At 49.3% G+C, this 288358-nt stretch overlaps 2 protein-coding genes across 6 annotated transcripts; one reads left to right on the top strand and one right to left on the bottom strand.

The window, feature by feature from the left end:
* Positions 1-98159: 98159 nt before the first annotated feature.
* On the bottom strand, positions 98160-225084 carry CFDP1 (craniofacial development protein 1). 4 transcript variants are annotated; one of them, XM_074969053.1, is made up of 8 exons: positions 224925-224979; positions 218717-218825; positions 217426-217666; positions 213621-213739; positions 175330-175440; positions 112471-112629; positions 103822-103962; positions 98160-99038 (listed from the first exon to the last, which is right to left on the bottom strand). In XM_074969053.1, exons 1-8 carry the CDS (start codon positions 224977-224979, stop codon positions 98948-98950), a joined length of 1026 nt encoding a protein of 341 aa, XP_074825154.1. In that variant the 3' UTR covers positions 98160-98947. The 4 variants fall into 4 exon arrangements, with proteins under 4 accessions (XP_074825154.1, XP_074825152.1, XP_074825150.1 ...); XM_074969049.1 differs by lacking the exon at positions 98160-99038 and adding an exon at positions 102859-102913 and having other exon boundaries at positions 224925-225084; XM_074969051.1 differs by lacking the exon at positions 103822-103962 and having other exon boundaries at positions 98164-99038; positions 224925-225082.
* A 1296-nt stretch (positions 225085-226380) lies between these two features.
* TMEM170A (transmembrane protein 170A) lies at positions 226381-248052 on the top strand. 2 transcript variants are annotated; one of them, XM_074968302.1, is made up of 3 exons: positions 226381-226542; positions 241385-241486; positions 243521-248052. In XM_074968302.1, exons 1-3 carry the CDS (start codon positions 226428-226430, stop codon positions 243649-243651), a joined length of 348 nt encoding a protein of 115 aa, XP_074824403.1. In that variant the 5' UTR covers positions 226381-226427; the 3' UTR covers positions 243652-248052. The 2 variants fall into 2 exon arrangements, with proteins under 2 accessions (XP_074824403.1, XP_074824401.1); XM_074968300.1 differs by having other exon boundaries at positions 241385-241555.
* Positions 248053-288358: the final 40306 nt, after the last annotated feature.

Raw genomic sequence — 288358 nt, 5'->3', positions numbered from 1 at the left:
AAAAGGATTTGGAAGAGCCCTCTGAGGGAAGGACTCAGAAAGAGACCAGAAGTCATGGGATGCACTGTCCTAGGGATGGGGGTTTCATGACCACCACTCCCAAGAGGAGGAGACGGGTGGTGGTGGTTGGGGACTCCCTTCTGAGGGGGATGGAGTCATCCATCTGCTGACCAGACCAGGAGACTCAAGAAGCGTGCTGCTTGCCTGGAGGTAGAATCCAGGATGTGACTGAGTGTCTGCTGAGACTGATCAAGCCGCTGGACCACTACCCCTTCCTACTTCTCCACGTGGGCACCAATGATACTGCCAAGAATGACCTTGAGCGGATCACTGCAGACTATGTAGCTCTGGGAAGAAGGATAAAGGAATTTGAGGCACAGATCATGTTCTTGTCCATCCTCCCTGTGGAAGGAAAAGGCCCAGGTATGGACCGTCGAATTGTGGAGGTGAATGCATGCTTATGCAAGTGGTGTCACAGAGAGGGCTTTGGATTCGACCATGGGATGTTGTTCCGGGAAGAAGGATTGCTAGGAAGAGATGGGATCCACCTAACGGAGAGAGGGAAGAGCATCTTTGCAGGCAGGCTTGCTAACCTAGTGAGGAGGGCTTTAAACTAGGTTCACCAAGGGATGGTGACCTAAGCCCAGAAGTAAGTGGGGAAGTGGGATACCAGGAGGAAACACAAGGAGGAAGGTACAAGAAGGGAAGCCTCCTTATTCATACTGAGAAAGTAGGGCAATCAGCTAGTTATCTTAGGTGCATGTACATGAATGCAAGAAGCCTGGGAAACAAGCAGGAAGAACTGGAAGTCCTGGCACAATCAAGGAACTATGATGTAATTGGAATAACAGAAACTTGGTGGGGCAGTTCACATGACTGGAGCACTGTCATGGATGGGTATAAACTGTTCAGGAAGGACAGGTATGGGAGGAAAGGTGGAGGAGTTGCATTGTATGTAAGAGATTGCTTTGATTGCTCAGAGCTCCAGTTTGAAACTGGAGAAAAGCCTGTTGAGATTCTTTGTGTTAAGTTTAGAGGCGACAGCAACAAGGGTGATGTCATGGTGGGCGTCTGCTATAGACCACCGGATCAGAAGGATGAGGTAGACGAAGCTTTCTTCGGACAACTAACTGAAGTCTCCAGATCACAGGCCCTGGTTCTAATGTGGGACGTCAATCACCCTGAAATCTGCTGGGAGAGCAATACAGCAGTGCACAGACAATCCAGGAAGTTTTTGGAGTGTGTTGGGGACAACTTCCTGGTACAAGTGCAGGAAGAACTGACTAGGGGCTGTGCTCCTCTTGACCTACTGCTCACAAACAGGGAAGAATTGGTAGTGGAAGTAGAAGTGGGTAGCAACCTAGGCAGCAGTGACCGAGAGATGGTTGAGTTCAGGATCCTGACAAAAGGAAGAAAGAAGAGTAGCAAAATATGGACCCTGAACTTCAGAAAAGCAGACTTTGATTAACTCAGGAAACTGATGGGTTGGACCGCCTGGGAGTAGGGTGACCCAATGTCCCGATTTTATAAGGACAGTCCCGATTTTTGGGTCTTTCTTATATAAGTTCCTATTACCCCCCACCCCCGTCCTGATTTTTCACATTTGCTGTCTCGTCATCCTACGTGGGAGGCTAATATGAGGGGTCAAGGAGTCCAGGAGAGCTGGCTGTATTTTAAAGAAGCCTTATTGAGGGTGCAGGAACAAACCATCCTGATGTGCAGAAAGAATAGCAAATATGGCAGGTAACCAGCTTGGCTTAACAGTGAAATCTTCGGTGAGCTTAAACTCAAAAAGGAAGCTTACAAGAAGTGGAAAGTTGGACAGATGACTAGGGAGGAGTATCAAAATATTGCTAGCGCATGTAGGGGTGTAATCAGGAAGGCCAAGGCACAACTGGAGTTGCAGCTAGCAAGGGATGTGAAGGGTAACAAGAAGGGTTTTTTAGGTATGTTAGCAACAACAAGAAGGCCAGGAAAAGTGTGGGTCCCTTATCGAATGAGGGAGGCAACCTAGTGACAGAGGATGTGGAAAAAGCTGAAGTACTCAATGCTTTTTTTGCCTCGGTCTTTATAGACAAGGTCAGCTCCCAGACTGCTGCGCTGGGCAACACAGTATGGGGAGGTGAGCAGCCCTCAGTGGTGAAAACAGGTAAAGGACTATTTAGAAAAGCTGGACATGCACAAGTCCACGGATCCAGATCTAATGCATCCGAGGGTGTTGAGGGAGTTGGCTGATGTGATTGCAGAGCCACTGGCCATTATTTTTGAAAATTCGTGGTGATCAGGGGAGGTCCCGGACAATTGGAAAAAGGCAAATATACTGCCCATATTTTAAAAAGGGAAGAAAGAGAACCCGGAGAACTACAGACTGGTCAGCCTCACTTCAGTCCCTGGCAAAATCATGGAGCAGGTCCTCAAGGAATCCATTCTGAAGCACTTGGAGGAGAGGAAGGTGATCAGGAACAGTCAAACATGGATTTACCAAGGGCAAGTCATGCCTGACGAACCTGATTGCCTTCTCTGATGAGATAACTGGCTCTGAGGATATGGGGAAAGCGGTGGATGTGATCTATCTTGACTTTAGCAAAGCTTTTGATACGGTCTCCACAGTATTCTTGCCAGCAAGTTAAGAAGTATGGGCTGGATGAATGGACTATAAGGTGGATAGAAAGCTGACTAGATTGTCGGGCTCAATGGGTAGTGATCAATGGCTCCATGTCTAGTTGGCAGGCAGTATCAAGTGGAATGCCCCAGGGATTGGTCCTGGGGCTGGTTTTGTTCAACATCTTTATTAATGACCTGGATGATGGATGAATTGCACCCTGAGCAAGTTCGCAGATGACACTAAGGTGGGGAGAGAGGTACATATGTTGGAGGGTCGGGATAGGGTCCAGAGTGACCTAGACAAATTGGAGGATTAGGCCAAAAGAAATCTGATGGGGTTCAACAAGGACAAGTGCACTTAGGACGGAATAATCCCATGCACGGCTACAGGCTGGGGACCGAATGGCTAAACAGCAGTTCTGCAGAAAAGGACCTGGGGATTACAGTGGACGAGAAGCTGGATATGAGTCAGCAGTGTGCCCTCGTTGACAAGAAGGCTAACGGCATATTGGGCTGTATTAGTAGGAGCACTGCCAGCAGATCGAGGGACGTGATCATTCCCCTCTATTCGGTACTGGTGAGGCCACACCTGGAGTACTGTGTCCAGTTTTGGGCCCCACACTACAAGAAGGATGTGGATAAATTGGAGAGAGTCCAGCGGAGGGCAACAAAAATGATTAGGGGGCTGGGGCACATGACTTATGAGGAGAGGCTGAGGGAACTGGGGTTATTTAGTCTGCAGAAGAAAAGAGTGAGGGGGGATTTGATAGCTGCCTTCAACTACCTAAAGGGGGTTTCAAAGAGGATGGAGCTCGACTGTTCTCAGTGGTAGCTGATGACAGAACAAGGAGCAATGGTCTCAAGTTGCAGTGGGGGAGGTTTAGGTTGGATATCAGGAAACACTATTTCACTAGGAGGGTGGTGAAACACTGGAATGGGTTACCTAGGGAGATGGTGGAATCTTCATCCTTAGAGGTTTTTAAGGTCAGGCTTGACAAAGCCCTGGCTGGGATGATTTAGTTGGTGTTGGTCCTGCTTTGAATCATAGAATATCAGGGTTGGAAGGGACCCCAGAAGGTCATCTAGTCCAACCCCCTGCTCGAAGCAGGACCAATTCCCAGTTAAATCATCCCAGCCAGGGCTTTGTCAAGCCTGACCTTAAAAACCTCTAAGGAAGGAGATTCTACCACCTCCCTAGGTAACGCATTCCAGTGTTTCACCACCCTCTTAGTGAAAAAGTTTTTCCTAATATCCAATCTAAACCTCCCCCATTGCAACTTGAGACCATTACTCCTCGTTCTGTCATCTGCTACCATTGAGAACAGTCTAGAGCCATCCTCTTTGGAACTCCCTTTCAGGTAGTTGAAAGCAGCTATCAAATCCCCCCTCATTCTTCTCTTCTGCAGACTAAACAATCCCAGCTCCCTCAGCCTCTCCTCATAAGTCATGTGCTCTAGACCCCTAATCATTTTTGTTGCCCTTCGCTGGACTCTCTCCAATTTATCCACATCCTTCTTGTAGTGTGGGGCCCAAAACTGGACACAGTACTCCAGATGAGGCCTCACCAGTGTCGAATAGAGGGGAACGATCACATCCCTCGATCTGCTCGCTATGCCCCTACTTATACATCCCAAAATGCCATTGGCCTTCTTGGCAACAAGGGCACACTGTTGACTCATATCCAGCTTCTCGTCCACTGTCACCCCTAGGTCCTTTTCCGCAGAACTGCTGCCTAGCCATTCGGTCCCTAGTCTGTAGCGGTGCATTGGATTCTTCCATCCTAAGTGCAGGACCCTGCACTTATCCTTATTGAACCTCATCAGATTTCTTTTAGCCCAATCCTCCAATTTGTCTAGGTCCTTCTGTATCCTATCCCTCCCCTCCAGCGTATCTACCACTCCTCCCAGTTTAGTATCATCTGCAAATTTGCTGAGAGTGCAATCCACACCATCCTCCAGATCATTTATGAAGATATTGAACAAAACCGGCCCCAGGACCGACCCCTGGGGCACTCCACTTGACACCGGCTGCCAACTAGACATGGAGCCATTTATCACTACCTGTTGAGCCCGACAATCTAGCCAGCTTTCTACCCACCTTATAGTGCATTCATCTAGCCCATACTTCCTTAACTTGCTGACAAGAATACTGTGGGAGACCGTGTCAAAAGCTTTGCTAAAGTCAAGAAACAATACATCCACTGCTTTCCCTTCATCCACAGAACCAGTAATCTCATCATAAAAGGCGATTAGATTAGTCAGGCATGACCTTCCCTTGGTGAATCCATGCTGACTGTTCCTGATCACTTTCCTCTCATGTAAGTGCTTCAGGATTGATTCTTTGAGGACCTGCTCCATGATTTTTCCAGGGACTGAGGTGAGGCTGACTGGCCTGTAGTTCCCAGGATCCTCCTTCTTCCCTTTTTTAAAGATTGGCACTACATTAGCCTTTTTCCAGTCATCCGGGACTTCCCCCGTTCGCCACAAGTTTTCAAAGATAATGGCCAAGGGCTCTGCAATCACAGCCGCCAATTCCTTCAGCACTCTCGGATGTAACTCGTCCGGCCCCATGGACTTGTGCACGTCCAGCTTTTCTAAATAGTCCCTAACCACCTCTATCTCCACAGAGGGCTGGCCATCTCTTCCCCATTCTGTGATGCCCAGCGCAGCAGTCTGGGAGCTGACCTTGTTAGTGAAAACAGAGGCAAAAAAAGCATTGAGTACATTAGCTTTTTCCACATCCTCTGTCACTAGGTTGCCTCCCTCATTCAGTAAGGGGCCCACACTTTCCTTGGCTTTCTTCTTGTTGCCAACATACCTGAAGAAACCCTTCTTGTTACTCTTGACATCTCTTGCTAGCTGCAGCTCCAGGTGCGATTTGGCCCTCCTGATATCTTTCCTACATGCCCGAGCAATATTTTTATACTCTTCCCTGGTCATATGTCCAACCTTCCACTTCTTGTAAGCTTCTTTTTTATGTTTAAGATCCGCTAGGATTTCACCATTAAGCCAAGCTGGTCGCTTGCCATGTTTACTATTCTTTCGACTCATCGGGATGGTTTGTCCCTGTAACCTCAACAGGGATTCCTTGAAATACAGCCAGCTCTCCTGGACTCCCTTCCCCTTCATGATAGTCCCCCAGGGGATCCTACCCATCCGTTCCCTGAGGGAGTCGAAGTCTGCTTTCCTGAAGTCCAGGGTCCGTATCCTGCTGCTTACCTTTCTTCCCTGCGTCAGGATCCTGAACTCAACCAACTCATGGTCACTGCCTCCCAGATTCCCATCCACTTTTGCTTCCCCCACTAATTCTACCCGGTTTGTGAGCAGCAGGTCAAGAAAAGCGCCCCCCCTAGTTGGCTCCTAGTTGAGCAGGGGGTTGGACTAGATGACCTCCTGAGATCTCTTCCAACCCCCATATTCTATGATTCTATGAAGCAGTCTGCAATGGCTGCACAGCGATGGGGTGGGTCAGCCTGTTGAGCTATGGGAGAACAACCAGGCCTGTTCCAAAGTCCAGGGGAGGTTCTGGGAGTGTTTCCATTAACTTAAAGGGGCTTTAGATCTTCCCCTGGGCCAGCCAGGTTTTGGGGAGTGTACCAACGCGATGAATCACCAGCTCGGCGCCTCCTGCTGGTTGTCTCGGGAATTAGCTCTTCCAGCCCCGAGCGTCCTCTGCAGGTCGGTGTCTCACCTGCCGCTGGCCCCTGTGTCCCTCGCAGACCCCGGTGCCCCTCTTCGTCAGGGTTCTGCCTCCCAGTAGTAACCCACAATCTTGTTCTCCCCACCCAGGGGAACCCCCAACCCTCTATCCCCACCTTGCCTCAGTGGCTACTGCCAGTCACCATCTAGCCCCCACTCACTGGGGCAGACTGCCATGTACAAGCCATTCATCACTGGCAAAGGGGGTTTGGACCTGCTGCCTTTGCCTACCCTGGGCTGCACCTCTGCAACCCCAGTACCCTTCCCGGCCTTTAACAAGGCCTGCAGCCTGGGGGGTTTCCAGGCTGGAGCTCCCCAGCTCCTCTAGCCTTCCCCTAGCCCTGCTCCACTCTAGGTACCTTACTCAGCTCCCAAGCAGCCAGGCCCATCTCTCTCCACAGCTAGAGAGAGCCTGCCTGAGCTCCCGGCTCACAGCCTTTTACAGGGCCAGCTGTGGCCTGATTGGGGCGTGGCCCCGCTGATGCTGCCTTCCCCATCAGCCTAGCCTTTGGCTCACCGCCCCAGCCCTCTCCCAGGGCGGGCTGTAACCCTTTCAGGCCCGGAGCGGGTGACCACCCCGCTACAGGGAGCAGTGCCTGTAACCAGCCACCAAAATGGTCTGATGTGTCTGGAACCCAAACGGAAATAGCTCAGCCTGGCCCTGCACTGGGAGTCAAGGCTCATTCTCCACCCTTCGGATCAGCCGGCACTTACTGGGTTCCCAGATTCTTCCCAAAAGCCTGACTGGACCTGGGCCTTCATCACTTGCCCTTTGTTAACCTGCATGACGTCTCAGCAGGGGATATGTGGCCCTTAGAGGGCCCACTCACGATTGACGCCCCCAGGTGCGAAGTGCAGTCCATACACCCGGGGAGAGTCACAGTCTGACTGGGCAAGACAGACAATGGTGAGGAGAGAAACAGGGGCTCTTAGAAAGGTAACTTAGAGCCCAGATCCACTGACATCAGCTCTCGGCACTAGGCCGCACTACCTCTCCAAACACAGGGCTGCTCAGGCACACCTGGCCTGTTCTAAACATCAGCCCCTTTGACGGTTTTTTAAGTTTGGAGTTTTTTGGAACATGCTTTGTCCTGTTTTGAACCAATATTTTCCAAGAGAAATGTAATTCTAAAGTTCCCCTGTCCCTCATTTCTTTGTCACTCAGTGGTTTCAGGGCCCTTCCGACTATACAGATCTGGGGCTGGAACCTCAGTGGGTGTAAATCAGGGTAACTCAACGCAGGACTAATGGAAGCTTCCTAAAAGTGTGTGTGTTGGGGGGGGGGGTGTTACCGGCACCTGAACTGTGGCCCTGCCTTTGTGCAACCCCTTCCCCTGAGGCTCTGCTCCTACCTCCCCAAGACCCTGCCCCCTGCTCACTCCTCTTTGCCCCTTCCCCTCCATCACTCGCCCTTATGGCCAGTAAAATGTGATGGCCCCCTGGTCTTCCCTGTTCTGGCACCCCTGCCTCAATGGAGCTATGGTGATACACACCTGTTGAAGATCTGAGCCCTTTGTGGGACAGCCATCTTTGCTTGGCTGCAGGGAGCAGCCCATAACTTGCATTGTGCTTGGCTTCATACTTGGAGGTCTGATCTGACCTGCAGGTTTTGAGTTCAAAAATTGAGGAAAGGGGATGTTTTTCCTTCCTCATTGGAGCTTTCCAATAAACGCATTGAACTTATTCATTTGACGCTCAATTTGTTGCCGGTAAGATCTGTTGTTTATGTTCCTACAGCACCCAGCACCGGAGAACTGGTTGGTACTATAAGAAAATAGATCTTAAAATAACAATAGTCCATGTTGAACTTGTGCATCAATACAAGCAGGCAACCACCATTCTCCTCTGCTCTTCTCAAATCAAAGGAAATTAAATGCAAAACCCAACGCTGACGCAGCACTGTGGTTCAGATTTGACACACCCAACAGCACGATAGTCAAAGCTGTGGTTCTCACGGTAACTGCAGCTCAGTAATGAGCTGTACACACATGAAATTTACTCCATATATAGCAATGGAAAATACTGCCCTCTGGCACGAGGGCAAACTCTGGGTAATGAGGGCACCATGACTGTGAATTCCCTGCCTCTTGTGCATGTAAAATCACAACCATCATTCTAATTACCTTGTATTAAAGCAGCCAGTGAACATAACCTGTTAGACGCGCCGGACAAAGAAGGGGAAGGTGTGTTTTCTGTCAGTGACAAACACAAAGAAATCTGTCTCGGCAGTCATGCATCCCACTCTCGCGTTTCATTTCCAGCCATTTGAAGCGTGCACTGATATCTCACACAGCTTCCGACTGACCGGCCCTTTATGTGCTCCTGGAGGACGCAGATACAATGGAAAATTTCAGGAATTATTGCTTTGGATGCATGTTGTCCTGGCAACCGTTGCTATGGAAAACATTTCAAGGCAAAATGTACGGTCGTGATCAAGCGTCCATCACTGTCTTCTGGAAAGTGTCATCTGCTGGATGAGGCAGCCCCATCTGGCTCATGGTGGGGTGGGTTGTTGATCATGGGAAAGCAGCAGGAAAAGAGGCCCCAGTTGTTTTTCCTTCACTGTCTCCCCTCTCCACTTTTTTATGGGCGCTGGCAAGGGAAAGCTGTGCCAACCCATTAAAATGGTGCCAGTTCAAATAGATGCCACCGCTCACAGTGGCCACCCAGCCGAAACTAGCATGTCTTTAACACCCAGAGGAGAGTGGAAGGCCCAGTCAAAGCAATCTCCAGGGAATTAATTGAAGGTCTAGCCAGCCAGCCAGGCAAAGCACAAGCCACTGTGCCACATAGATGTAAGTACAGGATCCAAGAAGGGGAAGGTCAAATCCAACCACAAAACCCCCACGTCTCCTTCTAAGGAGGCCCCTAAACCGCCCCAGCCATCAGAGTTCCTAGTTCTTCCTAACACACTCTGAGGCATCAGCTCAGGTCGGGTTCCAGCACCCTTGAGACCGAGCAACCAACCTCACGTTCAGAAAACAAGTCTCCAGGAGCCAGCTCATGCTGGTGCCCAGAGGGTGCGGGGGGCAGAGCAGCCAGCATGGCTTCCCATCTGCCCCCCACGCAGTTTCCCTTTACTGCGGGGCGCTCCTGGATTGCACCCAAGCGATCTGTCTCGTCTGTAAAAGCCAGCCTATCCCGTATGGGGCACTGTGTCCCACCAGCCGGTCAAATGCAGACTAGAAGACGTGTTTGATCCAAAGTGGACTCTGCTCACTCTAATCCTGGGCTCAGCTGCTGACACTTGGGATGATGTTTTGTGTTCTTAATTCCTCCACCAGTTCCACTGGTCAGTCCCAGTCCCTGCCTCACAACTACCTCTGGGCCAACTGGCCACCTTGCTGACCGACTGAATGGACCACAGGGATGGAACTCCTCCCCTGCCCCTGCCAATGGCTGCAGCCAGGCTAGGCTGTGGCACATCAGGGGCATAGGCTGCCAGGTGATGACGGTCTCTCAGATAGAATCACAGAATCCTAGAATCTCAGGGGTGGAAGGGACCTCAGGAGGTCATCTAGTCCAACCCCCTGCTCAAAGCAGGACCGATCCCTGCCTAAATCATCCCAGCCAGGGCTTTGTCAAGCCTGACCTTAAAAACCTCTAAGGAAGGAGATTCCACCACCTCCCTAGATAACGCATTCCAGTGTTTCACCACCCTCTTGGTGAAAAAGTTTTTCCTAATATCCAACCTAGACCTCCCCCACTGCAACTAGAGACCATTACTCCTTGTTCTGTCATCTGCTACCACTGAGAACAGTCTAGATCCATCCTCTTTTGGAACCCCCTTTCAGGAAGTTGAAAGCAGCTATCAAATCCCCCCTCATTCTTCTCTTCTACGCACTAAATAATCCCAGTTCCCTCAGCCTCTCCTCATAAGTCGTGCTCCAGCCCCTAATAATTTCTGTTGCCCTCTGCTGGACTCTTCCCAGTTTTTCCACATCCTTCTTGTAATGTGGGGCCCAAAACTGGACATAATACTCCAGATGAGGCTTCACCAATGCTGAATAGAGGGGAACGATCACGTCCCTCAATTGGCTGGCAATGCTCCTACTTATACACCCCAAAATGCCTTTAGCCTTTTTGGCAACAAGGGCACACTGGTGACTCATATCCAGCTTCTCATCCACTGTAACCCCAAGGTCCTTTTCTGCAGAACTTCTGCTTAGCCACTTGGTCCCTAGTCTGTAACGGTGCATGGGATTCTTCTGTCCTAAGTGCAGGACTCTGCACTTGTCCTTGTTGAACCTCATCAGATTTCTTTTGGGCCAATCCTCTAATTTGTCTAGGGCCTTCTGTATCCTATCCCTACCCTCCAGTGTATCTACCACTCCTCCCAGTTTAGTGTCATCTGCAAACTTGCTGAGGGTGCAATCCACACCATCTTCCAGATCACTGAAGATATTGAACAAAATCGGCCCCAGGACCAACCCTTGGGGCCCTCTGCTTGATACTGTCTGCCAACTAGATATGGAGCCATTGATCACTACCCGTTGAGCCCGACAATCTAGCCAACTTTCTATCCACCTTATAGTCCATTCCTCCAGCCCATACTTCTTTAACTTACTGGCAAGAATACTGTGGGAGACTGTATCAAAAGCTTTGCTAAAGTCAAGGAACAACACGTTCACTGCTTTCCCCTCATCCACAGAGCCAGTTATCTCGTCATAGAAGGCAATGAGATTAGTCAGGCATGACTTGCCCTTGGTGAATCCATGCTGACTGTTCCTGATCACTTTCCTCTCCTCTAAGTGCTTCAGAATTGATTCCTTGAGGACCTGCTCCATGATTTTTCCAGGGACCGAGGTGAGGCTAACTGGCCTGTAGTCCCAGGATCCTCCTTCTTCCCTTTTTTAAAGATGGGCACTACGTTAGCCTTTTTCCAGTCATCTCTGGGACCTCCCCCGATCGCCATGAGTTTTCAAAGATAATGGCCAATGGCTGTGCAATCACATCCACCAACTCCTTTAGCACTCTCGGATGCAGCGCATCCGGCCCCATGGACTTGTGCTCGTCCAGCTTTTCTAAATAGTCCCGAACCACTTCTTTCTCCACAGAGGGCTGGTCACCTCCTCCCCATGCTGTGCTGCCCAGTGCAGTAGTCTGGGAGCTGACCTTGTTCATGAAGACAGAGGCAAAAAAAGCACTGAGTACATTAGCTTTTTCCACATCCTCTGTCACTAGGTTGCCTCCCTCATTCAGTAAGGGGCCCACACTTTCCTTGACTCTCTTCTTGTTGCTAACATACCTGAAGAAACCCTTCTTGTTACTCTTAACATCTCTTGCTAGCTGCAACTCCAGGTGTGATTTGGCCTTCCTGATTTCACTCCTGCATGCCCGAGCAATATATTTATACTCATCCCTGGTCATTTGTCCAGTCTTCCACTTGTAAGTTTCTTTTTTGTATTTAAGAGCAGCAAGGATTTCACTGTTAAGCCAAGCTGGTCGCCTGCCATATTTACTATTCTTTCTACACATCGGGATGGTTTGTCCCTGTATCCTCAATAAGGATTCTTTAAAATACAGCCAGCTCTCCTGGACTCCTTTCCCCCCATGTTATTCTCCCAGTTAATTGTATCCAGTTTGCAAATTAATTCCAATTCAGCAGTCTCTCATTGGAGTCTGTTTCTGAAGTTTTTTTGTTGAAGAATTGCAACTTTTAGGTCTGTAATCAAGTGACCAAAGAAATTGAAGTGTTCTCCGACTGGTTTTTGAATGTTATAATTCTTGAATGTTATAATTCTGATTTGTGTCCATTTATTCTTTTACGTAGAGACTGTCCAGTTTGGCCAATGTACATGGCAGAGGGGCATTGCTGGCACATGATGGCATATATCCCATTGGTAGATGTGCAGGTGAACGAGCCTCTGATAGTGTGGCTGATGTGATTAGGCCCTGTGATGGTGTCCCCTGAATAGAGATATGTGGACACAGTTGCCAACGGGCTTTGTTGCAAGGATAGGTTCCTGGGTTAGTGGTTCTGTTGTGTGGTGTGTGGTTGCTGGTGAGTATTTGCTTCAGGTTGGGAGGCTGTCTGTAAGCAAGGACTGGCCTGTCTCCCAAGATCTGTGAGAGTGATGGGTCGTCCTTCAGGATAGGTTGTAGATATCCATATATCTATTCAGGGGACACCATCATAGGGCCTAATCACATCAACCACTCTATCAGAGGCTCGTTCACCTGCACATCTACCTTAGCTCACCTTAACTGATCACTCTCATTATAGTGGGTATGGCAACACCCATTTTTTCATGTTCTCTGTGTATATATATATATCTATATATATATATCTATCTTCCTACTGTATTTTCCACTGCATGCATCTGATGAAGTGGGTTTTAGCCCGCGAAAGCTTATGCTCAAATAAATTTGTTAGTCTCTAAGGTGCCACAAGTACTCCTTGTTCTTTTTTCCCCATTAATGAGTTTCCTGTTGTAATGCTGAGCAGAGAATTTTCATTTATTTCCATCAGCTCCACAATTTAAGGAAGTTTCCACTGTTTGGCACATACAGCTGATCTGCAGTGCCACGCAGTGCTAGGTTTTGGGTCGCAAGCATTGTCACAATGGCAATGAGCCTTTTCAGAACATTTTACCAGTAAAGAGACTTTGACGCAATCTTCTCTTGATGCTGTTCATCCGTGGTGGCCTTTAACTTTAGTCTCATCTCCAGCTCTTTCCACCTGTGGAATGCTCTCTGGTGATTTGCTGCCTTCTCATGGCATGCCAGATTTCTAGCCAGATTTTTCCAGTCCTTTGTTCCTGTAGAACCCAATGTGGCTGGAACATTAGACTGGAAGAGTTTGCAACAAAACCAGTATGCAGCATTCTGGGTTTCTGAGTACATAAGCCATGGCCTCTCCACTTTGTCACCATTGGGGATTTCAAGCCAGTAATGTGTTGGATGGAAACTTCTATTTTCATTGTCTTTGGGGAACATGAAGTTTTTCACTTGCTGTGGCCCATGCAGTACAAGGAAGTCCCTCAGGCTACTGCTCAAGTGGGTCCACAGTCCTGGATCCTCTGGACTCAAGGAACTAAACTCAGCAGCAGCTGTTTCTTGTGCCTTCAGCACACTCTTCTCTGATCTTCACTTTTCTTCAGGAATGTGCCTGGTTATATCCACTTGAGATGGAGATATGGATGCTGCAGCAGCTGCCAGGTCACCTGCACTCTGACTGACTGGAAGATCAGGCATCTCCTCACCACTCACATCCTCACTGGGGCCGGAAGGCTCACTGTGAACATTTGTGTCTATGTATCTCAGGAGAGCTCCTTCCTGCTTAGATAGAAAAGCTTCCTTTGCTTTCTTTCTTTTTCTGAATGCTGCCCCAGAGAGGCGTTTTCTTCTTTCACTCATGGCTGCTGTTCTGTGCCAGCTAGAGTGGCTCTCAACACTCAGTTGAAGGGAAGAAATAAGCAGGCTGGTAGCAGGGCCTGAGTGAGGGAAGATATCAGCGTCTTAGGGCCTAACTGGCTCCTACTACTCCAGTTGACGGCCTGTTCTCCTCAAGTGGCTTCAGGGAAGCAGCAGGACACAGGAAGCTCCCTGAGAAGCTGGGGTTAATCAGTCCAGGCTCCTGGGGGGCTAGAGAGGTACATAAGAGGCTCCTTCTCCTCTCTCTCCCTGCAGCTCCTGCTGCTTTCTGTTATTCCCGCTCCCCTTTCCTCCTGCCTGCCTGTTCCATCTCTTGTGCCCTCCTCCCTCCAGCACAGCACTCCCCCATCTCTGTGCATCTCGAGCGGAGAGGATACAGATGCACCAGCAGCAGACACCACTTTCTACACTCTGGGTCCTCGTGGCGCACCCCATGCCAGTCTGGCACCTGAGGCGGCTGCCTCAGTTCGCCTCATGGTAAGGCCAGCCCTTGGGATGCGGGGTTTAAAATGCCAGTCGGAGCCATGCACAGACACAGCAGTGCAAGACTGCTCTGTCTCTTCCTGCTAGCGTCAGCAACCACCAGCCACCCGGGCCCTGGTCTGCAGGCAGCCCGTGTCCAAGCAGAGATGGGAATTCTAGTAAGCCTCCAGTCCAGCCAAAGACAGGAAAGAGCCAGAGTCACCTGCACCATGTGGCCTATGGGAACCAGTTTGGGGCTCCCCACTCCCTAGTGGTCAGGTGTCCACCTTGTAGGACTTGCCGCCACCCCTGGAACTCCTGTACTGCCCCAGCGGAGAGGCCAGGGCCTGACTGGGCCACGGTGCCCGAGCTCCAGGCTCTCAGGCAGGCGGCGGTATGGCTGCAGGCTGGAGCATGGGACGCTCGCCTGTGCTGGACGTTTGCTGTGGCTGCGCCTTCCCCAGAGCTCTCAGCCTGGCTCCTTTCTCCAGCACGGGGCTGCATTCTCCTGCGAGGAAAGAGAGAGAAAGAATTCCCGTCCCCAAGCAGTTAGCCCAGCTGTCAACCCAAGAGCAGTGACAGAGTCGTCCTCTCATCAACCCAGCACCCCAGCCACCACCACATCCACCCCTTATGGCTTCAGCATCCCACCCACCAGAGCACAGCCTGGGGGACGTGCTCACAGTGGGACACAGGGCCCAAAGGGCTGAGGGAGCCAGTGGCCCACTGGACACAGGGCCCGAGGGATCAGGGAGCCAGGGGCCCGATGGACACAGGGCCCAAGGGGTTGGGGAGGAGCTGGGAGTCCCAATGGCATGGACACAGAGCCCAAGGGGTTGGGGGGAGCTGGGGCCCCATTGCACACAGGGCCCGAGGGGCTGGGGGAGCCAGGGGCCCAATGGACACAGGGTTCGGGAGGTTGCGGGGGAGCCAGGGGTCCATTGGACACAGGGCCGGGGGGTTTGGGGAGCCAGGAGCACAATGGACGTAGGGCCTGGGGGCTTGGGGGGGAACTGGGGGCTCAATGCTCCCAGGGCCCAGGGGTTGGGAGGGAGCCAGGGGCCCATTGGACACAGGGCCTGGGGGTTTGGGTGGGAGCCAGGGGCCTATTGGACATAGTGCCCGGGGGTTTGGGGGAGGAGTCAGGGGCCCATTGGACACATGGCCCAGTGGGTTGGGGAGGAGCCAGGGGCCCACTGGGCTCCTGGCCTAAGAACTTCTGTAATCTGGACCTATATTGCTTGAGCCCCCCTGGGGCAGATCCCTAGTGCCAGAGCTGGCTTCTGCAGTGGAGGAAGAGTGCTCAGAAGCCTTGGATCGGGGTAGGCGTGATGCTGTCAGGCCGGACGCAAGGCAGCTGGCATCAACCCAGCATCCATTATCAATGTACAGATTAAAATGCCCTGGGCGTGAAGGTGGGTATACTGTGTGCTTTGCAGTCCTGGGGGCGACATGCAAGGCCAGGGTGCCCTCAGTCCCAAAGCCAAGGAAATACTGGGGATATGGTCCCATTCCAGCACTGCACCCCAGTAGCTCACTGCTGCTCTGGTCCCCTCTATGGTGCCCTTCCTGCTCCTCAGACCTAAGGCGTGTTGTCGGTGGCAGGGATGCAGGACCAGGTTTCTGTCCAGGACCCTCAGGAGTGTTTGCTGCCTGGTCCCCCACAGGAGGCCAAAGAGCCACAGCCAGGAGTGAAGATTTACCTAGCAAAAGCCATGGGCGGCTTGTCTATGCATATATCTACATTACAGCTGTCGAGACTGGGGTAAATCCAGCTTTCCGAGAGGCAGGAGCTAGGTTGATAGAAGAATCCTTCCGTCAACGCAGCTACGTCTATGCTGGGGGATAGAGCGAACTAACTATGGTGCCCAGGCCAGGACACTTTTCACAGCCCTGGGCAAGGCAGCTAGGCAACCTATGTTCTAGGTGTAGACTGGCCTCAACCTCCACGCTCAGGAGCAGGGACGCTGCTGCCCTTTGGCTCTCAGCTGAATGCTCCCTTGTGAGCTTGTTCTGGTGATTGGCCTGGCTCTTGTGGGGGGGGCTAGTTTGGCATGATGGGGCGTTTGTGATACAATACCAGGGCTGCTGTGCCAACCAGGAAGCAAAGTGACACAGCTTGCACACAGGAAACAGGACTCGGGTGAAGGTGACTCCATTAAGCACGGCAACACTAACGAGTTCTTATTTGCATTATCGATAATTATTTGCACAGTGCCGGAGATGTGCTGCGAAGCCATGCTGTCTCACCATGACTGAGAGAGGCTGCTGGGCACAGCACCTAGCAGTACCCGAGCTGGTCTGGGAATCTGTGGAGGGCCTGCATTGGTGGCAGACCCACCTGAGCTGGGCTTGGCCCGTTGCTCAGAACTGAGACCACATTAGATAGAGGTTTAAGGTTGGAACTGGGGAGCAGGACACCTGACTTCTAGTCCTGACTTGTCTTCTGGAGTCTGGGGCAAGTGGCTTTCCTACTCTGTGCCTCAGTTTACCCATTGCTTAAATACCATTATAGGGATATAATATTTCCCTGACTCACAGGGGCGTTGGGACGATAGATCAGGTATTGTCTGTAGAGCACTTATAAAATCTGAGGGTATCTTAGCCCTGCATATCCAGAGCCCTTAGCAGCTTTGGAAACCCCAGTCAATACCCCTAGTATTAGCAGCAGCATTCTCCTCCCCTGGTCCCCATCAGTTCCTTCAAGGCTGTCCTAGCAATCCTTTGACCCTCAACTGTGCAGAGCAAATGATGCCTAGCTCTCATACAGCGCTGTTCATCTGTTGATCTGAAGCACTTAACAAAGGAGGTCACCATCATGATTCCCCTTTTAGAGATGAGGAAATGGAGGCATGGAGCATTGAAGAGACTGGCCCAAAGTCACCCAGCAGGCCCGAACTAGGTCTAGAACACTGGTTTTCTGAATTCTAGGTCACTGCTCTATCCGCTAGGCAACGCTGCCTCCCCACAAGTGTCTATGTCCTCTGGCGCAGCTACAACCTGAGTTTGGTTAGCTGAGCACCTACCCTTCTGCAGCACGTGGCTGCAACACGTGTATCATTCTTTCCTGCCCATCTGGAAAATCAACAGCACCCCCCCCACTCCCACCAAGGGTTCATAAATCACGTGTCAGGCCTCCAAAATCAAAGAGTTTGGTCTAAAAAAAGTTTGTGAGATTTTTCAAATGTTGGGTCCTTTTTATTTGCCTCTGGGTCTGACCTGTAAGAGGTCACAAACGTTCACAGCTTTTCTCTGAAACCATGAGGGCTCGAGACTTAGCGGGTCTCACAGGATCACAGCACTCCAGGAGCTGGGGCTTTAAGAAAATCCCCAAATATCATGAGACTCATTATAAAGAGATGAAACAAACTGGAGGCCTACAGAAACTGAACAGGGCGCTACAGACGTAACTGTTGTACCCTGGAGAGGTGAATAGTGAATTACAGCCCGTCTAGCCGCTGTTTTGAACCATCCAATCAAGCTCTCTAGGAGGGCGACATCTCTCTGTTTAATTCGATAGGGTTGTTGAACAGCCCCGTAAGAAGGTTGTTATTTTTCAGTCACTTCTAAAGATGACGCCAGGCTCACAGATTATTATTATTTATTACTGTATGATCCCCAGCCAGTCACCAGGACCTTGCCATGTTAGGAGCTATACAAACACAGAACAAAAACGGGTCCCCAGACTGCTGGATCTCACGGATGTGACTGAGCAGTGAACATATGGGTCTGGAGGCTTCTCCTTGTTTCCAGCGGAGAGAGAACCGATCAGTGGAAGAGGAGGTGAAATGAAGAGCAGACATAAACAGAGCATGGGTCTTTCCTGGAGACCCACCCACTTGTGGAAGGAAAGACAGTGCGAGTACACAGGCACCTTTCTAGTATTACTCTGCCATGTAAAGACGTGCTGTAGCTGCCACTGGATCATCATGCCATGGCAGAAGGGCTGTGGAGGTGTCTCCTGATTGCCCATGACAAGGGAGATTTCCACAAGACAAGGAAGTTTTGCAGCCATTGCAAACCTGCATGATGATGTCATCCCACCAGTCAGTGCTGGTTTCTCGGCCCAGACCCGGCACTCCACCGGCTGAAGCTGCTCTGTGAATGCCACCAACAACCTTGAATTGTTTCTTTCTAGGTCCCACTGCAAGCTGGCCTCCAAAGGAATCGTCATGTTCCTTGCAGCTCTGGAAATACCGCAGGTCGTGTGTCCCATGCTCACAACACTCATGACAACAGTGCAGAGCTGTGCAGGCTCCAAGCTTTTGTCAGAGAGGCAGGAAGCAAGGAGGGATTTTTGTGGGGATTTTTGAAAAAAGGTGTGAAATATTATGGGATGCCGATGAAATTATGGGATGGAGCACACTGCATTATGGATGTTGACCCCATGCTCTCAGTCATCGTTTCGGCCCCATCAGGCATCGCAAACACTTCCCCAAACACCCTGCACTGGACGGTGGCGAGTTGCATGCTGGGATACCTTTCCACAGTGCACTGCTCTCTTCAGCGACACAAGTGCTCCTGGAGATGATGCGCACTGTCAACACTAGGAGCAAAGTGTGCACATGCATAAGCGCCGTAATAACCGGCACGGCTGTACGCTGACCTAATTTAGGGTGATATAATTTGGTAGTGTAGACATGGCCAACCACTCCAGTCAGCTGTACCCTACACTGTGAGCAGCATTGGCAACCTGCTCTAGGACATTTTCCAGTCTGGGGGGACAGTGTTGGGGGGAGGGATAGCTCAGTGGTTTGAGCATTGGCCTGCTAAACCCGGGCTTGTGAGTTCAATCTTTGAGGGGGCCATTTGGGATCTGGGGCAAAAATTGGGGATTGGTCCTGCTTTGAGCAGGGGTTTGGACTAGATGACCTCCTGAGGTCCCTTCCAACCCTGATATTCTATGATTCTATGTAACAATGCACAAGTGGGTCCTTACTGGGTCCCCATTCCCACCCAGCCAGCGCTATAGGAAGAGCAGAGGGATCATGTCCCCTGACACCTGCGTGTGACACCCCCCAAGGTTGACATGCACAATAGAGTCTGACTGAGCCATTCCCTCCCTTTAAAGTCACTCTAATCCCCTCCCTCCTGCTATAAGACCTGTATTGACACACTCCCTGAGCAAGCACTCCTGGCCCAAGCCCCTGATAGTTTATGTCCATTTCAAGTGAGTTGTTTATCTAGGGACTTCTTCCAGCTGAACAAACAAGCCATTGACAGCTGTCAGTTTACTCTGCCTTCTGCATTGCTAAGGATTCCATTTAACACCTTCCTTGGTGTTCCCCGATTTACATGTGGGCATAGCCTAATTTCATGGGGGCATAGCCTAATTCAATTGTGTAATGGAGGTACAGCCCTCCGGTTTGCAGAGCAGGAAAGACACACAGCAGGAATCATAAAACACAGCTACCGTAGCTGGAAGGGCAGTGCACATTCATGCTCCATTAGATCCACGCAATGCAGTGATCTGAGGCTGCAGCCAGTGTAGTTGGAGCTGAAGGCATGTAGTTCAGGGGCTAAGAGACAAGTGAAAAAAAAACCTTGGCAAGTCAGTTCAACTCTGTGCCTCAGATTCCCCTCTCACTCCTTGCCTAGTTAGATTGTGAGCTCTCCAGGGCAGGGATTGTCTCTCACTATGTATATGTCCAGGGCTAGCGCCCTGGTGCCCTGATCTCAGTCGGGGTCTTAGGTGAGAATGGAATAAACAATAAATTATACAAACTTGTTTGTACAATGTTGTGGGTCGAAATCTATTCAAGTAGGTTAGAGCCACTCAGGACATTGAAAGTGATGGCTCCCAGGGAGGTCACCAACTCAGCCATGCTGCATGTACAGACCTTAGGCCATGAAGCAGAAATGCCTAGTTCTTCAGCCATGGATCTCAAAGTGCTTAGCAAAGGAGGTTAGTGGGGGAAACTGAGGCACACGTGGTGATTTGCCCAAGGTCAGCCAGCAGGTCAGAGTCAGGAATTGAATCCAGCTTTCCTGAATTACCAGCTTCACCCCATCCACTAGGCCATGCTGCCTCAGCTAGAACACCCTCTTGTGCAACATACTTCCTGGGTGCAAGGGCCAGGCACAGTTCCCACAGGAATCAGAGAAGGGTGCACTGGCCCAGGGGGCACAGGAAGCTGAAGGCAATCTGGTCTGCCAGATCACACATCCCCTGGTTGGGGACAAATTACAATTGTGCCCAGCTCAGCCAAAATACCGATTGTTTACCAGGGAAGAGGCCAGTTGGGGGAGCAGGTTGGGTGGGGTGGAGCTGTGCTGGGCAGGGGCTGCTGGCTGGTCCAGGCCATGCGCTCTTGCTTTGGTAACTTTTAGTCCTCCGCCCGGTTCACTAGGAATTTCTCATTGGATGCATTCTCGTACATATTTTACAGCTAATGGGCCAGATACCCCACTGGGGTAAATTGCTGTAGCTTCACTGTCCCCAGGTGAGCTAAGCTGGATGATTAGCTGCCCTTCCATGCCTGGAGTGTCCATACCAGGATGTCGGGAGATCCAGTGTGGTGACAATCAGCAGCACAGACTGAGCACGAGGGTGTGGGAGACAGCCAGAGACCCACAGGGCGGTCCGTGTCCAGCAGGCCCAGGAAAGGATCCGCTTGTCCTGTCTGTTTCCTTCCCCCCGGGGACACTGCGCTGTGTCTCCATACACACTGCAGGGCAATGCTGGGTAACAGGGCGCCCGTAACTGTGTCTGCTCGCCAATCCTCAAATGCAACTGATGCAGAATTGCTCCTTAAGACAAAGTGAACCATGCAGCAAGATGGATGGAAAGAAGGCGGGGTGTGGGGGGGTGGAATCTGTAGCTCCGACACACAAACACATTGGAGAGAAAACAGGGCTTTTGTGAGCAAAGCACAGGGAGAGAAGGGCAATGAGACAGACGTGTTCTGCTTAGCTGACTGCTTCAATATCCCTCACGTTGCAAACGGGTTGCTTCGTGCAGGCAGGATTTTTGCTCTCTCTGGACAACGGGCTCCTGGAGAGGACACAGTCCTCATCTGCGGGAGGTGGCTGCAGAAGCAGATGCTGCAAAAGCCCATATGATGCAACCCCTGGCCCATTGAGCTTGTCAATCCGAGGCACCCAGGCATTGTCTCGTTGAGAGTCACATTGGCAGCTGGAACCCATGGACTGTAACCTTCCTTGTGTTATTTGGAGCCCCTCTCCTTGACACAGCCATGCGGCTTGCAAGAACTACACATGCTCCCCCAGTGTGGCCTGTGAGGGAGCACTGCATCTTGGGACTTGTAGTCCCCTTGGGCCACATCTTTAGAGTAAAGAGATTTGGTTGCTGCAGGCCACTTTCAGCCTGCGTGCTCAAAGCACAGTCAGCCCTTTATAAGCTCATAGCCCAGCACAGCGCTCTGGCAGCTGCTGGCTGGGTTCCCATGAAGATCTCTCACCCTCAGAGTACATTATGTAGCCACAAGCCATTGCAGAGAAATCACAAGCCATGGCATGACGCCCCATGGGGAGATTCCATCAGGCTGTCATCACTCCAGCTCCCTCATGATGATCAAACTCCAGGGTCATTGCAGGTGTTTGACATGTTCCTCACTCCACATTTGCTTGTAACTCCAAAGGCCCTTGTTTCCCTGTCTAAATTCTCAGCGGCTCCCCCCTACCCAGCTCAACCCTGCTCCCCTAAAGAGGAACGGTCCTTCTGTGCAGATCAGGTGTCCCGGTACTCTGAGTTAGAACCAGACAAGGACGTATCTACCGCCCCAAGGACGCTTCTGAAGAAGGAAAGCGTCACAGCCTAGTGGGACGGGGTCCTTTGCCTAGTTCTGACACCAACTCACTGAGTGACCTTGGGCAAATTGCTTCCCCACCCTATGCCTCAGTTTCCTTCTCTGTAAAGTGAGGAGAATTCTTACCCAGCTTCACAAAGTGCACTGAGCCCTTGGGATGAGAGGAGCCGTAGCTGGTCTCATGCACACCCTTAACAGTTCATACAGATGTCACTAACGCCACATCATAAGGGTGGCAGGGGTGGGGGGAGAAGACGGGAAATTTGAGGCTAAACCAAATCTGCCCAAACGAGGGCCTCTTTGCTGCTTTGACCAGAGCCCTGAACTCGCATTTGATGCACAGACTGAGGCTGTTCTTACAGCAGAGCAGCGCGGCCCATGGAACTCCAGGTCCCAGCAGCCAGTGCTCCCCGGTGAGCTGGGTGGCCGTGGACTTGGGGCTGTGATTCTCCTGCTGGCTACTGTGGAGGAGAGTGATCCAGAGGCTGCGATCGCTACGAAGCCGTGCTGGCTGGGAGCTGCCCACCCTGTACTGCAGGGGTAAGTGGCTCCCGTGCCAAGCTCGGTGAGGTGGCTTTCGCCATGCGGCTCTGAACGAGGGGTGCAGAGAGTGGGAGTGAAAGGGAAGAGCTCCCACCCTGAGAAGAGGCTCTGCGCCCGGATCCCCACAGTGACGACCCTGTGCTTGTACCTGCCCCGATACCTCGCTGATTGCACCCGAGAGAACAGAGCAGGGCTCCATGGCTGGGGCGGCACCTCGCCAGCTAACGACCTGGCACACTCCACCACAGCTCCTCCTGGGGGATCCCCAGCTGCCCCAGCCTCGAAGCAAGCACAGCACACTCCTTGCTCGGGCCTGGCCTATGAGGAGAGCAGGGCTGATTCTATGGCCCCATCATCCAGCTTTTCCCAGCCCTGCCTGCTAAGCCAGCCCCTCCATAGCTCGCTGATCATTCTTGTCGCTCTTCTCTGGGCTGCTGGGCAACGTGGTGCGGAGAAACGGATGCAATCTCCAGAGAGCCCTAGAGGCAGGGGCTCCGGAATCAGACGTCTTTCCATATGTAGGGCAAACTTGCAGCATCAGCCTTTTTCGCAGCAGCAGCATCACGTCTAATTTACTCTCCACTCTCCCCCCAAAGGTCTCTTTCAGCATCAGTGTGCTGCAGATCGCTCCCCGCCAGCTGCTTTTCCCCCGCCAGAAGCTGAATTGTAGTTTATCTTTTCCTGCCCTCCTTTGTAATCTCCCTTCGTGTTACTTTCCTGGCCTCAATACTGAGCTCCTCCCGGCTAAGAGGAAGAAATCAACACACACAGCCCAAGAGTCTCCGACGGGAGAGGGTGGGGAAGGGGCAGAGGAAAGGCTGTAGGAGGGGAAACACCTATGATTTCCTAGGCGCCTTGTCAGTATCTGCGCTGCTAATTTTTCCTGTGGGGGGAGGGAGAGATCACACTCAAAAGCAAAATTTACAGCTAATTGAGAGGGCCAGACAAACTAATGAGCCCATGTGAAACGAAGGCGGGTTTCTCTTGCCAAGTGTTTGTCATCCAGGGTAAATAAATCCCAGGAAAGCCTGTATTTCTCACTCAGGCATGGAATATTTATACCAATAACCGGCTTCGTGCTGCTTGCTTCCTGTGATGTATCTGTAATACCCAATCTATAAACGTGAGCATGTTCGTTTTCCCAGGTGCCAATAAATCGTGGCAGCATCTTGCTCAGGGGCTCATGGGCTGCATTAATCACAGCTATTGATGGAGCCAGAGCCGGCTGTACCAGGGGCGCGCACAGGGCACACATGCTGGAGAAGCAGCTGCACGACAAATACTCCTCTGTGAGGCTGGCTCCCAAGGGTAGCAAGGTCCAGTGGTTATAGCAGGATGCCAGGGTTCTGGGCCTGGCTTTGCTGCAGGACCTTGGGCAAGTAATTTGACCTGTTTTCCCCTCACAGCCGCTCTTGTGAGCGTTGTGGGGCAGAGATGGCCTCTTGCTGTGCATCAGAACAGCACCTAGCATGGCGGGGCCCAGAGCCCAATTGACTTAGACAGACTGAGTTTCGTGTGCTTGGCAATAGACTCCGTCTCTCCCCCGTGGCTGGGCCGGCCTGGTTTTGGCCCAACCGTAGCAGACGGGGCTGTGAAATGTGAATACACGCGGGGAGCGGATGTGCTTGGCAGGAAGGGCCATTTCATGTTGTTTTCTAGAGCAGACTCGCCCAGTGGTTCTCTATAGCCAGGTTCCCATCACGCAACGCGCCTCAGCCCCCCTCGGCAGGTGGCCTGCTGGGCCCAGCTCTCTCCAAGCTCTGGAGTATGTCAGTCCTTCCAGCCCCTGGACGCGAGGCCCTGCCTGCAGCCTAGGTTTGCCACCTTGAGCGGTGCTCCGGGTCTCTATGGGATGACTCGCCATGAGTCAAGGAGATTGGGGCAGGGGCAGGGCTCCCATCGACCTTTTGATTTATATCTGACAGCTGTGACATTTCCTGTTTTCCCCTCACCCACTCTGCGTCCATCCAAAGGAGATCAAAGCAGGGGGCACAGACCTGGCGCTGCTGCCCGCTTTCAGCCTGACTCACCGGCCAGGTGTGTCGGGGGGGCAGGAAACAGGCTGGCTGCCAAGGGCACGCCGAAGGCGCCGACAAAGCGTTCGCATTCACCCCATCCCTCTCTTGCATCACAGCCACCGTCCTTTCTGCTGCCACAGCTTCACAGTCCCTGCTGTTAACACAAGCAGTGGCTTGTCTGCCACCCCATGCTGCCCATCCCCAGAAGTGGTCGCAGCTGCCACCCCAGAGAAATCCCTTTACTGCCACTCTGCACCCTCCCCAGCTCAGCGACACAGCAACAGATCCCACCCACCCCCAGCTTCGGAGGGCAGTGGGAGGACTAGGCTAACTGGCAGGGATAGGCTGCCTCTCAGGACCCCTCAACTCCAAAGCCAGTGATCAAACGGTCCCCGCCGCATCCTGCCCCTCCCTCTGGGTCTGTATCCAAGGGGAAAGCGCGTCTACACAGACCGGCGCCTGCAATCGGGGAGGCGTGTCCTCTCAGAAACCAGCCAGCGGCCTCGGACATGGCCTGAAGCAGAGGCACTTCACCAGCCCCAGTGACAAATTGTACCCAGCTGACTGGTGGGGTCTCTCTGAGCTGGGCCACAGCAGCCCCAAGGTGGAAGGGAGCAGGGCACCGCTGCCAGCCACAGGCTGTGTGTGCTCTCGCCTGTCTCCTCTGTCCGCCAGCCCAGGGCCAAAGCTTCATGAGGTGTGAGTATTTCAGCTCCACTAAAGCAGTGACTGATGGATGGCTCTGTAAATTAGCTGCCAAGGCTCCGCCGGCTCTGGGGGGCTTTCCAAAGCGGGGTTTGCGGCACAGGGTTTAAGAAGTGATAGAAATCCGCTGGTGATTCCAGCCCATAGATCCTAAGGCCAGATGGGACCGTAGTGATCATCTAGTCTAACCCTCTGCACGGCTGTGGCCAGAGAATGGTGTATCTTGTCGTCAGGCTACAGCCGCTCTTCCTGCAAGACACCTGGCATTGACCGAAAGCCTCCAAGAGCTGGCAAAGCCAGCATGGTTCCCAGGCTCCGTGGGACTGCTTAGAGGGAAGGGGAATACTGGATTGCGTGGAATCCCTGGGAAGTGGCTACCAGGATGAGCCTACAGGCCAAAGCCCAGGCGGATTTGTCCCCAGTAGATCCCCACGGTGTCAGAGGCCCAACATCTCTACTCAATAAACTGCCCAGAGTTGCTAAATGGGCAGTTGCTCAGATCTGCGATAATGTCCCACTCACTGAAGGTAGGGTGGCTGGGTGCCCGTCTGATCTACTGACCGAACACTCAATGTCCCGCTCCTGCGCGTCGGGGAGGTGCTGGGTCATCACTCATGCCCCCACTCAACCGGGATCGCCTCCTACCTGTGTCAGGCTGCTGCAGTCCCCAGCCCTGGCTCCATGGACGAGTCCCTCCTGACCTGGGCGAGGGGGTGGGAGGGGAAAAGCAGCGAGTATCAGGGGGAGTGGACGGGGTGGGGCCTCAGGGGAAGAGGTGGGGAGGGGCCTCGGGGGAAAGGGCTGGGCAGGGGAGGTTTTCAGCACTCCTGCTGGAGTGTCCAGATTTTAAATGGTACCAAGCTGGCAACCCCCCCTGTAGGAGGTGCTCTCAGGAGTTCACCGAACGCTCATTCTGCTCCCAAGCAGGGCTGTTTATTGGCCAGGGCCAGTCAGTGCAGGGCCAGGCTTTCAGGAGAGCTCGTGGCCAGACTTCATCAGCCCGCACCCACCAGGGCCAGCTCGGCCAGAGTGCTCAACCCCCAGCAGCCCCCGCTGTGACCCCCCCGAGGCAGAGTCTCCCCCCACCCGGAGCCCCTTTGAAAAGTCAGCCGCTTGTTCTGAATGGGAGCCAAGCCCCCCTCGCTGAGATGCAACCAGTGGTGGCTCGGGGGTGGGGCACAATGGGGACCCCCCAGGCGCAGTGGGGGAGATTCAGGCTGTCTCACAGCGGCAAGCAGGGTCTTTCCAACATCCCCAAGCACAGGCCAGGCCAGCTGGGGGCTCCGAGCCACGTGGCTGTTCCCTGGTACCAGGCAGCTGGAGCACCCCTTTGTGGCAATGTCTGCGCAGGAGCAAACGCTCACCTGCCGCATCACCTCTCACCCCCCTCTGCACCGGGGTCCCCGCTCCTCTTTCTGCTCAGCCACAGAGGCTGGCAGCACGGCAATGTGGGTCAAGGGGCTGGACTTCAGAGGCTGCTGGCTCTCAAAGGGCTCCCTGTGTCTTGGACGAGGCTCGGTCACCGCTGGAATTCGAGGGGACCTTTGAAGGTGCCGTCTTGTTGGCTGAGGCCATTCATCCTCCCACAGCAGCTTTTGTTACAGCAGCGACCCAGCCCCAGTTTGGGTCCTGAGCGCGTTGACAGACGGAGCACAAATGCGGGTCTATGTCTCGACTCACATCCGCGACTCCCAGGGCTTCCTTTAATGGCTGTGCCTCAGCCATCACACGCAGAGGACGGTGGCGTTGAGAACAGAGAGAATGCTTCCCCCCATGAGCCGCCGGCTGACCGAAGGCTGGGGCGGCTGATAAGTAGGGCCCTACCAAAGTCACAGCTGTGAAAAACGCATCATGGACTGTGAAACCTGATCTCTCCAGGTGACAGCTGGGCTTTTGTGTGCTTTTACCATGTACTACATAGATTTCATGGGGGAGACCAGCATTTCTCAAACTGGGGGTCCTGACCCAAAAGGGAGTTGCAGGGGAGTTGCAAGGTTATTTTAGGGGGGTGGTGGTATTGCCACCCTTATTTCTGTGCTGCCTTCAGAGCTGGGCAACTGGAGAGTGGCAGCTGTTGGCCAGGCACCCAGCTCTGAAGGCAGAGCCCCGCCAGCAGCAGTGCAGAAGTCAGGGTGGACATACTGCGATCCCCCTACAATAACCTTGGGACTCCCCCCCGCAACTTGTTTTTGGGTCAGGACCCCTACAGTTGCAACACCATAAAATTTCAGATTTAAATATCTGAAATCATGAAATTTACGATTTTTAAAATCCTAGGACCGTGAAATTGACCAAAATGGACCCTGAATTTTGTAGGACCCTACTTATAAGCATCAATTTCAACTGCTCAACTGAGCTTGAGAGTTAAAATCAATAAAACACCACTGCTTTCACAGCGTCCTCTGGGCACCACCAGCTGGTGACTGGGCTCTCGGTCTGAGCCAGAGCCAGCCATTGATGTCAACGGGCACACTAGAAACTTCTCAGTTTGATTAGAGATGGACAGACAAGCAGACCCCCCTGGCAGGAATCCCTAACCCCATTAGAAACTATTGGCAACATTCAATGCAAATCAAAGTGCGGCCAGGGCCCCCCATTCCTGTGGATTTCATTCCTAGAGCATCGAGCGCAGCCAGCTCTTAGGGTCGGGAACACAGGCTGGAATTGCAGAAAAGCTCCGTTCGGGAGGATTAAAATGCACACTTAATGTACAGCGTGACTGAGAATCATGCTGCTGGCTTCTCAAAGCTTCTCAAGGCACAGGCTCTCCCAGCCTCCCAGCCATGAAAGGCAAGGGCCATAGCTTTCCGGTGTGCTTAAAATGTAGTTCAACGACATGTCTAGTCTTTGAGCAGCAGGAGCGTATGTCCCAGCCCCACCGATACTGGAATCGTAAAGTGGCCCATACTCTCAAGTGCCTAAAACCAACCTCAGCCAGGAGCTCTAGCAATGAGACCCAGCACACGTACAACCTATGTAATAACACTGCATCGCGCAGGAGAAACTGACAAGGAGTCAGCAGCGTGATGCAGTTGAGAAAAAGGCAAATATCGTTCTGGGGAGTATTAACAGGAGTGTTGTATGTGAGACACGAGCGGTCACTGTCCTGCTCTACCTGGCGCTGGGGAGGCCCCAGCTGGAGTCCTGTGTCCAGTTCCGGGCACCGCACTTCCGGAACAATGTGGACAAATTGGAGAGTCCAGAAGAGAGCAACAAAAATGAGAAAAGGTTTAGAAAACCTGCCCTGTGAGGAAAGGTTAAAAATTCGGGCATGTTTAGTCTGGAGAAAAGAAGACAGAAGGGCAACCTGATAACAGTCTTCAAACTTGTTAAGGGCTGTTACAGAGAATGATGATCAGTGGTTCTTCCTGGCCACTGAAGGCAGGACAAGAGGTAATGGGCTTAAGCTGAAAGGGAGATGTAGGTCAGATACTACGAGAAGTTTTCTAACTCTCAGGATAGCTAAGCTCTGGACCAGGCTCCCAAGGGATGTTGTGGAATCCCCGTTGCTGGAGGTTTAAGGACAGGTTGGACAAGCTCCTATCAGGGCTGGTCTAGGTTTCTTGGTCCTAGGTCAGTGTAAGAGACTGGACTAGATGATCTAGTGAAGTCCCTTCCAGCCCCACATTTCTATGATTCTCTGATGATCTGTGGCCCTGATCTGTGGCCCTTCGTCTAAGGCTCTTAGAGTGCTAACACCCATCTCTGCACAAACCAGAGAGCGACCTGTCCAAGGACAGACAGCAGGTTCGTGGCAGAGTGGTGAGCAGCAGTCAGGTCATAGAATCATAGAATATTAGGGTTGGAAGAGACGTGAGGAGGTCATCTAGTCTAATCCCCTGCTCAAAGCAGGACCACCGCCAACTAAATCATCCCAGCCAAGGCTTTGTCAAGCCGGGCCTTAAAAACCTCTAAGGAAGGAGATTCCACCACCTCCCTAGGTAATGCATTCCAGTGCTTCACCACCCTCCTAGTGAAATAGTGTTTCCTAATGTCCAACCTAAACCTCCCCCACTGCAACTTGAGACCATTGCTTCTTGTTCTGTCATCTGCCACCACTGAGAACAGACGAGCTCCATCCGTTTTGGACCCCGCCTTCAGGTAATTGAAGGCTGCTATCAAATCACCCCTCACTCTTCTCTTCTGAAGAATAAATAACCCCAGTTCCCTCAGCCTCTCCTCACAAGTCATGTGCCCCAGCCCCCTAATAATTTTCGTTGCCCTCCGCTGGACTCTCTCCAATTTGTCCACATCCCTTCTGTAGTGGGGGGACCAAAACTGGATGCAATACTCCAGTCTGTGGCCTCACCAATGCCGAATAGAGGGGAATAATCACTTCCCTCGATCTGCTGGCAATGCTCCTACTAATGCAGCCCAATATGCCGTTGGCCTTCTTGGCAGCAAGGGCACACTGCTGACTCATATCTAGCTTTTTGTCCACTGTAATCCCCAGGTCTTTTCTTCAGAACTGCTGCTTAACCAGTCGGTCCCTACTCTGTAGCGGTGCATGGGATTCTTCTGTCCTAAGTGCAGGACTCTTGACGTTGAACAAAAACGGACCCAGGACTGACCCCTGGGGCACTCCGCTTGATACCAGCTGCCAACTAGACATCAAGCCATTGATCACCTTTGATCACCATTGATCACCGTTCTACCCACCTTATAGTCCATTCATCTAATCCATACTTTTTTAACTTGCTGGCAAGAATACTGTGGGAGACCTTATCAAAAGCTTTGCTAAAGCCAAGATAGATCATATCCACCGCTTTCCCCATATCCACAGAGCCAGTTATCTCATCATAAAAGACAATCAGGTTGGTCAGGCATGACTTGCCCTTGGTGAATCCATGTTGACTGTTCCTGATCACCTTCCTCTCCTCCAAGTGCTTCAAAATGGATTCCTTGAGGACCTGCTCCATGATTTTGCCGGGGACTGAAGTGAGGCTGACTGGTCTCCCACTGCACAGCTCTAGCCAGTAGGCCCCAGACTGCAAGGGCTCACCCCCCCCCCCCCCCCCCGCAATTGGAGCCAGCTTTTGCACAGGCTCAGCTGCTATTTAAGCCCTTAAGTAAGGGGCAGCTTTGCAAAAGGACTCAATGCCTGACATGCTGAGCTCTTTTGGAACCCTGGCTGTGAACCACTCTGCCATGTGCCCAGACAGGAGGTGGCTCAAACAAAGCACCTACCTTGCCCAGTGCTGGCAGGAGCAGGAAGTCACTGCCGGCTGCCCATAACCCTTCCTGCACAGTGCTGGAGCCAGCAGGAGTCCAGAGGCTCTTCTCTTTCTTGATCTTTCCAGGAGGGTGCAGTGGAATGTTGTCAGCTCTACCCTGATTGCCCCTTTTCAGGCCCTCCAGTCAACCTCCCTCCAGGAGATGGAGCCCCATAACCAGCAGCTAAATATAATAGAGAGATATGGAGGGTGTATTTGTTTTCCCCCACTGTGCTAATTCTGCATTGTAAGAGTGAGCCCAAATAACAAATCAATTAAAGAGAAATCAACTAATCAGCGCTATAAACTTGGGGGTGGTGGTGGTTAGCATCACATTATGTGAACGATATTGCACTGCCCAGAAGTGGAAGGATGCCGTGGACTGGGAGATCTTGGTTCGATTTGCTCTTTTACAGACTGGGGACAAGCCATTTAACCTCTGTATACCTCAATCTCCCCGCTGCACAATGCGGGTAAGAATATTGTCTGTCCTGTCTACTGAGAGGGAGCTTTTTAAGGCAGGGACCACGAGAGGTACGTCTGGCACCTGGCACAGTGGGGCCCTGATTACGGTGGGGGCTCTAGCCACAGCCACCACCACCACCACCACCACTGGAACAGCCTCCGTTTATATTGTATCAAACCTCTGGCCACACAGTACTTCCTGCTTGTCCCTATTTTGCATCTTGTAGTCACTTGGAACTTCCTAGCTCCAGCAACACAGACCATTACCGCTCGAGCTAACAGAGAATCTCCATGAGGTATTAGCAATATAAGGCCTATGACACACAGTGGAGTAGTTCGGCGTCTATCCAGTAGAGGGCGTTGTGGCACATACACGGCCAGCACATTGTGCTGCAGAGGATGATGGCACTCCAACAGGAGCACGGCTAATGGAGCATGCAGGCGTTGCGCTCCATGACTCTCCTTAATGTCATCCAACAGCTCGGAGTTGTAACCCGTCAGCAGCACTCAGCTAACCAGGAAACAGACCAAAGCCAGTGGCCTTGTGCTGCTGGGCTGGCTGTAGCAGCCCTCTTTGTCCTGTGTAATTGCTTAAAGATGGTGCAGGGCAGTATCCAGACAGCACCTGGGTACAACACAGCCACCGACAAATCCACCACTTAGAAAGCAATCTCCCGACGCCCAGAGCAGAAATAGGATTACATGGGATTGAGTCCCCTGGCAATGAAAGGACAAAATAAATCCTATAAGGCTGTATGGGATTTATTAGGCTGGAAATAATAAGGGTATTTCTCTTGACTGGTAGCATCACAGGACCCAACAGGGACACCACAAGGTTTTACCCTGATAGGTGTCCATGGCACTGGATGCTTTTTCATCACATAAGACTAACTGAGGCAGAATTGGGGGAAGGAACCTAGAAGCTTTCGCATGAGATTAAAAGCAGGCCTGGCCCTTTAAGGTTTACCAGGATAGAGTCTGACTAAGTGGTGCATTGCTCACAAACTCCCCTGAGGGCAGGGGCTGGTGGGGTTTTAAAATGTCAGTGTATAGGATTTGGCCTGGTTTTCCCCCTCCCTCCATGTGTTTGCAGCCTTCAGAGGAAACACTGAAGCGAGCTCATTCTGCCCTGTCCTGTAGATTCCCAGCTCTGATGGCACTTTCCTAGAGGGAGAGCCGTGGATTGGAAGCCCCCAGTCCTGTCTCACTCCCCTGCCGCAGTGAAAACGGAGCTCTCAGGTCCAAGGCCAGGCATATGCTGTGGGTGAGCATTACAGCTGTGTACTTGGAGCCTAATGAAGGCTTGAAAAATCCATCTGCCAGCTCATCACTGGTGGGTGGGAAGCTTCTCCTGGTGAGGGGAGGGGTTGTCAGGGACCAGGACATGGGTAGTCCTGCTGAGTGGTCATAGCCAGAAGCAGAAGTCAGGAATCAGAGCCAAGGGTCAGAGCCAGGTTATCTGGAGAGAGGCAAGGCGGGGGCAAGATTGGAGCCAGGACAGGAGCAAGGCTGGGAACAAGCAGGCTCGGGAGCTAATGCAGCCACAGGCAGATGCTTTGAGCAGCCACTGAACTGCTGTGGGGTGTAAGAACAAGTCCACTAGCTTCGTCAGCCAGTCAGGCAGGGCGTTCCGCCAGTTGGGCTAGCTGTGCTCCTTAGGCTGCCCGCAGACTGTAGGGCCTTATTCCTGACACGGGTCTGAGCCAGCACTGCCCTACGCCGGCTGAAATACCATCACGGCTGTTATTATTCCAGGGCACCCCAAAGCAATTGCATCTTTTACCATTGCTCATTATTTATCCATCCTCTCAAGAACCCTGGCATGAGCAGATGAAGGAGGCAGCAAATACCCGGATGGATTTTATTCCTTCATGCCCTGCTCTCGCATTTCTTTATTATTGTGAAAAATCTAGATTGTTCGGCAGCTCTGCCAGGCATTCGGTAGGTTAAAAAGATCGTCGCCATTACATGAGTGTGTTGAATTTGGCCCTTTGGGAGCCTTGTTTTCTGTCACTTCTGGGCTCTTCTTTCTTCGCAGCCTCTCCGTGTGCACAAAGACAGGTTCTGTGCGGCTCCATACGTGATCCCCAAACCCAGTGCTGTATCAAGGGCATGGACCCTGCTTGTCCCCCATGACTGTGTAATCCAGGAAGTAAGGGCCTGGCTTTGGAAACAGGCTCTAATCCCAGCCAAGTCGGTGCGGTGGTCTCCAGGAAGACTCTGAGCCTCAAGGAAATCCATTAAAAGAGCTGGTAAAACTCTCCCTAGAACCCAGAATTCAGCCCTGTTCTGTAATGTGCAAAGAGCTTTGAGATTTATAGATGGAGGGTGTGAGGTACTGGTGGTATTAACTGACAGGTCACATGTGACACTGATCCTCTAGCCCAATACGTCCATGATGAAACCTCAGCCCTCCAGGCAGATGAGCCAAGCTCTGCTCTCTGTCTGTAGCTAACAGAGGAGACTTTCCCCACAGGGTTTGCTTCCTCATCCGGCTGCTGTTTGTGCTCACACAGCTTTCCTGCTAACTCCAATCAGTCTGCCAGGAAACACCTTTCTGACTCGGGCAGTCCCGGGAGAGGAGAGCGAGAGAGGAAACACATGGGCCGCAGAGATCACTGGCAGTGCTGGATTTGGAAAATGAACCTGTCTCCCCCGTCCCTCCCTGCACAGGCCTGTTTTGCCAGGTGGCATCTGGGGCTCTTGAGTCATTTCCAACAAAGCACCAAAACACGAGCTGCAGGAAACGCTCCTCTGTTGTCCGAGGCAGGGGATGGCCGGGGTCTGCTGACTGCAGAGCTGGCCTCGGGCCCTGGTGTAGCCTGGGGCTCCCAAAGGAGCGCTCAGAGACTATGGTGATGGCAGCCCAGGCCAGCAGGGGCAGGGTCACACAGGTGGGGGCGGGCCCACGCCGTTCCCGGGGGGCCAGAGTGCCTGGGGTCCAGGTGCAGCAGTCGCCACCCTAACTGGGGGAGCTGGTGGCACAGGCGCTGACTTATTTTCTTCCTGGTGGGTGCTCCACCCCCGCTCTGCCCGAGGCCCCGCTCCTGCCCCCGAGTCCCTGCCCTTGCTCCGCCCCTTCCCAGCCCTGCTCTACCCCCTCCCCAAAGGCTCCCCACTTGCTGCTCTCCACCCTCCAGTGAGCGCCTGCTGCCAGCCCCAAACAGCTGATCAGCAGCCCTGCCAAACAGCTATGGCTGGTGGGTGCTAAGCATTGTGTGGGCGCTTGAGCCCCGGAGCACCCACAGAGTCGGCGCCTATGGCTGGTGGGGAGCTGAAGGCCAGGACTGAGGGGCATTGGCAGAGCTGTGCAGGGAGCCCAGGAGTGAGACAGCACGGGCACAGTGGGTATGTCTAACGTGCCTCCTGATTGCAGTGCAGACATATTACATATTCAGTAGCTTTCCTCCAGTCAGCATTATCTAACACTACACATAGCCAGTTATCCATGTACCAAATTTTCATACTTCGTTTTTCATTCAGTGTTATTATAAACAGTTAACATTCCATCAACATTCAACTAACACATAGTCCTTAGTGTCTATCATTCAGCCGTTTTCCTCCTATTTTCGTATACATGTATCCATGGCTCATCCTAGATTAATCATCAATATATCCTTGATATTTATTTGAATAGGAAAGTTAGAGGGGTTACCATGCCCTTCATGGCGGCATGTTTTTATCTTTTTCAGATATGGGTTTTCAGGGGACTTTTTCTCCAAGCTTAGTGTCCACACCATCAGGCTTATAAATTGTTAATCAGTATCACTGTCAGTAATTGGGCTAGTTGCATTCTGGTGCTTTATTCTGGTGCTTCATTATCAGGGCCTAAGTAGTTATTTGGTCCCCAACACCACTTTAGAAAATGTTGCTCTAAATGTCTGGCCTAAGACCGCAGCTAGAGATCGTGCCCGTGCCAGACATTCCAGGGGCCCAGTCCCGTGCTAATACCGCGTAGTGCTTGGGGCATGAAAACTCTACTCAGGTCCTAGCTGGAGGACGAACCCTCCTAGCCAGAAGGTGACATGAGAATGAGGAGGCCCCCAGCACTGAAGTCCAGAGATAGCACCCCAGTGGGAGGCCACCTGCTTCCCATGCCCCCATGAGCATCACATGATGTGAAGGGGACCCAGCTTGGAGGCTCCATCTTTGGGCTCTGGCGGGCAGTGTCAGGCGCCTGATCAGCTCGAAGGTCACTACTAGCTGGCAGAAGGGAAAAGGAGCCCTGTGTCAGTTCTTCCAGATCTGGAGACTTTTGTGCACTGTGAAGAGAGTCTAGCTAACTTTCCCACTACTTTTTTGGGGTGTCCCCCCTCAGATCACTCCACGGCTGCTGCTCACAGCTTTCCCAAGCAGCAGGAGAATGACATTAACACCATTCTTGACAGGGCATTGCTCACAGTGGTCTTAGTAACAGCCGTGAAACGGACCAGAGTCTTGTTAATGTCTCTCCAGGGCTGCTTGGCAAAGCACTGGGCCCCAGCAGAGACATGGAGCTGTCTGTCCACAGACTCAGGCAGATGGCACTGGATTGGTTCACAGCCAGAAGAGCTAGAGGAAGCAAACCCTGTGGGGAAAGTCTCCTCTGTTAGCTACAGACAGAGAGCAGAACTTGGCTTATCTGCCTGGAGGGCTGAGGTTTCATCATGGACGTATTGGGCTAGAGGATCAGTGTCACATGTGACCTGTCAGTTAATACCACCGGTACCTCACACCCTCCATCTATAAATCTCAAAGCTCTTTGCACATTACAGAACAGGGCTGAATTCTGGGTTCTAGGGAGAGTTTTACCAGCTCTTTTAATGGATTTCCTTGAGGCTCAGAGTCTTCCTGGAGACCACCGCACCGACTTGGCTGGGATTAGAGCCTGTTTCCAAAGCCAGGCCCTTACTTCCTGGATTACACAGTCATGGGGGACAAGCAGGGTCCATGCCCTTGATACAGCACTGGGTTTGGGGATCACGTATGGAGCCGCACAGAACCTGTCTTTGTGCACACGGAGAGGCTGCGAAGAAAGAAGAGCCCAGAAGTGACAGAAAACAAGGCTCCCAAAGGGCCAAATTCAACACACTCATGTAATGGCGACGATCTTTTTAACCTACCGAATGCCTGGCAGAGCTGCCGAACAATCTAGATTTTTCACAATAATAAAGAAATGCGAGAGCAGGGCATGAAGGAATAAAATCCATCCGGGTATTTGCTGCCTCCTTCATCTGCTCATGCCAGGGTTCTTGAGAGGATGGATAAATAATGAGCAATGGTAAAAGATGCAATTGCTTTGGGGTGCCCTGGAATAATAACAGCCATGATGGTATTTCAACCGGCGTAGGGCAGTGCTGGCCAGGCCAGGAACCTGCCCTGGAACAATCAGCTCCTAAGGCAGCATCCCATTTTCTACTTAGTCACAAACTGCCTGGGGGACCTTGGACCCAGATCCCCAAATGTACTTTGGCATCTAACTCCTGCGGATTTCAACAGGAATTAGGCACCTTGCTACCTCTGAGGATCTAGGCCTGGGGTGCCCTGTGAATCAGTTCCCCATCTGTACAATGGGCGCGCCCCCCTGCCCCTAGCACTCACATACCACCATGACAGCGGCACCATAGATGGGGGAGAGCACCAGAGCCGGGTTGACACCAGGCTAAGCCTCACTTGCTCTTGCTTTGTGGGGGTGTTTGGAGTTTTAAGAATCACCCCTAAAACAATGGATCCTGGGCAGCAAATTTGTCAGGGGCTCCAGGCTGGCCCTGATCCTGCCTGCATGCGGTTCATCGCAGGACTGGGTCCTTGGCCTTTTCCTTGTCTATGAACCACATTTCACCCTCATCCTTCAGACTGTTTGGGTGCAGTGTCATTCAGTGGTTAGAGCTGGAGGGGCCTGACTCGCAGCATAGCCAGCAAGCCACGGCCACTTCTCTAATACCAGTCTGAATCTTACTGACACCAATGCAATTCCATTCACTGCAGAGGAGTTAATCCTGAGATATGTCAGTGTGAGACGAGAATCAGTTTTCCCATCTGAGCAGGGATGACATTTCCCCACCTGCTGGCTGGGGGGCTGTGTGGACTGAGCCCTTTGTCAATGGAGCGTGCTAGGCAACTCAGCGCTGTTATTATTTCACACCTAGCTATTTCTCGGGGAGCCTGTTTCTGAAGCACCGCATGACCGACTCTGGTGGACACGGAGGGAGCGATGCTGGATTTGACTTGCACAAGATCAGCCAAAGGAGCAAGCATGGCACAGGCAAGGCCTAGCCCGCCAGCGTAAGGGTAAGTGCTGAGCCCTGCCAGGGGCAGACAATGAGTCTCAATCCGCAGGCCCAGGATTTACAGACTCCCCGGGCCACTGGAGTGTGGAAAGCCTGGGGCAGGAGCCTCAAGGTGCTGCCAAGCTCCTTTGGGTGGCTCAGGGAGGGTTAGTAGGCTCAGAGGAAATGGGGCCCAGGGGAGCGGGAGGGGGAGTTGATAAAATGGAGGGAGGAAAGAAATCCTCAGTGCTCCATCGGCGGTGGGAGAATCCTCCCAGCAAAGCAAAGCAGAATCCACTGGCTCGTACCCCTCTTGTTTCATTCATTCCCACCCGCAGAAATCTGCTTCCCCATCACAGTCATGACAAGAACAGCCCAGGGCGTTCACTGGCTCTGTGGAGTCAGCCCCAGAGTGCCGAGGGCATGGGATGGGATGCCCTGGAATGGAGGAATGCTCCTGTAATGCCCGGTACTGACAGAGCCACGCCAGGGTCTCAGCACCCAGGGCTGGCCCTAGATGGGATGGCGCCCCAGGTGAAGAGAGTCTTTGGTGCCTCGCTCTATTGGTGTATCTTTTGAATACCTTGTTTTTTCACTGGAGCCCCTTTCATGACTTTGAGGCATGATTCCTCCCTGTCCTATAAGACAATAAATGTGCATGCTAGGCTTGGTATATCTGTGTTTATTCATCCCATGAACGATCAGTGTCGGCAGAGTTGAGGATCGCCGGGCATAAAGCAGGGTGTGATGTATCACTCTGTGGCGTGCAGTTTTTCTCACTGCTGTTTCGGTCATCGTGCGAGGCTGATTCTCCTGTATCGCATCTCTCTTTTCCACATGAGCCACATCCTTCTTTCCCATCCCTCTCCTTCCCGCCGCCAGGAAAACTGGATGATTCTCCATCACTTTCCTCACATTTCCATTCCGTCAGGGAAACCTGCTAATTCTTTAGTAATAGGGCTTCCAGTGTTTACCCTTCGCTCCTCAATTTCATCTGCACTGGAACCATCGCTACTGCCTAAAGCCCGGGCTATGTAGTTCTGTTTCAGAGATTTCCCCATCAAATCTTCCCCTTGCTGCAAGCTAGATTGCAGTTGAGCTTTTTATACTGAGCTCCTCAAGGCTTCTTCAGGGGCATTGTTTATTTTCTATGGGGGGAAAATGGACATTATTAGGGAGAGCAAAAGTCTGTGTTCCACAGTCTTAGAAAGTCATCAGATATTACGTGTGAAGCATAGCCAAAGAAGTAACAGTATTTTCTTTTATATTGTTGTGTAGACAGGGGTTCAATAGATATCTCTGGCGTCTCATTAAATATGTCCTTTGTTAGTCGCTACTTACACTCTTCAAGTCTTAAAACACAAGTACGCTTACACAATACAAAAAAGGTTCACAATATCGCAGCTGGGCTCTCACTTCATTCTTATATCTCACTGACTGCCTGGTGACACCCAGCCCCTTATATAGGCCTGAGGGCCTGGCAGACAACATTCTAGGAGGTTTGAGGAAAACGTAGTTCTCACAAAGTCTGGAAGATCATGAGATTCTACAAAGGCCCAGAACATTCTAGGAGGTTAGCGGAAAATGAATCCCCACATGGAATAATGGAAACATGTTTCTTCAGACATTCGATTTTCCCTTGTGTTGCTAACAACAAAAACAGCCCCCCAAGCCCAGCGGCCCCCACCCAAGCTCAGCACCTCAGGCAGTTGCCTGGGTCACCTGCCCCTAAATCCATACCTTTCAGTACCCCAGTGCGGAGGGGATCGTCCCCCATTGACAGCTGGGAAGCCCAGGCATGGAGCAGGGAGGTGGCTTGCCAGAGGTCAGACAGTCAGGCTGTGGCAGAGCTGTGTCTCCTGACTCCCAGTCCTGACCCTACCACCAGCCCATGCTCTCTCCCCATTCATAGATCTACTACCTACCCCATCTACCTCTCTCTCTGTCTGGCCAGCCTTATGGACAATCACTGCTCTTTTCGCAGGAAACAACATGAAGGCAAGGGACAGATGGGGCATAAATGTGTGGATGGAAAAGTAAGATGGCCACATAACAGCCCATGCATTATGCTTTTCCGGTACGATGGGTAAACATCCTCCCCCTACAAAGACAAAAAGTGGGGGAATGTAGTAGGAAGAGAGACTGAGACACAAGCCCTTGTATCAGGGGCTTGGTATGAGGCAGGACCTGCTCACAGAATCTGGCAAGAACAGGGCTGATATTGCAGAAATACACATTTCTAAGAAGTTCTAGGCACAGAGTACTTACGCAAACACATCCTGATATCAAGTGGTACCAGAACATTCCGATATCAAGGATGGTACAAAAACATTTCCCGAGGATAACAGGAACACACTGACCCCTCCTAAAAGATAAGGTCAGGATGACAGTACATAATAGAGATGTTTTGATCAAACCAACATGTACAAGGTGGTGGGTAATAACAAGCCATGTCAGGGAGCAGTAACTAACTATGTCAGAGTCAGTTATAAAATGGAGTCTCAGAGGGAGTATCTGTCCAGCCAAGGGGGAATGGAAAGTCCCGACATTCACTGAGCTGCGTCCATTGTTATGGGCATACATGTCTTAGTATCCTTGTAGAGTCTGCCAGGTGCTACTACTGTGCTTCCTCGACAATAAACCTAGCCTGGTGCCTTCGTACCTTAACAGATCTTGCGGTCATTGGGCGGCTTGCTCGAGGTCTGCTGTGCCAGCTATCTGTGCAGAGCTGGGGCAGCACACAGGGAGAACACACACATGCAAACATCTAATCACACAGCCTAATGCCCTGTTTGCTATTTGAAACTAGTGGTGGATTAGCCACTGTGCTGATGGGGCCCTGGACAACTGGGGGGCCCGGGAAAAAATCCATATCTGGGCAGCAGAAGCCTGGAGCCCTGGCCGCCAAGCAGGTGGAGGAAGCCCACGCACCCCCTGACCCCCCCATCCCCAGCAGAGCTGCAGGACAGGGGAAGCCCCCGCACTCCTCCATCCCTGGCAGAAGCCATGGGGCAGCAGGGGAAGCCCCCGTGCCCGACCCTGCACTACAGCAGAAGTGGGAAAAGAGCCAGCACCCCAACCCCGGTCCCTCGCAGAAGCACAGGGTGTGGCAGGGGAAGCCCAAGCATCCGGACCCACGCTGGGGCCCTGGGACTGGAGGAGTTCTCACTCGCTGCTGTGGCCCCAGGGTTGTGGTAGGGGGACTAAGCTTCTCCGGTCTTGGGGCAACAGCCGGGACTCGGGGGGCAGAACAGAGCAAAGGGGTTGTGGGGCCAGAGTAGGGGGGGCAGAATGGGGCAGGACCATGGATAGAAAAGGGTCAGGGCCACGGGAAAAGGGGCAGAATGGGGTAGGCTCATGGGGGGGCCTCAAACGGAAGGGACGGAACAGGGATGAGACTGTGGGTGGAAGTGCTGGGGATGGGGTGGGACCACAGGCGGAAGGGGTGGAACAGGAGTGGGATCGCAGGCGGAAGGGCAGAACTTGGGTGAGACTGCAGGTGGAAGGGGCGGAAAGGGGCTGGGACCGCAGAAGGAAGGGGCGGAATGGGAGTGGGATCACAGGCGGAAGGGGTGGGGAGGGGGTGGGACCGCAGGCGGAAGGGGCGGAACGGGGGTGGGATTGCAGGCGGAGGGGGCGGAACGGGGATGGGACTGCAGGCGGAAGGGGGGTGGGACCGCAGGCGGAAAGCGTGGGGTGGGGCCCCTCACTTGCTCTGGCCCAAGGCCCCAGGAAATCCACCTCTGTTTGAATCACTGGTGTACGTCCCTGCTTAGCTGTCTACACAGGCCCTGGGAGCTTGCTTTGAGGGATAACTCACTTGCCTATGGGCAGTTGACACTGTGCCCTGTGACAGGCATCACCTTGAGTCCCAGCTGCTCTGGGGTAGCCTGATTCCTGGGCAGTGCCTTGCAAGCCTCCCCAAACCCTGTGGTGCAATGCAGCAAGTCATGTCACCCCACTTGTTACAACCTGCTGCGGCTCATCAGGAATACATTGCTGGGGCAGCCCTCCCTGAACCTCTCTTCACACTGACAACGGGCCATTTATTCCCGCTCTTTGCTACCTATTGCTGAACCTATTTTAAATTCATGACAGGGCATTACCTCTTAGTCTATACCAGGTTCTCTTGTCAGGAACGTTATCAAAAAGCTGTGAACAGTCTCCATAAATTAATGGAACCCAGCAGTTCCCCTGCAGCTGCATGGGTTAACTCGTTCCTGGAACACTCCCGGCTTACGGCTCATCTTCACTAAAGTGATGCTGTTTGTCACTGTCTCATCACACTCAGATAGGTGAGGAGGCTAGCTGCCTTCAATTATTTTCTGCAGTACTTTTCCATGCTACTGAAGTCAGCTGGATAACCCTTGGGATAACCCCTAGCAACTGTTTTACAGGTAGGGTGATATTGGCCCCTGTCCAGTCCTAAGCTGTGTGAAGTGGTTATTTATTAGCATTACTGTGACTTGCCCTGCACCACTTGTCCAATCACTGATACAGCTGGTAACAGAACCCAGACACCTCCTCCTCTAACCACTAGTTCATACTCCCTCCACTCATTAACTTGACTTATGCAAAATTATCCATAAGCACGGGCATTCTGGGTCAGACCAATGGTCCTGTCTTCTAACAGTGGCTAATGGCAGGTGCTTCAGAGGGAATGAACAGAACAAGGCAACTTATCGAGTGATCCATCTTCTGTCGTCCAGTCCCAGCATCTGGCAGTCAGAGGTTTAGGGACACCCAGATCATGGGGTTGTGTCCCAGAGCATCTCAGCTAATAGCCATTGCTGGACCTATCCTCCATGAATGTCTCATTCTGATTTGAACCCAGTTATACTTTTGGCTTTCACAGCATCCCCTGGCAATGAGTACCACAGGTTGACTGTGCACTGTGTGAAGAAATACTTCCTTTTGTTTGTTTTAAACCTGCTGCCTGTTAATTTCATTGGGTGACCCCTGCTTCTTGTGTTATGAGAAGGGGAGAGTAACATTTCCTTATTCACGTTCTCCACATCAGTTATGGTTTTATAGACCTCTAGCACAGCCCCCCCACTTAGGCGTCTCTTTTCCAAGTCTCCATCTTTTTCCTCTCTCCTCATATGGAAGCAGAAGAAGAGAAGGGGACTAGCAGTCAGGACTCCTGGATTCTAGGCCTTGCTGTAGTGATTGGAGAAGAGGGATGGCACTCTGGACTCCTGGGTTCTATGTATGGCTGTATTCGCCATGTGACCTTGGTGGAGTTGTCCCCCCCCCCCGCCAGGTATAATGCTTCCTGCACCTGGGAGGGGGCTTGGAGGCTTAACTAGCACCTGCAAAGAGCTTCAGGTCCTGGCACAGGCACAGTATGGATGTTAGTGGTGCTGTAGGCAGGAGGATGAAATAAGAGACCCCTCATGGCTTATCACAGGGAAAGGAGGAAGCTTGGCCTCTGAGCCCAACAGCTGGAAATCTGGACCACGACTCTCTCCATGACTTCACTCCCTGGTGCTGCCAGTTGCAGTGGATAACACAAAAAGAGGATGCCACCCCAGCCTTCTCTTGTGCCCAGCAGCCAGCACTTCTCATGGCACATGTCCTTGCCACACAGGGAGGGAAGCTCCGACATATCTGCCACTCACTAGGGGCAGAGAGAGGGGGCTCTCCACTGAATTGTGTGCCCTGAATTCCTGGCCAAAGTTGGAAGATCGGAAGCTCACATACAAATGACAACGGTTGAGGACATTAACGCCATGTCAAGGAAAATATTAGCCAACATAAGTGGTTGAAAGAGAAAAGATCCTTGGATTGATATCAAAGCATAGTGGATGTTATTTTCCAGGATCATGAGATTGTGAACAGGACACACCGCAGGAATGAAAATCAATAGTGGTGGGACCATATCCACTCTGTAAGTTGTGTCAGGCCCAGGATCTAACATCTGCCTGCACTTCAGAATGTGACATTGTAAGGCTAGTGATACTCTTCGGATTTGACACATTGGCCCAAGACCTTACAAAGGACCCCATAAGCGTCCTGGGCTGGTATGATTACCACAGTGACAGAGCTTTGTGGCTCTATTTCAAAGATTACAAGGGAAGGGGCTGGCCAATCTCTTGCTGTGGCATTGTCCTTCATACCAATGTGCGACGGAATCCATTGAAAGGTCAGTGTATTGCCTCCTTCTCCAGTCCTCCAAGCCAGCTTCTGAATTGCATTGGTGATGGTGTTCTGGTTTCTTTGAAAGGAACTGAGGATCAGCACCTGTGAGTCAACAAACACCACTCCTGCCTCTCTTCCTGCTGTTTACTTCTTGCAGTGTGTTGAGCATAGCTTTCATTCAGCGATATGATTCGAGCTGATCTACCCTGAACAAATGCTTTTCCTGTACTCTATTAGGCCACTGGATGAAGCCCCCACAACCACCATTCCAGAAGAATTCGTCTGAGGAACCATCAGTATACACATCAATCTGTTTGTCTTGTGACTGATACTGTTGAATGGTCTTTTCTGAAATTTTCCTTAGAGTAGTCAAGTTTTGTGCTCCTTCAAGAAATGTACCTAAACGGAGAGGTGTTTACTAAAGTAAATAGGTTCATATGGAAGAACTACTGGACATATAAGCTTCTTCATCTACTACACCCTCCTAACATCAAGGAATCATAGAATATTAGGGTTGGAAGAGACCTCAGGAGGTCACCTAGTCCAATCCCCTGCTCAAAGCAGGACCAACACCAACTAAATCATCCCAGCCAGGGCTGTGTCAAGCCGGGCCTTAAAACCCTCTAAGGATGGAGATTCCACCACCTCCCTAGGTAACCCATTCCAATGCTTTTACCACCCTCCTAGTGAAACAGTGTTTCCTAATATCCAACCTAGACCTCCCGCACTGCAACTTGAGACCATTACTCCTCGTTCTGTCATCTGCCACCACTGAGAATAGCCTAGCTCCATCCTCTTTGGAACCCCCCTTCAGGTAGTTGAAGGCTGCTATCAAATCCCCCCTCATTCTTCTCTTCCACAGACTAAATAATCCCAGTTCCCTCAGCCTCTCCTCATAAATCATGTGCCCCAGCCCCCTAATCATTTTCGTTGCCCTCCGCTGGACTCTCTCCAATTTTTCCACATCCTTCTTGTAGTGTGGGGCCCAAAACTGGACACAATACTGCAGATGAGGCCTCACCAATGTCGAATAGAGGGGAACGATCACATCCCTCGATCTGCTGGCAATGCCCCTACTTATATAGCCCAAAATGCCATTGGCCTTCTTGGTAACAAGGGCACACTGTTGACTCATATCCAGCTTCTCGTCCACTGTAACCCTAGGTCCTTTTCTGCAGAACTGCTGCCGAGCCATTCGGTCCCTAGTCTGTAGCGGTGCAAGGGATTCTTCCGTCCTAAGTGCAAGACTGTGCACTTGTCCTTGTTGAACCTCATCAGATTTCTTTTGGCCCAATCCTCTAATTTGTCTAGGTCCCTCTGTAACCTATCCCTACCCTCCAGCGTATCTACCTCTCCTCCCAGTTTAGTGTCAATCTGCGAACTTGCTGAGGGTGCAATTCATCTCATCATCCAGATCATTAATAAAGATGTTGAACAAAACCGGCCCCAGGACCGACCCCTGGGGCACTCCACTTGATACTGGCTGCCAACTAGACATTGAGCCATTGATCACTACCCGTTGAGCCCAACAATCTAGCCAGCTTTCTAGCCACCTTATAGTCCATTCATCCAATCCATACCTTTTTAACTTGCTGACAAGAATACAGTGGGAGACCGTACCAACAGCTTTGCTAAAGTCAAGATAGATCACATCCACCACTTTCCCCATATCCACAGAGCCAGTTATCTCACCGTAGAAGGCAATCAGGTTCGTCAGGCATGACTTTCCTTTGGTGAATCCATGTTGACTGTTCCTGATCACCTTCCTCTCCTCCAAGTGCTTCAAAATGGATTCCTTGAGGACCTGCTCCATGGTTTTTCCAGGGACTGAAGTGAGGCTGACCAGTCTGTAGTTCTCTGGGTTCTCTTTCTTCCCTTTTTTAAATATGGGCACTATATTTGCCTTTTTCCAATTGTCCTTTCAAATGTTTCCATTTCTTCAGACATTCTTCAGACATTCTTCCATTTCTTCAGATGATCATTTCAGCCTTGATTTGGTTTCCCAATTTCTGAACAGACCTGAACATTGATAACATTCAGGTAGAGAACGAAGACGATTTCCCTGCTGGAATTAGCTGTTCCTTTTCTACAGTTCTCCAGAAGTTGAACATCAGACTCTTGTTCACAAATTGTTGTTGGAGTGGATCTTACAGCTCCAGTTACCATGGGAAGTGCAGATGACTGCGCAATGTCCATCTCGACAAGGTTACCGGGAGCAGAATGTAGCCAGAAAGGGGAGGTGTATTCAAGAACTGGACGAACTATTGATCAATGTACTGTTGTCACTGCCTACCACAGGAACCCCAACTGAGGCTGGCAATACACATAGAAGATTCAGTCTCTTCTTTGCTTTGGCCACCATCTTTCTGAGTTGTGGTCATAGAATCATAGAATCATAGAATATCAGGGTTGGAAGGGACCTCAGGAGGTCATCTAGTCCAACCCCCTGCTCAAAGCAGGACCAACCCCCAACTCAATCATCCCAGCCAGGGCTTTGTCAAGCCTGACCTTAAAAACTTCTAAGGAAGGAGATTCCACCACCTCCCTAGGTAACACATTTCTGTGTTTCACCACCCTCCTAGTGAAACAGTGTTTCCTAATATCCAACCTAGACCTCCCGCACTGCAACTTGAGACCATTACTCCTTGTTCTGTCATCTGCTACCACTGAGAACAGTCTAGAGCCATCCTCTTTGGAACCCCCTTTCAGGTAGTTGAAAGCAGCTATCAAATCCCCCCCCCCCTCATTCTTCTCTTCTGCAGACTAAACAATCCCAGTTCCCTCAGCCTCTCCACATAAGTCATGTGTTCCAGTCCCCTAATCATTTTTGTTGCCCTCCGCTGGACGTTTTCCAATTTTTTCACATCCTTCTTGTAGTGTGGGGCCCAAAACTACAAGAAGAAGACACAGTACTCCAGATGAGGCCTCACCAATGTCAAATAGAGGGGAACGATCACGTCCCTCGGTCCAAACCTTAGTTCTGTGTCTGTGGTCACTCCAAGGTAAACCAGGTTCCTCTGAATAGCAATATCTTCTCCATCCAATGCCAATTTCAGACTACAGTTGAACCTCTTGGGTAAGGAAGGTGGACTTTGGTTTTACTGGATTCCACTGGAATTTATGTTCATTTGCGCATCTAATTACAATTCTCAAGTCCTCCTTCAAAGCGTCTGTTTCATGAGCTGTGATACGAAGCAAAAAATCATCTGTATGTGTGTATGCAAATGTCACAAGAGCTGAAAGTCCAGCAGGAAAAGAAGAGGATTTAAAACTGAGCCCTGGGAACTCCCATATCTTGAGTGGCCTTGTCTTTGAAAAAGTACCATTTAGTCTCAGTGTTATTTTCCAGTGCTGTAGGAAATCTCTTACCCAGAAGCACTCAGAATTGCTACCCACTTTAATGCCAAGACGGCAGCATAAATGGCCAGTGCCCCAATGCTGCATGCCCCGGTGCTGATGACTGGGGGTCAGAGAGGAAGGTGTAGCAGTCAGTTACGCTGGCCCTGTGCCCCCATCCCAAGGCAATCCTTGTGCACTACCATTGCGTATACACATTACATCTCTAGTTGCCTACGGGTGTCAGAGTGATGCTGCTGGAGACCTCGCCACAGACCAAGGAGCAAGTAGACCAAGGAACCATTGATGGTTTGGCTGTGAAATCATTATTTCCTTGGTTGTTCTCTCTGTCACCTGAACGGTATCAAAGTGCATTAAACTTTCCTGTGAATGTTGTTTAACTGCTGCATCGCCACCCCCGTCATCAGCATAGGGGTGTGGAGAATTTGGATTTGCAAAAGTGGTTAGCGAGTCTGGGTGCAGAAACTTGGCTACACTAAGGAAATTTGCCCAACCCATGACACCTGCTTCTGAGAGGATGAGTGCGCTGCCTCTTCTGAAAATCAGGCCTGATTGAGATGTCTCAAGGAGGGCCTCAAAACCAGAGGCCACTAAAATCATGAGTTGCTTTGGAAAGTCTTGCCCTAAAGTCATGCAATCTTTCATGGCGAGGATCAGGCTCCTACAGGAAACAAGATCATGCCAGTCACAAGAGGACACAAAGACAAATGGTCAGTGGGATGCTCTTCCCCCTTTTACAACTGGGATCCTGTACCTGGAAGCATCAACGCAGCTCAACCACCATAAAGCTTGTAGATTTCTGTTGCAGGGCTTGACTGAACCAGCCTAAATAACAAAACAAAGCCTGATTTCATCTCCTCAGCAGTAATCAACGCAGCAGGCACGTCCGCCTACCACCCTCCTCCAGCATAGCCAGCAGCACCTGGAGCGCTTCATTCACATGCAGAGATGTTCTATAGAAATAGGCTGTCGGTGACATTAACAATCTGATAGCAAACCCCAGTCAGGGCAGAGATAGCATCTCTAATGACCATGCTAGCTCCGCTAAAGCAATCCCACTCGACACTGCAATTAATTCCAAAGGTCAGGAAGGAGGAAATGAATAGCACAGAGCTATTAGTCCAATTGCACCTGCCCTGACAGTGGCTAGTTTCCACCAGGCCCTCTCATTTCATCCTGGACTCATCTTGAAAAGCTCCATATACTAAGTGGCTCTGCACCAATTTTCCACTGTATCCAATCCCATTATTACTCCTGAACTCTGAACCGATTCCCTAAAACAGCATTGGCTCATTCAGCAGTTTGCACCAGAGGAGAGAAGATGGATTGCCAGCGTGATTGAATATTATTCGACACTGGTGAGGCCTCATCTGGAGTACTGTGTCCAGTTTTGGACCCCACACTACAAGAAGGATGTGGAAAAATTGGAAAACGTCCAGCGGAGGGCAACAAAAATGATGAGGGGACTGGAACACATGACTTATGAGGAGAGGCTGAGGAAACTGGGGATGTTTAGTCTGCGGAAGAGAAGAATGAGGGGGGGGATTTGACAGCTGCTTTCAACTACCTGAAAGGGGGTTCCAAAGAGGATGGCTCTAGACTGTTCTCAGTGGTAGCAGATGACAGAACAAGGAGTAATGGTCTCAAGTTGCAGTGGTGGAGATTTAGGTTGGATATTAGGAAAAACTTTTTCACTAGGAGGGTGGTGAAACACTGGAATGCGTTACCTAGGGAGGTGGTGGAATCTCCTTCCTTAGAAGTTTTTAAGGTCAGGCTTGACAAAGCCCTGGCTGGGATGATTTAGTTGGGGATTGGTCCTGCTTTGAGCAGGGGGTTGGACTAGATGACCTCCTGAGGTCCCTTCCAACCCTGATATTCTATGATTCTGTGATTCTATAGAACCAAAACTGTGCAATGGTCCTGATTCTCTTCTCCCTCAGAGTGGTGTAAGTCTGGAGAAATTCCACAGCCAGTGAATTTACAGCAGGTGAAAGTGTAACAGGAGGAGAAACTCCACCAAGGCAAACCAGCATAAATAAGAAGAGACCCAATCCCAGTGTTAGGGCTGGGTGCCACACGTACACTGCACCACTTAAAATCAGTTCCTGAACCCAGTTAGTTAAAATCAGTGCAGCCCTCTGTGCGTGGATGCTCTGAAACTGGGGTAAAAGTGGCCAGTACTAATTTAGTTTAATTCATTTAGCTACTGAATGTTACCATTGATATCGGCCACTCTCAGACTGAATTCAGAGTGGTTACACGCAGGGGTTGCCCTGATCTCACTAAATGAGTTTAGTTAAATTGGTGCCATGTGTGGGTGTAGACTGGGCCTTCAAATGCAGAAATCTCTGACTATGGTTTCAGCACCACTCCCATCCGAACCCTAAATACTGCTCCTCATTAGACGTCACATAAACAGGAAGGCTCTGATCGTCAAAGGTATTTTGGTGCCCTAAATCAATTAGAGTTTTCTTTTTTGGCATCTAGCAGGGTCCAATGCTTGGCAAATAGTATCTGTGTAAGTAAGTATGTGAGATCGCCTGACCAATGGGTGTCCTGCAGGGCTTGGGCACACAGAGGTTGCAAGTTCTATCTCCAGGCCAGTGGAGTTTTCACAGCCAGGAGCTCAGATTGGAAGCACTTTGCTCCACAGCTGTTCCAAGCTGTTCCAAGCACTGACGCTTCATGCCACTGGGAACCCCGCGGTGCTGGACTCAACTGCCCGTCAGTGCTTATGCAAGAGGAGAGCACTGGAGCACCGGTCTCACGGTACAGCCGCGCTTCAGTTTCAGGGCCTAAAGAGATGGCACGCTCCAGACATGTCACCCGGGGAGGATAGCAGAGCAGACAACCACTCTGAGTCGTGCCCTTCAGAGCTGTTACAACCAGCGCCAATGAGCCTCCCGAGCTGGGGTAGTGGCTTTGCCGCTTGGAAACGCAGCTGGGCCCTTCTGTACACAGGCGCGGTGCTTAGGGTACCTGGAGCACTGCACTGATTGGCTAACACCTCTGGGACGCTGGAAGTGCTTGAACTGGCTAAGGCCACAGACCTATTTTCCATGGTAACAGTGATACAGCGAAGGGCCCACTCCGAAACCTGGCTGGCCTGTCAGCACCACTTGGAATGGCAGGGAGGCATTTTGTGCAGGGTGACAGGATTTGGAAACACAGCCAGCCTCATCAATATTCACCTGCTCCCGAGTAACTCTGTAGCGCCCCTCTGAGGACTTGTTCACAGGCCTCTGACCATCTGTCTGGGGCCTGTGGGGAGATCTCACCGGTGTTCCCGGCATTGAGTGGTTTTTGCTTTCAATGGGCTTCAAAACTGTTCACCTGGCAACCCTCAGCGTGAGCCAAGTGTAGCGGGGCAGTCACTCCGCTCCGGCTCAGAAAGGGTTAAAAGCCAGCCCTTGGAGACGGCTGGGGCTGAGAGCCAATAAGAAAAGGCTGGGAGGCAGCCAATCAGGGCCAGGCTGGGCCCTGTTAAAGGGCTGTGAGCTGGAAGCTGGGTCAGTCTCTCTCTAGCTTTGGAGAGAGTTGGGACTGGCTGCCTGATGGAGCAATGCAGGAAAAGGCAGCAGGTCCAAACCCCTCTTGCCAATGATGAGTGGCCATTACACTGCAGTCTGCCTCAGTGAACAGGGGCTAGATCAGAGGTGGGTAAACTACAGCCTGTGGGCCACATCTGGCTTGTGGGACTGTCCTGCCTGGCCCCTGAGCTCCTGGCTGGGGAGGCTAGCCCATGGCCCCTCCCCTGCTGTCCCCCTGTCCGTGCAGCTTGCGCCTGCCCACCTCCCAGGCTTTCCAATAAGCCTGTGCTGATGCTTGGAGCAGCATGGTGAGGGGGTGGGAGTGGGGGGTTACTTAAGGGGTGGGAGGTCCTGGGTGGTAGTCAGGGGGAGGTCAGGAGGCAGTGAGGGTTGAAGAGGGGTGGGGTCCTGGGGGGGTGTTTAGGGGTGGGGGATCCTGGCAGGGGACAAGGAGTGGGGGGGTTGGATGGGTTGGGGATTCTGAGGGGGGCAGTTGGGGGTGGGAAGTGAGAGGGGGGTGGATAGGGGTGGGAGCCAGAAACCTCCCTACCTGGCCCTCCATATGGTTTTGCAATCCCGATGTGGCCCTTGGGAGATGACTGGCAGGAGCCACTGAGGTAAGGTGGGCTTAGAGGGTTGGGGGTTCCCCTGGGAGGGGAGACCCAGAGAGTGGGGGTCTTGTTGGGACCAGAACCCTAGGGTAAGGGGCACTGGGGTCTGGGAGGGACATGGGGGGCCTGAGGCAGGTGAGTGGCCAGCAGAGGGTGCTCCAAGCTGGAAGTGAGCTAATTCCCAGGGCAACCAGCAGGAGGCGCTGCACTAGTGAGTCTCACTTCGCTACATCTAGCATGAGATCTCTGAGCATAAAATCCAGCTGCCTTCAGCTTTCTGGTGCCCCCTGTCCTGGGGAGGGGAGGGGACAAAAGCCAGGGAGAACTTCTGAAAAGTGTCCAAGCCAAGCATGCTCCTAAGGAGTGGACATGGTGGCAGAGGAGAGAAGCAGCTCTGGCTGCCACCTAACCAGGAGAAATTGCAGAATAAAAGGAGGAGGTTTGGAGGGGCTAAAACTTGGAGGTGTCAATATCAGGCTTACACACTGTCTCACAGCCTTCAATATGGCACTATGCCGTGGTTAATAGACTCATGCCAAGCCAGATACACTCAGCCAGTACTGTCTGCATCCAGCCCCGCAATGCTGGCTGAGCTAGAGGAGATCCTGGACAATGACAGCCCACCTTGAGTTAAAGGCAGACAGGGATGGAGAATCTCCCACAAGTTGTGCTAAGGGTTAATTACTCTCCCTGTTACAAAAGTGCACCTTATTTTGAGGCTGAATTGGTGAAGCTCCACCTTCCAGGGCACCAGAATGGGGGTGGGACCCGGAGGTCATTGCTCACCCTTATGGCTGGTTAACAAGTGGTGGAGAGGAGTGAGCAGGGGGTGAGGGTCTGGGGAGGGGAAGAGGCAGTGGGAGAGGTGAGGCCTTGGGGAGAAGGGGAGGTACAAGAGGTGGGGCCATGGTTCTAGCATGTGTGGCCCCCCCGCTTTTAGGGCACGTCCACCGCTCCAGCACTGGACACCCATACACAGCTTTAAAAACCACACCCAAGTCTGCCAAGTTGTGGGTGAGCTGCCGTCAGCGAGGTACACACAGCTAGCAGCATTTGCGGCATCAGTATGCAGGTCCCTCCAGCTTTACAATCTCTTCTTCCACAACTGGGAGTGCTCCTGAGATCAGTCAAGTAAGTTATGCTGCCCCCCTTCGCTCATTTCAAAGGGAAACTGCTCACCTTTGTCCAGGAGCAGGCTTCCCCGAAAACTGGCATTTGATTCAGTTCTGAAGCTCTCAGCACTGCAAACCTGGAGCCAGCAGCTTATTTGGGGTCATGGAAACTAAAATGAATGAGCAAACAAAAAAGAAAAGTTTAGTGGGTAAGGAAATAACCCAGCCAGTGTTGTTTTGGGAGCAGTGAGCTTTGGGCATAGAGCAGAGTTTTGGAAACCACTCTGGTTTCCCCACACATGTTAAAGCCATTTTAAAGGATTTTCTGTGTGATCCAAAAATGAAACAGCCACACAGGTGAGCCCCCAGGAGCGCTGCTCTAGGGTGAAGGGAACAAAGCAAGGGCTGGACTGGGAAACAAAAGGGTCTGATTTTAACACAACACAAGTACACCTGGGCACAGGCGCTGACTTTCTGCGCCACCCCTGCTCTGTCCCAAGGCTCAGCCCCCACTCTTCCCTATCTGAGGCCCCACCCCTGCTCCGCCCCTCCCTCGAGGCTACACTCATGCTCTGCCTCTTCCTACCCTGGCTTCACCCTCACCCCAACCACACCCTACCCTTGCTCCACCTCTCCCCGCCCACTGCCAAACAGCCGATTGGCAGGTGACTGGTGGGTGCTGAGCAGCCACTGTGTTTCTCTCGTGTGTGTGCCGGCCCCGGAGCACCCACGGAATTGGCGTCTATGCACCTGGGTTATTGTCGACTACAGCATTTGCAGCGAAGGAAAATGAAACTGATTCGGTGGAAATCCTAATCCTCATCCACTAACATCAATGGGACGTACGCAGGGGAGTAAAGCAGGCAAGAGTAGGTATCTCCTTTCGGCTTGGTTACACTAATATTTTGCTATTTCCTACTCCAAAATTTTTTTAAACGATCAAGCTACAGATTTGTACCAACTGGAAACCAGGCATCGCCAACATAGGCTCCAATTCGAAGAGCTTTTAGCCTACTGATTTGGTGCTGCTTTGATGGCCTTGAAGCTTCGTGCAGGTGTCACAACAGCTGCTTTGGTATGCTGCCAACCCAAGTAGCTCAGAGCACCCTCTGTCCATTACAGGAGTGCCAGCTCCACTCTGAGCTGACTGCAGCCTGGGTCAGACAGGCTCATGGACCAAGTAGCTGCTACGCACTGTGCAGTAACCTGCATGGAACTTGGAGGGAGGAGCCCAGGTTGCAGGAGGGAAGCATCTGGAGGAAAATCCCAGTAATCAGTCTGTGTGCACATGGCTTAGGGTTGCCAACTGTCTAGGTTTTCCCAGGATCGTCTCTGTTTTGAGGTAGCTGATCTGGGAAATGTGTCATGGTGCTCAGGGAACAGTGGCAACTGTTCTACAGGCTCAGAATCATCCTGGGTTTCGTACATTGCAGATCACAACAACTGTAAGAGCACAGCACTGCCTAAACCCTATTTGTAACCCGAACTTGGGATTCCCTCACTCCTGTGGCTGCCTGAACATGACACGCGCTAGGGAGAAACAAGTGCAAAGGAGAAACATGCAAGACAGCTCCCTGTAACCATGCAACAGAGATTTCAGGCCTGAGTCTCAATGCACTGATCCAGATCCACACTTCCCCAGGTTAGGGGTCTGGATCCAGGGTGTGACTGCCCCCCATAAGGCTTTATAGAAATATGCTTATGAATGTAAATATGACCTAACTGGAATATGTTTTATGCTAGATATGCCATGTAACATATCTGTGCAAAGGTTATGTTCTTCTGCATACATTCATACAAATAGGGTGAATACATCATTCTTGTATCTGAAACTTGAAATATAACTGAGGGCCTATTGTAATTATGCAAAGTGTGGTGGTTTGGAATCTTGATGCCTCCCATTAACCAGGAGAATTGACTGTAGATGGCTCTGTTTACTTGCAAGCCTTCCTGTGAGTCAGGCTGGGAAGAATGAAGGCTTGGGGCAGGGGTGGGCAAACTTTTTGGCCCAAGGGCCACATCGGGGTTGCGAAACAGTATGGAGGGCGAGGTAGGGAGGCTGTGCCTCCACAAACGGCCTGGCCCCCCTCCCACTCCCCCCCCCCCACTGCTCCTTGTCCCCTGACCGCCCCCTCCCGGGATTCTCTGCCCCTAACCACCCCCCAGGGACCCCACCCCCTATCCAACCCCCCCTCGCTCCCTGTCTCCTAAACCCCCCCCACCTCCGCCCCATCCAACCACCCCCTGACTACCCTTTGGGACCTCCTGCCCCTTAACCAACCTCCCCACCCCCTTACCATGCCTTTCAGAGTGGCAGAACAGGCTTATTAGAAAGCCTGGGAGGTGGGCGGGTGCAAGCCGTGCTCCTCATGCAGCTGCAGGGAAGGGGAAAGAGCGGGGGTGGGGCCTGGGGGCTAGCCTCCCTGGCCAGGAACTCAGGGGCTGGGCAGGATGGTCCCGCGGGCCGGGTGTGGCCCATGGGCCGTAGTTGCCCACCTCTGGCTTGGGGTCTCACAGGACATGTGACCATGTCACCTGGTACTGGAATCCATCTTAAACCTGGGGCTTTTCCATTTAGAAGGAGGGGTGGGGACCCAAAGAGACAAAAGATTCCCGCCTTGTGCCAAAGCTATATAAGGGGGTGGAACAGAACAAAGGGGGCTGCAGTCACGATAAATCCCCCTAGCTACCACCTGAGCTGGAACAAGGACTGTACCAGGGGAGAGGATTGGGCCCAGATTAGAAAGAGGCTAGTCTGTCAAAGACACTTATTGGAACATCTCTGAGGATGAGATTTACCTGCATTTAGTTTCCTACTGTATTAGGCCTAGACGTGCATATTTTCTTTGGTAATTTACTTTGTTCTGTCTGTTATTACTTGGAACCACTTAAATCCTACTTTTTGTATTTAATAAAATCACTTTTTACTTATTAATTAACCCAGAGCAAGTATTAATTTCTGGGGGAGTAAACAGCTGTGCATATCTCTCTATCAGTGTTATAGAGGGTGAACAATTTGAGTTTACCCTGTATAAGCTTTATACAGAGTAAAATGGATTTATTTGGGGTTTGGACCCCATTGGGGTATCTGAGTGCTGGAGACAGGAGCATTTCTTAAGCTGTTTTCAGTTAAGCCTGCAGCTTGTGTGGGACGTGGTTCAGACTTGGATCTGTGTTTGCAGCAGGCAAGCGTGTCTAGCTCAAACAAGGCAAGGGACTGAAGTCCCAAACTCACAGGGAAAACTGGCTCAGAGATAGTCTAGGCACATCAGGTGGCAGCCCAAAGGAGTTTCTGTGATCCAAACTTTCACACAGGGATTTAGTTCAGCTCATCATAGATGGGAGCCAAGTCACAAAGGGCTTGATCCTGCAGCGGCGCCGAGTGCCACCCAAGAGGTGTCTCCCATTGAAATGAATGGGATCTGAAATGCCCAGCACCTTGCAGGATTGGGCCAAAAGTTTGGATTTGGATTCACATTCAGTCCAGGGTTTTGGTCTGGGCAGCAGCATCCAGGTAAGCTGTCCCAGTGCCATACCCCGTGCTGCAAGGGCGATCTCCATAGCAAAGGAGGACAGAGGCAGCAACAGAAGGGCTCGGAACCAGCAGTGGCATCTTTTAACCCTGTTTTCTGGTGACGCAATTGCTCCTTTCACATTGAGTCTATGTGGGGCGACATGGAAAAATTTGAGATAGTTACTGAAACTCCCAGGTGCGGCTGATGAAAATGAATCAAGGGAACTGCTTCTAGCTTATGCTCTGCTAGGGAGTTAAGTGACACCCATCCAGTAATTTATCACACAGTCTGTACTGAGCAACATTCCACTTGAAATCTCTTCTCTCAGACTCTTGCCTCGATCTGTTTGGCGGGTGCCGATTGGCAGCAGCAGCCCATTTCTCCCAGGGGATCTGGAATAAGCAGGCTGGTTTTGATGAAACAAGAACAACCCATTATCAATGCACTTAGCCAGGGTCTGAAGGTGAGGAAAGTGCTTTGAAGGCCACTGGTGTTTACAAAGGACAATAAAAGGCATTGTGCCAGATTTCTAAAGGCATATAAGCATTGCTGTATTCTGTGTTGCAATGCTGAACTAATTTAAGAGACTAAATCTAATTTTCAAACATTATTTAGGTACCGAGGAGCAGGGCCATCCTTACCCATATGCAAAGTATGCAGCTGCATAGGGCACCAGAAAATCTGGGGCTACGTGCTGCTCCAGCTCCTGCTCCGGTTCTTGCCCAGGGCCCCTGCTCCTTCCCTGCCCCAGCCCCGCCCCCACTCCCCTGAGGAGTGCAGCAGGGCCGGGCCTGCACTCACCGGTAGCGGGAGTGCAGTAATCCAGCCCCAGCCATGCCACTGGTGAGTGTTGGGGGATGCTTCCCCCAGCCCCCCAAGCCAGTCCCCCTCCCCCACGGAGGCCTGCCCCCCCCCGCGGAGGCCTGTGACCAGCCCCCCCACTTCTCCCCTGCAGAGGCCTGGGGCCCCACATGCACCCCTTGTGGGGGGCTGCATGGGGCCCCAGAACAGCTAGGGACAGCCCTGCCTAGGAGCCAAAATCCCACCGATACAAGCTGCTAAGTGCCTAAATCCCTTCAGAGGCTTCTAAATCAGTTAGGTGTTGCAATGCCAAAATACCTTCAAAAATCTGGGCCATTGTCAGTTTTCCAGGCACGCTGGTGAACTCTAGGCCTTCATGGCAGCCACTTTGCTATACACGGCTCAGAGCGACAGAAGCCTCAGGCCTAGAGATGAGCAGCGATATGCCTCTGTTGTATTAACTGAGATGGAATATATGGGCCCCAAAAGACACAGTTGTCAGCGTGACCTTGAAACTGTCTGACATTAAACAATTCCAGAGTTTGACATCCGAGACCTCAGCTGACAGAGTACCATGGCCAACACACTATTAAAAATCCTTTGTAACCTTTCATTAAAAATACAGAAAAGAAGGAAAACCAGTGAAAGCCTTTGCAATGTAAAGTATTAAGTGAGGCTTTCATTTAAACACCATCTCTTGTTCCCTTTTTCTGAGGAGCGATTTTGAACAGACAAGTCCCTGGGTTTGACAGTCTCTTAGATGGTATCGAAGATGGTAATAATAGTCATTTTGGGGGGAAATGAGAACTTAGCTGAGATAGGTCGGAGCTGTTCTTAAAGTCCAATCCTGTTTTGTAGCAGACAAAACAAGCCAAACAGGCGCAAAGGGAGAGGAAAGAACAACAAAGAGAGAAAAATGCAGCTTCTGTCTCTGGTGTCAACTCATTTGCAGCCTGGCTGCTGGAGCAACGCAGGCCCAGCCCATGAGCTGAGCAGCCATGCCAACACCTGGCAAATGTGTACCAGAGCCGGGCTGTTCAGGGCATTGCATTGATCTGCTTTCTGGGCACAGCATACAGCAGTGTTGCCTGGCTAAGCCAGACTCTGGTAAGACAGAAAGACAAAGGAGAGGGGTAGGAAAGGAAAGAAATAAGGTGGGGAAGGAAAAGGAGACATGGAGCAGGGGAGACACAGCTTTAGATTTAGCCAAAGATGGTGGGGATGATGTCAGCTAGGTCCCCTGTCTCTGGCCTGGTCAGGACATCTCTTAGGATTAGGATGAAGAAGGCACAGCTGTGTCACATTGGACCCTGGGATCCCAAGGGGGTGGTAGGACTCGCTCCTTCCCCACCTTTCAGTCAGCCAGTGTCACAGTAGCCAGCTTCCCTCCTGCCCCCCCACCCCAAAGTCTTTTCTGAGGCTCTCAAAAGGGGAGCAATGGGTGGATTAGCCCATCTTTTCCCTTGTTTCATCAACAAATTAGACCTAATTTCCCACACGCCAGTTTTGGTTCATTGATTTCTGGTCCCACACTTCTCTTGCTTACCAGACGTGATCTGAACCCAGTCCTTGAATTATCTCAGGAGGCCTTTTCGTTTGAACGGAGTCCAGCTCCCTTTTGCACCTTTGCCCAACCTACACTGACTATTCTAGGCTATTGTGCCACGTCATAAGCTTTCATGTTTCACAGCTTAAATCATCTGCGTCACACTCCTCTGAAATGAGAGTTGCTATGCATTTCCCAGGAAGTGCAGGATCACCAATAAGACAAGAAAGGAATTTCCAAGGATAAGAGAATTATAGAATCATGGAATATCGGGGTTGGAAGAGACCTCAGGAGGACATCTAGTCCAACCCCCTGCTCAAAGCAGGACCAATCCCCAACTAAATCATCCCAGCCAGAGCTTTGTCAAGAGAGATCAGGAGGAAGCTGTTTGCTCCATGCCTTTGCTGAGGATGTTACGTTCATTTTCTCCAGGCAGGTGCAGAACTTTGGGTCAATGTTCACAAGCGGGACAGAGGCTGATTGGGGTCAGTATCCCTTGGCTTAGCTGACCTGCCTAAAAACCAAGCTGCTGTCCTCAGGGCAGGACTTCACACCACAAGGATCAGAACAAAAATGGCAACTCCAGGGGAGCCAACAAACCATCCTTGTGCCTGGGGGTAACTCATTCAGGCAGGATGCGGCCAGGAGTGTGGACTTGTCACTCTGCCATGGCATTGGCTCAGCTGGAGAGTGTCTAGGTGAGATTAATATGAACAAGAAGGTCACTGCACACAAATCAACCCTACAGGAAATGGAAGCTTGACAAAGCCCAGGCTGCGATGATTTAGTTGGGGATTGGTCCTGCTTTGAGCAGGGAGTTGGACTGGATGACCTCCTGAGGTCCCTTCCAACCCTGATATTCTATGATTCTATGAGGCGAGAGGTTAAAGGTCTGGAAAATGCAACCTTGGGCACTGAATATGTAACAACAGTGCTGCTCAGAGAGAACAAAGTGCTACAGAGCAGGGCAGAGGGAAGGGGAGGAAGGCGGGGGGGCCTGAATCCAGCCTCCTCCAAGGGTCAGAACCTGGCAGTGCCAGGCTACTTTTCCATCTGGCTGACAGGATTCATGGCATTGACTTTGCACAAGGCTTTCCCTTGTTCGGGAGATCCCTGCGCTGCGCGGGATGGGCCTAGGTGCACTCCACCAGAACAGAGTACCTAGTATGGCACCAAGCTGAGCCCCTCAGGAGCTGGCACCGGCATCACTTTGGAAACACGGCTGAGTTACTTGGGCCAGGCTGTGTGTGGCTTACAGCTGTGGGAACCACATCGGCTCTTGCCACTTTTATTCTAAAATTGGAGGGTTTAAGGCTTTTTACACTTTGACATGTGAGGTCGGCACTTTGTAGTTATAAACCGTTAACTTTAACTTTTTGGATCTCAACGGCTGCTACTGTTAAATACTTATTGGCTGACACCCCCCGCCCCCATAATCTCCTGGAAGAGTGAAAATTTAAATAGATAAAAATGGAAACAAAAATGCTCAAAACCCAGAATTTTGTACAACTGTGACAATTTAGTTTGATAAAAAAGGGCTTAATATAAACATTGATATTTTCAGTAAAAACTATCAAAAGAAGTGAATTCTGCAGGGCCAGTGTTTGGTCCCCACAGGCCTGGCCCCTGGGTGACTGTTCTTTGTGCTCTCCCTCCCCAACTCAAGATTCCCCTGCCATGTGGCCATGGGGGGAAACTACAGAGTGGAACCAGCCAGAGTCTCCGGCCAGGAGAGGCAGAATCAGAGCAGGGACCACTGCACATTTGGGAGCTGTCTACTGTTTTGATTGGATTTTCTTTGCCCTGTGCTGATTGGCTGTTTGCGCCAACCCTGCTCTTTGCTCCCGCTTCCTCCGAGCTCTGTCTACACTGGAGCTGGCTCAACCTAGTGCTCTACATCTGGCAGTGTTGCTGCGGCAATGCAGGCAGGGGCTAGCTGCCAGACCATGTACCTCAGACCTCAGGCAGGATTGTACTCAGAGCAACTAGACCCTCCCACTGTGGCTACACTCAATCAGAGCTGGCACAGGTAAGAATAGAACATAAGAACGGCCATACTGGGTCAGACCAAAGGTCCATTCAGCCCAGTATCCTGTCTTCCAACAGTGGCCAATGCCAGGTGCCCCAGAGGGAGTGAACCTAACATGTAATGATCTAGTGATCTCTCTCCTGCCATCCACCTCCACCCTCTGACAAACACAGGCTAGGAACACCATTCCTTACCCATCCTGGCTAATAGCCATTAATGGACTTAACCTCCATGAATTTATCCAGTTCTCTTTTAAACCCTGTTATAGTCCTAGCCTTCACAACCTCCTCAGGCAAGGAGTTCCACAGGTTGACTGTGTGCTGTGTGAAGAAGAACTTCCTTTTATTTCTTTTAAACCAGCTGCCCATTAGTTTCATCTGGTGGCCCCTAGTTCTTATATTATGGGAAAAAGTAAATAACTTTCCCTTTTTCACTTTCTCCACACCACTCATGATTTTATAGACCTCTATCATAGCCCCCCCCAGTCTCCTCTTTTCCAAGCTGAAAAGTCCTAGCCTCTTTAATCTCTCCTCATATGGGACCCATTCCAAACCCCTAATCATTTTAGTTGCCCTTTTCTGAACCTTTTCTGATGCCAGTCTATCTTTTTTGAGATGAGGAGACCACATCTGTACGCAGTATTCAAGGTGGGCGTACCATGGATTTATATAAGGGCAATAAGATATTCTCCGTCTTATTCTCTATCCCTTTTTTAATGATTCCTAACATCCCGTTTGCTTTTTTGACTGCCGCTGCACACTGCGTGGACGTCTTCAGAGAACTAGCCACGATGACTCCAAGATCTCTTTCCTGATTAGTTGCAGCTAAATTAGCCCCCATCAGATTGCATGTATAGTTGGGGTTATTTTTTCCAATGTGCATTACTTTACATTTATCCACATTAAATTTCATTTGCCATTTTGTTGCCCAATCAATTAGTTTTGTGAGATTTTTTGAAGTTCTTCACAGTCTGCTTTGATCTTAACTATCTTGAGCAGTTTAGTATCATCTGCAAACTTTGCCACCTCCCTGTTTACCCCTTTCTCCAGATCATTTATGAATAAGTTGAATAGGATTGGTCCTAGGACCGACCCTTGGGGAACACCACTCGTTACCCCTCTCCATTCTGAAAATTTGCCATTTATTCCCTGTCTTTTAACCACTTCTCAATCCATGAAAAGATCTTCCCTACAGCTGGGAACTGCAGCTTCAGTGTAGACGCAGCCAGTCTCTTCAGCTTTGCTCCACCCTATGTCCCTCTTCTCCCCTGCCCTGTCCCTTCCTCCTTCCCATTTCACTGATCCCCTCCTAGCTAACCTCCTTCCCCACCCAGAAAAACCGTGGCACTAACACAATATTTGTTGCCCTCTCATTATTCGCTCTGCTGGTGTGTTCTACCCTTCCCCCACACTACGTCTGTCTCCCCAATATTTGGCCGCCTGATAGGATTGGTTACTTTTTATTACTGTAACATGGGTCTCTGAGCATGAATCCAGGGATAATGAGAGTGGCAGGGCCAGCTCTGCAGCTGGCTGAAATCAGCAGAGCCCCATGGATGTCAGTTCGCTCGACTGACTTCCTTGGAGCGACAGCAGCTGAAGAGCTGGCCTGTAGGTTTCTTGAGCTGAGGATCGGTGCATCTGCAAGAAGCTGAACCCCCCTTTTCTTTGAAAAGGCGTAGCGCTTTGTTACACCCTGCCAGCTGAGGCCAGCCAGCGCGTCATAAACAGCTGAAAATAAAAAGCAGGGGCTGGGAATGCCCTGAGAGAAGAAGCTCCCACAGAAGACGGAGCATCAGAAAACGCTCCGTTGGATTAACTAAAGGGCTGGCCTGCATGGGGAGCTTTCACAGGCCCGCAGCTGCATGCTGCAGTGGTGATCAAAGCTGCTCCAGGCTGTCAGACAATTTGCCAAAGTGCAGTCAGGAAGGTGTGCAAGCGCACACACACACACGCACACACACACATGCGCGCACACGCACACACATTCACAAACATACACACGCACAAACGTACACACAAGCGCACACACACATACACACGCACACACACATACACACAAGCGTGCACGCACGCACACGCACGCGCACGCACAAACATACACACGAGCGCGCACACACACGCACACACACAAGCGCACACGCACACGCACAAACATACACACACGCACAAACATACACACAAGCGCACACATAAACACAAGCACACACACCCACACCCACAAACACACACACAAGCGCACGCACACACAAACATACACACAAGCGCACACACACACAAGCGCACACATAAACACAAGCACACACACACACACCCACAAACACACACACAAGCGCACGCACACACATGCACAAACATACACACATGCACAAACATACACACATGCGCAAACCAGAAAATGCTTAAGGCTGGAAAAGAAGGAAGAGATGGACGCTTCCTGGCTGCCAATTCAAACCAATGCCAAGTACCCGGGGCCTGCAGATCATAGAATCATAGAATCATAGAATATCAGGGTTGGAAGGGACCCCAGAAGGTCATCTAGTCCAACCCCCTGCTCGAAGCAGGACCAATTCCCAGTTAAATCATCCCAGCCAGGGCTTTGTCAAGCCTGACCTTAAAAACCTCTAAGGAAGGAAATTCTACCACCTCCCTAGGTAACGCATTCCAGTGTTTCACCACCCTCTTAGTGAAAAAGTTTTTCCTAATATCCAATCTAAACCTCCCCCATTGCAACTTGAGACCATTACTCGTTCTGTCATCTGCTACCATTGAGAACAGTCTAGAGCCATCCTCTTTGGAACCCCCTTTCAGGTAGTTGAAAGCAGCTATCAAATCCCCCCTCATTCTTCTCTTCTGCAGACTAAACAATCCCAGCTCCCTCAGCCTCTCCTCATAAGTCATGTGCTCTAGACCCCTAATCATTTTTGTTGCCCTTCGCTGGACTCTCTCCAATTTATCCACATCCTTCTTGTAGTGTGGGGCCCAAAACTGGACACAGTACTCCAGATGAGGCCTCACCAGTGTCGAATAGAGGGGAACGATCACATCCCTCGATCTGCTCGCTATGCCCCTACTTATACATCCCAAAATGCCATTGGCCTTCTTGGCAACAAGGGCACACTGTTGACTCATATCCAGCTTCTCGTCCACTGTCACCCCTAGGTCCTTTTCCGCAGAACTGCTGCCTAGCCATTCGGTCCCTAGTCTGTAGCGGTGCATTGGATTCTTCCATCCTAAGTGCAGGACCCTGCACTTATCCTTATTGAACCTCATCAGATTTCTTTTGGCCCAATCCTCCAATTTGTCTAGGTCCTTCTGTATCCTATCCCTCCCCTCCAGCGTATCTACCACTCCTCCCAGTTTAGTATCATCTGCAAATTTGCTGAGAGTGCAATCCACACCATCCTCCAGATCATTTATGAAGATATTGAACAAAACCGGCCCCAGGACCGACCCCTGGGGCACTCCACTTGACACCGGCTGCCAACTAGACATGGAGCCATTTATCACTACCCGTTGAGCCCGACAATCTAGCCAGCTTTCTACCCACCTTATAGTGCATTCATCTAGCCCATACTTCCTTAACTTGCTGACAGGAATACTGTGGGAGACCGTGTCAAAAGCTTTGCTAAAGTCAAGAAACAATACATCCACTGCTTTCCCTTCATCCACAGAACCAGTAATCTCATCATAAAAGGCGATTAGATTAGTCAGGCATGACCTTCCCTTGGTGAATCCATGCTGACTGTTCCTGATCACTTTCCTCTCATGTAAGTGCTTCAGGATTGATTCTTTGAGGACCTGCTCCATGATTTTTCCAGGGACTGAGGTGAGGCTGACTGGCCTGTAGTTCCCAGGATCCTCCTTCTTCCCTTTTTTAAAGATTGGCACTACATTAGCCTTTTTCCAGTCATCCGGGACTTCCCCCGTTCGCCACGAGTTTTCAAAGATAATGGCCAAGGGCTCTGCAATCACAGCCGCCAATTCCTTCAGCACTCTCGGATGTAACTCGTCCAACCTCTGCAGGTGTCTATAGCAAGAGAGAGCTGGAGAAGGATGTAATAAGGGCAAGAAAATTACTTCAGTGACCTTCAGGGCTGCCTCACTAATACGGCAACCTCTGCTGAGCAGGCGAGCCTGGGGATTCTCTGGAAAGGGAAGCCACCTGGAAAGGTGCCCTGCAAAGGAGGGGAGCCATTGCACTGCCGCCCATCTTTGGAGCTGTTTGATGCACGGTACAGAGTGCCTCTCTCTTGCTTAGCGCAGGCACAACCACCCCAGGCATGTGCGAGCCCAAGGGAAAGGGCAACTCTGCACTGCAGACACTATAAAAACGGCCCCTTCTTATCCTGCGCATCTGCTCCCTATGAGTAGCAGAGTTGGAGCTGATTAGTTTGCTGATGGAGATGCATCCTCCTGCTTGGTTTCAGAGTAACAGCCGTGTTAGTCTGTATTCGCAAAAAGAAAAGGAGTACTTGTGGCACCTTAGAGACTAACCAATTTATTTAAGCATAAGCTTTCGTGAGCTACAGCTCACTTCATCGGATGCATACTGTGGAAAATACAGAAGATGTTTTTATACACACAAACCATGAAAAAATGGGTGTTTATCACTACAAAAAGTTTTCTCTTCCCCTACCCCACTCTCCTGCTGGTAATAGCTTATCTAAAGTGATCACTCTCCTTACAATGTGTATGATAATCAAGGTGGGCCATTTCCAGCACAACTCCAGGTTTTCTCCCCCCCACCCCCCCCACTCCACTCTCCTGTTGGTAATAGCTTATCTAAAGTGATCACTCTCCTTACAATGTGTATGATAATCAAGGTGGGCCATTTCCAGCACAAATTCAGGGTTTAACAAGAACGTCTGAGGAACAGGGGGGGTGGGGGGGTGGGAGAGGAATAGGTTACTTTTTATAATGAATCAACCATTCCCAGTCTCTATTCAAGCCTAAATTAATTGTATCCAATTTGCAAATTAATTCCAATTCAGCAGTCTCTCGTTGGAGTCTGTTTTCTAAGTTTTTTTGTTGAAGGATAGTCACTTTGAGATCAGAAATCGAGTGACCAGAGAGATTGAAGTGTTCTCCGACTGGTTTATGAATGTTATAATTCTTGACATCTGATTTGTGTCCATTTATTCTTTTACATAGAGACTGTCCAGTTTGCCCAATGTACATGGCAGAGGGGCATTGCTGGCACATGATGGCATATATCACATTGGTGGATGTGCAGGTGAACGAGCCTCTGATAGTGTGGCTGATGTTATTAGGCCCTGTGATGGTGTCCCCTGAATAGATATGTGGGCACAGTTGGCAATGGGCTTTGTTGCAAGGATAGGTTCCTGGGTTAGTGGTTCTGTTGTGTGGTATGTGGTTGTTGGTGAGTATTCGCTTCAGGTTGGGGGGCTGTCTGTAGGCAAGGACTGGCCTTTCACCCAAGATTTGTGAGAGTGTTGGGTCATCCTTCAGGATAGGTTGTAGATCCTTAATAATGCGTTGGAGGGGTTTTAGCTGGGGGCTGAAGGTGACGGCTAGTGGCGTTCTGTTATTATCTTTGTTAGGCCTGTCCTGTAGTAGGTGACTTCTGGGAACTCTTCTGGCTCTATCAATCTGTTTCTTCACTTCCGCAGGTGGGTATTGTAGTTGTAAGAATGCTTGATAGAGATCTTGTAGGTGTTTGTCTCTGTCTGAGGGGTTGGAGCAAATGCGGTTGTATCGCAGAGCTTGGCTGAAGACAATGGATCGTGTGGTGTGGTCAGGGTGAAAGCTGGAGGCATGTAGGTAGGAATAGCAGTCAGTAGGTTTCTGGTATAGGGTGGTGTTTATGTGACCATCGTTTATTAGCACCATAGTGTCCAGGAAGTGGATCTCTTGTGTGGACTGGACCAGGCTGAGGTTGATGGTGGGATGGAAATTGTTGAAATCATGGTGGAATTCCTCAAGGGCTTCTTTTCCATGGGTCCAGATGATGAAGATGTCATCAATGTAGCGCAAGTAGAGTAGGGGTGTTAGGGGACGAGAGCTGAGGAAGCGTTGTTCTGAGTTCAGCGAAGGGCAACAAAAATGATTAGGGGTCTGGAACACATGACTTATGAGGAGAGGCTGAGGGAACTGGGATTGTTTAGTCTACGGAAGAGAAGAATGAGGGGGGATTTGATAGCTGCTTTTAACTACCTGAAAGGTGGATCCAAAGAGGATGGATCTAGACTATTCTCAGTGATAGCAGATGACAGGACAAGGAGTGATGGTCTCAAGTTGCAGTGAGGGAGATTTAGGTTGGATATTAGGAAAAACTTTTTCACTAGGAGGGTGGTGAAACACTGGAATGCGTTACCTAGGGAGGTGGTGGAATCCCCTTCCTTAGAAGTTTTTAAGGTCAGGCTTGACAAAGCCCTGGCTGGGATGATTTAGCTGGGATTGGTCCTGCTCTGGGCAGGGGGTTGGACTAGATGGCCTCCAGAGGTCCCTTCCAACTCTGTTATTCTATGATTCTATGATTAAGTCAGCCATAAAAATGTTGGCATACTGTGGGGCCACGCGGGTACCCATATCAGTGCCGCTGATCTGAAGGTATACATTGTCCCCAAATGTAAAATAGTTATGGGTAAGGACAAAGTCACAAAGTTCAGCCACCAGGTTAGCTCTAACATTATGGGCGATAGTGTTCTTGTTCTTGATGGCTTGTAGTCCATCTTTGTGTGGAATGTTGGTGTAGAGGGCTTCTACAGCCATAGTGGCCAGGATGGTGTTTTCAGGAAGATCACCGATGGATTGTAGTTTCCTCAGGAAGTCAGTGGTGTCTCGAAGGTAGCTGGGAGTGCTGGTAGCGTAGGGCCTGAGGAGGGAGTCTACATAGCCAGACAATCCTGCTGTCAGGGTGCCAATGCCTGAGATGATGGGGCGCCCAGGATTTCCAGGTTTATGGATCTTGGGTAGTAGATAGAATATCCCAGGTCAGGGTTCCAGGGGTGTGTCCGTGCAGATTTGACCTTGTGCTTTTTCAGGGAGTTTCTTGAGCAAATGCTGTAGCTTCTTTTGGTAACTCTCAGTGGGATCAGAGGGTAATGGCTTGTAGAAAGTGGTGTTGGAGAGCTGCCGAGCAGCCTCTTGTTCATATTCCGATCTATTCATGATGACAACAGCACCTCCTTTGTCAGCCTTTTTGATTATGATGTCAGAGTTGTTTCTGAGGCTGTGGATGGCATTGTGTTCTGCACGGCTGAGGTTATGGGGCAAGTGATGCTGCTTTTCCACAATTTCAGCCCGTGCACGTCGGCAGAAGCACTCTATGTAGAAGTCCAGTCTGCTGTCTCGACCTTCCGGAGGAGTCCACATAGAATCCTTCTTTTTGTAGTGTTGGTAGGGAGGTCTCTGTGGATTAGTATGTTGTTCAGAGGTGTGTTGGAAATATTCCTTGAGTCGGAGACGTCGAAAATAGGATTCTAGGTCACCACAGAACTGTATCATGTTCGTGGGGGTGGAGGGGCAGAAGGAGAGGCCCCGAGATAGGACAGCTGCTTCTGCTGGGCTAAGAGTATAGTTGGATAGGTTAACAATATTGCTGGGTGGGTTGAGGGGACCATTGCTGTGGCCCCTTGTGGCATGTAGTAGTTTAGAAAATTTAGTGTCCTTTTTCTTTTGTAGAGAAGCAAATTGTGTGTTGTAAATGGCTTGTCTAGTTTTAGTAAAGTCCAGCCACGAGGAAGTTTGTGTGGAAGATTGGTTTTTTATGAGAGTATCCATTTTTGAGAGCTCATTCTTTATCTTTCCCTGTTTGCTGTAGAGGATGCTGATCAGGTGGTTCCGCAGTTTCTTTGAGAGCGTGTGGCACAAGCTGTCAGCATAGTCTGTGTGGTATGTAGATTGTAATGTGCCAGCAATGCCCCTCTGCCATGTACATTGGGCAAACTGGACAGTCTCTACGTAAAAGAATAAATGGACACAAATCAGATGTTAAGAATTATAACATTCATAAACCAGTCGGAGAACACTTCAACCTCCCTGGTCACTCAGTGTCTGATCTCAAAGTGACTATCCTTCAACAAAAAAACTTCAAAAGCAGACTCCAACAAGAGACTGCTGAATTGGAATTCATTTGCAAATGGGATACAATTAACTTAGGCTTGAATAGAGACTGGGAGTGGCTAAGTCATTATGCAAGGTAACCTATTTCCCCTTGTCCCCCCCCCCCCCCCCGACGTTCTTGTTAAACCCTGAATTTGTGCTGGAAATGGCCCACCTTGATTATCACACACATTGTAAGGAGAGTGATCACTTTAGATAAGCTATTACCAGCAGGAGAGTGGGGTGGGGGGAGAGAAAACCTTTTGTAGTGATAAACACCCATTTTTTCATGGTTTGTGTGTATAAGAACATCTTCTGTATTTTCCACAGTATGCATCCGATGAAGTGAGCTGTAGCTCACGAAAGCTTATGCTCAAATAAATTGGTTAGTCTCTAAGGTGCCACAAGTACTCCTATCCTCCTGCTTGGTATCTCAGGAGCCCTGCGGGCTGTCCTGGCCACAGGGAAGGGAGCTGGAGTCTGTCCCTGTGGGCCCTGCAGGGCCGGCCTGGCCACAGGGGAGGGAGCCAGAGCCTGTGCAGGTTCACACATCACCGACAGAACTGTTGGAGTCTATTTGCAGACTCTCTGCTACTGATGCTATCTGAGAAGGGAGAGGTCCAGCCTGACTCTCAGATCCCAGCTGAGTCTGCAGGGCGGGCGGCTATGTAAAAGGCATCTTTTTATTTGCAGACTGAGCCTGTTTCCTCTGGAGTCACCAAGAGATGACGAAACCCACCAGTCATCTAGCAGAGAAGCACGGCGCCTTCAGGGTCCACCCTGCAGGTGAGGAGCATTCTGGCCCCAGTGCAGCACAGCCTAGGGGAAGCCAGTGCAACTAGTCACCTGCTTAAAGTTAAGCACATGCCGTGGTGCTTTGCTGGACCAGGGCCAGAATGCTCAGGATCAAGCCCCTGACTGCTAGGTGCTGCTGGCGATTGGGTGGAGCTTCTGGGAGGATCAAGACGTCAGCATTTTTCAGTCTGGTCCAATAGGAGCACTTTAAAAAGTTTACTGGGCCCTGAAATCAATGTAGGGAGTTGGGGCAAAGACCATGTGTGACCTGCTCTGCTGAGATTCATCGGAGCTCACAGCATGAGTGTTACCTGTTCTGTCTCATCCCCTCAACAGGCTAATTGGATGGGAATTGCAGCAAATCCAAGTTTCACAAAATCTGTCGTATTGGTCCCTAACGGTTCCTTCGCCCAGCAAAGTCTGAGAGGTCCCTTTGAGCCCCTTCCAGCTGCTGCCATCCTCAGGCAATCCCCGACCTCTACAAAATGCCAATGAGAGAATATCAAGTGTAATAAGTTATTGACATCAGCTGAGGACCTTGGCACAGCCAGGGACATGCCGTCTCAGCTCATCCAAAGTATTTGGGTGCCTGGGTGAGGACTGGGGCCAAAGTGTCTCATAGACTTGGCTGGGGAAAGGACCCATCTGGAGGAGCCTGTGTGTAAATGTTACATCATTAACATTCAGGACCCGGCTCCAGCGATGTCACAAAGGAGATGATGCCCACAATGGGAAATCAGGCCCTTTTCATGCCTCTCTTATGCCCTCCCGCCCCAGCAGCTGGACTCCTCACCAGCTCCCAGATGTTGATGCTTTGGACACAAGGGCTGCAGGCTGACAGCTGTTGGCTAGTATGGCTCCAGTTTGGGGGAGGGGGGAGGGCTGGCTTGTGGCCCTCCAGAGTGGTTGCGCTAAGACGCTGCAGAGACATTTCCCAAGGCGCATAAGGAGTGAGGCGCCCAATTCCTATTGTGAGGCACTCTTACAGTGGGACATAGGTTCCTAAACCACTTGGGTCCCTTTGGAAACCTCACCTGTGTAGCCTCACCCCTGAGGTGTGGCTCCGCCTCTTCCCTGGTGCTTGCTACTTGAAGCAGCTTCTTCCCTCTTTTTACATGGGTTGGGGTCTGGGTGATGCCGGGTGCCTCCACCCAGATGATTCCTCACCATGCCCGAGACACATGGGCGCTGTCCCTTGGGAAAATGAAACATGGTGCCACGGAGCGTAAATCCCAGCACACACGAAACAATCAAGAATGTGAATACAGCCCAAAATAATAATATAACAAGGGAGGGCGCAGGTAAATAGGATCTGGGAAAGGAGCATGTTATGGTTAACTCACAAGGACTAATGCATCAACAAGTTCCCCACCTCCAGCAGGTGGCATGCTGAGGTTGAGTCCGGAGCCAGGGGCTGTGAACGCTGGGTGACATACACCAAAAAGGGTCTCCCTATGGAGTCTTCGCCCCTGATCTGCCGTCCTGTGGGGGCTGAGCAGCCCTGGCTCATCACTGGCCCAGCAAACTGCTTCTCTAGATCAGCCCATGCAGAAGTGTCCCTATTGTCCTCAGCAGGAGCCCCCAGGAGCTCAGCCAGTAGCTCCACCCAGGGCTTACATGAACTAAAAATCAGTCCCATGCTCCTGGGAGCAGACAGGTGGCTGCCCCTCACTGCTTCCCTCTGGCCGCCTGCTGCATTGCAGGGGAGAAAGAAGAGTAGCACTGGCTCCTTTATTGCAAAGTTTCCTGTGGGAGCCCCAGGAAAAGCAGGGTAGAAGCTGGACTGGTTCTGCCTCAGCCTAGAGCAGCCCTGAGCAAAGGACAGGTCCCCCCACATAGCCACCCAGGGCAGGAAAAAGAGAAGCTAAGAATCCATAGCAGTTACAGTTTCCATAGTCTACACCCTAGACCAGCCTGGTGGCTGCTCTAATTTGCACCATCGGACAGGATTTTTAAGGTCTTATATTGGGGAAACCTCCAGGGCCAGGAAAACCTCCCATAACCCTTTGGGAAGGAATGCTTCCTAGAGGCATACAGCACAAGTTCTTTTCCTCACTTGTTCGCGAGCTCTCATACTTAACATGCTCCCTGCATCTTCCAGCTAGTGGTGGGCACAGCTGGGAGGGGTCCCCCGTAACAGAAAAAGTCCCTCCCCCAGCTATAAAAGCCTGGCTGCGATGGCTGAATGCAGGGGTTTTTAAAGTGTGGCCCAGGAATGGTTTTTAACAGTACCCCTGGGAGAACAGCCGTGTTCTGCTGGGGAACAAAGCGCTCATTTCTTTGCTTGTTTATTTTGGATGTGCTCTGCTGTCACAATGTTGGCTACATGTCATGGCCTGTCCTGGCACCTGCCAGGAACCACCGGACCGTCTTCAGAACCAGCCCCTCCCTCCGTGTGCCTCGTCCCACCCAAATCTGGCTTGCTCAATCCCGCAAGCTGGCAAAGGTTCTGCTCCTTCACATCCTCCCTCTCCTCTACACCCCCCACCCCAATCACAGCGCCAGCATTTCGTAGTGTGTGTGAACTCGATGCAGCTCCCACAAAGCTCTAACCTGACTTGATTAAAAGGAGTGTTTGTTCTCCCCACGGGTGTGACCCAAACACACTTGGCAAAAGCACCATCGTATCTAGTGTGCTGGAAAAAATGGATTAAAAAAGTATCAGTTCTAGAGCAATCCCCCTACCCCCATATGCTTTATATGCCTCCACCGCAGCTTCCGCTCCACCCCAAGGCCTGGATCAGTCCCTCTTTGGCCCTGGGATTCATAGGTTGGCCACAGAGGTTATTCTTACCTCTGGTCAAATGGGGTGTATGCAGTGGCGTGACTGTCCAACCAGACAGTGGTTAGAGCAGGGTAGCCAGGACTCCTTAGTTCTGTTGCTATTTTAGGGAGACGAGTGTGATCTAGTGGTTAGAGCAGTGGGTTGGGGCCAGGAGTCCTGGGTTCCAGTCCTGCTCCTGTGAGGGGAGTGTTGCCTAGTGGTTGTTTCATTCACAACGTGCAAAGTTGGTTGCAGTTTAAGTCAAATTGATGAAGCCCTGTGCACTGCTCCGTCCACACGGCTGAGTTGCTTCCAGCCCATCGCCCTGCGTTCCCTGTTTCACTGGTGTCCCCTTCATAACAGTGTCTCCAGGGAGCGTTGGCCCTCGGACTCCAGCTCCACTGGTCAGGATGCAGTTTTTAAAGCTGGGGACTGGAAGCAGGACTCCAGGAAAGGACTATGGTCAAGTGGTTAAAGTATAGGGTTGGGAGCCAGCATTTTTGGCTCAGGGAGAGGAGTGTGGTCTAGTGGTCACATCAGGGGAACAGAGAGGCAGGACTGGTGGATTCTGTCCCCAACCCTGATCCAAATTTGCCGAGTGATTTGGAACCGAATCCCAAGCTGACGCGAGGTCTGCCCGCTAGCAATCACTGGAACGTGTGTGCTCACCGAGACACAAGATGCTCCCGTTTTCCTTGCCAGCTCTCTCCCCCACCAGACGCCTTGACAAGCAGATTGGGACCAGCATTGTATAACCACGGGGCTGACTCATGGACTCTCCACAGCCGTCGGAAGGTGGCTGTCAGCAATGGCCTCTCCCAGCCATGGCCAGCCTGCGGCCCTTTGCAGTTTTCTCGCCCTCCGAACGCAGCAGGGGATGCCGTTCAGTCATTGAGAGCTGCAGCTACACCGCCAGTGACATGCCTGAGGGATACTGAAAAGCCAGGGAGTGAATGACAGGCAACAGGGTAAAAACGCGGCAGTAAGGCCCAGTGGGGAGGGCTGGGCCTCAGGCATCCTGGGCTCTAGTCTTGACACTGCCATGGCCTGCGGGGTGACCTTGGGTGCATTCCATCCCCGCCCGCCCTGTCTCTCACTCTGTGCCTGTGCCATCCACCCACCTCGCCTGAGCTGCCGGCATCCACATTGCTAACATCCATCCAACGGGGTGCTCAGGCAGCCCCAAAGGTGTCTGCATGCCTCACCCTCCGGGATTTCACTGGGAGTGAGGCACTGGAATGGCTTGGAGGATCTGGGCCTCAGCTCTGATGAGGAGATCGGCCTAGGAACCCCTGTTGAACAGCAGAGAGCAAGGGTGGAGCCTGGCACCACAGCTCGCCAGGTGGACTCCAACGCATTGACGTTATGGTCGGTGTGCGAGCGCCTGCCCTAGGGATCTTCGTTCACCAAGAGGCAGATGCCTGATCTCAATGCTGGAGTCAGTGGCTGCAGTAGGGGTGGGGCTGACCGAGCCCCCAGGCCCAGCCTGAGATCTGGATCTGGAACGCGGCGCTCGCAGCGCACTCAGAAGGGAGCTAGGATCCTCTCACGCCCACACCACCTCTACTGCTTGGCCTGCTCCATGTTTCCAACGTGTCTGGCCCTTGGCTCTGGGCCTAGGCTGCACAGTGCCCTAGCCCCAGTGCAACCAATTCCCAATCCAGCCCCTGCTGAGGCCAGCGAGAGATCTGTTACCGGGAGCAGGGATGGGCCCTTCACGTGCCCCCAGGGAAAGCTGCCCCCAGCAAATGGCAGGGAGAACATGTGTTGGGGTTGGTTGTTCTATCCACCCATGCAAGCGCCCGTCCCTCTCCTCCTCTTGGGTCTGTAAGAATGTGGGGCTCTTGCTCCCTCCCCGAGGTCCACGGCCTCTCACAGATTGGCTTTCGCTGGCTACATCACACTGGGAGGATCACATTCACCTATTCCTTTTCCCAGGCCCCCTCGTCCTTGGGACGGGCTCATCCAGACTGGGGCCAGTGGTCAGCCTTCTCCATGTAAGGTGTCAGAGAAAAGTGGGGGGCACTCATCAGCCACGGGGTTCCCTTTTTCAAGCACAGCAGGTAAGCCAAGTCTAGGAACAGGAGGTCTGCCACAAGGGATCAAACCACCGGGCCATAAATCCCAGCATCCAGCTGCCACTGGCTGTCAGCATCTGCTGCACAGAGCGCATCCTGGGGCTGCGTGGTGTGAACCCTGGTCTGTTTTCAAAGCAACTGAACAATAAGTCCCCGCTGCTTTCTACTGGCATCTCTCCCACTAGTCAGAGGCTGCTCAGGTGAGAGGCCTTCCGGGGACAAAGCTATCCCCGCTGCAGCCCCATGTCTCCTGGCCATCACACCCACAGGCAGCTCATTGCATGGATCTCAGCACACTGAGGAGAGCAAATCCCCTTTGGCTCAGGAGAGGTGGCAGATGGGGACTGTGGCCCGACCTGCTGTGGACGGTCAAATTGCTCACCATCCTGGAGTGAGTCTCTTATGTTTAAGACATTCCCTGGCAGTCCTGCGCTAAGAAGCCCGACTGCATCTCTTTCATGGCACTGGACCCCACAGGCTAGGAACCCTCAGGAGCCCAGGGCTTCATCTCTAGCCTGGCATTCCCAGATGATCTTTGGGATTAGCTACAGCACAGAGGGTCACTGCTCAGCCTGGTTTGTAGGGAAAGAAGGGAACGGGGTGGCTGAGAACTAGAGTCGAGTCCTGTAGGTCTAGCAAAGGTTTTGATCCAAGAGCCTCTGGATCTGGGTCTGCTTATGGAGCACCGCTAGCCTGGGCTGATGGGAGCAACAGACGGCACCCCGAGCCATCACAGTGCAGAGCACAGGCCTGAGCTGCCAAGTTTATACTTTGTTTTTCTAGAGGGTCAAGTTGCTTCCAAGGTTTCAAAATTTCCACGTTTGCTTAGTGAGCTTTAACAAAAAACAAAACAAAAAGTCGAGGCATTTCTGGCAACCAGAGCTGGAACTGCAGCACGGAGGTTTCTGTCCAGGGCCCAGAGCCTGATCCTCTGAATCACAGAATATCAGGGTTGGAAGGGACCTCAGGAGGTCATCTAGTCCAACCCCTGCTGAAAGCAGGACCAATCCCCAACTAAATCTGAATCTCTGAACAGGGAGAATCTGGAATATTTTTCCAAGGGATGTGGTGCATTGTCCCTCACTCAGAGTCTTGAACTGGAGCCTGGACGTTTATGTAAGAGAGCCGCTCCGGTCCAGCCACTGGTTGTTGGGCGGAGTGCAGGCACCCCTGGCTGTTCTGTGGCTTGTGTTACGCGGGAGGCCAGACTGGATGATAACAATGGTCCCTTCTGGCCTTCAGCTCTGAAATCCATGAATATGGATGTGAGTAACACACGTAGCAACTGTGGGCAGATCCCACAGGGGTCAAAGTGGTCTGAAACAGCCACAGAACAGCTATGGCCAAGAGGTTTATCTAACCTTCCCCTGGCACAGAAAGGTGACGGGTCCACACCTGGCTTCTGTTGGCCACGCTTCTCCTCCCAGCTCTTGCTGAGCAGGCCACATGGGAAGTTTTGGTATGGCCCTGCTGGCTACCACAGTCCTGGGGCATTATTCTACACCTGACACTACCCCTGTGCTCCCAGCCAGGGGTGTGAGCAAGCCCTGGCTTTGGACAGCTGGGGGCTGGCAGGCCAGCTTAGATTCTGCTAGTTAAACCAGGGTAAACCTGGAGAAACATCATTGACTTCCAGGGAGTTAGTCTGAGCTTGAAGCTGCTCTGGGGTATCCATGGCAGGCCCTTGGTTCCACAACTCTTCCCCCTGATTCCTCCAAGCCCCTCAGAGCCTGCTGGGAGGCCTTTTGGTCCCGTCCCCTGCTCCCAACTGCAGGAAAGTCAGAGCATTTGCAGTCAGTGACCTAGTGCAGGGGTTCTCAGTGGGGGAGTGCTGGCAGTGGTATTTAGGGGGGTGCTGGAGGGGTGGGGGTGGGGGTCAAGGTCCTTCACCAAAGGCTCTTACACAAAGTAAGCTGCCACAGGATAAGAGGGAAGGTGCTCTCATGGATTGGCAACTGATTAAAAGATAGGAAAGATAGGGATGATTTAGTTGGGGATTGGTCCTGCTTTGAGCAGGGGGTTGGACTAGATGACCTCCTGAGGTCCCTTCCAACCCTGATATTCTATGATTCTATGAAACAAAGAGTAGGTATAAATGGTCATTTTTCAGAATGGAGAGAGGTAAATAGTGGTGTCCCTCAGGGGTCTGTTCTGGGACCAGTCCTAATCAAGATATTCATAAATGATCTGAAAAAAGGGGTAAACGGGGAGGTGGCAAAATTTGCAGATGATACAAAATTACTAAAGAGAGTTAAGACCCAGGAAGACTGTGAAGAACTGCAAAAGGATCTCTCAAAACTGGGTGACTAGGCAACAAAATGGCAGATGAAATGTAATGTTGACAAATGCAAAGTGATGCACATTGGAAAGCATAATCCCAACTGTACATATTGTGATGAACTCAGACGAGAAGGATAAGAGAGTAGTCCTATTGGGATCCAGGAAGTGGGCGGGCGGAAGCCCGCCAACTGCTAAAGGACCCCACCCTCAGCCTAAGAGGAGTGTCCACATGACCTGGAAACCCAATAATTCTGGGGGACAACCAATGAAATAACAGGGACAGGAGTGAGATCAAAGGGTCAAATGAAGGGAACCTGATGGGGACACCGAGCAGAGAACCCCGGACAGTGCCCACTGCTCCTCGAAGGCGTCAAGGGAGCCAGTGGACGCCACCCAGAGGAACTCTGCCCGGATGCATGAGCAGACAAAGGATCAGAAATAGGCCCCACAGTCACAGGAAACCCCGTTGGCCAACCTCCTCTCCCTGGTTTTGTAGATGGCCATTTTAGCCAGGGCTAGGAGGAGGTTGACCAGGAGGTCCCGTGACTTTGTGGGGCCACGGATAGGGAGTGCATACATAAGAAGGTGAGGGGAAAAGTGCAACTAAAAACGTAGGATATCTAAGAACAGCCGGAATAGGGGCTGCAACCTGGCATACTCTAGGTAAACATGTGCCAGAGTCTCCCTCACGCCGCAGAAGGGGCAGGTGTCTGGGACGGGGGAAGAAGGAGGATCCTGGGAACTACAGGCCAGTGAGCCTCACCTCACTCCCCGGAAAAATCATGGAGCGTGTCCTCAAGGAATCAATTCTGAAGCACTTAGAGGAGAGGAAAGTGATCAGGAACAGTCAGCATGGATTCACCAAGGGAAAATCATGCCTGACTAATCTAATTGCCTTCTATGATGAGATAACTGGTTCTGTGGATGAAGGGAAAGCAGTAGATGTGTTATTCCTCGACTTTAGCAAAGCTTTTGACACGGTCTCCCACAGTATTCTTGTCAGCAAGTTAAAGAAGTATGGGCTGGATGAATGCACTACAAGGTGGGTAGAAAGTTGGCTAGATTGTCGGGCTCAACGGGTAGTGATCAATGGCTCCATGTCTAGTTGGCAGCCGGTATCAAGCGGAGTGCCCCAAGGGTTGGTCCTGGGGCCGGTTTTGTTCAATATCTTCATAAGTGATCTGGAGGATGGTGTGGATTGCACCCTCAGCAAGTTTGCAGACGACACTAAACTGGGAGGAGTGGTAGATACGCTGGAGGGTAGGGATAGGATACAGAGGGACCTAGACAAATTGGAGGATTGGGCCAAAAGAAATCTGATGAGGTTCAACAAGGACAAGTGCAGAGTCCTGCACTTAGGACGGAAGAATCCAAAGCACCGCTACAGACTAGGGACCGAATGGCTAGGCAGCAGTTCTGCAGAGAAGGACCTAGGAGTGACAGTGGACGAGAAGCTTGATATGAGTCAACAGTGTGCCCTTATTGCCAAGAAGGCCAATGGCATTTTGGGGTGTATAAGTAGGGGCATTGCCAGCAGATCGAGGGATGTGATCATTCTCCTCTATTCGACACTGGTGAGGCCTCATCTGGAGTACTGTGTCCAGTTTTGGACCCCACACTACAAGAAGGATGTGGAGAAATTGGAGAGGGTCCAGCGAAGGGCAACAAAAATGATTAGGGGACTGGAACACATGACTTATGAGGAGAGTCTGAGGGAACTGGGATTGTTTAGTCTGCGGATGAGAAGAATCGGGGGGATTTGATAGCTGCTTTCAACTACCTGAAAGGTGGATCCAAAGAGGACGGATCTAGACTATTCTCAGTGATAGCAGATGACAGGACAAGGAGTAATGGTCTCAAGTTGCAGTGGGGGAGATTTAGGTTGGATATAAGGAAAAACTTTTTCACTAGGAGGGTGGTGAAACACTGGAATGCGTTACCTAGGGAGGTGGTGGAATCCCCTTCCTTAGAAGTTTTTAAGGTCAGGCTTGACAAAGCCCTGGCTGGGATGATTTAGTTGGGATTGGTCCTGCTCTGGGCAGGGGGTTGGACTAGATGGCCTCCAGAGGTCCCTTCCAACTCTGTTATTCTATGATTCTATGAAACCGTGCCAAGTACATGCCTGTGCTCACAGCTCTGTGAAGGACCTGCCAACCGATATCTCGAGTGGGCCCCAGGACCAGGGTGGCATATAGGCTGGCCCACTGGGGCTCCTCACCCTCCAGAGGTGGCAGGAGGTCCCGCCACTTTGTGTCGGGGCGGGACCCGAGGGTGAGGATGTGAAGGGTGTGGAGCACGAGTGTGTAGAGATGTTTCCTCGGTGCAGTCTGGAAATGAACTGGCTGCAAATCGTGCAGCCAGCTCATGGTGAAGGGGTGGCAGGGGGTGGGGGGCGGGGGGCAGTCAGGTCCACGGGGCAGGGGCCCAATGAAAAAGTCTGAAGGCCCTGGGGTGGAGGGTGGGCGGGGGGTGCCCTCTTGCAGGACCCAGTTGAGGTAAGCCCGAGCAGTGGCCGGTAAAGTGGCCCTCGCCTCCTGAAGTACGCGCCATGGAGTACGTGGCCTAGAGAGCCCCACGCACCAAGCGAGCGTCAGGGGATCCAGCCAGTCTCCCCAGTCGTAGTCCAGGAGGTCTCCGACTCTGGTGACTTCTGCCAGGACCAACCTCTGGTGCACCAAGCGGGACTCTACCACCTGCACACGGAGCTGGGGTTGTGTAGCAGGGGCTCTGTGAGGAGATCTGCTCCCTCAGGGGCTGCCATGGACCTGGTCACTGAGAACAGTTTCCAGGTCTGGAGGAGGTCCTGGTAGAAGAACAGCAGCCCGGAGAGGTCTCACGGAAGACCTCTCGGATAGAGATAAAGGAGCTGCCAGTCATATTGGAGCCCTCTGAAGTGGCACAGGAAGGCGTGCACCAGTACGCTCCACGCCGGACTACCTGCACCATAAAGGAGCCTCTGCAGGCCCTGCCCTCCCTCCTCCAGGGGCAGGTGGAAAACCCCTGCAGAGACCCAGTACAGTCCTGGCCAGAAGAACTCCAGAATTGATGTCCGGAGGTTGGCCAGGAAGCCCGGGGCCAGGACCAGGGTGTTGAGCCCATACCAAAGCATGTACAGGACTAGCCGATTGAGCACCAGTGCCCTCCCTCAGAGGGAGAGGAACCAGAATAGTCCTGTCCATCTCCAGAGCCGCTCTGTCACCCTGTCCTGTAAACCATAGAATATAAGGGTTGGAAGGGACGTTAGGAGGCCATCTAGTCCAACCCCCTGCTCAAAGCAGGACTGTCAAGGTTCCTCCCCCACTCTGAACGCTAGGGTACAGATGTGGGGACCTGCATGAAAACCTCCTAAGCTTATCTTTACCAGCTTAGGTCAAAACTTCCCCAAGGTACAAAATATTCCACCCTTTGTCCTTGGATTGGCCGCTACCACCACCAACCAAATACTGGTTACTGGGGAAGAGCTGTTTGGAAACATCTTTCCCCCCAAATACTTCCCGAAACCTTGCACCCCACTTCCTGGACAAGGTTTGGTAAAAAGCCTCACCAATTTGCCTAGGTGACTACAGACCCAGACCCTTGGATCTTAAGAACAATGAACAATCCTCCCAACACTTGCACCCCCCCTTTCCTGGGAAATGTTGGATAAAAAGCCTCACCAATTTGCATAGGTGACCACAGACCAAACCCTTGGATCTGAGAACAATGAAAAAGCATTCAAGAAGACTTTTAATAGAAATAGGAGTAAATAGAAGTAAAGAAATCCCCTCTGTAAAATCAGGATGGTAGATACCTTACAGGGTAATTAGATTCAAAACATAGAGAATCCCTCTAGGTAAAACCTTAAGTTACAAAAAAGATACACGGACAGAAATAGTTATTCTATTCAGCACAATTCTTTTCTCAGCCATTTAAAGAAATCATAATCTAACACATACCTAGCTAGATTACTTACTAAAAGTTCTAAGACTCCATTCCTGGTCTATCCCTGGCAAAAACAGCATGTGGACAGACAGAGACCCTTTGTTTCCCTCCCTCCCCCCAGCTTTTGAAAGTATCTTGACTCCTCATTGGTCATTTTGGTCAGGTGCCAGCGAGGTTACCTTTAGCTTCTTAACCCTTTACAGGTGAGAGGAGTTTTCCTCTGGCCAGGAGGGATTTTAAAGGGGTTTACCCTTCCCTTTAAATTTATGACAAGGACCAATCCCCAATTTTTGCCCCAGATCCCTAAATGGCCCCCTCAAGGATTGAACTCACAACCCTGGGTTTAGCAGGCCAATGCTCAAACAACTGAGCTATCCCTCCCCCCACCACTGAGCTATCCCTCCCCCTGTGCCAGTTCTCTGGCGGAGATGGACGTGTGGCAGAAAGGTAAATGCCAAGATAGAGCAGCGGACCCGCGCTCCACCGGATGGCCTGAAGTGTGGGTGGGAGGGAGCTCGCCTGCCACCCATCCCGATCACCAGGCCAGAGCTCTTGACCCAGGTGTCCTGGGCAGAGGAGGCTGCTAAGTAGATGGCCTGGCATGCCTTCACCCTCACCAACTCGCCCGGGTCCTGGGCCACGAGGAGCACGTCGTCAGCATATGCTGACAGGACCAGCTGCAGCTCCGGCTCTCGCAGCACCAACTCCGTCAACCTCTGACTGAGGAGACAGAGGAAGGGCTCGATCATCAGAGCATACAGCTGGCCCGAGAGGGGGCATCCCTGCCGTACTCCCTGGCCAAAGCTGACCAGTTCGGTCAGGGTCCAGTTGAGCCTGACCAGACACTCTGCAGAGATGTACAGCACCTGGAGAAAGCCCACAAACTGGGGTCAGAAGCCTAATGCTCGCAGAGTGCCCGTGGTCCACCCTGTCAAATGCCTTCTCTTGATCCAGAGACAGGAGGGCGAATGACAGGCCATCCCTACACCCACGCTCCAGGAGATCCTGGACCAGATACAGGTTATCAAAGATGATACGGCTGGGATGGTGTAGGTCTGGTCTGGGTGGACCACGTCCGCCAGCACGGACCCCAGCCGCAGCAAGATGGCCTTCGCTATGACTTTGTAGTCCGTGCTGAGGAGAGAGACAGGACGCCAATTCCGTAAGTCGTGGAGGTCCCCCTTCTTCGGCAATAAGGCAAGAATGGCTCGCCTGCACGAGAGAGAGAGGACCCCGCTTTGAAAGGACTTGGCCCAGACGGTGACTAGGTCCGGGCTGAGGACGTCCCAGAACACGTGGTAGAACTCCACGGTCAGCCCGTCCATGCCTGGAGATTTATTGGTGGGCATGCGGCAGAGGGCTTCCAAGAACTCGGCCAGAGTGAGAGGCAGCTCTAGCTGGTCTCGGTCGCCCGCGCTGACCGTCGGGAGTCTGTCCCAGAGCACTCTGCAAGCATTAGGATCGGTTGGATCCGGGGAGAAAAGGCCTGTGTAGAAGGCCCTGGCCCTCTCACACATCTCCACCGGATCCATGACGGGGGTGCAGTCCTCTGCCAGGAGGCAGGCGACGTGCTTTTTGGCCCCCCTCCTTTTCTCCAGGGCATAGAAGAAGCGGGAGCCGCGATCCATCTCCCAAAGGAGGCGGATGTGAGATCGAATGAAGGCTTCCTGGGCCTGATAGTCCTCGAGGGCTCCTCCCGCTTCTCCTGGCATGCTCCGCAGAGGGATGGATCCTCAGGGCTGGTGGCCAGATGCCTCTCCAGCTCTAAAACCTCCCATTCCAACTACCCTATCGCCACATCCCTCTGTCGTCTGGCACCCCGGGTGTAGTCACAGCAGAAGAGCCAGGCACGCACATTCCCCAAGAGGGCACGCCGCTGCCCTCGCCAGGCCAGCCAGAACTCCCTGAAGGATGCCACAAAGCCCATATCCTCCAACAAGCTGTTATTAAAGTGCCAAGAGGCCGGCACCAGCCTCTCTGCGCAGAGAGAGGCCGTCATGGTCGTTAGATGGTGATCCGAAAACGGGGCTGGCCAGATGCTGGAGGAGTGGGCCTGTGAAAGATGGAAGCATGAGAGGTAGATGCGGTCCAACTGGGATGGCGCGACAGATCGGCCTCCACCTGGACAAAGGTGAACGTTGAGACATCGTCTGAGTGGTGGTCGCACCAGACGTCCACCAGGGAGTGGTGTTCAACTATCTCCCGGAGGACGTCCGCGGTGGTCAGGCACTGCTCAGTCCCTGAGTGGTCCTGCTCCCCAAGGGTGGCGTTAAAGTCCCCACCCAGGACCAGGCATTCGTGAGGATCCAAGGTGCTGAGGAAGGTGGATGCCTGCTGATAGAAATGCAGCCAATCCGGGCCCAATGTTGGGGCATAGACGTTAACGAGGTTGACCACGAGCCCCTCCATATGGACCCAGAGGTGCAGCAGGTGACCCGGCACAGCCTCGGTGCCCCCAGAACCTCGGGCCATAGGTTGGGGAAGAACAGGGTCGCCTCTCCAGCTGTACGAAGTGTGAGATGGCGGAAGTAGTCCCTGTCCCCCCACTCCAGACGCCAGCTATCTTTGGCATCCTGATCCGTATGGGTCTCCTGAAGGAAAACTACACAGTACCCTCCTTCCCAAAGGAAGGAGAGCACCTGGCAACTGCGGAGACCTGTCCTACAGCCCAGGGTGTTTAATGTTGCAAAGATGATGGATGCCATGAGGAGGGCTCGGGGGGATCCTTGCTGGCAGGGACGCTCACGGCCCCCATTGGGCTGCACAGCAAACCCTGACCTACCCCGAAAGTAAGCAAGGAGTCACGGAAGCCGCGGGCCTGATGGTAAGCTGCAGTGCCCTGCTTCCCGGTCCTTTTACCCTCCCCCATGAGGGCCCTCATGGCCCAGAAGATTTGACGAAAATCCCCCCATCGCTGGAGAGTGAGCTGCACCTTGTTGCGAGAGCCACGGACGTCTTTGAGAAACTCCCACAGCTCTTCCTGCAGTGTAGGCGGGGGCAGGGACATTGGCCCCCGGCTGTCCTCCGGTGGGGCCCTTGGCCCAGCCCCGTGGCCCACTGAGACGGGCAGGCAAGGGGCGGACCCCTGACGTAGCGCCCAATGGGCCAGCGCCACATGGCCTGCCTCAGACCCCAGCTCAGTAGGGGGCAGCGGAGGGAAGATAGCAGCCCCTAGTGGTTCGGGACAGGGAAACATGAAGGCTGCTCCCTGGGGGGTCATCTGCTGGAAAGGGGAAGGAAACAGCCCCAGGGGTGGCAATAGCATCACGGGAGGTGGAGGGGATAGGGATGGGGCTGGCATCAGGGACAGGGCCGGGGTCAGGAGTAGGGGCAGGGAGAGGGGCAGAGGTGAGATCCTGGGCCCCAGTAGCTGCACCGCTGTGGGTTGGCACCTCTCGGTTGGGCTCAGGGGTCTGGGGAGTGGGAAGGGGGCCCTCAGTGATGCTGGGCTCAGGCTCCATGGCTGGTGTGGCAGCCACGGCATCAGAAGGTGGATAATCTTCAGTGGGGCCCTCGCCTGGGAAGGAGGTCGGTTGTCCCGCACCAACGAGGGATGCCCCTCAATAGGCTCGGCAGCCGTCAACGGGGCGCCACCTGTGGATGGGACAGTGGAAGAGTCCAGGGGACCTTCGGAGGCAGGAGCAGAAGCAGCGGTTATGGGGAGGGAGCACAGGGAAAGGGGGACCGGGGTGAGGTCACTCATATTGAGGCCCAATGGCAGAGGGTTGTCCTCCCCCTGGGTGACCGGGGTGAGACCCAGGGCCTCGATCTCCTCACAGATGGAGGGGAGATCACCTCCCACCACCCCAGGGTCCTCCCCGACAGCACCCGAAGCGAAGCTCTCCTCGGGGCTCGCTGGGGCCTTAGGTATCAAAGGGGCAGGAGGGGCTCCATCGGGGCCTCCGTGAGAAGGGACTCCAGTGGAGGGCCAGTGCTACCCTCCGGTGCTGCCACGTCTTCCCCAGCCGGCACCAGTGGTTGGAAAACACACCCGTGGGCAAAGCGGAAGGCTCGGTGTCGGTGCCCCCTTCCTGGTTTTCCAGGGGGCCTCCGCATCGGATGGGAGGAGCGGAGCTCGAGCCTTCCGCTTGCCCTGATTCCCCTGCACTAGGGCCCAGCCCTTCATGGCATCATCTGGGGGCTGGCTAACAGGGGTCGGGTCGGGGGGCGGGGTGATGGCTCAGGGACTTGGGGGGGTAACAGTGGGGCAGCACAAGGGAGGGAAGATTCCCCCTGGGGCAGGCCCTCTCCCATGCCTGGTGGTGTCCCTGCCCCACCCTCCTCCACAGGCCCCGCCAGATTGCAAGCAGCGGGAGCGGGGCTCTCCCGCTCGTCTGGGCTTAGTGCAGGAGGTGCCCCTTGGGCCCGAGCAGGAGCAGTGGTGGGCTGAGAAGGAGGAGGGGTGGCTCTGGCACCGGGCAGCCAGGGGCACCAGCGATGACGGGGCCGGTGCCCTGCCGGGCCTTGGGGGTCCCAGACACTCCTCCTTGCCAGGCCAAGGGGCAGTCCCTCCAGACATGCCCCATTGCCCGGCAGAGGTAGCACCGGGCCCCCCCGTGGAATAATGCACCCGGTAATGGGCCCCCTGGTAGGGGACCAGGAAGGACCCCTCGAGCGCCTCTCCGCCACGCGCCGCCGGCAGCAGTTGAAGCTGCACCTGCCGGCAGAATGAGAGGACGTGACGGAGGGCGGGATCTTTGCAGCCCAAAGGGAGAGGGCAGATAATGGAGATGGGTTTCCCCAGGGTAGAGAGGGCGGGTAGCAGGGTGGCATTGGGGAGGTTCAGAGGTCAGGACCACTCAGATGCCCAGGTCCTCCAGCCGCTCCAGGGGGATGAACACCCTGCCACCGCCAGGCCCTTCTCCACCGCCTCCTGGGCGGCAGCCTCGGATGCCAGGAAGAAGACGACCTTCCCGTACATTTTGGAGGCTGCCACAATGGCCGTGGGCCCCACCACCCTTGCCAACGCCCGCACGTAGGTCTCCACGTGGGGCGAGGCGGGCACCAGGAGGCAACGGATGCCATGATTCCTGGTCAAGGTCGGGAAGGGGCCCCGTCCGCTATAGCTGGTCGCGGAGGCGGTGGGTGGGAGAGATGACGGAGCGGCAGGCGGGGGGGCTGCTGCCACCTGGGCATACCCCCTGGGGGGCTGGGGGAGGGGCACCTGTAGAGCTGGTGGAGGGAGCAATGGGGAGGGACGCTGCGGCCAGTGATGGGGCCGCGGCAGCCCCTGCCATGGAGGGCCTAATCCTCGTGGTTGGGCTCTTACCTTTTTTTTACCCTGGCCCTTCCCGCTGGCTGGGGGGGGGTCTCCCAGAGTCAGAGGGGGGAGGGACGTGGGACCAGTGGAGGTCACCCCAGTGGGGGCGATAGCAGGTGGTTCAGCAGCGGAGGTTGAGGTAGAGGCTAGGGAGGGTGTTGGGGGGGCAGGCGGGGGAGGGGTGGCGGGGTCTGCCCAAGGGGTCCTACTCACCCTGTCTCCTGCCATAATGAGCGGGGAGGAAGGGGAAGGAGGGGAAAACGCCGGAGAGAGGAGGGGAAAGGGGAGGCAGGTCGACCACTCCTCCCCACTAGGCTGCAGGCAGGGGAGGAGGGCGCCACAAGGGGGGCTGGTTGGGGGGGGCTATCAAGGACTTGCAGGGGGGTTCAGTCACCGACTCAGGATGGGATTCCAGCTCCTCTAGCTGCACTAGGGGAGGGAAGGTTATAATAACATTGGGGGGGGGGTGCAGGGATACCGGGGTCAACTAAAACAGGAGGGGGGGGCACAAGTACATGGGAGGGGGCATGGGCATATGAGGGGAGGGGCTAATCAGGGCAAGGGGGCTGCAGGGGGAGTGGAACAACCAGGCTGGGAGCAGGGCAGAGGAACCAAGGGGCTAGCTTCAGGGCTGGGGCAGGACAAACAAAAGCTGCAGTGGGAGAAGGGTGGCGCAAGCAAACAAACTGGGGCTAGAGAGGGGTTGGGGCAGAAAAGGGGGGGAATTAAGGGCCACAAGGGGAGAGGGGGAGACTGCTGCAACGGTGGGGGGGGGGCAGTCCAATGGTGGCACATGCGCCCATGTGCACTTGCACAAGAAGTCAATGTTGGGGCTGGCTGCTGCAGGCCCCAAGGGTGGAAACAGGCTCGGCAAGCCAGGCAAGCAGCTGAGTCGCAGAGGCAGGAGCTTGAGGCAGATAGTAAGCAGCCAGTGGAGGTGGTGGAGGGAGCAACAGTGGTGGAGGGGGTTGGGGGGGACACAGATGGACCAGGGGGCAGGCACCCACACCACACCCACAAACAGTCAAAATCCCCACCACAAGAGCACAGTTCGAAAGCAACTCAGTCCTTGATGGCCCCCTCCACAGTGTCTGTGCACTCCCCCAACAGCAGAAGGTCCTCTTCATCTTCTCCCTCCTCTAGGCTCCAGCAGCTCCTGGGCAGCAAGGACAGCAGCAACTTCAGGTGGTCAGGCAGGAAGGACCCCCCCCAGGTGGTAGTGGTGTCCACAGCAGTAGTAACAGATGGGGTTGGAGCAGGGGTCCCTCACTCCCCTCCTCTGGGGCACAGGCCAGCAGCCCCCCAAAAGGCTGCAGCAGGAACAGCAACAACCAAGGGGTGGGGGTGTCCAGTAGTCAGCCAGCAGAGGGGGGTGGTCTGGCCCAACTAGGGGAGTAGCAGGAGCAGCCCCCTTCCTCCAGGCCAGAGTGGAAGGCAGGGAGACCAGCCGCAGAAGGAGGAGGTCCCTGGATAGCCAAACAAAGGCTATTCCAGGCCAATCAAACCACCTGACGCCAATTTAACCAGTTAAGGTCATTAGGCTAATGCTGGCACCTGACCTCAATTAACTGGCAAAGGGTCAGTTAAGGCCATCAGGCTAATAGAGACAGCTGGAACCAATTAAGGTCCTACTCATACTGCTTAAAAGCTCTCCTTTCCAGCCTTCTCTTGAGAGAAGCCTTGATGAAGGGAGCTGGAGGAGAGGGAGCATTGCTGAATCCTGAGGGAAGGGCGAAGCTGGGAAAAGGGGACCACAGGGAATCAAAGCAGTGTCAGTGGTGAAGGGAAAAGCTGCCAACAGCTGCTACCATGAGGGTCCCTGGGCTGGAGCCCAGAGTAGAGGGCAGGCCTGGGTCCCCTCTCCCCCATGCTCCACAGACAGGGCCGGCTCTAGGCACCAGCAAAACAAGCAGGTACTTGGGGTGGCACATTTCTAGGGGCGGCTCTCCGGCGCTGGCCAGGCCGCCCCTAGGAATGTGCCCCTGCTCGCCTGAGCCCGCTGGCCCCCCCCCCCCCCCCCCCCCGGCCAGGCTTCCTGTTTGGTGCGCAGCAAGCTTGGGAGGGAGGGGGAGAAGCGGAGCGATGGTGTATTCAGGGGAGTGGGCGGAGCGGAGGTGAGCTAGGGCAGGGGATTGTGGGGGGAGCCACAGGAAGCAAGGGGGGGGGAATGCGGCACGCCCAGGGGAGGAGGTGGGGCCAGTGATTTGGGGAAGGGGTTGGGAAGGGGCAGAGTTGGGGCGGAGCCGGTGGGGAGCACGAAAAAAAGCAGGGGCGGCCAAAATTTTTTTTGCTTGTGGTGGCAAAAACCCTAGAGCTGGCCCTGTCTACAGAGATTCCCCTTGAGAGGGGAAGCAGACTTTGGTCCAGGCAGGAGGCTACTGAGCTCTAAGGAGCAACAGAGACTGTGGGTATTACACCTTCCATACTGGCCTGTGACGAATAAGCTCAATAAGCTGTGATCTTTGCTGCCATAGTGGGAAATGGAGGTCATATTGAGGGTCTTAGTGAGCTTCTGAGGCCACTGAATCCACCTGGAAGCGCGGGACCCACCAATACAAGCTTGGAGCTTTGTCACAATATAAAATGATGGGGTCTAAATTAACTATTACCACTCAAGAAAGAGATCTTGGAGTCATTGTGGATAGTTCTCTGAAAATATCCACTCAATGTGCAGCGGAAGTCAAAAAAGCAAACCGAATCCTGGGAATAATTAAGAAAGGGAGAGATAATAGGACAGAAAATATCATGTTGCCTCTATATAAATCCATGGTATGCCCACATCTTGAATAGTGCGTGCAGATGTGGTCGCCCCACCTCAAAAAAGATATACTGGAAAAGGTTCAGAAAAGGGCAACAAAAATTATTAGGGGTATAGAACGGCTTCCGTATGAGGAGAGATTAATAAAACTGGGACTTTTCAGCTTGGAAAAGAGATGGCTAAGGGGAGACTGCTACAGACTAGGGACCGAATGGCTCGGCAGCAGTTCTGCAGAAAAGGACCTAGGGGTTACAGTGGACGAGAAGCTGGATATGAGTCAACAGTGTGCCCTTGTTGCCAAGAAGGCCAATGGCATTTTGGGATGTATATGTAGGAGCATTGCCATGGGTGAGGCCTCATCTGGAGTACCGTGTCCAGTTTTGAGCCACACACTGCAAGAAGGATGTGGAAAAACTAGAAAGCGTCCGGCGAAGGGCAACACAAATGATTAGGGGTCTGGAGCACATGACTTATGAGGAGAGGCTGAGGGAACTGGTATTGTTTAGTCTGCAGAAGAGAAGAATGAGGGGTGATTTGATAGCTGCTTTCAACTACCTGAAAGGGGGTTCCAAAGAGGATGGATCTAGACTGTTCTCAGTGGTAGATGATGACAGAACAAGGAGCAATGGTCTCAAGTTGCAGTGGGGAAGGTTTAGGTTGGATATCAGGAAACACTATTTCACTAGGAGGGTGGTGAAGTACTGGAATGCGTTACCTAGGGAGGTGGTGGAATCTCCTTCCTTAGAAGTTTTTAAGGTCAGGTTTGACAAAGCCCTGGCTGGGATGATTTAATTGGGGATCGGTCCTGCTTTGAGCAGGGGGTTGGACTAGATGACCTCCTGAGATCCCGTCCAACCCTGATATTCAATGATTCCATGATATGATTGAGGTCTATAAAATCATGACTGGTGTAGAGAAAGTAGATAAGGAAGTGTTGTTTACTACTTCTCATAACACAAGAACTAGGGGTCACCAAATGAAATTAATAGGCAGTAGGTTTAAAACCAATAAAAGGAAGTATTTCTTCACACAGCACACAGTCAATCGGTGGAACTCCTTGCCGGAAGATGTTGTGAAGGCCAAGACCATAACAGGGTTCAAAAAAGAACTAGATAAATTCATGGAGGATAGGTCCATCAATGGCTATTAGCCAGGATGGGCAGAAACGGTGTCCCTAGCCTCTGTTTGCCAGAAGCTGGGAATGAGCAACAGGGGATGGATCACTTGATGATTACCTGTTCTGTTCATTCCCTCTGGGACACCTGGCGCTGGCCACTGGTTTGACCCAGTAGGGCCATTCTTATGTTCTTATGTGTGTGTGCACTGGGAAGGGTATCTGGGGGGTGCTGCAGGGTGTGTGTGCACTGGGAAGGGTATTTGGGGTGCTGGAGGAGGTATTTGGGCAGGGGTACAGGAGGTACCTGTGACCTCACAACCTAGGTATGGGGCAGTCTCGCACTCGCTGTCATGTTGGCAGGGTGGCTGGTGCAGGCCTGGGACACAGCGCTAGCCTATTAGTCAGTGTCTCCCTGTGGGGCTCACCTCCTTCCCAGGGTCGGGATCCAGGGCCTGGTCCTGTCACCCTTCCTGGCCAGGCTCTGGGGTTCCACGGTGGGGCAAGTGGCCCGGCCTAGAGGCACTTGGCGGTTCAGCTAACCTGGTGGGGCAGGCAGGATCCGGCAGATGCAGGGGCGGGACCAACTGGGGCTCGGAGATGGCTCTTTCTGAGCTACAACAAGCAAGGAAAAATCCTGGACATTTCCTGTTGAAAAGTCCTCCCCGGTGGAGATCAGCGGACCAAAAGAGAGGTGATGTCCAGGTAACCCAATCCTGGTGCAACCTTCGGCTGAAGGTGTGTGTTAATGGGAGCTGAAGCCACACCGGCTTGTTCCATACACAAGAAATTATTATTAACCTGCTTAAATGAGCAAACAGAACAAATCAGCAGATTGAAGTGTTTGATTCTCCTGTGGCAGGCTCCTTGCTGGCTTAGCTGAAAAAGCACCTGGACCCTCTCATCCTGCGCCCTCTTCAGGGGTACACTGGCTTTGTGGGGGGCAGCAAACTGAGCCCCCTGCTGCCTCACCAGTGGGTGCTCTCCCCTCCCCAGACACTTGTGCACGTGGGCACTGAGAGGGCTCCTTGGTGTTTCCTGCTGGTCTTACAGAGTCCTTGAGGTCTAGAGGCTACCAAGGCTTCCCCCACGTGGTCCTGCCAGGGTGGGGGAGGGGAATCAGCTCCTCTGGGCTGCCACGGTCCGTGGAGATGGGGACAGTTGGGCCCTGGCCTGAGACCAGTCGCTCTAAGCCAGGTGTGGCCAACCTGAGCCTGAGAAGGAGCTAAAATTTACCAGTGTACATTGTCAAAAGAGCCACAGTAATACATCAGCAGCTCCCCTCCCCACCCTGCTCCCAGCGCCTCCTGCCCGCTGGCAGCCCTGCCAATCAGCGCCTCCCCCTCCCTCCCCGCACCTCCCGATCAGCTGTTTTGTGGTGTGCAAGAGGTTCAGAAGGGGAGGAGCAAGGGCATGGCAGGCTCAGTGGAGGGTGCGGGAAGGAGTGGAGTGGGGGCAGGGTCTGTGGCAGAGCCAGGGGTTGAGCAGTGAGCACCCCCCGGCACATTGGAAAGTTGGCGCCCGTAGATCCAGCCCCGGAATCGGTGTTTATACAAGGAGCCGCATATTAACTTCTGAAGAGCCACATGTGGCTCTGGCCACCCCGACCTAGGCTGCGGGCTCTTCGGTGGCAGCATGGCCCGAGAGCAATCAACAGGACAAGGGAGGCAGCGAGGTCTGACCTGCCAGGGCAATTTCTGCAGCGTCTCCAGAGCAGTTTACAAAGCAGAAGGCCAGGAGCTTGTGCATGCCTGGGAGACAAGAGAACTGGATGGATAGAATGGGGCAGGGCTCCAAAGAGGTGTGTGCCCGAGCTCCAGCAGGGCTGGCCTAGAAGTGGCTAGCATGGGTCTCTTCTCAGCAATGAGCAGTGCCTTTATCCCTTTTGACAGGGTTACTGGCCGAGTGCACGGGGGGAAGCAGGAGATGTGTTGTATCTTCATGTTAGTACGGCTTTTGACAAGTCCCACATGACATTCTCACAAGGAAACACGGTCCAGAGGAAATGACTATAACTGTACTATACACAACTGGTTGAAAGACTGTACTCAGAGTAGTTATCAATGGTTCACTGTCAAATGGGGAGAGAATATCTGGTGAGGTCCTGCAGCAGTCTGTCCTGGGTCTGGTACTAGTCAACATGTTCATTAATAACGTAGATAACGGAGTGAAGAGAGTGCTTATCAAATTTGCGGATGACACCACACTGGGAGGGGTCACCAGCACTTTGGACGATGGGATTAGAATTCAAAATGGCCTTGACAAATTGAAGAATTGGTCTGAAATCACCAAGATGAAATTCAATAGAGGCAAGTTCAAAGTACTGCACTTAAAGGGAAAAATCTAATGCACAAGTACACCACAGGGAATAACTGGGGAGGCAGCCGAACTGCTGCAAAAGCTCGCGGGGGGGGGGGGGGTCCTAGTGGCTCACAAATGAAATATGAGATGTGAGGCATCCGCGAAAAAGGCTCCTATCCTTCTAGGGTGTATAAACAAGTGTGTTGTATGTAAGGCACAGGAGGGGAGTGTCCCACTCAGCACTGGGGAGGCTTCAGAAGAGCAGTGTGTCCAATTCTGAGAGTCAGGAGTTAGGGAAGATGTGGACGAACTGGAAAGAGTCCAGAAGAAAACAAAAATGACCAAAGATGTAGAGACCCTAATCTGTGAGGAAAGGTGAAAACCTGGGCACGTCTACTCTGGAGAAAAGGGGACTGAGGGGGTGAGACTTCAAATAAGGATCATTCTAAAAAGGATGGGGATCAATTGCTCTGTGTCCACTGCAGGCAGGGTAAGCTGTAATGGGCTTAATCTACAGCAAGAGCGATTCAGGTTAGGTGTTAGGAAAACCCTTTCGAACTCTCAGGGCAGTTACGCTCTGGACCAGCCTTTCCAGGGAGCTTGTAGAATCCCCATCGCTGGAGGTTTTTAAGAACAGGTGGGAAAACATCAGGGCTGGTTTAGGTTGTACTTGGCCCTGCTTCAGCTCAGGGGCTGGACTTGATGACCTCTTGAGGTCCCTTCTAGCCCTATGTTTCTGTGTTTATCTCTGCTGCCCTGCTCTTCCAAAGCCAGAGAGCCCAGGAAGTGCTGCATAGCCATTTCCCTAGAGCTCTGAGCCACTATCTGGCCTGAACGAGATGCTTTTCCTCCCTGTACTCCCTGAAGTGGCACTATGACGCTCTGTACCTCAGGAGAACACCCTGCACCCCCATGTTCATTCTTATGTGTGGGATCCAGTGCAGAGTTTGTCATGGCGGGTGTCTTCGGAAGGCTCACGATGCACTGAGCATTGTTGTTACAGTAATGTTATGGGTTGTAATTTCATGTATATAGTTGAGGCTGAAAATGTGTCCTCATGGCTTAAAACAAGCCCAGACAAAAACTCTCCAAGAGCAGAGGGGAAGTTCACACCTCATCAGGGCATGTATGGGACAAACCGCACCCAGCCTCACAGGAACAAAGGATACTGGCCTAGGCAGCAACAAAGGATCTGTTGGACTCTCGAGTGAGCCACCCCCCTTCCCTTGATCAGTTTGGGACTACGATGAGATAATGCTCACCTGACCCTGAAGGGGGCGGGGCGGGGGGGGGAAGGCAAAGCCAAGTGGGAAGAAAGAACATGATAAAAGGGAGAGACATTTGCCATGCTTTTCCTCTCTCTTCCACCTCCATCTACAGACACCACCACCAAGTGACAAGCACTGATCAATGGGGAGAGCCTGGCTGAAGGGCAACCAGCCAGCCTGTGGTGAGAAGCATCTAAGTTTATAAGGGCAATGAAAGTGTTAAGATCAGCTTAGAATGCGTTTTGGTTTTATTTCATTTGACCAAATCTGACTTCTTGTGCTTTGACTTAAAAACACTTAAAATCTCTTTGTAGTTAATGACTCTGTTTGTTCTACCTGAAGCAGTTTGTTTGGTTTGAAGTGTGTCAGAGACTCCCCTTGAGATAACAAGCCTGGTACATATCAATTTCTTTCTTAAATTGATGAACTCATATAAGCTTGCAGCGTCCAGCAAGCATAACTGGACACTGCAAGACGCAGGTTCCTAGGATTGTGTCTGGCAGCAGCTGGCCAAAAGTGCTCACTCACGCAGCTGGGAGCAGCTTACATGCCAGAGGCTGTGTGTGAAAAGCCCGGGAGTGGGGGGTCTCACAGCAGAGAAGGATAAGGCTGGCTCCCAGATTTGAGGATTAGAGTGGCCTAGCGGATCACCGGTCCAGATAGCACCAGGGGAATGTCACAGGCATCCCACCAGCCCTTGAGTGTGGAGGTACCTGTGACACATTCACAGGGCCCTGCACACCTTGGAGCTCCCGCACGGTTCAGCACGGTTGGCTTGATGGACAGGCGCGGCAGCCACAAGTGACAAATCATGCCAAGCTGAAGCACTGGAATGCGTTACCTAGGGAGGTGGTGGAATCTCCTTCCTTAGAAGTTTTTAAGGTCAGGCTTAACAAAGCCTGGCTGGGATGATTTAGTTGGGGATTGGTCCTGCTTTGAGCAGGGGGTTGGACTAGATGACCTCCTGAGGTCCCTTCCAACCCTGATATTCTATGATTCTAAACCACCTGCGACAGTGAAGATGCAAATGGATGACCACTCTCTTGCTGGCTGCCAGAGAAGCTGTCGGTGCCTGAGACACTGAAGATGCGGCCAATGTGATATGGCGTGAAAAAAGCTAATGCGGTCTTGGGATGCATCAGGCCAGGTATTTCGAGTAGAGAGAAGGAGGTTTTAGTACTGTTATACAAGGCACTGGTGAGACCTCACCTGGAATACTGTGTGCAGTTCTGGTCTCCCATGTTTAAGAAGGGTGAATTCAAACTGGAACAGGTACAGAGAAGGGCTACTAGGATGATTCGAGGAATAGAAAACCTGTCTTATGAAAAAAGAAAAGGAGTACTTGTGGCACCTTAGAGACTAACCAATTTATCTGAGCATAAGCTTTCGTGAGCTACAGCTCACTTCATCAGATGCTGTAGCTCACGAAAGCTCATGCTCAAATAAATTGGTTAGTCTCTAAGGTGCCACAAGTCCTCCTTTTCTTTTTGCGAATACAGACTAACTCGGCTGTTACTCTGAAACCTTGTCTTATGAAAGGAGACTTAAAGAGCTAAGCTTGTTTAGCCTAACCAAAAGAAGGTTGAGGGGAGATATGATTGCTCTCTCTAAATATATCAGAGGGATAAATACCATGGAGGGAGAAGAATTATTTAAACTCAGTACCAATGTGGACACAAGAACAAATGGATATAAACTGGCCATTGGGAAGTTTAGACTTGAAATTAGATGAAGGTTTCTAACCATCAGAGGAGTGAAGTTCTGGAACAACCTTCCAAGGGAAACAGTGGGGGCAAAAGACCTATCTGGCTTCAAGAATAAGCTTGATAAGTTTATGGAAGGGATGATATGATGGGATCAATTAATTACCAAAATTAGATTATCTTCAACTATTAGTGGTAAATAAGCCCAATGGCCTGTGATGGGATGTTAGATGGGGTGGGAGCTGAGTTACTACAGGGAATTTTTTCCTGGGTATCTGGCTGGTGAATCTTGCCCGTATGCTCAGGGTTCAGCTGATCGCCATATTTGGGGTCGGGAAGGAATTTTCCTCCAGGGCAGATTGGAAGAGGCCCTGGGGGTTTTTCGCCTTCCTCTGCAGCGTGGGGCACGGGTCACTTGCTGGAGGATTCTCTGCACCTCAAAATCTTTAAACCACAATTTGAGGACTTCAATAGCTCAGACATAGGTTAGAGGTTTGTTACAGGAATGGGTGGGTGAGATTTCTGTGGCCTGCATTGTGCAGGAGGTCAGACTAGACTATCCTAATGGTCCCTTCTGACCTTAAAGTCTGTGATTCTATGTGATAACCTTATTAGGATTTGACGAAGGCAGATCACAAATGTGTTCTGAATCTGCTGGGAACTAGACCCTGAAAGATGAGACAGTTGAAATGAGCAGCTCTGGGCTTGGCTGTTCAGGGCTGCAAGGCCAGACTTAGGACTGTTTTTGACTCTCTCTCTCCACCCCTCCTTTTAGGGACAGTGAGGACTAGTGGTGCAAGCACAGGCTGGGAGGAGCCCAGTACTCCTTTGTTCCAACCTCACCTCTGGCACTTAGTTGGTGTGTGGCCTTGCACAAATCATGTAACTACTTTGTGACTCAGTTTCCACAAATTGGCCTAATACTACTTAGCGATCTGCCTCGCATGGGGTTATTAGACAGCAAATGCTCACCAGTGCTTTGAAAACAGACCGTGTTAAAGGAGTGCTAAGCATTAGTCAGAGGGACGCATCAGAGCCAGATTGCTGAGGCATAATTTAGCACATGACCAACTTATGCATATGCAACCGCCAACTCTGGCCAAAGCCAGGCAACCTCCTTTGCCGCTGGCAGCATCCCAGATCCTTCGGCAGGGCCCGTCAGCCTGAAAGGGCTGCTCTCCTTCAGTTCAAGTAGCTGTTACCCGTTTGGCTAGGAGATAGTCTCTGTCCACATCTCAGCAGAAACCGATTTCCCTTTTTTCAGGTGAAAACTAAGACCCCGAGGGCTGTTCTCATGCTCCCAGCACAGGAGCCAGCCCTGTAGTCCCAGTATACACATGCCCCCTTCCCCCCAGAGATATGGAATATGGCCAGAATTTCAGCAGTGAGTATATACCACTCCCAGGGACACGTTTTCACACCCACCCTGCCACCCACCCACACACACGCACACACACACACACACACAATGTCCTTGTGATAAATTGCAGCACCATAGGATTATACCACTCCCAGGGGCACGTTTTCATGCATGCACGCACATGCACACACACTAAATTGCAGCACCATAGAATAAATGGTCAAGTCTCTTTGGCCCTCTCTGCTCACTGATTCCCCACGCATGGTCTGAGGGTATGTCTACCCTAGATACGCTACAGTGGCACAGCTGCAGCTTATACACTCCCTACAGCAATGGAAGAGGCTCCTCCCTCACTCTAGTCAACCTACCTCTCCGAGTGGCGGGAGCTAGGCTGATGGATGGAATGCTTCCGTCGACCCAGCACTGTCTACACTAGGGCTCAGGTCAGCTTAACTATGTCTCTCAAGGGTGTAAAATTTTTACATCCCTACATGACGCAGCTGGGTCAATGTACGTTTTAAGTGTCGATCAGCCCTAAGCCTAATGTCCCACACCTCGGAGCAGCTTCAAACTGCTGCTTTGGAAATAAAATAGCCTGCCACAAACATTCCCTCCTCCTCTTTCCCTCAGAATTCCCCACCCCTCAAAGGACAGTGGCCGCAGAAGAGCTGACATTCAATCTGGGGACAGTGATAGCTTTGCCAGACCTCAAAATGTCATGGCATTCAAGTCTCTGAATTCTCCCCTCTGCGGGACCAGAACGAGGAGTTCTCCAGGACTGGAAAAGCAGGGAGCCTTCAGATTTGGCAGCAGGCCCAGTACTAACTGAGGGCCAGAGATAGGAGGTCATGGAATTTGCAGGAGAGAGGGGGTTCTGTTTAGAAGGTTTTATGGTTCCCTCTGCGTTCTGTACCATAGAATGCATAGTCATAAAGGCTTCTGGCTTTACAGGCAGCGGGCCAGAAAAAATAATCCCAAGAACAAGTCTGACAACTCTACACAGCATTGCCATCCATGCAGTTTTTTGGTAGCTGCTGGCAGGTGGGATATCCGGGGGCAGGGCTGTGTGACGTGGTGTCAAGGTGTTACTTGCCCTGCCTATGGCCCCCTGCTCACCCACACACCATCCCAACCTGCATTCCCGGAGGCAGGATCTGGGAAAGCACTGGCCGAGCCTTGCTCCCACTGAGTCTGGGGGAGGGGAGTTAGGCCAACACAGAGTGCTTTTGAAAACTCCTCCCTCCGTATGCACGGCCTCTGCAAGGACCATGGGACACAATGCATTTGTTACACTCCTTTGATGGCTTCTCCTGAGCCCTGCTCCTTGATCCAGCTCTGATCTTCTTCAAAGAGCTACTGGTTTGACTTCCAACAAAGGGAGTGGAGCAGGATAATTGGTCAGAAATATTTGCTGCTTTTCCAATTTTCACCTCCCAAACACATCAGGGCTGAAGCAAATCCCACTCTGCAGCATTGATCTCAGCAGTGATCAGCTCTACAAATGAGTGAATGCTTTCTACCACTGGAGAGGAGCTCAGACTCTCTGCCCCTTTCAAATGGTCAAATGCTTCTGCCTCCACCACCGGCAAACCAGGGCATTGGCCCCTCGCAGCACCAGCTCTAATAGCCCGAGATATGATTTAGAGATCATTTGTAGAACTTTATTCATTACATTGTTCTTCCTCTCTCAACACCAGTGCAGTTAAACTCAGGGAACCAAGAAGCTTGAGTTACAGGGGTGTGAAAATAGCACCCCAAACTCTCCAGCCCATTTACAGAAAAATTATATGGCATAAGCAACATCCGTGATGGTGCAGGATGCTATAGAGTCTTTATCGGCACAAACCCAGGGTGGCTGCATTACTGAGGGGCATAAAGCCAGGAGTGAGCTATGTGAGCCATTCATAACGACTGCGGATCAAATGATTATGCCATAAGACAACATAGTCTGTATAGGACTTGTATGAAACAGGAAAGAGAGCCTAGAAATCTAGCAGAGGTACTTCGCTGGGCCCCCTTATGCAGCAGCTGAGCACCTCACACCTCCCTGTGAGGTAGGGCAGTGCTGTCATTGCTATTCTTCAGATGGGAAACCGGGGCACAGAGAGACTAAGGGTATGTCTACACAGGGCTCTGTCATGGGTTTAAGCACAAGCCGCACCTTCCATCCACACACAAATCTGTCTGACTGGGGTCAGCAAGCAGCAGGACCAGCACTAGGGGGCTGGGTCTGAGCCCACACCCTGCTGTGACTCAGGCCCAAGCCCTGTCATTTTGAAGTGTGGACACAGCTCAAGCCACATATCTGAGTCAGAAGGTCTGCGCAGTACAGACACGTTAGCGCAGCTGTGAGACCCAGGGCCAGCAACTGTAAACCCAGGTTTACAGTGCAGTGTGGATGCACATGCTCAGACTTGGAAACACTGAGTCCAGAAGTCCTGGGTTTACAATGCAGTGTAGATGTACCCTCAGTGACTTACTCTAGGGCACACAGGAAGGCGGTAGCAGAGCAGAGAACTGAACCCAGGTCCCCTGAACCCTAGATTAGCACTGTAACCGCTGAGCTGTCCTTCCCCTCAATATTAGAGTCCCATGTGTGCAGACAGCATGCCACTAATCTTACGGCTGAGGCACTGCAGTGGGACCCAGCAGAACTGGGTTCACCCCAGACTCCTTGTTGCACCTTTCACCAGCTCCCCACCTCTGAAAATGATGAGACACATGCCAAACACACGACAGCGCAGGGATTGAATCCTTTATTAGTATGACCGACTGGACGCGAGCCCTCCCCCACCTGCTGCTGCTCTCACCTTCCTGGGGAGACTGAATGGAAACTAGACAGAGGGAGGTTTTCTTGTATAAAAAAAATAAAATCACAAGAACACCCAGACCGGTCAGAGTCGTGTGGAGGAAGGCCCAGCACGGAGGGGCTGGGACCTAGCTGGGTCCACAGGAAGAGTGGAGTGAAGGGCTACAACCCGAATTCCACAGCCCGGAGCACCCTCGGAGAGAGGCTTCGACAGCAAAACTGCTGGGGCATCAGCAGGAGTCCAGTTTGTGCTCTGCGCGTGGGGTGAAGGGTGAACCTTGATCCCCTCGTCCACTTTCCCAGGCTGCTGGGCGCTGGTGCCCCGAGACAACCCACAGGCAGGGCAAGGCCTTGTCTTTAGGCAGGAAGCGGCCAGCTCCAGCAGCCCATGCGTGCTCCGTCTGATTGCGCCCACTGTCAGCAGCGTAAGGGGCTGGGAGAGGGACACTGCCCATGGCTTTCGTGGGGACTGGCGCTCAGAGAGTTCCCATCAGGATCATGCCAGTAGAGATATGCTGCTGTCATCGGCTAGGTAATACACCCCCAAAGTGCCCCCACCTGCTGACAAACCCCCTCCCTGCCTTTACAGTAAAAGGAAAAACCCCACAGGATATACAGGTTGAGTCTTGGAGAGAAAAACTGTTTCTGCATTTTGTTTTCAGCAGCTGCCAGCTGCCGGTCGGTTCTTGGATACAGAGGGAGGAGCAAGACGCCCTTGTGCCAGTCTCATGGCTTTGTCTTGCTCAGTCTGATGTCACGCTCGATTTCAAACTGCCTGTGATCCACACGTTCCAGAAACGCTTTCCTGTCGATGTACCTGCAGGAGAGAGGGAGGCCGAGAGAAGCAGGGTCAGCACTGACTTGCCCTGGAGGGACGCCAGGCTTGGAGCCTGCAATGTGGAATGCTGCCTTGACTGAAAGGTCCTGGGAGCATTCCAGAGCAACTCCCACATGTCCCCAAGTGGCCAAAGCGAACAGCTGGGGGTGAGCAGTGTATGCTACATGACAAACCCTCCTGTCTATGTCTTTACCCAGCCTCCATTACTGAGCACCTCGCAATCTCTCCCGGACTTCCCTCACCCCCCGCCCCTCCCGGAATGCAGGGCAGGGCTGTTCTCCACATTGTACAGAGGGGGAACTCAAGCACAGCCAGACTAAGTGACTTGCCCAAGGTTGCCCAGGCAATCTGCAGCTGAGCAGGTAACAGACCCCAGTCCACCAACCTAGTACCCTAACTACACCTCGCTCCCCCTCCAGATTATTTCCCCATCTCCCGAAGCTCTCACAGAAGTGCCTGAGAACACTGCTGGCCAGAGAGACAATGTCTGCAAAGCACTTTGCCATTAGTTAATGAGCTGAGGCTGTATTATAATACACTCTGCCACAAACCGTACTACAGCTAGCCTGGGGGCTGCGCTACTCATTAGCCTATCACTGGAGCGAAGCGGGAGCTGTACTTGACTCATCACGCTCGTTTGCCTTTTGTTCCACTGTGGAACACGTTCAGCACTCAGCACGAGGTCACTGCACTCAGCACGGGGATGCCACGACAAGCCCAAGCCCCAGGGCCACAGAGGAGTGGGTTTGCTTGGGTCCTCTCACATCGCCCCCCTGGATAGGCCTGGCCCACATAGCGAGCAGAAAGTGCTCACCACCTGCAGAAAGCCAAGCTCCAAAGCCATGGCGAAGGTTGCAGCGGAGCCAGCCACAGGGCAGTGCGGGAATAAATATCCCAAGGCTCTGCCCGGTTTAGAAGCTATTGGCTGGCTGAGCTGGCTCTCAGTCTTCTTCCCAGGGCAGCTGGCCAGCAAGCAGAGCGGCACAGCTGGCATCCTAGGTGGCAGTGAAGGCAGGGACAGAAGGGCTACAGAGGCTGAGCCCTAGGATGGTCCCGCCAGGACAGGAGGTAGCTCGTTGGCAGAGGGCTGGGAAGCTCACTCTGCTGCTGCCCCGGCTGTGCCTATTTTCAGACTGCAGGGACACTTGGCTGGCAGCCCCCTTTCACAAGCACTCAAGTTGCGATAACAGATTTCTCTTCCCTCTTGCAGTGACTGGCCATCATCAGACCTTCCCACTCAGAAGGTTCGGTGAGCAGCTTCCTCCAAGCGCAGTGCTATCTGGCCTGCCAGCAAGCCTGCATATTCAGGGACGTGTCTTTGCCCCTTCCAGCCCTGCCCCAAAGACAGAAGTGCTGTGCTGCATCTGGGGCTATCCTACATGGGTCTGCACCCTGATGACAGACACAGGTCAGCTCTGGGTAAATGTTGCCGAGGGGTAGTGGCCCAGCATGCTAGTCCTGGTCTCTCCCCTGGGGGGACCTGCCTGCAGAGCCCGCTTCACTTCACAAGTCCCAGTAGTTGGGCTGCCTCTCCCAAGTTCCTGTTTCTCACCAGTCACAAGCTGCCACTCAGCTTGATCCTCCTCACAGTGTCTGCTTAGCTAAGGCCTGGCCCAGCAGAGGCGGGGGCTGCGAGTCAGAGGTGAGGCGCATGGCATAGCTCACCTCAGTGGGGGTGGCCACCCATGCTGGGTGCTGCAGACTACGAACGGGGGTGCACTGCAATGGAGTGTGGGAAATCTTGAAAAGAGCCCCCGGGCACTGTCCCCACCCTATGCCAATGGCACTAGCCCTTTGTTTCCGAGAGAACAAACTTCCAATCACAGCAAACAATTCCGCGGGGCGAAGCTGGGAGGGCTCAGAGCAAAGGGAACCCAGGGGCACCCGAGAGTGAGCCATTCTGCCATGACAGAGCTTAACTGCTCCTGGGTTGGGCTCTCCCCTGCTAAAGAGCGAGGTCAGAGGGCCTTATGGATCAAGTGCCTGTGAATGCCTGCGAATGCTCCAGGAGGCAGGAAGAATGGCGCAGCAGCAGCACCAGTGAGAACTTCTGCTGAGTCAGGCTGGCCCTGGGGCAAGGGGCAGGAATGGTACCAGCCAAGGGGTTAGCCAGACGACATGGCCCAGAGCTGAGCGAGTCAAGGGGAGCAGGCCCAGTGCAATTCTAGGAGCTTGTTGGACTCTCCCCTGACTGCTGCCCATGGCTCTGGCATGCACCCTCTCACCTGAGAGCTGAACAGCAGTCACCGAGTGGACCAGCCATGGCTTGTGAAGGAGGTCCACGGGGCCCAAGAGTTATCTGGCTGCGAACAGAAACTAGAGGCACTTCTAGACCAAACACCCACACTGGCGCCCACACCCCAACACAGGCAAGCCTGGGGGTCAGCGTGGAATACTGGCATCTGTCCTGAGACACCTGGATGACGGGCCACATTTGCAGAGGCAGCTCAGTGGGCTTCACCTCCCCTAAACCACCTCTGGAAAATCAGCTCTATCCAGGTGCCTAACTTCAGGGTCCCGTGCCTGGAAATTCTGGTGGCAGTGAGGTCTTCTGGCTTAGACATGAACAAACTACCCCTCCCAACCTCATTGTGAGGTAGTGTTCGGGTTACCCCTTGCTGCCATGGGGTAATGGATACAGAGCAAGGTCCCGCAAGAGTGGGGATTCACACTCAGAGCATCCTGGTTCCTGGTCATGTACCCAGCCAGCTCCACCTCCTGTGATGTGCAACCCCCCCTTAGGGGGAACGTGCCAGTCCACAACGAAGCATTTGGTCTGCCTGCCTTGGCAGCTCAACGAGAGGCATCGGCTGGGCTTGTTCAAATCTGCATTCTCCACCAGGCTCCTCGCTCTTATCTGCATCTCCTTCCCCCTCCTCTAACGTACGTGGGAAATGACCAGGCACGAGGCTGGGACTCGACAGATCTGAGCCTCTGCCACAGGCTCCTGGCATGGCCTTTGGTGAGTGCCAGGCTAGCCAGGGTGGTGGCTGAGACAGGCCTTGGGACAGGTCCAGGCTGGGGCAGTCTGTCAGAACTACAGGCAGCTGGAAATTCTCCCGGCGCGGCAGTTCTGTCGAGCAGACTGGAGTGGCTGCTTTTATTAGGAGCCTAGAGACCTGCCTTAGGGTCACCTGCTTAGGTGGTGGACTGGCTGGACCCTGGTTGACTGGCATGGCCTATCTCACCCCAGGGAGCTACTGAGGCCCAGCTGCTCACAGGCTCCTAACTCCTGTGACTCGGTTCCCCATCGGCACAACGGGGCAAACCCTGCTGCCTTTCTCCCTGGCTTTCTCGGCTGGCCTGGTTAGTTGTAAGCCTAGCTGTGGATCCAGCCTGGCATATCTGAACACCTCCCAGCCAGTAACGGATGAGAGGCAGGGCAGCACTAGCCCCATTCACAGATAGGGAGGCCCAGGTGGCCTTGCCCCAGGTTACAGAGAGGCGGCAGCTGAACTGGGCACTGAACCCAGGTCTCCCGCTCCAGTGCCCTACCTCAACAGCCCGTTTGTTCCACAACTGTACACGGACACTAGGCCAAGGGGGTCCCCATCTCATCAGGGGCCTTGGCTGTAATAAAATAAAGCATAACAAAATGCAGAGCACAAAGGATGCTGGGAGCTTTTCCCCTCCCCAGACTGATGAAACTGCTCACCTGCAGCATGGGAGGTTTGCTGGAGATTATCTTCTAGCTTATTCACTCTGCCCCGGGGCTGTGGGGAGAAGCTCAGGAGAGCTCCAGAGAACATGGCTGCAGAGGCACTGAGGCCACATGATCCTGGGGTTTTGTAGAAAGCTTCGGGCAACAGGAACGTCACAGCAGCAGTTTGCGCTTGGAAGTCCGGCCTTCACATCTAGGAGCATTTCATTGTGTTTTTAATACTGGGGTACCAATGAAAAACAGCTCCAATGGAAATGTGGGAATGCCTATTTGTTACATTTCACAAACACCGGCCTGGCTGCGGGCCAGGACAGTGCTGGCACCCAGCCTCAGAGATCCTTGAGGACTCACCCCTCTTGGGACGGGGAGCTTTTGGGTTGTTCAGCATCCACCCCTCTACTCAACGGAGATGTGTGAATGGCAGGCAGCCCCATCCTGCCCATGAGCGATGATGCCAGGCTGCTCCTGGCAAGGGGCTAGATTTAGGGGTGATGAATGATGGTGTAAATGATATCCAATGGCAGTGGGTCACAACAAGGGCACAGGAAATGAAGTAATACAATCTGCACTGACAGAGGAGGCATGGGCTTTGGTTAAGGCACTGCACTGGACTAAAGAGATGCGAGTTCAACCTTCGCTTTCTCTGTGCCTCAGTTTCCCATTTCCACACTGGGAATAACAGCACCTCCCTTCCTCGCAGAGCTGTGAGGAGGAGAAATCCGTTGGTGCTTGTGGGGCTGACAGCACTGACCTCCTTTGCAAAGCACTTTGAGATCCGCTGGTGAACAGTGCTCGATAAAAGCTAGTGGTTATTAATTATTCCTGGAGGAGCTTGGATACTGCGATGTCGAGGGGCACAGGAAAGAATCTGGCATTTCGAGAGAGAGTAAAACCAGGGTCACTTAGAGTGGGGAGGAGACAGAGTTAGGGGTGTGGCTTCATCTGATCCCTGCTGCTTTTCTGATTGGGTTTGATCACAGTGCTCCTGAGAGTCTCATCTCTCTGGTAACCTTCAGGCAGCCGTGGGAATGGTTCAGGTATGTCTACACAGCTGATGGCAGGTGCTAATCAGAGCATGGCGTTGATTTCGCACGCACTTACCCATCAGCCTGCTTACAGTCCAGGCATGTAGGGATTAAAGAACCAGCACCAGGGACAGAACGATGCCATCCCTCCTGAATGTAGAACGGCTCCAGTCTTCTGTCGTTATCAGATCCCAAATGTAGCTTGTGGAGGTAACGCCTTACAAGAACCACAATGAAGGCATGTCATTTTGTGCCACAAAAGCTATGTCTACAGAGCAGCAGGGAGGGGTAATTCCCAGTGTGGGTAGATAGATGTGCTAGCTCTCCCCGGGCTAGCCCCTAAAAACAGCAGTGTGGCCACAGGGCTAGCTGCTTCCGTACAACCCCATTCAGGATCCTAGGCACATACTCGGGCAGCTAGTTAAATCCAAAGCAGCCTGTGAGGAGTCACAAAGGGAGTTCACTAAACTGAGTGATGAGCAACAAAATGGCAGATGAAATTCAATGTTGATAAATGCAAAGTAATGCACACTGGAAAACATAATCCCAGCTCTACATATCAAATGATGGGGTCTAAATTAGCTGTTACCACTCAAGAAAGAGATCTTGGAGTCACTGTGAACATGTGTTCTCTGAAAACATCCACTCAGTGTGTAGTGGCAGTCAAAAAAGCGAACAGAATGTTAGGAGCTGTTAGAAAAGGGATAGATAAGACAGAAAATATCACATTGCCTCTATATAAATCCATGGTACGCCCACATCTTGAATACTGTGTGTGGTTCTAGTCACCCTATCTCAAAAAAGATATCTTGGAATTGGAAAAGATTCAGAGAAGGGCAACAGAAATGATTAGGGGTATGGAACAGCTTCCATATGAGGAGAGATTAATAAGACTGGGACTTTTCAGCTTGGGGGATATGCTAGAGGTCTATAAAATCATGACTGGTGTAGAGAAAGTGAACAAGGCAGTGTTATTTATTCTTTCACACAACACAAGAACTAGGGGCCACCAAATGAAATTAATAGGCAGCAGATTTAAAACAATGAAAGGAAGTTCTTCACACAACACACAGTCACCCTGTGGAACTCTTTGCCAGAGGATGCTGTGAAGGCCAAGACTATAACAGGGTTCAACAAAGAACTAGATACGTTCATGGAGGACAGGTCCATCAATGGCTATTAGCCAGGATGGGCAGGCATGGCGTCCCTAGCCTCTGTTTGCCAGAAGCTGGGAGTAGGGGACAGGGGGTGGATCCCTTGGTGATTCCCTGTTCTGTTCACTCCCTCGGGGGCACCTGGCGCTGGCCACAGTCGGCAGACAGGGCACTGAGCTGGACGGACCCTTGGTCTGACCCCGTCTGGCCGCTCTGATGTTAGTTGAAGCCCCTGCTTGTGCCGCTGCAGCCACGCTGCTGTTTTTAGGCGCTCGCTGGAGCAGTGCCAGTGTGTGCGTCTGCCCAGGGCGGAATGACACCTTCCAGCTGCCATGCGGACGTGCGCAAAAGCGAGGCCCTAAGAGGGGGCCTCTATCCTGGGAAGGGACCGGTGAAATTACCCCACAGATCTGTCCCTGCCTCACAAGAGCCAAGGTAAGGCTACATCTCCAGTGCAACCCGCCCTGGCAGCAAGTCTCAGAGCCTGGGTCAACTGACTCTGGTATGTCAGGCTCATGCTACTGGGTTAAAACAGCAGTGTAGACGTTCCCGCACAGACTAGGGCCTGGGTTCTGAAACCTGGCGAGGGGAGGTGGGTCTCAGAGCCCGAGCAGGAACGGCTACACAGTGATTTTTAGCCCAGCAGCTCGAGACAGTCAGTTGGGGTGGGGTGGAGGTTTGCAGTGTAGATGTTCCCGGAGCTGGAATCATAGAAGATTAGGGTTGGAAGAGACCTCAGGAGGTCATCTAGTCCAACCCCCTCCTCAAGGTCAGCTCCCAGACTACTGCATTGGGCAGCACAGCATGGGGAGGAGGTGACCAGCCCTCTGTGCAGAAAGAAGTGGTTTGGGACTATTTAGAAAAGCTGGACGAACACAAGTCCATGGGGCTGGATGCGCTGCATCCGAGAGTGCTAAAGGAGTTGCTGGATGTGATTGCAGAGCCATTGGCCATTATCTTTGAAAACTCATGGCGAACGGGGGAAGTCCCAGATGACTGGAAAAAGGCTAATGTAGTGCCAATCTTTAAAAAAGGGAAGAAGGAGGATCCTGGGAACTACAGGCCAGTCAGCCTGACCTCAGTCCCTGGAAAAATCAGGGAGCAGGTTCTCAAGGAATCAATTCTGAAGCACTTAGATGAGAGGAAAGTGATCAGGAACAGTCAGCATGGATTCACCAAGGGAAAGTCATGCCTGACTGATCTAATTGCGTTCTATGATGACATAACTGGCTCTGTGGATGAGGGGAAAGCGGTGGACGTGTTGTTCCTTGACTTTAGCAAAGCTTTTGACACTGTCTCCCACAGTATTCTTGCCAGCAAGTTAAAGAAGTATGGGCTGGATGAATGGACTATAAGGTGGATAGAAAGTTGGCTAGATTGTCGGGCTCAACGGGTAGTGATCAACGGCTCCATGTCTAGTTGGCAGCCGGTGTCAAGTGGAGTGCCCCAGGGGTCGGTCCTTGGCCCGGTTTTGTTCAATATCTTCATAAATGATCTGGAGGATGGTGTGGATTGCATCCTCAGCAAGTTTGCAGATGACACTGAAGTGGGAGGAGAGGTAGATACGCTGGAGGGTAGGGATAGGATACAGAGGGACCTAAACAAATTAGAGGATTGGGCCAAAAGAAATCTGATGAGGTTCAACAAGGACAAGTGCAGAGTCCTGCACTTAGGACGGAAGAATCCCATGCACCGCTACAGACTAGGGACTGAATGGCTCGGCAGCAGTTCGGCAGAAAAGGACCTAGGGGTTACAGTGGACGAGAAGCTGGATATGAGTCAACAGTGTGCCTTTGTTGCCAAGAAGGCCAATGGCATTTTGGGATGTATATGTAGGGGCATTGCCAGCAGTTTGAGGGACGTAATCGTTCCCCTCTATTCGACATTGGTGAGGCCTCATCTGGAGTACTGTGTCCAGTTTTGGGCCCCACACTACAAGAAGGATGTGGAAAAATTGGAAAGAGTCCAGCGGAGGGCAACAAAAATGATTAGGGGACTGGAACACATGACTTATGAGGAGAGACTGAGGGAACTGGGATTGTTTAGTCTACGGAAGAGAAGAATGAGGGGGGATTTGATAGCTGCTTTCAACTACCTGAAAGGGGGTTCCAAAGAGGATGGCTCTAGACTGTTCTCAGTGGTAGCAGATGACAGAACAAGGAGTAATGGTCTCAAGTTGCAGTGGGGGAGGTTTAGGTTGGATATTAGGAAAACCTTTTTCACTAGGAGGGTGGTGAAACACAGGAATGCGTTACCTAGGGAGGTGGTGGAATCTCCTTCCTTAGATATTTTTAAGGTCAGGCTTGACAAAGCCCTGGCTGGGATGATTTAGTTGGGGATTGGTCCTGCTTTGAGCAGGGGGTTGGACTAGATGACCTCCTGAGGTCCCTTCCAACTCTGATATTCTATGATTCTATGAAAGTAGGACCAACCCCAACTAAATCATCCCAGCCAGGGCTTTGACAAGCTGGGCCTTAAAAACCTACCCGTTGAGCCCAACACTCTAGCCAGCTTTCTATCCACCTTATAGTCCGTTCATCCAATCCATACTTTTTTAACTTGCTGGCAAGAATGCTGTGGGAGACCGTATCAAAAGCTTTGCTAAAGTCAAGATAGATCACATCCACCACTTTCCCCATATCCACAGAGCCAGTTATCTCATCAGAGAAGGCAATCAGGTTGGTCAGGCATGACTTGCCCTTGGTGAATCCATGCTGACTGTTCCTGATCACACTCCTCTCCTCCAAGAGCTTCAAAATGGTTTCCTTGAGGACCTGGTCCATGATTTTTGCAGGGACTGAGGTGAGGCTGACTGGTCTGTAGTTCCCTGCGTTCTCCTTCTTCCCTTTTTTAAAGATGGGCACTATATTTGCCTTTTTCCAATCGTCCAGGACCTCCCTCGATCAACACGTTTTCAAAGATAATGGCCGATGGCTCTGCAATCACATCAGCCAATTCCCCCTCAGCACCCTCGGATGCATTAGATCTGGAACCATGGACTTGTGCATGTCCAGCTTTTCTAAATAGTCCTTAACCTGTTCTTTCACCACTGAGGGCTGCTCACCTCCTTCCCATACTGTGTTGCCCAGGACAGCAGTGTGGGAGCTGACCTTGTCTGTGAAGACTGAGGCAAAAAAAGAATTGAATACTTCAGCTTTTTCCACATCATCTGTCACTAGGTTGCTTCCCCCATTCAGTGAGGGTCCCACACTTTCCCTGACCTTATTCTTGTTGCTAACATACCTGTAGAAACGCTTCTTGTTACCCTTCACATCCCTTGCTAGCTGCAACTCCAGTTGTGTTTTGGCCTTCCTGATTACACCCCTTCATGCTCGAGCAATATTTTGATACTCCTCCCTAGTCATCTGTCCAAGTTTCCACATCTTGTAAGCTTCCTTTTTGTGTTAAAGCTCACTGAAGATTTCACTGTTAAGCCAAGCTGGTCGCCTGCCATGTTTGCTATTCTTTCTGCACACCGGAATGGTTTGTTCCTGCGCCTTCAATAAGGCTTCTTTAAAAAACAGCCAGCTCTCCTGGACTCCTTTCCCCCTCGTATTGGCCAATCCTTCTTGTGCAGCAGCAGGATTGATTAGGACAGTCCACACAGTTTCACCCGTGCACACCTAATGAAAGCTAGGGGGCTGTGCATGGGTCACTCAGTGCAGCAGCAGGCCCGAGAACCCTTTGGGCAGAGTTAGCCCACCCTGACTCCGATTCCAGGCTGAGTTTGCACGGCTGGCAACAAGGACCAAAAAAAAAAAAAAAAAAAAAAGCCAACGTGTCGCCTGTAAATGGAGCATGTCTGATCTGGAGTCCCTGAGAGATGAACATGGAACCCCACAAACCCATTTGTCCACAGCCGCTTTTCAGAGCATATGCATGCAAAACAAGAAACTACAGGAACTAACAGCTCCCAGCCTGCCACAGTGCAAGCTGGACAAAGACCTCAGAACAGGAATTCAATGAGAAATAGCGCTGGAAACTCACAACGACATGGAATTACTCATGCTAGGGAAGGGTTGTTTTTTTAAAAAATAACTTACATTGCCCAATTCATGATTTGCTATAAATAACCTGCAATAATGGAAGTGGGGTAACCATGAGCTATCTCAGATAAAGGCACATTTGCTGTAAAAGAAGTCTCTGCTAATGAGGAGAGCTGATAGTTCCCTTTGGGAAGATTTTATTGGCACTTTGGGTCCCCTGCCAGTCACTTGCAATCACACAGTGTGACAGCCCCAGTTTTGCTTGGGACACGGAGAGGAGGAGAGATCTAGTGCAGATCCCCTGCTGGGGCTGCCCTACATAGCGTGGCACAGTTAAGAAGCTGTGCCACATGTTCAAGTTTATAAAATATGGTCGAGTGACAGATTTACAGCAAAAAGGATGTCTCCTCCCCTGCCCTGTCTCAATGTCTCCTTTTCAAAAGCAGGACAGGCCCTGAGGATCTGACAGAATCTGGGTTGCACACAAACCCACATTCCATTGCTGATGAAAAATAAACCCGCGGATTGAAAATTGATGACGAGGGGAGGACAGAGACAAGGGCAGGTTAGATGTAGCCGGAGGGTACCACTTGTCCCCTTTAGCTTTGGGATTGCAGCAGGCTATGCTGCGGAGGGCAGAATGAACTGTGTTATGAAAGGAAGGAAACTGCAATTCCATCACTCAGCCAGAACAAGAGTGCTGATGGAGCAACTTCTAACAACTTGAGAAAGCAAGCGAAGGCCCAAGGAGCTGCCCTGAGATGTGAACGGTGACTTTGGCAAGGTTATTTTTTTTTTAAAGGAAGAATTTCTTCCCCCGACCATAAGACATACGATTACTATTTCTATAGCGTCTCGGGTTTGCCTGGTGCTTAACAATCTGGGCCTTGACTTGCCATGGGTGACGGAATGCTTTCCTAATCAGGTGGAACCCATCTTCAGTTACACAGCGAGATCTGCAGAGCCTGCCCATGTGACAAATGGCAGCAGAAAGATTAGTAAAAGACATGTGAAGCATGGTTCATCAGCACCAGGCAGGCACCACGTACAGGCACCATTCCTCATCCTAATAGTTCTTGTTCGGATTTTTATAATGAGCTGTGTCAACTACTATCTACTGAATTGTGGACAAAGGTCACTTGACAAATATCTGAGGGGAGGGAGAGGATAGTAAAAGAAAAAGTGGCTCATAGAAAGTGGCCGGATCGCAAAAGCAGCCAGTGACAGTGGTGTTTGTGTGATCTTGTGATGCCAGGCTAACAGCTGCAGTTTCACCCCCTTCTCCCCCCCATCATTTACTAGTAGCTTTGGCTCACTTATGTGCTTGGTCTCCCTGCCTTTCTGCCTTGGAGGTGGATGTGATTAAAGTGAGCTGGGTCATCTGGTGACCCCCTGATGTTACGCATTTGACTAGTATTGATTTTTTTAAAAGAAGAGTCTCGTGTTTTCATGGCACCATGTTTCTCTTCTGTGTAATGACAAAGCCACCGGCTGATAGCTCAGTGGACCTGAGATCTGCTTGAGCAGTTAATAAGCAAGGCTAGTCAAGCTTGCAGATACTCTTAAAGATGCTACTCTGATTCGCTCATCTTTCCTGTGCACTGATCTCTTCTCCAGTCTTTAAAGACTACTGCATCAATGCCACTGGAGAGGTTTGCCGGCGGTGAGTGAAGTCTATGGATATTCATTGCCCCTGTACGTGTGCCAGAACAAGAAATCAGAACTTTCCAAGGAAGCGGGACATTTTCAGTTTGTAACTTCAATTCAGACGTAATCGGGACCAAGCAATTAAAGAGGCTGAAGGATCGTCATGATTTCCTGTAAGATTCTGTGTCCCCATGCTGCTAAACTAGTATATTTAATGCAATGATTCTGAAACAGCAGGAGCCCTGTTCAGCCCAGATGTAAGCAGGTGCAGGGTCACTGCAGTCAGTGGAGCTGAGCTGCACCCACATACACCAAGGATGCATTTCTAGGTAAGAAGAATGTCTAAGGGTTGGTAGAAGGTTCCAGAGCCTTTCATTTTATGCCATTGGTTTGAATACAGCCCAGATCAATAGCAGCCTAAAGTCCTGATGGCTGCCCAGTTGTCCATGTGGAATGAATTCTCAGGTGGGTTGTTAGTCCAGCTCCTGGTAAAAAAGTGTCCACCGCTTGGACACCACCATTTTAAGCAACTGGCACCACTAGAGGCAACTACAGAGAGCTCAAAGGCTGATGGGCATGGAGATTCAACTCCCCTCTATATCCTCTTGAAGGCAAGACCCTGCAAAGCCAAGGAAGGGACGTTGGTGGGACTTTGTATGTAGGAAGCTGGCACTGCTCGTCATCTACCCATTCTGGGGAGCAGAGCCCATCAGAGAGCAGAGGGCTCTGGCACAGCCTTGCTTGCAGACATCTGTCACTCCTGGTGATGCTGACATATGCCATCTGAACTGTAAGCCTTCCTCAGAGGGGCTTTTCCCCAGAGGAGAAGTCCAGCTCTGTGCACTAACAGAGTTCGATGTGTTGAGATGTTTTCTCAGGTCTTGCACAAAAGCCCCTTCCCCATCCTGGTCTAACATCATCAGAGCCTGATAAATGAGCACCTTAATCGGGAGGGCCAGATCCACAGCTGGTGTAAATCAATGCAGCTTCTTTGACTTGCTCTGGCTTGATGGAGTGCCACCGACCCACCCACCCCCACCCTGCTCTATTGGCACCCACCTGTCTATGCTGGAGAGGCCAACAGGGCAGATCTAATAGGATGAGTGGTATGTTAGAGGCCAGGCAGCAAAGAGAAAAGACAAGGGTAATAAAATATCCATTTGAAACAGAAAATCAGATTTGTGGAGCCCTGAGACTGCGAGGTCTCCTGTAGGCAAAGCGTAAGAACAGCTTAGCATAGGGTTACATTTTATGAGCGGTCCACTAAGCTGGGGAGATTTTCCCATAGACTAGAGAAGCACTTGTGGTAGGGAAGCCACGTCTGATCTTATTTCCCTTCCCCATGGCGTGCATTATGAACTGTTTTATCTACAACACCGCTACTTACTTTTATGACATTAACTGCACTGGAGTGAGCACTGCTAGACCCACACAATCAATACCCAACGCTGTCATAAACAGCAATGCGCTCTGACAGCTGTTCTGTATTTGTATGCGTCTGTACTGAAGAGGAGGAAAGCCTGAGGAGCCTGTATGGTGCCCCTGGGTGACGTTAAAAAGGGAAAAAAATGTGCTTATGAAAGTGGGATATCTTAGTGCAAGCTGTACAGGGGGCCACCATCTTTTGTGAGTAGATTGCTGGACTGGCTACTTAAAGAACCTGGTCAAGCTGCATTTGCCACCCTATCAGGAGCCATGCCAGCCAGAGTCCGTAAGGTGGGCCTGAAAATTCTACTGATGGCTTAGGGGACTGTGGGAGTGCTCAGGACAGCCAGACATCCTTCAACAGTCTATCCCCAGGACCCTTAGAGAGAGATCAACTGCTGGGCTCTCAACAGCCGCCTAGTGCTTTGGGGTTTGGTCGCTTCTCTGCAGGAAGTGATGGGTTTCCTGGGTGCTTGGCAGACCCTGACTGCTACTAAATAAAGCCCGTCTTACCCTTCTTTCCCTCGGTTGTGGATGGCCAGATCCTCCCCGATCCCCTCCTCCTCCTTGAAGTTCTCCCAGTCCAGTTTGGATTTCTCCAGCGTGCTCATCTTTTGCTTTTTGGAGCCAATCTTTCCCAGGAGGCTGCTTATGCCACTTGGCCTCTTCACCCTGATAGAGACGACGAAGCAGACACTCATTATTTACTGGGAGAAGACGTCATTACCACCTCAAATGAAAATAGAGATGAGAAATGCTGTGTGTGAACCAGGTGGTCATGGGTAAGGAGAACGGTTTCCTTTGCTCAGATCAACCCCTGCGCCAGAGACACTCCAGCCAACAAGCCACATTTCCTTGGAGCCTCTCATCCCATGCAGATCTGATGGGCAGAAGCAATTTGAGGTGAAAAGATTCTGTGTTTGCCCTGCAAGCTCACAATGCACTGCGAACAGCAAGGGCGGGGGAGCGGGAGAGGGAAAGGGGCATGGCTCCATACCCTGCTTTAAGGGTCTAACGGTATCAGCCACTGCTTCAGGAGCCCAATACACAACCTGGGGCAGACACAGAGCTTAAGGGTCCCCTTCTAATACATGAATAAACAAAACAGCAGGGTCTTCTGGTTTGTGAGGAGATGGGGAGAGAGAAAAGCATGGAGACTGGGATGCCCTTTGAGGCTTCCACAGCAGCGGCACTCACAGTGGCATGAATCATATCAGCCATAGCCACCTCTGCAGTGAAGTGAGGAGGTTGCTTGCCACATAAGTATAAGAAACGGGAAGCATGATATAACTAGAAAGGAGCAGCTGGCCAGTTCCCTGTAAACCACTGATCTCCTCCTGCGTGCCTCCTTGTGGCCTCGTAGCAGCCCTGCAAGTGGTCCCTCGCCTCAGTTTCCTTTTGAGACCCCAATAAGTCCATGGAAGCAGATCTAGTCCATCAACAATACATAGTGCAGACAATCCCAAAGTATAATCCATATCACCCCAGTGCAAGCAGTCCTTGCTCTCACCATATTCCAGGGTTTTCCATCACAGCTAGGCTCCCTATGCATCCTATTCCACCCCAGCCCTTCCTTCTAGGGTGCAACCCCACTTTCCCCTGCAGGAACTCCTGCAGCCTCTCCGCTGGGAGAGCATCTTTACCAGGGAAGCATCCCTCCGCCCCCAACCCTCTCACGGTTACTCTGAGCCAGCTCTCCAACAAGGAGACATCAGCCGGTGAGCTCCTCTGCTGCTCCCCCTTCCTTCAGTCCTCTCTGGGTCCCTCCAGCTCAGAGCCAGCCAGCATCTACCTCTGCTGCTGCTCCAGTCCTGGCTCTCTGGCTTGAGGACATCAGCCAGCAAACCCCTCTTGCGGTTTCCCTGCCTTCAGCCTTCTCCCAGGAGCCACCTTGTCTCTCTGGTAGCTCTCATCCCCTGCCTACCCCTTTTATAACCCCCCAGGTGCTGCCTTGCCCTCTTTTCTGTTGAACCCACTTTAGGAGAGATCTTTGTGCTGCTGCATCCTCAGCGATTTGGAGAAGCCCATCAAGCCCTAGCAAATCTTTAAAAGCATGGCATTGCCCTGGCAAAGAGAGCCAATGGGGAATTACACTCTGCGTCAGAACACAGTGCAATCCTTCCTGCTCACCTGAGACATGGTTGGCCGAGGCAGGTTGGTTCACTGGACGGCCATGGAAGGGGGAGGTTTCGAGAACTTGGGTGAAGGCAGGTGAATCTATGTTATGAAGCATGGAGCCGCAGTGGTTTTGTTAAAGTCCCGTTATAATTATAGACCTGTTTTCCATGTGTTTTTCCACCAGCTCCCTCCCAGCACAAGACCTTTCCAGCCCCACACGAAGTGTTTTGGGGGGCTACCTCTTCTCCTTCCCACGTGCAGAGGGAGCACAAGATAAAACAAAGGACTTGGGAAGCAGCACAGGTGTGTACATCTTCACCCTAGACCAATGCAACTCTAGCCTATGGCCTCCTTCATAACTCTGAAAGTCCCTCCACCATGGGCCATCTCCCAGCTCACCAGGACTTTCCTACAAGCACCTAATGGAGCACACCAACATGGGATGCTGTTGAGCCACATTCAGTTCAGGCCCTAGGGTGGGGCTTTGATACCAAGGTGATGGGCACCTTACATCCCCCACAAAGCACTCCCAGACTCCTCTCCACCTCCTGCAGCAGAGAGAACACTGTATCCCTCCCTAGCACCTTCAATCAAAGATGTCCAGGCGTGGCTAGACAGTTGTCGTGTACGTCTCCCAGACCCACTGTGATGGAGGGTTTTCTCCTGTTTTCACACAGGGCAGAACTGACACCCAAAGAGATTCAGTGATTTTCCCAAGGTCACCAAGGGAACCTGTGCCAGAGCCAGGCACAGAACCTCCCCCTGGCCCTGTGCTGTTCTGTACCCACAACAGCCTCTGGAAGTTAGTTTACCTGGAGATTTACTGGTAAAAACGCTGGTTTGGAACTGCACTCTACACCTTCGGGGAAGGTATGGGCCAAGTCCCCAGTTTTAAAGAGAAAACACTTCAATCAAGTAATTCTGGGAGTCACTTTTGTAATGGTCTAGGTAGCGAGAGAGCTGAAACAGGCAGGAGCACAGCGCTGCCCAGGCACAAGAGAGGACATCCCACCATCAGTTCCCGGTTTGCTGAGGACAGCAGGCTGCACAATTCAAGGCCTCCGAGAAGACCCATTTACCTTGCTGTTGCATGGGATGGTAGACGCAAGACTCTTGGGGAAACGCAAGGGCTCAAGGGCTTTGCAGAGTCCCAACCACAAGAAAACCCAACCCCAAATTGCCAGATTAACCCTTTTCCTGCTGGCTGCTTGTGGAGAGGAAGGAAGGCTTTGGGGGCATCCCATATTGATGGTCTATACGGGACATTGGCAATCAAAAGCGAAGGGGAGCAACGGGATGGCACTTTGCTCCATATCACAGCTACGTCAGGCAGCACCGCAGAGGCCGTGTGTATTATCAGACCTTAGACCTGCTGCTACGCTCCTCTCTAGCTCTCCCTGAATTAGTGTCTGCAATGTTATTCCCTCGCAGTGCAGTCGAGGAAGCTGCGCTCCTGGCCTCCACCCACCACAGCGCTTGCCAATGGCACCGACCAGTTTAATGAAGTGCAGTCACTTGCCTTTCCTCCCACCCAGCTTTGACAGAGCAGGCTTGTCCCAGTAATTGCTACAGAGCGCAGTCACCTCTGCAGGAGCCTGGGCAAAGAGGGGCTCTGTCCCCTGACTCTCCCACAGTGCAGATACGCCAGGCGATGGCAGAGCCAGGCTGCCTGGGATTAGCGGAACAAGCAGGAAATCCCTAAATGTGGGGGGGAAAGGTGGGTGAGGCGAGGAACATCATCATTTTGCAAGGAGAAGGGCGCAGAGGGGTTAATAAACAGAAATATTTGTGCCTAGCAGGGGCTGCTGTGAAGCTGAATAGTTTCCTTAACTGCAGGAAATGGTTCTCATTAGACCCCAACCACAGCTGGGCAAGCTATGCAGCCAGTAAATACTTTCTCTGTCCTAAATGGAAGATTCTTACCCAATGCATTGCAGACCAGCAAGCCCACCCTCTCTTGTCCCAGGACAATGCGCCTGCATGTGAGAGGCAGTCTTAGCACCACCACAAAGAGAGAAGTTGTGTAGAAATCCTCAGTTCTGGCTCGCAGCCTAGAAGCCAGCGCTGGTTCTTGGTCGGCGACGTCTCTGAATCTGCCTCTTACAAATGGAGCGCTGGGGCCTCGGTCGCCCCGGGGACAGAGCATGAGTGGGGCATTACTCACCACAGGGCAGCTGCTCCCCGCACAGCAATGTGGGACAGCTGGGTTACCCTCTCAGAGAAAAGCCCTGTTTTCCCAGTCCTGGGCTAGGAACTTGCTGAAATGACCCAGGCTGGGGTCGCTCCAGCTTGGACAGTGACTAATCACAAAGGCAATGGCAGGCTGAGCTCAGCTGGACGCAAGGGGCTCTGCGACTCATTCACAGTGCAGGCTGCAAGTAACAATGCCACTCATGATGCAACATCCCAGTGCTACCCGCAGCGATGGCTGACACAGATCATTGGCAAGGAGGACACACTGATTGCTGATTGGGTTTAATAAAATAAACTCCCCATTTCATCTCCCACTCCCCTTGGCTTCCCCGCTCAGGCTCACCTGCCGCCTGGTCCTCTCCTCTCCTGGATTCTTGCCTGATAGTGGGTCCAGTGCTATCAGCAGCTCCAGGCTCCTCTTTCATGGCCACTCCGGCTGGTGGCTGGCCGTTCTACTCCCACAGGTGGCTCAAGGTACCAATATCTGAGAGCAGCTTCCACAGCCTTTTCTCCTCGTCTGTGTGGCAGAGGATCCTTGTGGGGGGAGGGCCTGGATTTTGGTAGGTGGGCGTCTCAGTGGGCTTCCAGGTGAGGTGGTTGATACTACTGAGGACTGGCTCTTTGCTTGGTGAAGGGGTGAAAGAGAAGGATGGGGAGGCCATCAGCCGGTATTTGCATTGATTGTAGTTTTAATTCTCTTCCCAGGCACTGACAGCCTTAGTTTAGGTGGATTTTTATGTATTTAAGTCTAATTAAATACATTTTCTAGTTCAGATTAGCAGTGTCCCAGCCTCACCATCTGGGGGCTGAGCAGTGGCCTGTGTGAAAGAGCGAAGTCTCCATGCCAGTCTAGCTTTGCTAAATTCACCTTGCGCAGAGGGCAGGGTGGAAGGGCCACACGAGGACTCTTTCCTCTTACCCAGAATGGAGGCCCAGGGAGCCCCTGGATGGAACGGTGCAGAGTTGTGTGCACTGCCGCTGCCCAGCCTGTGCCCTCTGGCTGGGCAGACAGAGGTACTCGGTCTCCAGACCTGCCACCCAGCACCTTTGTCCAGCCCTGAATTCCCCCAAGAGCTGCAGCCACTGAAATGGATTGTTTGATCATATGCTTGGGAAGCGGTGGGGTCGGGATTGTTTTAACATGTCACGCCTTTCTGGAAAGGACCAGCTCTAGAGTCCCATTCACGCTGCTGGGGGCATGGGAGGGGCAGGGCAGCGGCTCCAGGCCAACGTTCAAGAGTTTCCCTTAAATTTATTAAATGTCTAAGTCCCATCACCAAGAGTTGGCGACTGCTTCCCACGTGCCACTGCCCGACTCACACTAATGTACCAGCTTTGTCTGTAGGAACGTCATAGGACCCTCTGCCAGCTTTCCCTAAAGAGGGTGAAAGACATGTTATTACAACAGACATGGGGGCTCTCCCGCAGCTCAGCTGGGACTGGCCTGTGTTTTTTGAGCTGAAGCCCATCTTCCAGTGGGGGGCTGGGATTTCCAGCGAGTGTGTCCATTTCTTGCAGCTCAGGGATTTGGTTACACCATCAGACTTCAAGAGGAAACGTGTGCTCACCATCAGATGATGGGAATAGATACAAATGGCTCCGACCATGCAGGTCAGCGAGTTGAGAAGCTCTCACGAAAGCAGGACAGGGATTTTGAGGCCCTGAAACATGAGTCACATTGGCTTTCTAAAAACAACCTAGAGCGAGAGTTAGGAGCGTCTTTGTGCTCCCTGGAAGCTGAAAGAAAGGGAGTATGAATGGACACACTCATTGTCCTTGATGTAAGCACAAAGCATGCTGGGAGTCTTGCGACAGCTTGTCAGGGCATCACCTGCCAAAGCAATTTCTTCAGGTGTGCTGAGCACAGCCCCAGTGAACACTGCAGTGGGGAGGCGGCATCAGTTACTTCCTGCCTGGGAGGGTTGTGTGTGGGGGGAAATGACACTTCGTACACTCGCTATATTTCTTCAGTCAAGAGGCAGCCAGGCAGCTCTGTAGAGGAGGCAGAGGAAGCACTTGAAAGGGAGCTGTCACCTTTAAAGGGAAAACCAAGTTGTCTTGGATTTGCTTCTCCTCTGCTCCCAAGCCTCCAGGGCAGTGGGCTGAGTCTGTCTGCTCTCACAGCACCAAAGCATCATCCTCAGAGCATCAATTAGGCTTTCTGATAAGCAGCACAGGTGCAAGGGAACAGTTATCCAGCAGCCTGGTTCTCACCTCCTCTGCCTGCACGGCTCTCCACAGAAACCCCTCCAGATTCACCACTCCGCATACGAAACAAAAAATCTATGTACCCTGGAGAGCCACCTCTCCTACCTCCCAGAGCCACACTGCCACCCCCTCCCACTAGAACCAGACACTTTCCTTTCCTCCCACCCAATTAAAGCCCTCCCAGAGCCAATCACTTCGGCACCCACCAGAGTGCTCCCCTACAGCCATACAGCCAGCCACTACAACACCTGCCACCCCCCCAATTCAATAAGTGCCTCCAGGAGCTCCCTGCACCCTCCCTGTGCCAGGCACCTCCCCTTGGCAATGCACAGGGCACGCTTCGGCTCAGCTCCCCCACTGGTACAAAGAGACGTAGCTTCATTAAAGCCAACTGGTGGCAATGGAGATAGGCTGATTTTCACCAGCTGAGGATCTGGCCTCTCACATTCTGCACTTAGGATGGAAGAATCCCATGCACCGCTACAGGCTGGGGACCGACTGGCTAAGCAGCAGTTCTGCAGAAAAGGACCTGGGGATTACAGTGGACGAGAAGCTGGATATGAGTCGGCAGCATGCCCTTGTTGCCAAGAAGGCCAACGGCATATTGGGCTGTATTAGTAGGAGCACTGCCAGCAGATCGAGGGAAGTGATTATTCCCCTCTATCACCACTGGTGAGGCCACATCTGGAGTACTGAGTCCAGTTTTGGGGTCCCCCACTACAGAAAGGATATGGACAAATTGGAGAGAGTCCAGCGAAGGGCAACGAAAATGATCAGGGGCTGGGACACATGACTTATGAGGAGAGGCTGAGGGAACTGGGTTTGTTTAGTCTGCAGAAGAGAAGAGTGAGGGGAGATTTGATAGCAGCCTTCAACTATCTGAAGGGGGGTTCCAAAGAGGATGGAGCTCGGCTCTTCTCAGTGGTGGCAGATGACAGAACAAGGAGCAATGGTCTCAAGTTGCAGTGGGGGAGGTTTAGGTTGGATATTAAGAAACACTATTTATTTCACTAGGAGGGTGGTGAAGCACTGGAATGCATTACCTAGGGAGGTGGTGGAATCTCCATCCTTAGAGGTTTTTAAGGCCCAGCTTGACAAAGCCCTGGCTGGGATGATTTAGTTGGGGTGGGTCCTGCTTTGAGCAGGGAGTTGGACTAGATGACCTCCTGAGGTCTCTTCCAACCCTAATCTTCTGTGATCAAATCTTGCCCCGCACAATGCTGGCACAAGTGACAGCAAATGTTCCTTTGCTCTTCCCAGACCAGTTCAAGCTCCGATGCGCCCCATAGCAGTAAGGGTGCAGCAGAAAGGTGCCAGGCCACCGTGGCAAAGCGCTGGCTTCTACCGCTCTGTGAGTTGCCTTGTAGCAGTCTCCCCCACCAACAGGTGCAAAGAGTCCTTCTCTGCTGGGATGGCAAATCCCCACACGCTGCCCTGGTGATGTATCAAGCCCGTCAGGTGCAGCTCTAGACTGCGTTCCCAGACCAAAGTGATAAGCGCGTTGTATGTGTGCTAACCCAGAGGCTCATAGAGACAGACAAAACTGGCTGGCATTTCTTTTCCCTGATTGGCATTGTTTCCCAAACTGGCAATGGCTGGGGGCGTGGGGAGGGGTTAGCACGTTCTCTGACCAGCAGGTGTTTAAAAAGCCCCAAACCCAACCAACGTGCTCTTAAGCTGTGGGTGGAAATGGAACACTTCAGAGGGAAATTGAGATAAAAGGGAGAGGGTGGATGCAGTTACATAGTTGGCAGGTTTTAAACAAGTTTATTTTGGAACCCAGACTGTAGGATGAAGGGGACGCCGGCCAAGCATGGCAGCAAGGAAAGGGTCGGTCAGGGCAGCATAGTGAGAGGAAAACCCTGCCAGGTCAGATATCTGTGCCTTTCCACACACTCTGCTTGCCCAGGTGGGAGCAGCTGTCGAGTGTTTATACCCTGACAGCGCCGACAGATCAAGTCAAGGAACATGCTCAGACCCCAGTGGGTGCAATTCTGTGCCTGTAATCCCACCAACAGAGTAACTTTACTTCTATTGAAAGTCCAGTGGGGTGTCTGGCAACTGATGCGGTTAGCATTTCCCATTGACAAGCCTGCATTGCCAGCAGGACAGTGCCCTCCAAAGCAGCATGGTGGAGCACTGGCTCTAGAGGGACGATTGCCACCTAGTGACTCATCAGCTCCTCCTGCAATCCCAGTGCACTCCTCGGAGGTCTTTCACGCAAGAGCTGACCTGACCTGCTTAGCTTAGGGGATAATCCAGGATCACAGCACAAGGTGGGATAGCTGCAGGCCAAAATGAATGTTTAAGTCAGACAGCTATTGGGGCAAGAGAGGCCATAACCTCCCCGAAGTGTGGGGAAGTCTCCTGCACCAATTAAGGAGAAGGGGAGACATCTGATTTGCCTTGCAGCCCAGGTGTGTCGTGTCTGCACACCCACACATTTGCATTCAGCTCCATTACTTTAATAGCCCCCCTGTCTATTAGCAGCCTTCTACTTTTATGGCATCAGCCATGAAGGGCTCATCTACCACCCCTTCCGCAAGCCAATCACCGACGGCACCTTTTGATCCCACCGAAAAGTGCTTCGGGTGATGCACAATCACCTGAACAATTCAACAGCAGCGGCAAAGGCCAAGCAGCACTTGAAAAAGAGTCACGTATTTGGGCGCAGGTGTTTTTAGAAACACCTGTAACATAATTTGCTTGCCCGATTACCGAGATGCCAGACAGTCAACTGGTCATTTGAGTGTGCCGTTATCTCAAGGGGGGGGCATGACTCTAAATACCTGGGCTCAGAGCCTCAGTTGACTTCAGAGGATCAGCACTGACTTGCTGAAGATCTGGCCTTTGCATGCTAAGAATTCAAGAGAAAAAGGAATTTACATTGCTTCTGTCACAGTTCAGGGCAACCTCTATTGCTCCCCTCATGGTACAGCATGGTCCCGGCTTCTCAGCTGTCACCTCTCTAGGGCAGAGACCTGCGTCTCTCTCCCTCCTGAACGGGGTTTTTCCAGGCTGCACAGTTCCCTGCCTACACTGTGAGCTCCGCAGCAAGCTAGACAACCTTCTGCTGTCTGCGCTTTTTTTTCTCCTCAGAGGCTACAAACAGGACAATTGCCCAGAGTTACAAGTTACCACACAGCTCTTTCTAAAGCAAGCACATTTATTTGTCAGCACTGCATAGAAAACACATTTAAAACAGTAAAAGAACCTACACACATGCTAATAAACTCACTAGAGATCATCCCAACTCCAACAAAGGCAGGTGAACAGTCCTTCCAACCCCACCATGGGATTTTTCTGTGATTGCAAGTTCATAACAGCTTTTAGAACAAACACACCCATTCATAGATTAGCCTTTCCTTCATACAGTGGGGTGCAATCAGCAAGACAATGTTTCTCTCCTCAGGCGAAGCTTCAAAAGTTTGAGTCCAGGTGAGAATTTGCATTTGCCTCCCCCCAGGTATTTTCTAGGAAACCCACTTACCGTGGTTTGTCTCGAAAGTTCCTTCTCATCTGGCACATTGTTTAAAAGCATGCTTTGAAGCTCACAATACTTCCTAAGGTTTCCAGTGGCCACATCTCTCCCCTAGAGGAGTTACACATAATCCCACAATAACACATGAACTTTGCATTTAGAATACAATGGACTCCAAAGCTATTTAAACTTAATTCATTTGCATCTCCCAAAGACACTGCAGGAAACTGCTGGATGTGTCTTAGCTGCTATAAAGAGACACTTAATTTTGACTACTGCAACCATAGCCATGCTACTCCCCATGCAAGTCCTGGCTCCATCAAAATCAGTAGCAAACCTCCCACTGAATTTAGCCCAATGGGAGCCTTGCTATTTACTTCAACAGGAGACGAAATTGCCTCCTTTCCACCTGTTCTGCTAATGATACCAGCCTCGGTGAGTTCTGTGTGAGGCATTGGAGCCTGTCTCCACGCTGCGCCCCCACACATGCTCACCCCATCAGAACCACCTACCACTACCACGACACACTCAGGATGGGAGCTGGCCAAGACAACTTCCTCGTAGGTCATTTATTTGATAGGTCTGTGTGGTTTGTTTTTAAGGAGGAGATATTGAAAAGTACAGGGCAGTTCTGACTTTTGATGGGACTTGGGCACTGAACTGCCCTGTGCTCTTGAAAACGTCCTCTTACATCCACTGTGCTATGCACACACTGATAATTAACTGTACAGTCTTGTTACTGTCCTCTCTTCCTCCCCACCCCACTCCCATCCCCCATTTTATCTCTCTTCCATCATGTAATTTACTAGACTGAAAACCCTTTGAGCCAGGGACTTATTTTAAGCATCTGCATGCTGCCAGGCTCACTTTTCGGCACTCAATGAATAAAAAAGGTTACATTTAATTTTTTTTTTAAGACTATAATAGGCAACGTGCTAGGTGCTGTGCAGGCATATGGGAAAACATGGCTGCTGTGCTCCAAAGAGGTTGCAATTGAAAAAGACAAAAAGGAGCAGGACATGGATGCAGTGTCCAAGCCTAGCGATCGGAGCAAGGTGGATAAAAATTGAAGTATTTTTTTAATTTGAATCGGATTTTTTTATTTTGTTATTTCAATTAGAATCAGTTTTTCTTTTTTAAAATAAACCTGTTTAAAATGAAATCTGAATTTAATAGAAAAATGTTAAGACCTAAACTTATTATAATTCGGTTGTATATCTGAAACGTGTTTTGATCAGAGATGTTTATGTATTCAAAACATTTAAGGTTGTTATATTTCATAAAAACAAATTGTATATGCTGTTTTGTGTATTTCTTTAAATTCCAGTTACCATCCTAATGCAGCTTGACACAAACCATGAGCAAAAAGTTAATTATCTAGTAAATAAGCAATATCTCATTCACCATTTTCTAACGTGCTAAAAATGCACAATTAATAAGAATCTGAAAATATTAAGTGATGTCATGTGACGAAGTGGAAATGTTCTTAATGTTTTCTCCGAATACTGTGTGGGTGCCTCAGTTTCCCCTATGCCTTTCTTAAGTATGTAGGTGGTGGGATAAGGGTGTGTGATTGTTGCAGAGCAGTAGGCAGATGTGATGCTGTCTGTACAGAGAATGGCTGACACCCTGTCTCCTGGCAACCGATGGCCTGGGCCCCTCCCCTGCAAAGGTGCCAACTGAAGGCGTTGGAGAACAAAGAGATCAGGTGGCCTCCTGGCCCAGGAAAGAAACAAAGGCCAGAGGAGGGGCTGGAGGGTGCTTCAGTTTAGAGCTGGCTGGGGAAATGGAGGGAGGCCCAGAACCGGGGTCTGGGCTCCCTACCCCCCTAGATGAACCTGACTGAGGGGTCCTGTTCCCTGTACCTACAAGCTCTGTTTTAGACCGTGTTCCTGTTATCTAATAAACCTCCTGTTTTACTGGCTGGCTGAGAGTCACGTCTGACTGCAGAGTTGAGGTGCAGGGCCCTCTGGCTTCCCCAGGAGCCCTGCTTGTGAGGACTCGCTGTGGGAAGCGCACAGTGTGAGAAGAGGATGCTGAATATTCCGAGGTTCAGATCCAGGAAGGTCGAAGCTGTGTAAACTTCTTGCCCTGGAGACAGTATGCTCAGAGAGAGGGGGCATGCTCCCCCAGAGTCCTGACTGGCTTCGTATGGAGTAGTTCCAAAGCATCGCCCGGTGACTCCGTGACATATCATTACCTAAATAAGTTGACATAGTTATAGTGAACCCACCGAGGAAGCAAACAGATGTACCAAATATAGCGTAAAAGCTCTACTTACTTGTAAATCAACATGTTTTAATGAGAGTGCACACCTTTCTTTAGAAAAAAACTGATGCACAAATGGAAAAGTTGATTTAAAAAATGGATGATTTAAATTGCCTTGATTTAAATCAATCCATCCTGGCATGGGGACTGAATGGCACATACCGTGGAAATGCCAGGAGGGATTCTGGGTATGAGATATGTACAATTCTATTTTATACGTGTATGTCTTTGTACAGAGCTTTGCATAATGGGGTCCAACCTGGTCGAGGCCGCAAGGGGCTACTGCAATATGCTGAACAGTCGTGACAGACTGTGCAGGCATACATACCCATCTCCCCAGACGTGTCAGTTATCGAATGAATGCTCCTCTCCAAATGAATAATGATGGTAACGAAAATGAATGTGCAATGCTGAAACCCTAGTGGATTACCAGTCTCAGAGAAAGGAACGTTTGCATAACCATCAAAACCACACAGACTTTTCCCCTTGGGTTAAATCTCACCAGGGCTCTTAAAAGAAGTACAAAAGTAGCAGTCTAACCAGTGATTAGTACAGAGGACTGGGAATCAATATCTCCCCACCCCTCCTTCCCACACCCTGGAACCTGTCACCTCTGCGAGGAACAGAGTTTAGATCTTTCACCATCATTACAAAAATAAAAGGGGCTGCCAGACGGTGGCTGTGACGGGCAGACTGCTACACCTGGAGAGGCCAGTGGCCAGGCTTCAGACATGATGACATGTGGGCTTCATCAGCACAGAGACCCAAGGAAGGACATGACAGGCCAAGCGCAAGGCTATCATTGACATGGTGAGGACTGCTCGAGGCAGTGGCAGGGCTTGCTAGTGGCACAGTCAGAGCTGGATGTATTTTTGTCTAAGTCAAGTCAGCGGGGAATAAAGATTTGTTACAGAAGACAAAATGTCATTCCAACTTCCTGGTGGTAGCGATTGACAGAAGGTCAGATTGCCACGCTAAGATTCGGACTTGTATTTTATTGCTGTATTTATATATTAATCCAGTGCAGGGGATTTACATGGTACTTTTCAAGATATACAATGCACCCTAGCTATTCCATAGTGCTTTTCTCCTGTGATCTCAAACCACTTCACCAAGGGGGATAAACAGCATGATCCCCATTGACATGATGGGGAAACTGAGGTAGAGGGGTAAACTACAGTGTTTTTCATTAGTAGATCTCAAAGTGCTTTAAAAAGGAGGTCAGCATCATCACCCTCAATTTACAGATGGGGAAAACTGAGACAGAGAGCAGCAACATGACTTGCCAAAGGTCACACAGAAAGCAAATGGCAGAGATCCCCGTTCTCACTCCCAGTCCAGTGATCCCTATGAGTGCAGACGACCGTTCAAGCTTTATAAACGCTTTACAAAAGTCCCCCTCCATCTTTGATTTGCCTTTCGGAAGCACGGTTCTGGAAAGCTATGTGGCAAACACATAGCTCAAACTACAGCCATAGTTGGGGGTGGGAAGGCATTTTCCCCAGATCAGATTGGCAGAGACCTGGGGGGTTTTCGCCTTCCTCTGCAGCATGGGACACAGGCCACTTGCTGGGTTGAACTACAGTAAATGATGGATTCTCTGCAACTAGAAGCCTTTGAATCATGATTTGAAGACTTCAGCAACTCAGCCAGAGGTTAGGGGGCCTATTACATGAGTGGGTGGGTGAGGTCCTGTGGCCTGCAATGTGAAGGAGGTCAGAGTAGATGATCATGATGGTCCCTTCTGACCTTAAAGTCTGTGAGCCTCTGACCTGCAAGTTTCCTTTCTCAGCAGGAAAACCTCATCAGGGAATGGATGGGAGTTTCCTGCCCAGCTCAGAATGTTTTGGGAAGAGACTGCTGCCATGGAGAGCACACTTCCTGCTGGCGGGACGAAGGAAAATATTTCCCTGGAGCCTTTTAAAAATAGTTGCTAAGGGCTTGTCTACACGGTCAAAGTGCCCCAGCACAGTTAAAGCCTTGTGTGGACACAGCTAAAGTGGCAAGAAGGTGCTCCCAGCGGTGTAGGGAATAAGTTATCCTGGTAGCAGGCCCCTTTATACCAGTATAACTACATCCACAGTAAGGGACCATACTGGTATAATTATGTTGGTGCAAAATCACCCCCACCTTTAGGCTTTGTCTACACTGCCACTTTACAGAGCTGAAACTTTCTCACTCAGGGGTGTGAAAAAACACTCCCCTGAGCGATGCAAGTGTCAGTGCTGTAAAGTGGCAGTGTAGACAGTGCTGGGAGCTACGCCTCTTGTGGGGGTGGTTTTTTTACAACGCTGGGAGAGCTGCTGTGACTACACAGCCACATTAAAGTGTTGCCGCAGCAGTGCTTTAACATTGCTAGGGAAGACATACCCTCAGTTCCACCAGTACAAAAACTGCACATAGGCCAGGGCCAACTCTGGCTCCTTTACAGGATGGTGCGTCAGGCTGTTATAACCTACGTTCTCACTGCAAAGTAGGCAGGTGGCCAGCTTGGCCAAAGAGAAACCCAGCTCAAGCCTGGGAAAGAGATTTTCCTGTGTGGATGAAAGAGGGGATAAGGGGCAACAGCTAGCAAACGAATTCACAGAGCAGCCCAGCTTCATATGCTGCTAAGAACGATGGGATACCCCATCAGTCATCCATCCCAGCCCACGAGCTAGTCCAGAGACACTGTGGATGTGGTTACATGGATCTGGCCTGGGTAGGGCTTGCAGTGGGGACACCCAGGGCTAGGTTAGCCCAGGCTAACTCTGCAGTGAAGACATACTCTGATTGGCAGAGATTTCTAAAGCAGACACAGCAGGCAAGCTAACTACATTATAATGATTGTGCATGCACATCAATGGGGATTTAAGTGAAGCAGCCCTGGCTTTTGATACTGTGAGGACAGCAATGATTCCAACCCACTTCTAACCACCTATTCCTCCTCTCACACCTGACCACGGGTCTAGGGTCTGCCCTGTACACACCGCTGCACCCCTTTAAAACTAAATCAGTGAAACATCACACCTTTACTTGTATCAATGCAACTTCTGGGTGGACACCAGCCACTTTAAATACAAGGGAAATAAATAATCCTCTGATTTATTATGTTATATGCACAGATGGGGTGAGGTTGAACATTGGTGTACCCAAACCTTTATATTTTTGTGATGTATTTAAAACATTTATAAAAATAAACTGTGAAAAAAACAACCCTCTAAATTAATGGCACATGTCAAATAGAAGTGCTGAATTTCATTTCTTTCACCATTCGTGGGATAATTTCACCATCAAGGTGTTTTTCTTCCTTTTAGTCTATAAACTCTGTGGGTTGGTCAACCCACCAGTTTTGTACTGATTTAACTATACCAGTTTAGAAAACAGATACAGTTAGATCAGACCCCCAATATGGATGTATAAAGGTGCTTGCATTGGCATATTAAGACAATAAGCTATCTGTGTAAGCACCTTCATATCGCTATAACTTTGTCCATGCTAGTGGGTGTTCTGAATTAACTAGATCTGTTTCTAAACTAACATAGTTAAATCAGTACAAACACTTGTGTTTACACAATGGGTCAGACAACTGGTATTCTTATATGGCTGTCCATGTAAGACTGGCATACCAATGGCAGATAGAAAAAAAGGACAGATTCAGTGGTATTTTGTTGCCTGTAAAGCTGAGCAAATTATCAATTTTTTGGTAAGGGGGCAGGGGAACCGAAATATTAAAAAAAAAATTTTTTTTTGTTCAGTTTGAGCTGTAATTGCATCGTTTGGGTTTTTTTTCCTCACTGTAATGTAATCCTCGCACACCCAAAATTTCATTGTAGGTTGAACAAATGTTTTATTTGACCCAAAAAACCAATCAATCAATCACTGTGTTTCATTTCCCGGTGTTTGTTTCCCTTTGTTTGGGTTTTTAATATAAATCTAGATTTTTATATATATATAAATCTATAAATATAAATCAAGAGGACACATTTTGAAATGAAAAGTCAACATGTTTTATTTTGAAATGGTCAAAACACACCCCCTCAACTTTAAAAACAAATCATTTTTTGAGCTGAAACCATTTGCCAAATTCCCAAATTTCTGTGCCCCACAAAATGCATTTTTGGAAATTTTTTTATTTGCTGAAAAAACCTCCCCTGGCTCTAATTACATGGTCCAATCTGGCATATATACCACAAGGTAGCAGTGGACTCTGTTAGTGTTTTAGCTAAATTCAGCTCACTAACATTGGTGACAATTTTGAGTAACATCCTTCAGTGACGTCTATAGCTAGGCATGGAAATAAACGAGAATTGACTTTCAAAGCTACTAAGCGCTCAGCTCCTGCAGACCAAGGGAGTTTGGTCAAATGTTTAAAATCAAACCACCGGCCACCACAGCTCTAGGCTGGGATTAAGCCTGGAACAGAATTTACTTAAAAGGAATTTGCCTGAGAAAAGGTAGGAGCAGCTGTAATCATCTGCACAAAATTACTCCACTGTGCTACCTTAAAAACATCTATATTCCTTCCTGCCAAACTATTCAGATTTTAATTGCTAATTGAGTTTATTAAAAAAAAAAATTTGCTGGCGCACAGAACAGAAATTCTTCCTCTCTTTTCATGGAGGCAAACTCCATCCCCTTTTGTTTAATAGCAGCTCCTTTGTTTAGAATTCCAGTTCTAAGCAGCCTTGAAGTATTCTGGGAATGGCTTGGTTACGATATCCCCTCCAGACTGATGCCTTGACTCATTTCTAGCCAGCCGAGAAGCTGCTTCAAATTGCGTATAAAAAGTAACGGTAATGGAATTGTTCCAAGACTAAAGGGATTTCAAAGTGAGTGACTTTGGATGATACAGCAACTGGTGCAATTCCCACACTGTTTTTTTTTTTAGCCCTATGTGCCTTGCGGTAGTATAACTGCATGGAGCGTGTAACATCCTACGCAGCAGATCCTGAGAACGTGCCCTGCGCTCATCTTCCAGCAAACGGGTGCCAGGCTTCATCAGTGTGCCCACGTAAAATGACAGAGGTGGTCTGATAGATGCCTGAGCTTCAATTTTGATCAGCTTCCCACTGTGTCAGCTTAATGCCGTACTCTGATCAAAACAAGGCAAGAGAGCCAAGATGGGGGCAGGGCAGAAAGGGATTGAAAGAACAATGCATCTGACAGGCTTGTAAATGTTCAGATTCAAAACAAAACATGCTGCTTCCCATCAGCAGATGTTTGCAAAGTCCAGCAAAAAAAGAAGAGAGAACTAAAAGAGAAAGACTGCCCAGAATTAAAGCAGGCCTCTCCAGCCTAGCACAACTGTATCTTTACAACAAGAAATAAGTGAGGGTTTCTTGAAACCCAATGGACCAATTGCTTTGCCATTCCATGGAAAGACAAATCGTGCAGACTGCACACAATCTAGTGTCAGCTAGTGGTGAGCTTGCGCTGGCAGCATGTGGGACTTTGGGGGCTGATAAACATTTGTACATTGCTACATGCAGACATAAAACCTGAACTGGGAGTCAAAAATGCTTAACTGTTTTGGGGGCGGGGAGTACATCACCACTGCAGGCATGAGAATTTCATTTCTTTTTACAAGACGGTTCCATTCAAAGATTAAGAAATTGCCAAATGGGACACACCCTAATATTTGAGGGGTGGACGTAAGCAGGAAAAGCCCTAAAGCTCCAAAAAGGTAAAAAACAACACAGTCCAACTCAAACGAAAGAAAGAAGTCAGGGCTAGCTACTGAAAGCGTCTTATAGGAGAAAGGGTACAGCGGGGCCAAACTTCCAGCTCCTTGCTAGCTGCAGTGCTATCAACTTTCTTATTTTATCACGAGCCTCATGATACCTGGTATTCTTATGGAAGCCCCAGCTCCTGGAGTCATGTGATTAGGAGAAACTCTAGGCTTGCCTTTGTTTTTGAAAGTGAATTTCTAAGCCTCATGGTTGTGGAGAAAGGTCCGGTTTTCAAGCCTCAGTGCTCCCCAAAGGCTCTCAAACCAGAAAGCAGAGAAAAAAGCCCCATTTTTTTAAAAAAAGTATAGAATCATAGAATATCAGGGTTGGAAGGGACCTCAAGAGGTCATCTAGTCCAACCCCCTGCTCAAAGCAGAACCAATCCACAACGAAATCATCCCAGCCAAGGTTTTGTCAAGCCTGATCTTAAAAACTTCAAAGGAAGGAGATTCCACCACCTCCCTAGGTAACGCATTCCAGTGTTTCACCACCCTCCTAGTGAAAAAGTTTTTCCTAATATCCAACCTAAACCTCCCCCACTGCAACTTCAGATCATTACTCCTCATTCTGTCGTGCTACCACTGAGAACAGTCTAGATCCATCCTCTTTGGAATCCCCTTTCAGGTAGTTAAAAGCAGCTATCAAATCCCCCCTCATTCTTCTCTTCTGCAGACTAAACAATCCCAGTTCCCTCAGCCTCTCCTCGTAAGACATGTGTTCCAGTCCCCTAATCATTTTTGTTGCTCTCCGCTGGACGCTTTCCAATTTTTTCACATCCTTCTTGTAGTGTGGGGCCCAAAACTGGACACAGTACTCCAGATGAGGCCTCACCAATGTCGAATAGAGGGGAACGATCACGTCCCTCAATCTGCTGGCAATGCCCCTACTTATACACCCCAAAATGCCATTGGCCTTCTTGGCAACAAGGGCACACTGTTGACTCATATCCAGCTTCTCGTCCACTGTAACCCCTAGGTCCTTTTCTGCAGAACTGCTGCCGAGCCATTTGGTCCCTAGTCTGTAGCAGCGCATGGGATTCTTCCGTCCTAAGTGCAGGACCCTGCACTTATCCTTGTTGAACCACATCAGATTTCTTTTGGCCCAATCCTCTAATTTGTCTAGGTCCCTCTGTATCCTATCCCTACCCTCCAGCGTATCTACCACTCCTCCCAGTTTAGTGTCATCTGCAAACTTGCTGAGGGTGCAATCCACGCCATCCTCCAGATCATTAATGAAGATATTGAACAAAACCGGCCCCAGGACCGACCCCTGGGGCACTCCGCTTGATACCGGCTGCCAACTAGACATGGAGCCGTTGATCACTACCCGTGGAGCCCGACAATCTAGCCAGCTTTCTATCCACTGTGACAAAGTTCCTGCTTTACCTTGGTGGGTCTTGCGCCTATTGGCAGATTTGCTCGGCTTGGAGCTTCACGGCAGCCCTCAGCTTGGCCGTTTTTCTGAACCCACAGTCCAGGTCGACTCCTCCTGTGTCTGACCAGGAGTTGGGAGGTTTGGGGGGAACCCGGACCTGCCCTCTACTCCGGGTTCCAGCCCAGGGCCCTGTGGAATGCAGCTGTCTAGAGTGCCTCCTGGAACAGCTGTGTGACAGCTACAACTCCCCATGGCCTCCTCCCAACACCTTCTTTATCCTCACCATAGGACCTTCCTCCTGGTGTCTGATAATGCTTGTACACCTCAGTCCTCCAACAGTCCGCGTTCTCACTCTCAGCTCCTCACATGCACACCACAAATTGACGAGAACTCCTTTTTAAAACCCAGGTGCCCTGATTAGCCTGCCTTAATTGATTCTATCAGCTTCTTGATTGGCTGCAAGTGTTCTAATCAGCCTGTCTTAATTGTCTCCAGAAGGTTCCTGATCATTCTGGAACCTTCCCTGTTCCCTTACCCAGGGAAAAGGGACCTACTTAGCCTGGGGCTAATATATCTACCTTCTATTACTCTCCTATAGCCATCTGGCCCGACGCTGTCACACCACCTTACAGTCCATTCATCCAGCCCATACTACTTTAACTTGCTGACAAGAATACTGTGGGAGACTATGTCAAAAGCTTTGCTAAAGTCAAGGAATAACACGTCCACTGCTTTCCCCTCATCCACAGAGCCAGTTATCTCGTCATAGAAGGCAATTAGATTAGTCAGGCATGACTTGCCCTTGGATAATCCATGCTGACTGTTCCTGATCACTTTCCTCTCCTCTAAGGGCTTCAGAATTGATTCCTTGAGGACCTGCTCCATGATTTCTCTAGGGACTGAGGTGAGGCTGACTGGCCTGTAGTTCCCCGGGGTCTTCTTCTTCCCTTTTTTAAAGATGGGCACTACATTAGCCTTTTTCCAGTCATAGAATCATGGAATAACAGAGTTGGAAGGGACCTCTGGAGGCCATCTAGTCCAACCCCCTGCCCAGAGCAGGACCAATCCCAACTAAATCATCCCAGCCAGGGCTTTGTCCGGGACTTCGCCATGAGTTTTCAAAGATAATGGCCAATGGCTCTGCAATCACATCCGCCAACTCCTTTAGCACTCTCGGATGCAGCGCATCCGGCCCCATGGACTTGTGCTCGTCCAGCTTTTCTAAATAGTCCCGAACCACTTCTTTCTCCACAGAGGGCTGGTCACCTCCTCCCCATGCTGTGCTGCCTAGTGCAGTAGTCTGGGAGCTGACCTTGTTTATGAAGACAGAGGCAAAAAAAGCATTGAGTACATTAGCTTTTTCCACATCCTCTGTCATGAGGTTGCCTCCCTCATTCAGCATGGGGCCCACACTTTCCTTGACTTTCTTCTTGTTGCTAACATACCTGAAGAAACCCTTCTTGTTACTCTTAACATCTCTTGCTAGTAGTAATTTTAAGCCAAATCTCAAGAATTTTTCAGGGCTTGACTCATGGTTTCTGAATGCTCGGGGTGTGCAGTCCTGGAAGTGGGTCTGTTCTCCTCCCTGGCTTGACAGCAGCTGTTCAGAAGGGTGTGTCCCTGCAGAGACCAACTGCATTGGGAATGTATTTATTGTAATTCCTCAGAGGAAGAAGATGGAAAGAACTGAGATTTCCTTTGCCATCTGGAGGGACAGAAGTGCAGAGCTTTCATTCCCTCACTCCCCAACAGACAGGAAATGGCAGGCAGAAAAGGCATCAGGAATTGGCTTTTTCTTCTCCCTTTCAGCAACCAGAGGCAGCTTCCCAGTTCCCAGAGGCTGATATGGAAGACGGAGCCACAAACATGGTGTAGGGAGAGCAACCTGGTAAGGCTCCCAGCACTGTCCAATTGCCATCGAGCCAGGGATGGCAAGAAGCGGAGCCTCTCACGAGGGCAGTGCCCTGGAACCATTGGCAAGTGTCTCACAGCCTTTTGTACAGGTCTCTAGTGAGTGTGATGCCAGGCTTCACATCTAAGCGATCTACCAGCTAGAGCGGATAGAAAATGGCCACCATCTGACAGCGAGATGGAGATAGCGCTGCTCTTGAACTGGAGCCCCCGTCACAAAACCCTCCACCATGCTTGGGCACTCAGGAGACCAAGGGTCAACTCCCAGCTCTCCCACAAACAGCCTGTGAGAGTGTGGGCAAGGTCCCGTTGGAATCAATGGGAGTTAGGTGCCTAAATAGCTTGGAGGATCTGGGTTCAGTCTCACTGCAGCGAATCTTTTAGCTCCTGTGGTAGAAATCAGTGAGGCAGGGCTGAATGCCTTGGGCACACACCCTGCCGAGGGTTTTCACGTGGGGTTGTCACAGTCACACAACAAAACTTGTATCAGAAGTGCACATTTTCAATGGTGAACGTAATTGACCAGAGGAACAGCTTCGCAAGGAATGGGACGGAGCCCCCTCAAATCCTTCAGTGGAGTTCGGACGTCTCTTTTGAAAACACACACTTAAGTTCAACACAATATATCGCATTCGCTCCAGGAATCCCTGGGTGAAATGCTACAGCCTGCGCTATGCAGTAGCCCAGACCATATGGCCCTAACCACCCCTTATGGCTTCACATCCCTGACCCACCCCCTAGTGGTAGGCTCAGCAGGGTGTACGTCATGACGAAGTGGGCACTAGAGACCGAACTCCTCTTAGCCTCTGGAGGTGACTTCTGAGATTCAGACAAACTATTCCTGCTTGCACTGTGCCTGCTCTGTCGAGAGACAGAAAAGTTTAGAGTTCAGAGCTGTCAATCGTGCTCCATTCCTGAAGGATCACTTAAAAATAGAGGCTCCCTTCAAATGGAAAGGGGAAAGAAAAAAGCAGCGGGACAGCACCTGGGATTCGACAGGCAGCAGGATCGAGCATGGGTTTGAAACTCCCCAGGAGCTTGACTTTTCAGTGGGTCATTTTGTCCTCCCTGGGTCGGAGCCTGACTATGCAGAAAGGGAGGTGAGCGTGGACGATAGCAAAGCAGCGTGCGTGGCTCGCAGCACTCTTCCTCCCAACAAAGCAGTGAACAGTTCCCACAGGAGACAGCTGGGAGCCAGGCTCTGCCATTGGATGGAATGAACTCTGCTATTGTTACATAAATAACATAATAAATAACTCTCAGCAAATTTGCAGATGATACTAAACTGGGAGGAGTGGTAGATACGCTGGAGGGGAGGGATAGGATACAGAAGGACCTAGACAAATTGGAGGATTGGGCCAAAAGAAATCTGATGAGGTTCAATAAGGATAAGTGCAGGGTCCTGCACTTAGGATGGAAGAATCCAATGCACCGCTACAGACTAGGGACCGAATGGCTAGGCAGCAGTTCTGCGGAAAAGGACCTAGGGGTGACAGTGGACGAGAAGCTGGATATGAGTCAACAGTGTGCCCTTGTTGCCAAGAAGGCCAATGGCATTTTGGGATGTATAAGTAGGGGCATAGCCAGCAGATCGAGGGATGTGATCGTTCCCCTCTATTCGACACTGGTGAGGCCTCATCTGGAGTACTGTGTCCAGTTTTGGGCCCCACACTACAAGAAGGATGTGGATAAATTGGAGAGAGTCCAGCGAAGGGCAACAAAAATGATTAGGGGTCTAGAGCACATGACTTATGAGGAGAGGCTGAGGGAGCTGGGATTGTTTAGTCTGCAGAAGAGAAGAATGAGGGGGGATTTGATAGCTGCTTTCAACTACCTGAAAGGGGGTTCCAAAGAGGATGGCTCTAGACTGTTCTCAATGGTAGCAGATGACAGAACGAGGAGTAATGGTCTCAAGTTGCAATGGGGGAGGTTTAGATTGGATATTAGGAAAAACTTTTTCACTAAGAGGGTGGTGAAACACTGGAATGCGTTACCTAGGGAGGTGGTAGAATCTCCTTCCTTAGAGGTTTTTAAGGTCAGGCTTGACAAAGCCCTGGCTGGGATGATTTAACTGGGAATTGGTCCTGCTTCGAGCAGGGGGTGGGACTAGATGACCTTCTGGGGTCCCTTCCAACCCTGATATTCTATGATTCTATGATTCTATGAAATAGGGGAAGACCGAGTTAGATGCTGGGATCCGAAAGCTTTTGGCATTGCCGATAAGTGTCTGCAACTGGTGTGTACATGGCTCTAGTGGCCTTAAGAGGAAGAGTAACCCGAGGCTAGGGCGAGCCAACATGTCACTTGAGGTACCTCGTCTGAGCCTAACTTGTCTCAATAACTGTCTAGATGGGAGTGCAGGATTTTCCACACCAGCTCACACCAATGCTCCATCTAGGACAGCCACCGGGCTTTAGAATCAGCAAATTCACTGCTTCAGAGGGGGATGAGGTAGGGAGAAATCAGCCCATCAGACACCTAATCAGCTCTGGAATGCTGTACATGGAAGTAATGTTCCCTCTGAACTTTACAGGTGATCAGATGGGTGCTCTGAAATAGGAGATCTGATCATTAGTGACACTGATTTCTTCTTGCTAGGCCAAACATCCCAGCATGAAGACAGTTGTAACCCCAATAGAACTGTGTCTCTATTCTTACCTTTAGCAGAGCTCATACCTCAGAAACCTCGCCAGTGTAAATTCAAAGCTTGCTCCCTTTTGATTCCCGTAACAGCCTCAGCTCCCTGCAGTTTCTATGATCTGACCCAAGCCTCGCATACAGTCTGGTGGTCTTCCCCTGATTTGACAGTTTAAATAATCCCCCATTCCCCTTAAGTCTCTCCATTTTCACTTCCCTCTCGTTAAAGTGGAGCCTGTCTCCTCACCACAGGTCCTCTGGTGCCCCAACATCAACTTCACTTCAGAACAGTCCCCTTACGACTGGATAGTAAGTCACAGACTGGCTCTCACAGCACACCCAGATCCAGCTGTCCAGGCTCCTACTGACTGAATCCTCTGTCACCACACCCAGCCTCTCTTAATTCCTGAAGAGTATTCCCTGGCATGTCAGCAATGAACAGGAATCCTATCCACAAAGCAGCTGAGCTTCTCCTCTCCTTCTGGGCTCTGTTGGTGATGACTGCATCTAAGGGTGAGGCCACCCTTCTCTCCCGATGAACCGCCTTCTGATATCCTGAAAGCTGCTCATCATAGAGTTTCCTGAAGGCCTTGCGCTACATGAGTATTTACAAAAGCGTCCTCTCCCGCTCCAGCCGAGAGCTTGGGATGCTGTCCAACAGACAGTGATTTCTAAAAACACACCACAGCACACCTGGAAAAGCCACCCTCCTGCCAATTAACACTTCAGACTTATTCCAAGGGACTCATATAAGCAAAGGGCAGGGAGAGGAAAGGACAGTTATGAAGCTAATCTTGCTTATTCTAAAACAAACACCTTACTGAAGATTCCTTTAGTGCCTTTTAAAAGTGGGGAGAGGAGGACAGATGGCTTCACTTCACCAGTCTTAGCCTGGAGATGCTCTGCTACTAGAGTCTCCAGCTGACTGCATCTGGATCTCACCTGCACCTTGATGGATGCAGTCAATATCATATTAGATGTTAGACACTAGTTATCTCTTCCTTGCCTGAACTGCTGCTGGCCTTCTAATTCCATCAGTCTCCTCTAGTTCCCTTCAGGAGCTAAACGCAGGGCTATGGCAATATGTGCTTGGTTAGTGGGCAGAGAACCAGCCACCCACCATTTTGTGCTTGGTGTAAAACTCCTACCTCTACAGGAGACTCTACTATAGTTTTCCTTCCACTCTCAACCCAAACCTCACATTGGAAAAAGCCCTACTCACAACAGCTGTAGGGCCTTGCAAAGCAAAGACACATATCAATGTCAGCAGATGAGGAACTGGCACAATGGTAGAAGGCCCAAACTCATGATAATGGATGGCAGACACCGCCATGGTCCAAAACAAGAGTTGGGTTGAGCCAGTATTTGGTAGGATGCTATTCTGCTACCTCCCAGTTGGCATGGTCAGTTTCTGCAGAATCTAAGCTTTTTAAAATTGTTCTTTTAATCTTTGCTGGTGCAAAGAGCCTTCCAAATGTGGCCCTACTGCAGTACTGTCAGAGGTGGAACTCATTTTATTCGTCTCAGTATGTTGATATTTATATTGTCATTGGGTTTCAGTGTTAACCGCTTCCTTTTACCACAGCAGCTACTGTGGGCTCGTGGTTAGATCTTGGGTTTATAGGTGGAGCGTAAGTAGATACGTATTTCCTATGCCCCCAGTGATAACTGTCTGGAGCAGAAAGGCGCCCAGGGACAGTTTCTCTGTGTGGCATACACCAGCTCCTTGAACTACTCGGAGGAGCAGCAGGTTCTGTTCCAGGGTTCTCTGCTCAGTGTCTCCTTCCAGAACCCAGATTGTGAATCTTTGACATGCACAGTTTTCTCATTTGTTGTCCCCTGAACTCAGTTGATCCCTATGTTCTTTTTTTGGCCTTTCACCTCTGAAGAGGAAGGGGGCCTTCAGGCTACCTAGAACAGAGGGATCAAATAAGCTGGAGCAGGAAGGAGAAATCTAACAGGAAGAAGAGAAGCTGTGGGTTGGATTTTGAGGTTTGGGACAGAAACCAAGCACAAGCTGGAGATCATTCATTACTCACATCCTTACCCTGCTGTTTGTTGTTATTTAAAATTGTGTTGCTTCAGAAAGCTCTGTGGAAACAGATCTCATTTCATGAAGCCTCAGTTAAACAGTTGGACTCCAGCACATTTAGGTACAACACAACAGGCTGTGCTATTCTTCAAGGCAGAATAACCTGCCAAGCTTGCGCAATTAGCATTGAACTAGATATTTTATGCGCTATATATTTCTCCTCCAACCACTATTCTAAAGCTGCTACCATTTTTAATTTATTTATTAAAACTATTGTAGCCAGAATTTAAGCCACTTGACACAATTCATTGCAAATCAGTGGTCCCCAAACTGTGGGGCGCGCCCCTCTAGGGCGGCGCAGAGAAATGTTCGGGAGGGGGGAGAAGCATGCGCAGCAGGGCTGTGTCCAGCCCCCACAGAGGGCGGGAAGGGAACACCATCCAGCCCCACTCTGTCCCCAGCTCCACTCCAGCTCCGTCCCTAGCCCCAGCCGCAGGTCCAGCCCCAGCCACCAGCTCGACTCTGCTCCTGGCCACGGCCTCTGGCCCTGGCTCCTGACCATGGCTCCCAGGGGACCAGGGGGGAGGGGGAACAAAAATGTTTGGGGACCACTGCTGTAAATCAATGATTAATATTTGAAAGGAACAGAGATCATGGGGGAATGGGAAACCTGTTTGTGATTTACAAAATTATTATTGGGTTGGGCATTTGTTAAAGCCAGGTGCTCTGTGTTAGCCACAGATTCTCTCCTCCCTTGTCCAGCAGTAATATTATTGATAAAAAAGCCATCTGCTCCTGCAGTATCTACCCTAGAGCAACGAAACAATCATGGTGTTTGCCTCTTTCACCACTTCCATCCTGCTGCTTCAGTCATTATGACACTGGTTTCTACCACGATGCGTATCAGACAACTGTAGAAAGCTGGAAGGAATCTGACCAATCTGTCCCTTCCCCACACACCCTGCCAAGGATTCACCCAGCCTCCCATGACAAGGGGCATAGGCTCACACAGCATTCCTCACATGGGCACTCCCAGCTGACAGTGCTGCGCAGATGGCAGCCGGACTGAAGGGAACAGATCCAGTTACTTCTTACCCTGGGATCCGGGTGGGGAAAGATTAAATATGCCTCGTTTTCTCAGTCAATCCTAAATTTTGTCCAGTAACCTGTGGGTGAGCACTGCAGTTACCATGCTGGTGCCTGAGTAGGTGTGGACAGCATTCCCTTTGGAGTCAGTCAGTGCTCATCCTTGAAATGGGCAGAAGGGGTCCTTGTTCAGTAACGGGAATCCTCTCAAGAGCTGAGCATGCCACCTCCAAAACCCTGCCAGGAGCAGGAGACTGGAAGCTGCTTCTGCAGAGTACGCACTGGGCTAGCTTGGTACACAGTCTGTTTTTATAACACAAACGAAACCAGGGTGCTTTAGGGCTCAGATTTCAGAACTGTGTAATCCAGGGGTGGGCAAACTTTTTGGCCCGAGGGCCACATTGGGAAACAGAAATTGTATGGTGGGCCATGAATGTTCATAAAATTGGGGTGAGGGTACGGGCTCTGGGGTGGGACTGGGGATGAGGAGTTTGAGGTGTAGGAGGGTGCTCTGGGCTGGGAGGGAGGGGTTTGGAGGGTGGGGGAGGAGATCAGGGCTGGGGCAGGGATGTGGGAAGGGGTGCAGGCTCCAGCTGGGAGTGCGGGCTCTGGGGTGGGGCTGGGGATGAGAGGTTTGGGGTGCAGGAGGGTGCTCTGGGCTGGGATCGAGGGGTTTGGAGAGCAGGAGGGGGATCAAGGTTGGGGCATGGGGAGAGGCTCAGGGGGTGCAGGCTCCGAGCGGCGCTTACCTTGAGCAGCTCCCGGAAGCAGTGGCATGTCCCTTCTCTGGCTCCTACACAGAGGCGCGGCCAGGTGGCTCTGTACGCTGCCCTATCCACAGGCACCGCCTCTGCAGCTCCCATTGGAGCACGTAGGAGCCAGAGCAGGGCCATGCCATGGCTTCTGGGAGCCGCATGGTGCGGCCTCGACCCAGCACACTGACCCGAGCGCCGAAGTGCGTGGTGTGGCCTGGCCCCCGACCGTGCTGGAGTGCCAGAGAGGGGCCGAGTCACATGGTCCGGCCCCCGACCAGGCGCCCTGGCCAGAGTGGGGCCAAGCTGCTGGTGCAGCCCCTGACCCAGTGCTCTGGCCGGAGCAGGGCCGAGCCACATGGTGTGGTTTGTGGGCCGGCATAAAACCACCCACGGGCCGTAGTTTGCCCATCCCTGGTGTAACCACTGCTACAGAGGATCATTTGCATGCACAGTCATTGCAGGTGCACGTCAAAATGGACAGCTGGGCATCTAATTGGTCACTTGAATGTGCAACTGAGTGTGGACAATTCTGAAAATCTGGACCTCACTGCGTTATTTACCCAAAACTCCAGCCTGAAATTACCCTGCTTTTAGGACTCACTTCATGATTAAAGAGTGGCCCTTTGTCTGGAATGTTACTGTTTTAGAAATAAAAGCACAAAGGTTTTGTTTTGTAACCCAAATCGTAGGCTGCTTAATATCAGCAGAGCAGCCAGTCAAAGCCTTCCAGTCATTAGACAGATTATATTTAAGAGCCATGTGTACAGCTGAGCATGGAGAGCTGTTCCTTAAAGGATTCAAATTGCAAGACAGCGCACCTCAGCAAGCAATCTCATTTAATAGTCAATTAGCAGAGACATGCCCCTAAGAGCTAAAGTTCACTGAAGAAAAAAATGCAAAGGCATCGGTTTTCCCCGCTTTGGCTATTAAATCAAGACAGCTGATCCTAGTCTAGCCCAGCACTAATTGGAGAGATGGGGGGAGGGAGGAGAGCATCTGTGTATGTGTGAGAGACACAGAGAGAGAGTGCCAGCAGTTTTATTCCAATCCACAGTATAAAAATCAGCACAGTAATCTTCCTGATAATACACAATTCTGCTGACAATAGAAAGGAACTAGATAAATTACGGAACCAAAAGACAAAGCAACTTATTAAATACAAAGCACTCAACTCTTTAAGAGACCAGAACATTAAATTAATATTGGGCCAATTAAAATCGTCCCAACAGCAATCCCCATGAGAAGTCTACTATCTGAAACCTATATGCAGTCTCTGTGACAAGGAAACAAGTAACTCATGGCAGATTAGTACAGAGCTCATTCATTAGCGTCAGCCAGATTACAGGCCAGGGGAGGGGAAGGCTACCTACGCAGCCCCATGCTATTAATGAGCAATACGAGACAGAGCATACCCCCGAGTTTTATAAGTACAGAATGCTATGTAACCAAGAGCACATGGGCATCTCCTCCAGTACTGCCAACCCCAAGTGTTCAAAAATCGTGAGTCAGGCTCCCAGAAAGTCATGAGTTTGGCTTAAAAGATAATACATTTGGGTTCTTTTTATTTGCCTTCTGATTTCTGGGCCTTTACGATGCACTTGGGTCTCATTTTCCAGCTTTTCTCTGCAACCATGAGCGCTAGAAACCTGCTTTTTGTTTTTTAATGAAAACTGGGATTCTTGTTTGCCTTCCAGAGCTGGGGCTTTAAGAAAAAAAATTACCCAACATTTTGAGACTTGGCGACATTGCTCTGGTTAGATTTTGTATCATTCCTCTCTTGAAATTCAGTAGGGTACTGGATGGCTCCAGGGATCTGTAATGAGGTACAGAAGTTATTAACTTGAGCTTGTTGGTTAGAATCCAGACCAGCTATTACCTCAGGGCAGCTGTTTAGTCACCTACATAGAAAAGTTTGGTGGAAAGATATCGCCATGAAACACACGGTCATAACTGGCACCTTTCTGGCAGCCCTAGCAGAGGGGCCAAGGGTTATGCAGACCATGGAGTCTGAGTTACCCTTTTGTCCTGAGAAGTGGATGTCCCCATGTCAGGATTGTGGCACACGGGAGGAGGTGGTGTGCAGAGGAAGTTGATTCTGTGGTTAAACAGAAGGGATGTTACACTGGCACTTTTGATCAGTACCAAAGACATGGTATGAAAACTGGATAGCAGCGGGCACAAGAAAAGGAGAAAACTGGGCAGCCAGTCACCACTAGGGTGTATGACGATGGGATGTGACAGTCAAGCTGGCCTCTTTCTGGGTTGTGCATCACCACCACAGATAAAGCGTATGCAGGCCAGATACTGTCCTCAGCAGCACCCATGTGACTCAACTGTCTCAACAGGGCTGTACAAGAATAAATCAGAACTTGGCTAAATCTGCTGATAGGTGAGTAAAAATGGAACTCTCTGACCCATAGCTGCGTTGGCTTTACAGGCCTGACAAAAGTAACACAAACAAATCAAAGCAGTAAAAAACCTGCACAGATCTGACTCGACACACTACAGGGAACAGAGCTGCAGAGTAAGATTGTGCATTTAGAGTTGCCTTTCAGAGGTGAACCAGCTTTTAATGAAGCAACAGGAAAAGGTTTGACAGAAGTAAAGCTGACAGTCTCTTCTACCCAACTATTCGCCCCAAGGCATAGCTTGGAAGTGAGATCCTTACATTATGGGCAGAAAACAAGACTTCCGTTTTCTTTCCTCTCAGCAGGAAGACAGTTGAGCATTTCCTGGGTGGTCCTTGCTTAAAGTTGGCAGATGCTGCTGCACTGAATTCCTCTGAGAAACGCAGCAAAGGAGAAAGGCAGACTGTGTCAGTTTGATAGTTAGTAACCAGTTAGGTAAAAAAACAAATACGCCTACTATTTCTTATCTGATCTGCCCTCTGCAAAATGATTAAGGCCGAGCGTTTCCTTGCCTGGATGCTACTGGCTTCCTGACTGCATGGTGACCAAGAAAAAGGTGAGATGTCTTAAAAGAGTAAAAGATTATTTGAAAAAGTAGATGGGACTGAAGATGGCAGGAAGGATGAAAGCAGGTGCTGCAGGAAGAAGAGCAGCAGGACTCCTCCCACTATGTTAACAGGTGAGCTACTAAGGCCAACAGACCCTAATCATGGATCCCCATACCAGTACCGGTACTCTAGGCTCATCATCACTCCAGCCATGGATCACTGTGCCAGGGTTGTACAAACACAAGCAGATCCTGCCCCAAAGAGCTTGCAATCTATGTTAAATGTCGAGCTGTGCTAGGCCTCACCTCCTTCCCATTCATTCATGCTAACACTAGACAAAATGGACCATGGCTGCCTCAGTCCTGTAGCCATGAACAGTGGAGGATAGAGAACAATAAGTGAATCAGAGAGGGCAGCCACTGGCTGGTATGCTGGGACAATAGCCCTAAACACAGAAACTCTGGGCTAAGCCGTTGTGAATAAGCTGGGGGGAGCGGGGGGGAGGGAGAATGCATTTGCTCTTTTGCAGGAAATTCTGTGATTCTGAATTTTTTTCATCTGACTTTGAAATTTCCTGCAAAACAAAATTCCAAAAACATTTTTGGTTTGTGTCGATTGAAACATTTTGTCCCAATCTTGACCATTGGAAACCTTTTTTCATGTAAAAAGAATTTTGTTCCGAAACGAAAAAGCAAAATGTGCCATTCCAAAAATGGTGAAATTGGATGATTTGACATTACTGAAATGCTTTGGGGTTTTTTTGAGGGGGGAGGGTGTCCAAATCAGTATATATCAAAACATTTTGATTTCAACCAAAAAAGCATTTTCCAAGATAAAAAAACCATTTCACCGAAATGTTTTTCTACCAGCTCTAATTGTAATTATCCTGCACAGGAACTGAAATAACTCACTCAACTAAAGGTCTGCCCTTCTCTTGCACCTTTCAACAGAGGAGCTCCAGTGTGAAGGAACTCAGCCTCACCACATCCTTATGAGGTAGGCCTCCTGGGGAGCCATGGGACAGGGAGGTTAAGTGACATGTAAGATCATAGAGCAAAGTCAGGGATGGAGCTGGGATGGAACCTATAGGAGCTGGTTCGCAGTTCGCTTCTGAAACCACCTCCTTCCCTTTCCTTGTATCTGCTGCTATTTGAGGCACTGAGGCTGTGACAAGCGGATGGATAAAAAGATGAAAGGGAATTGGTTTTTCTTTAAGAATTGGATGGCTGGACATGCTGTCGGTGTGCCAGTACATGTAAAGAGCAGCCCTGAGATGCCCCAAATGGACTTTGCATCTAAGTCTCTTTGGCTATGCGAGGGAAAGTGGGTGAAAGCCAGAGGAACAATATCAGCACCCCAAAGGTTAAACAGAGTTGGACAGGTAAGTGAAGGAGGTTTCAGATACAGGGCTTTACAATGTCTAGATTTCTGAAAGTGGGATTTTGGGCTAAAGCTTCCCTGGCCCCCTTCAGTAACCTGCCCGCTTTATAGAGAGGGAGGAGGCAAACCAGCAGGCCGAAAATCAGCTGTGGAAATAAGCCATTTGGCATCTGATGCAGACTGCTCCCCAGACCTGGAGGCAGCCAAAACCAGTAACCTCTCCACTGAGTGTCAAACCAACCAAGAATCCTCCTCCCCCACCCACAAAATAAGGCTCTGTTACTCCACACACACGCAACCAACCCTCCTCACATCCCCATCACCCCACCAGCATGGGGATGAATGATTGGCACGAGGATGTTAAATATTGTTCCAGACTCCCCTGTAAAAGAATATGTGGGAACTGCTAGTACCCTCCTCTTGAGCACACACTGGTATGAATGCAATCGGCGTGCCATTCCCCATTGCTACCATGGCAACCCTTGCAAAGACAGCGTCATTGTGTATACCACGTGTCATGCTTAGAGAGGACATGCAAAGGGTTTGTTTTTTTTTAAACTGGGGTTTTGTGCCCTTTTCATGGATAAAGGCAACTGAAAAGATGTTAATTCCCCCTCCCAAAATAAGTCCCCCCCATTTCTTTCTTAGAAATACTAAGAACGTTGAGTCTAGTCCTGCTTAATTTTGCTGGAGGACTTCTTGGAGGTCTCAGGGATCTTTATCACCTTAACTGAAGGTTGGAGGGTTGCATCTGTAACAAAGATGCCCTTTCTCCAAAATGTTTATTAGTTGTTGAGGCTAACTGCCCAAACCGAACAGAAGCAGCGTTTTAAGCAGCACTCTCAGTGGCTCAGCTTTCACCCTTTTGAGCCCTGCCAATGTCATTTCCTTAATACTGCAGTCCCTCGTCAATCTCGCAAGGTGTACAAGAACTGAATTTCTGATATGATCCACAAGAAGGAATTTTTTTTATAAAGCTTTCCAGCTTCCTCTATGCCTTGTGCAAGAAGCAGCCCAAAAAGATAAGCACCCCCCTTTTAAGGTCACCTTGGAAACATGCAGAATACAGCATACTTAATCCCATATATGCCCCTGCTTGCTTTAGTAACATTTAATTTACCACGAGAATGAACTACAGTATAGGTAGTCCTGTCCTATTCACTTTTAAGAAGTCAGGGACGGGAGGGAGGAAAAGAATAAAGACCATGAGATCCACTATTCTCTTCCTCCACAGGTTTGGAGAGAGGAAAAGAAAACAGGACATTTGATATTTAAATTCTAGACCTTTTGAATGCAAAAAAAAAAAAAAAAAAAAATTCCTGGAGAAGTTCAAGCAAGGGAAATGTCTTTTCAGCAATGTTGGAATAAGAGTTAGATCAGCCCTTTAATTTATGCAGGCAGGAAATAGCTGAGGCCGAGAGTTATTTAATTTTATTGTTAATATTCTGGATAGAGGTTAATTGCTTTGCCTACTGTTCATCTGCCTTGAAGTGAGAATTAAAAGCAATGAATAGACTGACAGGTTATCTAGCTGGGCTGTGGCTTCTGCAGCACCTCTCTCTCTTCCATTTAAATGCCCTTTTCCCTCAGTTCTTACAGCAAAATTCTGAATGAGAAGAGAATTATTTCGCCCAAGATGATCCAAAAGAGACTAGTGATTTTCGATGCCTCGGTTTTATGGTGCTGAAGTTGAGGCACCTAAAAGGCCTGGTTCTCTCTCACCCACAGAAAACTGATCCCCTTTAAGATGTCTTAAAAGTTGGCCACTGAAACCCTTTTGAAAATCTTGGGCTTAATATTTATATGAGTAGTATCCAGAGCCCCCAGTCAGGACTGGGAACCCACTGTGCTAGCCGCTATACATACAATACCTAAGAGGTATTGCTAGATTTTTCCAAAGATGGATTAGTATGGTGGGCTGCCTCCTCTATCTTTTTCATAGCTAAGATTTTCTCTCTTTCAGACAGAGTAGCTTCTGTAAGAAACGAGAGCTCTTTCATGAGCTCAGCTGGCTGTGTTAACTAGTTTCTAGGCACAATGATGCCAGATGTTCCCCTGAAGAGAGAGAATGAAATTGTCTATATTTCTAAAAACAAACTTCATTTTATTTTATTTTTTTTTTAAAAGAAGGAATTTGTTGAAAGGTGCTAAGTGCTTCCCACTGACCAAGCACTTGTTAAAAGCCAGGACATAAGACTGAACAAGCAAGCTGGAAGAATGCTTTCTTGATTTAAAGACTGCAAAGGATGGTGAATCCACCGTGTCCTGTAATAAATGGTTAAGAACCCTCAGTGTTAAAATTTGCTCCTTATTTCTAGCCTGAATTTATCTAGCTGCAGCTTCCAGATGGATGTAGTTATGCCTTTGTTGATAGATTAAAGAGCCCTCTACTACCAAAAATTTTCTCCCTACATAGGAACATGTGGGCCATCAAGTCACCTCTTAGGGCTTGTCTACATAAACACATGGCAGATTTTCACCCCAGCTTGCTGCAAACTACGCGTTAGTATAGACAAGCCCTTATGTTACAGTATATAATCTATATAATCATATAATCTGAAAGCCCTTGTCCACATTGTAACAGAATCAGGGGATCTAATGACAACATGGTTACACTCTGTAGCGCAGATGAGAACTGTGTCTATGTAACAAGGCTAAACCCTTGGCTGTAAGGCTGCAGCGGCTGTCTTCACGGCAATTAACTTAGGCTCTTGGGCGTTGTCCCAACCCCTCTCCTGTCCAACACACAACCCTCTCACCCATGGTCAGTGGTGCATTCAACCTGGCTGGCTGGCTTAGCTAATGCTTTAGCTGAATCCCAAGTGAGGCTTTCAGTTGGGCTGGTAAACCACCCACTTTGTAACAAGAGTGCAGGCTAAACCACTTGTGTGCTGGCAGTCCTCCAGTGCTGTCCCACAATTCCCCTGTGTGCACAGAAGGGCAGACAAGTTCTCCCGCAATTCATTGGGAAATAATGAGAGTGGACCACCTTACTGCAACACAAGAACCCTGGGGCATGCCCCCCAAAGTCCTAGCAACACACATGGGGGCGTGTGGCACCAGTAAAGATACTGTAACTCAGGTAGGGCCTTGCCTTGTGCACAGCCGGGCTAGGCCAACCTGGATGCCAACCACCCACGATAACTCTGCCGTGAAGACGTACCCTCAGGTTTGAGCCCAAACCATCCTTCTGTCCACACACAAATCAGTCTGACTCGGGTCAGCAAGCACTCAGGACTCAGGTCCTAGGACCAGGCTAGGGGAGTGGAGCAGAGCTCAAGTCCCACAGACACTCTAGGCCTATCCCTGTCATTCTGCAGCGTGGACACAGTTCAAGCCACAGCTCCAAGTCAGGAGGTCTGCATAGTGCAGTATGGATGTGAGTCCTGGGTCCCATAAACCCAGGGATATACCAGTGTGGATGCTCAAATGCAGGCTTGGAAACACCGAGTCCACAAGCCCAGGTTCCCACAGATACAGGCTCAGTGTAGACACAGTCTGGTTATGGAATCACCCAGAAGCCTCAGCTGCCAGGGAGACCTAACATCACAGGCTGCCAGTTGTCAGACTTCTGACATCTTTTTGCACGCGGCTCAAAGTGCTGGTTTGTCCTGCAAAGCTCTGGATGGGCTGAAATCTTATCATTTGAGAAGCTGCTTCTCCTCTCAGGCTCTGTCTGGTGCAATGAGTAAAACCAGTAGAGATGTTCTTGCTGCCAGTCCCCAAGAGGAAACTCCAGGATTGGCAGCACAGTGTTTGCAGCAGAGGATTCTCTCCTGCAGAGCCTGTTCCCTCTGGCACCTCACTGGTGCGGGGGGTCTTAGGATGCAGTACAAGGCAGATGCTGTATAGCAATGTGGTGCCCCTGCATGCAGACAATGGAGTTTTTGTGCAGTAAAATAGCGAGGTCTGTCCACCTTGCCTGGAGGGCCATCAGGGAACAGGGGGCGTTGGATGGGGCAGGAGTCCTGGGGGAGGGAGGCCGTCAGGGGGCGAGAAGCAAGGGGGGGGCAGAGGCACAACTTCCCCTAACTGGCCCTCCATACAATTTCCGAAACCCAATGTGGCCCTCAGGCCAAAAAGTTTGCCTGCCCCTGCTCTAGACAGCATGCTGCCTTGCAAAAGATTAAGGCTTCATGTAATTTATTTTTCTCCGGTATGATGGGCTAAGTAAAAGCACTTTCCTATGTTAGGCTATAACTTATTTCTAACATGTGCATGTATATAAATCAAGATGAGCATGCAAACACACAGAGATCAAACAGGAGCACTCACTCACTCTTATTTTCCATCAACAGATGTGCTGGGGGCATTTTCCAATGTAGAGAAGATGACCTTTTCTGGGTGTGCTCAGTCTGGAACAGCAGGGAGCCCTGTATGCTGAGGGAGTCTGGAGAGCCATGGAAGTGCTTGCATAGGCTGCTTTGAAGGGCTTATCTACACTGGCACTTTACAGGGCTGCAACTTTCTCACTCAGGAGTGTAAAAACCCACATGCCCCACAGCGCAGCGAGTTGCTGCGCTGTGAAGTGCCAGTGTAAACAGTGACCGAGCGCTGGGAGCTGTTCTTTAGCACACTTTAGCGTTGCCAGAGTAGACTGGCCCTAAGCCTTTAGCATCCAGAAATGTTGTGCTCCTGAAAGCTAGAACAATCAAGAGCTATTACCCTGTCACAAAGCACTGCTAAGTTTCTTTACATAATTAAGATTCTCTCTGTAAATATCCTAGGCGATAAAGACAAAAAGAAATCAAGTTAAAGGGCTGAGGAGTGGCAGCTACTAAAATAGGCCACTGATTTTGTTACAACAGCAGTATTTTTGGCAGCAACATTTTAAACCCAACCTCACGTTCTAGGAACAGCAGAAGTGGACTAACTGGAAAGGATTGCTGAGTCAGCTCTTTCTCTGGGCTTCACAATGTGCTCTGTGTTTTCCACCAGGCTACAATCATAGCTGGGAAGAGGAGGGGAGAAATGGAGAAAGAGAGGGAATAAATCCACCAACTTTGGAGAAATCAGAATGGAACTTTGCAAAGAGCAGGTTAGAGCTGGAAAAAACCTTTGGTTTGATGAAAAGCTGGAGAAAGCAAAATCAAAATATATGAGTGTGTGACAACCCTCAATGTTACCAGCAGCAGCAGCAAGAAAGAAAGAAATGACCACTGAAATGCTTTACTGGAACATATACAGCCTACTTCTTTAAAGTGTGAATCTCTATGCAACTTTAACTAAGTAGTTGTTACTCATGTCTCCATAATACAAACACATTCTACAGGTTACACATACAGATGTTGACCAATATATGCTGTCACATATATATTACATATATATAGGACCCTACCAAATTCATAGTCCATTTTGGTCAATTTCTTGGTCATAGGACTTTAAAAATAGTAAATGTCATGATTTCAGGTATTTCAATCTGAAGTTTCATGGTGCTGTAATTTTAGGGGTCCTGATAAAGGAGTTGTGGGGAGACTTGCAGGGTTATTGAACCGGGGGGAGGGGGGAGTTGCGGTCCTGCTACTTCTGTGCTGCTGCTGACCGCAGCGCTGCCTTCAGATCTGGGAAGCTAGAGAGCAGCAGCTGCTGGCCGGGAGCCCAGCTCTGAAGGCAGAGCCACTGTCAGCAGCAGCGCAGAAGTAAGGATGGCCTGGTCTGGTATTGCCACCCTTACTTCTGCACTGCTGCCTGCCGAGCTGGGCCCTCGGTCAGCAGCCGCCGCTATCAGACTGCCAAGCTCTGAAGGCAGCAGCGCAGAAGTAAGGGTGGAATGATACTCATGTACTGCTGCTGGCGGGGCGCTGCCTTCAGAGCTGGGTGCCTGGCCAACAGCTGCCGCTCTCCAGCTGTCCAGATCTGAAGGCAGAGCAGAAGTAAGGGTGGCAATACCGCCTCCCCCGCCCACCCCCCGAAAATAACCCTGTGAGCTCCATACAACTCCATTTTGGGTCAGGACCCCCAATTTGAGAAACACTGGTCAGTGTTCCCTCTAATTTTTCCCACCTGTGTGCGGAATGAATTTTGTTATGTGCACCAATATGGAGGTGATGTGTGACACACCTTCATATTGGTGCACATAACAAAATTCATGTGGTGGGGCTGGGGCCAAGGGGTTCGGAGTGTGGGAATGGGCTCAGGGCTGGGGCGGAAGGTTGGGATGCAGTGGTGTGAGGGCTCTGGCTGGGGGTGCAGGCTATGGGGTGGGGCTGGGCATGAGGGGTTTGGGGTGCAGGAGGGTGCTTCAGGTCTACAGCGGGGAGAGAGGCCTTCCCCCCAGCAGCACCTGGGAGATTTATCCATACCATATAGACATTAGTATGCATTAAACACAAATAGTATAGCAGTTATATATCCTAAACTGGCCTAAACCTTTACTACAATCCTGTTCTCTCATGCTAAGTAGCCCACAGCTCCTTGCATTAGTTGAATTAAGCTTTGGCATAAGCAGATAGAAAACTTGTCAAAATTAAGACATTCGTTCCATGTCTTAGTACAAGCTAGGGAACTACCTTCACGGACCAGTAACTGGACTGCTAGAATCCAAAACAAAGATAAGGAAGGAACAGAACAACAAGTTAGGGAGTTGGGACAAACTGATGGGTTGGATTTTAGTGATGTGTAAAGAGATGGGTAACTTGCACAACCAAGATATTATAATACTAGCTGAAATGTGTAACTTTGGGAACGTACCTTCTATGTAAGGTGAATGTAACATCGCTGCATGAGACGGCTTTCCGGAGACTGGTATCGTATAGAACCTTTTCCCTGTACTATATTATCATTGGCTTAGAGCAATAAACCATGGCTATTTGGCCTCTTGAATATATTTCATAACGAATCAAAGTGTGGTCAAGCAACTGACCAACACAGAGCAGGCATTTCAAGACGAACCAGGAAGTACAAAAACTGCACACACCCCTGAGACTACTCTGGGAACAGTATCATTTTGAAGGTTTTCACGCACGACCTTTACTTTTAAATAAAGGACACCACAGAGAAAGCCACTTTCTCCATCAATTGCTCAGGAAATGAATCACTGGGCTTCAGTTCAGAAGTCTACCAACTCGCATCAGCCCTTCAAATCTCGCTTTGAGAAGCACTAGCTGATGCTGACATTTCATTCTTGCCGACAAATATGAAAACTAAATAAAAAGGAATGAAAAGGCCGATAATTTTCAGTGCTCATCTGTGCAGTTTGGTTTTATTTACTGCACTAGGGGATGTACATCAGTTCATCACGGCAACTCACGGAAGCTACTAGATCGCATGCCCTGATTCTCATGGGTGACTTTAATTTTCCTGATATCTGCTGGGAGAGCAATACAGCGGTGCATAGACAATCCAGGAAGTTTTTGGAAAGCGTAGGGGACAATTTCCTGGCGCAAGTGCTAGGGGAGCCAACTAGGGGGGCGCTTTTCTTGACCTGCTGCTCACAAACCGGGTAGAATTAGTGGGGGAAGCAAAAGTGGATGGGAATCTGGGAGGCAGTGACCATGAGTTGGTTGAGTTCAGGATCCTGACGCAGGGAAGAAAGGTAAGCAGCAGGATACGGACCCTGGACTTCAGGAAAGCAGACTTCGACTCCCTCAGGGAACGGATGGGTAGGATCCCCTGGGGGACTATCATGAAGGGGAAGGGAGTCCAGGAGAGCTGGCTGTATTTCAAGGAATCCCTGTTGAGGTTACAGGGACAAACCATCCCGATGAGTCGAAAGAATAGTAAACATGGCAAGCGACCAGCTTGGCTTAATGGTGAAATCCTAGCGGATCTTAAACATAAAAAAGAAGCTTACAAGAAGTGGAAGGTTGGACATATGACCAGGGAAGAGTATAAAAATATTGCTCGGGCATGTAGGAAAGATATCAGGAGGGCCAAATCGCACCTGGAGCTGCAGCTAGCAAGAGATGTCAAGAGTAACAAGAAGGGTTTCTTCAGGTATGTTGGCAACAAGAAGAAAGCCAAGGAAAGTGTGGGCCCCTTACTGAATGAGGGAGGCAACCTAGTGACAGAGGATGTGGAAAAAGCTAATGTACTCAATGCTTTTTTTGCCTCTGTTTTCACTAACAAGGTCAGCTCCCAGACTGCTGCGCTGGGCATCACAGAATGGGGAAGAGATGGCCAGCCCTCTGTGGAGATAGAGGTGGTTAGGGACTATTTAGAAAAGCTGGACGTCCACAAGTCCATGGGGCCGGACGAGTTACATCCGAGAGTGCTGAAGGAATTGGCGGCTGTGATTGCAGAGCCCTTGGCCATTATCTTTGAAAACTCGTGGCGAACGGGGGAAGTCCCGGATGACTGGAAAAAGGCTAATGTAGTGCCAATCTTTAAAAAAGGGAAGAAGAAGGATCCTGGGAACTACAGGCCAGTCAGCCTCACCTCAGTCCCTGGAAAAATCATGGAGCAGGTCCTCAAAGAATCAATCCTGAAGCACTTACATGAGAGGAAAGTGATCAGGAACAGTCAGCATGGATTCACCAAGGGTAGGTCATGCCTGACAAATCTAATCGCCTTTTATGATGAGATTACTGGTTCTGTGGATGAAGGGAAAGCAGTGGATGTATTGTTTCTTGACTTTAGCAAAGCTTTTGACACGGTCTCCCACAGTATTCTTGTCAGCAAGTTAAGGAAGTATGGGCTGGATGAATGCACTATAAGGTGGGTAGAAAGCTGGCTAGATTGTCGGGCTCAACGGGTAGTGATCAATGGCTCCATGTCTAGTTGGCAGCCGGTGTCAAGTGGAGTGCCCCAGGGGTCGGTCCTGGGGCCGGTTTTGTTCAATATCTTCATAAATGATCTGGAGGATGGTGTGGATTGCACTCTCAGCAAATTTGCAGATGATACTAAACTGGGAGGAGTGGTAGATACGCTGGAGGGGAGGGATAGGATACAGAAGGACCTAGACAAATTGGAGGATTGGGCCAAAAGAAATCTGATGAGGTTCAATAAGGATAAGTGCAGGGTCCTGCACTTAGGATGGAAGAATCCAATGCACCGCTACAGACTAGGGACCGAATGGCTAGGCAGCAGTTTTGCGGAAAAGGACCTAGGGGTGACAGTGGACGAGAAGCTGGATATGAGTCAACAGTGTGCCCTTGTTGCCAAGAAGGCCAATGGCATTTTGGGATGTATAAGTAGGGGCATAGCGAGCAGATCGAGGGATGTGATCGTTCCCCTCTATTCGACACTGGTGAGGCCTCATCTGGAGTACTGTGTCCAGTTTTGGGCCCCACACTACAAGAAGGATGTGGATAAATTGGAGAGAGTCCAGCGAAGGGCAACAAAAATGATTAGGGGTCTAGAGCACATGACTTATGAAGAGAGGCTGAGGGAGCTGGGATTGTTTAGTCTGCAGAAGAGAAGAATGAGGGGGGATTTGATAGCTGCTTTCAACTACCTGAAAGGGGGTTCCAAAGAGGATGGCTCTAGACTGTTCTCAATGGTAGCAGATGACAGAACGAGGAGTAATGGTCTCAAGTTGCAATGGGGGAGGTTTAGATTGGATATTAGGAAAAATTTTTTCACTAAGAGGGTGGTGAAACACTGGAATGCGTTACCTAGGGAGGTGGTAGAATCTCCTTCCTTAGAGGTTTTTAAGGTCAGGCTTGACAAAGCCCTGGCTGGGATGATTTAACTGGGAATTGGTCCTGCTTCGAGCAGGGGGTTGGACTAGATGACCTTCTGGGGTCCCTTCCAACCCTGATATTCTATGATTCTATGATCCAGAAGACTTTAAGCCTGGTTTTCTTGTATGCTTCTGGATCAATGTCCTAACAGATAAAGCTCAAGATAGGGTATTAGTTGGTGTGCTACAGGCTGCCACATCACACTAGGGAACAGGACGACCACCTCCTTACACACCTATCTAAAATGTGCTGGAAAAACAAGCGACATGATCACGGGGGGCTTCAATTTGAGTGATATATGCTGGAAGTCTCACGCTGCCAGTAGTAAAACATGTTTGGAATTTCTAAACATTCTATAATATAATAGGACAATTTCCTAACTAAGGCCTGGTCTACACTGGGCTGGGGGGGGGGGGGGGGGGGAATCGATCTAAGATACGCAACTTCAGCTACGCTATTCTCGTAGCTGAAGTTGCGTATCTTAGATTGACTTAGAATCACTTACTTCACGTCCTCGCGGCATGGGATCAACAGCCGCCGCTCCCCCGTCGATTCCGCTTCCGCCTCTTGCCTTGGTAGAGTTCCGGAGTCGACGGCAGAGCGATCGGGGATCGATTTATCATGTCTACACTAGACGTGATAAATCGATCCCCGATAGATCGATCACTACCCGCCAATCCGGCGGGTAGTGTAGATGTGGCCTCAGAAAGTGTTGCAACCAACATGGGGGAATTCTGTATTAGATCAAGTCTTGACAGATAAAGAGGAACTGATCATAGAACTAAAAATGAATGGTAGCTTAGATAACCAGTAAATATATATATATTTGGTGCTTTGAAAAGGCTAATTTCACACAGCTGAAAACAATTATGAGCCAAATCAGCTGGCAGAAAGAATTTAAATCAGAAAAATGTGAACAGAAAAATATGAATGATAATTGGGAATTGTTTACGAACAGTTTTCTAGATGCCCCAAAAGCCACAATCTAGAAAGAAGGCCATACTGGATAAAATCTGACCAGGTTTAGAGAGGAAATGAAGGCAACTGTAAAAAATTTTTATATTTATAAAACAAATGGAAGAAAGGGGAAGTTGATAGTAATGAATATAAATCAAAATCCAGGAACTGTAGAAAACTGATAAAGGAAGCAAAGGGACACAAAGGGACCTATGGCTAGCACAGTGTAGGGAAATAGGAGAGTTTTTTAAGTATACTAGGAATAAAAATAATCCTGATAAACGTATTGGACCATTACTAGATGGAAATGGTAGAATTACCCATAATAATGCAGAAAAGGAAAAAGTGTTCAATAAATATTTCTCTTCTATATTTGGGGAAAAAACAGATGATGTATTCTCATCATATGGTTATGAAAACCCTCTTTCCATTCCACTACTGTCTCCGGAGGATATTAAACAGCTGCTCCTAAAGTTAGACATTTTTAAATCAGCAGGTTCAGAGAAATTGCATCCAAGAGTTTTAAAATAGCTGGCTGAGGAGATTGCAAGACTCTTAATGTTGATTTTCAATAAGTCTTGGAACAATGGGGAAATCCCAGAAGACCGGAAGAAAGCTAATGTTGTATCAATATTTAAAAAGGGCATATAGAATGACCCAGGTAATTACAGGTCTGTCAGTTTGACATTGATGCCAGGAAGGATAATGAAGCGGCTGATATGGGAATTAAAGGAGGATAATATAATTAATGCAAATCAACATGGGTTTATGAAAAATAGATCCTATCACACTTACTTGATATCTTTTCTGCTGATGAGTCTAAAAGTTTGATTGATGAAGGTAATAGTGTTGATATCTACTTAGATGTCTGTAAGGCATTTAACTTGGTACCACAAAAGATTTTGATTAAAAAACTAGAACATATTAACATGGCACATTAATTGGATTAAAAACTGGCTAACTGATAGGCCTCAAAATGTTATTGTAAATGGGGAATCATGATCACGCAGGTATGTTTCTAGTGGGGTTCGGGGGGGATCTGTTCTTGGCCCTACACTATTTAATATTTTTATCAAGACCTGGAAGAAAACATAAGATTGTCACTGGTAAAGTTTTCAGATGACACAAAAATTGGGGGAGTGGTAAATAATGAAGAGGACAGGTCACTGATTCAGTAAACTGGCGCAAGCAAATGTGTGTTTTAATGGGGTAAATGTAAATGTGTACATCTGGGAACAAAGATGGTAGGCCATACTTACAGGATGGAGGACTCTATCCTGGGAAACAGTGATTCTGAAAAAGATATGGGGATCTTGGTGGATAATCAGCTGAACATGCAACAATGTGGCCAAAGGGCTAATGCAATCCTGGCATGCATAAACAGAGGAATCTCAGGTAGGAGTAGAGAAGTTATTTTACCTCAGTATTTGGCACTGGTGTGACAATCTTTGGAATACTGTGTCCAGTTCTGGTGTCCAAAATTCAAGAAGGATGTTGAAAAATTGGAGAGGGGTCAGAGAAGAGCCATGAGAATGATTAAAGGATTAGAATATCAGCCCTATAGCGGTAGACTCAAGGAACTTAATCTATTTTAACAAAGAGATGGGTAAGGGGTAACTTGATTATAGTCTATAAATACCTACATGGAGAACAACTATTTAACAATGGGCTCTTCAATCTAGCAGGGAAAGATAACATGATCCAATGGCTAGAGGTTGAAGCTAGACAAATTCAGACTGGAAATAAGAAATACATTTTTGAGAGAGAGAGAGAGAAATTAACCATTGGAACAATGTACCAAAGGTTGTGGTGGATTTTCCATCACTGGCAATTTTTAAATCAAGATAGGATGTTCTTTTAAAAGATCTCCTTTAGGCGTTATTTTGGGGCAGTTCTCTGGCTTTTGTTATACAGGAGGTCAGACTAGATGATCACAATGGTCCTTCTGGCTTTCAAATCTATGAACTTATTACTTTTTTAAATGGTTGGTTATATATTGTGGAACACCAGATTTCCTATGGATCCTGGGTGCGCAGCACAACCGTCAGCCTGATCATAGAATCCGAGAATATAGAATATCGAGGTTGGAAGGGACCTCAGGAGGTCATCTAGTCCCACCCCCTGCTCAAAGCAGGACCAATCCCCAACTCAATCAGAATGCCCCAATGCACATGAAGCATTTTGCTACTCTGGACTGATTGCACCCCCAACCCCGCTTTGTGTTTTACCAACACTTCATGTTCAGAACCCTTTATTCCTGCACACTCTGTGTTTCTAGAATTGTCACATAACACTGTATGTGCGTGTGACCAACAGATGTGCACTTAAGGTGCGTACGAGATATCTACTCACACAACAGCATGACAGCTGATCCTTGCTACGACCCTGCCCTTCACGTAGGAGGAGGGACTAGATGAATCACTCCGGAGTTCACCCCTCCACACTCAAGATGAGAAGTGTCACAGAAGAGCAGCCACTGTTCATCCTCAAACACAGAGATAGTGATTTGGAGAGAAAGTTAAACAGAGAGAAACAAAGCAACAGGCCTTTATGAATGACACTCATATAGATACAAACAGGTGACATGTGAATAAAACCTACCAGAGCAAAGCTCAAGCAGTGGGCAGTGTCCTAGGAAACCCCTGCTGTATTTATATCCCTTCCTCCATTTCTTTCTCTTAGATTTAAATGGATCCAGTTTTTGACAAAAGACATAACAAGAACCAATGGTGGGTTCTTTGAACCAGCGGGTCAAACGTCATATCACTGCAGGCATCACAAGTCTGGGCAGGCATCCCTGGCTCTACCCCCAAGATAATGCCATGGGCTGGTGCTTAGAGCTTTTCCTCACAGGACTCTGCTCCGGGGGGGGGGGGGGGGGGGGCGCAGTGGGGGGTAGGCACAGCTCCCCATTTAAAAAAATCATTTTTTGGTTGCATCTCAAAAAGCTCCAGAAATCAAATGGCAGCCCTGGGGCCCTGTGTGTGTTTGGGAAAGGCAGGGTGCTTGTCCCGAGGCAGCATTACTGGCCATTTAAAACAACTTCAGACTGAGATGTTTAAAACCCAGCATAGCCAATGAGAGGGAACGTGCCAAAACTACAGTCAAGTCACTCAGGCAGCGACCTAGCTTCAAATGTGGCTTGGGACCATTTAACGTGGCTTGGGACCATTCAGACCAGCTGGCTAGAGAGCGTCCGAGCTGCTTCAGGTACCCTTCCAAGCACAGACAGGGCCTAACCCTGAGCTTGCTGGCAACCTCTGGCCAGCAGGGCTGCTGAGCTCCCAGGAATCCAGAGGACACTTGAGGCCAGGCTCTGCTTCGCACTCTGCTGAGCTGCCCACCATCGAGTCCTACTTTGACTACAGAACAGCACACTGAGAGGTTTTTTCCTACATGGTACTTGGCTGTGAAACATGATGCAAACCCATAAATTCTAAATATATGGGCACCCTAAAAGAATAAGCTTTCCACACTGGCCTGATAAGCATTCACTGTAAAGCCATCAATCTGGCTCACATTGCGAGGGCTACAGTTAATGGCTCTCCCCTGTAGTAAAATTACACACAACACAGGCCACATAAAACAAATGGAAACCTTAGCTGGCAATCGTTGCTGCCCTGCAACGACAGCCTGTGGCTGCTGCACTGGAGGAAATCGCACAGTAAACAGTTTTTACAAGCACCGAACCCTACTGAGAGTTGCTTCCGAGTTTCTGGGGAATCTGTGGTCTCGTCTCAGGCTCTTTGCATTAGCTGGCTCTTGAGACAGAAAATCAGGAGACTGAATATTTGTAGTGGCTGATCTCTCACCATCCCACTCTCCTGACTGTTAGAAATCTAGGAGAGTGAAACCCCTAGAACAAGAGTGGCACTTGCAGAAGCAATAAACACATTTCTGCTTGGGTTTTTAAACCCAAGGCGCCTCACTCTATGCCAGCCCTCTAAGTGGGGGCAGAGCACAATTTGGATTTAGGTTCACAATCCAGTCAGCATCATCTTGTTGGCTCCTTATGGAACAGTTCAGATAGAATTTCACGCCCAAGCAGGACATTCAGTTTGTTTATAGCCATTTGGAGGGTGCTCTACACCATGGCATTGCTTGCTGGAACATGCAGTGGCCTAGAATAACCCACCGATCACTACGCTACTAGGATATTGGAAACTGTGCACATTTCCATCCCAGACAGGAGTTATTTGTGAACAGGAGTGGGTGGAAGAAGAGTCTGGGATCTAGCCAAATAGGTTAGGATTGTTATGCTGGAGGTTGGGTGGCTCCCGGCAAGCGTGTCTCATCTGCAGGCAGTCACAGAGGTCGCTGAAACTGATGGATAGGTTAGCTGGCTTCCACTCACCTTAAATGTGGGAACAATTAAATGTCCCTTTGTTTAGTGAGAGCTAAAACAATGGAAGCCACTGCCCAAAGACTAGACTAAATGAAAACACAGGGTCTGGGGACTGATTTTGTTGCAGCTGTCTGTGTGGATGAAAAAGAAACCAAGAGCAGACGGAGAGAGTAACAGAAAGCCAAGAGAAATCAGCCTGAAAACAGGAGAGAGCAAGCAAAGCTCTGGTAGTGAGGCCCTTAGACAGCTTTTGGGGTAGAGCTGGAAAGGCAGGCTTGGAGTTGTCGACAAGGAAACTGTTTCCTGTTGCTTGATCCTACTGTATTCAGAGAACCAGGACTTTGTGTACATTCTTTATAAATAAACTGGACTGCATCAGAGATGACAGTCAATTTCTCCTCCTAGTGGAGCACCCACCTGGCCTCAAATGCTGGGTAACCATCTGGGCCAAGAGGGGCAATAGCATCTTTGTGCAATATCTTGGGTCCCTTCTCTCCAAACTTCCTCAGTGCTTTGGAACAATCAAAGAAGAGAATCCATCCCAGGCTTTATATTGAACCCCATACCAGTTAGGATGAGATTTCAAGGGACCTAAGTCAGTGCTGTGTGGATACCCACGCGTTGCAGACGCAATCATTAAAGCGTACAGAGCAGCAAGGTATCACAGCTGATTTCAGGAACTCCAAGTTAACCTGGGATACAAGCCTACATTTGAAAACAACCATGCCGTCCCATTAAGAAGGCAGAACACTCCTTAAAACAGCAGCACAGTCCCAACCCAGAGCTTGTCCAGTGCTCGGGAAGTGGACACTTTTTACAGGAGCGGCAATAGAGAGATTTGTTTGCATTGAACGAGAAGGATGAGGACAGACCGCTCCATAGCATTATTTGCTGCCTAAGACCGAGAAGCTCATGCTAATATTCTGCTATCCCGCTGGAGGTTTAGGAAGACAGCCAGGCAGATAAACTACTCATTCCTCCAGGAGCAGAAAGAGATCCTATTCCCTGCCCTACAATCCAGCCTGGACCTATAGAGAACCACCACACATCCTGATTGCACAGCGCCGGCCATGTGCAACTTCCCCTTTAAAGAATTCTCCAGAGTGCTCAAATGCAACAGCAATGTAACAGGAAAGAGAGGAAACAGAAAGCGGCGCTGGGCAACTCGGCTTGGCCTTTAGAGAAGGCCCAAAACGCCTGACCTATTTTTTACAAATCTATTTGCAGAGTCCATGTAATTCTCTAGAAGCAGATTGGTTTCCAACACAAATGCTCCAGCGCTCTTTCGACTGGGGAGAGCAAGGGAGAGCGAGTGTGTATATGTGGAAAATCTCCCACAATGCAATGGCCAGGCACTCATGGCCAGGCCTTCCAATAAAGCACCATGCATGTGTCAGGGAGGGAAGGGAACAGGGATCTGTTCCAGCTTTCCATAGGGTTAGTCCAAAAGTAATGGGAAGGGAGAAGGGAAAAATACCATCACGGCGCTGTCTTAAAGCAACTGCAACTCAAAAAAGCAGAAGGGCCTAGATTGTATTATCCGTTGACAACAGGCAGCGGAGGGATCTGACGCCCAGTCTAGTGCATCAAGCAGCAGATGGAAACCAAGACACTGTGATTTGTATTATAGCAGCAACTAGAGGCCCTAACAGAGAGCAGGCCCCAGAGTGCTAGGTGCTGTACATACTGAGAAGCAGTCATTGCCCTGAAGGGCTTGCACTTCAAATAAACAGAGCGGACATAGGGTGGCAGGATGGTATATACTGTAGGTTCTGCTTATTAGCAACTCCTCGGTTGCCAGCAGAAAGTTGCTATTAAGCGGAAGTCAGGCCTGCGAGGCAGCAGCAGCCAGAGGATGAAGTGCGAGGACATGCCTTCCTCAGGTGCAGCCCTGCAAACCCGCCTCTGGCCAGGGCTGCAAAGAGGATAGGCACTGCAGGCCTGTGCCAAGGCTTTCTACGGGGAGTGTGGGCGCGGGGGTTGCACCATACCTCTCCATGCACTCTCGAGGGATCAGGGCTCAGCACGTCCCAGTGCTTCCTTCTCTTTGAGTGGTCCCCTGGCAGGACGCAGCCAAGAAACTGCAGGGAGAGGTACCATGCAGCTCTGGCTTCTGGGCTGCAGCCCCTCTTGCCACTACTGCCCTGCCCACAGCCTTCCCTGCCCTTATCTCCTGTGTGGAGCCTGTGTGCAGGCAAGTTTCTGGGGCTGCAGCCCCAGATGGCAGCATTGGCAGGGGCTGAGAACCTGCAGCCAGGTTTTCAGGGCTGCGGCCAGAGGAGGCACGTCCCAGCCCATCTGCCCTGGCTGCAGCCCTACAAACCGGCCTGCAGGGGATGCTCCACATGTCCCAGTGCTCCCTTCCCTGGTTGCAGCCTCGCAAACCTGCCTGCAGGTGGGGCCTTTCTTCCAAAAAAGATGTTGCCAATATCCGAATTCCATTAACATTGAAGTCAATGGGCCAGGATTGGTGCCCGGCAAAACACTGTTAATATCCGGGCTACTATTAAGCAGAATCTACTCTAGTCGGGCAGAAGTTTAGCACTGTACAGATGGGGAACTGAGACACAGGGATTAAGTGACCGGTCCACGGTTACCCAGGCAGTCTGTGGCAAAGCTGAGAACTGACCCAGATCTCCTGAGGCCCAATCCAGTCCCCAAACCACACGATCCATACAGAGCTCCCATATGCACTAGCTGCTCTATCAGATCGCCTTGAACAGCTGTTCCAGATGCTGCACCGAGACGGTTGCATGATGTAAAGATGGTCATGCTGCATGCCAGCCATCATGCAATCAAGCAGTAGGATTGGTTTAAAAAGCACCCCTTTCACACCTCTCTCAAACCAGTTTAATACCCTCCTCTTTCATGAGTTCACACCTCCACTTCCTTGAAAAGCTTCTCCGAGTAAACAGCAGTGGCAGGGACAGAGTTCCTTAAACGCCGGAAAGGTTAGCCTGCCTCTAGCCAGGAGGGGAGAAATTAAAGCTTTTGGCAGAATTCCCACTGGCTTTGCATTAAGAAAGCCATGAGCTGAAATCTACAGCAGCCTTTTCTTTTTCATTTTTAACCCCTACATTGCTGCCAAATGTGCTCCAAATAGCTTCCGAAGTATTACAGCTGATCACCCATCGGAACACAAGTATCATGGCACGCTGCATACCACACCCCTAGCAGCATGGCATGGTGGAAAAGCTCCCCTCCAATCAGAGAGAGCTTCCTGTTTGGGAGCCCCCTTGGCTATAGGAATAGAAGGACAAATTTACTTTGCCTTTTTACATTCAGTACAGGCCTGGGGTCTCCCATCAGCCTTCCTGTAGTTTTTGGGAAAAGTGAAACCATTCACATTATTAAACCGAACCAGGGCCTCGTCCCTTGGCCATTTCATATATGAACATAAGAATGGCCAGACAGGGTCAGACCAAAGGTCCATCCAGTCCAGTATCCTGTCTGCCAACAGTGGCCAATGCCAGGTGCCCCAGAGGGAGTGAACCTAACAGGTTCACCTCTCTCTTGCCATCCATCTCCACCCTCTGACAAACAGAGGTGAGGGACACCATTCCTTAACCTCCATGAATTTATCCAGCTCTCTTTTAAACCCTGTTCTAGTCCTAGCCTTCACAACCTCCTCAGGCAAGGAGTTCCACAGGTTGACTGTGCACTGTGAGAAGAACTTCCTTTTATTTGTTTTAAACCTGCTGCCCATTCATTTCATTTGGTGGCCCCTAGTTCTTATATTGTGGGAACAAGTAAATAACTTTCCCTTTTTCACTTTCTCCACACCACTCATGATTTTATAGACCTCTATCATATCCCCCCCTTAGTCTCCTCTTTTCCAAGCTGAAAAGTCCTAGCCTCTTTAATCTCTCCTCATATGGGACCCGTTCCAACCCCCTAATCATTTTAATTGCCCTTTTCTGAACCTTTTCTAATGCCAGTATATCTTTTTTGAGATGAGGGGACCACATCTGTACACAGTATTCAAGATGTGGGCATACCATGGATTTATATAAGGGTAATAAGATATTCTCCATCTTATTCTCTATCCCTTTTTTAACGATTCCTAACATCCCGTTTGCTTTTTTGACTGCCGCTGCGCACTGCGTGGATGCCTTCAGAGAACTATCCACGATGACTCCAAGATCTCTGAAATCACTGATTTCAATCTACCACAGGCCAGCAGTCAAGAAAGGTTGGAAGCATCAGACAGCTGCTTGGAGGCTTATGTGAAGCTTGCTGGGGAGTCTCAGTCTCGGGGTCCATGCCATACACATCACGAACAGAACAGGCTCTTCAGCAGAGGTGCTCTGAGATAAAGGAGAGACCGAATTCCCCGCTGAGTTCTAGCTGCAGGCCCCTCCAGATCAGGACTGAGGCATGCTGGCAGGGGGAAGCTTGCGCCCAGGCTGTACTTGTTACCTGGCTCAACAGAGGGGCTGTTAATATGGCAACTATCCTCAGCAGTAAATCTGCTTTAACGAGCAGAGCGTCAGCAATTCCAGACGCTTGGCAACAGACCTGATGGGCTGAGACCCCAAAGCGCTGGGAAGAGTTTGAAAGCGCTCACTCAGCCGGATGGGAAATAAATCCCTCCGTGGTTTGGCAGAGCCGATCAGCACAGGGCGCTGGACATGTTCCAGGTAGCTTATCTCTGACACCCTGACTCTCATATAATTCTAGAACAGGGGTGGGCAAACTACGGCCCACAGACTGGATCTGGCCCCTCAGGGCTTTAGATCCGGCCCGCAAGATTGCCCCCTATGGTGCCGCAGGCCCCACGCCACTCTCAGAAGCAGCTAGCACCACGTTCCCGGGACCACAGTGGGGGGGGGGAAAAGAGGGCTCCATGCACTGTCCTTGCCTCCAGGCACTGCCCCTGCCTCCAGGCACTGCCCCCTGCAGCTCCCATTGGCCAGGAATGGGGAACCGTGGCCAATGGGAGCTTTGGGGGAGGTACCTGGAGGCATGGCAAGGGCAGCGCGTGGAGCCCTGTGCCCCACCCTCCCACAGGGGCCACGCAGGGTCTTGGTCCCAGCCGCTTCCCGGAGTGGCGTGGCATGGGGCCTGGACAGGCAGGCAGGGAGCCTGCCCTGGCCCTGGTGCGCACCGCTGCCACCCCAGAGCCGCTTTAGGTAAGCGGCGCTGGGCTGGAGCCCGAACCCCTCCTGCCCCCCAACTTCCTACCCTAACCACCTGCCTGCACCTTGCACCTCTCCTACACCCCAACCCCCTGCCCCGGCCCTGCATAAAATTTCCCCACCCAGATGTGGCCCTCAGTCCAAAAAGTTTGCCCAGCCCTGTTCTAGAACATGAAGGTGGGCAGCTGAGAAAACTTAGTGCAATGCTTTTGGAGGTAGGGGTGTGGGGAGGGAATGAAAACGCTGGAGTATTTCACGGAAGCTCTGGACTGGCAACATCCTGTTTCATCCTAAAGCCAGGCCAAGGAGAGCTCAAATGAGACCCAGCCATTCTAATGATCCTCACGGCTGCAAACGAGAAGAGGAAATCCCCACGGTTAAAGGCAGATACAAGCTCACTCGCTAGCTCATTCTTAGGCTTTTTCTGAAACGGAGAAGAATAGTTGCACAGACTGCTGCCAAGTTAAGTGGTTATAGTTCTTAGGCATTAACTGCTGTCCCTTCTAAAGCCCTAACCAGGTTCCCCCCCAAGATCTGCAACCACATTTCAAACATGTTCATCCCAGAAGGAAGAAGTCAGCACTTGTAGCCAACAAGTTTCACAACTCAATCCAAGAAGCCGACTTCATTCAAAATGCTACCCGAGCCAACCTGATCAGTTCCATTTTCTAAACCTGTAGCCAGCAGGAGAGAGTAAAACCTTGGATGCAAATCAAACATGCAGAGAACAAGCAGACTTGACAGTGTCACCTAGCCAGTGCTCTCTATGCCAGGCTATCTACAGCCGAACGGGGAAGAGAAGGAATTCAAGACAAAGGCCATTTGGTGGAATGCTAGATATGCTGCAGTCAAGGATGTCCCTTTATCACACTATGGTGCAGCTTGTCCCTTTCTTATCCCAGTTTATATTCTCAGAGGGAGGACACGATTGATGTGGCTTCCTGTTGCCCGAAAGGCTCCCAGATGTTAACTGGAGGAAAGCAGAATTTATAACATTGTCTTCCTGTGAAGGAAATATGCACCATGTCCATAAGGAAAGAGGCACTACAAAAGCAGAACAGATTGCATCCCAACCTTGGTGGAGAGACCCTAAGCCAAAGGTGGGCAAACTACGGCCCGCAGGACCGTCCTGCCTGGCCCCTGAGCTCCCGGCCGGGGAGGTTAGCCCCCAGCCTCTCCCCTGCTGTCCCTCCTCCCGCGCAGCCACGCAGGCAGCGCAGCTTGTGTCTGCCCACCTCCCAGGATTTCCAATAAGCCTGTCCTGCTGCTCTGAGCGGCATGGTAAGGGCGCAGGGGGAGGTTGGATAAGGGGCAGGAAGTCCTGGGAGGTAGTCAGGGGGCAGTTGGATGGGGCAGAGGTTCGGGGGGGGGGGGGGTCAGGAGAGAGGGAGCGGGGGTGTGTGGATAGGGGGTGGGGTCCTGGGGGGACAGTTAGGGATGGGGGTCCTGGGAGGTGGCAGTCAGGGGACAAGGAGTGGGGCGGGGGGCTGGATGGGGCAGGGGGCTTGTCAGGTGGCGGGGGTGTGGATAGGGGTCAGGGCAGTCAGGGGACAGGGAGCAGGGGGGGTTAGGCATTTGCAGAGGCACAACCTTCTCCACCGGCCCTCCATACCGTCTCGCAATCCCGATGTGGTCCTCCGGCCAAAAAGTTTGAGCGCCCCTGCCCTACGCCATGCCACAGTTTGAAACAAAGGAACTATTAGCACCCAACTGCCGGTCCTGTGCTTTAACCATTAGGCGATGCTCTCCTTCACTTCCCGTTCCAATACAACGCCCAGCATAAGAAGATACAGGGGGCTCCCTCTGCATGTTTGCAAATGATCCAGAATAAGAATACAGCCAGCTCCATTAGCAGTTGGTTTCCATAACCAATCTCAGAGAGAGAGAAATGCACGTGACACAGGAGATGAAAGTAGAGGAGAGCAGGCTTCTCAGAACCCCTGCTGCCTGGAGGGAAAACTGCCCCCCAACTTTCGTCAGAGAACTATCAAAGGACCAGTTTGGAGCGGGTTGTTTGTATTTTATAAGACAGATGCTTTAGAGAGTTTAAGTCCTCAAATAGCTGAGATTCCATTCTGCTGAGCTTAGACAAGACTAGGAAAAGAAACAGCTGATCCCAGTTAGCTCGACCTGGGGAATGTGCTCAGCCAGATCAAGGCAAAGAAATACAATGAGGCACAGAGCAACCTGGGCTCTGCTAAGCCAAGAAGCCTCCAAAGCAAAGTTAACCCCCACCACACACACTTGTGAAAGCGGCAGTAGGGCAAAGTGCCAGGGGGCCGGATTCTCATCTCACTCTGCTGTGACTCAGACATCACTCCATCCAAGTGGGTGGAGTTTTACCCATTCTGCACGTGGGCAAGGGAGAGAAGAATGAGGATCTGTGAGCTCCCTCTTGGAGGAAGATGTTTGCTGCATTCTTTGCTTTGAGCCCAATGTATCAAACACAAAAGAAGGGAAGCAAGAGAGCTCTCCAAACTCAGAGACTCCCCTCCCACAGTTTTCCCGCAGTCCTGAGAAAATGCTTAATGACAACCCCAGAGTAGGAACTGGGGGGTGGGAGGAGGAGATCCTGAACAATAACCTGGTCCAGTTAGTAGAGTCTCAGCTAGGGCCCAATCCTGTGCAGTGCTAGCAGACTCAGCTCCCAGTGACTTCAACAGGAGGATGCTCAAGGGGTCAAGCCCTTGGAATGCCCTAAACAGGATTATAAGACAGCTACACCCTTGTTTAGTCAAGCTGATGACATCCATTCTTCCCCAGCCTTTAAACGCTGCTCCTTCCATGGCAATTAATCTCAATGTAATAAACAAACAAAAGGGTAACATTAAAAAAAACAATAGCCCTGATGGATCAAAGAGGAGTCAGTCAAGAAATTAATAGTCAGCAGAAGCTAACAAGGAATAATTAGAAAGTGCCCAGGGAGATGCAAAGAAATAACAATGATGATAATAAAAACAGACTAGAGACCTGTATAGAGCTCACTCCATTGGAAAAGTCAATGCCACACTGAAAATAGTGAATCTTCCAGATCCAAGTGGAAGTAATAAGAAATATGTAAAAACTAGCTGTGGGGCACAAGTCGCACCCTGGCAGCCTCACCTCATTATGAAAAGAAAAATATATGTCTTGTACTATTTGCCTCCAGACAGTTGGCACCGGTGCAAGGAGCCAGGATTTCTCAGCCTAGCTGTGTGCATACTGCCCCCTAGAGCACAGCCGGGGCACAGGCAAGGTTCTTGAAAATGTTAGTGAGGACTCAGCTGTGCAATTACACAGCGGACTATTAAAAAGAAAATCAAGTCCAAGCAAGCATGAGCTCTGTGTCCTTTGTGCCACTGTGATGGTTACAGGCAGACCGTTTTTTTCACTCCTCACCGGCAGATGAAGCTGCTGTGAAATCAGCAAAGTGTTCCAGGCACACCATAGCATGTGGTAGCCATGAGGGACAGCATTCTTTTGCTGCTCCAGTTTTAATGGTGTAGTAGCATTGGCCTGCCTTAACCAACATCCACGCCGAAAATGGACAATCCTGTCACCCCTCCAGCGCTCAAACTGCTGCACATCCTCTGTAGCAGACTGGCAGACACCAAGATCCTGGGAACACAGGACTCTTCTACTGAGGCACCCCAGGCTCAGGTGCTAAAATGCTCCATTAAGACCAGAGGAATTATCTCTGAGCGATGAGGAGGGTTGGGTCCAATTAGCTCCAACCAGGATCTAAAGCAGGCTGGAGTGCATCTCTAGGCAGAGGATCCCTGGAAAGAAACCTTAGGAACAGCCCCGCTTGGGGAGCAAGTTTAGCTGAGATTTAGGGGGGTTAGGATGCAGCCCAGTCACATCCTCCCAGAAAGAGTCTCAAAACTGCTCCTCCCACTACCTTTAAGGCTGAGGAGGAAACAAGGCCCGGAAGCGCTTCTGCTGGGATGCGGCCACATGGCCCAGTGGAAGGCAGGGGAGTCAGGAAAGATCACACCTGCCTATACGGAGGCGAGGAGGAAGATACAAGAAAGTGTCGGGGCACAGATATTAGGGGATGATCTTTTCCAGTCTTTCGCTGAACTCCCTTGGTTTGAAGTCAATGCTATTCACATGCAGTGTGATTCCAGCAGCCTGTGTGGAGGTTCCTCCTTCATTTTATGTCCTCATCTTGCATACTGAAGGGCTTTTTTAAGAGCATGGAGTACTCATGCTGTAGACCACGAAGGCTCTACTGTGTCACCGAAGACTACTAGGGACAGGCTAAACGTGCATGTTATTGACTAGACAGACTGTAACGGCTTCCCCAGTGTGAGATCAGATGCACAGCTGTAAAATACTGCAGGAAAAACAATGTGGCTTTTTGGCATGGCACTTTATGGCTGAGAGCCCTTGCCCAATTTTAGTGATGGCAAATAAATGGAAGGCCTTCTTAATGCTAGCTGACACTTGTGGCAGTGACTGTAAATCCTAACAAACTAGCACTGCAATGGTACTGCAACCAGGTAAGTGGTGTAAAGTGGTAGTCTGAAACCTTGCCAGCTAACCACTAATGAACATCGCCAGGGGCATCCATACAATCGTCTGTAATCGTAGTTCAGAAGCCAGGGCATCATTGTGGGACAACTCTAATGCATCAGGACTGCAATAAGGAAGAGGCTGGGAAGCATCAGATCTATGGGAACCAAAGAGCAGGGCTCCCAAGGACTCACCTTGTCAACAAACCCTGCTGAGGGAACAGGGTTGGTTGCCTTTTATTCCTGGCTTTAATTAAAGCCAAGTGTTTAGTTTGCTCCTCTCCAGAACTGCTCCCTCCCCACCCACCGTAAACCATTGCTTTTTATAGTACGTCTGGCGTGGATGTCAAGCGTGCCAGAAATACACTTTCAGCCCCAAGTGTCCCTTCCCCAGGACCAGTTAGTTACCAGGGCTTGCTAACGTGGAGATGAGAACAGGATGTTTGATTTTGCTACCATTGCTTTCCTGGATTACTTCAAGCTGTTTAGATAAAGGAAAATAAATAAATATGGGGCAGGCTGGCTGCATGCAGAATCAAAACAAACTGCTTGCAGGCTGAGGGAGGAAAAGCCTACGGAGAATCCACCCTTCATTATTAGAACTGTATCTTACACTTCAGGGGTCTAAAAGTACAATCCAGTCAAAGAGCAGGTCATTTCACAACCGACACATGCTCCTCTTTGGGATCATTGATCCCTTACTCTTACAATTACAGTTACTCCGAAGGCTCCAACGACAGCACAACTTTAATTACTGAGGATTTGTATTTCAGTAGCTTCTAGGGACACGAGTCAATATCAGGGCCCCACTGTGCTAGGTGATGTAATACACAGGGGGCAGACAGTCCCTGCCCCAAAGAGCTCACAGTGTGCTAAACAGACCAGACAAAGGGCCGTGTTATCTTCAACCAGACGGCTCCTTCTCTCACACATAGAGCTGTCATGTCAGAGCAGTCTGGAAATCCTCACTTCAGAAACATGGAGTCACTGCCCAGACACTAGCTGGGTTCAGTGTCTGGGAACTGAGTGAATTTTCTTAATGTAAAGGTGCCTTATTCTGGCTTAAAGACACAAATCAGGCCTGTTAGTAATTTTCTTACCTGAAAGTATATTGGCTGGTTTTCAAACTGGGAGCAGAATTCTCTGAAGCATGTTTACCTTTGTGCTTAAAGGAAAGAGTCCCAATGGATGGTCGGAGCAAACGCACCAGGATGGATTATCCCCAGTGACATGTACAAAGAAAATCACGTACAGCAAAAGTCTACCAGGAAGCCTGCTTAGGGCAGCAGGATATTAGGATATTAGAGCAGTGCACACTGGACCTGTAAGAGGCTTGCATAGACTGACTTTGCAACAGTCTAGTGCCCTTTGATTTTTTCCGACTTGAGCTCGTTCCAAACACTGAACTAAACAAAGCCCCATAAAATTACGTATTTGCCATCATGACAGTATGCTGTAGGGTTTAGAGTGTTTGGGGGCATACACGCCAGCAAAGGGGATGTCAGAAGTGCTTTTGGCTGTGTCAAGTCATTAGGCTGTGCCACAAACTGCTGGTCTGCAGCTAAATTTTACTCTACAACGCCAGACCATGCACGACATGCCTCCCCTTCCTGGCATGCCACCCAACTCGTCAACCTTGGCTCATGTTTTCAGCAGGCTGTTTCTGGTCTCTTCACTCAACTGGATGGGGGTCTAGTGATGGGCAACTGGCCCCATTTCATTCACTCAAGAAGCAGGACGTTTTAAAGGAGTGCCCTCATTACTCACTCAATATATTTGGGTGGGGTGCTAAGACTTCTGGGGGCACATCCCATGATTCTTTGCACTGCAGTAAACTGAGTCACACTACACATTATTGCAAAGTGTATTGTGAGAGAACTTGTCTGTCCTTTCTTGGCACTCAGAGGGAACTGTGGGGAGGCAGTGCAGGAGGTGCTAATCTGTACCCACCCTGCACACTGCTTATGTTAACAGCTGACAAGTTGTGTTCACCTGAGCCCTGTATCTCCTGACAGGCAGCCAACTCGAGTTCAAAGCACCCACATTCCAGTGAAGGGTGCATGTGTGTGGACAGGACTCGAGTTAGAGGCAACCCTTAACCCGAGTTAACTTTGTCGTGAAGACTGCCCTACATCACAAGCATGCTATTCCATGATTCTGTCACAAGTGACAATACTAAGCTTATATACATATTCATTTCTCTAAGGACCAGACTCATCCAAGGAGCATTACAAGTCCTCATAACGGTCTATGTTTACATTTCCCCAATTTAGCTAATGGGCAAGACAATATTCAGATGGATAATTTCAGAGTGATGATCCAGCTGCAGATGCTGAAGAACTCAAGCTCTACTAGTTAATATCAGAATTAACTCACACCAAGAAACTGTCCTTTCAAACCTGCTTTAAGCTGATAGAAATAACAATGTAGTGGTTTTCATTCTACCCACATTCCAGTCAAACCCATTTTAGGTTTCTTCAAACAGAAAGAATCATAGAATATCAGAGTTGGAAGGGACCTCAGGAGGTCATCTAGTCCAACCCCCTGCTCAAAGCAGGACCAATCCCCAATTAAATCATCCCAGCCAGGGCTTTGTCAAGCCTGACCTTAAAAACCTCAAAGGAAGGTTCCACCACTTCCCTATGTAACGCATTCCAGTGCTTCACCACCCTCCTAGTGAAAAAGTTTTTTCTAATATCCAACCTAAACCTCCCCCACTGCAACTTGAGACCATTGCTCCTCGTTCTGTCATCTGCCACCACTGAGAATAGTCTAGATCCATCCTCTTTGGAATCCCCTTTCAGGTAGTTGAAAGCAGCTATCAAATCCCCCCTCATTCTTCTCTTCTGCAGATTAAACAATCCCAGTTCCCTCAGTCTCTCCTCATAAGTCATGTGTTCCAGTCCCCTAATCATTTTTGTTGCCCACCACTGGACGTTTTCCAATTTTTCCACATCCTTCTTGTAGTGTGGGGCCCAAAACTGGACACAGTACTCCAGATGAGGCCTCACCAATGTTGAATAGAGGGGAACGATCACGTCCCTCAAACTGCTGGCAATGCCCCTACATTTACATCCCAAAATGCCATTAGCCTTCTTGGCAACAAGGGCACACTGTTGACTCATATCCAGCTTCTCGTCCACTGTAACCCCTAGGTCCTTTCCTGCAGAACTGCTGCCTAGCCATTCGGTCCCTAGTCCGTAGCAGTGCATGGGATTCTTCCGTCCTAAGTGCAGGACTCTGCACTTGCCTTTGTTGAACCTCATCAGATTTCTTTTGGCCCAGTCCTCTAATTTCCTCTGTATCCTATCCCTACCCTTCAGCGTATCTACCACTCCTCTCAGTTTAGTGTCTTGCTGAGGGTGCAGTCCACGCCATCCTCCAGATCATTAGTGAAGATATTGAACAAAACCAGCCCCAGGACTGACCCTCGGGACACTCCACTTGATACCGGCTGCCAACTAGACATGGAGCCATTGATCGCTACCCGTTGAGCCCGACAATCTAGCCAACTTTCTATCCACCTTACAGTCCATTCATTCAGCCCATACTTCTTGAACTTGCTGGCAAGAATACTATGGGAGACCATGTCAAAAGCTTTGCTAAAGTCAAGGAATAACACATCCACTGCTTCCCCGCATCCACAGAGCCAGTTATCTTGTCATAGAAGGCAATTAGATTCGTCAGGCATGACTTGCCCTTGGTGAATCCATGCTGACTGTTCCTGATCACTTTCCTCTCCTCTAAGGGCTTCAGAATTGATTCCTTAAGGACCTGCTCCATGATTTTTCCAGGGACGGAGGTGAAGCTGACTGGCCTGTAGTTCCCAGGATCCTCCTCCTTCCCTTTTTTAAAGATGGGCCCTACATTAGCCTTTTTCCAGTCATCTGGGACCTCCTCCGATCGCCATGAATTTTCAAACATAATGGTCAATGGCTCTGCCATCACATCCACCAACTCTTTTAGCACCCTTGGATGCAGCGCATCCGGCCCCATGGACTTGTGCTCGTCCAGCTTTTCTAAATAGTCCCGAACCACTTCTTTCTCCACAGAGGGCTGGTCACCTCCTCCCCATGCTGTGCTGCCCAGTGCAGTGGTCTGGGAGCTGACCTTGTTCATGAAGACAGCAAAAAAAGCATTGAGTACATAAGCTTTTTCCACATCCTCTGTCACGAGGTTGCCTCCCTCATTCAGTAAGGGGCCCACACTTTCCTTGACTTTCTTCTTGTTGCTAACATACCTGAAGAAACCCTTCTTGTTACTCATAACATCTCTTGCTAGCTGCAACTCCAAGTGTGATTTGGCCTTCCTGATTTCGCTCCTGCCTGAGCAATATTTTTATACTCCTCCCTGGTCATTTGTCCAATCTTCCACTTCTTGTAAGCTTCTTTTTTGTATTTAAGATCAGCAAGGATTTCACTGTTAAGCCAAGCTGGTCGCCTGCCATATTTACTATTCTTTCTAGACATCGGGATGGTTCGTTCCTATAACCTCAATAAGGATTCTTTAAAATACAGCCAGCTCTCCTGGACTCCTTTCCCCCCATGTTATTCTCCCAGGGGATCCTGCCCATCAGTTCCCTGAGGGAATCAAAGCCTGCTTTTCTGAAGTCCAGGGTCCGTATTCTGCTGCTCTCCTTTCTTCCTTGTGTCAGGATCCTGAACTCATCCATCTCATGGTCACTGCCTCCCAGGTTCCCATCCACTTTTGCTAAGAGATGGCTTAGGTCTAGAAAAAAATCCCCAATAGAACGTGGACACATTTCTTTCGTGCCCTAGCTAGGTAAGAAGGTTGTCCTGAGTTTTTCAAGTCATTCATAAGGACAAGCGTCACAGATCCATGGAGTGGATCTGACAGTTCCTTCAGACCTTTAATGAGAGCTGGGCTCATCCCAGAGTTCGCCGCTTGAGCAGAATTAACGCTCAGAGTAACATTCTAGCTCAGCCAGGTGAGGGGTCCAGAACAAAAAGATCAGTAATAGAAATATCACTGTTGGGACAAGATGGTGTAACAACAGAATTAGAGCCTGATCCTGAGAACTACTGAGTCCTGGGAGTTGTGCATACTCAGCGCCTCTCAGAATCAGGCCTCCAGCACTCAGTCCTGCTCCCACTGAAGTTGATACAAAGCTTCCTTTGACTTTAACAGCATAGGGTTGGGCCTTATCTTTGAAAACTCGTGGCAAACGGGGGAAGTCCCGGATGACTGGAAAAAGGCTAATGTAGTGCCAATCTTTAAAAAAGGGAAGAAGGAGGATCCTGGGAACTACAGGCCAGTCAGCCTCACCTCAGTCCCTGGAAAAATCATGGAGCAGGTCCTCAAAGAATCAATCCTGAAGCACTTACATGAGAGGAAAGTGATCAGGAACAATCAGCATGGATTCACCAAGGGAAGGTCATGCCTGACTAATCTAATCGCCTTTTATGATGAGATTACTGGTTCTGTGGATGAAGGGAAAGCAGTGGATGTATTGTTTCTTGACTTTAGCAAAGCTTTTGACACGGTCTCCCACAGTATTCTTGTCAGCAAGTTAAGGAAGTATGGGCTAGATGAATGCACTATAAGGTGGGTAGAAAGCTGGCTAGATTGTCGGGCTCAACGGGTAGTGATCAATGGCTCCATGTCTAGTTGGCAGCCGGTGTCAAGTGGAGTGCCCCAGGGGTCGGTCCTGGGGCCGGTTTTGTTCAATATCTTCATAAATGATCTGGAGGATGGTGTGGATTGCACTCTCAGCAAATTTGCAGATGATACTAAACTGGGAGGAGTGGTAGATACGCTGGAGGGGAGGGATAGGATACAGAAGGACCTAGACAAATTGGAGGATTGGGCCAAAAGAAATCTGATGAGGTTCAATAAGGATAAGTGCAGGGTCCTGCACTTAGGATGGAAGAATCCAATGCACCGCTACAGACTAGGGACCGAATGGCTAGGCAGCAGTTCTGCGGAAAAGGACCTAGGGGTGACAGTGGACGAGAAGCTGGATATGAGTCAACAGTGTGCCCTTGTTGCCAAGAAGGCCAATGGCATTTTGGGATGTATAAGTAGGGGCATAGCCAGCAGATCGAGGGATGTGATCGTTCCCCTCTATTCGACACTGGTGAGGCCTCATCTGGAGTACTGTGTCCAGTTTTGGGCCCCCCACTACAAGAAGGATGTGGATAAATTGGAGAGAGTCCATCGAAGGGCAACAAAAATGATTAGGGGTCTAGAGCACATGACTTATGAGGAGAGGCTCAGGGAGCTGGGATTGTTTAGTCTGCAGAAGAGAAGGATGAGGGGGGATTTGATAGCTGCTTTCAACTACCTGAAAGGGGGTTCCAAAGAGGATGGCTCTAGACTGTTCTCAATGGTAGCAGATGACAGAACGAGGAGTAATGGTCTCAAGTTGCAATGGGGGAGGTTTAGATTGGATATTAGGAAAAACTTTTTCACTAAGAGGGTGGTGAAACACTGGAATGCGTTACCTAGGGAGGTGGTAGAATCTCCTTCCTTAGAGGTTTTTAAGGTCAGGCTTGACAAAGCCCTGGCTGGGATGATTTAACTGGGAATTGGTCCTGCTTTGAGCAGGGGGTTGGACTAGATGACCTTCTGGGGTCCCTTCCAACCCTGATATTCTATGATTCTATGATTCTTACTCACTAAGTGGGGCTCCCTCCTCCCCACAAACTCAGGCACCCCCTAGATGTAAAACACATGCACTCACCCAGAGACTGTCGGAAGGGAAGCAGGAGCCGCTGGCTGCACTTTCTCCTTCTCTTGCTGCTTCAGAAAGGATTTGGCTTCTTTTGAGGCAGCATCTACTTCTTTAGTCACCCTGTGGCACAGGAGAGACAAAGCCACGTGTCAAAGCAGAGACTCACACAGAATGGGAATCAGAGATCCAGCAAGGGAGCACAGGAAATATCGGTATCAAAGGCGATCCTGGGCCACATGCATTGTGTTAATTCCCCTTCTATTAACCACTGCAGGTGGAATCAGCATGTCTTGTTGAGATCCCATTCCAGTTGCAAACCATCTGTGTTCACGTCACAATGAAATGATCATGAATTAGAGCTAACAGGGCTTTAAAAATTAACAGAAATGTTTATTCATTCAAACAGGCCCATCTCACCGGAAGCTACTGAATACCTCAAATGGATCACTGGAGGCAAGTCTGGTTTTTAATTGGGTGCTTGATTGCCTCATTTGCTGGTCTTCTGTAATAGCATCTCTCCCACCCACACGTCTCCCAACAATGGACTGGGCTGGCAACTACCCCCGTGACTGATGCTGGAGCAGGGAACATGTCTATAGAGACCATGCTCCGACTTAATGCTGAAAGCAGAAATTTGTGACAATTTTCTAGCTGCTATTTTTGTTTCACGCCTAGGGGATACAAAATATTGAACTTTTTTTTAATAAGTCAGTATTGCATCTGCTATGGAGAATACAAATATTAGAAAGAAAATATCCAGAAAACCACTTTATAATGAATCATTCAAAATATCCAGCTACTTTAGCCTCCTCGTTTTTGCTGCCTGCCCCTAGCGATGTGTGTTTCAGGCACTCAGCTGTTCCTAATGAGATTGTCCTGGTTTGTCAAACTAAAAGCCTCACTCCCTTAAACAAAACTTAAAGCCTCTCACAACCTACTTGCAGTTCAGCCTCCACAGCCTGAAAACACCCTAAAGGAAGTGGTGTGCCTCCACGCAGCCAATCACTGCTCCCTTTGGACAGCCTCAGCGCCACCCACCACCAAACCTCACCTCCATTCATTCCGTTTGCTGGATCTGCCAGCTGAGCAGACTCATTTTCAGGTCAACACAAATGCTGGTTCTTCTCCGAAAGTGACTGTAAAAATCTCTTCCTCCGATTCCTAAGACCTGCTCCCTGGGAAAATCCAGACCCACCGCTGCTGACCTTTTATTCCTCAGAACCCTGCTGAGCCAACACAGCTACGAAGAGCAAGCTGGAGCCTATTAGGTCCTGTAGCGGTGTGGCTAACCCATTCCTAAAATAGAAGGGGTTAAAAGCAGCCCTGGAGAGGGCAGTGGCTGGGGATGGCTGACTGGGGAAGCAGCCGCAGCTGGGCCACGCCCCAGTCAGGCCCCAGCTGGCCTGTATGAAAAGGCTGGGAGCCAGAGGCCCCAGGAGTCTCTTTCCGGGCTGGGAGAGAGCAGGGCCTGGCTGCCTGCCTGACAGGGTACTGAGGGTGGTGCTGTGCTGGGGAAGGAGCAGGCTGAGAGGGGGCGCTCCAGGCTGGCAACTCCCCAGGCTGTAGGGCCTGGTCCAAGGCCCATAGAGGTACTGGGAGGCAGAGGAAGGCAACGGGTCCGAACCCCCTTGCCTACGATGAGTGGCCTTTATACGGCAGTCTGCCCCAGGGAGCGGGGGCTTGGTGATGACTGGCAGTAGCCCAGACTGAGGCAAGGTGGGGATAGTGGGTTGGGGGTTCCCCAGGAAGGGGAGACCCAGAGGCAGAGTGTGGGGTTACTGCTAGGGGGCAGAACCCCAGAGAAAGGGGCACTGGGGTCTGTGAGGGACACGGGGGCCAGAGCTGTGCGGATCACCGGCCTGCAGACGGCGCACCACGTTGGAAAGAGCTAAGCCGCGAACCAGCTGAGCGGCGGCAAACCAGCTGAGCAGCGGGGGACAGCAGAGCAGCACACAGCAGGAGTTTGCCTGGGAGTTCGCCTGGAGTGAGCCCAGTGAGGCTTACATCTTGTCAACTTCTCTGAGGAAGCTCATAGTAGGAAGGTGATATGGAAGGGGGGGGTTCAGCTGTTGTTACCTGCACTGGATGTGCCATGTTTGTCTTTCTTCCACAGGACAGAAGCGACTTTGTCTGTACAAAGTGCAAGCTGGTCTCCATATTGGAAGAGAAGATTGAAGGACTGGAGCAACAGATAACGACCCTGCGTTGCATGCGAGAAACTGAGGATTTTCTGGAGAAAAGTCAGGATATGCTTCTACGGGCACAAAGCTCTAAAGATTTAGAGCAGGTTGCACAGCGGAGCCAAGAGGCCAGTGAAGAAGCTTGGCAACATGTGACCTCCAGAAGAAGAAGGGGGAATGTCCGGGTTTCAGCAACGCAGACACAGGTAACTAACCGCTTTCATGTTCTCTCCACAGGTACTAATGCGGAGAGTGGACCAGATGATACGTCTGAGGGAAGGGAGCAGAAGGAGACTCTGCTGGTTGGAAGGCATGAGATGCACTGTCCTGAGATGGGGGGTTCCATGACCACCAGTCCCAAGAGAAGGAGGCGGGTGGTGGTGGTCGGGGATTCTGTCCTCCGGGGGACTGAGTCATCTATCTGCCGCCCTGACCAGGAAAACCGAGAAGTCTGCTGCTTGCCAGGGGCTAAGATTCGCGATGTGATGGAGAGACTGCCGAGACTCATCAAGCCCTCGGATCGCTACCCCTTCCTGCTTCTCCACGTGGGCACCAATGATACTGCCAAGAATGACCTTGAGCGGATCACTGCGGACTACGTGGCTCTGGGAAGAAGGATAAAGGAGTTTGAGGCGCAAGTGGTCTTCTCGTCCATCCTCCCCGTGGAAGGAAAAGGCCAGGGCAGGGACCGTCGAATCGTGGAAGTCAACGACTGGCTACGCAGGTGGTGTCGGAGAGAAGGCTTTGGATTCTTTGACCATGGGATGGTGTTCCATGAAGGAGGAGTGCTGGGCAGAGACGGGCTCCATCTTACGAAGAGAGGGAAGAGCATCTTTGCGAGCAGGCTGGCTAACCTAGTGAGGAGGGCTTTAAACTAGGTTCACCGGGGGAAGGAGACCAAAGCCCTGAGGTAAGTGGGAAAACGGGATACCAGGAGGAAGCACAGGCAGGAATGTCTGTGAGGGGAGGGCTCCTGCCTCATACTGAGAATGAGGGGCGATCAGCAGGTTATCTCAAGTGCTTATATACGAATGCACAAAGCCTTGGAAACAAGCAGGGAGAACTGGAGGTCCTGGTGATGTCAAGGAATTATGACGTGATTGGAATAACAGAGACTTGGTGGGATAACTCACATGACTGGAGTACTGTCATGGATGGTTATAAACTGTTCAGGAAGGACAGGCAGGGCAGAAAAGGTCGGGGAGTAGCACTGTATGTAAGGGAGCAGTATGACTGCTCTGAGCTCCGGTACGAAACTGCAGAAAAACCTGAGTGTCTCTGGATTAAGTTTAGAAGTGTGAGTAATAAGAGTGATGTAGTGGTGGGAGTCTGCTATAGACCACCGGATCAGGGGGATGAGGTGGATGAGGCTTTCTTCCGGCAACTCGCAGAAGCTACTAGATCGCACGCCCTGGTTCTCATGGGTGACTTTAATTTTCCTGATATTTGCTGGGAGAGGAATACAGCGGTGCATAGACAATCCAGGAAGTTTTTGGAAAGCGTAGGGGACAATTTCCTGGTGCAAGTGCTAGACGAGCCAACTAGGGGGGGAGCTTTTCTTGACCTGCTGCTCACAAACAGGGAAGAATTAGTGGGGGAAGCAAAAGTGGACGGGAATCTGGGAGGCAGTGACCATGAGTTGGTTGAGTTCAGGATCCTGACACAGGGAAGAAAGGTAAGCAGCAGAATACGGACCCCGGACTTCAGGAAAGCAGACTTCGACTCCCTCAGGGAGCGGATGGGTAGGATCCCCTGGGGGACTAACATGAAGGGGAAAGGAGTCCAGGAGAGCTGGCTGTATTTCAAGGAATCCCTGTTGAGGTTACAGGGACAAACCATCCCGATGAGTCGAAAGAATAGTAAATATGGCAGGCAACCAGCTTGGCTTAACGGTGAAATCCTAGCAGATCTTAAACATAAAAAAGAAGCTTACAAGAAGTGGAAGGTTGGACATATGACCAGGGAAGAGTATAAAAATATTGCTCGGGCATGTAGGAATGAAATCAGGAGGGCCAAATTGCACCTGGAGCTGCAGCTAGCAAGAGATGTCAAGAGTAACAAGAAGGGTTTCTTCAGGTTTGTTGGCAACAAGAAGAAAGCCAAGGAAAGCGTGGGCCCCTTACTGAATGAGGGAGGCAACCTAGTGACAGAGGATGTGGAAAAAGCTAATGTGCTCAATGCTTTTTTTGCCTCTGTCTTCACTAACAAGGACAGCTCCCAGACTGCTGCGCTGGGCATCGCAACATGGGGAGTAGATGGCCAGCCCTCTGTGGAGAAAGAAGTGGTTAGGGACTATTTAGAAAAGCTGGACGTGCACAAGTCCATGGGGCCGGACGAGTTGCATCCGAGAGTGCTAAAGGAATTGGCGGATGTGATTGCAGAGCCATTGGCCATTATCTTTGAAAACTCGTGGCGAACGGGGGAAGTCCCAGATGACTGGAAAAAGGCTAATGTAGTGCCAATCTTTAAAAAAGGGAAGAAGGAGGATCCTGGGAACTACAGGCCAGTCAGCCTCACCTCAGTCCCTGGAAAAATTATGGAGCAGGTCCTCAAGGAATCAATCCTGAAGCACTTACACGAGAGGAAAGTGATCAGGAACAGTCAGCATGGATTCACCAAGGGTAGGTCATGCCTGACTAATCTAATCGCCTTCTATGATGAGATTACTGATTCTGTGGATGAAGGGAAAGCAGTGGATGTATTGTTTCTTGACTTTAGCAAAGCTTTTGACACGGTCTCCCACAGTATTCTTGTCAGCAAGTTAAAGAAGTATGGGCTGGATGAATGCACTATAAGGTGGGTAGAAAGTTGGCTAGATTGTCGGGCTCAACGGGTAGTGATCAATGGCTCCATGTCTAGTTGGCAGCCGGTGTCAAGTGGAGTGCCCCAGGGGTCGGTCCTGGGGCCGGTTTTGTTCAGTATCTTCATAAATGATCTGGAGGATGGTGTGGATTGCACCCTCAGCAAATTTGCGGATGATACTAAACGGGGAGGAGTGATAGATACGCTGGAGGGCAGGGATAGGATACAGAGGGACCTAGACAAATTGGAGGATTGGGCCAAAAGAAATCTGATGAGGTTCAATAAGGATAAGTGCAGGGTCCTGCACTTAGGACGGAAGAACCCAATGCACAGCTACAGACTAGGGACCGAATGGCTAGGCAGCAGTTCTGCGGAAAAGGACCTAGGGGTTACAGTGGATGAGAAGCTGGATATGAGTCAGCAGTGTGCCCTTGTTGCCAAGAAGGCCAATGGCATTTTGGGATGTATAAGTAGGGGCATAGCGAGCAGATTGAGGGACGTGATCGTTCCCCTCTATTCGACACTGGTGAGGCCTCATCTGGAGTACTGTGTCCAGTTTTGGGCCCCACACTACAAGAAGGATGTGGATAAATTGGAGAGAGTCCAGCGAAGGGCAACAAAAATGATTAGGGGTCTGGAACACATGACTTATGAGGAGAGGCTGAGGGAACTGGGATTGTTTAGTCTGCGGAAGAGGAGAAGAATGAGGGGGGATTTGATAGCTGCTTTCAACTACCTGAGAGGTGGTTCCAGAGAGGATGGTTCTAGACTATTCTCAGTGGTAGAAGAGGACAGGACAAGGAGTAATGGTCTCAAGTTGCAGTGGGGGAGGTTTAGGTTGGATATTAGGAAAAACTTTTTCACCAGGAGGGTGGTGAAACACTGGAATGCGTTACCTAGGGAGGTGGTAGAATCTTCTTCCTTGGAAGTTTTTAAGGTCAGGCTTGACAAAGCCCTGGCTGGGATGATTTGATTGGGGATTGGTCCTGCTTTGAGCAGGGGGTTGGACTAGATGACCTCCTGAGGTCCCTTCCAACCCTGATATTCTATGATTCTAAGTCCTGGATGACCAGCAGGAGATGCTGCTGGGTGAGTCTGGCTCCTTTACAGGTCCCTACATGGGACATGAAACAATTGCTGACTATAGACTCAGACCTGAGGGTTATCGTGATCATCTAGCCTGACCTGTGAATCGCAGGCCACAGAACCTCACCCACCTACTCCTGTAATAGATCCATAACCTCCAGCTGAGTTATTGACATCCTCAAATCTTGATTTAAAAACTGCAAGTTACAGAGAATCCACTCTAGTTCAAATCAGCAAGTGACCCTGCCCCACGCTGCGAGGAAGGTGAAAACCCCCCAGGGTCCCTGCCAATCTGATCTGGGGGAAAATTCCTTCCCAACCCCAAATATGGCGATCAGTTAGATCCTGAGCACGTCAACAAGACCCATCAGCTAGACACCTGGGAAATAATTTTCTGTAGTAACTCAGAGCCCTTCCCACCCAATGTCCCATCTCTGGCTGATGGGGATATTTGCTACTAGCAGTTGCAGACTGCTTACAATGCCATGCGGCCCATCTCATCATGCCATCCCCTCCATAAACTTATCAGTCTTAAAACAAGCTAGGTTTTTTGTCCCCACTGCTCCCCTTGGGAGGCTGTTCTGGAACCTCACTCCTATGATGGTTAGATACTTTCATCTAATTTCAAGCCTAAAACTGTTAATGGCCATTTCCACGTTATATCTATTTGTTCTTGTGCCCATATTGGCCCTTAACTTAAATAACTCCTCTCCCTCTCTGGTGTTTATGCCTCTGATGTATTTATAGAGAGCAATCACATCTCCCCTCAGCCATTGTTTGGTTAGGCTAAACCAGCCAAGCTTTTTGAGTCTCCTCTAGTAAGGTAAAAAGAAAAGGAGTACTTGTGGCACCTTAGAGACTAACCAATTTATTTGAGCACGAAAGCTCAAAAGTGCCACAAGTACTCCTTTTCTTTTTGCGAATACAGACTAACACGGCTGTTACTCTGAAATCTAGTAAGGTAGGTTTTCTTTTCCTCGGATCATCCTAGTAGCCCTTCTTTGCACCTGTTCCAATTTGAGTTCACCTTTCTTAAACATGGGAGCCCAGAACTGCACACAGTATTCCAAGTGAGGTCTCACCAGTGCCTTGTATAATGATATCAACACTTCCCTGTCTCTACTGGAAATACCTCGCCTGATGCATCCTAGGACTGCGCATCACATTGATGTCTCATAGTCATCCTGTGATCAACTCATACACCCAGATCTTTCTCTCTCTCTGTCACTTCCAACTGATATGTTCCCAGCTTATAGCAAAAATTCTTGTTGTTAGTCCCTAAGTGCATTCCCTTGCACTATTAAATATATCTATTATTCCAGTTTTCAAGGTCCTCCAGATCTTCTCGGATGATATTCTGATCCTCCTCCATATTGGCAAGACTTCCAACTTTGCATAATCCCAAATCTTATTAGCACTTTTAGTCCCACTTTTCATGCCAAGGTCATTTATGAAAATGTTAAATAAGACTGATCCCAAGACTGATCCCTGAAGAACTCCACTAATAAGCTCCCTCCAGCCTGACAGTTCCCCTTTCAGTATGACCCCTTGTAGTCTCCCCTTTAACCTATGTTCCAATCAGTTACACCAGAGCACATCAAAGGAATGCAATGAGGTTACACAGGGGTCACTGAGATCAGAATCTTGCCTACAGACTCGTTTATTACAGTTGATGTGCAAGAGGAAAACCCAGCCTAAGTCTCAGACCCTTGGATAAGTTTCCAAGGCTGGCAGGAGAAAAATGCTTTAGACTTGTTGACTTAGAGACATTGACAGGGGAACAGATGAGGAATTCCCAGTGTGTTGTTTATAAAGAGTCAACATTCAGCAAAAACAGCACCTTAAGGCCAGCAGGAAGCGATAAGGTGAGGGGATGAAAGAAAAAGACCTTCATCTTCCTCCCTGCAGCCCAAATATGGAGGGAAAGGAATGTTGAAAAGTAAATTAACATCTGTGCTAATTGATTCTTGCCCCAGCCTTGTTCATTCAGTGCAGAAAGGAGAAATTAGCTTCATTTAGCTTTGCCACCTGCATTTCCAATGGGCAGCTGTCATGTGGACTGAAGCCGTTTCAAAGCAAGGAATATTTACAAGTGTTTGCAGATCAGATTGAAAGGGGAAAAATTAATTCAGGAAGAAACAAAATCCTTGTTACAGCAGCGTTACAATTTAGAACATCCAGAGCACGCTACCCATGCACAGCCCTCAGAGATAATGCTCATGTCGTGCCATATTTATATACCAATGGTTATTGTACTTTTCATTAATTTCATTAGACAGAATAAACTCATCGCCTTTATGCAGCAATTAGCTGGAACTCCCCAAGAAGCCCTAACAGCGGTGAATGCCGGGCTCAGATTAAAACCATTGCAGTGTCTATTTTTAAATGCACCAGCTTGAGGAAGCGGCTCAATTCCCCTCACTGCTGTGCAGCAAAATCGGTTCTCGTGCATTTTGCACAAAGGTGACAGCTCATGGAGATGCTCTCCTGGCTGTTATCACCCCCGCACGTGCTTTCACCCAGTCCTGAAGCTTGCCTCCAAGGCATAAACAAACAGCCATGAGAAACATCAAAGCAACTCAAGGGATACAGGAGTTCAGACATGGAACGGAATTCTATGGCTCTAGGCCCCCTGCTCTCCAGTCTGCCCCGGGGGAGCTTTCTGCTGGGGAGCCAAACTAGCTGTTCAACTCCAGCAAATTTTTGGCACTTGATAGCCTTGGCCTGGGGGAGACAGCGAAGAGGGAGGAGCAGTCTGGGAATAAAGCAAGGGTTACAGGAAGAAAATTGGAACTGGGAGCATGCCACTATTAACTCTGTATGCTCCGATCAAGAATAATGGCCCATAAGCTCTTTGGAGCAGGGACAGCATCCCTGACAATCTATTTGTACAGCATCTAGCATAATGAGACGCTGATCCTGATTGGCCCCCATTACTCTGGTACCTGAGCACCTCACAATCTTTACTGGATTTATCCTCATCTGCACCCGTGAGGCAGGGCAACCCTATTACCCCATTATACAGATGAGGAATGGAGACACAGAGAGACTAAGTGACTTTCCCAAGGTCACCCAGGCAGTCAGCAACAGAAGAGGGAAGTGAACCCGGGTCTCCCACATCCTAGGTTAGTGTACCTAATAATAGCAGTGATTGCATGGGAGCGTATGGTGGTTTTGCATAGATCCTCTCCTACTGGTGCTGCCTTCAAAGACACACAATTGGGAAACAGCTCATAATATTCTGCATTTCTGGAGCTCTTTGCCTCAGGCAGTGCTCCAGCATTTAACCTCACAACCCCACTGTGCTCTTGGTAAGTCTGATGCCCACTTCACTGCTGAGCGAACTGCAGTGCACAGTATGTGCCCAAGGTCACAGAGCCAGGAACAGCACCCAGGAGTCCTGGCTCCCTCTGCTCTGATCACACCACAAGACACCATTGCCCCAGATTATTAGGAAAGAAACTGGCCAAAGAACATTATGAAGTTTAAGATTCCCAAGAAAATACCTGACTAGATTTGCTCATGTACAATGTGACAAAGACCATACAGCTGAGATGCCCAGTGAGCACAGTCACATTAGCTGAGCTTCCACAGTTCACCCCCACCTAGTGCTGAATCTGGCAAAGCTACGGCTAGGTCCCTCAACGCAAAGGCAGGATCAGTACCGAGGAGGCCCTCTGCACTTCATTGGGAGGAAACAGGCTTGCTTCACACCTCGGCTTAGAGCAACAGCAGTGGTGGTTGGAACAACAAAGCACTTTGTCTGCAATAATTTACCATTCCCTTTGGCCTGTCAACAGCTGCTCTGAATTTATTTTTAAAAAATCATTAGCCATCGCAGCACCAAGATACAGATGCGGTGCACAGCCTGTTTTGCCAGCACCACACAGCTGGGGACGGAGACAAGCGTCAGAAAACGAATTAAAATGAAGATAATTATCTTCGAAGATAAGTCCATCACAAGAGAGCTATACTGCCTCATAAAACGACACAAAAGCAACTCAGCAGCAATTTATGGCTGGGCCAATGCCGGCAGTGACTTTGCATCATTCCAATGTAACTGACAAATGAAAGAATATTAAAAGGCTTTAATGGGCACCAGCTCAGAGCATGTACATTTCATCCGTCCTCAGATCCCTGGCCAGGCGAAAGTAATAATGGAGGCCAGGTTTTCAAGAGACAATAGCTCACCATGTGCTAACCTAGGCACTCCCTGCTCTGCAGTGACAGAACCGGGAGCTGCTACTCCATCTGGAAGAAATCACAGTCACTACTAAAGAAAATTACAAGACCTTTTGCTACTAAATAGTTGGTAAGTAACTATTTGCCTGGCTGTTTACCAGGATCCTATTCACACTTTCTTACCCAGGAATAAACATGAAAATAAATATACTGTCAACATTAAAATAAGTACAGATGTGTCTCACCCACTCAGGTACCCTGTAATTTGCACACACAAATCTGCTGCCTCTCCTCATTTCTCCATAGAGATTTAATACAGTAGCCAAGTGTTGCAATGAATCTCCTCAGGCTTGTACAAAATATAATAATACAGAACATTATTGTTGTTTGTATGGCACTAGCATAAGGAAAGGCAGTGTTGCCTAGGGGATATAGCAATGGACTGGACTCAGGAGACCTGGCTTCTATTTCTGACTGCCACCGGCGGGCTGGGGACCTTATGCCAGTCACTTTCCCACTCTGTGCCTCAGTTTCCACATCTTTAAATTGGAGACGATGCTACTGACCTCCTTTGTAAAGCGGTATGAGATCTACTGATGAAAGGTCCTAAATAAGAGCTAGGTATTATTAGTGCCTGGAAACCCCTGACACAGAGCACAAGACAGCTGCTTTTCCAAAGACCTTACATTCTAAGTACAGTACTAACGATAACAGTAAGGGTGTCTAACATTTACAAGCGACATATGAGATCGAGTGAATATGTGAAAACTAACCTAAGTCACCTTTGTCTAACAAACGCATAAAGCACATTTTGCAGTGCAGTGACCTTGCTTTTGAGATGTTAAATTGTGAAACCCAGCACTTCACAAGTCTTCCAGTCATTAGTGAAGGTCTGACTACAGGGCCTGAAAAAGTTTAAGGACATTCTCCTCCTATCTGGCTAGTAGTTCTTTTGATCCAACTTTATAAATAATATTTCATTCATAGATCTTAAAGCACTTCACAAGGAGGCCATATTACATGTGGGGAAAATTAAGGCAAAGAAGAGTAAAGCAACTTGCCTATGGTCATGAGACAGGTGAGGTGCAGAGCTTAGAACAGAGCCCAGGACTATGGACCACATTGCCTCACACAACTTCACCGTGAACAGACAATACAAATACAATTTCCCTTAACGCAGCACCTCCTGTTTTTACCAGGAGCCTCATGCAGGCAGACAAGCAACCTTACCACCCCACTCTGCGTCCCCAAACTCAAAGCCTAAAACCAGTATTCTAACAACAATTTCTTAATGCTTTCCACAGATCCGGTCTGGTCTACACAGAGATTTTTACCACCATAGTTATACTGATACATCTTCTAACATGGATGCAGTTATACTGGTATAAATGTGCTTATTCTACTGCACCCACATTAAGGCAACTTTACCGCTCTAACTGTAGTGCTATAGTTAAAGTGGTACATCGTGTGTGCGTAGACAAGGCCTTAGAGTTACTGTACAGTATGCCTTCACTGCACAGTTAACCCAGGTGGATCAGCACCCAGGTTGGCCTAGCCTGGGTATGAGCAGCCACACTCCAGAACCTCACTGATGCTTCACTCACCCATGTGTACTGGGGGTGTATCCCAGGGTTCTCTGTGTTGAGATGCTCTATAATTCTTTCCCAGTCAACTGCGTCAATTGTGGGAGAACCTGTCTGCCCTTCAGGGGGAATTGTGGGAAAGCACTGGAGGACTGTAAGAACTCAAGTGGTTTAGCTGAATCCTCGCTACAAAATGGGTGGCCAGATGACCCAATTTTATAGGGACAGTCCTGATATTTGGGGCTTTGTCTTATATAGGTCCCTATTACCTCCCACCCCCTGTCCTGATTTTTCACACTTGCTACCTGGTCACCCTAGTCCCAGCCCAAGTTAAATATAGCCTGGGTTCTAACCGATACTCCCAGCAAAGTCAGCTAACCTAGGGTTAAAGCATCTCTAAACCCAGGTGTAACAAGGAGGCTGCTACCTTAGCACCCACTTGTGGCCAGGGGTGCCTCTGCAGTGTCCTGCCTCCTATTTCCCTTTCTTCAGGGCTCCTTAAACCACACTGTCTCTCTGCCAGTTGCAGCCCTTCTTGGGGTCTGGTTTCTCCATCAAGTTAACAAAGTTCTCAAAAACCAAACACAAAACCAAAATCTTCCACCCAGCCTTAAGCTGGGCACTGCCCCACCTCCGCAAGGTCTGAGCAGCTGGGGAAGATGCAAAGTCTGGCTTGCCTTCCTTACCTTCTCCCAAAGGAAAACAAAATGTTCAATTGGATGTTCTTCCCCAGCCCCAACTCCCTTCTTCAGGGACAACCGCAGGAGACCCTCTCTCCCCGCAGCTCCCCTTTAGCTCTCATCTCACTGAACTCCCCGACCCTTTACAGCCTGGTGCAGCCCTGCCTCGTTAACTGGCTCCTTTGGGAGCACCTGCTCTGGTAGAGGGGCGCTGGACCTATTTCAATCACAGGGGATCAGCCACCTCGTGACACCAGGTAAAGGTTGGTGTGTGTGGACACAACGGGGGCTTGGGCTAATACCTGGATCAGAGCTAGGTTAACTGCAGTGAAGACATACCCATAGTTACCCATAGTTGTTGAGCAGCTGTAAAAAAGAAAAAGAGACCTCCCACCACCACCATTTCCCATGCCAAGGAGCCCTTGCCTCCGCAAACGAACTGGGAAATGGGAGTAGAAGATTTTCAAATATAAATCAGGGTTTCAGAGCTATCTGCTCATGACAACAACCCTCTTAGCAACAGCAGCAACTAAGCCAATACAGCCTAGTTTCAATATTGCTTTTATAATGTTGAGTCAGTTTGGATAAAACATTGAACTTAATCTATTAAACCCTGAAGCTTAGTACTTGAATTCAATAGGAGAGAGGGGCTATAACATATTAGCTTTTCTCTGGTCCATATTCTGGCTTCAGGCACAAGTGAAACAAGTTTTGTGCTCTCCGCCTGGTCCTGGATAGATACTGGACCACATCCCTCACCTTGTTACACAATCTGACCTTCTGCCCCTGGGACGCAGAGGGCCGGAAATGCAGAATGCTGCAGGTCAGGACTCAGGGGCTTTGGCAGTCATATGAAGCTCAGTACTGGAACAGCAAGGGGGTCCTTATTGAGCAGAGCCATGTGTGTGAGAGGAAGAAAGGCACAGAACTGGTGTCCAGCACTAGAAAGGGAGGATAACATCAGGCCAGGAGAGAAGCACATGGGCAAAGCTCCATGAAGAGAGCATGCAGAGGATCTCTGCACTGCGCCTGGGTTATGACCAGCCCAGCCCTTATGCTACTGGTCTCCAAATTTGCACACAAGCCTTTCCCGACGCAGCTCAGCACAACAACGCTGGCGACACTGGCCAATGCAGCTTTCTTCAAAACAACAAAAGTGTTGGGTGAACAAAGAAGCATAGACTGAGAAGGTGTGTGCCAACACTGGGGTAGAAGGGAAATCCTTCAGTCCAGCCACACCCCTATCTGCAGTGCTAACCCTCCCTCCGCCCTTCTGTGCTCAGAGTGGCTCAGCTGGAGAATTCCTGCTCTTTTGCCTGTCACATCTCACAACAGCCAGCCCTGCTCAGGGATACTGCTCCAGCCTAGACCTGCTGGACAATCCTAATACTTCTTCCGCAATTCTCTGGCACAAATGGTGAGGGGAAAATTCGGCTAGTTATCCCTTTTTGAATAGTCCCAGCTGGGTTTGGCCTATTTTACAGGCCACCAGCTTTCTGTAAACACTGCAGAGCAGACACTTATTTGTTGCAGGTTTTTGTAAATCACTTTCCACCTCTCCTTTGGACTAGACAGAGAGGAAATGTTTCCCCTTCTGGATCTCACACACCCTAGCCTAATTGCTTGGGTGCTCTCCCCAGAGCTAGCTGCACTTTAAGAGGTAAGGGGTTCACCATCCTGCAAGGTGGTGAAGCCATGGGAGTTGTGGATGCTCAGCTCCTTGCAAGATTAGACTCCCAGGGTCAAAGTAATGGGTGTGTTGGGTCTGGGTGCTGGCTCTGCTAATGTGAAGAGGCCCAGGAATTCCCCCTGGCAGGAACAGCTGCACCCCATCCTATTTGAGGAGAGTGTGCATGGCTGAGTTAGCTCTATGTCCAGGCTATCCCTGGCTGCCTGGCTATGGCACAACGCCACCTTTACCTCCCCCCTCATTAATCTCTGCACGTAAGCACAAGCTCAGCGCAGGGATGAACTGGCCCCTATGTCGTTTCCACACGACATGCTGCTCTGAGTTAGACATTACTCCTCGGCCCTCAAAAAAAAAAAAGCACCCACCAAACCCAGCTGCTCCAGCCAGTCAGAAGAGGCCATGCTCTCGAGAGCCGAATGGGAAAGGGGCTGAACGTCTCCTTAGCCCACAAAACTTGGCCAAGATCACAGCTGGGAAGAAGGTGGCAGGTGACCCCTGAATCACCAATCTCACGTTTCTGGAAACTCCAGGCAACTCCCACCTCCCTTGTTTAATATGGCTGAGAACCGTTCCACCCTCCTTCCCGTTTTCTCACTCCCTGTGTTCCTCAAACACCAGCCTCAGGCGTTTCCTTCCATTCCCGCCTGAGGTTGCACTGCAATGGGAGTCTGCTTCTGTCCCACTGACAGTAACAGCCTTGCATAGGCAGCTGGCCTATCCCATAAGCACAGGAAGGCCTGAGTCCCTGGCCAGAGTCTGCTTCAGGCCCTCATCTCAGAGCTCAGCCTTATTCCTTCCACATAAACCTAGTGCAGTGCATCAAGCAACCTGGCCTCCTAAACCAAGGCCCCCTTGCATGGGCCGCTCAATTCCCTACAGATTTCCACTCTACAGGCCACTTGCCTGAGAGTCATCCACAAACTGGGCTCTGTCCTCCCCGGCCGGAGCTTCCAGCCAGAGGAACCCTGCTCCCAAATGTTTTGTACCAGTCCCCCTACAGGAAGTCCCCCTGCTCCACGGCCTGCCACAGGAGCAGAGCCAACCCACTCCCTGTAGCTCTCCCCACTGCGGGAGCCTTCCTGCTCCTCCACCCCCAACTGGGCTACAGTGCAGCTTTTATAATCACCTGATCCCTAGCTACCTCTCAGCTGAGACTTATCAGCTAACCAGTCACAGGTGAGGCTGGGCCCCAACTCCCCTTAAAGGGCCAGGTCCCAGGAATACCTCCCTAGCACCCATCAGACTCCCTGACTCTTCAAATCCCAGAGCTTCTCCCTCTGGACCACCTGCCAAGGCTCCTCACAAACAAAGCAATCATACACTACTAGGTTACTAGGGGACAGATTTTCAAAACAGTTCAGCACCATGGGTTCTGAGCTGTTTGGAAAATCTGGTCTCTGTCAGACTTGGGGCAGCTGGGTGCTTTTTAGAAAATCTGGCCTGCTTTCTCAGTCTCCATGTAACTCAGCCACTTCTCCCCTACCTGTCTGACACAGAGCAGCCTTGTGCTTACGTGCAGAGATTAATCTTCAGTGATCCAGCCTGTGGGTCTTTTGTACCAACCACTCTATAGGAAAACAAGTGGCACGGATTTGCTTAGGAGTAAATAATTCCCAAACCCCGTTCTAACTCATAAACCTTTAGGACAACTGTCACCTTGAGGGTTGCTTTTCAGAATCCCATTTTCTTCTGAACAGACAAGATCTAGCTGTTGAGGCAGATGAAATTTAAGGACTACATTATTTTCATAGAATCGTAGGACTGGAAAGGACCTCAAGAGGTCATCTAGTCCAGTCCCCTGCACTCATGGCAGACTAAGTATTAACTAGACCAGGGGTAGTCAATAGGTGGTCTGCAGGCCAAATCCGTACCACCAGATGCTTTTGAACGGAACGCAAAATCTTTTTATGTACTTTTTATTATCATTTTTTAAATTATTATTATTATTTTCTCTGGCATCTGGATCTTGACTATACCTTGACCAAGTAAGTTAGACCGTGACAAAAAATAATTGACTACCCCAGATCTAAACCATCCCTGACAGGTGTTTGTCTAACCTGCTCTTGAAAATCTCCAATGATTCCACAACCTCCCTGGCCAATTTATTCCAGTGCTTAACCACCCTGACAGTTAGGTTTCAGAGTAGCAGCTGTGTTAGTCTGTATTCGCAAAAAGAAAAGGAGTACTAGTGGCACCTTAGAGACTAACCAATTTATTTGAACATAAGCTTTCGTGAGCTACAGCGCACTTCATCAGATGCATTCAGTGGAAAATACAGTGGGGAGATTTATATACACAGAGAACATGAAACAATGGGTGTTACCATACAGACTGTAACAAGAGTGATCAGGAAAGGTGAGCTATTACCAGCAGGAGAGCGGGGGAGGGGAGGGAGAGAAAACCTTTTGTAGTGATAATCAAGGTGGGCCATTTCCAGCAGTTAACAGGAACTGTGGAAATAGTTTTACTTTGTGTAATGACACATCCACTCCCAGTCTCTATTCAAGCCTAAGTTAATTCCCAGAGCAGTGCGCAGCGGGCAGGCAGGAAGTCACCTTAGGCTGTGTCTACACTGCCACCTTTCAGCACTAAAACTTTAGTCATTCAGGGGTGTCAAAAAACACCCCCCAGAGCGACAAAAGTTTTGGCGCTGAAAAGTGCCAGTATAGACAGCGCTTTATTACCGGGAACCGCGCTCCTGGCGATAAGCTACCACCCCTCATTCGGAATAGTTATTTTTTATCGCTGGGAGAGCTCTCCCCGGGGATAAAGCATGACTACGCTGGCCACATCACAGTGTTGCCACGGCCGCGCTGTAACGTGGGCAGTCCCGCTGCGCTGCCAGTGGTGGAGGCAGCGGCTGGGGGCCCCTGGGCCCTTTTAAATAGCCCAGGGGCAGCAGTAGGGGCCGGGAAGCACGCGGGGGTGGCAGGCGGAGGAGAGACCCGGCCCCAAACATTGGTGGAACTGGGCCCTGAATATTCATGGAGCCTGGGCACCCCTGGCCCCAACCTTTAGTTTGTTCCTTAGCCAAGCTGGGTGGATGCAGTTAGCTCTTGTAGATTTTCTTTGTAAGTCAATGCAATATGGTGCTCCCATCTTGTAACCTGGATTTGAAAGGGGGTACAATAAAAGCCACAGATTGATCAATACTCTGCTAGTCTCTCTGATTCTTCCTGTACAGCAGATTTACTTTCATTATGGGAAACACCCCTCACCTGAGGGAGGGGTCTCCTGGGTCCAAAAGACCACATGCTAAAACTGCACCTTAAAACTACCAATGTCGGGACAAAGATGGTGAATGCTATGATAACAGATGCTACATACTATAACCAGAGAGAAAAATATCACCCAAGGGAGAACAGACTAGGCCTGGTTTTGTTTGTAAGGGGTTAATGACAGAGTGACAAGTCCAGCTTCCCTTCCCCAAGTCTCTTGTGGAGGAGAGGAAAGTGATCAGGAACAGTCAGCATGGATTCACCAAGGGCAAGTCATGCCTGACTAGTCTAATTGCCTTCTATGACGAGATAACTGATTCTGTGGATGAAGGGAAAGCAGTGGACGTGTTGTTCCTTGACTTTAGCAAAGCTTTTGACACGGTCTCCCACAGTATTCTTGCCAGCAAGTTAAAGAAGTATGGGCTGGATGAATGGACTATAAGGTGGTTAGAAAGCTGGCTAGATTGTCGGGCTCAACGGGTAGTGATCAATCGCTCCATGTCTAGTTGGCAGCTGGTATCAAGTGGAGTGCCCCAAGGGTCAGTCCTGGGGCCGGTTTTGTTCAATATCTTCATAAATGATCTGGAGGATGGTGTGGATTGCATCCTCAGCAAGTTTGCAGATGACACTAAACTGGGAGGAGTGGTAAATACTCTGGAGGGTAGGGATAGGATACAGAGGGACCTAGACAAATTGGAGGATTGGGCCAAAAGAAATCTGATGAAGTTCAACAAGGACAAGTGCAGAGTCCTGCACTTAGGATGGAAGAATCCAATGCACCGCTACAGACTAGGGACCGAATGGCTAGGCAGCAGTTCTGCAGAAAAGGACCTACGGGTTACAGTGGACGAGAAGCTGGATATGAGTCAACAGTGTGCCCTTGTTGCCAAGAAGGCAAATGGCATTTTGGGGTGTATAAGTAGGGGCATTGTCAGCAGATCGAGGGACGTGATCGTTCCCCTCTATTTGACATTGGTGAGGCCTCATCTGGAATATTGTGTCCAGTTTTGGGCCCCACACTACAAGAAGGATGTGGAAAAATTGGAAAGAGTTCAGCGGAGGGCAACAAAAATGATGAGGGGACTGGAACACATGACTTACGAGGAGAGGCTGAGGGAACTGGGATTGTTTAGTCTGCGGAAGAGAAGAATGAGGGGGGATTTGATAGCTGCTTTCAACTACCTGAAAGGGGGTTCCAAAGAGGATGGCTCTAGACTGTTTTCAGTGGTAGCAGATGACAGAACAAGGAGTAATGGTCTCAAGTTGCAGTGGGGGAGATTTAGGTTGAATATTAGGAAAAACTTTTTCACTGTGAGGGTGGTGAAACACTGGAATGCGTTACCTAGGGAGGTGGTGGAATCTCCTTCCTTAGAAGTTTTTAAGGTCAGGCTTGACAAAGCCCTGGCTGGGATGATTTAATTGGGGATCGGTCCTGCTTTGAGCAGGGGGATGGACTAGATGGCCTCCTGAGGTCCCTTCCAACCCTGATATTCTATGATTCTAGGAAACACAATGGTCCTCCGGGCTTCAACATCTGGCAGTTACTAAAATGTCATAAGCTGTTCTTTGTCCTGGGTGGAAATCCAAAGGCTGCAAAGCTGGCTCTGTCAGCATCTATTCAGACATCAAAAATACTTGTCTAAGCCCATAGCCGTCAGGAATGAGGAGGTGGTTTGGAGACTAGGGGAACACAGCAAAAAAGTTACAGCAAGTTTGGCTCGGAAGCCTTTGGAATAAAACCATAAAAGAGGCTCTTGGTCCCTCTGTGTATAACCCAACAGCAAAAGAGCAGCTTTGAAACATGGACAGCTCGCTCAATTCCTTATGCTTTGAGATCCATCGATACCAGGCATGTTTCTTTACAGCCAAGCTAAGTCCAAGTGGTCACGCTATCAACTGATACTACCAAGGAAAACACCGATTCAAAAAACAAAACCCTTCCTCCACCTGCGGCCCAACTATGTTGTCCAACTGTAGCAGGGTGGATACCCGCTCTGGCTCTGACAGGGCTGAGGCCAGCCTGGGGAGAGGGCTGGGGCTGTGGGGAAAAGCCCAGCCAGATTCAGGGAGAAGCTGCAGCTGTGGCCAGCTCAATCAGGCCCAGCTGGCCCCTATAAAAGGCTGTGAGCCAGGAGCCCAGTCAATCTCCCTCTGCCTGTAGAGGGAGAAGGGCCTGGCTGCAAGGTGCCGAGCAGGACACCTAGATTGGAGCAGGGCTGGGGGAGGGGCTGGGAGCTTGGGCCTGGAAAGCCCCAGTCTGCTGGCCTGACTACAGGCTGAATAGGTGCAGGGTTGCAAAGGGGCAGCCCATGGGCAGAGGCAGCAGGTCCAAAAACCCTTGCCTGTGATGAGTGGCATATTCACTGCAGTCTGACCCCAATACAAGGGCTTAAGTGGGGACTGGCAGTAGCCCAAACTGAGGTGAGGTGGGGTTAGAGGGTGGGGGTTCCCCTAGGTGGGGAGACCCAGAACCCGAGAGTATGGGGGTACTGCCAGGGGAGAGCACCGGGTCCTGGGAGGGACACGGGGGCTGGCAGTAAGGTAGATCACTGGCCCTGCAGAGGGCGCTCCGGGGCTGGACGAGCTAATTCCCAATGACTACCAGCAGGAGGTGCCACAGGGGTGAGTCCAAACGTTTACACCAACCCTGCCCCTTTTCTGAGTTTGAGGCACAAACCACAACAGATCAACTAAATCTTGGAAGCTACTGTCCTCTTCTAAGATCTAATGCACAAGAAGAATATTTTGCATGCGCTTTGCCAGCATTGTGCTGTTCAACCCCCCGGAAGGCAAGTCGTGTTGTCTTTGTTTTCCAGATGCGGAAACTGATGCACAGAAGAGCTGAAGTTATGCCATCACTGCCTGCTGCAAGGTTCTTACATTTTCCTCTCAAACATCTGGTACTGGCCACTGTTGTAGGGATAAGATCCTTGGCCAGATGGACCCTGATCTGATTCAGTCTGGATCAGACTTAGCCAGGTGACACAACAAATCCGCAGGAGACAGGGAAAAAAAACTCAGATTTCCTGACTATTCGTCTTGTACTTTAGCTGGGGTGCTGCCGTGGTCCTGAGTTTGGTATAAATACCTCCGTAGCCACAGGAGGAGACTCCTTCTCTACTACACTGAAGATGCTTTTCAACCCCCCCCCTCACCCCCCGCCACCACCTACAATATTCCAGTGCTGACTGAAGACAAGGCACCAGCAGCAAATAAAAACACCCCACCAGAAAGTAACTGAAAGGGGAGAGATGAGGAGTAGAGTTCATCATCAACTTCACTGTGCATGATCATGGTGATGGGAGTCCTCAAAATACCCAGCACAGGTTGGAAAGATCCAGCTGACAATTCTGAAGATGCTTTGAGACTCCCTCCTTGAGGGTTACACACACACACGAGATCTTTCATTTTCCTCACACTGGTTAGTTACTGGCTTTGGTGATTTGGCAAACCGTTTGCACGAATGTATGAATTCTGGGTGATATTATGAAAGGTTACTAGGAAAAGTAAGAAAGAATTGAGGGGAGTCAAGGCGGCGCCACCTCACATAGCCAGGCGAAAGGCTATGGCCACTAGGTGTGAACGCTGCCTCCTATGGGTATTGCTAGACAAAATTCTCTAGCTCCGGTGCACAAAATTCTCTAGCTCTAAGTGGAATATACAGCTGCATCTACTTGCAGAAGAAGCGCCAGTGAACCCCATGCATAATGTATAGGAGAATAACTGATGCCTACACTTAATGACATCAGCTTTGGTCAATAGTTGTCAATTATTAGCTAAAATCAGACCCAACCCTCCTCCCCAGGGAAATCTCCTTATTTGTCTATATTCCCTGAAGTTTCAGAAAGGTTATCCAAACTTGCCAGGAAATCCTTTCAGAAGCTTTATGCATCTCCTCAGAGGTATCATACTTTCACTTACTGAGTTCCAAAATCAATAGCTGCTTTTGAAATGGGAAAAAGCCAATATAAACTGCACAAGTCTGAGGTATCCTCTGACCTCTAAGAGCAATAACATTGCAAGGACAGACACAGCACAGAACCACTGCTGCTGACACATCATAATGCCACGATCAGTGGGTTAGGCATCAGCTGCAGCAAAGCTGTTAGTCATTATTTTGTTTTAAAGAGCAATACCAATACCGAAGGCATTCATTCCTGGAACCTACTTGGGGTTGGCTTCATTCCCAGCATGGCTTTAGTAAGGACCCACAATTTCTGAAAGAGAATAGTCTCTTACTATCTAGGCCAAATTTTTGGAAGTGCTATAGAAAAAGAGCTCCCAGCTTTGGGGATGCTATGGGGAGCCGTGGGGGTAAGAGACATGTCACTGAACAACAGCTCTGATAGAGCAGGCTCCAAAGGAAATACTATTTAGCTTCGCTCTGCAGGAAGGATGGGAGCTGCAGATCCCAAAGAGACTGAGGATCAGGGCATTCCAAGTGGGGAGATCCTTAGGGCTCTTGTGAGGAATGTAGAGACCAACCCCAGGAAACACAAACAACAAGGAAGTGACTAGAATAGGCTCTTCCAGATCCCCTTCGCCAGGTTAGAGGATCTGGGATTAAAACAGACACAAGTCAGACCAATCTTCTCCCATCCAGACAAAGCATCCTTAGTCACCCTGATGGTCCTCAGAGCTTACCCTACTCAAAGCTTGGCCAAGCAGACCCAGGACTTCAATCCCAATGGAAATCCATAGAGGTTCATGACCCTGCTTTTAGCAGCACTGCACTCAATGCTACGGTGAGGAGCACAGTATAAATATCTAGATGGGTATCTTCCCCCCCACACACACACACTTCCCACTGTCCCCATGCAGCTTTATTTCAAGGTTTTCACACAGACCATTGTGATCATCTAGTCTGACCTCCTCTATAGCACAGGGCATAGAACTTCCTCCACAATAATTCCTAGAGCAGATCTTTTAGCAAAATATGACTGAAAAATTGTCAGTGATGGAGAATCCACCACGGCCCTTGGTAAATTGTTCCAATGGTTAATTACCCTTATTTCCAGTAAACAGCAGATCTCCATCTATCAGAGCTGGATGTAGCTGTCTCCATACATCTCTTGCCATCCACCTTGAGGGAATAACTAGAGGACAATTCAGGGCATTCCAAACTCCTGCCAATTCAAAAGGAAGCCATGGGGTTTGGTTTCCAGAGGGTGACCCTTGCCTGGCTATGCACTGGGCTGCTACTAAATTGCTCAGATCAGTCCCATGAAGCAGGTTTAATAATTAAATGGTCCACTTTTGCAGGTAGGCCTTGTAAAGCCCTGGGTCCTACAACCTTTTCTGTATAAAGTGACAGGAATCAGAGACTTTTGGACACAAAGAACAATTCTGTTAGCACTCACTTGCCCCATCATTCACTGATGCTGCAAAAGCTTTTCAGAAAAAACCCAATCTGCATGAAGATCAGCAATACACATCAGCCTTGTGTGCCTTATCTACAGCATCAGCAACTGAAGGAAAGACATCAAAGCACTGATCCCCACTTCTGAATGGCATCAAAGGACACTGTCCTTCTCTTCTATTCATCCCTGCACAATACCTTGGGAATGACACACTGCATCAAGACTCTCACCAACATCTCTGGCAAGAATTCTGAATGCTCTCTCAACTTCTTGCTACTAATAGCCTGGATTTCCAGAGGAGCGTCAGAAGCCTGACTGGTATGGCAAGAAGAGAATCGACAAAATCATGTGTTCTAGCCGCAGCCTATCCTGACAGGTTTAGGAAATGCATCTGGCTGAGCTACACTGTGAGTGACCATAGAGTTGGAGGGCATCTGGCTGAGCTATATTGAGTGATCACTGAGTCGGACGGCAGGAGGGTGGCTGGACAATTACAGGTGGTTTAAACACTGGGGATGGGGAAAACACTCTAAATCCTGAAAGTCATTGCTGTAAATCCCTACTTTAAAAAAAAAATAGTTTCATTTTATAGCTCATGCTTGGCATTTCCCAACTCTTCCCTATAGCTGCTGGTAGAAGATAGGGGCTCAGCATGCTGTCTTGACAGACTAAGGCTACGTCTACACTTGTGGCGGTGTGTAGAGGGCCAGCTAGAATGGGTATAAACAGAAGTGTAGATGATGAGACACGGCTTAGGCGAGTCAAGTGCTCCACACATCCAGCTATATACCTTGCAGTGCTCTCTGCATGCCAAGGAGCACCTCTCATGTCGACACTATCTTTTAGCAGTGTAGCTCCCCACTACCAGAACCTTTCACTGCAGCAAGGAAAGGCTCTGGTGGGGGGGAGGTGGGGGAAAAGGCTCCAGCAGCCAGGAGGGAAGATTCCCTGCTGCCAGAGCCTTTCTTTGCTGCAGTGAAAGGCTCTAGTAGCGCGGAGCTTCAGAGCCTTTTACCACAGCATGTAGCTACACGTATAGTTCTGTACTCTACATGCCACCCTAAGTGTAGGGATAGCCTAACGGAACCAAGAGGCAGAATTCCATCCTATGGACTGTGGCAGGGGGAGAAGAAATACCCTTGGGCTCTCTCTTCACTCAGCCACCTAGCCTGGGAGGCAGAAGGGATACCATCCTATCCCAGCACAGCAAAGTGAAACTGCCGTTACCAGGAGGGAAGGCAGAGCTGAGCAGGGATGTGGTTTACTGCATTGTGGCAACTAAAGAACCACGCAGGGAGCAGGGAAGGTGCTTTCTAGAGGGCAGCTCTTGACAGCAAGCTAAGAGCTCTCATAGGCCAGATCCACTGTTCTGCAGCTGCTCCCTTTTGGGGAAGGGCTGAAAGCGGGAAGGATGAGGAGAGGAGGGCAGGAGCCCAGCAAGAGCAGCTGTGAGCAGATGAATGGCTCACCCCTGCACTGGGAGGAGCTGAGGATAATCTATTCTAGCTGCCAAGCCCACAGAAGATGCAGGATAAAGACCAGAAAGAATTCAAGCAGCTTTGAGCGATTGTCATGTCCTGTATCAGAACGCGAGCTCTACTGCTGTTTAGGTCAGACCTCCCATCAAGGGGGAATAAATCTATCCTGCAGCAGTTGTGCACAGCTCTCCTAAGCAGCCTAATCAGGAAATGGGTGAAAAGTTAACAGCCTTGAGCAAGGTTGGAGCTAACCAGCAACACATCCAAGGGCTTAGCCACACACCTGTCCATAATCATCTTCACTAGTCAATGTGATTATGCATAAGTCCCAGGGTTTGCTGACCTGCTTCTAGTTCCCCATCTCGGTAAGGGTCAAATACATTGGGCTTAATGCTGCACTTCTGCAGACACAATTCCCAGCCTCAACCTCAAGCCTGCACACAAGGGGCCTGCAGCATCAGGCTCAATGTGTGGTTTTATCAGAACAGGTAAACCCTTAATGGTTCAGATCCTCAGTCCCACTATCCCCCAGCCTTTGCTTTCCCTACCACAAGTCATGGCCAAATCTGACTTCCTTCACCCTCCAAAAGAACCCTCACCTATCTCTAGGGACCCCAATCCAAGAGTAACATCCCTGCACTATTTCCTTATGGTGGACTAAAAGCTGTTAAGCCATGAGCTACCCATTCAGTGACTAAATTCATGTGTACGACTGAAAGTTACAAAGACATTTATAAACAGTTCTGATTGGAAATCAGCCTCTTTTACTTACCAAGTCCTAAGTTCAGGGTTTGATATTTCACCTGCCACAGGTGACAATCCCAAACTCAGGAATTATTTTAAAGTTAAGTTCACAGATCTATTTGGTCACTGATCAGAACTCCTAGGCAGTTTTTAAAAAGCTTTGTATTTCACCTTTAAGACATAAATGCCTCCGTCTGACCCTTCTTCCTCCCTGAATTCCTACCTTAATAAAAATACCACTGGCCCCACTGAGAGGGTCAACCCCAGCTCTGTACTCCTCCTTGATGCAAAGAACTGACTGCATCCAGCCATGTTACATATGGTCCGGGGAACGTGAGGTCCAGGTGCTGACACTGGCTTGCTGGGTGACCTTGAACCATGTCACTTAACCTCTCTCTGCCTCAGTTTCCACATCTATAAAAATAGGAATTACACTCCTTTAGAAAGTGCTTTGACATAGTTAGATGGAAAGCTCTGTAGAAATGCTAAGCATTTTTTCCTTTTGCATTTGCAAAACCTCCTGTCCGAAAGGGTTTTAAACACACCAGGGAGCCCGTTACCCATGGTTCTATTATACATCCACACATGTTATATTTTAATAAACTCAACAAAGGGACAATGTCAAAAAGCAGACTCCATATGACTGGTTTTCCTGACGCTGGGAGCTAAGAATCTGCACCAGCAGGTGTTTTTTTCAGCTGTTTAATTAACAGGACAGCTCTTTTGGTGAAAGAGCCAGTAGGGTCAGCTTGTCCACTGCCCTAGATCATTGGTTCTCAACCTTTGTGGGCTCAGGACCCAGTAGTAAATGTTTATGGCCTGTCCTGACCCAGTAAATAGTCTGCGGGTGGAGGCCCTGGAGTGGTTTCGGTCAGATCCTGCCTCCTGGGGGGATTGGATCCTGTCCAGCACTCACCCCACAGTGGCAGCTCCTATGCTGTGGGCTTGGCTCTCCACTCTGGGCGTTGCAACCTCAGAGGTTGCAGCACTAAAGTTTGGCCCCATCCTCCTGATTGGACCGAATTTGTGTGAATGGAGTTGTGACCTGGCTCATGGAGTTGCAGGGCTACTCACTCAACTTTGGCCTACCCGGACTGCTGTCATCGTGACAGCTGGGCCAAACCTGAGTGGTGCTGGGAACCCAGAGGTTGCAGTGCCTGGAGCACGGAGGCGAGCCCAAGCAGCTCTGTGGGAGCTGCCACACAACCCTTTGAAACATTCCGGCAACCCAATTTTGGGTCCCAACCCACAGGCTGAGAAACCCTGCCCTGGACAGTACAGTGGACATTGTAGCATGGGGCTTAAAAACAACGGTAAGCTTTAATGAGCTTTAATGAGCAGCCAGGGCAAAGCACTGAGGAAGTGCTTTCAGAAACATCCTGAATTAATCAGCAAATGTGCAGCTCAGGAACATCTAAGGAAGATTGTAGAGCCCCTCCTTAAATGGTGATCTTGAGTCAGTACTGCTCCACATCTGAGCCATCTTCTGTTGTCAACTAAGTGATTCTTCAAATATTTTCTCAGATAAGAAACCACTATTCCCATTTCCACCCAGCCAAGGGCTGCGGTAAAACTGCAGCTGCAATGGGCCTCATTTCCAGAGCTCTATGGTCCTGGATTCCTGATGCAGCAGTGCCAGCAAAGCTTCCAGCATCCCTGCCGCTGCAGCTGAGCAGTCAGAAAGTAAAGGCACAAGTTGGGCAAGCTCCCTACACATGCATCCCTGCCAGGAGTGGGTTAGATCTGAGCTTCGGGAAAAAAATAAATGCACCTCCTCACTGTGTGTCCGAATGAAAGTGTCTTTGATTCTAAACTTGGGACAAACTCAGTCATATGAAGTTTTTCCAAAGAGCCTCTGTCATAAATATAAAGGGAAGGGTAACAACCTTTATGTGTGCAGAAACATAAAATCCCTCCTGGTCGGAGGTACAGAATCATTTACCTGTAAGGGGTTAATCAGTGTCAAGGTTCCTTCCCCACTCTGAACTCTAGGGTACAGTTGTGGGGACCCGCATGAAAGACCCCCTAAGCTTATTTCTACCAGCTTAGGTTAAAACTTCCCCAAGGCACAAAGTCTTTGCCCTTGGATTAAGTAAAACGCTGCCACCACCAAGTGTTTTAGACAAAGAACAGGGAAAGGACCACTTGGAGTCCTATTCCCCCAAAATATTCCCCCAAACTCTACACCCCCTTTCCTGGGGAAGGCTTGATAATAATATCCTCACCAATTGGTACAGGTGAACACAGACCCAAACCCTTGGATCTTAAGAACAATGAAAAATCAATCAGGTTCTTAAGAGAAGAATTTTATTTAAAGAAAAGGTAAAACAATCACCTCTGTAAAATCAGGATGGTAAATACTTTAAAGGGTAATCAGATTCAAAACATAGAGAATCCCTCTAGGCAAAACCTTAAGTTACAAAAAGACACAAAAACAGAAATATACATTCCCTCCAGCACAGCGAATTTTACAAGCCATTAAACAAAGAAAACCTAACGGATTTTCTAGCTAGATTACTTACTAACTTTACAGGAGTTGGAGAACTTGCATCCTTGATCTGTTCCCGGCAAAGGCATCACACAGGTAGACAGGAACCCTTTGTCTCTCCGCCCCCTCCAGATTTGAAAGTATCTTGTCCCCTCATTGGTCATTTTGGGTCAGGTGCCAGCGAGGTTATCTTAGATTCTTAACCCTTTACAGATGAAAGGGTTTTGCCTCTGGCCAGGAAGGATTTTAATGCACAGTATACAGAAAGGTGGTTACCCTTCCCTTTATATTTATGACACAGTTCAATTAACCAAGTTGGCACCTGACCAGAAGAACCAATGGGAAAAGAAGATACTTTCAAGTCAGGGGGAGGGGGTTTGTTTGTGCTCTCTTTTTTTTGGTTCCCTCTTGGGACAAAGAGAGAGACCAAACAGGTAAACCAGCTCCTAAAAGATCCTGAAATAATACATCTAAAATTACAGAAATTGTAAGTAATAGCAAGGAAATGCATTAGATTATCTTTTGTTTTAGCTTGTGAATTTTCCCTATGCTAAGAGGTAATTTTATTCCTTTTTTGTAACTGGGAAGCAGAGTCAGACAGAAATCCTCTGTGTTTTAAATCTTTTTATTTACCCTGTAAAGTTATCTTCCATCCTGATTTTGCAGGTGTGATTCTTTTTCTTTTCTTTTTTTTTTTTTTAATAAAATTCTTCTTTTAAGAAGCTGATTGATTTTCAGTGTCCTAAAAACCAGGGATTTGGTCTGTGCTCACTTTGTTAACCTATTGGTTGGTATATTATTCTCAAGCCTCCCTAGGAAAAGGGGTGAAAGGGCTTGGGGGGGATAGGGCTCCAAGTGGCCCCTCCCTGAATGCTTGTTTAAATCACTTGGTGATGGCAGCAATACCGTCCAAGGACAAGGAAAGGAATTTGTACCTTGGGGAAGTTTTTAACCTAAGCTGGTGGAATATAAGCTTAGGGGGTCTTTCCTGCGGGTCCCCACATCTATACCCCAGAATTCAGAGTTGTGAGGGAACCCTGACAGCTTCTCTGACGGAGCCATCTGTCAAGGAGGATGAGTCCCTTGGGGTAAGGGTGGGAAGAGAACTACTCAAGGGGCAATACAAATGTATTCTAATTGCATTCCACAAAGTCAACAGCGAGCACCTCCGCGAAGGTAGGAAGAGGAATCAACTGCAGGGAACACATTGCTTAAATCTGGCCCTTGTGGTTCAGAGACCCGGGCACTCATCACAAGGAAGGGGCAGCCTTGGGCAGCACTGAGCACTTTGTCCCGCCTGTTCTGGAATTCCTCTGGATCCAGCAGGCACCACTCCTTGCTGAGGGTACAGTGACTGCTGCTGTTTATAATCTTGCATGGAGCCACCTGGTGCATGGAATGAAGCGGGGTAGCTGCCCACTGCAATGACTGGGGACCTGCAGGATACTCATTTGTTCTTTTGATTGGCTTGTCTCGTGTGGGTGCGCATTCATGGGCAGCTGAATGTGGGGTGTCCACTGGGAAGCTAAGGGAGGCAGTTGTTTTGATAGCCCACATGCGTGCACTATTTAAAACAAATGCGTGACTGGGAACAGGATGAGGAGTGGTGGCGGTGGTGGGGAGCCTGGAGAAGTTAAGGAGGCTGGGTGGCTGAAACTCAAAGGGATGGAGCCAAGGGTCAAGAAAGCTGGTCTCCAAAGCCTAGGCAGGTCAATCCAGATCATGTCTCTAGTTGCATGGATATCAACTCTACTGAAGGTACTTTTACAGCCCTTATCACCATAGTCTGTGAGCACCTCACAATCTCTCAATACAGTTACCCTCCTGCCCTTGTAAGGTAGGGAAGTGCCCTGCCCACTAGACAATCCTTCCTCTCTGTAATTAATGTCCTCTGAAATGAACTATCAGATTAGTTCCCTGTTTCTGATCATTATTAGAACTGGCTTCTGTTCTGACCCCTCCCCCCCCACTGCCTGGATTCTAACCTGGCCCATGACACATTGCAGTGATAGCGTGGATCCATGGGCCAGCTCCAGTCACACTAGGTCAGTTTCATTGCAATTCTGGATGAGGATCAGCTCTCTTTCAGCTGGAGATTGGTTTCTGCACCCAGTGCCCAGCAGTAATTGACAGAAAGGACAAGAGCCGCAGAAGTTGGGGCAGCCAAACAGAACACAAGCATCCCGATAGTCTAGTTACACATAAAAGCCCCTGGCACCAGAGAACTGCTGCTTATTAATGCAGCCGCATGCCTTGCATCATGAGGCAAGTTCATAAAGCAGAGCGCTTCAAAAGGCCTTCTATCCACCCAGTGCGAGATGACACTGAACTTTCATTGAGAGGTAAACAGGCTTTGCGAATTGCTCCCACTGTCCACGATTTACAGTTCTCTGTGCGACAATTGCCCGCTACTCTGTGCCTATTACACACAAAAGGGACATGAAAAGCTGACAATGAGCAGCAGAGAGTGTGTCAGAACAAGGGAATAGGTGCCAAGGAGAAATGGAAATCAGGTATCGAGGAATGATCATAATAATTCCAAGACTGAGAAGCTTCAGCTCTGAATGCAATAGGTAAACTATTAATTTAGAAAACAGAGTAGGCCATAAACTTGGTCCTTTATTTGGCATTTTTAATATTCTGAACTTACTAAGAAGCTTCTCTAAACTAGCAAGGGTGATCCAACAGCAGACCTAGTCTAATTAGATTAATTAATCTAATATAGAAAAGGGTGGTTTCTCCTGGGCCTGGGATCATGGAAAATCCTACATGACACAATGGGCTGGACATAGAGGTGCCTTCCCCACCCCATCCCCTAGGAAGCTTGGGGTGATTATGTATTAAACACCTTGTGTTGCAGATTAGATGTGTTTTCTCTGTATCTGTATAAGAATAAAACTAAATGGTTTCCTAGGCAGTAAGAGTTTCAAGAAAAGACCATTGAGATCTGTACCTCAAAACTATCCAGGCTTAAATCTTGATCTAAATTCTACAGCTTTCAAAAAAGGAACCATTCCCAAAATGCAGCCTCAGCCCACTTAGAAAGCAGCATAACAGACACTTTCTCCCCGGAAGAAAAATCCAGTGTTTGGTTTTCAGGCCCTTTCTATAAGCTATCATTGTGCACAAACAACATCATTTTCCTTTAAAGAAAAGAATGCCCCCAGCTCCCCAACCTAGCACTGTTCAGATGGGTGTTCACAGGGGTGGTTCTCAAGCCATGGTTCATGGAATCTTTACTGGCAGCCTGCAGAATGGCATGTTTTGAGATGCAAGTAGCTGGGGGATTGAGGTGTCAATTACTCCGATGCCAGAATGGCTGGAGCTTCAGGCATGGTTATTCATAAAAACAGGGACAGGAGACTAGAAAGATGTTCCAAGGAGCTAAGAATCAGCTGCATGCCACTAGAACATCGCCACAAGCTATGGATGGCATTGCCCTGCTGGTCTATCTCGAGCCACCCTGAGTTTTGGGGACTTGTTGATACAGGGCTTGCTTTAAACAATATAAAGTAAGGTAACCTTGGTGGTTTGCAGGATTACACCAAGATTACACCAACTCCCCAGATTTGATTTATTCTAGAAAGAAGTCACAGTTTAATTAGTAACTGAACTCATTTCACCGACAGACCCCCTGGAGATGAGCCCATTGCTGAAGAGTGGGAGGCTGCCAGAAAAGCAGCACCTGCAGGAAAAAGAGGTCTTAAATTAATGTAGGGCATTCAGCATGTAATATTAAAAAACTGTAGCTGGAATGAGTGGATATTGATGTTTAAAGCCCTGAGCTCAGTATTTGAGCACCCTTGCTAAATTCTATTCCCCCAGGGCATGTCACTCCTTTTGACAGGCAGGAATAAAAGAATCCTGCCCAATCCCTCCTCCTCCCCGAAATTATTATCAACGTGGTGAGAGAGGGAAGTGAAAATTTTCACATCCATTTTGCAAGACCTAGCTATTGTGGTAATGGGCACCCTCCAAATGCTCAAGAAAGATTTAGGGAGAGATCTCATGCCTGGAGACCCTCACAACACCCTTGTCTCCCTCACAGTGCTCTCCTGCCGTTCAGCAAGATGCTCTTTTCTGAGGGACAAGAGAAAAAAATTAAGGCTAGGATTGTCAAAGGAGAATAAGTTCACCTAATTCTGCCAGGCTCCTTTGACAATCCCTGCTTTAAAGGCATTAATGCTTAAGCACTCTTCCACCTATGGAATACTCGTGTTCTTAAGAAAACCTACAAGGTACATTTGCCTATTAATCAAAGTCCTCCTTTAAACTATACACTTATCATACCCATCTATATGCACAAGAGACTTGAATCAGCAATAGCAACTGCAGATCCACACCCCACAGATTTCAGAAAAATTCAGTAATAGTTTCTTGGTGAGCAAACCTCTTATACCTCTAATTAGGCTGTATCCTGAATACGAGACCTTTGTGTGATGTGAAGGGAGGAAAGATTACTTTGGTAACTGAGTGGGAACATGGCTCTGCAATGATTCATTTGGCTGAGAAGCCGCTTTATCCAAGTAGCAGCGTGGGTTTTTTAACTGGCAACCTGCAGTGTCATTGATTAGTCTCTTTTCATTTAAGAGCACAACTGCATCTGAACTTCTATTTCTCATATGCGCAGGTAAGAAATAAGTACGTATCATAGAATATCGGGGTTGGAAGAGACCTCAGTAGGTCATTTAGTCCAATCCCCTGCTCAAAGCAGGACCAATCCCCAACTAAATCATCCCAGCCAGGGCTTTGTCAAGCCAGGCCTTAAAAACCTCTAAGGATGGAGATTCCACCACCTCCCTAGGTAATGCATTCCAGTGCTTCACCACCCTCTTAGTGAAATAGTGTTTCCTAATATCCAACCTAAACCTCCCCCACTGCAACCTGAGACCACTGCTCCTTGTTCTGTCATCTGCCACCACTGAGAACAGCCGAGCTCCATCCTCTTTGGAACCCCCCTTCAGGTAATTGAAGGCTGCTATCAAATCACCCGTCACTCTTCTCTTCTGAAGAATAAATAACCCCAGTTCCCTCAGCCTCTCCTCACAAGTCATGTGCCCCAGCCCCCTAATCATTTTCGTTGCCCTCCGCTGGACTCTCTCCAATTTGTCCACATCCCTTCTGTAGTGGGGGGACCAAAACTGGACACAATACTCCAGGTATGGCCTCACCAGTGGTGATAGAGGGGAATAATCACTTCCCTCGATTTGCTGGCAATGCTCCTACTAATCCAGCCCAGTATGCCATTGGCCTTCTTGTCAACGAGGGCACACTGCTGACTCATGTCCAGCTGCTCATCCACTGTAATCCCAGGTCCTTTTCTGCAGAACTGCTGCTTAGCCCGTCGGCCCCCAGCCTGTAGCAGTGCATGGAATTCTTCCTTCCTAAGTGCAGAACTCTGCACTGGTCATTGTTGAACCTCATCAGATTTCTTTTGGCCCAATCCTCCAATTTGTCTAGATCATTCCGGACCCTATCCCTACCCTCCAGTGTATCTACCTCTCCCCTCAGCTTAGTGTCATCTGCGAATTTGCTGAGGGTGCAATTCATCCCATCATCCAGATCACTAATAAAGATGTTGAACAAAACCAGCCCCAGGATCAACCCCTGGGGCACTCCGCTTGATACCAGCTGCCAACTAGACACTGAGCCATTGATCACTACCCATTGAGCCCGACAACCTGGCCAGCTTTCTATCCACCTTATAGTCCATTCATCCAATCCATACTTTTTAAACTTGCTGGCAAGAATACTGTAGAAGACCGTATCAAAAGCTTTGCTAAAGTCAAGATATATGCAAAGGCTCAAGTCTTAAAACAGTCCTGGAGAGAAGCAATGGAACCTAGCATTTAGAGTAGAGGACTGGGAGTCAGGGCACCTAGGTTCTCTTTGTGACTCTGCAACAGATGCTTTTGGGAAAGTCCCCTGCCCACCCTCCAGAAGGTAGGTCAGTATCTCCATTTTATACACAGGAAAAGTGAGGCACCGCAATTGGGAGGCTTACCTCATTTTTATGAATAGCACTTTGAGATTCTCCAACAGAAGGTGCTACCTTCAGAAAATACAAGGTATCTATTATTTCAACAGTACTAATTCCATTGAGAAATAGGTCCAAGTTACGTGACCGGCTCACTGTCTTTCCATATCGCTCATCACCCATAATTAAAAGCAATGTCACTGGGAGCAGTTTATCTATGTTTCCCTCTCCCTTCTTGGATAACACTGGGGTGTTATTGCTTGGGTTTGTCTCCCCCTGGTGGAGAATTCAATTCCATACGTTTTAATTTTTCATGAGGTTAGAAATCAGCATTTTGTCTTATTACGCAGAGTGACAATTCTGTTCTGTTGCCAACATCATTATCTTTACCAGGCCATAATCCAGCCAGCCATTATGCAAGTTTCACCAACCCAGGGCAGCCAATGCTCCTCAATACTAACTTCGGGCATTGCTAACATGCTTCTCACTGTGGCATCTAAGCATTCAAAATAAGGAGTAAGCGTCATCATTGTTGTCCCACTATGACCAAATGCCCCGCACTTCCTGACACATCATCCTGCAAGGTGGCTGAATTCCGTGGGGAAGGGGCTGGCAAGCCATTTGCCAGCATCCCTCATTGAGGGAAGGCCTAAGCAAAGTATCGAGTTTATCCTTGTGCTCTGAAGATGGCCAACGACTAAGCTCCACAGAAGGATGTTCCATCACTGTGCACGGAGAAACCTGCCCCCACTACCATTATCCCCATCCTCATTAATGCTTTAGATCAGGAATGGGCAAACTTTTTGGCCCAAGGGCCACATCGGGGTTGCGAAACGGTATGGAGGGCTGGGTAGGGAAGGCTGTGCCTCCGCAAACAGCCTGGCCCTCGCCCCCTATCCGTCCTCTCCCACTTCCTGCCCCCCAGACTGCCCCCCTCAGAACCCCCGACCCATCCAACCCCCCCTGCTCCTTGTCCCCTAACCACCACCCCCGGGACCCCACCCCGTATCCAACCCCCCTGCTACCTGTCCCCTGACTGCCCTGACCTGTATCCACACCCCCCGCCCCTGACAGGCCCCCAGATCCATCCAACCCCCCCCCGCCCCACTCCTTGTCCCCTGACCACCCCCTCCCGGGACTCCCATCCCTAACTGCCCCCCCTCAGGACACCACCCCCTATCCAACTCCCACCTGCTCCCTATCCCCCCCTCCCAGGACCCCCCCGGGACCCCACCCTGCTCCCTGTCTCCTGGTTTCTGCTCCCCTGAACCTCCTCCCCATCCAACTGCCCCCTGACTACCCCCTGGGACCTCCTGCCCCTTATCCAACCCATGCCCCCTTACCATGCAGCTCAGAGTGACAGGACAGGCTTATTGGAAAGCCTGGGAGGTGGGCGGGCACAAGCCGTGCTGCCCGCGCGGCTGCAAGAAAGGAGGGACAGCGGGGGAGGGGCCGGGGGCTAGCCTCCCCGGCTGGGAGCTCAGGGGCCAGGCAGGACGCTCCCGCGAGCCGGATGTGGCCCGTAGGCCGTAGTTTGCCCACCTTTGATTTAGATAATGGCATAGAGAGCACACTTACAAAGTCTGTGGACAATACCAAGCTGGGAGGGGTTGCAAGTGCTTTGAAGGATAGGATTAAAATTCAAAATGATCTGGACAAACTGGAGAAATGGTCTGAAGTAAACAGGATGAAATTCAAATAAGGACAAATGCAAAGTACTCTACTTAGGAAGGAACAATCAGTTGCACACATACAAAATGAGAAATGACTGCCTAGGAAGGAGTACTGCAGAATGGAGTACCACAGAGTACTGGGGGTTGTAGTGGATCACAAGCAAAATGTGCGTCAACAGTGTCACACTGTTCCACCAAAAAAAAAATAGTGAACATCCTTCTGGGATATATTAGCAGGAGTGTTGTAAGCAAGACATGAGAAGTAATTCTTCTGCTTTACTCTGCGCTGATTAGGCCTCAACAGGAGTATTGTTTCCAGTTGTGGGCACCACATTTCACGAAAGATGTGGACAGACTGGAAAGAGTCCAGAAAAGAGCAACAAAAATGATTAAAGGTCTAGAAAACACGACCTGTGAGGGACGATTGAAAAGAATGGGCTTATTTAGTCTGGAGAAGAGAAGACTGAGAAGGGACAAGATAACAGTTTTCAAGTACATAAAAGGTTGATACAAGGAGGAGGGTGAAAACCTGTTCTCGTTAACCTCTGAGGACAGGACAACAAGCAATGGGCTTAAATTGCAGCACCAGGGCAGTTTAGGTTGGACATTAGGAAAAACTTCCTAATTATCAGGGTAGTTAAGCACTGGAATAAACTGACGAGGGAGGTTGTGGAATCTCCATTATTGAAAATTTTTAAGAGCAGGTTAGACAATCACTTGTCAGGGACGGTCTAGATAATACTTAGTGCTGCCATGAGCGCAGGTGATTGGACTAGAAGATCTCTTGAGGCCCCTTCCAGTTCTATGATTCTATGAGCTTTGTCCTAAGCTCCCTCAACTGCAGCCTACTTGCTGATCCCAGCACTCTCACAGAGATGTGAAAGGAGACACAGTCCAAGAGATAGTCAGGCCTTTGCTCATGGAAGGCTTTGAAGAGAACCAGCTCCTCAAAGCACACCCAGTGTAAAACAACCCACTAGTCCAGCCCTAAGTCTGTCAGCTTTATAAGGGGGTTGGCTAGCAGCAAGGTGCTACTACCCCGGTGTCTTGTCTTTAACAAGACTTCATGTGTCACCTGATCCCCCTCTCTCTCACAGATCTTGGGAGACAGAGCAGTCCTCGCTTACAGACAGCCCCCCAACCTGAAGCAAATACTCACCAGCAACCACACACCAAAAACACTAACCCAGGAACCTATCCTTGCAACAAAGCCTGATGCCAACTCTGTCCACATATTTATTCAAGTGACACCATCATATGACCTAATCACATTAGCCATGCCATCAGGGGCTCGTTCACCTGCACATCTACCAATGTAATCTATGCCATCATGTGCCAGCAATGCCCCTCTGCCATGTACATTGGCCAAACCGGACAGTCTCTACGCAAAAGAATAAATGGACACAAATCTGACATCAGGAATCATAACATTCAAAAAACGGTAGAACACTTCAACCTCTCTGGACACTCAGTAACAGACTTAAAGGTGGCAATTTTGCAACAGAAAAGCTTCAAAAACAGACTCCAACAAGAAACTGCTGAGCTTGAATTAATATGCAAACTAGATACCATTAACTTGGGTTTGAACAGAGACTGGGAGTGGCTGGGTCATTACACATAATGAATCTATTTCCCCATGTTAAGTATCCTCACACCTTCTTGTCAACTGTCTAAATGGGCCATCTTGATTATCACTACAAAAGTTTTTTTCTCCTGCTGATATAGCTCATCTTAATTAATTAGCCTTACTCCACCGTTTCATGTTCTCTGTATGTGTATATATATATCTATCTTCTTACTATATGTTCCATTCTATGCATCTGATGAAGTGGGCTGTAGCCCACGAAAGCTTATGCTCAAATAAATTTGTTAGTCTCTAAGGTGCCACAAGTACTCCTTTCAGAGTAACAGCCGTGTTAATCTGTATTACAGGACAGGCCTAACAAAGAAAATAACAGAATGCCACTAGCCGTCACCTTCAGCCCCCAACTAAAACCCCTCCAACGCATTATTAAGGATCTACAACCTATCCTGAAGGATGACCCAACACTCTCACAAATCTTGGGAGACAGGCCAGTCCTTGCCTACAGACAGCCCCCCAACCTGAAGCAAATACTCACCAGCAACCACATACCACACAACAGAACCACTAACCCAGGAACCTATCCTTGCAACAAAGCCCGTTGCCAACTGTGCCCACATATCTATTCAGGGGACACCATCACAGGGCCTAATAACATCAGCCACACTATCAGAGGCTCGTTCACCTGCACATCCAACAATGTGATATATGCCATCGTGTGCCAGCAATGCCCCTCTGCCATGTACATTGGTCAAACTGGACAGTCTCTACGTAAAAGAATAAATGGACACAAATCAGATGTCAAGAATTATAACATTCATAAACCAGTCGGAGAACACTTCAATCTCTCTGGTCATGCGATTACAGACCTGAAAGTTGCGATATTACAACAAAAAAACTTCAAATCCAGACTCCAGCGAGAAACTGTTGAATTGGAATTAATTTGCAAACTGGATACAATTAACTTAGGCTTGAATAGAGACTGGGAGTGGCTAAGTCATTATGCAAGGTAACCTATTTCCCCTTGTTTTTCCTCTCCCCCCCCCGACGTTCTTGTTAAACCCTGGATTTGTGCTGGAAATGGCCCACCTTGATTATCATACACATTGTAAGGAGAGTGGTCACTTTAGATAAGCTATTACCAGCAGGAGAATGGGGTGGGAGGAGGTATTTTTTCATGCTTTGTGTGTATATAAAAAGATCTTCTACACTTTCCACAGTACGCATCCGATGAAGTGAGCTGTACCTCACGAAAGCTTATGCTCAAATAAATTGGTTAGTCTCTAAGGTGCCACAAGTACTCCTTTTCTTTTTACAAGTACTCCTGTTCTTTTTGCGGATACAGACTAACACGGCTGCTACTCTGAAATTAGAGCCACAGTGGACTGCAGTACAATTTGCATTACAAGAGTTGTCCATGGTCAGTTATGGAACTAGAACAGCACAGTGAGAACAGAAGGAACATCTAGCACTGTTCTGCACCACCAACATTTTAGCAGGAAGACAGATGTTCTAGCCACTCATTTTCCAAAGGCAACATACAATAACTTGGACATACCAGCTCAAGGCAAACTCACCTGACCTCTTCACCTGCAAAATCAAACACTTTGGTGATTGTCACTTTTGCCATGTCTTTTGGCTTCTCTGGCTCTTTTGCTTCTTCCTGGAGTTTGCTCGAACTCTTCTCTGCTGTAGTCTGAGAAACACAGCAATAACAAATCAAAGAAACTGAATCCTGCAGTGAGACCACCTAATTATGTCAAGTGGCCTACGGACCACCCCATCAGTCAGGTGGCACTGGCTTTACAGCTCAGATCCTGACTCCACTGGTCACTATCCAGAGCAAGTCACCCACAATAACGGCAAAGGAGATTAGTGGCTCAGCTGCCAGATTTAAATTCGCCACTTGGATTCTAACCCTCATTGCAGGGCCAGGATTAGAACCTCAAACTCTTCTGCACACCCAGCAGAAAAGCCCAAAGAATCCCAGGGCTGCCTTTTATGGGACCGAATGCAAAAACTAGCATCAGTATAAAGTTCAGAAATTAGGCAAGCATCTGGAAATTCCAAATTAAGCTTTCTACTACCAAATTACACTCACCTGTCCCATAACCTTTCATCAACTAAAAGCAATGTACTAAAGTTTGCTTTTAAACAGGAAAAACAAAGAGAAAATACATCTATACATAATGGTTACTTTCCTGTTGCAGTAGAGCTCTTGAGAATTTTCTGATGACTGATTTCTCATCCTTATATAAACACTGGTTTTTGCATTTAATTGCCTTAGCTAACTATTATAATTCATTTTAAAGAAGTCTCCAGATTGTTAGCTACCAGGTAGTGGGTCAGCTTCTGGTCAGGCACTTCCCCTAGTCAGGAACAACTGCAATTTACAATGGTGCACACAAATGACAACTGCAAACTTTTCAAGCACGCATGTAACACTTTGTTTTCTATCCACTGTACATGTGCCATACATTTAAAAGCAGACATGACTTTAAGAAATTCTAAACCAAGATTTCCCAAATCTAGCCCAGGCTCTATACTGAGAATTAACTGCATGCGGAACTTTCAAAGTCCAGTCATTTTTTAGCAATGAGCCTGCAAAAAAGCAGCGATCAGAATAGTGTATTTTTTTTTCACCATCTTATTTTTAAAACTATCCTGAATGTAAGAGACTCAAATGTTCAACAGGCACTACTTTACCTTTGGGGGGAGGACAAGCATGAAGATTTCAATCCAACTGGAGATTTTTTTTCTAAAAGTTATGAGCAAATGAAAACCAAGGATTATACAACTGAAGCCATTTTGGAGCCTTCAGATGCAGCTATATTCTGAAGGGTGGCTCTGTATAAATGGCCTTGTGGGGATCAGTGTTTAGGGTCTCTCAATGACTCCAGTGCACGTATGCTCAAGTTTACAAATGTTTTTTCTAGTTGCCAGCCCTGTACACTCACACTGGGATCTGAGAGTCAATCTGGGTTCCTTCCTCTCACTCACCACCACTTCTACTCAAGGTTCTGGGGGCAAACTGTGCCCTCACTGACTCCTGTTCATTCCTATTGTCTTCAAGTACATGAAAAAGTGATATTAGGAAAATAATGTATTTTAAGGATTTTTGTATTGCAATTTAGCAGCTGAAAGCCGGGGGAGCTAGCTCCATGCGACCAGCTACCAGTAAGTGCCAAACCACTTGGATTAGTCAATTTCATTATGTTAATAGTAGTTCTAGTTAGTTTCACATTCAGGTTCTTGTGCTGAAATGTTTACAACAAAGTATATCCTGACCAAAGGATCCAAGATCAATGGACTTTATAATGTCATACTTCTGCCATGGAGAGAAGGACAGTTGGGTCAGAGACTACACAACCAAGCAGTTTATGTTAAAAAGCACCACCCTGAAGAAAGGCAGCAGGGAGATTGTGATGGTGCCCCATGAAAATATGCTTATGAATATATATATATATATATGACATAACTGGAATATGTTTTATGCTACATATGCCCTGTAACATATCTATGTAAATGTTATGATCTACTGAATCTATTAATCCTATTTGTATGCATGTATCATTTTTGTATTCGACGTTATGAATACTGGCTTGATTTCTAGGCAGCCTTAGTAGAGCATTTATTTGGTCAGCTTCTTGAGAAAGGAATGTGCAAATTATGTACCCAATCAAGAAACACTTAAAGGGCAATGAATCTTGTAAGGCTCCAATCCACATAAGAAGTCTACCTGAGGACGTTCAAGGAAGCATGTGAACCACGGCTGCCACCTGTAAGTTCTGAATCAAGCATGGACAGGTGACTTGCTCATGTGACTCCAAAACTCCATCTTGGAGCTGAACTTTGCATAGCCTCTCCACCCCCAAGGATACTTGAAAGAAACTGGAACAAAGGACAATAGCTACAGGGGGTGTGAGTGATTGCTGGACCCAGACTAGAAGGAGTATAGTCTGTAAAAGGAAGCTTACTGGAATTCCTCTAAGGGTGAGGTTTTTATCTGTATTCAGAGTTCTTACTGTATTAGACATAGACTTGCGTGTTCTATTTTATTTTGCTTGGTAATTCACTTTGTTCTGTCTGTTATACTTGGAACCACTTAAATCCTACTTTCTGTATTTAATAAAATCACTTTTTACTTATTAATTAAGCCAGAGTATGTATTAATACCTGGGGGGGGTGCAAACAGCTGCGTATATCTATCAGTGTTACAGAGGGCAAACAAGCATATAAGCTTTATACAGGGTAAAACAGATTTATTTGGGGTTTGGACCCCACTGGGAGTTGGGCATCTGAGTGTCAAAGACAGGAACATTTCTTAAGCTGTTTTCAGTTAAGTCTGCAGCTTTGGGGCATGTGGTTCAGACCCTGGGTCTGTGCTGGAGCAGACTGGCGTGTCTGGCTCAACAAGACAAGGTGCTGACACCAAACTGACAGGAAAAGCAGGGGCAGAAGTATTCTTGGCACATCAGGTGGGAGCCCCAGGGGTTTCTGTGATCCAACCCATCACAGAGATGAGATCCCCTTTCATTCAGAGTGACAATCCAAACATGTGGCATCTTCAGGACACCCTAGATTGCAGGGGGAAGTGAAGGATATTGGTATGTTTTACACCCAGGGCCAGCTCCAGGCACCAACTTTCCAAGCAGGTGCTTGGGGCGGCATTGAGAATGGGGCAGCAGTCTGTGTCCCGCGGCAGCTTTTGGAGGCTCTTCGGGGGGGGGGGGGGGGGTGGAGGGGGCGGCAAGTCAGTGGCAGCTCTGCCCCTGTTGCGGCAGCAGCAATTTGGCACCAACTGCTTGAGGAGGCAAAATTGGTAGAGCCGTCCCTGTTTACACCCTGTATTTCCCCTCCTCCTAATCTTCCCTTTTTGAAATGCACACATAACCAAAGAGGAACAGTGCTGCACTAGAAGTATTCATGCAAATTACACTTGCCATCTGCAGCTGTATGCAGCCCACGGTAGAAGGAGTCAACCTGCCCAACATTTAACAGGAACCTGACAAGCCATTGGCAGCTGGCAGCTCCAGTTCCCCTCCTTCCCATGCTGGACCAGACCGTCCCATCCCACCACCATACAGAAGGGTTTAGCCAGGACTTCACAACTCTTAGCCAGTGCAACAGGCTAGATGGAGCGTCCATGCCAAAGCCAGTGAGGAGATAGGCCTTGTACCTTGTGACAAGAGCTCAACCCCATTTCTGACACCCATGCCTTGCAAGGCCACATTCGGGATAGGAGGAATCCATTGTTTTGCTGTTCAACCCAACACTCAATACTAACTACAACTATTCATCACCATCTGCAGATTTTAACCCTCTGGATTCTTTCCCCCACTCCATATAATAAAAACTGCCCCAGCCAGGTTTCTCCATTACCTTATTAGTCTGTGGACTGGTCAGCTGAGCAGCAGCCGGTGCTTTAGATTTCTGCCCCACATCACTGAGGAAACTGGCCCACAGAGCATCCTCTTTCTTCTTTTTCTCCTCCTCCTCCGCTCTGCTTCCTTTCACCTGCCTTAGACTGTCGGCCTCCTCTTTTTCCTCACTGTCACTTTGTTGATCCTTTGATTCCTCTCTTTCCCCTGGCACTAACAAGAGGCCTCCTCTCTCCCTTTTCCTGGGAACAGATGACAACAGAAATGCTGAGATAGGGCAAAGCCTCACCAGTAGAAACATGAGCATGGGTGAAGTGACTTAACGATTCTGTATTTACAGACTGCTGGATTCTAACCATGAGGCTTCCATTTACCTTCAAGGGGAGACACTGAGCCAGAACCCCACACTGGTCAGAAAGTTGAAGGGCAAGATTCAGAGAATCTCTTTAAATGCTCCATTATATGGCAAAAGCCGATGCTACAAAGGCTGGAAAACTTGGGTAAGGAAGTTAGCATTCTAGAGCAGTGGTTCTCAACCATGCGTACCCCTGGGAGTATGCAGAAGTCTTCCAGGGAGTACATCAACTCATCTAGAGATTTGCCTAGTTTTACAGCAGGCTACATAAAAAGCACTAGTGAGTATTAACTAAAAAAAGCACTAGTCAGTACTAACTAAAATTTCATACAATGACCTATTTACACTGCTCTCTATACCATACACTAAAATGTAAGTACAATATTTATATTCCAACTGATTTCTTTTATAATTATATGGCAAAAATGAGAAAGTCAGCAATTTTTCAGTAATAGTGTCATGTGACACTTTTGTATTTTTATGTCTGATTTTGTAAGCAAGTAGTTTTTAAGTGAGGTGAAACTTGGGGTACAGAAGATAAATCAGCGTCCTGAAAGGGGTACAGTAGTCTGGAAACGTTGAGAGCCACTGTTCTAGAGGAAAGAGCCTGGACCTGGAAGTCAGGAACTGGGCTCTATTCCTGGCTCTGACACTGACTTCCAGCATGGCCTAGGGCGAATCATCTAACCTCTGTCTCTACATCTGTCTGAAGAACAGAGATAATGCTCTTTTAGAATCTTCCCTTATAAGTTTGGCACTTTTTGTACTGTCTCTGCAGGTAACCTTTAATACTAACCAAAGAGCAAAGCTTAAACTACACTGCATTTTCATAACTGAAGTGAGGGAGGGCGATTGCAGCTGATGCCAGTGGCTTAGCAATGAAGCCACTGACAGACCAGTTATGATCCCATTAAGGTGGGATGGATTTGGCATTTACCTGCACACAGTGCCTTTGGAACTTTTTTTGCCTTTTTCTTTGTATGGTTTCTCCTCATCCTCGTCTTCCTTGACCAACTCGCTCACATCATCTTCACTGTACTCCTCACCTGGAACCACACAGCAGCAGGACCCATAATCACCCAAGAAACAAAGGAAAACAAAGACGATTCTGCTCTTGCCACAGGAAAAAATGATTTCAAACAACCCATTTGCCAAAATTAGAATCATAAGTATATGGCACATCCAAGTCTTGCCAGTGGAACCTTCTCCTTGGCCTGCCCACTGAAAGCATGCTGGTGAAACAAGCTATAGGCATACTGTGTTCAAAGGCTTCCTTATAAGTCAGGCTTCAGAGGGAAGTGCTCATGCCACTTGTTTGTCTTAACCTGTTAGGACTTGTCTTTTAGACTCTGACATTTACTCTGTTTGCACAGCACCTAGCAGAATTGGGCCTCAGCCTAGTTGGCCTATGTGATAATCAATGTCCAGACACACAAAGGTGAGAACAGAAAGTTTAAATCCAAAACATAAGCCATTAAACCGACTGGTTGCATACTTCGTCATATTATATAAATACATCAAGTAAGATCTCTTATGAGAGTTTGGAAAGTTCTAACCTAATAGTCATTATTAGATACGTAAACAGACCATTGTGATTAATTTACATATTTATGTATATAGAAAACTGGACTCATAAGCTTCAGCTGCAAATCACAGCAAAGTGGAGTAGCAGTCAAGCAGGGAGGAGCACCTCCCAAACAAGTTGTTTACATTAAACCACCTGCAAATACCCATTCATTATCCAGCCCAGGAAAAGACAATGATGGACCATTTGAGTTAATGGAAAGACAATGAGACATCCTCAGGTATCATGTCAAGAGGGAATTTCCCCAATCTGAATAACCATGAGTCAATCATAATCTAGGCATGTCTACACTACAAAATTAAGTTGATCTAATTTACATCGGCATACAGCCGCTGCAGTAATTACATCTGCTGTGCGTGCCTACACTTTCCTCATTGTGTTGGTGGTGTATGTCAATTGTACTGTCACAGTGTGGGGCATTGTGGGATGGCTTCTGAAAGCCAGTAACAGTCGATGTAAGCAACACAGTGTCTACACTGACACTGTGTCGACCTAACTACACCAACCTTGACTCTAAATCGCTCGTGGAGGAGTTAAGTCAGTGGTGTGAGTCAGTTATGTCGGTGGGAGTAAAATTTTAGTGTAGATACTTCCAGAGTTAGGTTGATGTAAACTGCCTTTGTTGACCTAACTCTGTAGTGTAGACCAGACCCAGGAGAATTAAACAAAGGAAAAAGCCTTTTAAAAAGAGGCTTGGAAGGGAGGCTGATCATCTAGAAACTGAGGCACAGCTTCTCAACGGGAAGCTACCCATGAACCTGAGATCCCCCCTACAGCTTAGTGGGAGCGCCAGAAAGCTATTAAAAGACAATAGGTAACTTGTATTAGACAAGGGATTCTATCCAATAGAAAAGTATAAAGCCTGAGGGTTGCATCTATATGTTTATTTTCTTTATAACTTGTGCATGTTTGCTTTCCCTAACTAGTTCATCTTGGAGTCTGTAGGTTTTCTACTCAATAAACTTTAAAAAGAAAAAAGAAAAGGAGTACTTGTGGCACCTTAGAGACTAACCAGTTTATTTGAGCATGAGCTTTCGTGAGCTACAGCTCACTTCATCGGATGCATAGCATATCGTGGAAACTGCAGAAGACATTATATACACACAGAGACCATGAAACAAAACTTCCTCCCACCCCACTCTCCTGCTGGTAAAGTGGAGAGTGGGGTGGGAGGAAGTTTTGTTTCATGGTCTCTGTGTGTATATAATGTCTTCTGCAGTTTCCACGATATGCTATGCATCCGATGAAGTGAGCTGTAGCTCACGAAAGCTCATGCTCAAATAAACTGGTTAGTCTCTAAGGTGCCACAAGTACTCCTTTTCTTTTTACGAATACAGACTAACACGGCTGTTACTCTGAAACCTGTCAATAAACTTTGACTCCCTCAGGGAACTGATGGGCAGGATCCCCTGGGAGAATAACATGGGGGGGGGAAAGGAGTCCTGGAGAGCTGGCTGTATTTTAAAGAATCCTTATTGAGGTTGCAGGAACACACCATCCCGATGTGTAGAAAGAATAGTAAATATGGCAGGCAACCAGCTTGGCTTCACAGTGAAATCCTTGCTGATCTTAAACACAAAAAAGAAGCTTACAAGAAGTGGAAGATTGGACAAATGACCAGGGAAGAGTATAAAAATATTGCTCAGGCATGCAGGAGTGAAATCAGGAAGGCCAAATCACACTTGGAGTTGCAGCTAGCAAGGGATGTTAAGAGTAACAAGAAGGGTTTCTTCAGGTATGTTAGCAACAAGAAGGTGGTCAGGGAAAGTGTGGGCCCCTTACTGAATGAGGGAGGCAACCTCGTGACAGAGGATGTGGAAAAAGCTAATGTACTCAATGCTTTTTTTGCCTCTGTCTTCACGAACAAGGTCAGCTCCCAGACTACTGCACTGGGCAGCCCAGCATGGGGAGGAGGTGACCAGCCCTCTGTGGAGAAAGAAGTGGTTCGGGACTATTTAGAAAAGCTGGACGAGCACAAGTCCATGGGGCCGGATGCACTGCATCCGAGGGTGCTAAAGGAGTTGGCGGATGTGATGGCAGAGCCATTGGCCATTATGTTTGAAAACTCATGGCGATTGGGGGAGGTCCCGGATGACTGGAAAAAGGCTAATGTAGGGCCCATCTTTAAAAAAGGGAAGGAGGAGGATCCGGGGAACTACAGGCCAGTCAGCCTCACCTCAGTCCCTGGAAAAATCATGGAGCAGGTCCTCAAGGAATCAATTCTGAAGTTTCCTTAGAGGAAAGGAAAGTGATCAGGAACAGTCAGCATGGATTCACCAAGGGCAAGTCATGCCCGACTAACCTAATTGCCTTCTATGATGAGATAACTGGCTCTGTGAATGAGGGGAAAGCAAGTGGACGTGTTATTCCTTGACTTTAGCAAAGCTTTTGATATGGTCTCCCACAGTATTCTTGCGAGCAAGTTCAAGAAGTATGGGCTGGATGAATGGACTATAAGGTGGATAGAAAGCTGGATAGATAATCGGGCTCAGAGGGTAGCGATCAATGGCTCCATGTCTAGTTGGCAGCCGGTATCAAGCAGAGTGCCCCAAGGGTCAGTCCTGGGGCCGATTTTGCTCAAAATCTTCATTAATGATCTAGAGGATGGTGTGGATTGCAACCTCAGCAAGTCTGCAGATGACACTAAACTGGGAGGAGTGGTAGATATGCTGGAGGGTAGGGATAGGATACAGAGGGCCCTAGACAAATTAGAGGACTGAGCCAAAAGAAATCTGATGAGGTTCAACAAGGAAAAGTGCAGAGTCCTGCACTTAGGACAGAAGAATCCCATGCACTGCTACAGACTAGGGACCGAATGGCTAGGCAGCAGTTCTGCAGAAAAGGACCTAGGGATTACAGTGGCAAGACGCTGGATATGAGTCAACAGCGTGCCCTTGTTGCCAAGAAGGCTAATGGCATTTTGGACTGTATAAGTAGGAGCACTGCAAGCAGATCGAGGGACGTGATCATTCCCCTCTATTCGGCATTGGTGAGGCCTCAACTGGAGTACTGTGTCCAGTTTTGGGCCCCACACTACAAGAAGGATGTGGAAAAATTGGAATGAGTCCAGCAGAGGGCAACAAAAATGACTATGGGTCTGGAACACATGACTTATGAGGAGAGGCTGAGGGAACTGGGATTATTTAGTCTGCAGAAGAGAAGAATGAGGGGGGATCTGATAGCTGCTTTCAACTACCTGAAAGGGGGTTCCAAAGAGGATGAATCTAGACTGTTCTCAGTGGTAGCAGATGACAGAACGAAGAGTAATGGTCTCAAGTTGCAGTGGGAGAGGTTTAGGTTGGATATTAGGAAAAACTTTTTCACTAGGAGGGTGGTGAAGCACTGGAATGCATTACCTAGGGAGGTGGTGGAATCTCCTTCCTTAGATATTTTAAGGTCAGGCTTGACAAAGCCCTGGCTCGGATGATTTAGTTGGGGATTGGTCCTACTTTGAGCAGGGGGTTGGACTAGATGACCTCCTGAGGTCCCTTCCAACCCTGATATTCTATGATTCTATAAACTTTTGGTTTTAATTTTATCCCATGCAGGTTCTGGTGTGCAAACTGTGTGAAGCGTATACACCAAAATGAACTGATAACTGGAGGGCTGGTTTCACACCTTCAGAACTGATGAATCACAGGAGAATGGTCTGAGTATCTGGTAATTAAGAACTCTTGGAAGATGGATTTGGGGAGACTCCAAGCTGTTGGGGTCACCCTGCCAGAAGTAACGAGATTGGTGAGGACCAAGGTGAGACCATATGCTTAAAGTCAGGGATCTGAACCATAGCCGCACGGCACCAAGGCATCTCCAAGTTACAGGGCAGGGGGTGACAGACATCTTATCAGTATGGATGATCCCTAAAACATCAGCTTATTTGGCGCTACCACAATATAAATGCTGATGCACATGGAGACTAGTTCACCTTGGAGTTGCAGGTGATGCTCTGCACGCTGTTTGCAGATCTCATTATTGGTGTACACCCTCACTCTGCACAATCTGAGCTTTTGTTTTTAAAAAAGTAAGTTTCTAGCCACTATGGTTGCCAAGAAATCCTTCCGGATGTGAACCAAGTGTAATGATGCAGTGATACCTGCCTGAGTCCGCAGACAAGACTACCTCTACTTGTGCTCAGAGCTTCCTTGGGCAACTGCAGAATGAAACTGACTCATAGAGGCTATTCAGAATGCCCTGGGCAACAATGAAAACTGACCAGAAACAAGCCAATTTCACTCTGCAGCTGCTCTGAAGAGTTATGACCAGCAACAAAGAGAGGTGCTGAAGGCAATAACTGTAGGACTAAAAAATCTGAGGCTGGCCAAGAACAGAGCAACAGAACAACACCCTTTACAGCAGCCAGGAGTCCATCTGGCCCTCCTCGGCTACCAGCAAGAGCTCTGGGCCACGGTTTGGGATTGTGACAGGGCTCATGTGGCTTCTTGAACACAACGAACTACTGGCCTCCTTTATAAAGCTCTCCGGGATCTACCCACGAGAAGGCCTGGATAAGATCTAAGTTATTGTTATTACTCCAGCAAAAGCTGCCCTCGGGGCCCCCAGTACAGCCCCCACAGCCTCCCAATGCGCCCCCGACTCTCCTCCCTCTGCCATCACAGCCCCCAATGCCCCAGCGCAGCCCCCCCACCCCTCCCTCTGCCATCATAGCCCCCAATGCCCCAGCGCAGCCCCCCAATGCCCCTCCCTCTGCCATCACAGCTCCCAATGCCCCAGCACAGCCCCCCCACCCCCCCTGCCATCGTAGCCCCCAATGCCCCAGCGCACCCCCCCCACGCCCCTCTCTCTGCCATCACAGCCCCCAATGCCCCAGCGCAGCCCCCCCACCCCTCCCTCTGCCATCCTAGCCCCCAATGCCCCAGCGCAGCCCCCCCACCCCTCCCTCTGCCATCACAGCCCCCAATGCCCCAGCGCAGCCCCCCACGCCCCTCCCTCTGTCATCCTAGCCCCCAATGCCCCAGCGCAGCCCCTCCACCCCTCCCTCTGCCATCGTAGCCCCCAATGCCCCAGCGCAGCCCCCCAATGCCCCTCCCTCTGCCATCACAGCCCCCAATGCCCCAGCACAGCCCCCCCGCCCCTCCCTCTGCCATCGTAGCCCCCAATGCCCAGCGCATCCCCCCCACGCCCCTCTCTCTGCATCACAGCCCCCAATGTCCCAGCGCAGCCCCCCCTCCCCTCCCTCTGCCATCACAGCCCCCAATGCCCCAGCACAGCCCCCCCACCCCCCCTCTGCCATCACAGCCCCCAATGCCCCAGCGCAGCCCCCCAATGCCCCTCCCTCTGCCAGCGCAGCCCCCCCACCCCTCCCTCTGCCATCCTAGCCCCCAATGCCCCAGCGCAGCCCCCCCACCCCTCCCTCTGCCATCCTAGCCCCCAATGCCCCAGCGCAGCCCCCCCACCCCTCCCTCTGCCATCCTAGCCCCCAATGCCCCAGCGCAGCCCCCCCACCCCTCCCTCTGCCATCCTAGCCCCTAATGCATGCCCCTCCCCCACCAGCGCAGCTCCCCAAGGCCGGGGCGCTGTGCGCGGAGGCTCCCCACCCCACCTGAGGGCACATAGTCCTCGTCTTCGGCGGAGGAATACTCCTCCGAGGCCGACATGCTGACGGCCGGCGCCGCCGGTTCCAAGCTAGCCACTCAGCACCAGAGAGACGTGACAACGCGGGCTAGAGCGCCCTCCGCGATTCGCGCCCAAGCTACAGAATCAAGGGGGACCGGCTAGAGCGCCCTCCGGCGCTCGCGGCCGTGGGAGAGGTACCATACAGCCACGCGTTGGAACGCTTAGAGCGCCCTCTTGCGATTGGGGGCACCATAGAGCTGGGGGGCTAGAGCGTCTCGAGGGGCACTTGGAGGGACGGAACATCCGGCGATAGCGGGATGCGGAAATGGCTTTTCCGCTGGGCGGCGCTCTGTCCGAAAGAAGCACCGGGCGGCTGCTGGGACCAATACGTCCTAGCATGTGTTGCGCCGGCCGCCCTGCCCCCGTCGGCACCGTACATCTGTGAGGGCTGTAGTTCCTAGGGACTCGTCAGCCCTGACAGCTGTGCACTTTCCTGTGAGCCGGACGCCTGGGTTCTGTGCCCAGCTCCGGGAAGGGGGTGGGGTCCGGTGGATTAAAGCAGGTGGCCGTGAGCCGGACGCCTGGGTTCTGTGCCCAGCTCCGGGAAGGGGGTGGGGTCCGGTGGATTAAAGCAGGTGGCCGTGAGCCGGACGCCTGGGTTCTGTGCCCAGCTCTGTCGCTGACTCCTTCAGAGGCTATGGGCAGGTGACTTTGCCTCTCCGCTCCTGTTTCCTTTGGGAATAATGACACTGGCCCACCTTGCTAAAGGGGCCTGAGGTTGAATTAGCCACTGTCTCTGCAGTTGCCGCTCGGCAAGAGCCGCACCATTCAGACAGTCTGTTTCCAAGCCGCGATTGTACAAATGCTCGTAGGCTGATAACACACACAGGGCCCCGCGCCAGCCAGCTCTGCTGCTCCCCTTATTGCCTTAAAAATAGGTGGCCAGTTAATTACCTGCCCTACCCTCCTCCCCGGGCAGCACTTGGGCGGGGGTGGCCAGGCCCTGGGCTGAGAGGAGCTGTGAGCCCGCTCCCGCCCCGCTCTCCGCTCACGTCTGCAGCGGAGGGAGGCGCCGGTCAAAGCTGGAGGACCCGCGGGGCCAGGTCTGCGGACAGTGCCTGCAGCCTGAGGCCCCACGCGGCCGATCGGCTCTGTAGCGCTGCCACCAAGCGGGGCAGGGCCCCCCCCCGGCGTGGAGCAGCTTCTGAGACACAGAGCTGGTGCGGCGCCCTCCGCCCGCGGGGGGCGCACTTGCGCTTGCGAGAGTGTCAGGGCGGGAGGCGTAGCCGAGCGGCGTCCCACCCCTCTAGGCACAGTGGGGTAATGGGCAGAGGCCCTTGTCTGTCATGATGAGAGGCGGGACCCGACGGGCGATCCGCGGTGCGATTGGCGCACAGAGCCGTCCGTTCCGCCGGGGCGGGCTGACGAATTCCGGGAGGCCCTCTCAGGTGAGGCGCTGAGGCTGCTCCCTACCCTTAATGGCGGCGGAATGGAGAGCAGCGAGCCGGGCGCGGGCGGGCTCCTGCAGCAGATCCTGAGCCTGCGCCTTGTACCGCGGGTGGACAATGGCACCCTGTACACCACCCCGCTGGACAGCTTCCCAGGTACTGGGCTGGCCCCGCCCCTTTCCGGGACCCCGACGCCCTTCCGCGTCCCCTCCGGGCCCTGGCTCCGGGCCCCGGCTCCCGGCCCCGGCCCTTTCCGGGACCCCGACCCGGTCCATTCTCCGGCCCCATCCTTCGGGACCGCAGACCCGCCCCCGCTTCGTTTTCTGAGCCCGTCCCTCCGGGACCCTGAGCTCGCCCCATGTTCCGGGAAGCCGGCCGCCGCCGCTCCCGCCCCGTCCGTTCTCCGGACCCAGCCTCGTCTTTCAGGACAGTCTCCAGCTGCGCCCACATCCGCCCCGGCCCTTCTCCCCCGGGCCCGATTCCGCCCCCGGGCCCGCCCCCCTCTTCCTTCATCAGTCTGTGTGTTCTGGTCACATTCTCTGTCTGAACTAAGCAATGCCAGGCTCTGGACTCACAGTTTTCAGTGCTTGGCTCCAAGCCCCCCTGCCGTCTGTCCTTTAAGAAAGGGTGACCAGAACTGAACAAATCTAATTGTGGCGGTGCTGAAACCATCAGCCAGAGCCTGTCCACAGGGCTCCTACCCTTGAGATCACTGATTAGGTGATGGCCACACTGGGAATCTTTTTTGTAAAAATGTCCTATAGGTAGGTAAGGTTAGAGAACAGAATTGTGGTGTCTCTCCTAGAAAGAAGCTCATCAAATGGGTTTGCATTGCCCCTAGATTCAAGCAAAACCCTGCCAGGCCTTCAGCAAGTTTTGAAACATGGTAAATGCCTGGGAAGCAGATGTGAGAAATGGTGATTAAGTGCTCTTGGTGACAGTAATAGGTCAAGTGCAATCAGGCAGTGACTCCAACCTTTAAAATCAATTGATTGATTGTGTCCCACACGCACCAGCCAACAAAACCATGCTTCTATTTTAAAAGCTGTAAGTAAAAACTGCTCCCTCCCCCCCCCCCCCCCGGCTAAATGAATGTGGGTACAAATAGGGGTCACTTGAATCAAAAGCTATTAACCAGGATGGGCAGGGATGGTGTCCCTAGCCTCTGTTTGCCAGAAGCTGGGAGTAGGGGACGGGGGTGGATCACTTGATGATTACCTGTTCTGTTCATTCCCTCTGGGGCACCAGGCATTGGCCACTGTCAGAAGACAGGATACTGGGCTAGATGGACCTTTGGTCTGGCCCAGTATGGCCGTTCTTATGTGCTTAATCCTCTTTATTATTGGTCCCCTGTATGGATGGATATCTTTGACAGTACAGTTGCTTCTCCAGTTTTCATGGCATTTGACACTCCGTATAGAGAATGGCATTTAAAATAGAGGGACAAGTTTACAGTGTGAGCAAAAACAGGCTGCAGACTTACAGTGTACGTACAGGTTTCAGAGTAACAGCCGTGTTAGTCTGTATTCGCAGAAAGAAAAGGAGTACTTGTGGCACCTTAGAGACTAACCAATTTATTTGAGCATGAGCTTTCGTGAGCTACAGCTCACTTCATCGGATGCATACTGTGGAAACTGCAGAAGACATTATATACACACAGAGACCATGAAACAATACCTCCTTCCACCCCACTCTCCTGCTGGTAATAGCTTATCTAAAGTGATCATCAAGTTGGGCCATTTCCAGCACAAATCCAGGTTTTCTCACCCTCCGCCCCCCCCCCCCCCCCCACACACAAACTCACTCTCCTGCTGGTAATAGCCCATCCAAAGTGACCACTCTCTTCACAATGTGTATGATAATCAAGGTGGGCCATTTCCTGCACAAATCCAGGTTCTCTCACCCCCTCACCCCCCTCCAAAAACCACACACACAAACTCACTCTCCTGCTGGTAATAGCCTATCCAAAGTGACCACTCTCCTTACAACGTGCATGAAAATCAAGGTGGGCCATTTCCAGCACAAATACAGGTTCTCACCCCCCCCCCTTTTTTTTTTTCCAAAAAACACACACACACAAACTCACTCTCCTGCTGGTAAGTCTGATACATACAGTCTGTGTGTAGTTTGGAGCTTTCGAGTGAAGCCTTTTCTGATTATTACAGTATTGCTAGTTGAAGCAAGTGTAAAAAGGGGCTGCTCTTTGGTTAATTGTTGAGAGGCTAGACGCAAGGGTGGCTTTGCTTGCATTAAAAACTACTAGGAATCTCATTATAGGTTTGGTATCACTTCAGTCACAAATGCAGGTTGTGTTTTACTGAACTTGGTTTCGTTCTAGAGAACAGTGAGAGGGAACTCGATTTTGTTTACTCAGTAGGAAGGCTTTTCTAACAGCGATCTCATTGGGGAATTTAAAAAAATAGTCCTTGGCTATTTCTCTAACTTCTACACTTGAGACCTTGTTCGCTGCAGTATTTAAGCTGCTTTTTTACTGTGGTGCTATATTTAAATATATATGTCTCAAGATTCAAAGATCAGAAGGGACCGTTGTGATCCTCTAGTTTAACCTCCTGTATAACACAGGCCAGAGAACACCCCCCAAATAATTCCTAGAGCAGATTTTTTTTAGAAGAATATTTAATCTTGATTTAAGAGTTTCGTATTATTCTGAGTGCAGAATATAGAAGTGGCAAGGTTGCTTGATTAGTAAACAAAACAAGGAGTTACAGGTAATGCATTTTGTTTGAACCAACTCTATTAAAATCGGTAAGCTGTTACGACTCCAACTGCATTAAATAATGCATTAACAAAGCAATAGGTGCATCGCTGTAGTGGCAAATTCAATTCAGAGGTACAATTGATAACTTTTTTTTGAGGGAGAGTTAATTAATTTGTAGCGCTTTTGTTATTTTAAAAAGATTAAGCAAGACTTGAAAGTGCATATCCATACAGAGCTTGGTATTGTAATACAATAATAAGTAATAAGACAAAGGAGAAGTACAGCAGGAGTTCCTCATTTCAAAGGATGTTTACAATAGCAACAGGTGTTCTCAAAGATCATCATTTTAGTCCTCTGGCAGAGCTATCAGGACGCCAGTCCCTACTCTCAAAAAAAAGTTTCCAGAATCTGTGGTATTAACACTTGTCACATTACAAGACTTTAAATTCCTTGCTTGGTTAACCTGAAATAACTTCTGCAGAAGTAGTACAGGAGTCCTTGTCAGCAAGCTTACAAGTTGAGTTCTGTTTCATCATGGGAAGAAAAACTCAGTCAGTTTTTCTGCCAACTTAATTTAACTGCTTCCTAATGATGCTTGAATCCAAGCTGTTGTCCTGGAGAGAGAGCTGCTTCTGAAGTACTACACTTAAACAAGAGTAAAAAGTTGCCTTCTGTTTCTAGGCATCCCTATTGCTCAGGTTCAGAGGCAGCTATTCTCTAGAAGAACAGGTGCAGAGCAGGTTTCAGAGTAGCAGCCGTGTTAGTCTGTATCTGCAAAAAGAAAAGGAGTACTTGTGGCACCTTAGAGACTAACAAATTTATTTGAGCATAAGGTTTCGTGAGCTACAGCTCACTTCATCAGAGCAGTAGTTGTCAAAGGATCAAAACAAATGGCAAGTAATAGCATAGATTGCATATTTATACCTGCCTCTGGAAATTTCCACTACGTGCATCCGACGAACTGGGTAGTCACCCACGAAAGCTTATGCTCCAATACTTCTGTTAGTCTATAAGGTGCCACGGGACTCTTTGCTGCTTTTATAGATTTCTTTATTACTGTACTCTGCTGTTTGACTCAAGGATGTGGTTTTCAAACAGCCCATGAGTGTTGGAAATCCAAGCTGTTAACTAATTTTCCAGCAGAAATCTAGCAGATAAATAACACAGGATCTTTATGCCATGGCACTTAGGTTTTTTTTTCCTCTCGGGGTCAGTACTAGAATTTTTTTTAAATACTCAAATAAGATTTTAAGGGTGCCCTAGCACCAAAACTTGCTTCCATGTTGACTGTCTGGGTGAATCCATCTCCTATTTAGTCAGTTTACAAATACAACTTTTCCTTAATTGCCAGTCCTGCAAACTCAGCTGGGGATATGCAGGTCAAGATGGCTTCTATCTGGCTTGTGCATCATCACTAGGGCCCTAAATAATTCACAGTCCATTTTGGTCAATTTCATGGTCATAGGATTTTAAAATCATAAATTTCATGATTTCCGCTATTTAATTCTGAAATTTCACAGTGGGGTCCTGACACAAAAAGGAGTTTGCAGGGAGGAACAAGGTTATTGTAGGGCATGTTGCAGTACTCCTTCCCTTACTTCTGCACTGCTGTTGGTGGTGGCGCTGCCTTCAGAGCTGAGCAGCTGGGGAGCAGTGGCTGCTGGCCAGGAGCCCAGCTCTGAAGGCAGAACTGCCACCAGCAGCAGCGCAGAAGTAAGGATGGCCTGGTCTGGTATTGCCACCTTCACTTCTGCAGAGCTGGGCCCTCAGTCAGCAGCCGCCGCCTTCTGACCGCCCAGCTCTGAAGGCAGCAGCACAGAAGAAGGGGTGGCATGGTATGGTATTGCTATCCTTACTTCTGCGCTGCTGCTGGCGGGGCGCTGCCTTCAGAGCTGGGTGCCTGGCCAACAGCTGCCACTCTCCAGTTGCCCAGCTCTGAAGGCAGCACAGAAATAAGGGTGGCAATACCGTGAGCCCCCTAAAATAACCTTGTAACCCCCCTGCAACTTCCTTTTGGGTCAGGGACCCCAATTTGAGAAACACTGGCCTCCCCTGTGAAATCTGTATAGTATGGGGTAAAAGCAAACAAAAGACCAGATTTTGCAGTCCGTGACGCATCTTTCATGGCCATGAATTTTGTAGGGCCCTAATCATCACCAATAACAAAAGCGACAGGTCACATCCTGCCTGCAAGGGTAGCTCTAGCCCTTGTCCTGAATGGGGTTGCATGAGTGTAAATGAGGGCAGAATTTGGCCCTGCAGTTGTTCCGCTCTGCACCAGCCAGCATAGAATCCAGCAGTAGTTGTGTTGACTCATTGACTGCTTTTTATTCCAATCGTGTTATTGTCACAAAACTGAGCAAGTCTGACTCTATACTGTGGGGAGCAATTTTCCTGCTAAGGAGGTGCTACCATTCTTATTCAGTGTCACTTTCAAGCTAGATCATGGTGTGCAATGCATAGTCGTATCCCTTGGCCATTGCCAAGGGATAAAGAAATTGCTCTCTTGATCTCTTCCTTACCTTCCCCCAACCCCACTAAGAAGGCTCATTTTCTGACAGCGATGCAGACCAGTGCAGTATTCTGTCTAGTTACTGCTTTTTCAGGTTCCTATTCCAAAACAATTCGGTGTTACTTTGATCTCCTTAGAATCATAGAATATCAGGGTTGGAAGGGACCCCAGAAGGTCATCTAGTCCAACCCCCTGCTCGAAGCAGGACCAATTCCCAGTTAAATCATCCCAGCCAGGGCTTTGTCAAGCCTGACCTTAAAAACCTCTAAGGAAGGAGATTCTACCACCTCCCTAGGTAACGCATTCCAGTGTTTCACCACCCTCTTAGTGAAAAAGTTTTTCCTAATATCCAATCTAAACCTCCCCCATTGCAACTTGAGACCATTACTCCTCGTTCTGTCATCTGCTACCATTGAGAACAGTCTAGAGCCATCCTCTTTGGAACCCCCTTTCAGGTAGTTGAAAGCAGCTATCAAATCCCCCCTCATTCTTCTCTTCTGCAGACTAAACAATCCCAGCTCCCTCAGCCTCTCCTCATAAGTCATGTGCTCTAGACCCCTAATCATTTTTGTTGCCCTTCGCTGGACTCTCTCCAATTTATCCACATCCTTCTTGTAGTGTGGGGCCCAAAACTGGACACAGTACTCCAGATGAGGCCTCACCAGTGTCGAATAGAGGGGAACGATCACGTCCCTCGATCTGCTCGCTATGCCCCTACTTATACATCCCAAAATGCCATTGGCCTTCTTGGCAACAAGGGCACACTGTTGACTCATATCCAGCTTCTCGTCCACTGTCACCCCTAGGTCCTTTTCTGCAGAACTGCTGCCTAGCCATTCGGTCCCTAGTCTGTAGCGGTGCATTGGATTCTTCCATCCTAAGTGCAGGACCCTGCACTTATCCTTATTGAACCTCATCAGATTTCTTTTGGCCCAATCCTCCAATTTGTCTAGGTCCTTCTGTATCCTATCCCTCCCCTCCAGCGTATCTACCACTCCTCCCAGTTTAGTATCATCTGCAAATTTGCTGAGAGTGCAATCCACACCATCCTCCAGATCATTTATGAAGATATTGAACAAAACCGGCCCCAGGACCGACCCCTGGGGCACACCACTTGACACCGCCTGCCAACTAGACATGGAGCCATTGATCACTACCCGTTGAGCCCGACAATCTAGCCAGCTTTCTACCCACCTTATAGTGCATTCATCTAGCCCATACTTCCTTAACTTGCTGACAAGAATACTGTGGGAGACCGTGTCAAAAGCTTTGCTAAAGTCAAGAAACAATACATCCACTGCTTTCCCTTCATCCACAGAACCAGTAATCTCATCATAAAAGGCGATTAGATTAGTCAGGCATGACCTTCCCTTGGTGAACCCATGCTGACTGTTCCTGATCACTTTCCTCTCATGTAAGTGCTTCAGGATTGATTCTTTGAGGACCTGCTCCATGATTTTTCCAGGGACTGAGGTGAGGCTGACTGGCCTGTAGTTCCCAGGATCCTCCTTCTTCCCTTTTTTAAAGATTGGCACTACATTAGCCTTTTTCCAGTCATCCGGGACTTCCCCCATTCGCCACGAGTTTTCAAAGATAGTGGCCAAGGGCTCTGCAATCACAGCCGCCAATTCCTTCAGCACTCTCGGATGCAACTCGTCCGGCCCCATGGACTTGTGCACGTCCAGCTTTTCTAAATAGTCCCTAACCACCTCTATCTCCACAGAGGGCTGGCCATCTCTTCCCCATTCTGTGATGCCCAGCGCAGCAGTCTGGGAGCTGACATTGTTAGTGAAAACAGAGGCAAAAAAAGCATTGAGTACATTAGCTTTTTCCACATCCTCTGTCACTAGGTTGCCTCCCTCATTCAGTAAGGGGCCCACACTTTCCTTGGCTTTCTTCTTGTTGCCAACATACCTGAAGAAACCCTTCTTGTTACTCTTGACATCTCTTGCTAGCTGCAGCTCCAGGTGCGATTTGGCCCTCCTGATATCTTTCCTACATGCCCGAGCAATATTTTTATACTCTTCCCTGGTCATATGTCCAACCTTCCACTTCTTGTAAGCTTCTTTTTTATGTTTAAGATCCGCTAGGATTTCACCATTAAGCCAAGCTGGTCGCCTGCCATATTTACTATTCTTTCGACTCATCGGGATGGTTTGTCCCTGTAACCTCAACAGGGATTCCTTGAAATACAGCCAGCTCTCCTGGACTCCCTTCCCCTTCATGTTAGTCCCCCAGGGGATCCTGGCCATCTGTTCCCTGAGGGAGTCGAAGTCTGCTTTCCTGAAGTCCAGGGTCCGTATCCTGCTGCTTACCTTTCTTCCCTGCGTCAGGATCCTGAACTCAACCAACTCATGGTCACTGCCTCCCAGATTCCCATCCACTTTTGCTTCCCCCACTAATTCTACCCGGTTTGTGAGCAGCAGGTCAAGAAAAGCGCCCCCCCTAGTTGGCTCCCCTAGCACTTGCGCCAGGAAATTGTCCCCTACGCTTTCCAAAAACTTCCTGGATTGTCTATGCACTGCTGTATTGCTCTCCCAGCAGATATCAGGAAAATTAAAGTCACCCATGAGAATCAGGGCATGCGATCTAGTAGCTTCCGTGAGTTGCCGGAAGAAAGCCTCATCCTTGCAGCATGGAATAAGTTTTGGTAGTATGAAGAGATTCAGAGAATTGTGCCTGTATCTTGGCTGCTATAATAAACAAATGATCAGATTGTAGACGCTCAAGGGATTATTACAGGGCTGTTTACACTTGTGATACATCAATTCCAAAACTACAATGTAGCTTTCAAATTGTTCTGAAGTTAGGGCAGGCATTTGTAATGGCCGAATGTCGTCTTAGCATTGCCATTCCCAATACGGAGCAAACTTCTGTAGCTGCGTGTAGTGAGGTCACAGCTTGGTCCCTTACATCATGGACACTCTTAGGGTACATGGTCTATGTCTTGTTTCCTCTTAAACTCTTTAGAGCAGGAACTTTGTCATCCTATGTGTTTGTACAGCACCTAGCACAGTGGGAGCCCAATCCTGATAGGAGCCTGTTAGGGTTCCCTCCCCATTTTGAACTTTAGGGTACAGATGTGGGGACCCGCATGAAAGACCCCCTAAGCTTATTTTTACCAGCTGAGGTTAAAAACTTTTTTAAGGCACAAATTCTTTTTTTTCCCCCCCCTTGGGTGGGTACTGCTGCCACCACCAAGTGAGTTAGACAAAGATTTAGGAAAAGGACCATTTGGAGTTTCTGTTTCCTAAAATATTTCCCCAAGCCTCTTTACCCCCTTTTTTGGGGAGGCTTGAGAATAATACACCAACCAAATAGGGAAACCAGATTTTTAAAAAAAACAGAACTTTATTATAAAGGAAAAAAAAGTAAAAGAAGCACCTTGGTAAAGTTAGGACGGAAGGTAACTTTACAGGTTAATCAGATTTAAAACACAGAGGATTTTCCTTTAGGCAAAACTTTAGTTACCAAAAAAAAAAAAAAACCAGGGATAAACCTCCCTTTTAGCACAGGGAAAACTTACAAGCTAAAACAAAAGATAATTTAACGCATTTTTTTGCTATTACTTACTATTTTCATAGTATTAGATATATTATTTTAGTAGGAACTGGATTGCTTGCTTGGTCTTTTCTTTTGTCTCCCAAGAGAATATCCACAGAGCCCAAAACAAAGCCTTCCCCCCACCCCCAGATTTGAAAGTATTTTCTTTTCCCATTGGTCCTTCTGGTCAGGTGCCAGCTAGGTTAATTGAACCGATTAACCCCTTACAGGTAAGGGAGGGATTTGATGCAACCCTTAGCTGTATGTTTATGACATGCACCCCAAATCACAGACTGTGCTGGACAGCCTACTTCACACTGGCTGTGATTTTTTTCTGGAGCTTTAGGAGAAAACAGAGTTAATAAGACACATGCACCTTTAGATATACTACTGATTATATAAAAACTAACAATATTTTCCACATTTTAAGGACGATTTTAACCAGTTGATTTTAGGAAACTTTTACGGGAGAGTTCATTAGCCACTTTGTTAGAAGCTCCCGAAATGTGTTGTATTTTAAAATTAAAATTTTGGAGAACTAAACTTCACCGAAGAAGTTTTTTGTTATTATTCTTGATGTTATGAAGCCACTTTAGCCCAGCATGGTCAGTTTGCAGGTGGAAACGCCGTTCCCAAACGAATGGGCGTAGCTTTTTTAGAGTGTACACAATGGCGTAACATTTCTTTTTGCTGATTGACCAGTGGCTTTCCCTTTTAGACAGTTTTTTGCTGAGAAACACAACAGGATGGAATTTTTGATCCGGTCTTTCCTGCATTAAAACTGCTCCCACACCAGCTTGGATGCATCTGTGGTTACTAGGAAAGGTTTGTTAAAGTCTGGGGCCCTTAGCACAGGGACAGACATGAGTGTTGCTTTAAGCTGGTTAAAGGCCTTCTGACACTCTTCAGTCCACAGAACTGCATTTGGCTGGGTTTTTTTGGTTAGGCCTGTCAGTGGGGCGGTGATTTAGCTGTAGTGCGGTACAAATCACTGTAATATCCGGCCAAGCCTAAGAAGGATTGGACCAGTTTTTTTGACTTTGGGACAGGCTAGTTTGGATACATTCACTTTGGCCTCTAGGGGGTTGATAGTTCCTTGACCTACCTGGTGTCCAAGGTAAGTTACTCTGTTTAGGCCTATTTGACACTTTTTAGCCTTAACAGTTAGTCCTGCCTCTTATATGCGCTTGAAGACTTTTTGCAAATGCTTCAGGTGTTCTGCCCATGAATTAGAAAAGATGGTCACATCATCAAGGTAGGCGACTGCAAATTTTTCCAATCCCACTAGGAGACTATTTACAAGTTTTTGGAAAGTGGCGGGTGCATTTTGCAGCCCGAAAGGGAGCACGTGAAATTCATACAGTCCTACATGGGTGATGAAGGCTGACCTTTTCTTGGCGGATTCATTCAGCAGTACTTGCCAGTACCCCTTGGTTAAGTCTAAGGTAGAAATGAACTGGGCACGTCCCAGTTTTTTTAATAGCTTATCTGTACGTGGCATTGGATAGTTGTTTGGGCGAGTTACAGCATTTAGCTTATGGTAGTCCACGCAAAAGCGTATTTCCCCATCCAGTTTGGGAACTAGAACCACTGGAGATGCCCATGCAGTGTTAGAGGGGCGGATTACGCCCATCTGTAGCATGTCCTGGATTTCCCGTTCTATAGCAATTTTGGCTTGAGACACCCAGTAAGGTTGGGCTCTAATTGGGCGAGCATTACCTGGAGTGGTATGCCCAATGGCTCAATGGAGTGGTATACCCCCATGCTCAATGGAGTGGTATGCCCGTTCGGGCCGTCCTGGGGTGGCTGAGATCATTGGTGCGAAGCTAGTGCACAGCTTCTTGATCTGCTGTCGCTGCTTACGCCCAAGGGTCATGGAGAGGTTTACGTCTTCCACGCCACCATCACTTATTTCTTCGTAGTAGACCCCTTTAGGCCACTTAGCGTCGTCTCCTCCCTGGGCTGTAAACTGACAAACCTTTAATTCTCTGGAATAAAAGGGCTTTAGAGAATTAACATGGTACACTTTAGGCTTTAGGGTCGAGGTGGGGAAAGCTATGAGATAGTTAACAGCTCCCAGGCACTCTTGGACCGTAAATGGCCCGTCCCACAATACTTTTATCTTATGGGCCTGGAGCTCCTTCGAGACCATGACCTCGTCCCCTACTTTGAAGGAATGCTTTCTGGCATGGTTATCATACCAGGCCTTTTGCTTTTCCTGAGCATCTTTTAGGTTTTTTTCTTGCAAGGGCTAAAGAGTCTCGGAGGGTGTTTTGTAGGTGGCTTACAAAGTTCAGAATGTTAGTTCCTGGAGAAGACGTAAACCCCTCCCATTGCTGCTTCACCAACTGTAATGGCCCCTTAACCTCATGGCCATACACAAGTTTAAATAGTGAAAACCCTAAACTGGGATGTAGTACAGCCCTGTAGGCAAAGAGCAACTGCTGCAACACTAGGTCCCAATCATTGGAGTGCTCATTTACGAATTTACGTATTATGGCCCCCAAAGTTCCATTAAACTTCTCCACCAGGCGATTTGTTTGAGGGTGGTAAGGGGTGGCAACCAAGTGGTTCACCCCTTGAACTTTTCAAAGGCTTTTCATGGTTCCTGCAAGGAAATTAGTTCCTGAATCCGTAAGGATGTTGGAGGGGCAACCTACCCTGGCAAAAATATCTGTTAAGGCACACACTTTTAGCCCTTGTGTTGCTTAGAGCTACTGCTTCCGGCCATCGGGTGGCAAAATCCACGAAAGTTAGGATGTACTGCTTTCCTCTGGGTGTCTTTTTTTTGGAAAAGGACCCAGAATATCCACAGCTACTCGCTGAAATGGAACCTCAATTATGGGGAGTAGCTGGAGAGGGGCTTTAACCTGGTCTTGGAGTTTTCCCACTCTTTGGCACACCTCACAAGACCGGACATAGGTAGAAACGTCCTTGCCCATTCCCTCCCAGTGGAAGAACCTCCCCAAATGGTCTTTGGTCCTGTTCACCCCAGCATAGCCACTAGGATGATGGTGGGCTAAGCTCAAGAGCTTTACCCGATACTTAGTTGGAACTACCAACTGTCTCTGAGGATGCCAGTTTCCTGGTGCCCACCAGAAAGAGTTTTCTTGTATAAAAGTCCTCTACCACAAACTGGGATCGATTAGAAGAGTTGAGAGGCAGTGGGTTGCTCTGTGCCGCCATCCAAGCTCCCTGGAGGCTTTCATCTGCTTCCTGCTCTGCCTGGAACTGTTCCCTTCATGCTGGAGACCTCAGTTCCTCACTGGATGGTGGACCTGGGCTTGGTCCCTCGGGAAGCTACGCAGGGGACGGGGCTGGTTCCAGGGATGGTGACCCGCTCTCCACGGGTGCGCTAGGTTGGGGTTCAGGCTCCGGTTGAGCCTCTTGCGCAGGTTTAACTGCTGCTGCCAGCGCAGGCTCGGTGGGGCCCTCTGGTGGTGGAGCAGTAGACGGGGTTGCAAGGGCTGGACTCAGTGCTGGCAATGGTTCTGGTGCTGGTTGCTCCGCCAGTTCCAGTTCTGGGCCTGGCTCTGGCTGGGTCTCTGCAACTGGATCCACTACGGCTGTTGCAGACGTTGACATGGGGTCTGGTTCCACCACCTCAGTCTGGGTCTCTGGTATCACAGACTGGGCCCTTGTAGAAGGCTCAGGGACAGAGCTATGTGTGACAGCTCGCTTAGCCTAGCTGCGGGTGACCATTCCCACCCTCTTGGCTAGCTTCACATGATTGGCTAAGTCTTCCCCCAGCAGCACAGAACTGGGATAATCATTATAAGCTGCAAAAGTCCACATTCCTGACCAGCCCTTATACTGGACAGGCAACTCGGCTGTAGGCAGGTCAAAAGAGTTTGACTTGAAGGGCTGAATCGTCACTTGGGCCTCTGGGTTGATTAAGCTGGGGTCCATTAAGGATTGGTGGATAGCCGACACTTGTGCTTCAAGTATCAGAGGGGTAGCTGTGTTAGTCTGGATCTGTAAAAGCGGCAAAGAGTCCTGTGGCACCTTATAGACTAACGGACGTATTGGAGCATAAGCTTTCATGGGTGCATCCAATGAAGTGGGTATTCACCCACGAAAGCTTATGCTCCAGTACGTCTGCTAGTCTATAAGGTGCCACAGGACTCTTTCCCACTTGTGCTTCAGTGTCCCTCCACACGATAACCTTCTTCCTGCCCACACTCACAGTTTCCCTTCGCTCTGAAGGTATTTGGGAGGCATCTGGGCCTGAGGACCTTTGGTGTGACCCCAGTGCAATGAACTGTAATCTATTGGGGTTTTGGGGGCAGTTGGCCTTTACATGCCTCAGCTCATTACATTTAAAATATCACCCAGCTGACAGGTCACTGGGGTGGGGTGGGTTGCTGGAGAATGGTGTGGTGGGACGATAAGGTGTCTGGGGTTTTCCTTGGGGTGTAGTTGGGGCCTTGGGCTGTCCTCGGTGGTAGGGTGTGGTCTCGGGGTGTCCCTTCTGGTATCCACCCAAACTGCTACCAGGGTTGTTCCTCTTTGCTACCTCCACCCGTTTTGTTCTGATTTGCCCCGCCTTTTAGACGGTCTGGGACTGCTTGTATTGATCAGCATAAGAAGCAAGACTTTTTGCTGAGTCCATTTTCTTATCCCATAAACAATGTTGTACATCATCATTGGTCATAGTCAGGAACTGCTCCTGGACAACCAAATCACATATTCCTTCAAAGCTAGTTACATCCCTGCCTTTGACCCATTTATTTAACAGATCCTTTATCTGGTTTACATAAGCCACATTACTTAGTCCAGCCCCTCTCTTAAGGGCTCTAAATTTTACTTGGTAAGTTTCAGGTGTAATTTGAAATTGTTTCAAAACCAAATCCTTAAATTTACCATAGTTAAAAGCATCCTCAGTAGGCATCTTGTTGAATATGTCCAGAGCTCTTCCAGTTAATTTTTCTACCAATGTGGTCACCTTGTGATCATCAGGAATTGAATGGAGGGTGCACAGCCTCTCAAAGGTGAGGAAATACTCAGCAATATCACTGGATTCATCATACTGCGGACATAGTCTCTCCCATTTGTGGATTTTTGGGGAAGTGGAGTCAGCAGCTGAAGGGTTTCGTCTCTTCAACTCCATAACAGCCAGATCATGCTTCCTCTCCCTTTCCCTCTCCTTCTGAGCATGCTTCTGGGCCTCCATAGTTCTCTCATGGGCAGCCTCTTCTACCTCCCTAGCAGCTTTTTCTCTGTCCGTTTCTGCCTTCACTGCGCTCTTGTGGGCAGCCTCTTCTGTCTCCCTAGCAGCTTTTTTTCTGGGCACTTGTGCATCAATTTCCATCTGTCTGAGTTTCAGCTGTTTTTCATGTCCTTTTAATATCCTGAGGTTTGTGCTTCTGGTTTAAAATGATCCCACCTCTGCCACCATGTCAGGGTTCCCTCCCCACTCTGAACTTTAAGGTACAGATGTGGGGACCCGCATGAAAGACCCTCTAAGCTTATTTCTACCAGCTTAGGTTAAAAACTTCCCCAAGGCACAAATCTTTTCTTGTCCTTGGATGGGTACTGCTACCACTGCAAAGTGAGTTAGACAAAGATTTAGGAAAAGGACCACTTGGAGTTTCTGTTCCCTAAAATATCCCCCCAAAACCTTTCACACCCTTTCCTTGGGAGGCTTGAGAATACTACACCAACCAAATAGGGAAACCAGATTCTTAAAAAACAGAACTTTAGTATAAAAAAAAAAAAAGTAAAAAGCACCTCTGTAAAATCAGGATGGAAGGTAACTTTACAGGGTAATCAGATTCAAAACACAGAGGATTCCCCTCTAGGCAAAACTTTAAAGTTACCAAAAAAAAAAGGGGGGGATAAATCTCCCTCTTAGCACAGGGAAAATTTACAAGCTAAACCAAAAGATAATTTAATGCATTTTTTGCTATTACTTACTATTTTTGTAACATTATTTTAGTAGGAGCTGGATTACTTGCTTGGTCTTTTCTTTTGTCTCCCGAGAGAACACCCGCAGAGCCCAAAACAAAGCATCCCAGATTTGAAAGTATTTTCTTTCCCCATTGATCCTTCTGGTCAGGTGCCAACTAGGTTAATTGAACTGGTTAACCCTTTACAGGTAAGGGAGGGATATTATGCTACCCTTAGCTGTATGTTTATGACAGAGCCTTTGGTAGCGGCTGTTGTGTTCAGGTAGACGGTGAAGTGTCCTGTCTGAGTCAACTTTCTTTCTCCTTGCCTTGCAGAAATGTGGTATGGTGTATTCCTGTGGGCACTGGTGTCCTCTCTCTTTTTCCACATCCCTGCGGGATTACTGGCGCTCTTCACCCTCAGACATCACAAATATGGTAGGTTCATGTCTGTAAGCATCCTGTTGATGGGCATCGTGGGACCAATTTCTGCTGGAATCTTAACAAGTATGTTAGACTTTCCAAAGTACTCATTTGACTAATGGGTGTCTCTTGGTGAGAGTTCACTTCAGAAGCTTGCTGAAGTGGGCTGCTATTTCTTCCCCATGAGAAAGGAACTAACATCTCAAAGTAAGGGTCCTGCCCCATGTGCTTTAAGTTAGACCTTCCCATGCAGTTTCTTAATGCTCTCTTTTTCTAGTGCCTTTCATGGAGGATTTCAAAACAGGCTCAAATGGAGCACAATTAACATTGAGCTGGATGATAAATGTGGAATCTAACTGTGGCACGTCTAGTCACTTTCAGACTTGAAATATATTTAAAATATTTTACAGTGATCTGTATGACAGGTTTCAGAGTAGCAGCCATGTTAGTCTGTATCTGCAAAAAGAACAGGAGTACTTGTGGCACTTTAGAGACTAACAAATTTATTAGAGCATAAGCTTTTGTGGTCTACAGCCCACTTCATCGGATGCATAGAATGAACATATAGTAAGAAGATATAGATATACATACATACAGAGAAGGTGGAAGTTGCCATACAAACTGTAAGAAGCTAATTAATTAAGATGAGCTGCTTTTAGCAGGAGAAAAAAACTTTTGCAGTGATAAACAAGATGGCTCATTTAGACACTTGACAAGAAGGTGTGAGGATACTTAACATAGGGAAATAGATTCAATATGTGTAGTGACCAGCCACTCCCAGTGATCTGTTTCAGAGTAGCAGCTGTGTTAGTCTGTATCCGCAAAAAGAAAAGGAGTACTTGTGGCACCTTAGAGACTAACCAATTTATTTGAGCATAAGCTTTTGTGAGCTACAGCTATTTGAGCTATTTATTTATGCTCAGATAAATTTCTTAGTCTCTAAGGTGCCACAAGTCTTCCTTTTCTTTTTCCCAGTGGTCTGTATGTTTGCCTGAAACTGAACAAAGGATTCTGAGTCATGGGCACAAAAGATTCTGGTCTACGGTGTCCCACAACTCATTGAATAAACAATTTATCTAAAGAAGCCCCATACAATACGCCATTCAATGAGGCATTAGCAAGGTTTTATTATTACCCCATTTTACTTCTGGACTGTGATTGGTATCACATTGCAATGAACGTGTAATGTGCTACTGCTGTCCTTCATAGGATCCAGTCCCGCATTCTCTCTCTGTCTGCCGTACTCCCACCTTGTACTGGGAGTATATGTCTGTCTCAAATAAAATGTTTTGCATTTTCCCCAGTGAAATCCCTTCCATTGCCCAGATCCTTCTGTAGTATCCAGTCTCCTCTCCTGTCGGAACCTCTCTCTACTTTCCTTAAATTGTGAGGATGGTAAACAATGCATCCGGCACATGTGTATATGTATACCACCTATAGTAAAACCTGCCAACAGTGATCACCTATAGGATAATAAAATCGCAGTACCTCCATGTTAATTGTGGTGTTGTGACAGTCTGATAGGGTGGCTGGGAAACTAAACCCTCCTTTGGTGGCTGTTACGTGTGGACAGGGCTGTTCCATAGTTAAAACTACATTAAAAGAATGCTGACATGTCTCGCTAAGAACTCTTTGCTGTTGTAGGCATTAATGAAGTGAACAGTTGGAGAAGAAAATGTTGAAATCAAGACTCTAGTCTTAACTGCTGAATAAAGAGAGCAATTCTTTCCAACTACTTAGTTTTTAAAATGTACTTCAAGTGTTTGGTTTAAACAGATGTCTGGTTAATGACTGGAGACTTTACAAAGACCAGGCAAAATTTTGTTTATATTGCTTTTTGCAAGCACAGTTATTTGCTAGCATGATTATTTTCTTTTATTTAGATGTAAAACTCCAATGTATTCAGTGGTTTGGACATCTAAATAACCAAAGCTGAACATACAAAAATAGACCAGACCGTGAGATTGGCCCTTGCTGTCCATTCCTGTGTATGACTAAAAGTTTCTATCTCAAACTTGCCATAGCACATTAACGCTCTTTTCTTATCAGGTGCAGCTATTGCTGGAGTTTACAGAGCTGCTGCAAAACAAATGATCCCCTTCGAAGCACTTACTCTAGGTGTGGGGCAAACGTTCTGTGTGATGGTGGTTTCCTTCTCACGGATTTTAGCAACTCTATAGCATTCCTCTGGAGACTTGAGTCTGAAGATCAAATCGGGAGGGGAGAAGATTTCGACTGCGTGGCAGAGGTAGTCCATGAATATGGCAATTTTTCAATCTCTGGGCAGAAAACAGCATGAGACGAAGATCCTGGACATACCTGGAAGGTGTTGTGTCTGGTTTTCTAAAGGCCTGGTTCTGTCGCTGATTTGGTAGCAGAATGATTTAAACTAGGGAAGAGATCTAATCTGAGGGGTTATGCACTCCAAATGAAGTTCCTCAACACAATGTTGGTTTGTTTAAAATTGGCTTCTCTAAAGTACAAAAGCAGGCACAGTAAAAAGGCTTGTCTTGATTTTCTTGTAGCACAGCTGTGTCCACACTTCCCTGGAAAATAAGGGGTTAAATATTTCACAGATGCTACTGCAAGCATTATCATCTTCAAACCAGAATATACTGTTTGATCAGTCTTCAGTCTGTTGTAGACTTGGTTGAAACTGAAGCTAATTTATTAACATTTATTTTGTTACATTTTGGTAACATTAAGTGCCAAGGTTTTTTGGGGGGAGAAGTCATAGGATGCGAGAGGGGAGGGCCGGCCACTGGGGTTAGTAGCGTTTAGTATAATGTTGCAAAAAATGAACTGTTATAGAAACAGAAAGAATCCACAATGTGACATAGAGAGGTTCTGCTGTAGAAATATTACTACTGAGTGACCTGGCAGGTACAGAGTTCAGTGAATGCTTTGACCTCTCGCTACTTTACGCTTTGTGATGAACCTTTTTTAAAACACTTTTTAAAGATGTGAAATGCAGTTTTTATGAGCTATATTAATTGGCCTTTCTGCCCCCCCCCCCCCCGCCTTTCTAATGATAAGTGTTGGGTTTAGTGGGGGGAGCAGCAAAAGGAAACATCATTTTAGATACTTGGAAATGGAAATTACAGTGAAATTACCAGCCACCATATACCTTCTGTTAAGGCGGCAAATTCTGGTGAATGACCACTACCCCAGCAACAAGTAGTTTTAAATCATATGTGTATCCCTCTTGATCTCCATGCCTTGAAAAAGCCTGACTTTGATTAAGCTTTTGTTAGTTCTCCCTTTAAGTACTTAAAGTCTTAACATGTTTACAGTGGCATGAAGGTAATTCAAGTTTTAATTTGATGTTATAATAATCAGAGGTCCAGAGATTTAGAATTCTGCATCTGGCTTCCATGAGTCACAGCATGTGCCAGGTGTGTGTCTTAATGGGCCACTTGCACATCCTCCATTCTAAATATCTGGGCCTAACCATCTCTGAGATGTCTCTGTAGATTGGATGCCTCTTGGGGGGTCCCAGAAAGTGCCTGGGTGATTTGCCCTTCCTTCAGTGACTAGTACTTCCAGGAAACATGATCTCTTCTGTCCTTTCTTTGTTTTTTAAGAAAAGGATTTTAAACTTCTTTCACTCTCTGCCCTTTTGACAGAAGCACTTGTGCAGTAAGGGCCCTTGTACAGCCATGTGCTTTCTGTGTTCTCTAGGGCCTGGGGACTAACCCTAAGCATTCCTTTAAGGCTATGTAGCCATCTGCAGCTTCCCCGCTGTTTGTCATGGTGCCGAGGGCAATGTATTTGCATTTCCAGATCCACTTGCTACAAGGGAAGCATCAGATGTGCCCATTAGTAGGGCATCTGCTCCTCAGGAGACACTTAAAAATCGTTGGTTTTTTTTTTACTGAACTTGTTTTTAATTATTTTATTGGCAAACCAGATTGCCTTTTACATCTAAATTTCTGCTTCCTTTTACAATAACACCCATCACTTCCTCCTTACCTAATGCCATCTATCATAAACAGCCAGAAGAGAGGTATTGCACTTTTCGCAGCATAAAGAAATTGTCCTAGCATAATAGTCTTATATTGCCCATCAACAGTTACCTGGAGAGGCAATTTATTGTGATGAGGCCTTCCTAGAATCGGTCTAATGCTGACTGGTCTAGTTTTAATAAAAAAAATACAAGCTGTGGGGTAATCTGAGAGAGGCTTTCATGTGAATGCCTAGTCTTTAGGTGGCAAAGCTTCAAATTAAATGTAACTGCTGTTGTAACACACTGAACACCAAGTAACTTGTACTAAGCACTGGGAATTCTAAATGTATCCTACATGTGTTATGCTGCATGGACAGGGCTGTCATTATTACCCTTGTATCTATCTCTCCTAGTGGCTCAGGCTTGGGTTATTTTAGCCACCTCAGACTCCTTCCCAAGAGTCTGAAAGGAGGAAAAGCAGTCTAAAATGAGCTATGTAAAAGTCACCTTGTATCCTGTCCTCTTTCCCATTTATCTCGAATATCTGCACAGCATAGCCCATGTCCTAAACACAGCTTGCTTTGCAGATGATCCTGAATTTTGTTGGGTACAAAATTCCTTCGTCTATAAAAGTCTTGTGCCATGGGGCTCTTGTCAGGTACACTCAATATCTTAGAATCTTTTCTTTATGGGGGCCACTAGAAACTGGCGTTCCAGACATTTGCAGTGACCCCTGTGCTTGTGTTCCCACCCCGTGTTTGGATTCCTTCAAGAGCAAGGATCATACCCCATGGGAGAGCTTAGCAGAAAAGGCTTCATGATATTCTGACATGAAAGAGCTGAGAATCTGCAGGTCTCACATGAGGACAATCCAGAGGGATAAATGAAGCTGGAGAGCAGGTGCCCTCATCTATACAGTCAGTTTTGTTGAACCAGCAGTCCCCAAATCCAGAGGGTTGGAGAGGAAACTTTGTTGTCCTGCTGCTGACTCTTCCTGTAGGGATGTGAAGGAAGTAGTGGTGGGAGGCGGGAGCTGGTGCCAAAAAGTTCTCCTAAAAGATCTCTCAGCTCACAGGTAGCGCACTGCTGCTTTCCATTGCCACTCACTAGCAGAGGGCATCTTTGTGCTTTTGACCATTAATTGCTGTGGTTTGAACTTGAATGAAACAAACTCATAATTATGAGCTAGAACAAACATGAAATTAAAATGGCTTAGAGCAGTGGCTCTCAAACTTTTTTTACTGGTGACCCCTTTCACATAGGAAGTCTCTGAGTGTGACCCCCCCTTATAAATTAAAAACACTTTTTTATATATTTAACACCATAATAAATGCTGGAGGCAAAGCAGGGTTTAGGGTGGAGGTTGACAGCTCGTGATCCCCCATGTAATAACCTCGTGACCCCCTGAGGCGTCCTGACCCCCAGTTTGAGAATCCCTGGCTTAGAGCAACTGGAAGACCTAGCAGCTGTTCTATTTTCTACCTATTTAATTTCCTTAACTACCATTTATCTGTTCACCTTAAAGAGTGTGAATATGCATCTTCAGTAGGCATTGAGTGTTGAATGATTTGTTATCTGTAGTGTTTATCTGAATTTGCCCAGGTCCAGTGAATTTTTCAGGGAGCGGTCTTGTAAAGGTGACCAATCAGGTCTTATCAAATACTGAGTCCCAGGGGCAAGGCTGTTCATATTATTTTAGTGATAGGGGAAACTTCATGAGTGCTCTGCTATCTTCAGTGTTCTCTGGTTGTATTCTCCACGCTCTGTTGAAATGCAGAAGGCTACAGAGGAGACATCCTTCTCTCTCCTTTCCCACGCAATAAACCTAACCCAAAAGAAGAGCTTTTGTGCTGATGCAACAAATCCATTATTAAAAGCAATGTCTGTTTTCCACCCCCACCATCAAATGTGCTTGCTCAGTTCCTTAATGTCCTTTTAAACTTTAATTAAGCAAGTAGAAGAAGCTCACAGTTAATCTTCAGCTGGTATGAATGGACGTAGCGTCACTGAAATAAATAGGGCTATGCTAGTTTACAAAAACTGAGGATCTGACCCTCAGCCTGTACATAAAAATATTTACTGGGAGGCAGGGAGGGACTGAATCTTAAGAGCCAGTGAAGACACTGTAATAACAGTTCATGCCTAGAAGGTAGCTCTTTGTCACCAACTTTTTATCACAGGTCTGTGTAGCTGTTGCATGGGGCTGTTAAAATGGCACAGGCTTGTTTGGGTGCAGTGCAATTCCCACTGCATCATGGGGCAAAATGACCACAACTAGCAAAGAACTTGTAGAAAAATGTGAAAGCATAGGTTCTGTTGCCTGACTGTTGAAGGTGCATTTCACCCTAGTCCAGAGAGCCTGATTAAAGGCTTAAGTGAAGCAAAAAGCCTGTCAAGAGGCCTTCTGCCCTGGAGTCATTTTATGCCTGGAGCAGAGGTTCATGGTCCTGCTGTTCATGTGTGTGCACATACTGTGTGCTGGTTTGAACCAAATCAGCCTCCCTTTCTATCTCACTCACTGCTACAGCCAATATGAACAAATTTTGTATAACAGAAAACAATGTAAAAGTAAATTCTATTTTTCTACTGACACTTCTAATGCTGGTGTAGCTGTTTACCAATAAACTCTAATGATCGCTGTGAAGCAGACCTGTGTACATCCTCTTTGTAGAGCAGTGGGAGGGTGGATAGTGGTGCTTCACATTCAACTGTTTCCTGTTGCTTTGTCTTAGTGAGCTAATATAGATAGAGCATTAGGTGAATTTCCTGGTAAAAGTCCAATTTGTTGTCTATGGAAATCCACACTATCTTCCCGCCATGCCTGGAGTCTGTTATTTCAGTAAGCTCAGCTGGATCGTGCACAGTTAATTTGGTGTCTATAACTGCTGTTGTAATATTTTGTTTTTCATCAGAGGCTCTCCAAATGCTACACAAGGGTCAGGAAGCATGGGGGGGGCGACGGGGAATGAGACTAAGTGATGTGCCCAAGGGCCCACGAGGTCAGTGGCAGAGTTGTCTCCCCTCTAACTACTAGGCAATAATTTCCCTTAAAAGAAATGTCCTCCTTGTGTCCTGAACCCATAACCTGAAAGGCTTCATTGTAGGACTGAGGAGAGAGACTCAGTAACAACGCTAGTTCAGACAGAGATGTTTATTCATGAGATGCAGATGGGTGCTAGGATGTCCTGTGTACGCTGCTGGTGAAATCATTCCTGTAGGCCAGGCTCTCATCATGGCACAGTTCTTCCTGTCCAGTCCACTATAATCCCATGGTGTTTCTCAGAGAGGGTGGAGAGCACTTTCAGAATTCCCTGCACGCTGTCCTCCACCGTCCTCTCTGCCTGCAGCAAGCACGCAAAAGGGGGAGAATGAAACTCCACTCATGTTTGAAGCACCTGCCCCAGGAAAGTGGGTTCTTGGCCTTGATGGCAGCTCGCCCACACCTTCCTGTGCTCGCTGCTTCCTTCTGGGAACACAGCTAGCAAATCCAGGCTGTTGCTGGGGGGTGGGGCCAATAGTCACCTTTCTGGAAGGAAGGGGGAGCATAGATCTTGTGCAGCTGTGTGTGGGGAGGTGGAAATAGGGACTGGAGGAGAAGCTGCAGTAGCTGCTGGACCTCCCAAAGTTGGAAGCTGATCAAGTTCTCATGGCCAGGTAGAGGCACAAATAAGAACAGGGGTTGAAGGGGGGAGAAATATTGGGGGGGACAAAAGGACATGGGGACACAGATGAGGCAGGATGGGGGATGCAGCTGGAGCACATGGGACCAAGGCCATAGGTGAGATACAGATGGGGACGCTGGAAGATTGGGGGAGGTGGGGAGAGGAATGACTGGAGAGGGAGGAAGATTAACCCCATCATACTTCCAGAAGACACAAACCACATCCTCAGTTATTTCCTATCCATCTGCAAGAGTGTGGATTGCACCAGAGGGGGAAATCACAGTGGTCTTGTGCTCTGATGATCCTGGGGCTTACCAGTGAAGTGACTACAAATGCTGGTTTTACTGGGACACTCCCAGCTTTCACAGTGTCCTGCAGCCCCTCTCAGGACTCCGGAAACGTCCTGGCTTCTCACTTCGTTCATCAAACCGTGTTTATTTTACAACTGCAAAATGTTTACTCAAAAGAGGGGCGTTTACTCTGTGTTTAGCCGGAGCAAACAGTGCAGTGGGTGCAGGAAGTGTTCAGTGCCAGCAGTGGCTGGAGTGCAGAGAAAAGCCAAATGAGCGGAGACGTTATCAGTGCTGTTCATTTGCTCCAAATGAATGTGAGCAGCACATGGCCAGGGGATTTGATTTGGATGATGCTAAATGTCTGAGTCTGGCCAGCTTTTCCCATTAGCAAAGTTTTCTTGGTATCAGCAGCAAAGCAAAGCACCACTCTGGTCTGAGAAATGGAAAGAGATGGCAATGAATGATTTGTGTCTTGCTTCTGGTACCTGGATGCCTATATGAATCTTGGACTAAATTCTCTTCTTTGCTACACAACTGCCACTCCATTAACGTCACGGGGGTGGCACAGGTGTAACTAAGACAAGATTGGGTCCCTTTGACTTAGAACAGAGATGAGTGAAATTCTAGATCTCTTCAGCTGCTTTTCTTCCCTGGAAACCGAAGTAGAAGCTACAAATTCTCAGTTGAAGCCCTGTGACAGGCAGACTCTTACCTGGGTCACCAACATTAGTCCCACAACATTGATTTTATACATGTCCAACATATCTGCAGGAGTGGCTGGCTCCAGGGTGTTCTCTGGCATAACACCAGCTTTATTAGCAAATTCAGGCCAGATCCTCCTAGATGGGCCTCAGCTTTCTTTGCAACGGCCTGGATGCTTGCGGCGTATGTAGCTTCTGGAGAGAGTGATGATGGGATTTATTATGAGCATGGGTTAGTTTCATTCCTGATACTGTGTGAAATAAATATGGCTGAGGTTATGGTGGTTTGTGCTGAAGAGAGAGAGATGTCCTCCCTTACCAGATTTGCTCTCGGGAGATACTTGTAGAGCTGTGGCTGGTTCCTTCAAGCTATGAATATATCACATACAAAAAACTGCATACCAAGAAAGTTAATTAGGTTACAAAGTCAAGCCCTCAGAAGTAAGATTTGCAGCTTTACAATTGTCTGCACAACCTTAATTCTGTTCCCTGGCCCATCCAGCTGTGCACTGAAGGAGACATGCAGCCTGTGGAAAAAAGAATATGTGGTCATGTAATTAAGAACTGTATCATGATGTAGGTTGCACAAGCAATCTTAATTCTGGCAATTCCTAACTTTTGGGACCTTGATTTTTCAATCTAATTAACATTCTTTTAATGTAGTTTTTCATCTGTCATTTCCTGGGTGGGGGCGTTGGGGAATGAAAAAGCTAAAAAGAAACTCTGTTAGTTGCACCTGTCACCACCCCACTTCATCCATCATGAATACAGCTTTGAATTGTGAATGCTTCAGCACAGACTTCTACCACTTGTCTACAAAACTAAATACATTTGCTAGCAGTAGGAGAAGGTTGTTATACTGGAAGGGGATGAGTTGGTGTCATCGCATTCAGGGAAGCCTGATTTGCTTTCTCTCCCCACCCTGCGAAAGTCAGGAGCTCTTGCCACATGTGGTGTCCCCAGAGAGGGAGCTGCACTGGTGCTATGTATCAGATCAGAGGGATGGTCAGACAGGAAACCCAGCTGGCTCCCTTCTATCCCCTCCCCACCTCGCCCTGCTACAGCAGCTCAGGCATCTCCTGGTCATTTGTCTGTGAACCCGCACAGAGGGGAGATTTGGGGAGCTGACTCTGAGGAGGGAATTCCACCCCCGAATGCCCTGGCTGATAGCCACAAGACGTGAGTGGAAGCAGGGAACAGATTCCAGGAGTCCGACTGGGGCTGGGACATGCCACTAATGGGCAGTTCCGTGGTGATTCCAGGAGCTGCAGTCAGCTGTGTCCCTTTGATCAGCAGAGGGAAGAAGCAGAGAACATGTGCTGGGCTGGTCGTAAGGGGAGAGATATAACAGGCTTGGTGTTGTCCCAAATGCTCCATTCTTTCACCAGGTGTCACTTTTGTGCCGGCAAAGGGTGCCATGGGATTTGCTAACTCACTGGTGCAGCTGGCAGTTTGCCCTGCCCATTGCCCACAGCCTGGCTCAGCCATGGTACAAAGTCAGCTTTCAGTGATAACAGATAAGCCTGGACCTAGCACCATCTCTGGGCTGCTTAACTCTCGGGCTTGGTACAATCAGGAGGAGTTTACCTTTGCTGCCTAAGCGCAAGGCCAGATTCAGGTGGGATCACTTACTCCGCAGGGCTTTGTGTTTGCTGCTGCAGAAATAACAGCTGCTGACAGCAGGGATCAGCACTGGGAGTGGCTGAACTGGGCTGGGCTCTGACTCAGCTGTAAGTGGAAGAAAGGAAAACTGTGCTGCCCCAGGTCAGATATTTTTGGAGGAGGGGCACAGTGCAGGTTTGGATGCAAGATAAGAAAGAAAAGGAGTACTTGTGGCAAGATAAGAAAGGTTCCCCTGTGAAGAGAACAGAAGAGGGAAGGGTTGGAGCGAATCTGTGCAGTGGCCACACGGGGGTGTCACAGCACAACACCTGGGCGCGCTCAGATGCATAGCCAGTAGTTTGAACTGCTGCGCCATGTAGACATAGAACCACAAAGGGCCAGTTTCTCTGCTGGTGGAAATTGGTTGGTGTAAAAGCTCAACAGAGCTGGGCAAAAGGACTGTGAAGGAGAGTTAGAATGTAGGGCATTTGCAAGTGTTTGGAGAGAATATACCTAGCAGCAGTATCACAAGGTTCAGATGCTTTTAAGGCAAATTTTTGGAAGCTAAAAGATATTGCATTATGGAACCACCAAAATATGGTCAAAACTTAGGGGAAAACATTTACAAAAAATTCAGTTTCCCCCCCATTTTTTTCAGGGTTTGAAGTAATCTTCCATTTTAAAAAATTTTCATTACTTTTTCAAAAATGTTAAATTTCCTTTTTTTTCCTATTTATTTCTCTGTTTTCTCTCCCCTTCCCAGCCCCTTCTTTCCTCTTTCTCAGAAGATGCAATAAAAATGACTAATATCCAGGGTTTTTTGTTTGTTTGTTTTCTCCCACTCTGTAACTTTTCAAAACTTCTCTAACTTTGGAAAAGTTTGCAACAGAAAAAAGCAAACTGTAGGATTCTGGATCTTTTCAAAATGCCCTCACCTTTTAAAGGATTCCAGAGTGATAAAGTCTCAGCATTTCCTTCTTCCACTGTAACTTTTCCAAAGTTGAAAAAAGTGGAAAAGGGAAAAAAGAGAGAAAAGAAAATTGGACACCGCCCCCCCCCCCCATCCAATCTATTCATTTAGTAGGGGGGAAATTAGAGCAAGGGGGAAACTTAAATATGAAATTTCCAACATGTGGGGGTTTTCAAAAACTGAAAGGAAAAATTTCATTTTCTTTCAAAATTTCCTATCAAAAATGACATTTTATTGTGAAAAGTTTGGTTTCCTAGGAATCCCCCACCCCTTTGTTGTTGTTGTTGGGACTATACAAATTCTAACTCCTCAGAGAGTGCCTCAGCAAGGCTAAACCCCACTGCCTTGGGACACTGATTCTGCTGTTACACACGTGTGATCCTCTTCATTTGAATGGGGTCACATGAGGGTAAGTGAGAGCCCACGTTGACCCTGGGTCTGGAAGTTAGTGATGCCTGGGAGCTCCAACCTGAACGTCACCCAAATTTGCACAGGCTCCTTAGAGCACCTCCCTGCGGGTTGTGCAGCGGTTGGTACCTGATCCCAGTTTGCCAGGCTGCTGCAGAATACCACAATAAACAGATATGTCCTTGGGGAGTGATGTGGAATGAGTCAGTATTTTGGACTTTAATGGGGGTGAGTTAATAAAACAACAGGGATTAAGGCTACAGAATCTTGGCCATGGGAGCCAGAGTTGCTTAAGAGCAGAGGGTGGGGGAGCAGCATCCGAGTGGCAGGGTCTGGAGGTGCTGGGATTGGCAGAGGACAGAATGTCTCTGGGGTGTGAGGAGTCACAAGAGCAGATTGGCAGCACCATGTACCCACTCTGCACAAGGCGCAGGGCAGAGGAAAATCAGGCCCAACGTAGAGTTGGGTAAAAGTGGAGTCAGCCCAAATCTGACCTTCTGTTGCAACAGGAGAGGTTCCCAGATTTAACAGAACCGGGGTTTCTGGGGTGGAAGGAAATATACAACTGCAGGCATTGTGGAAGACAGGCCCAGGCTGCCCTACATGCCCTTCCCTGCCCCATAGCCCCACGTGCAGGGTGCATGCTGGGGTGTGTGGAGGAGCCAGAGGTGAGCTGGGGGAGAAGGAGCAAGCAGCAGCACTGTCATCCATCAGGCAGTGCAGGGGGCCTCCTGGCTGCCTATGTTGCTGCATGGGCTGGTTCATCCCTGGACCAGGAGGGTACAAATGTGGCATAAAACCACCTTCCCCCACCCCTGCCCCCTTCAGTAGATCTGTGAGGTTTATATTAGTCCACAGCAAAAAACAGCACCCTGCACCTCCGGCCTTGTCTAGATATGAGAGGTCAGTCAACTGAATTGTCCTCTAGTGAGTAGGAAATGCCTTTGCACCCACACACAAACCTAGTGCAATCGGTGTTTCACTGGCCATCGGTCATGTCAGTGTCTCCAATAGTTTGCAGGGGTCACCTTCAGCTGATACTAGCTCAATCAGCAGAGTTCATGTGAACACATCTCCCTATCAAGATAATGCTATTGATGCAAATAGTGCCCCAGTTGCGCACCGTGTACCAGTCATGGTAGAAGTAGCCTGTCTGGTCACCTTTGTGCACCCTGCTGCGGAGGGGTTATCTTGCCTGGAAGCCCCTTACCCATACAAACAGCCCATGCAGAGCTCACTTGCAAGTCATTTTCCAAGTGAGCTCCTTCTCAACTCCACCTAGACCTAGAGAGTGACACCTGCTGTGGACAGAGCACCGGACTGCGACTCAGGAGATGTGGGTTCTATCCCCAGCTCTGCCACTGGCCTGCTGTGTGAACTTGTGCCCCTCTCTGTGCCTCAGTTTCCTCTGCTGTAACAGGGAGATGGATCTTGACCCTCCTTTATAAAGCCCTTTGAGATCCACTAATGAGAAAAGCTAGCTGTCACAGAGTCACCAGGCAATGCTCTGGAACTACTCCCTATGAAGCCTGTCAGGACTCTGGGGGAGCCTCCTCTCTTTGAGCATACTGTCGTCAGGGCAAGAAGCTTACACAGCTTCAACCTTCCTGGGTTTGACCTCGGAGCATTCAGCCTCCCCTTCCACACCGTGTGCTTTCCTCAGCGAGTCCGCCCGGGCAGGGCTCCAGAGGAAGCCAAAGGGCACTGCACCCCAACTCCACAGTCAGCAGTGACTCAGCCAGCCGGTAAAACAGAAGGTTTATTAGTTGAGAAGTACACAGCACAGAACAGAACTTGTTAGCACAGAAATCAGTGACTCTTAGGGAGTCCTGGGCCTGACGCCCTGGACTCTCCCTCTTCCAGTGCCCCACAGCAGACTGCCCCGACCTCTGTCCTCCCCCGCTTTGCTCCTCCGCCTCATCTTTGTCCTGCTTCCTGGGCAAAAAGTGTCACCTGATCACATCCCCCTCCTGGGTCTCAAGTTACAAAAGGCACTGGCCATAGCATATGTGCAAATAACAGGGCAGAGGGCCTCAGCAAAACTCTCACACCCAATTCCCACCACCGAAGTATTGGTGCAGTACACAGGGAAACAGGTACACACAGTATTAGTATAGGACAGTAAGACTCACATGCAACATAGCAAGATGAATAAAACCCCAATTTGTCACACTAGCGATTGTCATGCATGTCTCTGGGGTGAGGAGAACATGTAGTCCTGGCAGGGCACCTGCTGCAGGAAAGCCAAAGCCATCCCTACAGTGTCTCAGCAGCTCCCTACTGTGGACATTGCGTAGCAGAGCTGGTGGAGGGGAAGGACCTCAGAAATGTGCCTACAGTAACCAAAATCCACTGTGGCAGGCTGGGTGTGACCCGCACGACACACATCCATTCTACATAGAACCGGTCCAGCTTCTCAGCCAAGATCCCAACACATGAGCTCTGGGAGGACAGATCTGCTGTCATGGGGAGGGCAACCAAAGGGAGGATGAGGAGGATGACCTTTTCCCCGTCCTAGCTCAGGACTTGGTCCCATCCAGCCAGGCGTTGTTTCTGGACACAGGTATGGAGGCCCCAGTGGTGCAAGTAGGGTGATCCGGTCCGGTCCACCGTTCCAGTAAGCTATTTATAGCTGGTATGGTGTACTGGAAAGACACAGGAAGAGCAGAACGTGGGGCTGCCCTCCTTCGGCATGGCTGTACCGCCCCCAGGCCTTCCATGCAGCTGTGTACCTTCGTCTCCTGTTCGGAGTCTGTACAGCAGCCCCAGCAGAGGACAGGGCTGGGGGTGGTACAGCCGTGCCGGAGGAGCTGCCAGCACGGGACCGCCCAGTGGCCTTACATTCTGCTCCTTTTGCTGCTTCGGTTCCCAGGAGAGCCCTAAACCACAGGGCTCTCCTGGGAACCACAGTGCAAATGGAGCAGAACATGCAACTCCTCCGGCACGGCTGTACCGCCTCCAGCCCTTCCACGCAGCTGCATGCCTGCATCTCCTGTCCGGGGTCTGTACAGCAGACCTCGGAGCAGACCTCCGAGACCAGGATGCTGGGGGACCAGCTGGGGAAGCGATTTCCAAAGCTGGGGATGCCCCACTGAAGATTCTCTGACCCCAGGGCCAGCCTTTTTAAGAGAGAGGCTCTCCAGCTCCGGTGTCTCTGATGGCCCCAGCTGCAGAAATAGGGCACGCAGAGAGGGTTTCTCCAGCAGGCAGGGCACGGATCACTTAGGACTTCAGGAGTTAAATAAATTAATAGTTAAATCACTTTAAACGTCCCTGAATGTTGGTGACTGGGAGTTTTCAGCTGCAGGAGAAAGTAGCTCTTCAGCATAAGACAATAGTTTGCATTTATGTAGCCCTTTTATCTAATGACTGCAAAGTGCTTTAGCCATGATAGGTGTCAGAGGGTTTCCCTTGACCCTCTCCCCTGGTTCTTGTCACACAGACAGAAAGCAGAAGACCAGAAGTCTGAAGTGCAGGCAATGCGATGTTTATTGGGGTTAGTGCCAAGCAAACATATTCATAGCTCTAAACACCGGCAGAGTCTATTTCCTAGTGTTCCGTTCCCAGCTCTGATGCTGCAGAGCGATTACCCCGTTTCCCCCTTCCCAGCTCTGACGCCACAGAGCTTTGCCTGTGTCTCTGTTCCCCCTTCCCTAGTCCCTATTCCCCCTTCCCTATTCCCACCTTCTCCTTCTTAGCAGGCGCAAATATACCTGCAGTGCACACTCCTACTCACACCCCTTACAAATTATGGTCATGTTCCATTTTGGAGGGTTGTGAATTGGGGTCTTTGTCCCACCTTTTTTGTATCCCATGGGAGGCGTAAGGAGTGAGGTTGTGCTCTGGCCAAGGCCAGGCCTTTCTTTGGCTTTTACTGTTTCTTATGCCTCCTCCCCAGCCCCCTTGCCCCTCCTAACTAGTTGCTTGACCTTGCCTTGAGATAAGAAGTTAAGGAAGTCTTCAAGTGTGCACTCATATGTTGTATTCCCACCATGCCCAGTAACACTTTAGCTCTATCCCTTATGTTTTTTAATTGTACTAAAAGCCCCATCTGGTTGTGGAAAATGCAACACATAGTGTCTTTTGTTCTTTGTTCACACATATTAGTAAAAATGTATATATATCCAAAACCAAACAGGCAAGCAGAGCTCAAAGTACTATCTCAGGCAAAACTACAGGCCTGGAGCCTACATTGACACTAATACTCCTAACAATAGGTAATTAGTCCTCAGAATTCCCCTTGGAGATACCAAAGGTCAAGTCTAAATGGGAAAGTATTCCTAGTTTTACTGGTATAGTTATAGCACTATAGCCCCCGGGTGGGTGCACTCATTCTGGAATAAGCCTGGCTTTTTCTGGGTTAGCCCAAACCCCTTCTCCAGCAACACAGGTTAAACTGAAAAAGCCACTCTCCTACCAGAATTAGAGTGTCCACACTGTAACTATAACTGTATCGGTTTAAACTCAGGTTATTCTAGTATAACTCTCCTACATAGACAATCCTTAAATGTTATTGCCATCTTACAGAGGGCAAAGAAAGGCAGGAGAGAATGAGTAACCTTGCCCCAGGCCCCACAGAACCCAGGAGTCCTGACTCCCAGTGAGGTGCTCTAAGCGCTTGAGGGCAGTAGCTTTATGGTACCCAAATGCAAATATCAAAGGTTTGGCTTTCAAGAAGTGCCAAACACATCAGCTGCCAGTCCAAAGCTCCTGTGAACTCTCTGATGTCTCCCCTCCCTACCAGTCCCACCTGGGAAAGGCCTTCGGAATGCCCTAACCCACAACCCCTAGCAAGCTCTCCGCATCCAGTCACCTCCCCACTCCTCCCCCTCTTCAAACAGCTCAGCCCCTGTTCCCCAATACTCTGCCAGCTGTGGAGATAAGAATGCAGGGGTACCGAGCTCTGGGAGCAGGGTGGGAGGGCTCAGCTGAACCTGAACTAAGGTTCCAGTTTGGGCATGGGTGAAGTTTTTTCTCAGGGTTTTCTCAGACGACTGGGTCATCTCTAAGGTTTGATTGGACTGGTCTATAGCATCAGCTGGGACTGGGAGCATGGTTTGTGTCTGACTAGAACAACAAGAGGGAGGGGATTTATTGCTGGTCACCCCCCTTGTGGAAGGCTGAATCTAGGTCTGGGCCAGTCTTTCAGGGTTTGGCTCATGATGAATTTGCGAATGGAGCACTGCAGGTTGGGTTTGAATGAAACCCTGTGGACTCAGCTGGAGGTTTCAGTTCACTGAACTCTAAGGGAAGCCCTGTAAGACCCCAGGGGTCTACATCCCAGGCCAGCATCTCCAGGTTGCCACATCTTGTGCTCCATGGCCTACTGTGAACAGACCAGAGGAAGTCCTGCCTCAGAGGTCTGGCAGGCAGCAGCCTAACCTATATAAAGAGTTCAGGCAACACTGTGGGTCTTCTGTAGCTGCCAAGACCATTTCTGCTCCTTGCTTCTGAACTCCTCCTGGCTTTGACCTTAGCTTGACTTGAACTTTACCTCCTGACCCGGACCCTGGAATCTGATTCGGACTCTGATCTTTGATATCAAACCGAGCCTGGAACCTGACTATAAATTCCTCTACCACTCCCAGCCACGGGTTTGCCCCTCCTCTGACCCATGGTCATGACTGTCCTTGTTGGAATCCTGACATGCCTCATGGCTGGGAGACCCCGGACTTTGCACTGGTTCAGTGTGGGAATCACCCAATGAAATTCCACAGACCTGGGAAGTCAGGCTAGAGGATCATAATGATCCCTTTTGGCCTTACCTTCAGAATCTATGCCTCATGGGAGTGCAGGAGGCAGCCATGGGAGGGGCATGGATGGAGTCTGTCCAGAGTTGGCAGGATGAAGCCATTTAAACAGCCTTAGCCCACATCTATAAATTTATGAAGAACTTGGTCAGAGCCGACACATCAATCCCAAAGCAAAGCCTGAGAGTGTCAGGTTCAAAGTGGATCACTTGCCCAGCATGCAGGATTCCAGTATCAGTCTCACAAATGCCATATGAAGAGAGAAAAGGTAACGCTGTCAATTAATCACAATTAACTCTAGCTCTTAACTCAAAACAAATTAACCTGATTAAAAAAATTAATCAGGATTAATTGCCATTTTAATCGCACTCTTCAACAATAATAGAATATCACTTGACAGTTATCATCAATATTTTTGGATGTTTTTCTACATTTTCAAATATGGTGGAATGGTAGTGGAAGCATGAAGGGGCCTACAAATGCTTAGCATATCTGGCACAAAAATACCTTGCAACACTGGCTACAAGAGTGCCATGTGAACGAATGCCTGTTCTCACTTTCAGGTGACCCTGTAAATAAAAAGTGGACAGCATTAGCTCGTAAACGTAAACAAACTTGTGTGTCTTAGTGAACAAGAAGTAGGACTGAGTGGATTTGTAGGCTCTATGCTATGGCCGTGAGGCAGGCGGGCGGCCTGGGCAAGGTGAGGACCTCCTGTCCCAGCCTGAGGCAGCAATGCTTCCTCGCCCCTTTTCCCACCCGCACTGGCAGGCAGCTGTGATGAGGGAGCACCCGAGGGAGGCTCTCAAGATGCTAGGCAGCTCTGTGTGGCTGTCAGGGGAAAGAGCCGAGGCTCCCAACTCGAACTGCCGTTGGCCTGCGTAGCTCTGTGCTCCGGCAGCCAGGGTGGGCCAGGCTGCAGGCTTGGGCAGCATGGCCGCGCTTTCCTGGTGAGGCATGAAGCAAGCCAAGACCTTTACACAACCAATGGGGAAGATGATGGGGAGGCAGGCTGGGTGCCAAACCAAAGCAGCCAGCAGAGTGGTGCAGTGTTAGAGTGTTGGGCCCATAACCCAGAGGTGGATTGACGGAAACCATTCTCCAGTAGCCCTGGGCTTGCTTCTTTTGACTCTGGGCCTTCAAGCGAGGTGGTGGTCAGCAGAGAGCCAAGAGCCTAGGCCAGGGGTGGCCAAACTTACTGACCCTCCTAGCCGCATACGACAATCTTCAGAAGTTCAAGAGTCAGGGCACAGCTACCAGGGCTCATGGCTTCAGCCTTACGGGGAGAGGGGATCTTGGGGATGTAGCTCTGTAGGAAGTGTCTGCCAGGGCTTGGGGCTGAAGCCCAGCTCCTGCTGAAGGCCTGAGCCTGGGCAGGCATGCCCCATAGGACTGAAGTCCTGAGACCCCGTCTCTGCTTGGCAGAAGCCATTGGCGACATATGGGGGGAGGGAGGAGGGCCTGGGATCACCTGTCTCCCTGAGATTTTTGCTGGCCCCGCGTGGTCCCATGGTGCTGCCGGACCCATCCCTGCATGGCAGCTGCTGGAGCAGCAATCTGGGAGCTGCCGCTGTTGTAGCAGTAGGAGTTTATGTTTGTATTTTATATAATTTAGAATAAAGAATAATAATGTAGCAAGTATTAAATGTACGGTGTATGATTTGAGCATATCCTGCCAGCCACCCTGTTTGAATAGCAGAAAGGAATGGCCTCATGGGCCACTGGTAAAAATGCATCAGCCAGAATCTGTATCTGAGCTGATTTCAAGGCAGTAGCGGACCCTTTAAGGTCACCACTTTGTTGTAGGTTTAGCATTTTGAAATAAGTAAAAGAATGCCGTGACTGTTTCTCCTGCGTTGCAATTTGATGTTCCTGTTCAAATGCTCCGTGTAACTCAGTTCCGGGTTCTGTGTGAATGAGGAATGTGTCTGTTAAGGAATAAGTGTGAAGGCCGTCACCAACCCAGATGTTCTAGGGAGGAACCAAGGACAGATGCGAGGGCACCAGAAAATTACAACATGCCCCTATTGAAATGTCAGAAGAGGGCAGATTAACAACTCTAAAAATGAGACAGGCACCTATGAATGGGGACAAAATAGCTGAGATCAAAACCAGCATGGAGTAACTCCCTAAAAAACTTAATAAAAAAACAAAATAAAAAATTAGGACAATTTAAGAAAACAAAACACTCATCAAATGACAATTGATTACAGCATGACGTTGCAAAACTCATTGATCCCAATGAAGGAAAAATAACTATATAAACAGGGTGCCTTGCTGTGAAACTTTGAGTTTGTCCTGCCAAGTCTTCCCCGGAACATCATGTCGTGACCAACAGAACCCGGCTCCTCCCTACCCTTGATCAACCTAGCTGGCCACTAGATTGATCTGGACTCTGTACTGGTAACTATAACATTGACTGGCGGGACAGTGTGTATGTGTGTGTAATTAAATGCATATGCTCTTCTTGACCTGCTGCTCACAAACCGGGAAGAATTAGTAGGGAAAGCTAAAGTGGATGGGAACATGGGAGGCAGTGACCATGAGATGGTCGAGTTCAGGATCCTGACACAGGGAAGAAAGGAGAGCAGCAGAATACGGACCCTGGACTTCAGAAAAGCAGACTTTGACTCCCTCAGGGAAGTGATGGGCAGGATCCCCTGGGAGAATAACATGAGGGAGAAAGGAGTCCAGGAGAGCTGGCTGTATTTTAAAGAATCCTTATGGAGGTTACAGGGACAAACCATCCCGATGTGTAGAAAGAATAGTAAATATGGCAGGCGACCAGCTTGGCTTAACAGTGAAATCCTTGCTGATCTTAAACTCAAAAAAGAAGCTTATAAGAAGTGGAAGATTAGACAAATGACCAGGGAAGAGTATAAAAATATTGCTCAGGCATGCAGGAGTGAAATCAGAAAGGCCAAATCACACCTGGAGTTGCAGCTAGCAAGAGATGTTAAGAGTAACAAGAAGGGTTTCTTCAGGTATGTTAGCAACAAGAAGAAAGTCAAGGAAAGTGTGGGCCCCTTACTGAATGAGGGAGGCAACCTAGTGACAGAGGATGTGGAAAAAGCTAACATACTCAATGCTTTTTTTGCCTCTGTCTTCACGAACAAGGTCAGCTCCCAGACTACTGCACTGGGCAGCACAGCATGGGGAGGAGGTGACCAGCCCTCTGTGAAGGAATCATAGAATCATAGAATATCAGGGTTGGAAGGGACCCCAGAAGGTCATCTAGTCCAACCCCCTGCTCGAAGCAGGACCAATTCCCAGTTAAATCATCCCAGCCAGGGCTTTGTCAAGCCTGACCTTAAAAACCTCTAAGGAAGGAGATTCTACCACCTCCCTAGGTAACGCATTCCAGTGTTTCACCACCCTCTTAGTGAAAAAGCTTTTCCTAATATCCAATCTAAACCTCCCCCATTGCAACTTGAGACCATTACTCCTCGTTCTGTCATCTGCTACCATTGAGAACAGTCTAGAGCCATCCTCTTTGGAACCCCCTTTCAGGTAGTTGAAAGCAGCTATCAAATCCCCCCTCATTCTTCTCTTCTGCACACTAAACAATCCCAGCTCCCTCAGCCTCTCTTCATAAGTCATGTGCTCTAGACCCCTAATCATTTTTGTTGCCCTTCGCTGGACTCTCTCCAATTTATCCACATCCTTCTTGTAGTGTGGGGCCCAAAACTGGACACAGTACTCCAGATGAGGCCTCACCAGTGTCGAATAGAGGGGAACGATCACGTCCCTCGATCTGCTCGCTATGCCCCTACTTATACATCCCAAAATGCCATTGGCCTTCTTGGCAACAAGGGCACACTGTTGACTCATATCCAGCTTCTCGTCCACTGTCACCCCTAGGTCCTTTTCCGCAGAACTGCTGCCTAGCCATTCGGTCCCTAGTCTGTAGCGGTGCATTGGATTCTTCCATCCTAAGTGCAGGACCCTGCACTTATCCTTATTGAACCTCATCAGATTTCTTTTGGCCCAATCCTCCAATTTGTCTAGGTCCTTCTGTATCCTATCCCTCCCCTCCAGCGTATCTACCACTCCTCCCAGTTTAGTATCATCTGCAAATTTGCTGAGAGTGCAATCCACACCATCCTCCAGATCATTTATGAAGATATTGAACAAAACCGGCCCCAGGACCGACCCCTGGGGCACTCCACTTGACACCGGCTGCCAACTAGACATGGAGCCATTGATCACTACCCGTTGAGCCCGACAATCTAGCCAGCTTTCTACCCACCTTATAGTGCATTCATCCAGCCCATACTTCCTTAACTTGCTGACAAGAATACTGTGGGAGACCGTGTCAAAAGCTTTGCTAAAGTCAAGAAACAATACATCCACTGCTTTCCCTTCATCCACAGAACCAGTAATCTCATCATAAAAGGCGATTAGATTAGTCAGGCATGACCTTCCCTTGGTGAATCCATGCTGACTGTTCCTGATCACTTTCCTCTCATGTAAGTGCTTCAGGATTGATTCTTTGAGGACCTGCTCCATGATTTTTCCAGGGACTGAGGTGAGGCTGACTGGCCTGTAGTTCCCAGGATCCTCCTTCTTCCCTTTTTTAAAGATTGGCACTACATTAGCCTTTTTCCAGTCATCCGGGACTTCCCCCGTTCGCCACGAGTTTTCAAAGATAATGGCCAAGGGCTCTGCAATCACAGCCGCCAATTCCTTCAGCACTCTCGGATGTAACTCGTCCGGCCCCATGGACTTGTGCACGTCCAGCTTTTCTAAATAGTCCCTAACCACCTCTATCTCCACAGAGGGCTGGCCATCTCTTCCCCATTCTGTGATGCCCAGTGCAGCAGTCTGGGAGCTGACCTTGTTAGTGAAAACAGAGGCAAAAAAAGCATTGAGTACATTAGCTTTTTCCACATCCTCTGTCACTAGGTTGCCTCCCTCATTCAGTAAGGGGCCCACACTTTCCTTGGCTTTCTTCTTGTTGCCAACATACCTGAAGAAACCCTTCTTGTTACTCTGTCCTGAGACAGAGAAAGAAGTGGTTCGGGACTATTTAGAAAAACTGGACGTGCACAAGTCCATGGGGCCGGATGCGCTGCATCCGAGAGTGCTAAAGGAGTTGGTGGATGTGATTGCAGAGCCATTGGCCATTATCTTTGAAAACTCGTGGCGAACGGGGGAAGTCCCAGATGACTGGAAAAAGGCTAATGTAGTGCCAATCGTTAAAAAAGGAAAGAAGGAGGATCCTGGGAACTACAGACCAGTCAGCCTCACCTCAGTCCCCGGAAAAATCATGGAGCATGTCCTCAAGGAATCAATTCTGAAGCACTTAGACGAGAGGAAAGTGATCAGGAACAGTCAGCATGGATTCACCAAGGGAAAGTCATGCCTGACTAATCTAATTGCCTTCTATGATGAGATAACTGGTTCTGTGAATGAAGGGAAAGCAGTAGATGTGTTATTCCTCGACTTTAGCAAAGCTTTTGACACGGTCTCCCACAGTATTCTTGTCAGCAAGTTAAAGAAGTATGGGCTGGATGAATGCACTACAAGGTGGGTAGAAAGTTGGCTAGATTGTCGGGCTCAACGGGTAGTGATCAATGGCTCCATGTCTAGTTGGCAGCCGGTATCTAGCGGAGTGCCCCAAGGGTCGGTCCTGGGGCCGGTTTTGTTCAATATCTTCATTAATGATCTGGAGGATGGTGTGGATTGTACCCTCAGCAAGTTTGTGGATGATACTAAACTGGGAGGAGTGGTATAGAATCATAGGATCATAGAATCATAGAATCATAGAATATCAGGGTTGGAAGGGACCTCAGGAGGTCATCTAGTCCAACCCCCTGCTCAAAGCAGGACCAATCCCCAATCAAATCATCCCAGCCAAGGCTTTGTCAAGCCTGACCTTAAAAACTTCCAAGGAAGGAGATTCTACCACCTCCCTAGGTAACGCATTCCAGTGTTTCACCACCCTCCTAGTGAAAAAGTTTTTCCTAATATCCAACCTAAACCTCCCCCACTGTAACTTGAGACCATTACTCCTTGTCCTGTCATCTTCTACCACTGAGAATAGTCTAGAACCATCCTCTCTGGAACCACCTCTCAGGTAGTTGAAAGCAGCTATCAAATCCCCCCTCATTCTTCTCTTCCGCAGACTAAACAATCCCAGTTCCCTCAGCCTCTCCTCATAAGTCATGTGTTCCAGACCCCTAATCATTTTTGTTGCCCTTCGCTGGACTCTCTCCAATTTATCCACATCCTTCTTGTAGTGTGGGGCCCAAAACTGGACACAGTTCTCCAGATGAGGCCTCACCAATGTCGAATAGAGGGGAACGATCACGTCCCTCGATCTGCTCGCTATGCCCCTACTTATACATCCCAAAATGCCATTGGCCTTCTTGGCAACAAGGGCACACTGCTGACTCATATCCAGCTTCTCGTCCACTGTAACCCCTAGGTCCTTTTCCGCAGAACTGCTGCCTAGCCATTCGGTCCCTAGTCTGTAGCTGTGCATTGGGTTCTTCCGTCCTAAGTGCAGGACCCTGCACTTATCCTTATTGAACCTCATCAGGTTTCTTTTGGCCCAATCCTCCAATTTGTCTAGGTCCCTCTGTATCCTATCTCTGCCCTCCAGCGTATCTACCACACCTCCCAGTTTAGTATCATCCGCAAATTTGCTGAGAGTGCAATCCACACCATCCTCCAGATCATTTATGAAGATATTGAACAAAACCGGCCCCAGGACCGACCCCTGGGGCACTCCACTTGACACCGGCTGCCAACTAGACATGGAGCCATTGATCACTACCTGTTGAGCCCGACAATCTAGCCAACTTTCTACGCACCTTATAGTACATTCATCCAGCCCATACTTCTTGAACTTGCTGACAAGAATACTGTGGGAGACCGTGTCAAAAGCTTTGCTAAAGTCAAGAAACAATACATCCACTGCTTTGCCTTCATCCACAGAATCAGTAATCTCATCATAGAAGGGGATTAGATTAGTCAGGCATGACCTTCCCTTGGTGAATCCATGCTGACTGTTCCTGATCACTTTCCTCTCGTGTAAGTGCTTCAGGATTGATTCCTTGAGGACCTGCTCCATGATTTTTCCGGGGACTGAGGTGAGGCTGACTGGTCTGTAGTTCCCAGGATCCTCCTTCTTTCCTTTTTTAACGATTGGCACTACTTTAGCCTTTTTCCAGTCATCTGGGACTTCCCCCGTTCGCCACGAGTTTTCAAAGATAATGGCCAAGGGCTCTGCAATCACATCCGCCAATTCCTTTAGCACTCTCGGATGCAACTCGTCCGGCCCCATGGACTTGTGCACATCCAGCTTTTCTAAATAGTCCCTAACCACCTCTTTCTCCACAGAGGGCTGGCCATCTACTCCCCATGTTGCGATGCCCAGCGCAGCAGTCTGGGAGCTGTCCTTGTTAGTGAAGACAGAGGCAAAAAAAGCATTGAGCACATTAGCTTTTTCCACATCCTCTGTCACTAGGTTGCCTCCCTCATTCAGTAAGGGGCCCACACTTTCCTTGGCTTTCTTCTTGTTGCCAACATACCTGAAGAAACCCTTCTTGTTACTCTTGACATCTCTTGCTAGCTGCAGCTCCAGGTGCAATTTGGCCCTCCTGATTTCATTCCTACATGCCCAAGCAATATTTTTATACTCTTCCCTGGTCATATGTCCAACCTTCCACTTCTTGTAAGCTTCTTTTTTATGTTTAAGATCCGCTAGGATTTCACCATTAAGCCAAGCTGGTCGCCTGCCATATTTACTATTCTTTTGACTCATCGGGATGGTTTGTCCCTGTAACCTCAACAGGGATTCCTTGAAATACAGCCAGCTCTCCTGGACTCCTTTCCCCTTCATGTTAGTCCCCCAGGGGATCTTACCCATCCGCTCCCTGAGTGAGTCGAAGTCTGCTTTCCTGAAGTCCAGGGTCCGTATCCTGCTGCTTACCTTTCTTCCCTGTGTCAGGATCCTGAACTTGACCATCTCATGGTCACTGCGTCCCAGATTCCCATCCACTTTTGCTTCCCCCACTAATTCTTCCCTGTTTGTGAGCAGCAGGTCAAGAAAAGCTCCCCCCCAGTTGGCTCGTCTAGCACTTGCACCAGGAAATTGTCCCCTACGCTTTCCAAAAACTTCCTGCATTGTCTATGCACCGCTGTATTGCTCTCCCAGCAAATATCAGGAAAATTAAAGTCACCAATGAGAACCAGGGCGTGCGATCTAGTAGCTTCTGCGAGTTGCCGGAAGAAAGCCTCATCCACCTCATCCCCCTGGTCCGGTGGTCTATAGCAGACTCCCACCACTACATCACTCTTGTTACTCAGACTTCTAAACTTAATCCAGAGACACTCAGGTTTTTCTGCAGTTTCGTACCGGAGCTCTGAGCAGTCATACTGCTCCCTTACATACAGTGCTACTCCCCCACCTTTTCTGCCCTGCCTGTCCTTCCTGAACAGTTTATAACCATCCATGACAGTACTCCAGTCATGTGAGTTATCCCACCAAGTCTCTTGTTATTCCAATCACGTCATAATTCCCTGACATCACCAGGACCTCCACTTCTCCCTGCTTGTTTCCAAGGCTTTGTGCATTCGTATATAAGCACTTGAGATAACCTGCTGATCGCCCCTCATTCTCAGTATGAGGCAGGAGCCCTCCCCTCACAGACGTTCCTGCCCGTGGTAGATACGCTGGAGGGTAGGGATAGGATACAGAGGGACCTAGACAAATTGGAGGATTGGGCCAAAAGAAATCTGATGAGGTTCAACAAGGACAAGTGCAGAGTCCTGCACTTAGGACGGAAGAATCCAATGGACCGCTACAGACTAGGGACCGAATGGCTCGGCAGCTGTTCTGCAGAGAAGGACCTAGGGGTGACAATGGACGAGAAGCTGGATATGAGTCAACAGTGTGCCCCTGTTGCCAAGAAGGCCAATGGCATTTTGGGGTGTATAAGTAGGGGCATTGCCAGCAGATGGAGGGACGTGATCGTTCCCCTCTATTCGACATTGGTGAGGCCTCATCTGGAGTACTGTGTCCAGTTTTGGGCCCCACACTACAAGAAGGATGTGGATAAATTGGAGAGAGTCCAGTGAAGGGCAACAAAAATGATAAGGGACTGGAACACATGAGTTATGAGGAGAGGCTGAGGGAACTGGGATTGTTGAGTCTACGGAAGAGAAGAATGAGGGGGAATTTGATTTGATAGCTGCTTTCAACTACCTGAAAGGTGGATCCAAAGAGGATGGATCTAGACTATTCTCAGTGATAGCAGATGACAGGACAAGGAGTAATGGTCTCAAGTTGCAGTGGGGGAGGTTTAGGTTGGATATTAGGAAAAACTTTTTCACTAGGAGGGTGGTGAAACACTGGAATGCGTTACCAAGGGAGGTGGTGGAATCCCCTTCCTTAGAAGTTTTTAAGGTCAGGCTTGACAAAGCCCTGGCTGGGATGATTTAGTTGGGATTGGTCCTGCTCTGGGAAGGGGGTTGGACTAGATGGCCTCCAGAGGTCCCTTCCAACTCTCTTATTCTATGATTCTATGATTCTAGGAGCAACAGCAGGGGAGAAGGCGCACACAGCACCCCCCAGCACCCACCACGCGGGTGTTGAGGGAGATTCCTGGACCTGAGGGGGCCCTAGGAGCACATGCAGTGACAGTGGGGGGGGGGGAGTGTGCTGCTGGGGGGGGGGCGGGAAAGGGGGGCTCCTCCCCCAGAGTTCGCTGCTGCCAGCAGGGAAAGAGCTGGGGGGAGTCCTCCTCTCTGGCCCCTGTCCCAGAGCAGCCTGCCTGCACCCCAAACTCATCCCCAGCCCTGCCCCACCCCAGAGCCCACACCTCCAGCCAGAGCTTTCACCCCCCACCACACCCTCTACCCTTGCCCTGAGCCCCTCCACACCCCAAATCCCTCATCCTCAGTCCCTGCCAGAGCCCTCATCCCCCTGCACCCCAACCCTCTGCCCGAGCCCTGAGCCCCCTCCAACACCACAAACCCCTCATCTCCAGCCCCAGCCAGAGCCGTCATTCCCCCACACTCTAATCCTCTGCCCCAGCCCTGAGCCTCTCTAACCCCCCAAGACCCCCAGACAGAGCCCTCACCCCCTACACCCCTACTCTTGCCCTGAGCCCCTCCCATACCCTAAACCCCTCATCTGCAGCCACACCCCACAGCCCTCACCCCTGCACTCCCTCCCTCTGCACCCTCTCCCATCCCCAAACTCCCTCCCAGAACCTGCACTGCCTCCCTCTGCACCCCCTCCCATCCCCAAACTCCCTCCCAGAGCCTGTACCCTGCTCCCCAATCCCCTGCCCCAGCCTAGGGCCTGCATCCCAGACCTCCTCCCCCACCCAAACTCCCTCCCAGAGCCTTGGGCAGGTGCTGGGCGGAGTTTGGGGGGGTGGAGTTTGGGCAGGGGTGGGTTCTGGGCACCACCAAAATTTCTACAAACCTGCCACCTCTGCTCAAGGCTGAACTAAACAAGCAAACCAACATGAATCATAGGATCATAGAATCATAGAATATCAGGGTTGGAAGGGACCTCAGGAGGTCATCTAGTACAACCCCCTGCTCAAAGCAGGACCAATCCCCAGTCAAATCATCCCAGCCAAGGCTTTGTCAAGCCTGACCTTAAAAACTTCTAAGGAAGGAGATTCTACCACCTCCCTAGGTAACGCATTCCAGTGTTTCACCACCCTCCTAGTGAAAAAGTTTTTCCTGATATCCAACCTAAACCTCCCCCACTGCAACTTGAGACCATTACTCCTTGTCCTGTCATCTTCTACCACTGAGAATAGTCTAGAACCATCCTCTCTGGAACCACCTCTCAGGTAGTTAAAAGCAGCTATCAAATCCCCCCTCATTCTTCTCTTCCGCAGACTAAACAATCCCAGTTCCCTCAGCCTCTCCTCATAAGTCATGTGTTCCAGACCCCTAATCATTTTTGTTGCCCTTCGCTGGACTCTCTCCAATTTATCCACATCCTTCTTGTAGTGTGGGGCCCAAAACTGGACACAGTACTCCAGATGAGGCCTCACCAATGTCGAATAGAGGGGAACGATCACGTCCCTCGATCTGCTCGCTATGCCCCTACTTATACATCCCAAAATGCCATTGGCCTTCTTGGCAACAAGGGCACACTGCTGACTCATATCCAGCTTCTCGTCCACTGTAACCCCTAGGTCCTTTTCCGCAGAACTGCTGCCTAGCCATTCGGTCCCTAGTCTGTAGCTGTGCATTGGGTTCTTCCGTCCTAAGTGCAGGACCCTGCACTTATCCTTGTTGAACCTCATCAGGTTTCTTTTGGCCCAATCCTCCAATTTGTCTAGGTCCCTCTGTATCTTATCCCTGCCCTCCAGCGTATCTACCACTCCTCCCAGTTTAGTATCATCCGCAAATTTGCTGAGAGTGCAATCCACACCATCCTCCAGATCATTTATGAAGATATTGAACAAAACCAGCCCCAGAACCGACCCCTGGGGCATTCCACTTGACACCGGCTGCCAACTAGACATGGAGCCATTGATCACTACCCGTTGAGCCCGATGAGCTGCTGATTGGATGAATTCTACATCTGATGGCATGACCCTACCACCCAAATATGAGCTGGTTACTCACAAATCGAAATGTTAGAGAACAATATCTAGTTTCCTCCCAGCCCACCACTCTGTAATAACTCCCTAATAACATGAGTCTTACAACATGAAAAACAAAGAGGAAGACTCAAGGCAGAGGAATGCTTCAGAGCGTAATTTAACTTCACACATAAATAAAAAGATATTCTTTATGTAGTGAAGACTCAGGAAGAGCTCACTTGGGTTTCCCTAGCAAAATGTTGAACTTCTATTGAGGAAAGGAAAGAAGATCCCAAAGAGTTGAGAGAGCAGAGCAGCCATTCTTATCTCACCATCTGGGAAATCAGCAGTCTCTGGCTTAGGAGCTCTCATAGTGCTCTGCTGCACAGTTCTGACTCCAGAATTAGGCTACATCTACACTACAAATGGAGATGTAATTGTAGTGCTGGGAGGCACACTTGTGCTAGCTTTAATCTTGCCAGCGTGGGTAACAATAGCAGTTCTAGTGTTGCTGTGTCTTCACTACAGGGTTTCCCCATGCAAGTTAAATTAAGGTTGATGTGAGCATGTATACACAAGCTGCTACCACACCTCAATTTGCAGCATAGACAGACTTACCTCCTCATTTATTTTCATGGAAGCAGCAGGGTCGTGCTTCCAGAGACTGCCCTGGTTTTATGCTTAAACTAAGGGTATGTCTACACTACAAAATTAGGTCGAATTTATAGAAGTCAATTTTTTAGAAATCGATTTTGTCCCCACTTAAGACCATTAAGACGGCGGAGTGCGTCCACAGTACCGAGGCTAGTGTCAACTTCTGGAGCATTGCACTGTGAGTAGCTATCCCACAGTTCCCACAGTCTCCGCCACCCCTTGGAATTCTGGGTTGAGATCCCAATGCCTGATGGGACAAAAACTTTGTCGCGGGTGGTTCTGGGTACATGTCATCAGGCCCCCCCTTCCCTCCCTCCTTCCGTGAAAGCAACAGCAGACAATCGTTTCGCACCTTTTTTCCTGGGTTACCCGTGCAGACGCCATACCACGGCAAGCATGAAGCCTGCTCAGCTCACCGTCACCGTACGTCTTCTGGGTGCTGGCCGACGTGGGACTGCATTGCTACACAGCAGCAGCTCATTGCCCTGGGGCAGCAGACGGTGCAGTATGACTGGTAGCCATCGTCATCATTGTCGTCTCCTGGGTGCTCTTGGCTGACCTTGTGAGGTTGGTCAGGGGCTCCTGGGCAGACATGGGTGCTCTTGGCAGACCTCGGTGAGGTCTGTCAGGTGCGCCTGGACATAAATGGGAGTGACTCCAGGTCATTCTCTTCTTAAGTTTCGTCTCATGGAGATTCGCTCTGCCTGGAAACGATGACAGCTACAGTCGTACTGCACCATCTGCTGGCAAGCACCCAGGAGGCGATGATGGCTAGCAGTCGTACTGCACCGTCTGCTGCCAGCCTACCCCTTGCTCCCCCCTCCCTCCCTCCGTGAAAGCAACGGCCGACAATCGTTTCGCTCCTTTTTCTGTGCGGGCGCCATATTGCTGTCAGCATCATCATCCACCCACCGCTTCTGCTGCCGCTCTGCTCTCCTGCTCACGCCATACCACGGCAAGCATGGCGCCCGCTCAGATCACCGCGGCCGTTGTGAGTGTTGTAAACACCACACGCGTTATCCAGCAGCATATGCAGAACCAGAACCTGCAAAAGCAGGTGAGGAGGTGACGGCAGCGCGGTGACGAGAGTGATGAGGACATGGACGCAGACTTCTCTCAAAGTACGAGCCCTGGCAATTTGGACCTCATGGTGCTAATGGGGCAGGCTCATGCGGTGGAACGCCGATTCTAGACCCGGGAAACAAGCACAGATGGGTGGGACCACATAGTGTTGCGGGTCTGGGACGATTCCCAGTGGCTGCAAAACTTTCGAATGCATAAGGGCACTTTCATGGAACTTTGTGACTTGCTTTCCCCTACCCTGAAGCAGAAGAATACCAAGATGAGAGCAGCCCGCATAGTTCACAAACGAGTGGTGATAGCCCTGTGGAAGCTTGCAACACCAGACAGCTACCAGTCAGTCGGGAATCAATTTGGAGTGGGCAAGTCTACTGTGGGGGCTGCTGTGCTGCAAGTAGCCAATGCAATCACTGAGCTGCTGATATCAAGGGTAGTGACTCTGGGAAATGTGCAGGTCATACTGGATGGCTTTGCTGCAGTGGGATTCCCTAACTGTGGTGGGGCCATAGACGGAACCCATATCCCTATCTTGGCACCGGAGCACCAAGGCAGCAAGTACATAAACCGCAAGGGGTACTTTTCAATGGTGCTGCAATCACTGGTGGATCACAAGGGATGTTTCACCAACATCAACTTGGGATGGCCAGGAAAGGTACATGATGCTCGCATCTTCAGGAACTCTGGTCTGTTTCAACAGCTGCAGCAAGGGACTTTCTTCCCAGACCAGAAAATAACCATTGGGGATGTTGAAATGCCTATAGTTATCCTTGGGGACCCAGCCTACCCCTTGCTCCCATGGCTCATGAAGCCATACACAGGCAGCCTGGACAGAAGCCAGGGGCTGTTCAACTATAGGCTGAGCAGGTGCAGAATGGTGGTAGAATGTGCATTTGGACATTTAAAAGCGCGCTGGCGCAGTTTACTGACTCGGTTAGACCTCAGCAAAAATGATATTCCCATTGTTATTACTGCTTGCTGTGCGCTCCACAATATCTGTGAGAGTAAGGGGGAAGATGTTTATGGCAGGGTGGGAGGTTGAGGCAAATCGCCTGGCCAATGATTACATGCAGCCAGACACCAGGGCGGTTAGAAGAGTACAGGAGGGCGCGGTGCGCATCAGAGAAGCTTTGAAAACCAGTTTCATGACTGGCCAAGCTATGGTGTGAAAGTTCTGTTTGTTTCTCCTTGATGAAAACCCTCCCTCTTGGTTCACTACTTCCCTGTAAGCCAACTGCCCTCCCCTCCCCCTTCAATCACCGCTTGCAGAGGCAATAAAGTCATTGTTGTTTCAAATTCATGCATTCTTTATTAATTCATCACACAAATAGGGGGATAACTGCCAAGGTAGCCCGGGATGGGTGGGGGAGGAGGGAAGCACTGGGTTGGGTGGGGGAGGAGGGAAGGACAAGGCCACACTGCACTTTAAAACTTATTGAATGCCAGCTTTCTGTTGCTTGGGCAGTGCTCTGGGGTGGAGTGCTTGGGTAGCCGGAGGCCCCCCCACCGCATTCTTGGGCGTCTGGGTGAGGAGGCTATGGAACTTGGGGAGGAGGGCGGTTGGTTACACAGGGGCTGCAGTGGCGGTCTGTGCTCCTGCTGCCTTTCCTGCACCTCAACCATACGCCGGAGCATATCAGTTTGATCCTCCAGTAGCCTCAGCATTGCCTCCTGCCTTCTGTCAGCAAGCTGATGCCACCTATCATCTTCAACCCACCACCTGTCCTCGTGTTCATATTGTGCTTTCCTGGACTCTAACATTGTCTGCCTCCACGCATTCTACTGGGCTCTTTCAGTGTGGGAAGACTGCATGAGCTCAGAGAACATTTAATCGTGAGTGCGTTTTTTTCGCCTTCTAATCTTCGCTAGCCTCTGGGACGGAGATGATAGTGTGAGCATTGAAACATTTGCAGCTGCAGGAGGGAAAAAAGGGAGTAATAGTAGTTAAAAAGACACATTTTGGAGAACAATGGGTAGACCCTTGCTGTTAGACTCACAGTGAACCTTGCTGTTAACATTACATAGCACATGTGCTTTTGGTACAAGGTCGCATTTTGCCTCTTATATTGAGGGTCTGCAGGTTTGGTGTGAGAGATCACACACGCAGGGCCAGGCTACAGAATTCGGCTTGCAGGCAGCCATGGTAAGCCACAGTCTTTTGGCTTCCTTAATCTTCATAACATGTGGGAATGATTTCAAACAGCAGCGCCCTCATTTCCCATACCAAGCAGCTGTTGGTTTGCCCATTTAAAATGGGTTGGCAATGTAAAAGAAGGGGCTGCAGTTTTCGGGTTAATGTGCAGCACAAACCCAACTAAACCCGCCCCACGCACACCCAGTTCTCTTGATCACTTCACCCCTCCCCGCACCCTGTGGATAACAGCAGGGAATATTTCTTTTCAGCCACAGGCACACAGCCCAGCAGGAACGGCCACCTCTGAATGTCCCCTTAATAAAATTACCCTATTTCAACCAGGTGACCATGAGGAGTGACCATCCAGGAGAGCTTTATGGAGATGTCCCTGGAGGATTTCCACTTCATCCCCAGACATGTTAACAGATTTTTCCAGTAGCTGTGCTGGCCGCAAATGCATCCCAGGTCTTCAAGGCAAATTAATCATTAAACATGCTTGCTTTTAAACCATGTATTATATTTACAAAGGTACACTCACCAGAGGTCCCTTCTCCACCTGGCGGGTCCGGGAGCCCGCCTTGCATGGGTTTGGGGGGTACTAGCTCCAGGTCCAGGGCGAGAAACAGTTCCTGGCTCTCGGGGAAAATGGTTTCTCTGCTTGCTTGCTGTGCGCTATCTTCAACCTTCTCCTCCTCCTCATCATCTTCCTCGTTCCCAAAATGCGCATCCCTGTTGTGTGATAATCCATTGACAGAGTCAAAGCACAGGGGTGGAGTAGTGGTGGCTGTACCCCCTAGAATGACAAGCAGCTCATCATAGAAACAGCATGTTTGGGACTCTGACTCCAAGTGGCCGTTTGCCTCTCTGGTTTTTGGTAGGTTTGCCTGAGCTCCTTAAGTTTCACGCGGCACTGCTGCGGGTCCCTGTTATAGCCTCTGTCCTTCATGCCCTTGGAGATTTTTTCAAATGTTTGGTCATTTCGTCTTTTCGAACAGAGTTCTGATAGCATGGATTCGTCTCCCCATACACCGATCAGATCCCGTACCTCCCATGCAGTCCATGCTGGAGCTCTTTTGCGATTCTGGGACTCCATCATGGTTACCTCTGCTGATGAGATCTGCACTCACCTGCAGCCTGCCACACTGGCCAAAGAGGAAATGAGATTCAAAAGTTCACGGGCCTTTTCCTGTCTACCTGGCCAGTGCATCTGAGTTGAGAGTGCTGTCCATAGCGGTCACAATGGAGCACTCAGGGATAGCTCCCGGAGGCCAATACCACACTACCCCAAATTCGACCCGGCAAGGTCGATTTCAGCGCTAATCCCCTCGTCGGGGGAGGAATACAGAAATTGATTTTAAGAGCCCTTTAAGTAAAAAAAAAATGGCTTCATCGTGTGGGTGGGTGAAGGGTTAAATCGATCTAACACTGCTAAATTCGACCTAAACTCGTAGTGTAGACCAGGGCTAAGAGCATTTCTAGCTGGATTTTTGTATGGCCTATAATGAGACTCCTTAAAAGATCAAACATAGCAGTAGCAGCCTTGTTAGTCTAGGCTACTCATGATCTCTGTGAAACAGGTTTGTGGTCTCAGGCTAGTATCTAGTAGACAAGAGGCTAAATGCTCAGCTGGTGTAAGTCACTGTAGCTCAGCTGACTTCAGTGGCACTATAGGATCTGAGGATCTGGCAGCAGATATTCACATCCCCAAAGCCCATGGTCCTAACCAATATTTGATTGGCAGCCTCAGTAGAGAGGGGCCAAAGGCAGATGGGGGCAAGCGCTGAGGTATCCTCTCACCTCCAGAGGTGGCACCAGCAGCTCCAGTGTGGAGCATGTTTGCCGTGGAGGGACACGAGAGGGGAGGTAGGGCCAGTGTGGCAGTGCTTTGTGGCTGCTGCCAATGCCCGGCTCTTTCTGTAGGCAGAACTTCAGCCCTCAGGGCAGCCAGTGGGGCTCCCGTCCCAACCTGTAATTCTAACAGGATCCAAGCCATTCACCTCATCACTAGTTGTGTCTGTTTTCACCCAGCCAGGGCAGGGGGTGGCAAACAGAATCCCATCTTCTTTGTAATCAAAGGCCTGGCACCTGGTGAGACTGTTCAGAGCAGCCTGCAGGCAAGACACACCAAGAGCAGAGACAGCAGCATGTGAGGAAAGGGGCTCTCCCCTAGTGGAAATTAAACCCAGATCCCACAGCACTGACAGATGGGGTGGTGGGCGTGGGAACGCACAGTTCTGCCGAGGCAGTGCCCAGCATCCTTGGCCCCCTAGAATTTCCAGCTGAGACCAGGCTCCTTTCTGCTCACATTAGCATGGATGGTGAGCACGCACGGTCAGAATGCAGCTGGCCTGTGGGGATCAGATGAGGCATGATGGGGCATGACTGCAGGGCAGGGAGCGGTTTGCAGGCAGTTTGGGGGCTTTTGATGTCTGAGCTGGTGGCGCCCTGGTGCTCAGACAGAGGATGAGGGTAAGGTATAGGAGCAGGGTAATACCACAAAGCCTCCTGTTGGGGGAGCCATAGATCAGCATGGCAATGGGGACCAAGGGAGGCGTCTCTCCAACCAAGCTGATGACATAGTAATGGGGGATGTCCAAGCAGCAGTATCAGTTTAGAATAAAGGTACAGAGGATGTTGACTAAGGCAAGCTTGACAGCTGAGCACACCCAGAGTGCAGGAGCCTCTGGCCATAACCCCTATGATGAGGGCAGCACAGGAGCTGGCTATGCCAGCTCTCCATAACCACGGAATTCCCACTTGCAGGGATCTCCCAGCTTTCTGGCCCCTTTGCACCACTGGTGCAGCACTAAGATCACAGGAGGAAATCGGGGCCCCCAGGCTTTCATTCAGTCTCTGCGAGGCGCAGTCCACAATGGCCCATATCTTGCTGCAGCAGTCACTGACATGGGCCCAGTCAAGTTTGTGTTATGCACAGTGAGCACGTCTTCGGGATTTGCAGAGTCCACCATTGTGTGGTCTCCAGTGCCTGCACTGTTGATGAGCAGATTCGGCCCAGAGCCTTTCAGATGGTCCCCAACTTTCTTTGCAGCTGCCTTGATACTTGCTTGATCAGTAACTTCTAAAAACAAGATAACATCTTGCTGTGTTTCAGCGAGATGGGATGGTCTTGTGGTCACCTGGGCCTCAGGAGAGCTGGGTTCTGTTCTAAACATTAGTGCTGTCAATTAATTGCAGTTAATTAATTAAGTAGATTTTAAAAATAGTTGTGATTAATCACAGTTACAATCGCACTGTTAAACAATAGAATACCAATTAAAATTTATTATAAATATTTTTGCAGGTTTTTCTACATTTTCATATCTATGATATCAGTTATAGCACAGAATACAAATGTACAGAGCTCACTATATAATAATATTTTTGATTACAAATATTTGCACTTTAAAAAAGATAAACAAAAGAAATAGTATTTTTCAAATCACTTCATACTAGTACTGTAGTTCAAGCCACACACTAAGTGCAACTTACAAATCTGTAATTTTTTTTTAAAATAACTGCACTCAAAACCAAAACAATTTAAAACTACTAAAGGTCATCATGACCTTGTGGGCAAGTGGACCTTCAGCTACGAGGCATGCAGGCCAATTGATAAGGCAAATAAAACAAAATGCTTTTAGGGATTTACCCTGAACACACCCCCAACATTCCGCTCTTAAACTGCGACAACCCCAAAGCCCAAACTTCTTGTCTGCACGTTTTTACACTGACAACAGATGTTTTCATCCATGGTAACCTGCAATTGTTCAATGCATTTCCTAGTCATTTTGCTGGAATGGGTGTTGCACATTATATCCAGATGAAGAAAGGAGCATGGAAACTGGAGAGAGACCTTGAATTTCAAAGCAAATAATAGGAACCAGAAGTAGAAAAGATCAGATTTCCAAGATCTTGTTTGTAGTGGGAGATTATGCAAAAATGACATACCCAGAGGCACCAGCACAAGGTTTGGATGTTTTGCAGCAAGATTCTTAATTTCCTGGAAATAGAAACATTTTAAAAAACTGTTAGAAATATAAGGCTAAAGACTGGGCTGCTGAGGAGCTTATAATGGCATTTGCAGCCGTAATGATCAAACTGGTATAAATATGATCAAAATTTTTGAACTAATTCTGGAAGTAACACTGAAAAGCACTGAGGAGGCCTGATGCAGCAACAAAGCAGTGAGCATTGTATATTCATGCTGGCTTTTATTGTGTTCCCAGCCTCTATCTACTTCTCTGGCCCCATCACCATCATGTCTGAGCACTTTATGATCTGTCATGTATTTATCCTCACAACGCACTTGTGAGGTTTGGAAGTTGTCAAGGCACATTCCCACTCTGGCACTTAGAATGCAGAAGGTGGGGGCCCGCAAGGATTTTAAAAATTAATATTGGTCACTCCAGGCTTGTATTAAACTCCCAAGATTACAGCTTTTCTCTGACCTTGGAGGGGCAGATGCTGCCACCACCCAAGTGCAAAAACCCCTTTGAGAACCCAGGAAGGTGCACTTGGGAATTCCTTCCTGTGGGGTATCCTCAAGCCCTTTCATCCCCCTCTGGGGAAGAGCTGAGAAAGAAAACAGCTAATTAAACAACATACGCACAAAAACCCAATCCTGTTCTTAAAAAAGGTAAATTTTATTAGAAACAAAAAGAAAGAAAATCCATCTGGAACTTAGGTTTTTTGCTCGATTTAAAAAAAAATTACAAGGATTAAACATCAAGAATTGCTCTCTTCAGGTCCAGCTTAAAGGTTACAAGCAAAACAAAAGCACCTGGGGTTAGCACAGAGGAGTCCACAAGCCATAAAGAAATAAAAAAGAGATAAACCTCATCGTGTCTTCCTAGACATTCCCTGACCTACTTACATATCTGGGGTTTCAAATGAGTAGTTTCTAGGTGTGATCTGATGATTTTTCATACCTGGCACAAAGCTTTTCACAGCATCTCTGCTCTGTCCCCACTCTCTGGACAACCACAAGAGACAGACAAAGGGGAAGTTTTTTCCCCAATTTTTAAAAGTTCTAGCCTTCCCATTGGCTTTCTTGGTCAGGTGTGCACTCCCTTCCTTTTACCTATGTAGGGAGACTTTTTAACCCTTTACAGGTAAAACAAGTAGAGAATAACTACTAAGAACGATTTTATAGCTAACTGGCCGCCTGGGTGTCCATAAAAGGGAGCTATCCCCCCCTTTCATTTATCACATGCCCCCAAATCCCAGACGGTGCTGGCCAGCCTGGTTCACGTTGGGTCCACACCAGCTGGGATTTTTTTCTGGAGGTTTAGGAAACAGAGTTAATAAGATACAAGCACCTCTAATTTTACTACTAATTACATGAAGAACTACACAGTATTTTTCACATTTTAAGCGCTACAATGACTTAGAATACAGGGACATAATCACGCAGCTGATTCTGGGAAACCTTCCTGGGATTCAGAATACCAGCCGTGTTAGTCTGTATCCGCAAAAAGAAAAGGAGTACTTGTGGCACCTTAGAGACTAACAAATTTATTTGAGCATAAGCTTTCGTGAGCTACAGCTCACTTCATCGGATGCATTCAGTGGAAAATACAGTGGGGAGATTTATATACACAGAGAACATGAAACAATGGGTGTTATCATACACACTCTAACGAGAATGCATCCGATGAAGTGAGCTGTAGCTCACGAAAGCTTATGCTCAAATAAATTTGTTAGTCTCTAAGGTGCCACAAGTACTCCTTTTCTTTTTGCGGATACAGACTAACACGGCCGCTACTCTGAAAACTGTAACGAGAGTGATCAGGTAAGGTGAGCTATTACCAGCAGGAGAGCGAGGTTGGGGAGAAAACCTTTTGTAGTGATAATCAAGGTGGGCCATTTCCAGCAGTTGACAAGAACGTCTGAAGAACAGTGGGGGGAGGAGGGCGGGTGTGTGAAATAAACTTGGGGAAATAGTTTTACTTTGTGTAATGACCCATCCACTCCCAGTCTTTATCCAAGCCTAAATTAATTGTATCCAGTTTGCAAATTAATTCCAAATCAGCAGTCTCTCGTTGGAGTCTGTTTCTGAAGTTTTTTTGTTGAAGAATTGCCACTTTTTAGGTCTGTAATCGAGTGACCAAAGAGATTGAAGTGTTCTCCGAATGGTTTTTGAATGTTATAATTCTTGACGTCTGATTTGTGTCCATTTATACTTTTACGTAGAGACTGTCCAGTTTGTCCAATGTACATGGCAGAGGGGCATTGCTGACACATGATGGCATATATCACATTGGTAGATGAGCAGGTGAACGAGCCTCTGATAGTGTGGCTGATGTGATTAGGCCCTATGATGGTGTCCCCTGAATAGATATGTGGACAGAGTTGGCAACGGTCTTTGTTATAAGGTTAGGTTCCTGGGTTAGTGGTTCTGTTGTGTAGTGTGTGGTTGCTGGTGAGTATTTGCTTCAGGTTGCGGGGCTGTCTGTAAGCAAGGAATGGCCTGTCTCCCAAGATATGTGAGAGTGATGGGTTGTCCTTCAGGATAGGTTGTAGATCCTTGATGATGCGCTGGAGAGGTTTTAGTTGGGGGCTGAAGGTGATTGTTAGTGGCGTTCTGTTATTTTCTTTGTTGGGATCTGCCCTGTAGTAGGTAACTTCTGGGTACTCTTCTGGCTCTGTCAATCTGTTTCTTCACTTCCGCAGGTGGGTATTGTATTTGTAAGAACGCTTGATAGAGATCTTATAGGTGTTTGTCTCTGTCTGAGGGGTTGGAGCAAATGCGGTTGTATCGTAGAGCTTGGCTGTAGACAATGAAGGTCCTGAAGGTCGAAACAACAGATTGGGCTTCTACATATAGTGCTTCTGCCGAAATGCACGGGCTGAAATTGTGGAAAAGCAGCATCACTTGCCCCATAACCTCAGCCGTGCAGAACCCAATGCCATCCACAGCCTCAAACAACTCTGACATCATAATCAAAAAGGCTGACAAAGGAGGTGCTGTCGTCATCATGAATAGGTCGGAATATGAACAAGAGGCTGCTAGGCAGCTCTCCCACACCACTTTCTACAAGCCATTACCCTCTGATCCCACTGAGGGTTACCAAAAGAAACTACAGCATTTGCTCAAGAAACTCCCTGAAAAAGCACAAGAACAAATCCGCACAGACACATCCCTAGAACTCCGACCAGGGGTATTCTATCTGCTACCCAAGATCCATAAACCTGGAAATCCTGGACACCCCATCATCTCAGGCATTGGCACCCTGACAGCAGGATTGTCTGGCAATGTAAATTCCCTCATCAGGTCCTAAGCTACCAGCGCTCCCAGCTATCTTCGAGACACCACTGACTTCCTGAGGAAACTACAATCCATCGGTGATCTTCCTGAAAACACCATCCTGGCCACTATGGATGGCCCAACTTGATGATCACTTTAGATAAGCTATTACCAGCAGGAGAGTGGGGTGGGAGGAGGTATTGTTTCATGGTGTCTGTGTATATAATGTCTTCTGCAATTTCCACAGTATGCATCCGATGAAGTGAGCTGTAGCTCACGAAAGCTCATGCTCAAATAAATTGGTTAGTCTCTAAGGTGCCACAAGTCCTCCTTTTCTTTTTATGGATGTAGAAGCCCTCTACACCAACATTACAGACAAAGATGGACTACAAGCCATCAGGAACAGTATCCCTGATAATGTCACGGCAAACCTGGTGGCTGAACTTTGTGACTTTGTCCTCACCCATAACTATTTCACATTTGGGGACAATGTATACCTTAAAATCAGCGGCACTGCTGTTGGGGACACTGGGGCATGGCCACTAGGTAACTCGAGAGGATGGAAGACCACGAGTGTCAGTGAAGCCACCTCACACTAGGCCCAAGTGTCCTTGGCCCCCCCACTTGCCTGGAGGCACTCGCAGCAGTTATGTGTACGAGGCCCAAGTGTCCTTGGCCCCCCCCACCTGGAGGCACTCGCAGCAGTTATGCTGAGGATCTGCAACAATATGTTGCAGAGTCAGACTGCCTGAAACTAAGCAAGGCCAAACAGGGCAGATATGGAAGAACAATGCTGAATAAAGCAGCTTTATGTATGGTTTAACAAATGATACAAAAAACAAGGGAACTAGCTGGTAACTGGATTGGCTGGCTATATGGATACTTAGGGCAGCTTGCTATTAGATAAGTATGCTGGGAAAAAAGGATGTATAAAAGCCTGTGTAACTTCTTGCTCTGTGTGCAGGATTTGAGATCTTATTCTCCCTGTACCTTTTTGCAGCTGCAAATAAACTTTTCTGCTTCCCTACCCCAGTGTGATTATTGGGTGTAGCACACCGGGTAGGGAACCAACTCCAGCTGTTGTTTAGCCTCTCGGCACTGGGTGCCGGCAACACTGCTATGGGTACCTGCATGGCCCCACAGTATGCCACATTTTTATAGTTGACTTAGAACAACACTTCCTCAGCTCTTGTCCCCTACTGCCCCTACTCTATTTGTACTACATTGATGACATCTTCATCATCTGGACCCATGGAAAAGAAGCCCTGGAGGAATTCTACCATGATTTCAACAATTTCCATCCCACCATCAACCACAGCCTGGACCAGTCCACACAAGAGATCCACTTCCTGGACACTACGGTGCTAATAAGCGATGGTCACATAAACACCACCTGTCAAGGTTCCTCCCCCACTCTGAACTCTAGGGTACAGATGTGGGGACCTGCATGAAAAACCTCCTAAGCTTATCTTTACCAGCTTAGGTCAAAACTTCCCCAAGGTACAAAATATTCCACCCTTTCGTCCTTGGATTGGCCGCTACCACCACCAAACAAATACTGGTTACTGGGGAAGAGCTGTTTGGACACGTCTTTCCCCCCAAAATACTTCCCAAAACCTTGCACCCCACTTCCTGGACAAGGTTTGGTAAAAAGCCTCACCAATTTGCCTAGGTGACTACAGACCCAGACCCTTGGATCTTAAGAACAATGAACAATCCTCCCAACACTTGCACCCCCCCTTTCCAGGGAAATGTTGGATAAAAAGCCTCACCAATTTGCATAGGTGACCACAGACCCAAACCCTTGGATCTGAGAACAATGAAAAAGCATTCAGTTTTCTTACAAAAAGACTTTTAATAGAAATAGAAGTAAATAGAAATAAAAAAAAATCCCCCCTGTAAAATCAGGATGGTAAATACCTTACAGGGCATCATCAAGGATCTACAACCTATCCTGAAGGACGACCCATCACTCTTACAGATCTTGGGAGACAGGCCAGTCCTTGCTTACAGACAGCCCCCCAACCTGAAGCAAATACCACCAGCAACCACACACCACACAACAGAACCACTAACCTAGGAACTATCCTTGCAACAAAGCCTGTTGCCAACTGTGTCCACATATCTATTCAGGGGACACCATCATAGGGTCTCATCACATCATCCAAACTATCAGAGGCTCATTCACCTGCACATCCACCAGAGTGATATAAGCCATCATGTGCCAGCAATGCCCCTCTGCCATGTACCTTGGCCAAACTGGACAGTCTCTATGTAAAAGAATAAATGGACACAAATCAGACGTCAAGAATTATAACGTTCAAAAACCAGTCAGAAAACACTTCAATCTCTTTGGTCACTCAATTACAGACCTAAAAGTGGCAATTCTTCAACAAAAAAACTTCAAAAACAGACTCCAATGAGAGACTGCTGAATTGGAATTAATTTGCAAACTGGATACAATTAATTTAGGCTTGAATAAAGACTGGGAGTGGATGGGTCATTACGCAAAGTAAAACTATTTCCCCATGTTTATTTCACCCCCTCCCCCCCCCCCCATTCCTCAGACGTTCTTGTCAGCTGCTGGAAATGGCCCACCTTGATTATCACGACAAAAGGTTCTCCCCCCCCCGCCCCCGGCTCTCCTGCTGGTAATAGCTCAGCTTACCTGATCACTCTTGTTACAGGGTGTATGGTAACACCCATTGTTTCATGTTCTCTGTGTATATAAATCTCCCCACTGTATTTTCCATTGAATACATCCAATGAAGTGAGCTGTAGCTCACGAAAGCTCACACTCAAATAAATTTTTTCGTCTCTAAGGTGCCACAAGTACTCCTTTTCTTCTTCCCGGGATTGTTCATCAGCCACTTTGTTAGAGGCTCCTGAAATGTTTTGTATTTCAAAATCAAAGTCTTGAAGAGCTAAACTCCACCAAAGAAGTTTTTTGTTCATCTCTTTGACTGTGTGAAGCCATTTCAATGCAGCATGGTCAGTCTGCATGTGGAAACACAGTCCCCAAATGTTTGGCCATAGCTTCTCCAGAGTTTAGAAATGGCATAACATTTTTTCTCTGAGACTGACCAGTGACTTTTCCTCTTAGAAAGTTGTTTGCTGAGGAACACGACAGGACGAAGGTAAGTTTACCCTGTTGAAGCCTATTTGTAATTTTTTGGTCTTAATGGTTAATCCTGCCTCCCTTATGCCTCTATGACCCAGCTTAGCCTTTTCCAGCTCTAAGCGGTCCAGCTCCATTTCCAACTCCAGGCTCTTCGCCTCTTTCCTCACGTCCACCTCCAAAAACTTCACCTCCGCTTCCACCTCCAGGCGCTTCACCTCAAAGCACTTCGCCTCTCTCCTCTCCTCCACTTTTGCCTCCAAGCGCTTTTCCACCTCTTCCAAGCGCTTCATCTCTAGGAAGAAATTGCTTTCATAGAATATCAGGGTTGGAAGGGACCTCAGGAGGTCATCTAGTCCAACCCCCTTCTCAAAGCAGGACCAATCCCCAACTAAATCATCCCAGCCAGGGCTTTGTCAAGCCTGCCCTTAAAAACCTCTAAGGAAGGAGATTCCACCACCTCCCTAGGTAATGCATTCCAGTGCTTCACCACCATCCTAGTGAAAAAGTTTTTCCTAATTGCCAACCTAAACCTTCCCCACTGCAACTTGAGACCATTACTTTTTGTTCTGTCATCTGCTACCACTGACAACAGTCTAGATCCATCCTCTTTGGAACCCCCTTTCAGGTAGTTGAAAGCCGCTATCAAATCCCCCCTCATTCTTCTCTTCTATAGATTAAATAATCCCAGTTCCCTCAGCCTCTCCTCATAAATCATGTGCTCCAGCCCTCTAATAATTTTTATTGCCCTCCCTGCACTTTTTCCAATTTTTCAACATCCTTCTTGTAGTGTGGGGCCCAAAACTGGACACAGTACTCCAGATGAGGCCTCACCAACGCCGAATAGAGGGGAATGTTCATGTCCCTCGATCTGTTGGCAATGCTCCTACTTATACAGCCCCAAATGCCGTTAGTCTTCTTGGCAACAAAGGCACACTGTTGACTCATATCCAGCTTCTTGTCCACTGTAACCCCTCGGTCCTTTTCTGCCAAACTGCTGCTTAGCCACTCAGTCCCTAGTGTGAGGGAAAATTAACAGGACATAAAACTCAGGTCAAGTCCCTGACTTTGGTTAAGCTTGCCTGCAGGCCGTAAACTGAGATCCTGCTTGCTTATGTGTGTCAAGGGGTAGGAGAAGTCACAGTGGAAAGTCCCCAAAATGGAACAATGGTTTTCTATGCAAAAGGAGCATGAAGGCTCAGGATGGAAAGGTCCCCAGACAGAACAAATTTACAATAGTCAATCTTACCATATATATAACCACAAGAGTTGTGTTAGAAATGTCGCTGACTGCAAAAGAAAAGACAGTGAATAACAGGTGGGGCCTAGTGGGGGAGATGCTTGTTTTTGCTTTTGACCAGTGTTAATTTTGCAATGTATTCCAAATAAGGTAATTAATACGGAAGTATGTGTAATTTGTCTGTGGTTTTAAGCTTCAAAAAGCTGTGTGTGCTTTGCATCAGGGAGCAGCTACTTAGAGCTATTTCCCCCCTGCGCTTGTAATCAATAAAGGAGCCTCAGGCTTGTTCTGATCCAAACACAATGCGTGGTTAATTTTCCACAACACTAGTCTGTAGCAGTGCATGGGATTCTTCCGTGTAAGTGCAGGACTCTGCACTTGTCCTTGCTGAACCTCATGGATTTCTTTTGGCTCAATCCTCTAATTTGTCTAGGGCTCTCTGTATCCTATCCCTACCCTCCAGCATATCTACCACTCCTCCCAGTACTCCTCCTACCACTCCTCCTTAGTGTCATCTGCAAACTTGCTGAGGGTGCAATCCACACCATCCTCCAGATCATTAATGAAGATATTGAACAAAACCGGCCTCAGCACCGAACCTTGGGGCACTCCGCTTAATGCCCGCTGCCAACTAGACATGGAGCCATTGATCACTACCCGTTGAGCCCGACAATCTAGCCAGCTTTCTATCCACCTTATAGTCCAACCAGCCCATACGTCTTTAACTTGCTGGCAAGAATACTGTGGAAGATTGTATCAAAAGCTTTGCTAAAGTCAAGGAATAACACGTCCACTGCTTTCCTCTCATCCACAAAGCCAGTTATCTCATCATAGAAGGCAATTAGGTTAGTCAGGCATGACTTGCCCTTGGTGAATCCATGCTGACTGTTCCTGATCACTTTCCTCTCCTCTAAGTGCTTCAGAATTGATTCCTTGAGGACCTGCTCCATGATTTTTCCAGGGACTGAGGTGAGGCTGACTGGCCTGTAGTTCCCCAGATCCTCCTTCTTCCCTTTTTTAAAGATGGGCACTACATTAGCCTTTTCCAGTCATCCGGGACCTCCGCCGATCGCCATGAGTATTCAAAGATAATGGCCAATGGCTCTGCAATCACATCCGCCAACTCCTTTCTTCCGCAATTAGAACTCGGCCTGGGTTAAGGGCATCCTTCCATCCTGGCACCTGGATCTCAGATTGGGGAGGGCTGACCCTTCCCTCCTGGGAAATCTCTTGTCCCCCATCTCCTCTCTGCATTTCTGTCATGGAGCAGGATGTGTGGGTTTTATTTTGGTCTGTCTTCTCTGAGGCGTGCCACTTTGGGAAGATTGGTTGCTCTAGGGTTTCGGTACCCGACCGCAACCTCATGCACAGGGCTGCCCTACTCTAGCCTAGCGATTTCGTTGCCACGAAGATAGAAAAAACTGACTTTTGGACTCCCTGGCTTGGCAGACTGAAGCCTTTTCATGCCTGTTCCCCCTCAGGCAACAAAGAAACGAAAAGAAAGAAAAAAAACCTCCCTGGCTTTACAGGTTGCGAAAAGTAAAAATGTGTCCTTTTAAAATCCTGAGGCCTGTGCTTCTGGTTCAAAATGATCCCACCGCTCTGCCACCATATCAAGGTTGATTCTCCACTCTGGCACTTCGAGTGCAGAAGGTGGTGGCCTGCAAGGATTTTAAAAATACTGGCCATTCCAGGCGTGTATTAAACTCCCAAGGTTACAGCTTTTCTCTGACCTTGGATGGGAATATGTTGCCACCACCCAAGTGGAAAAACCCCTTTGAGAACCCAGGATGGTCACTTTGGAATTCCCTCCTGTGGAGTACCTTCAAGCCCTTTCATTCCCCGCCCCCCCCGGGAAGAGCTGAGAAAGAAAACAAAGGAAATCAGCTGTTGCCACCAGCTAATTCAACAACATGTACACACCCTCTTAGGACACAAACCCCCAATCCTGTTCTTAACAAAGGTAAATTTTATTAGAAACAAAAGAAAGAAAATCCATCTGGAATTTAGGTTTTTTGCTAGAATAAAAAAAAACAATTACAAGGATTAAGCACCAAGAATTGCTCTCTTCAGGTGCAGCTTAAAGGTTACAAGCAAAACAAAAGCACCTGGGGTTAGCACAGAGGAGTCCACAAGCCATAAAGAAATAAAAAAGAGATAAACCTCATCGTGTCTTCCTAGACATTCCCTGACCTACTTACATATCTGGGGTTTCAAATGAGTAGTTTCTAGGTGTGATCTGATGATTTTTCATACCTGGCCCAAAGCTTTTTACAGCACTGCTGCTCTGTCCCCACTCTCTGGACAACCACAAGAGACAGACAAAAGGGAAGTTTTTTCCCCAATTTTTAAAAGTTCTAGCCTTCCCATTGGCTTTTTTGGTCCAGTGCCCACTTCCTTTCTTCTACCCAGGCAGGGAGATTTTTTAACCCTTTACAGGTAAAGGAAGTAGAAAATAACTACTAAGAGAGATTTTATAGCTTGCTGGCCATCTGGGTGTCCATAAAAGGGAGCTACCTCCCCCT

Source organism: Natator depressus, chromosome 12 (genome assembly GCF_965152275.1).
Source record: "Natator depressus isolate rNatDep1 chromosome 12, rNatDep2.hap1, whole genome shotgun sequence".
NCBI lineage: Eukaryota > Metazoa > Chordata > Testudines > Cheloniidae > Natator > Natator depressus.
Note: the sequence above shows the minus strand (reverse complement) of the source record. Positions and strands in the feature narration are given on the sequence as shown.

Coding starts and splice junctions, on each gene's coding strand:
- CFDP1 (XM_074969053.1), bottom strand. CDS start 224,979: ATGTCGGCCTCGGAGGAGTATTCCTCCGCCGAAGACGAGGACTATGTG. Junction 175,441..213,620: donor TTTGCAGGTGAAGAGGTCAG/GTGAGTTTGCCT, acceptor CCTGTGCCACAG/GGTGACTAAAGAAGTAGATG. Junction 112,630..175,329: donor TCCCTTCCGACAGTCTCTGG/GTGAGTGCATGT, acceptor CGTCTCTATCAG/GGTGAAGAGGCCAAGTGGCA.
- TMEM170A (XM_074968300.1), top strand. CDS start 226,428: ATGGAGAGCAGCGAGCCGGGCGCGGGCGGGCTCCTGCAGCAGATCCTG. Junction 226,543..241,384: donor CCCGCTGGACAGCTTCCCAG/GTACTGGGCTGG, acceptor CTTGCCTTGCAG/AAATGTGGTATGGTGTATTC. Junction 241,556..243,520: donor TTCTGCTGGAATCTTAACAA/GTATGTTAGACT, acceptor TTTTCTTATCAG/GTGCAGCTATTGCTGGAGTT.